A 268,138-nucleotide genomic window follows, 5' to 3' on the forward strand; every position below is an offset into this window, starting at 1 on the left:
TACTGATGCTGCCACGAGAAATACTAATTAGCCTGGAAAGCTATGGTTGGCCGAAACCGCACTCCGCGACTGATCTATAAACAAGCACCGAGCTGAAAGAATTCCGAAGTATACCTTTCCATGTTTCAACATAAAAACAGGTGGATTGCAATTAAACCAGCGGCAAGAAACAAAGGCAGAATAGAAAGGATGATGAAGAAGCCGTGTATCTCCACTTCTTCAGCATCGGGGAGCTCCAGCTCCCCATACGAAGATGACACGGATTGGAGTCGACGTTGAAGATAGTTTTCCTCTTCTTGAAAGCAGTTCCCCGCGAGCATTTGCGAATGCTTACTCGAACTGATGCCGCTGGGAGGAACAGCGCAATACTTTCTCCGTATGGTGTTGCGCCAGCTACCGCATCGCAGCTTCGCATTACCGGCGAAATTGCACATTCCTTTCTAACTCTATACTTGTACGAGTGAAGGCTTAGCGTCAATCTTAGGCAACGATTTAACCGCCCGCGCGTCGCTCTAACCGCCAACGCCAACAACTCCGTTTCGCAGAATCGCTCCGCTAACTATATGGCTTGGGCTTGATCCATTGGCAAACACTGCATGCGTCGTGACGCGCGACCCTGTGCAAGACGCGCGTTCGAGCGCGTTGCGTTACAGCAACGCAGACGGCGCCCGCTAGTCTCGGGAACAATGCCAAGACTTGGCGGCATAGTTGAAGTGCCTTACGCGCTTTTGGTCGCAGGAAGTGCGGCGCGAGCAAGGGATAACGCCGTCTCGCAGGCGCCGCCAATTAGAGCTGCAACGTTTCAATTAGGAGCAGGGCACGACGTGCGTGCGGCCTTATCTGTCTTCCCGAGACTTTGCTCTTGGGCAATTCTTTTCACGCCTGTATCGACCGAGCGTTGTAATTCCATTGTTTAACATTCGCTAGGATTGCGTCTGTTCCACCGGAGTTACTTATATTTTTTCCTTCCCCCGCCTGTAATGTCGGAGAAAATGAAAGGGAAGTCAAGACGCGCATAACAAGCTCAAGGACTGCCGTGCAAGATTATTAGTACTTTTTTTTCGATGTATTTTGTATGGCTGCGCAGTAAGTGGTGATAAGACTCGATTTGGCTCGCACGCATGGCGGGTGGACTTTGCACGATGTGTATGCTAATCACGCTTGTTCGGGGGTCATTGAAATCTATATACGACATTTTGTTTGATGACATTATGTTTGATGACATTATGTTTGATCTCGAAGAACAGTTTAGACGTAGTGCGTTAAAATCATAATAAATATGTTTACCGAAGAGGTCGCACTAAGTAAGTATCCGTGAAAGGTAAATGTAAGAAAGATAGGCCGTTTTCAATGGAATCAGTTCTAGAAACGTGCATACGTGATGACGTACAAGTAAGGTGTGGCAAAGGCATGGAGACTTGCTGAACATGGACTGTTAGGTTCAACTGACGATGGCATGCCTACTTTAAGTGTTGAGACTGGGTTGTCAAGTGTGTTCCTATATAAATTTTCATGACATAGGTCGATATCTTGAAATTGAACGCATACGCTTGCAACTTTTTGCGAGACCTTGACGCTGGCTACAATATCTAGTACTATAAATTTAAGGACGCTGTTAGTGACTGTCATGATGATGGTGTCGGTGGACGTGGCCTCCGAAGCACGTCGCATCCACAAAACCCAAACAGCTACCATTCGTGGCCCTCCGGCAGCACTAAAGAAATTTCATCCCATCGCGAGTTGGCAGTCATCCATTTCGCAACATTGGACTGTGGCGAAGATGACTTCTGCTTTAAGCTGTGGTTGCTGTGGTTGCTGTGGACCCTTTCATACGCAGACCTTCAAGCAAATAAACAAGCCGAGAGAGGGAGAGAACGCGGCTAAACGCAGCTCTATAATGATTTGTGAGGAAGGGGGGATATTCTTTGTGTCCACTAAAAGGACTGTCCATTTCAGCCCTAATTGATTGGATAGCGCTCGAAGCCTTTAGGGCAGGCACCAACCATCACCGTCGGCTTCAAGCTGAATCAATTCAGCGCGCGCTTAAATGAACAGTCACTTAGAACATCACATACAGCTTACAGAAAACCCCCATGAAAAGGCCTTTCGCCGCATGCTACTCCAGATGAGAACAATAAGAAAAGAAACGATACGCACCTGAAGCGGGAAACCTACTGTATCCATAGTGCGCTCGTTGAAGGGCTGCCGAACATTTCCTGTTTGTGTAAACGGGCAGGAATTCGGTTCTTTCGCATGCAATCGTGGGTATACTACACGGCTCCGTTCTGGTACCGTTATTGTTTAACATTGCATTCCTGCCGCTATAGCGTTGAAACTGCAGTACCTCGGTATTAGATTTCTCATTTATCCCGACAGCGTCACACCGTGGTCTATTCACAGAGACGTTGAGATATAATATCAACGAATGCAGTAAGGTCTCGATCTGCACCACGAAAACGTGCAGATCGACCACTGGATTTTGGCTGTCGATGCAGAAATGTCGATAAGCACACGCTGGCAACAAATCGGACAGGAAGTGAGTTTGCGACAGGTACGTGCAACCCATGACTGGCTCATTGCTAAATCCTGAGACTGAATAGGTGAGGGTTATTGCCCTTGTTGCGCCTGGCTATCCCTCGCAACAAAGCATGTTTCACAGGCAGACGTGCAGATGTGGAGTGCTGTTCACGCTTCGTAGTTTACTCAGGGCGACTAAATCAGCGACACCTGAGACTTACAGACAAGCAATTGTGTTCCGTATCATCGTCTTTTCGACCGCCCAGAGCTTACAGGTGAGACGAGTGCCCGCCTGGACTAAGACTGGACCTGGCGCGGTCGGTGAGGCGTAAACAATGACAGCTCACTTGAAAACGACAGCGCCGCCCTCCGACTACCGAAAAGGCCAGTCTCCCGATCCTGACAAACTGACCGACACAAAGAGGCCCCTATTTGATGAAAGGGGTCCCGTGGAAACGGCATCGACATCAGGTTCACTGCTCGCCACGTCGTTGCCTTGTATGCGGGTACTATTCTGCAACGTTGGAGGCGGAAATCCGGCAACAAGGTGGGACGTTGGGAGCAGGATTCGTGAAGGGTTCGGCGTTTGTGATTGGCGAGTGAATTCCCTCGACGAGTGAAAGAGGGAAAGGAAACGGGATGAAAAGAAGATCTGGAATGCGGTGTAGAGGCTCGGACATGCAAAGACTTTAGCATACAGTGTGCTCTGAGGGTGAGATGGAGACGATATTGTATAATTTTATCATGTACATTTGTACACAAACCTTTTTCTCATCTCTTAAACGTCTCTCTGGACCTTTCTTTCTTCCGGCACCTGGCACGGCACCATCCATGGAACCTTCGTGGCCGCACGGACCCCCGCCTTAACGGCCAAGAAGTTCACCAGTTAGGGTTGTTACGATCGACCAGCAGGGGGAGTGACTTTCTAGTCTTTCCTATCTCACAGCGACGAATCGCTTTGTGAAGCTGACAAAGCGTCCCCCACGGACAGACTACCGGCATCTGGTTCACTGTCGCCTTCACGGACCAATGGGAGCAAGAAAACTAATGGAAAAGGGTGTTCTACGGCGTTCTCTCACGAACTACGGTAACCGCCTCGGTCGTTTGAAAAACGCCCCAGTAACTGCGGGGTCATCAAAGGAAACAAGACGTGCCAGCTTGAGTCAAGCGTGACAACCCCCGTCTACGAAGCCCCCCTCCTTTCTGTGTGTTCAGTTAAACAAAGGTGCGGGAATGGGCGTGTGAACCCTCGCCCTCAACGCGGGTCCTTCTACAACATTGGATGCTCCGACTGGACGAAGGTGGGCCGGCAGTTTCCCTGGCCTAGGGATCCAGGGAGGACAGAGGGGGTTTTAAGAAGCCGTTTCCGGTTCCTCGGTGTTTGCTTCGTTTCAGTCATGCTAGACTGATGAGATGTAACATTCTCCGCTCTTCATGTAGATATTGTAAATAAACCCAGTACTCCTCGTTCTAGAGGGGGACATGTTCTTCCCTTCAACAAAGTCCCTAGCGTGGATGAGTCGGACGACGGCATGGGCTAGATACCTCTTTTGACATGCCCGACACCAACTCCTATAGTGACAACAGACATGACATGACATGACAAGATTTTTATTGAGATCCTATAAAGACTTTGCGTCCGTGGGGACCCGGGATGAGCCGATGGCTTCACCCATGACGGCACTGGCAGGCCGAGACCCAACGCAACATCATGAGCCTTCTGGATAGCCTGGAGTTGATGTTCTGGACACTTGAGGGCAGATTCCCAGGAGTCCTTGGTTCGAAGTGAAGAGGCCTCTAAGGCGGGGCACAGCCAGAGCATGTGTTCAAAATTACCGTATCCGCAATTGCGGCATTCCTGTGAATTTTCCTGGTCGATTAAATGCATTAAGCCAGGAGTAGGGTAAGATCTAGTATGCAGTATTCTAAGCGTAGAGGTCTGGGCCCTGTCAAGCTCGGGGTGTGGCAGGGGGGAAGGTTCTACGGCTAAGCTTATAATGAATGGTGCTCTCGTGATATGCATGGAGTGGGTCTTTTCCTAAATCTATGGGAATTTCTGAGGCTCCAGGTTCGGATGCGCGGTTCGTGAGGTCACGCGCAAACCTATGGGCAGCCTCATTCGGGTTAATCCCATTCGGTCCAGTGATGTCCCTTAAGTGGGCAGGGAACCAAGAAATGTGGTGCTATCCCTGCTCTTCACTTCTGATAGTGAAGTCCTGATCCCGAAGGATCTTACTGACTCCGCTGAGCATTCCGTTGCTGTACACGGCCATCTTCTGTGTGGTGTCTAATCCGCGCCCATAATGTTCAATTATTCTGAATTTTTTTATCCTGTCATTATTCCATTCTTTATACTACTGGCTAGACCTATGTGTTCCTCTTCAAGAGACATATACAAGACGTCTATGAGACCTCCCCATCTGAGAGCTCTCCAGCTCGTCGATTCACGAATTCTTGTAACAATGCTCCCACCGATATTCACAATAAACAACTACCATACCGTTCATATCGCCGCGTGAAGGGACATTAACGAAAAAAATTCATTATCTTAGAATGGTAAATTTCCTTAAACAATACCAGAACGCCACACTTACTGCGTGAGCAGGCTTAGTGAGCTAGAAGGAGGAGGAAAGAGAAAAGGAGAATGCAGGGAGGTTAACCTGAATAACATCCGGTTGCGTGCCGGTGTTACCGGCTTTTCTGCGACACCGGAGACGTTATTTCTGCGGACACCGGAGACGTTACGTTCTGCGTTACCGGAGACGTTACCACTGAGCCACGAGTTCGATGCTTCAAAGCGGTACAAAAGCGCCTCTAATGAACGCGGTGTCGCCTTAGAAACGAGCTGTTTCTAAGGCTCAGGCGTGCGTCGCTTGCTCAGGCGCACATTTCGTTGTCGCGCCGAACGCTGCGTTGCTCGACGCTCACCGCGTCCGATGCGGGGCGCGTAGTCGCTGCGCAGTAGCCCATTGTCTTACACCCCTTGGCGGGTCGACGGGAACGCTGTCGCGTTCCACTCTTGAAGGCGAAGCTTAAGCGTCCGCTTTGCAGCTGTTATGACGTCATATGGTAGCTACGCGGCCGCGCGCGGCGCAGCAAGGAAGAGCGTGGTTGTGCGGCAAGTATGCTTCGCATAAAAACCGCAAGAATGAAATACCGGTGGTGACGCGCCGTCTCGAATTAAGTTTTCGGACAAGGCTTGCCATGACGTCATGGACTTTGACGGCATCTGATTGCGCTTAGTGAATTGTTTACTAGTAAAAATAGACTGCATTGTGTTCTAAAGGATCCAAGTATTGCATATATATATATATATATATATATATATATATATATATATATATATATATATATATATATATATATATATATATATATATATATATATATATATATATATATATATATATATATATATATATATATAACTTTTAAAGAATTCTAACTGAGTCAAAGCGGCCCAAATACGACAAAAACAAAATTTTTACTTGAAGTGCATGACGTCATACTAACGCATACGGGCCTTGGGTTTCGGTGGAATATTCAACAAATGGAACTTTGTCCTTACGAATATGGTTTTCAAAAGATATCAGTCTAAGCTGATTTAGTGCTTCCCTTTAGTACGCCTTCAAGAGGCCTAAAATATGATTTAGTGACGTCACCGCTGTTGCCATCACGCGGTTGCCAGCAAAACTGGCGCAGCGCATGTTGTGCACGCCCCATGAATGAACTCACAGCCGCTGAGAACAAAATGCAGCGAGCATACGCGTGAATCCGCCGTCGCAATCTTGACTTGCGCGGCGGGTCTGTTTCAAACAATCGCCGCAGCGACGTTACACAAGGACGCGTCCGCCCGCCGCAGATGAATAAGCGCACCGGACGAAATGACGAGCGCGGTCGCCTGTTCTCGGTGAATCCGACAACAAGATGTAGGTGCCGAGATACTCATTGTGCTGCGCTCTCTAGCAGAGCGTCGTGTAGCCAGCTGCAACTTTTGATTCGTAGAGGAACGTCGGCTTTGTTCCTTAATCTTCGTTTTTTCTCCGGGAGCTCGCCCTTTTTCAACTCGCGCTTACGCTTACTCAACCGCGAATGCCTCGCAAATAATGCCCAAGAGCAGAGGAACGAGTACGTAATCGCGTATGACTCAAGCGCACAGAGCAATTATGAAAAAGAAACAATGAACGTAACCAACCTACCAGATTTCAGAACAACAAAAGGCCAAGTACTTTACAGGGTGCAAAGTGTGTTGGGCATAAAAACTATTTTTCACGTTGTTTCTTTATTATAGAAACAAACAGCCTAAGTGATGGCATGCTCGCTTCTTTACCGCAGAAGTGGTTTTTTTATCGAGGCCTCTCGCAGGGTCTCCGTTGCAGAGATGCAACGAAATTTATGTCATCGTCGGGCACGGCGGCGCCTGGCCTACCTGAGCCTGCCAACTTCGGGCCGAACGCATAGCCGTTTCTAACCCGTTTGCCCAGTTTACGGAAAGTCGACAGTGTTGAAGAGTTTCGTCACGCTTTGTCTCGCCCCGGCACCAGAGCTGCGGCGTTATCTCGGCAGCTTTCTTCAGATTGGTTCTCCATGTCGAGGGATGCAGACATTCAAACACAGGCAGCTCTCAATGTCACTGTGGTGGAACGGTGACGACGTCCGTCACCGCTGCGCTAAAATACGACGCAATATACAGTCCGCAATAACAGGTGGCAGCACGGTTCAGTTGCGGAGAAATGCGCATAATTTAAGCCGTGTCCAGACGACACGCCGTTGCCATTGCTTTGGATTGGCGTTGATTTAGGCAGCATACGCTAATATATATGCTCCCCTTGCTCGTACACCAACGCTCGGTAGCGTCACATCAATTTTATAAATATTTCGTCACTCTTGGATGCATCCTATATGCTTGAGCTTTCTGTTGTTAAACTGCACTTTACGCTTCCGTGACGAGCGTGCCAACCCTGTATTCCTCAGTCAGAAGCGATGGCTGCTTCGAGTGCGAAGAATTCAACGGAGTTCGGAGCTTCTGGGATAACCCATTTTCATTCAGAAATCAAATAGCCGTAAAGCTTTTCTTCTTTTATATTTAGGTGGCCTTCCAATGGCCGGCGCCACCTTTTCACACCTGTCAAATTTTCTTGCGTATCTGCATTTCAAACTGTTTGCATATTTTCTACTGCTACTATTGCTGTTGTTGCTACTACTACTACTACTACTACTACTACTACTACTACTACTACTACTACTACTACTACTACTACTACTACTACTACTACTACTACTACTACTACTACTTTAACTGCTGCTGCTACCACTACTAAATGTTATTTACATTCATGATAAATAGAGAAAAAAGAAGCACAGGAAGCACTACATTATAAGCAAGTATGTTTTCGCGTATAGTATAGTCTCGGTTGCAATCAGTCAAAAGCAACGACTATAACAGCAGTCCTGCTTTTACCGACGCGTTACCGAGCAAGCCTTTCACAAATTCGTTCGAAATCGGAGGCCCGCACGTATACAACCGCACCCTCTACAATCAGTATACATGCACCGCAGCGGGGAACGGTTGTTACGTGGCCACTCTCATCGGTCTTCGTTTACGAGTTTAATTTTCTGCCACCCCGCCAGAAAGGGAATAACGAGGTGAACACGACCACGTCTCTCTGCGCAGCTGGACATACTTCATGGAGCGGCACGCATTCTTTATCGGCGCTAATTGATCACGAAGCAGCTTCGCCCATTACTTGCAACGAAAAGCAAGCTTCCGCGAAATGACTTCGGCTTTTTTTTTTCCCGCAGACAAAACCCAGAACCAACCCACCGCGAAGCAAACCACGCCGACGTTATGCACTGCATGCCGTCGCTCCCCTTGCTCGGTAAAGTAGGCCAACGTTGGCGTGTGAGCGAATAATTAGGGGTGGTTCGTTTGCGCGTCTGACTGTTAATCAAGACGACGAGACCGCTTTGTTACGTGCGCAACACCGAGGGAGGGCTGCGCGGGCAAGCAAACAGGAAACGCGTTCACGTCGTAAACCGCTAAAAGGGCTGGGTACGTGCTATCGTGCGCGCGAATCATGAAGCGGGTGTATCTGCAATGACTCGCGAGTTGTTTGAACGCCGTAAGAACAACAATAGGTATCTGTGGTCATTCGTGCAGCTATACAATTGCAGCAGGTAAATCAAACACAATAAAGATTAACAGTTATGTGCGTCTCGTGTAAAATTTGCCTCGTCTCGTGTACCCTTCTGAGAACTTCCGTAGTACATCATACTGCATATATACTTCGATGGATTTTCAAGCTAACTAAGTGGCGATTACTTAAACATTCACGGCATAAAGCCAGACGCGTGTGGAACTGCATGAAAGCAGTTCGTTCGCATTTTTGCCATCAGATTTTGAGAAAATTGGCACCACTTTGATCCAGACGGTTGTGTTATCCCAGACGAGGAAAAGCTGTCACGAAGTAGCATTCGAGGAATGCAAGATAAAGTAATAATTTAGAACGCTGCATCAACATGGCAATCCACCACACAAGGTTGAGTCTTCGTCACTGTGCTCAGGCAATGAAACGCGGTTTTTACCATTACAGCTCCAACAGACGGTTGCTTGGTTCACATGGAGGTGCTTCTTTTGGCGTCAAACCACAATATGGGTTTCCGTTCGTAACAAACTAGGCTGTTATAAAAACCGACTTGAAAAGAAATCATGTCCCAGAGCCATATTAGGGACTAGTGTGGATATAACAACGGGGCAGAAACTTGGGCGCTAAAAAAGAAGGTTGAAAAGAATCCAAAGACCACGCGACGAGCGATGGAAGAAAAAATGATAGGCGTAAACGTCAGGAGACAGGAAGATAGTGGAGCGAATTAGAGAGCAAAGGGTGGTAGGCGATGCTCTAGTTTATATTAGATGCCCAAAACACAGCAGACATCAGTGACTCATTCGGCTCTGGACAGCAGCATTCTCCCACAGTGGAGACCCCAATTTTATTGTCGCGTGGCTACTTTCTCCTCAAATAACTGCATTCACTCACTACAGGTAACTGGGAAAGAAGTACCCAGCGGGCCAGCGGATATAGAGATGTTTGTTAGGAGGGAGAACTGCGGTCATATTAAAATGTATTAATGTGAAGCAAGATTCCAGAAAAACATTTATCATAACATTGAAAAGGTAATTATACTTGTGCGATAGTACAGAAAGAATGGCATGGATTAGATGAATAAGTTGTGACTTCTTTCTTCTTTGTGATGCACGCAACTTGTTTTCTGTGTGACATGATAATTAATACATGTTGTCGAATTCGAACTACGTACATGGAGAGATTTTGGTAGTCTCATACTCCTCCTGTCTAAGCGAATAACTGGTGGTGTACCATAGAATTACAGAACGGGTGCCAAGAGAAGGGAAGCACTGTCATGGGCCGGTGGGTGATGTGATGAACTTAGGAAATTTGCAGGCACATGATGGAACCCGCTGACGCAAGACAGGGATAATTGTACATCGCTGGGAGAGGCCTTCATCCTGCAGTGGGCATGCAATGAGCTTATGGTGAGGATGACAAGATGTGTACAAAATTCATGGCAATAGCGACCATGATGGCATGTTAACCATAGTCAGAACAGCGCGACAACTGTCAGTACGGCAACGTCAGCAAGTGGCGTGGCTCTGTCGGTCACGTGGTGAGCCGGACACCACACTTCATTTCGGCAATACACGGCAATACACGCGAATATTTGTTTTCCTGAGTTAAAAAAATTTACGCTAAATCAAATTAAAAAAAAACGCTAGATCATGCACCTTTATGGTAGATGGAAACATAGTTTGTTCTTAGAGTACTTACACGCTTCAGAAAAAGAACTCATTGCTATTTTCAGACTGTAAAGTGCACCACTATGTTAACATACTATAAATAAGTAAAGAAGTTTGTGCGATCTTGAGTATCTTCAAAGAGCTGAAATATGTACAAGGATGATTAGAAATCGCAACATGTAGTGAAATTATGGTCCGAGTATCTTACCTTACATAGCACGCGGTAATGTGTGTTGTTGCCACTCATATAAACTTTGAATTTCTATGTATACTACATGCATGAGATCTACAGACACACGTGCCTTAATTTACCGCCCTTTCCTGTAACCTCTCCTGGGAAGTATCTCTTCGGAGGCTTCGGGCTGGAGTCCGTCATTTTGGGCCGGGGACAACATCCGTCACCTGGGCCTGGGCATCGCGAAGTGTTGTCCAAGAAACGCATTCTAATATCCTGGCAGTGCTACTATATAAAAACTATACTTCCGTCTTATTGTCAAATTATACAATGCGTGGTGACGTTTTGAGCCAATCAAAAAGGCCGCAGCAGCAGGTTTCTGTGCGAGTCACAGTTAAAAAGACGGCGAATTCGACAATATGGGCTAAATTTGACACTGTCCAGACTGCTAACCCGGGTCCTGTGGCAAACGTCAAATGCTAGGCAATCGTTTTGGCTGTGAGCTGGAACGCAAGTCATAAAGCTGAAGATGCTGAACAAGTCGGACTGGAAGCACTTCACAACTATACAGGAAGTTTTTTTTAGCTGCACCAAATTTTTCGAATTAGGAAAATTGTGGGGATGCGCGACCCTCGCGCCTCCCTTGATGTTCTTCCCGCATAGCGCGTCTCCTGTAGTGCGGCTTCGCCGCACACGCGGCGGTCCGAGTGGTACAGGCGCAGTCCGAGAGATGGCGCTAGTGTTGCGCGGCTGCGGGGTTACCCTCGGCGGGAGAGGCAAGGTGCGCTCTCTTGGGTTCGAGACAGGAAGCGTGCCGCACGTGCAGCAACGCTCTTCCCCGGCGGGTCGCCGAACAGCGCGGACATTCCGCGCGCGCGCGGCGACCGATGCATCTGCGAGACCGCCTCGCGTGGCCGCCTTCGAACGCGCCACGATTCGCGTGACTATACACTCGAACGACCAGGCGTTGGGATCCAGCATGGGGCGAACATATTCGCTCGCTTCCGGTCGCGGTAAGTCGGACTTCTAGATTTGTCGCGCGCCCATCGGCATGTTTTGTGGATAGCAACTCGGCTAGCAGGCATTGATGTATGAAAGGTGCAATAAATGCCCTTGTGATTGTTTGCACTACTGTGTTGTCGTTCCTTTGTCCCAAGAGTACGGTGTGAGAATCCCCCACATCAGACCCCACAAAATATAAAACACGGTATCGTTATGTTTACAATTCGAGTGTACGGATACAGAGATACAAAGCAATTTTCGCAATTGCATGCGTAATTAGCTAAGTTATGGTAATTAACTTTCTAATTATCAACAATAGTTAGCCACACCAAATAAATGAGTACTTTGAGGCCCGTCCTTGACACTACCTAACCCAACGATACAATTTTGAATAGCGGATTTCATGCGGGAGCTACGCGAACAAGTAGTTCCCTTGGCAGGCTCCTTGAAACCGAAACTGGCTGCAAAAAGAGCGTCTGTGTCGTCGATGTCGCCCCCCCCCTCACACTCCCCCACCTTTCGTAACATTTCCGAGGTCACCACTGGTCCGGCCCCGCAAGCAGCTTGCGTTATTTCCTTGCTGTCTGCGTCGTTGGCCTAGAGCTTCAATGCCGGCGGGCAGCCAAATTTACTTCGTCATTCCGTTTCCCCTGAAACGGCATTTCGTCGATGGAAGTGGACACGTGGTGCCCAACGGAATGATGAATTTGGCGGTCCGCCGGCATTGAATCGCTAGGCCAACGGCGCAGACAGCAAGGAGATAACGCAAGCTGCTTGCGGGGCCGGACCATTGGTGACCTCGGAGATGTTACGAAAGGCGGGGGGGGGGGGGGGGGGGGGAGGGCGACATCGACGACACAGACGCTCTCTTCGCAGCGAGTTTCGGTTTCAACGAGCCTGCCAAGGGAACTAATTGTTCACGTAGCTCCCACATGAAATCCGCTATTCAAAATTTTATCGTTGGGTTAGGTAGTGTCGAGGACGGGCCTCAAAGTACTCATTTCGTGTAGCTACCTATTGTCGATAATTAGAAAGTTAATTACCATAACATAGCTAATTACACATGTAATTGCGAAACTTGCTTTGTTGCGAGAGGCCACCTATCCGTACACTCGAATGGTAAACCTAACGTTACCGTGATTTATATTTTTCTAATTTTAAACATTTGGTGCAGCTAAAAAAAAAACACCCTGTATAACCGTCGGCTGACCGGCCACTTTTCACAGACACTAGTACTGTTGCAGTTTCTACAAAATGCAGAACTGCACGGTTCTATATCATCTTCTTCTATGGGATTTTGCTTACTCATTATAACTTGCGAAAAGATTGTCTACTGAATTGGAAAAGAATGAACCTAAACTTCTAGTTAAGGTGACGAGCAAGAAACGTAGTTGGGCAAGCTACGTAATGGCGCAGCTTATAGATAACTGGTGATCTATAAGAGCAACGGAGTGTGTACGCCAAGGGATGACGAACACAGTCGAGCATGGCAATGCATTAGGCCGTGCGAATACATTAGGAAATTTACAGACATACGATGGAATCAGCTGATGAAGTAGTCACTGGTTCCGTTCAATGTCCGCAAGCTCACGTGGTCATCACCATGGGTCAGATGAAGTCAGCTGATGGCAATTGAAGATCGCTGGAAGAGGTCTTCGTTGCGCGGCAGGAGCAGATGTGTCTCACGGCATGTAATGCGAGGTGACATTTTCGAGGTTCCCCTGTAGAACACGGCGTCTAATTTCTTTCCTTCATAGATCTGGCTTCTCTGTAACGAACCTCTATTCTTCATGTACCGAGCTAGAAACAAATAATCGCTCCTTTCTTTTCTGGCGCTGTTTTTTCTCCCTCCGCGGAATGTTCCTTGCGCTTCCGGCTAGATATCTAGGCTAAACTTTCTCATCATCAAAACCATTGTCCTTTGGTGCATGTATGTAGCATCACCAGCCATGATCGCAGCTTGCAAAAATTATTTGAAGCGTCCGCTTGTTTAACCTGCTAGGGGTGCCAACCGTGGTCTACTTTAATTATATTGTGTGATGAAACCCTATACAAATTTTGCTATGCTTAATTAGGTGACGCCATATTTCATTTTCCATTGTGTTTTTTTTTCTCCTTTTATGTTTGTTGTGTGTACTTTTTATCCCATCTCGTGTGACCAATCCTCCTAGTACGTATGAGCCATTTGTTGAGACTACAAGAATAACATGGATCCTCGCTCCGTCAAGCAATTCACTCGGTCCAAGAAATTTAGCTCACGTATTCGGTGAGCTAAACGAATTTTGAATCCCTTATATCCCTGCTCCAACGGTGCGTCCACGAGATTATTTCATTTTGCCCAGGGTGCGGACTAGATATGGGGAACGTGTTCGTGCGTTCTATATTCCAAGCGTTTTGGATGACCTACCAATTAATGCCCTCTCTTTAGGCACTCGGAAAGACGTAAAGTCTGTCACCTCTGTTTTGTATGCTTGGGTTATTTCCTTTTCTTCATGTGAACCGACAGTGGAATATGCTCTGGCTTAGAACGACAGAAAGCTGAGCTAGTTGGTAAGGATTCATAATGCAAAATAGAAGTGAGGCGTGCAGACAGGACACAAGAGTAGAGAAGTGGACAACACGAACGCCGCTCTGGCTTGTCCCTTGTAGCCGGGCACTGCCACACAAGCCGTCTGTTGGCTTGGGCAGGCCAATATTTGTACCTTCTAAATCCACAAATAAACAATGTATTATTAGTACTATTAATATCGTCTTAGAGCGCGCCAAAAAAAAAAAAAACTCGATGCCCGAACTTACGATGGCAGAACTTGCGATGCGAGAACTTACGACGTTGAACCTACGATGCCATAGCTTGCAATGCCAGAACTTGCGATGAGAGAACTTGTGATGCTAAAACTTACCATGCCAGAACTTGCGATGCGAGAGCTTGCGATGCCAGAGCTTGCGATGCCCGAACTCACCATGGCCTAACTTGCGATGCCTGAACTTGCGATGGCAGAGCTTCCAATGCCAGAACTACCAATACCAGAACTTGCGATGACAGAACTTCCAATGCCAGAACTTGCGATGCCAGAACTTGCGCATGTGCTTCTTTCTTTGCCTTCATCAGACCTGGTCCTGGTTGAATTATGGTTACCAAATTGAAAATTATATTCAAATCCTCTCCTCGCGAACCTCTATACACAATCAACTACTTGTTAAGCAATGCATGGGTTTCTTATAATTTGAAGATTGCTAAATTAAGTTATTTATGTAGTTAAAAAAAACGGGGACAAGGTTACAGCTCAGACATCAGATAATTGTTTTCGTGTCTAATATGCTCAAACGCATGGAAATGGCCCTATATTAAGCACTACGATCTGTGTTTCTGATAAATTTATGCTAAGTCGCCGCCAGATTGGTTTTGGACCAGAGCGTTCGATTTGGTGCCCGCATACCGACCTAGAGAGCAGCATTGAACTTGTTCGGCAAAGGAAGAAATATGCTGCTCTATTGACTGTAAAAATTGCTAAAACGTATGACAGGGTTGAACATACGATTTTACTGACTTTTCTAGGCAGTCGCGATTTCTCAGACTATATACATTAGTGTATGTCTCAGACTATGTACATTACTGTGTAGTGCTCATTTTGCATGCATACATACTGCGCGATCAACGGAATTTTTAAGAGTTATACGTATTCATCGTTTTAAAGATGGATCTTTGTCTAAATATAGGAGTAGTTCCATCTAAGGAGTAGTTCCATCTCCACTCCATTTCACATATTAATGAGCGTCATTCCCATTTTCGAGGACGAAGATGGATACAATCTGTGCCAGCTGCTATCATCCTATATACGAATAAAAATAAGTGCATGCTGCCCGGAGTCCAGTTGACAAACACTAGTAATTATTTCATTCCCTGACGTACAGTTCGCTTATTAAATTAATCATCTCACCTTTAATTGTTGTTGTAATGTTAACATGTAAATTAATTGGCTGTAGAGAATAGTTAGACACGGCCGTATCAGGTGTTTCCAGCAAGTTACCTTTTTTTCCGGAGAGTAGAGAAATCCCGCTAAATATGAAAAGCATCTCGAAACAGCGCACTCGTGGGCACGAGGTAGCAGTGCCATGAAACAGCCTCAGCGGAAAAGCAAGCTGTTCATCTGTTAGTGGGCAGAGTGGAAACGATAGCAGCACGCGTGATCTTTCCACGACGCGTCAATAGATTCTGGCGATTACTGCGTACTGACATCGAGTAGACGCGCTGCCCTTAGCAGTGAGAGTGAGAATAAATTTGTATGACTAAACATACCGAATCAGCCTACTAATTTCACTTCAGAAAATACTCTGAACAACTCAAGGCGACTACAAACAATATACCGTTTTTCTCATTCGCCTATAAGGTGCACCAGTCTATCTTTATATGTTGGTTTAAAATTAAACATCCGGTTTAATGTCTGGACCAGTGCATGCGAAGTTTATACACAGTCTTTAGCTCTGAGCAGTTGTAGTTGTAAAGAAAAAAACAAAGATTAAGTGGACTTTGGGCACCCCGCCTGCAGATTGGTCGTCCCCAAGTCGTCTGCCACTGTCTCTTCCCCCTTCCCGCCTGCAAGATTAGGCAGCGCGGGCGGGCTGTGATCGTGACTGCGAGCTCGGCTGTGCTGTAATTGTTGGCCAAGATGCGTCGGCGGCTCCAACTGGGGCCAAACTACCACAGTCTACTCAGCGACGGGCTTGGTAGATCCGCCGACGTGTGCAGAATAATGCCACCCCGCAACAACTCCAGCTGGATTCAAACCCAACGCCTACAGACCATATTGTCTACGGTCACGTGATGGCGTAGCAGCATTAGTCTCCCATATATCCTTCTATAGTCCTCTTATATTAGTCATATGTTCCGAAATCTTTAAAGCATGAAAAAATACACTAAGCAAACTTTCCGTCTTTTAATTTTGGAAACACTGGAAGAATTGCCTAACCGTATTCTTAGCACACAGAAGTAAGAACTGCAGACAAGGGTCCATCCAACGGCGTCTTTCCTAAATTTCTGGTTAGGTGTTGACATTCTATAACGAATAACTGACTTTTTCACTCGCTCTGAAGTCCTTGGCAGCTTTCTTAATTGTCATCCACCATCCACTAAAGCTGCTCTTTTGCTATCTTTGGAAGGCGAGGCTCGCGTGTATTGCATACTGCGCTCTTCCGGAACTTTAGCTTTTTCGATTGTGAATGCAATGCATTTGGTTTATGGTCAGTTACAAAGGAAGCACAATGTCAAACACATGGTCACGTTTAGACTTACGGGACGGTGACAAAGGAGCAGCCATTATCAAGCAAATTCTCCAAAGCGATCTACTTGAAACAGTTTGCAATTGTGAAGCATTATTTTAATGTTGTCTCCATTCCGTGCTTAATGTTTTAGTAAATAATGGAAGAAATAAAGATAAAAAATGTACTTATTTATTCGTCAGAACCTCAAGGTCTGTGCGTGTGACCACACGAATTCGAAATGTTTATTCACGCATTTGGGCCATTTCTGGGTCCAGATGAGTTCCCCAATTTTGCCATTAGGTTGAGTCTTTAATTCCTTCAGAACGCATTTGTAGTCCTTCATTAATAGAGAACAGTTCGCTATATGTTTATACAGATATCATTTGTATGATCATATATATATCAGCAATACATATGTCATCTATATCACCCCGTGGCCACCACGTTGCCACGTTAGTATATACAGAGGTCGCCCCATAGGGTAACATGGGTCTCCTATCACTTTGATATGCCTAGAATTTCGGCCTCAAAATAGTGTCCGAAGATGAAAAAACTCCTTAATGTGAAAGTTCAGCACAAATACGTCTTTTCATTGCGCGATATCTTGAGGGAAAGAATTGGAGACCCAAACCACCGCATCGATTGGTAGTGGGCGATTGCCTCGAGCACCTACCGAGAGGTAGGGGCAGTACGGGAACGCTGGCACGATGGGCGGCTCAACCCAGGAACAGGCGCCGAAAAGCTGTGCTCTAAATGTGCTTGAAACGTACACTCGACTTTTCTCGCTACTTCCTGTAACACAATTTGTGGAAAGCGGGTGCTCTTTGTTTCGACGAACAGTGCCAAAGGTGACTACGGCTAGCAGCGCGCGGCCCCCAAGAGTCGAAATTGATTTGATTGGGTAGTATATACAAGACTCTGCTCTCCGTATTGAGTTACATGCAGTGCAGGTCTCGCTTGCTTCGTTTTCGCATTCAAGTTACAAGCGTTATACCTTATTTGAATGATTACTACTGGGAAACGCCTATTCGTTCGCTGACAGCACGTTGTGTCTCACCTCGTCGCGAGTGCACCCGGTGCTTCGCGTGACAATGCAAAAAGCCAGAGCAAGAATGCAGTCGAGTCTCCAAAACCACGGGTTGGGGTGTTTTTCTTATTTAATAAGTGCAACGCATAGAAATTTCTCGGGCTTAACGGAGTTTGCGAAGGTTAACCGGCAAGGTAATCAAAAGAAGCTCAAAGAGCGGTACGAACCGCTGCAGAAAATGTTGGGGAGAGTATAAGCGAAAGTTACCGAAAGGAAGATAAAAAGTGGTGCTTAAAGATTTGTTGTCACATGAAACGTTGCCGTAGAACAAATGATCGACAAACAGACGATACAATTGCGCCCGCATCGTTTCCTCTGTACAAGAAAAATTCGTGCGCGTGAACGCAAAGGCTAGCGAGACACGGATTTACCATTGGCCACTGTCAGGAAATGTGCATTTGCCGCATAAGCATGTTGTGTCCAGCAATCCAGCGGCAGCCAGCGGACAGAACCGGACGGACTCAGTCACATACGTAAAAATATAGTAGCTTATTTATTTGATTATATAGTTTTTATTTCGATATAGTTTGTTTACTTGATTACATCCTTATTCAGGCACCACGGTTGATGCGCGTTACGTGTATAGACACACATTGCAAGAGTCTGCCGTTGTAGCTTGATATTGTGTGACTTGAGCTGCACATACTAGACAGCGGCAGCGCAGCGAAACTGCGTCTACAACATTTCAGTGTAGGCTTTCGGCACAGCACCTTGATTTCATCTCGACGGAAGGCGTGCTACAAAGCCTCCCCCGCACGAAATTCTTCAAAATTTGCACCGCAGCGCAGCTCAGACGAGCAGATCTACAACGACGTCTTGCATTCACTAGCACGGCCTCGCGTTTTGCCCTACCCAAAACCGGTAAACATGGCATGGAGGGCACTGTCGACCAGCGTTTCCGTAGCGCCGCCTGGGCAGGCCACCACGCCCACGTAGGGGTCCGGTTTACCACTCGCTGAAATCTACCCGAGACTTGCAAACGCTTCACTATATCCTAGCTTTAAGCTCCCCGCTATTCCGACGCTTGTTGGTGTATGTTGCGCCTGCTGTACCGGTGCCGGCGTCTGGGTATGCGTGTGAAACTTTTTCCCGTTATAAAAAACTTAACCAAAGGGTACCACAGGGCTCAATAGTGGGGCCTTTGCTTTTTTCTGTTTACATTTATGATGTGCCAGACGTCACAGACTTAAGTCATTACGTTCTATATGCTGACGATACTACTATATCTATAGCTGATAAGTGTATCTCTTCTCTAGTAATCAAACTAAATAAGACTCTTGACCACTTAATGAAATGGTGCAATGGCAACGATCTAGTCATTAATTCATCTAAAACAAAATTTTTAGTATTACATTCGCACCAAAAGTCACTAATTATTCCTCCTTCGTTAACTTTAGGCAATAATTCTATTGCCATTAGCGAGTCCGTTTCATTTCTAGGTGTTATCCAAGACCGCCATCTGAAGTTTCACTTGCACATCAACGATGTCAAGCTGAAGTGCACTTTTGGTATCCGTGTGCTTATCAAGGCACGACACTATTTTTCTCCTTGTGCTTTGCTTTCCCTCTACTTTGCGTTCATTACCTCACACATTAACTACGGATTAATAGTTTGGGGTAATACATATCTGTGTTATTTGTCTTCAGTCCTGCATATACAAAATCAAGCAATCGGTATCATCACCCACAGTTCACAGCGCTCTAATAATATCGGCCTGCTTGAGCAGTACAAAAGTTTATGTATAAAACAGTTATTCAACTACAATTTAGCTATAATGTTTTATCAATTGTTTGATTCCCAGCTGACATTTCAATGTATTCAAAGCAGCTCCCTTCGAAATACAAACCCTTCTAGATTCGCTTCCAATTATAATTTTTTGTTACCATCAGTTCGCACTAACTGTGGTAAAAAAACATCTACATTCGCTATCGTTTTCATGCTTCACTTCATGTATTACCTACATTTCAGCGTTTCAAAGCTTTGCTAAAAGATTTTCTGCTAATCTCTGATAAGATTTCCTAATAAATATTTGTATATTCACAGTCACCTAACTGGTAAGCATGACCTGTTCTTTTTTTTTTGCAGTGTTCACTCACATTGCGCCACATTTTTTCTTCTATTTGTTCGTTCTTTTTTTTTTCCTGTCCTGTCTTTAAGAATTGTGTAATTTTTGTCACTCCCGTTGTTATTTCTGTTCCATTGGGCATTGTTTGCTGGGTTTTCTTTCGTTATCATCATTTGATTTTCTTGCAACTAACATACTATTGTGCAATCCACTGTTATGCTGCCAACAATTTTACAATTCTGTTGCAGTTACTAACCGAGGGTCCCGTTTTCAGTATTAATACTTTGGGACCCTCGTCTGTATATTACAGTAATGTTCTTATGTTTTGCATATGAATAAACTTCAACTTCAATTCCGAAGGCCTGATATAGCTGTGTTCCTAGCTGCTTTTTCTTAGTGATGGTTCATAATCGTCACCGACTCCGGCATCCGGCAGCGCGTTCTCAACGACCCCCCCCCCCCCCCCCCGCCTCTGTTCATGCAACTGCTTCAGGTCTTCGACGCCGGCAGCGTTGTTGACTGCTCCCCGGCAGTAATGAAAGGGCTTTAGCTGGCAGTGTAAGACAACGCCGCCACACGTTGCCACCGCACGAGAACCTTTGTGGAAATATCATCTTAAGCCCTTGGCTGTTATAAAACTTCGCACCCCTTCGACATTGTGGAATAACTGCGCTTCCGCGCAGCTTCGGTGCCCAGCAATTTAAAAAAAAGAAAAAATTCTGGGGTGTTACCTTATTATAACGAGGCATGCCGTATACATAGTATGCACGTACGTCATTCAATGATACTCCGCGACTTCCGGTTTACGGCAGCGCCATCTTGGGGAACCTATAAGCCGATGCGCGCGCCTGTTGATAAGGTACCCCAAGATGGCGGAACGTAGCGAAAACAGCGGATGTGACGTCACGTGCATACTATGTATAGCGGGGAACCCGGATTGATTTTGACCACCTGGGGTTCTTTAAGGGGCACCTAAATCTATGCGCACGAGCTTTTCTTTATTTATTTATTTCGCCTCCATAAAAATTTGGTCGCTGCGGCCGGGACCGAACTCGTGACCTCGAGCTCAGCAGCACAAAGTCATTTAGACAACTGGCTATGTTGGAGGGTGGCTGGTAATTTATCGTGGTACACATTATGTACATGGTACACGTGGTAATAATATCGTGGTACACAGAAATTTCGGGGGATGGGGGCTAGTGAGGGGAAGGGCACGTTTCTGCTGTGGCCCGCCTCCTCTTCCTCGCCTTCTCCACCTCACAACGGCATGCCCCTGATTGTCATCAACGTCAGAGATGCTCGGGTTACGGGTTAGAGGTCGCAATGCAAGTTTGCATTTGCCGCGTTTTAACAAGCGCCATGAAAACAAAACCACTCCATTGCGGTGAAAGAATACGTGCCGCCACCTCTTAGTCAATAATAAAGGCTTTTGCGCAAAGTGCAAGGCCTTTGAGATTGCCATTCAAAACTGCAGTAGGAGTGTTCTATTTATTTCTTTTTTCTCTTAAGTTTATTCGTGGCTTTTGGCACGCGCTTTCCCATTCGTGCTCGCAGAATAGTGTCGCCTCTACGATCAGAAACTCTGCGGCTCCAGTGTTCGGAGGAAGACAGCGCGGTGGGATGTTAAAGCACTCTTCGTTCGCTCCTGCTTTCGTTGTACGGTGTTGTAGGCTGCTGTATTTTTTGTTACATGTTGCTATATGTTTATACTACGTTGTATACATTTATGCTACATTACCTGAATACAAATTCGTTTTCATCAATGTTGTCGCCTTGTTAGGATAGCTTGTTAAAGTGGAGCCGTTGGCTGTGTAAATGGACACTAATGAGCAACAGGAAATCACTTCAGCTTGACAATGAACTTTTTCAACGCTCTATTTTCCTTTATTTGGCGGCGAAACGTTGATTATTACTGTAGAAAATGAAGCTCAGACTTTCGCGCCAGAACTTCAGCGCTGGTACGTCAGGGTGACGTCATTGATTTCAAGGCTGCTCCTCAGGATCGGGCTCTTTTGTCGGTTTTGGCACATACAATTACTTGGAACTGGCTTGCTTGTCTCTTTACTTCCTTTAGAATGCAGTGTAGTCCGTGATTACAAATAAAGAATTAACTGCACCCAGATAGACGCTGTCAAAATTACTGATGCCACGGTGAGCTGGCGCGAGCGCCCCAGGTCGACACCTCCCCTCGCCTTCCACTTCAGCATCTTTTCTGGCTTACCGACACTCCTCCAATGTAAAACTGGTCATTTAGCTCTATTGCAGAAGTGTACTTTATTCATGCATTTTTCATATTTTGATGTCCCATTTATTTTCAAAACACCTACTATGGGATGCCTAAAACGTGGCCGCCGTGACATGTTTCCGGCTCCGCAGTCACTTCCGGAGTATACAGCCTGCAAAAGCATAGCCTTTGAGATCGGCTTTTCTTACTCAAGGTAACCGTCGCTGCGGTGTAAACTTTGATACCACCTATCGGCTGCATGTGGTTGCAATGATCCTTCAAGAAATTCATCGACCATTACAATACCTCCTAATGCAAAATTTGAGTGCAGCTCTGTGCGTCTTTTCATTTCGCGATATATTGACGAGCCAGAGCAACCATACCCCGGGACAAGTTACAAAGAAATCACCCAAATGTACAGAAGCGGCAGATGTAGGCTTCCCTGTCCGCATGCGCAACTCAGCCGAATGCAGCAAACGATCGTGCGACGCAGGCAAGCGGGCTTGCTAGCGCATCTCGTGCTCTTGCACAAGATGTTCCCAACAGAGCATGACACTTCATGCCCGTTTTGCAGACGATGAAAAGGCACTCTAGCACACATCCTTGCAGAGTGCACTAAGCTCAAGAGTTAGCAATATTCCAGTCAAGACCGACCGTGGTTGTTTAGTGGCTTTGGCGTTGCGCTGTTAAGCACGAGGTCGCGGGATCAAATCGTGGACGCGGCGGCCTCATTTCGATGGGGGCGAAATACGAGAACGCCCGTGTACCATGCATTGGGTGCACGTCAATGAAACCCAGAGGGTCGAAATTAATCGGGATACCTTCACTACGACTTGCCGCATAACTATATCATGATTTAGGTACATAAAATCTTATAATTTATTTAATCTTATATTCCAGCCTATGTTATACTTCCGATCTGTTTGTGCGCCGAAGACGCAGGAGCTGACATTTACAAGGGTTGTCACATGCAGATCCTCAGGCCCAAATGACAGCAGCTGTCGGGGCAACTTGAGCCCGAAGCCTCCGAAGTCAAACTTCCTCCATCAAGAAAAGGTTGTGGGGAAGGAAGCGTATTCAAACGGACTCAATGCACGAAGGCCGCTCAAGTTCAAGTGGCTTCCTCTAACTCTGTACCTCACAGACCTGTCGCCTAGCGTAGTGCACGGGCCCAGGATGACCCGAAATTCCGGGGCCAGCAGGTAATTGTTGACTCGCGCTCGGGTCTCATTCGTGCCCGGATTAGGCCCGGACATGCTATCTGCAACTCCACAAAACTGACAGCTATAAAAACTGTAGCGCACTGCAAATTTTAGGTCAGTGGTGTCTGTTGGTTTATGGGATAGTCGCGGCAGGCAGGCCTCGACATAGAAACGATACGCTGCACAGGTTAGTGCGCATTAGCAGCGCTCTCCAGACACTGGGAAAACAGCACTAGCAGTCACCAGCGCCCACTGTTACGTTCGAACTAAGGGGCTGGCGATCTTCGGGGAAGCGACAGTCCCCAACGAAACGGCGCCTGGATGTCTACTGCGGCGACTTGCTTTCTAAGGACGACAATACGACATTCCCCAACCGAATGGCGCCGGGATGTCTACACGCAGTCGGCGGACCAATTATTGTTAGTGGATTCGCCGTCACCGCCACAGTTTGTTTGGAGCGGGGGAACTCCTGGAAGGAGGTGTTTTGCGGTGCCGTCTCACGAGTCATATAAGTCGTCAGTCAATGAACAGACGCAGCGGCCACTGTCTGCGTTCTCAACTCTGGGACCAAGAGGCGCCTGCTCAGGGCAAGACCCATGTCTGCGGAAACCCTCTCACCTTGGTGGAGTCAATGAAACCTGTGCGGAAGTGAGTGTGCACACCCCCCCCCCCTCAAAGGCGGGTCGGCTACGATGACTTTGGACGTTCGCAATTGTTCTACGGTTAAACGGCCGGTCTCCCTCACCTAGAGATCTAGGGAGGACAGAGTGTTTATAAGCAGCCGTGGCGCGGCTGCTGGGTGTGCATTCTCTCTCAGTCACGCTAGACTGATGAAATGTAACGTTCTTATGTAAATACTGTAAATAAATCCCATATTCCTCATTCTCGGTGAGAATAAGTCTCTCCCTTCAACAACGTCCTCAGCGTGACTGAGTTGGACGACGGCATGGGCCAGCTACCATCTATTTCATGCCCGACCTCAACCATTACACCACTAAACACGCCGCTTTTCAATGTGACCGCATTCTTTGCATTATTCAGGCACATTTTATCTAATACCTATAATCTTACGTCATGTGAGCCAAGTTGTCTACTATAACTTGAGCCACTACGTATGTCGTTGGGTCGCGATGTTGTCGTGGTCGTTCCATCGTTGTCATACAGCCTTGCTCATCCCTTTGTAGTCATGTCGTTCTAGTAACGCTGTCATATAGTCATCATTTCGGAAGCGCCATCAAATTACCGTGATGCCGTCACCTTCACACCGCCTTCGCAGTTCCATCGACATCATTCTATCGTAATCATGCTGTCGCCATTCAATCGTAATTATTCTGTCGTTGCCATGCCAGTGACGGTATTGCGCTGTCTACATACGGTTATCGTCATGTATTTGTTGTCATACCATTGTCGTGATGTCGCAATGGTTGCTCCATCATCATCATTCCAGCTTCGTCATCCGATTGCACTCACACCGTTGTCGTCCGGGCATTTTCGTCATATTGTCATCGTCATTTCTTTGTGGTTATGCCATCGTCGTCACGCTGTTGTACCATCGCCATAAATTCAGAAACGCCATCCAATTGCCGTCATGGTATGACTATGACGATGTCGTAGTCATACCATCTCCGTCGTTCGATCGACGTCATTTATTTTGCTTCATTCCGTTATAATTGCTACCGTCAATCAATTGAGATTATGACACCATCGTCACGGCATGGTCCTCATTGCGTCGACGTCACACATTAGTTGTCATACGGCCACCGTGATGTCGTCGTCGTAGTTCCATTGTCGTCATTCCAGCTTCGTCATCTGATTCTCGTCATACCTCCGTCATTGTCATGGTACACTCATCGTCATTCGATCACGCCGTTTCGTTATGCTGCCGTCATCCCGTCGCAGACGCCATCCTATTGTCGTCATGGTGTTGTCATACCGCTTCGAAAAATTCCCTGGACTAGCTGTCCTCAGTTGTGCAAGGTATCCTTCGTATGGCATCCACAAGAAGAATAACTGAAAGACATTTCAGTACAGCTGGTTACATTCTTCAGGAGGAGAAGACGTGTCTAAAGGCATAGTAGTGTACAATATTTTGTTGCTGCACAAAAAAAAATGAGGATTTTCGCCAGAGGTAATGATGTGCCGCTTTCCACTGCCTTGTGCGTGATCATTTTAATGGAAAAACAAAAAAGGAATAAATTTGAAGCAAGTTCCTATATTATTGAAATTATATGATGGCAAACAAATTCTGAAATATTCCTTGACAAATATAATTTGTGTTAAGACAGTGCAACTCGCTACTGGTTTCCATTATATTTCTTTACTATTTGTTCAAGCACTTTGAATATTTTGCGGTAGTTTATCGCACAGTTAGCCTAACTAATTAAATTTATATCTTCAAGTGTCCATTGCTTTTAGATAAATACTTTAAGCCTACACGGATGCTGCAAAAGTTCGCACAATTTGTAAGAGGGTTCATAAAAGAGGGAGGGGAACGCTCAAGAATTTATTATCTCTCTGCAGTTTTCTTTTGAATGCTGTTTTCAAATGTTAAGTGACTAAGGCATCATGTTCACACCCTTGTATATGTCCTCCAAGAAGTGGGTGGGCTGACCCGCCGTGGTTGCTTAGTGACTTTGGTGTTGCGCTACTAAGCATGAGGTCGCAGGATCAAATCTTGGCCACGGCGGCCGCATTTCGATGGGGGCGAAATGCAAAAAAAAAAGAAGAGAGAAAGAGTGCTGGTTCTCCCGTAATCGAGAGTAGATGTAAGCATGAAATGGCAACCGGCGAAGCAGATTGGTTGGGGATGATATCAGCCACAATCTTAATATCCGACTCAACCACGCTAAAGACGTTGTTGAAGCGACGAACATGTTCTCATCGAGAACGAGGAGTACTGGGTTTATTTGCAGTATATTTACATGAAGAGTGGAGAACGTTACCTCTCATCAGTCTAGCATGAATGAATTGAAGCACACTCAGGAGCCGAAAAAGTCTACTGATCAAATTGTATGCTGAAATTGTATGCAGGGATCATTCAATATCGCTCAGTGTTCATCGCTCACTACAGGCAGAATGAACAAGAGCGTGCGTATAGGCACAAGGGCAGGGGGGTGAGCGGGGAATTTATCGCCCAGTCCCCAGAAATTTCACAACACTTTTAAACAGAGACACTTATTTTCGAAATTGTTTCAGCGGAAGCCTAGGGAAAACATTTGCACCTTTATCTAACCTAACCTAATCTAGCCTAATACAACCAAGCCATATAGAGGAGAACATATATACCTAACCTAACGTAGCCTAATGTAATCAAATCATAGGAGAAGATTTATGTCATAGGGATGGTAAGAGGTCACGGGCTTTGCCTGCTAGGATTTCAGCCGCAGATGCAGTCACATCCCAATAATCGAGCAGCGATGCGCCACCACGTTTCCTCGAAACACAACTCTGCTTCGGTTCCTCGACGAATACTGGGGGGGCATGATTCAACAGGTCAAAATTGAGTGTGGCGTTTAGGACAGAGCCAGCGGCTTTCCTGGCTTTCGCACTTACTGCCGCACCTGCGTAGAGCAGGTGCTCTTTTTTTTTCTCAAAACAATAGTCGTCGATGCGGGCCAGGTGCACAAAGAAAAAAAAAGAAAGTATAAAAATACACAGCGGCGAGTCCCCGCAGTTACGCGGCCTTCTCGGCTTACCGCGTTCCCAGAGCAATCGAGACCCCTAGAAACAGGAGAGTGAGTGCTCGACACGTCAGAGAGAGGGATAAAGTTCAGTGATATAAAAGGGCATGACACTCCTCTAATGAGACAGTCTGCGCTGAAAAGAAATGTAAGATGGAAGAAGGAAGGAGCAGCATTACGTGTAACGGTGAAGAAAGTGGGAAGAAGTGAAACACATGACGAGCAGGTATTATACCGGGGCTGAATTCACAAAGCGTCTCTTCCTGTTGCACCGTCACAGTCCGGTGTGGTGTGTTGCGAACGCCAGCGACCGTTGACGCCTACATCCAAGCCACATCGAGAGGTGCTGAACTTCAATGTGCCCAGCGGAGTGCCAACGACGACTACCAGCGAGTTTGGAAAAAGCATTAACCATGTTCTGAACCGTAAATCTCTAGCCAATGAGCAAATGTAAATCATTGCAAATAATACGATATTTGCAGGAGAAGAACTCGCAAATGGTTTAAAGACTACTTTGTTTCATTAGTTCAAAGTGTTCATGGGCTACCTCTACGAAGAATCTAAGATCACGAACACACAACAGTGCATTTTTGCTTCCAACTGATGCTGGCGAAATTCGCACTTGTTTCTTGCGCTAAAAAATCCTAAATCAAAGGACTTGTATACGGACTTCAAACTCGGACACTTAGGTACGCTATTAATTAAATTATTCCTACACTGCAGCACATTTTCAAAATATTTTTTACAAAGGGAGCTCTCCCCAAAGGGAAGAACAACCTAACTATCAGCCTATCTCCAATCTTCCGTTTTTTTCCAACTGTTTAGAAAAGCTGATTTATAAAAGAACGTTACGTTTTTGCGGCAAGTACAGTCTAATCAGCGCAAATCAGCATGGCTTAAGGAAACACTTTTCAACTGATACAGCTCTCCTAACTCAAAAGAAATAATATTTGATGCCTTTGAATGCGAAAACCTTGCCCTCGGCATTTTTGTCGATTTTTCAGAAGCATTTTACCGGGTAAATAATCGGATGTTGCACGCGAAACTTGATATTTATGGCTTCCGTGGGACGCTTCTACAATTATTTAGATCATACCATCAAGATTGTTTTCAGAAAGTCGTAATAAATAATAATGCGTCAGATATTAGGCAAATGCCCGCATGTGCGCTGGAGAGTAGCATTTTAGGGTCATTATTGTTTAATGTCTATATAAATGACATTGTTTGATAACACTAACACATTTATAATGAAGGCGGATGAGATCCCTTTATTGTATCGTGCTCCAACGGTTCCCCAACTTGTAACGCGGGCTACGAACTCTTAGGGTTGGCTCAATGGATGGTCTTTAACAACTTCGTTGCCGATAAATTTTGTCAAAACAAAAGCTGTTCTTTACAGATCGCGTAACAAACTTCCCTGTGATCACAGTCTCAATCTCAAAGCTAGTACATTCGTTGTTCACGCAGTCCCATATTTGAAAAATCTTGGAGTTATATTTGAAAAAGAAAAGAACATTATCCTGGAATCAAATAGAGCTGGTTACATAAAAACAACTAAACATTGATGGTGTGCTCTCGAGATTGTCATATTGTGCCACCATGTATCAAAAAGGTTTTGCATGATGCTTTGTTCACATTCATATTAAGTTACTTTATTTTTTGTTTGTTTATGGAACCACAATGCGTTCTCAATGTAATTCAGAAACCTGCTGTGCGTTACATTATGAATCTGTCATTCGGAGCCCACAATGCGCAGGCTTTTGAAGCACTTGGCATAACTCCAACGCCGAATTTCTATGAACAAATACTGACTAGGAGGCACAGGTCGCATGTCAAAGCAGGCAATGCGTTTCTTTGAACTTCGGCAAGGTTACGGCAACAACAACACACTCATGACGCAGGGACTGCCACTAACTTTTATTTACAAAAAATTGCACAGCATCTGATCGACAGAAACTATCACACACCTTGTTATAGCTACAAAACAAAACCTATATTTAATAAATAAAATATTGGTTATGATTCGTGTTATATATTTTGCCATGTTTTATTTATACTTTTTTATTGTATATGCATAGCTGAAGTGAGTTTTGTGCTTGTAATTTTCTTTAACGCGGTTTTCACTAGCTATTCTTACTCAGTTTGCTTCTCCATCCGCGCCAATTTGTACAAATCTGGTTGGTGCACATGTGATGTGCACTAAATTTATTGTTCTTACTGCATTTTATTGTCATTAACTATTGTGTAAAATTCTATTTGTATTACGCATGTATAGACCCTTTTTCTCATTCATTTTTGCTCATCGGGCTTCTGATCTGAAGGTCGTAAGTTCGAACCCTCCTCCGGCTCACCACATCTCCAGGCTTGAAGCGGCGCCTGACACTGGAAAAAATGCCGAGAGCCAGTGAGTCCGGGTGCAACCAAATTAGGAAGGCCCACTAAGCTTCTACAATGACACTTCGTCACCAGAACAGGAATTGGCCTCCCTGGTGCAGTATTCGGCCACGACCTCCCCCATGACTCCTACATTTAACCCTGGCCCTGAGACCCCTACAGCTGCGGAGCACATGGCCAAGGCGGTGGCCAGACTTACGACGTGGCAGAGAGTGCTAAGATTATCTGGAGACGGACAGGCCGCCACTGGAAACTGAACCTGGCAACGTTCAACACACGAACCTTCTCGAGTGAAGCTAGCTTAGTAGGACTCCTTGAAGAATTATCAGATATTGCATGGGATATCATTGGCCTTAGTGAGGTTAGAACTGGGGAGGCTTATACAGTGCCGACTAACGGCCACGTCCTCTGCTACAGAGTAATTCCAGATAAGAGACAATATGGGGTAGGATTCCTAATCCATAAGGACATAGCGGGCCCCATTCACGAATCCTACAGCATTAATGAGAGGGTAGCCGTAGTCGTAATAAAGTTAAATAGGAGGTACAGAATAAAAGTAGTGCAAGCCAACGCACTAACCTCCAGTCGCTATGATGAAGAAATAGAACAGTTTTATGAAGATGGTGAATTAGCGATGAGAAAATTGCAAATTCAGTATACTGTAGTCATGGGCGGCTTCAATGCAAAAGTGGGGAAATGGCAGGCTGGTGAACAAGCTGTTGGAAACTACGGCACCGATTGTAGGAACACTAGAAGAGAGATGTTGGTAGAATTCGAGGAAAGGAATAAGCTCCGAATCATGAATACCTCCTTCAAGAAGCGTAGCAACAGGAAGTGAAACTGGAAATGCCCTAATGGAGAAACAAGAAATGAAATAGCTTTCATATTTTCTGCCGATCCCAGCATAGTGCAGGACGTAGACGTGTTAGGTAGGGTAAGCTGCAGTGATCATAGGCTATAGTGAGGTCTAGAATTTCGCTCAAATGAAAAGAGAAAGAGTAAAATTGGTCGAGTAGAAACAGGCCAACCCAGACGCAGTAAGGGTAAAAGTAGACCAATTCAGGCTGGTGCTTATGCAGCGACCGTCCGTCGCTATACTTTCTCCCCGCTTCTGGGTAATCCAATTACCTCGCCTTGACTTCACGTGGGGGTCATTGCCCCCGGCTCTTTCTTGGAAGTGAGGTTGCTGCCCGGCTGGGGAGCCACCGCAGCCACTAGGCAAACGTGCTTTAGTTTTGTAATAAAGCCACTCGACTCTCTGTTCTCAACCTTTCAAAACGTGTATTACTTGCCTCCGCCAAACCGAGCTTCCAACACTTGCAGCCAATATGCAGCTTTAGAATAGCGAGATGACGATGACAAAGAGATAATGAGTGAAACCTTAACTAGGCTGGCTTCAGAAGCAACAATTGAAGTGACAGGTAAAGCACCAGGGCAACCAGCAGATAGCTCTCTCAAGTAACAAATGACCTAATAAGGAAAATACAAAGAACGAAAGCGTCCAACTCAAGAGATCAGATAGAATTCACGGAACTGTAAAAACTGATCAACAAGAAGAAAGTGAGAGATATTTGAAATTAAAACGTGAGAAAGACTAAGTAAGCTGTAAAATATGGACGTAGCACGGAATCAGAAGAAAACTTGGCATAGGACAAGCCAAGATATATGCACTGAAACATAAGCATGGTGATGTCAGCGGCAATTTAGTAAAAGCAGCGGAAAAGCTTTATGCTGACTTATACTGTACCCAGAACAATCACGCTACCTTCATTAAAAGTAGTAATGAACAGTAAACAGATGCTCCTTCTATACCTCACGATGAAGTTAGAAGGGTCTTCCAAAGCATGACACGGGGAAAAGTATTAGGAGAAGATGGAATAAGAATCGATTTATTCAAAGATGGAGGAGATATCATGCTTAAAAAGCTTGCGGCCTTTTCTATGCAACGTCTCACGACTTCAACTGTTCCAGAGAACTGGAGGTGTACCAAATTTATACTAATCCACAAAAAGGGAGACGTTAAAGAATTGAAAAATTATAGTCCCATTAGATTATTTTCAGAAATGTACCAAATATTCACCAAGATAATTTCCAATCGAAAAAGGGCTACACTTGACTTCAGTCAACCAAGAGATCAGGCTGGCTTCAGGAAAAGATACTCTACAATGTATCACATCCAAGTCATCAATCAGGCAATCGAGAAATCTGCAGAGTACAATCAAGCTCTCTATATGGTTATTATAGATTATGAAAAGGCATTTGATTCAGTAGAGATACCAGCTGTCATAGAAGCATTAAGGAATCAAGGAGTACAGGAGGCATACGTGAATATCTTTGAAAATATGTACAAAGATTCCATAGCTACCTTGGTTCTCGAAAAGAAAAGCAGAAAAATACCTTTAAAGAAAGGGGTCAGGGAAGAAGACAATATCTCCAATGCTATTCACGGCCTGCTGGGAAGAAGTATTCCAGCTATTAAACAGGGAAGGTTTAGGAGTGAAGATCAATGGCGAATATCTCAGCAACCTTCGGTTTGCAGATGACATTGTCCTGTTCAGCAACAATGGGGATGGATTTCAACAAATTATTGAGGACCTTAACAAAGAAAGGGCAAGAGCGGGGTTGAAGATTCATATGCAGAAGGCAAAAATAATTATCAATAGTCTGGCAAGGGAACAAGAGTTCAGGATCACCAGTCAGCCTCTAGAGTCGGTGAACGAGTACGTTTATCTAGGACAATTAATCACAGGGGACCATGATCAAGAGAAGGAAATCTACAGAAGAATAAAAATAGGTTAGATGCATACAGCAGGCATTGCCAGATCCTGATTGGGAGCTTACCACTATTATTGAAAAGAAAAGTGTACGATCACTGCATTCTACCGGTGCTAACATACGGGGCCGAAACTTTGAGGTCGACAAAGAATCTCGAGAGCAAATTAAGGATCGCGCAAAGAGCGATGAAACGAAAAATGTTAGGCGTAAGGTTAGGAGACAGGAAGAGAACGGTATGGATCAGAGAGCAAGCGGGAATAGCGGATACCCTAATTGACATTCAGAGAAAAAAAAATGGACCTAGGGAGGCCATGTAAGGCGTAGGTTAGGTAACCGCTGGACCATTAGGGTAACAGGATGGATTCCAAAAGAAGGTAAGTGCAGTCGAGGATGGCAGAAGACTAGGTGGGGTGATGAAATTAGGAAATTCGCAGGCGGTACTTGGTGTCGGTTGGCGCAGGACAGGGCTGATTGGAGATAGCAGGGAGAGGCCTTCGTCCAGCAGTGGACATAGGATAGGCTGATGACGAAACATGGTGTCCGCACGGTCCAAGTTTTCTGCAGAGGGGCGTAGGCCCCTAGAGAAGCCTCTGGACAGGCTTTTTGTCTGAACCCCTAGACGTCCGTGTGATGCTCAATAAAGTTCGATTTGATTTGATAACTAGCGTTAGAAATGTTCGCAGTTAAAAAAACAACCAAATTAAATTGTGATATTTTATGTGCCAAAAGAACGATCTCATCATGAGGCACGCAGTAGTGCGGGACTCTGGATTAATTTTGATCACCTGGGGTTTTTTACAAAGCGCATCTAAATTAAGTACACGGGTGTTCTTGCATTTCGCTTCGATCGAAATGCGTTTGCCGGGGCCCGGATTTGATCCAGCGATCTCGTGCTTAGCAGCGCAACATCAAAGTCACTAAGCAAACACGGCGGGGTAAAGTATCAAGAACAAAAAACAAGCAAGGTCTCATTGCACTAGTCATCGCACATCATACATTGATGAAATGCAGTGGGTTAGAAGATGACTGCGCAAACTGTTACAGAAAAAGTGCATTACATTGGGAAAGACAACGTTGGCATCATTTCTATTTCACATGAAAGCAATCACATCAACATTAGAAGCTTTGTATTGAGAACTCATTGGCATTAGAAGACGTATAGCAATGCAATGTAGCAACAAAACTTGACAGTACCGGCTGTCATACAAAGAAGGCACGAAGCTCTTTGTTCGAAACGGAAGCTATAATACATCGGCGATGCTTCGTTTAAAATAGAGCATCGCACAATTAGTGCCGGGATGACATGTAAGATCTGACTATACAATCACGCAGTACACAATACAATACAATACAATCACGCAGTATACAATTGCGTATACTCTCGTTCAACGGCCGTCCACGTGCCTCATCGAAACACGCGACCCGTCGCCCTGCAAGACGAGCCCCCGCATGGGCATCCGCTGGCGTAGGCGCGTATACGGGATGTCATACGAGACCGACCGCGTGGCTGAGGGCTTCGCTCGGAGTGTGTGCGCATCGAGGATCGAGAGCGGACGTCCCGCGTCGTTTCGTGACGTGAGTTGCACTGGCCGGTTTCTCGAAACTTGCCACGAGCTCTTTGGTTTACGCATGCATGGCTAAATATCGCGGCGCTACGATTATATAGGCCGGCAAGAACACATGGCCGAGAGTTTGCTTGCGCGATAAATCAGGTGGTTATAGATGCGATTTTTCTGTATCCAAAATACTTGGTCCGTGGTGGTACTGACCTAAACGGAGATGTGCTTTGACTTGCAGATTTGTTTTGATTCTAGAGCCCTTCGAAGTCTACTACGCCAAGTGTTTGCTTTTAGGAACACCATAAATATATGACATTCGTGTGTGTGGGTACAATAGTGTTTTTATGGTGCAGTTGGCATGGACCTCCATAAGCTCACGCCGGTGGGTCTAGGATGTTTCTGCTAGCTAGTTTCTTTGTCTTTTTGATATTTAAATTTTTCTCTATAAATTTTATACTTGTCTGTGCCTGTGAAATGTGTTCATGGAGATGTGAAGTATTTAGAGAGGGCGTGGAGGGTATATATTATTGTTCGGAAGCAGTCGGATGAGCATTTCGATTTCATCCGTCTCACAGTTGATGCCGCAAGCAAGCACCGCAGTGGTTACGTCCAAAGGGGGCCGCTCTCACAAAGTCCATCGAGTTAAACTTTATCAGACAGGTTTGTTCGTTTGTTTGAAACCACGTTTTCTTTTAGCTGGTACTTCGGCTCAGGACAATTCGTCTTCCGCCCGAAGCCAATACGAAGTGGTATGTCAAGGAGGGAGGGGGGTACCTAGACCTGTGGTATGCAGGAGGGTAATGCATGGAGTTTGACTTCTCTGCTGTTGCCTTGATATAGGGGCTATCTTCTCCGCTCAAAATCCACACAAGGACATGCGGGAACCATAATCCTTGATCTAACTTAGGAGGGGCGACTAAGTCAACGTGGGTCTTTGGGGAGTTTTTACCCAATACCAGTAGGTATGCGGTCGATTCTCCGCCGCGGTATTGTCGCCAGCGAACGGCGTCGACTATGAACTCTAGTACCGACCGACAGTGCGATACCAAATTGATCAACCGAATCCGAGTACCGTTACGACGCTCCTTACTTTCCAGGTGTACGTACGAGCGTTGACACAGCCGATCCACGGTCAATTCAAAACGCGGTTATCCGTTCCCGTCAGAGAGCTTTGGCTCTTGAGATAGAACCAATATTTTGAGCCAAAAGCGCGCCTGCTTAGCTTCTCGGTCCTACATACAATATGAAAGAAAAATATTCGCGGTATCTTCCTCTTTCGCCCTGGTGAATTATCTTTCTCCCATTGTTGAGATCTTTCTGAGTGTGCACAAGCATGATAGCGCTCTCATACACTTTGCTCGCGCCCAAGCCGCAGACGGGTATTTTATGCGGTGGTGCTGTTTATGTGCACAACACAGACTTGATGACTTTCTGCGAGTGGTTTTCTGCTGACGCCTTGCTTATTATAAATAATTTGTTTGCATTGGAGGGGCAGTCGTTTTTCGACATGCCTCCTACGACTCCTTTTGGTCACAGTTTTTCTTGCAGTTAGCATTCCTTGGGACCTTCACGCACTTTCCGGTGTGTCCGACCATACCTAAGCTCATTCATGCCAACTTCGGTCATCAGATAGTCAGTGGACAAATGCGTAGAGCATCGGACTGCTGTGCTGAGGGAACGCTGGGGCGGAATTCACCAGGTGAACTTGCGCACCAATTTTAGCGTAAGAGAAATTTTAAACTGTTTTGTACTTAAAGCTAAATCTTAAAGCTAAATCTGTTCGTAAGAGCAGCAAGCTTACGATGCCCGCCAGTGCAAAGACGAGTGCTGTAGTCGAAGCGCAGATGCGGACTTCAGTAGTTGCCCCAGTAGTAACCGTACAAGTCGATTCACAAGACCTAAACATCCGTCGCAGCTGCCGAAATAAGAATAAATGTATACGATATGCGAGTAGCAGTCTTACGAGCTAATTATGTCTATCTGCGCCACTCTAGCTGACGCGGATAAACGTTGGAACGCGCTGTAGTGGCCGATTGGCCAAGGCCACAACTCATAACCGAGGATCGTGCGTGCTTATGGTATTGCGGCGCACACTGATCTGTCATTTCAAATTGTATTGAGCAGTTTGTGTGCATAATTGTATTGGGCGTGCGTTGCTGGGGAATGCATTAGCATAATGATGTGCTGCGAAAGTCTGCTTAATGTCTAACAGGCTGTGTTTCTTTATGCTCGCAATAGCCAGATTTTTCATACTCCTTATCACATTGCATTGGGTGGTAGCAAATAAAAGCACAGTTAATAAAGGGAAAATCAGACATCCACCCAATCGTAGCACTTGCGACAATGGAAACCCATACAGGTTCCATGAAAGATATGCCTCGCAGTTGAAGAAACATTCATCCTGGTCCGAGACTCGAACCCGGGACCACCGCCTTTCCGGGGCAGCTGTTCTACCATCTGAGCTTACAAGAAGGCTAGCAGGTGGTAGGGCGAAGTCGAATTTGTCGACAACACGAAGCAAAGGCAAGAGTTTGACGTAATCATGACTAGCGATCACTGTTTCTTTTTCTCCTCTGCTAGTCAGAAAGCGTCCAAAACTCTGCCAGGTGAAAATCCACTCGGCCAGAGCAAAATGAACGCGCATCGAAGTGCGCCGCGTGGTGGTCGGGGCAACAAGAGAAAAACGCATGCGCTCTGGCTGGTGCCGGCAGCCCGCGGTTAGCGAGAAAAAAAAAAGAAGAAGAAGAAGCTCAATGTGACCGCGAATAAAAGTCAAATATAAAAATAAATAAGATCGTGGTTACCTTTGCTAGCTTTAGTATCTTGACATGGATGCTTTGGGGCAGGTGAAAAAAATGTTGATATTTTTTGTGTGCCATGACGGCACAAATGAACCACCACAACGCTTCGTCTCATCGGACCTCGCTGCGTGCTTTGTCAACTTGTCTGATAGTGTGCCCATTTGGCTTGTCTCGTTGTATGATCCTATGTACGACTTTAGGAAAGTCAATGTACCTTTGGCATCAAATGTTTATCACAATATTACACCCACAAGGTTCCGGAGTCTAAAATCTAAAGCACGAATTTGGAAATGTCAACGCACCTTTCGCATCAAAAGTTTATGAGAACTTTATACCCATAAACTTTCATAATTGAAATCCGTGCGCTCCGTAGATCCAGCGGCGTTCGCGAAATGCCGTGACGAGCCCGCTCGCCATCAAAACGCCCTTGAAACTGTGCTCGGATGGGGCTCCTTGCGTTACGATATGTGACTCCCGGTGCATGGGCGTTGCTGCGAAATCCAGCCCGATTTCGCAACGTTCGCGCTGAAATGTCTTTTTGAGCGTGGAAAGGACATTCTGGAGAAAATCTAGCATGATTTCCTGCGCCGGGGTTTGTTTTGGTCGGCGGCGCACGACAGCACGAAACAATTTCAGGGGGGGGGGGGGGCTGAAGCCTTATAAGCCTCTTCCCCCCCCCCCCCCCTGGCTACGCCCCTAACACCAGGTGATTTCTTGATGTCTAAATTCAGAAGAATCGCCAGTACACCATCCTCACTAATAGATGCATCATCTATAGGCGGTATTTCTTCCAAAGGCGAGATGTTTGGAGTGTTACCATTATCCTGCGGGAACAGAGGACACAAATATGTATTAAGTGTTTTTGCTATATCAAAATTATCATCCAGAACTGTATCACCGATGGATAGACGTGGTACTGATTTCTTTTTCGGCGACAAGTATGGCCAGAACTGAGAAGCATGAAAGAAGCATGAAGCATGAAAGAAGCAGAAGCATGAAAGAAGAAAGTTTTTGAATTGCAGGTTCTGAAAATGGTCTTTCGCTTTTTCGATGCCGTTTCCTAACGTAACGCGTAGCTCGGTAATCTTTTCCGCGTTAGAGTTTATTGAATCTCGCTCATGCTTATTTCTCATTTTTTTTTAGTTTACGCCCCAAACGAACGAGGTCCGTCGTCAGCCAGGGGTTACAGGTGCGCATAGTCTTTCATTTTCTTTTTTAAATTTTGGTACGAACTGCGCAATACATCGAGAAAGCAATTCCTTAAAGAAACATTTGTTCGACGGAGACGTGAGCTGATCCGTACATAGTGGTGAAATCAGACAACGAGCTACCAAGTCTATCTAGTACGTCGACATCACTATCACGTGGAAACAACGGCACTATAATTTCTTTTTTCTTAAGTTTCGAAGAAAAATGCATTTATATCGATAAGGATACAATCCTGTGATCAGATACGCCATCAAAAATATGGATACTTGGATTCCTCCGCAGTAGCCTACTGGAAACAAGGGAATTAAAGGTCTAATATAGACTCCGCATTCTGTTGAGTCCGTGTGGGTAATTGAACTAGTTTAGCTAAATTGTGCAAAATGACGACGTCAACGAACGTTTGAGACGCGTCATTCAGTGCTTCTGGGAAATCGGCGGACCAGTTTATCGCTAGTAAGTTGAAATCGCCTGTCAGTAACAGGTTGCAGGAACGAATTGTGTTTTTCGGCAGAGCTATCGGAGTTCGGTGGACGATATATTCCAGCAATAATCAGGTGGCATTCCTCAAGAAACAGCTTAATTACAATGCGTTCTATTCCCGGTATGTCCGGTAACCTGGACACACGCAATGATTCCTTGAGTAGAATCGCGACTCCACCTCTCCTACTGCCGCGATGGTTACGGTAAATCCTGAAACCATTTGGTGTTATCGCCAAGTTTCGGTTATTACTATTACATGAGGACTGTGCGCTGTAATAATACTTTCCAAGTTAGCGAATTTGTTAGTAATGCTACGGGCGTTTATGTTTAGGCAACAGAAGAGTTTTTGCAACCAACGATAATTCAGCTATTGCGTCTGAGCCAGTTCGTGCTTTGGGTGTCAGAGGCCGAAACATTTTTGTTATTTGTGAGAAGAGCAACCCTCTTCTTTTGGCTGCTACCCCATCGAAACACGGTGCCGTCAATATTGATTTTGGCGTATACGAGCTTAACTTCTTTTCCTTCCCTTCCATCTTTCGAAGCACTATCCGACAGTTACTTGCGCAGTATCCTAGTGGCGGTAGGAAAATCATGACTTACGGAAACGCTCTGGCCTTTAAGCTTATGGCAATTCTTTAGGACTTTTTTTTGCGCGGTGGCCAACTAATTTTAGCACAAGCGGTCGCGGTTTACTTACCTGTCTACGTCGTATTCTATGAATGCGCTCAACAGATGTGACTTCGACGTCAAGCGTCGTACCAAATAAGTGATCGACCACATTCGCGAACAGGGGCTGTGATGTTTCGTTCTCATCCTCTGGAAGACCCAATGCGATAAGATTATAGCGGTGGCTTCTGTCTTCTAGGTCGACGAGTTTCATCACCAAATCATGAATGCTTTTTTCGATCGAGTCCCGTAGTTTTGGCACCAAGTTCCTTAAGCGTTGATGTGGACGCTTCTAACTTTTTCAATTTAGACTCGATTACATCCAGCCTATTTTGCATGACCTTTTGGCCTTCCATAAGTTGCTGAAGCAGCTCATTGGTGTTCGGTCCCGGATTCGGCTCTACATCTCCAGAAAGCATAAGCAGAGAAAAAAAAAGAACATTCTGCGCATACGAACAAAACACACAGACACTGTAGGGGCACGCCAGCTGGAGCAGACAGCGGTCACTAGACCTTACAGACGCGTGTTTGTTACTAACCTGCATAAAAAGCAGCAAAGGGTTCATCGTGATGTTCAGGGGCGGCCAGCTGACGTGCCTACTGAAGGAACAAGGTAAATATACCTGGTAGCGAAGCTTCCATAGGATCCAATACGTTCAAAACACGGCGGTTCATCGACGGTTCATGGGGCTTAGAGCCATCTGTATGGAGGGAACACTTCCCGCGGAAGAAAAAATTATGTTACGCCATATCCGTTAAAAACAGAAGTGACGTCATTTTGTTTTCGAAGGCGCAAAACTTTTGTTGGCCTGCCTTTAGAGCTATATATTCAAATGTCCCGCCATTCGACTTGCTGGCAGTTTCGAGCTTTCAGCGCGGAAAGCGATGCAGGAAAAGCCCAGCCGTACGGTTATCGAAATCGCACCACTGCACGGAAGATACTTTCTTTGGAGGCCGACAAAAGATTCAGGTGTAGAGTGCTGATCCTATCGTAGGATGCCAAGCCCGTCGGCTAGCGCAGTCGCACGAAAGCAACTAAACAATTATCTGGCGGTCGTAAGTCACTACTTTTGACTGAGCAGGTTAAGAAGCGATGAAGCTACCCCCGTCAGCAAATTCAGGCAAACTTCGACAAGCAGAAAAGCACGTGTGAGGGGGGCGTGTTTCAACAGGTGAACTTTACGAGCGCGCATTTCTGCACATTTCAAGAGCTGCATTGCATTGCGAGTGATAGCGGCGTCAACGCCCCCTGTAACGATGGGCGCTGAAAAGAAATGTATTTATTAATAGTAATAAAATCGAATAAACTTGTATTTTATGAACACGTCACAAATATAAAAAATTGACCAGAAATTTTATTTTCGTGGAATGAATCTAACTGTGTCTCGCTTGAATAAAAAAAAAAACGGCCTTTTCTTTTGCAATGTTTGTTCCCTCCAAACATAGTCGCGCTTCAATCGCTGCTCCCATAACCACCCTTGCTGATGTCGGTGACAATTTGTACTGAACCCTTTATCGCCCGAAGCTTCGTGACCTATTTGGATCGAAATTGAAAAGAATTCGAGCAGGGACGTCTTCTTATAAAGGAAGCAGACAATGTCGCTGGGGGCGGTGGTATCCAGTCGTTTGATTCAAGCTTGTGCTCAAGTCCTTGCGCGCAGTCTCCGAAGCGATAGGCAGGAAAGACGGTACACACAGCATCCCCTCTTGCATCAAACGTCCGCGCCGTGTTCCCAGAAAGGAAATCTGCATAAAAATCAGCAACAAAGGGTTCATCGCGATGTTCACAGGCGGCCAGCTGACGTGCCCATATATATATATATATATATATATATATATATATATATATATATATATATATATATATATATATATATATATATATATATATATATATATAAACCATACTGACGCACATCACTGGAGAAGTTCAACAGAGCATGTGACAGTGGCCTTTCTTTTCTTGCTGTTGCGCTATGGTATATGTGGGTAACCATGGGCAATAACAATTCAGTTGTTAGTAACGCTGTGTCTTGGTTCCATTCTATTGTCTTACGTGCTTTCTTGCGCTTTGCCTCAAGATACACTGCAGAAGATTCGTTTCTGGTAAAAAAAAAAGCGCGCAGAAGAAGGCTAATAATGAGGCCACTACGGTTTTGTTTTGCGTGCGCAAAGCCAGTAACAGGGAACAGGCCATGGTGAGAGCAGACGACAAAGAAAAGCGACAGCACACGACAGCCATCGTTGTTTTATGATTGGCTGGAGATGGAGTGCTCACGACGACCTGCAACGACAGGAATCCGCCTTACAGGAAGCACTGAACACAGCCTACAAGTGGTGTCAATCCATAGGACTGACACTTTCAACAGAGAAAACACTCTACATGTCGGTTGCGAACAAGCGGAATCGTCGACGGCTTCTCAACACACCTATCCACCTGCACCTATCTGGATGCGCTCTTACGCCAGCTCCCCAGCTGCGCATACTAGGCGTTGTCATCACGGCAAATGGCTCAGCAAAACCTTGGGTCCACAAAAGTAAGCAACAAGCGCACTAGGTGCTTCATCTGATACGACACATCTGCTCCAAGGCTGGGAGTGCCCGCACCAAAGACTGCCCGTTTACTCGTCCGAACGGTGCCACAGCCTCGTCTTATCTATTCGGCTCAATTCCAGCACCTCGCGGTTAGAGATTGGGCCCGTTTAGAATGCATCAACAGGGAAGCAATGCGTATCTTTGCCGGGTTTCCACGATGCACACCAATCCCGACACTTCAGGAGAAGGCGCAACTAAACACCACTCAGGATTGATTTAACAACGCCGCAAGCAAAGGATCTCAAACCATCCTTCCTGCAATCTGCTGCTGATTTAGTTGCATACATAGGCCGTCGGGTTTAAATCACGCGATCTTCTGTAGATACCCTTCCACCATGGGGTCACCAACAACACACAGACAACAAACCCATCAGCCACCTCCGAAATCCCGTCCCTCGTCCATCGGCTACCTTGCAGCGTCACATAGAAGAAGCAGATAGCGCACTCTTGACAGGCTCACTGCTGGCCTATACGGATGTGAGCTGCATGGGCAAAGAAGTGGTCACGTCCACCGTGGTGCCAGGGCGCCCAACCCTAAGTGCTAATTATGTGTACCGTCTGACAACTCTGGTCCCATCGGTCAGCGCTGAACTTTTGACCCTACAACACGCAATAAACTTGCTGACAGCTACTTCCGCGTCGGCAACACCGGTTATAATAATACGTGCAGACCCCATCTCGGCCATAAACGAGATTCGGAAGGTATACATTGCCCACCCTTTCGCAAACGAAATACACTGCTGCAGAGATGCCCGGTCTGCTTCGGATATATACAGTGTATTCCACGGGACACTATTTCTGCTCACATACAAGCTGACACCGATACCCACATTGCAGTGCCACCAATTTTGGAAGCACCTTTCACAAGTGACCCCCAGGGTGATTTCCTCCGCAGCAATGAGATTTTCCGCCGCACCAGACGAGATTTAATTATACCGTGTTGCCCGAACCTCCCAGTTGGTCTTACCCGCAAAGAGGAGGTGGTGTTGCCGAGACTCTGTGGGGGGGCTGCGCTTAACCCATCGGTCACGTATGCCTGGCCACAACATCTCCGTGGACCAATTGTGGATACCTGCCCATATTGCTCAGCTCGAGCGTCTGCGGCTACAATCAAACACAGTTGTGGACATTGCCTGGCCTAAAACAGATCCTACGGCGCTACTTGCAAACAGTGGGCCTTCATCCTACGAGACCATCGGACTATGATTCTTGGCTCTAGGGGACCAGCCTTCAAGCACTATATGTGCACCGCAGAAATCGGCCTATATTGATGTATGTATTCGTTTGTGCCGTTGGGCAAACTTTCGAAACATAAAAAAAAAATGATTGGCTGGAGATGTTCTAAACCCCAGACTAAAATCAGCCCTGGGCGAAATGGCGTTACTAACGTCCTTCAATCGCTTAATGCGATGGTCTTGCTTTTTCTCCTCTCATTTAACAAGCCCTTTATAGGCGTTTGCGAATTCAGTGCAAGAATTTTCGTCCAGCCGGCGACGGTATTACGGTGCCCCGCGCCTGTTGCGCAGTAGGCAGGTCAGCATGAGTTAATGAAAAAGCCGGCCACATTGGCCTGGTATAGCAAAGTTAAAAATTTGAAGCGTGCACGACCATAAAGGCGGTAACTAAAACGCGTCGTCTCAGCAAGATCAGCGTTTGCGGCGCTGGTGTCTTGTGCGCTCTCCCAGGGGCGCACAGTTTGATCACTTAATTCAGTGCGCTTGGACAAAGCTACGATATTTGCGCGTAATTAGCGGCACAAATGATTATCGTATGGATTGTACTGAAGGACTGGACGAACTTCCCATCAAGGCCGTGATAATTGCAGCATTCGGCTGACAAGCAAAATTATTCCAAGCATTGTAGAACATCATTATTTACGTTCAGCCACAACGCACGTATCCGTATCTCATCAGAGCTCAACTTTGCCTCAGTGATAATTCTGGGATCACGTGTTTTAACTATCCGCAAAAATAGTGGAAAAGTGCTTATCAAAAAAGTTGGTCAGGTAAAGAAACCCAATCGTTCCAATGATATTCACTGCGTGCTTAGCAGAGGTATTCAAGCTGTTACACAAGGAAGGCGACGATCAGCGGCGAATATCTCGATAACCTTCAGCTCGCCGATGGCATTGTCCTGCTGGGCAACGCTCAGGGCACAATGCAACAACTGATTGAAGTACTTAACCGAGAAAGTGTAAGAGTAGGTTGAAGATGCAGAAAACAAGGGTAATATTGAAGGATATGTCAAGTAAATAAGAATTCCTGATCGGCAGTCGGCCTCTAGGGCGCATAAAGGAGTAACCTTGTGTAGATCAATCGCTCAAAGGGAGCCCTGATTATGAGAAGAATATATGCAGGAGGATTAGAATGGGCCGGAGCGCATACGGCCGGCATTACGAAATCATGACTGGGTGCCTACCACGGTGGTTCAAAAAGATAGTCTACAATCATACCATTCTTCCAGTGCTTCCATGAAAAAGAAAAATTGGCATTCACCCGAATTGTAGCACGAAGCTGCAAAGAAAACTCGTACTGGTCTCTTAGTTATAAAGCGTCGCAGTTGAAGGAAAATTCGTCCTGGACCGGGAAACGAACCCGGCACCAACTCCTTTCCGGGGCGGTCGCTCTACCATCTGAGCTAACCAGTGGACTAGCCGATCGCAGAGCGAAGGCGAATTAATCGACAACTCGAGGCACTCGGGCACTGAATGTGGCAAATCAGCTCTGCGGAAGCCCGCAAGGTGGAGGAACGCACATGCAAGGGAAAAATTGGCATCCACCCGAATCCAGTGCCTTGAACTCTGAACGTTCCGATTGGACGACAGGCAGGACATAGCGGGTTTAGGCAGCCGTTTTCGGCTGCACGGTGTGTTTTGTTTTCAGTCATGCTAGACTGATGAAATGTAACGTTCTCCACCCTTCCTCCCCCACCCTCTATTACATTGCCCCCTTCCCTTTAAAGAGGGATAAATAAAGTTTTTCATCATCATCATCATGTAGATGCTTTAAATGAAGCCCGTATTCCTCGTTCTCATTGAGAACCAGTTCCTCCCTTCAACAACGCCCTTAGCGTGGATGAGTCGGACGACGGCATGGGCCAGTATACCTTTTTTGATAAGCCCGATCCCAACTAAAAAAAAAAAAGGTATACTGGCCCATGCCGTCGTCCGACTCATCCACGCTAAGGGCGTTGTTGAAGGGAGTTGAAGTTGTTGATAAGCCCGATCCCAACTGGGTAGACGACGACGAAGTGTCCTGTGTGGAACGCTGCCTCTTCGTCTCTGAGAATTTGAAGCTACTGTGTGGGAGGCGCCACTCCCTTAACTACGGCGATGGACGTGGAGTCGCCTGGAGAGGTTCCTGGTCCGTCTACGTCAACAGCGACCGCACCGCGAAAGCGGTCTAGTCGCCCGAGTGACACCGACAGCGAGGACACTGTGATCTACTCAGGGACCAGTGATGAAACCTCGGATGACAGCGATTTCGTGCCCGTAGCGAAGCACAAAGCAAAGAGAAGACTCGTCAGGACGTCCCCTTCCACAAGTAAGGCAACTGTGATCCCGACGCGAAAGCCATCAGACCTCACCATTTTATATGTGCCTGTGGCTGCTAGCGACAATCTAAACCGGATCAACCGCCAAGCCACATCTGTATCGCTCGAGGCACTCGTTCCGGGTCAGATCAAAGATATAAGGATCAACGCCCGTAAGAACATCCTCGCTATAGATGTCACAAACCGCAGCGCGCTAGACATCCTAAGCAACGTTAAGGTGCTGGATAGCATCAACGTACGCTGCTATAAACAAGACCATCATGACTCTACGGCCGGCGTTGTGTATGACGTAGATAATTCCATAAGCGATGCTGACCTGCATATACTCATCAAGCCGGCGACAGAGGGAATTGCCATATTGCAAGCTCGTCGCCTGGGACGCTCGCAGTGTGTCAAGTTAACTTTCAAAGGAGACAGCCTACCGTCCCACGTCAAGGTCGGTCACTTCCGACACATTGTGCGGCCTTTTGTGCCAAAGCCGCTTCAGTGCAGGAAATGTCAAAGGATAGGGCACGTTAGTGCGGTTTGCACAAACGCTGCCGTGTGCTCACGGTGCTCTGGGTCGCACAGCTCCGACGCCTGTCGTGAAGAAAACAAAAAGTGCGCCAATTGTCAGGGCTCTCACGATGCAACTTCGAAGAATTGTCCACATGTGAAAAATGAGGCGAAAGTCTTGAGGCAAATGGTCAGGGATGGTTCCTCGCACAGGGAGGCTGCCGCTAAGGTGCGACGTCGACGTTCACGTCGCCGGAGATCTAGGAAACCCACTGCTATTGCTAAGGATGCACCGCGCCCACTGACAGTCCAGAAACTTCCGCATACAACTAGCATTAGCAGCAATGACATTCCTCAGCAGAAAGTCTCCAATATCATTGCCTCAAGCGACGAGTGGCCGCCATTGCCACGGCTAGATCCACCAGCGGAGCGACAAGATGTAGCACGCTCGCCGAATCACGCTTCACCTCCTGGCAACCAAGACAACGACAAACAAGTTGTCACCATGATAAGGGCCCTTATGAACACGCTACGAGCACTACTGACTGCCATACACACTCCGGCAGCTCGAGGCGCACTTCAAATACTGGATGCCCTGTATCCGGTACTTTCCGGTCTTGAGAAGTACCATGGCTGCTCCTCTACATTCGTTCCTTAAAGAGGTCAAAGAAGCGTCTATCTTCCAATGGAATGTCAGAGGCATTAAATCGCGCATTTCGGACTTTCGTCCGTTTGTTTTTAAGAACAAATTTCCAATAATTGTCATTTGTGAGCCAAACGTTGAGAGCGCCATCCGCCTGTCAGGATATGAAGCTTTCATGTCTGCCACCTGTACCGACCGCAGCAAAGTCATCATTTATATCAGATGCGATTTCACATATGTTTTACACCCAGTGGCACCTGATGACAACAATCAATATGTGTGTTTGACTATAAAATGCAAGAACGTCGCACTCACGCTCATAGGTGCCTACATTTCACCTTCGAGTCGATTTGACAGCTCAAGACTAGATGGAATTTTAACAGCGACACCTGGACCATGGGTTATTACCGGCGACTTCAATGCGCATCATCCGCTATGGGGAAGCTTAAAGATGGACTGTCGAGGAAGACGTGTACTATCCTTCGCGTCGGACCATGAGCTCTGCTGCCTAAATGATGGCAGTCCCACCTTTCTGCGGGGATTGACATACAGCAGCTGCCTGGACTTGACTTTTGTTTCGAGATGCCTCAGTGCCAGAGTGAAATGGTTCACGGACAACGAAACGCATGGTAGTGACCACGTTCCAACGTATGTTAAAATCGACGGCATACGCAAGTCACACTCTACTACAGTTCATCACATCGACTGGCCTAAATACACGTCGCTCATGGAGAAGAATTGCCAAGAGATCCGGGACTGTCTGCCTGGCAACATCGAGAAGCTAATTAACGCCGCTGCTCAAGAAGCCACAAGATCTTTTAGGCCTATTCCTAAATTTTCTGAATTCGAAGCAGAATTGGAGCGGCTTCGAGCAATCCGCCGTCGCGCGGAAAGAAGGTACAGGCGCACCAAGTCCATCTACGACCTAAGGGAGGCGAGACGCATACAGAAGAAGATCCAGCGTCGGATCAACTCCCTGCAGTCTCTAAGATGGAAAACCTTCTGTGATACCCTTGACCCGCATAAACCCCTGTCACATATATGGAGAACAGTGCGTGGTCTTCGAACATCACCGCAACAACGCCACCCTTTCAAATGCCTGGCTCTCTACCAAGGTCGCAGGGAGATCGACGTAGCGGACGACTTCTGTTTCAAGGTCGCTGGTCTACCGCCATCGTTCGCTACACGTGATCTCCGTGATGTTCCAATCTCGCGGGATTCTCGTATGGACAATCTGTTTTCCATCGAGGAGTTGCAGGCGGCGTTGGCAGCGTGCAGACGTTCCTCATCACCTGGGCCTGACGGGGTGACATACGCAGCTCTTGGAAACCTTGGTCACACAGCCCGGCATGCACTTCTAGACGTGTACAATAATTCATGGCGTGAAGGCGAAGTTCCAGCTGCATGGAAGTCCAGCCGCCTTGTGCCTTTGCTCAAGCCAGGTAAATCACCCCTAGACGTGGCGTCTTATCGTCCCATTGCTCTGGCCAGTTGTCTAGGGAAGGTGATGGAGAGGATGGTGCTGACGCGTCTAGAGTGGTATCTAGAACATTACAAGTTATATCCTGACGCTATGGCAGGCTTTCGACGCGGACGCTCTTCTATAGACAACGTCATAGATCTTGTCTCGTCTGTTCAGCACGAAAAAAGCCTCAGGAGACTGTCAGCGGCGATGTTCCTAGATGTTAAAGGCGCATATGACAACGTAACCCATCAAGCCATCCTGGACGCCTTGGGTGATGTCGGCCTAGGCGGCCTTGTTTTTCAGTGGATATCCAGCTTCTTGAAGGACAGGTCATTCTTTGTGCAAACAGAGGACGGTGCGTCATCACAACGCAACACCTACCGAGGCGTACCACAAGGCGGAGTCTTGAGCCCCACTCTATTTAACCTGGTGCTCATCGACCTGGTTCATACCCTTCCGGAATCCGTCCATGTGTCGATCTATGCAGACGATATATGCATTTGGTCATCAGGAGCGACGCGTCCTCAGGTCCGCGCCAGACTTCAAAAAGCGGCCACACTAACATCAGGTTATCTTCGAGCACGAGGTCTGGAGCTGTCCTGCGAGAAGTGCTCTATAGTCGCTTTCACGCGTAAAGCAATGAAACCATACGTTATCAGAATTAATGGACAGCCAATTGCCTACGAGAAGACGCACCGCTTTCTAGGAGTGATAATGGACCGAGACCTTTCCTGGAGTCCTCATATCTCCTACCTAAAAAGGAAATTAGTCATGATAACCCACGTGCTCAGATTTCTTGCGGGAAAGTCATGGGGTGCGTCTGTGAGTGCGATGCTCCAACTCTATAACGCACTGTTCCTAGGTCTCCTGCGCTATAGCTTACCTGTACTGGGTGGGACCGGCAAGACCAACCTCCGTGCCCTCCAATCTGTACAAGCTCAAGCTCTGCGAATTTGCCTTGGTCTTCCCAGATGTGCGTCCACGGCAGCAACAATAGCCATCGCGCATGACCACCCCATAAACACGTATCTTCAAGTCGACACTTTAAGGATGCATATCAGGCACTTCGCCCGACTTCCATCGCATCATCTCGCCTCCCTTCCTGCCGCTCGACCTCGTTCAGCGTTTAGCAAGATTATTGCTGCCAACCATGGAATTTTACCATCAAACTTCACGCCTGCAGCACGACCATCTCAACCGCTGTGGTGCCTCCATCCACTCCAGACTCTTCTTGTTATTCCCGGTATCAAAAGGAAAACAGAGATGTCAACTTTTGCCCTCAGACAAACCGTGCTTTCAGTGCTACATGAACAGCACAGAGGACGCATCCATGTTTACACAGACGGTTCTGTATCCTCTAATAGTTCAGCTGGAGCAGTGGTGATTCCCACAGAGTGCGTCACCCTCAAGTTCAAGACATCTCACATTACATCATCGACGGCTGCAGAACTCGCAGCTATCCGTGCTGCTCTGGAGTTCATTGCTCAGAAATCATCACATTCATGGTCCATCTTATGTGACTCAAAGGCAGCTCTTCAGTGTCTGATGTCCCCTTTAAACCATGGACCAAATGAGCAACTAGTCGTAGACATCCGACTACTCCACCATCACGCAATCAACAAGGGACACAACATCATCTACCAGTGGATACCGGGTCACTGTGGAATTTCAGGAAATGACAGTGCGGATGACGCTGCCCGGTCGGCTCATGATGGCGCCCAGATTATACCCATACCGCTGTCAAGAACAGATGCAGCAACAAGTCTTCGCTCCCTCGCCCGTGAGCTTACACAGAATCTGTGGAACACCAGTGAATTTACGAACGCACGTCTCCACAAATTCGATCCACGTCTGCAACTCCGCCTACCACCAGGGTTGCCACGAGCGGAAGCAACACTTCTGTGCCGCCTGTGGCTCGGCGTGGCATTCACGAACTCATATTCATTCCGCATTGGAATGGCCGACAGCCCTACTTGTGACACCTGCGACTGCGAGGAGACGATTGAACATCTCCTTTGTGACTGTCCCCGTTACGCAGTGCGAAGAACAGTGCTCGTGACTGCTCTCGCAAAACTGGACAATCGCCCCTTTACAGAGGAAAAAGCTCTAGGACATTGGTCCAGACGGGCTTCGGCATTCAAGGCCTTAAGGGCTTTGTTGAAGTTTTTAAGGACATGTGAATTGTGCGACCGCCTTTGAACGTTGTAGAGCGTAGTTTCGCGTTACTGTGTGAATTTTTTTCTTTTTATTTTTTTTTCATTTTCTTCTTCTTTCTCCTTTTATTCCCTTTACCCCTTTCCCCAGCACAGGGTAGCCAGCCGGTACTTACACTGGCTAACCTCCCTGTCTTTCCTCTCCTTTGCCTCCTCCTCCTCCTCCGATCCCAACTCTTACACGGCGCGTAGCCTCTACTGTGCCTTCCCTCGAAGCCGCGGTTTATTACTTGGTAACGGCACTCAACAAATATCGCTGAGCTTCGTACATGCCGCAGCTTTCCGTTCACCGGTAATTGTTGACATTTCCTTCTTGCTTCTCTCCCCATCCGGTTTCTCGATCAAAAAAACTAATGCGGCAAAGCACGAAACGTGAAGGGGGCAAACGAACCGGCATAAATACTGCAGATGCGCTAGTGTGCAGCAAGAGATTGCGAGGAATGCGTTTTTTGGACCTGCAGACAATGGAGTGCTCTTGCTATGGGATGAATGACTTCTTCTAGAGACACGATCCCGACGTGAGTCACCATCGAGTATAGACGCCGTCACACGTACAGCCTAATCCGTCACAACGCGGAGATGTCGGTTTTTGAACAGAAATTTCAGAAGTGTCTGTGTATCAAGATCGTGGCTTTGGTGGCGTTCCAACAGGGGTTCTAATCTAACACTGGTGGCTCGCGACTGGTCCACCTGAATCGTCTCCTTCAGGGATATAAAGTTATGTGACCACACGTTCGAAGGCCCATTTTTACAGGAAAACGTACATAGAAGCGTGGCGTAGTCTTCTTTCGGCTGATTTTGTGGCCTTCTTGGAACACTGAGCTATTATAAAGAGTAATGTCTAAGTCCTCTTCTCGGTAATGCGTCAATGAATGCGTATCGTTTCATTGTATAACGCTGTCAACCATGTTTGGCGATGCTGGGAATCTTTGAACGATCTGAGAAGTAGGATAAGGTATGAAAACCTATGAATCAAATTTGCAAGGAAGGTTATCTTTGTGTGCATGCGCTTGCAAACAAAATACCAGCAACCTGAGAAGGAGGACGATGGTGCGAGCTAGGAAGGCGGATCTAGCACTGCAACAGCATATACCGGCAATTGCTCCGCGCGAGCTTCTCATTTTAACTAGCGTGGGTTAAATATACCTAAGAGTTAGATGCAGTGTGAGCATGTCACTTGTCACTAACACTGTTAAGAGTAAACGGGCAAGGCAGCCAAACGGAGCAAAAACAGGTTGCTTCCCCTCCACCGAGTCCAGTCTTACTATAGTATAGATCAAATGATCGGCGGCTATTAGCAAGTACAGGTAAACGTCCAGCACCGGCTCGTCAAATAAGTCTCTCTAAGGGCAGGCAACGACTTTAGTGTTTGCTGACGTAGCTTCTATACCATACAAAAAAAAACATACACTGACACACTGTCCATACGTATAAAACAAGTCATTACAGTCTAATATATTAAATAGTATTGTACGTAGATGACCATCACGAGCCTTCACGGCCGCTGTCAATGCAGTATTCGGAGCGGGGGAAGGCATTGACGCGCGCCGAGTGGAAACAAGGAGTATCGTAGGAAGAGTATCTGACTTTTATATACGTAAAGAAAGTTATGCTACTGAAACTTTGCGTAAATGGTTGGTCGGTAATCGCGCCAACACATGTTCGTAGGCCATAGTTGTTTCGGATACATGATTTCAAATGTGCAGCACGACTGGGCGAAAAATGTGGGTGTATGTCTCGTCTTTTTCTATATGTTCCGCCTAGTCGCGCTGCAAGTTTTAGTCATGAATCGGTAACCACGCTTGCTGGTTGACCCGCCTCTGCCACTCAGTGACCTTCGAGTTCTGCGGCTGGGCACGAAGCTGCGGTTTCAAGTCAAGAATCCTGGCCACAGCTGCCGCATTCACATCGGGTCAGAATAATAAAAAAAAAAACGCCCGCGTACATCAGGAGCACGCCACTACGGCGTCTCTCATAGCCGTTGTAAACGTCGAAGGAAGGCTCCTCGCCGTATTGAGACGTCAAACCACATTATTAAAAACTGTAGAGCGGAGCTTTCGTCTGTGTCGCTGAAACATTGCCTTCCTCCTTCTGACACCACGGTGTCAACGTCCCCATGTGCATGCGGCTGAATTGGTGTTTGCACGTCGGCATACTGTTTCGCCTCAATACGCCGGGAAGCCTTCCTTCGACGTTTACCTGTAAGCTGTGACTTGTGCGGTGGACGAACAGAAAGATTGCACGAGATTACACGTTGCATAAGATGAAAGCAAGTGAAATTGTACGCATCTCCTTTAGTTGTATGTCATTTAATTACCCGCTGAGAGCTTCGCTTCACGTCGATTCCAACATACGTGTTGGCGTAATTTTCGAATTTTATTTCTGCTAATTATTTATCCACTTTCATTGAAATAATTGTTATTGTTTTCGCTGCGGAGCTTTGAGTGACACGCATAACGCGTATTTACGCGTTCTTTTCTTTTTTCTTCTTTTTGCTTCCGACCACGCAAGGCAACCACGAATGCCCGTCGATGCCTTCGAGTCGCAGTGTACCGTACGCCCAGGCAGTCTGAGCTTCGTTCTCTTCTTTTACGATGTGCTGTTTCGTTTACAAAGCCGTCGACACATAAGCTACTGACGGGACGATCCCGGAGGCTATGTAATCAAGGCGCCGGTGGGTGTCTTCGCAAGTGTAATGTGACAGGGACAGCAAGAATCACAGGTTAGGTGTGGTACGTGTTTGACCACGCGTTTTTGCGCGTCGAGCTTCAGGCGTACGGTGGTAGTAGTGACGCACAATTAAAAGTGCTACGTAATAAACACTGTCGTAGAGACATACGTATATACATGTCGCGCCATAAGTAGACGGATGAGGTCGTGAGGACTAGGCGGGCAGCTTCAGATCACAAGTTTCATAGGTTAGGTTCAAAGGGGGGGAAGAAGTCTATACTCGTGATTATGTATAATCATGAAATCATACGATGCCACAATCCTATCATTGCATTGAAGTCAGTTGGGATTAGAATGAGGACTTTGTAGTTTTTCTCGTCTGCATCGTCGTGCCTTTACGAAGCAGTTTAACCTTCATGAAAAAAAAAGACGCAGTTTCGCCCGAAAGGCGAAGCAGCTATTGTGATAGCGAATCAGTAGATAGCTATACAAAGTAAGGAAAGTAGTTTTATCGGCTGTATATACTTGTAAGCATTCGCTTACTAACTAAGTTAACAATGATATAATATGTAAGCGCGACTGAAGGAGGACGCAGAAAAAGAAAACATACACACAGAGTCTGCGTGTCTGTTCCTTCTACGTCCTCGTTTAGTCGCTGTTACACATTCTATCATGGATTCAAACGAACTAGCCCGCGAACGTGTTCTAACTAAATTAACAAGCACATAAACAAATCTCGCTCGATGAGCGCGGAAACTCGCTGTCAAAATGCTGGACTGAGGAATCGCGGCAGCATCTCGAAGTGATCGAATTGACCTTCGTGCATCTATCGCTTCAACACGAACGAAACGTGGAAAGTACAGCGCATACGAAGTTACCGACACTACGCGCACTCTGTAAACGTCGCATATCGCTTTCTAGATACGGCGCCATAACAACATAAGGCATTCTAGTACAGTCGCGGAAACAAACGGATTAATGAGGAGGAGAAGAAGACAGTGGACAGGACGGGCGCTAACTACCACCGAGTAACGGCGCTGCACGCATGGGCATTTGGTTGTCTTCTTGCTTTGTTCTGTCTGCGAAATAAATCATTTAGCGATCATCCCGTCCACTCTCTTCTTCTCCTCCTTAATTAGTCCTTGTGTTTCCGCGACTGCACTAAATGCTTTATGTTGTTTCCTTGCCTTCTCTCCCGCGTGTGGCATGGCTGTCTGGTGGGTCGATAAAGAGAATCTTAGTAGTCTTTTAACAGAAGATATCAAAATAAGAGTCTTGAAAACTTTTAAACACAAAGAACATTAAAAGAACATATGACAAAAGGTCCATATTGTACACAAACAAAAGTCTGAAGAACACTCCAAAAAGAAAATGGCCACAGGCACGGACAGTGGCAATTTTGTCGGACATATTTGTGGATTTATATGCAAAGTTATATAAAAGTAACTACGAAGTGGCCTATACATGTAGAGTGTCCCAGCAAACTTCAGTCAGAGTTTAAACATATGCAAAAGCCCCGTAGCTGGACAGAACAAAGGTAATGTTGTTTGCCGTCGCTTGGAGATACCCAAACTATTTTTTTTCATTCCACTTAATTAGGTGATTATCCTTAAGTAATCAAATTTTCAAATAATATAACTATTTAAAAATTATCAATGAGAAAATTGTAGAGCGACGTGAAAAACTCCCGATACTGCGTTCTGTTGCTCAATACGTGCTACATAAAAGCGTTTTTCCGACCATGAAAGAAGCCCGCGAATACACGCAAAGTGCATCAAGCGGCCAGTCGCGCGGCATTTGGGCAGTCGTCTGCCCTGAGGGACCCCACGGTTACTGTAATGCTGGGATGTTCAGCCATCTTCGGTAAGTACAAAAAAGGTCTCCTTTGTAGGTAGCTACTAATTCAGAAATAGATCTTGGCGCCAAGTCTTACTGCTTCTTCGCGTGTTAAAATTCGCTTCGTGCGTTACGTTATCGTATGCTCCTTTTTAACATCCAGAAACAGGGCAGCAGATAATCTTATGCAGGACTTCTGGTGCTCGACTTAAGTCATCAAGTCGATAACGCTGTCTATGGAAGGATGGCCACGTCTGAAACCGACCATGGCGTCTAGATATACCTGGTAATGTTCGAGGTACCATTCTAGCCATGCTGGAACCATCCTCTCCATTAGTTTTCCGATGGAACTGGCAAGCGCATTTGGTCGGTATTGTGCAATGTCTACAGGCGACTTGCCAGGCTTGAGCAATTGAATCAGACGACTGGTCTTCCCTTCCTGGGGAGCCATAACTGTCTGCCAGGACGAGTTGAACAAGAGCAGGAGCACTTTCCAAGCCTTTTCGCCAAGATTACATAGGGCACGGTAGGTTATAACGTCGGGTCCTGGCGATGATGAACTCTTGCACAAGGCAAGAACAGCTTCGAGTTCGTTCATAGTGAAAGGGCTGTCCTTGCGGGGATCGCGTGGAATCGATGAATGGACGAGCGTCGAAGTTCCGACGGATCTAGTTTCACCAGCAATCCTCCTGCAGAAATTGTCAGTGACGTCAATCTCTCTGCATTGTTGGTGAAGGGCCAAAGACTTGAAAGGGTCGCGCTGCTGTAGGGTTCCACGGAGACAACGAACAGTTCTCCATATGTGAGACAAAGGTTTTTGTGGATCCAAAGACTTGCAGAATGACATACATCTTTGCGATGAGAGTTTGTCCAAGTGACTGATTTCTTTTTAGTTTCCTGGCCAACCTCAAGTCATGTGCAGACTTTGTACGTCTGCACCTTCGCTTTGCACGGTGACGAATTGCACGAAACTTTTCCAGCTCAGTTTCGTATTCGGTGTCTGTGGACGTTATCGGACGCGAATGCGTGGCACATTCTAGGGCACACTTTATGATGTCCTCTAGGCTAGAGGACAAGCCACATGACAGCCGTCTTCGACAACTGATTTGAACATCGGCCAGCCGATACAATGAGTGACGTCGGCTAATTTGGAGCCTGTCATACATTCAATCCTAAGTGGGGAGGTGGTCACTTCCCCGCGTTTTAATATCCGAAAACCTGCTGACCTTTCTAGTGAAGGAGCCTGAAACAAAGGTGAAGTCCACGTAGCTACTGTGGACAGTTCCACGCAGAAAGATGGGGCTTCCATCATTTACCAAACATAGTTCTTGTTCGGAGTCAAATGACAAAAATATTTTGCCCCTCGAGTTTATGTTAGAGCTTCCCCAGAGATTGTGGTGGGAATTAAAATCTCCACTCATGAGCCAAGGCTGCGGAGTCGCTGTTGTGATTCGCCGTAACCGCTGGCAGTCCAGCCGACTTGAGGGCAGTATGTAGGCTCCAACTACTGCGAAAGTAAGCTTGCCTTTCTTCAGTCAGACACACGTACTGGTTTTCGTGGTCAGGTGACACTCGATGATGGACATACATAAGATCACGTGGTATGAAAATTATGACCTTGCTGTATTATCCGTGTTAGGCGGACATGAATCACTCATACCCGGACAGTCTGATGTGGGCTGATAGGGGCTCGCATACGACGATGATTCATGAATACAAACTGTCCCAAGTCCGACATGCGTGACTTAAGTCCTCTGGCGTTCCACTGAAATATGGAAGCGCTCCAGACGTAGTCTTGAAGCGACGGCTTCTGTCGAGCCACAGTTTAAACCAAGAGCTGCAAGTTATGGACTCCCAGCACCTGTAGCGCACTTTGCGCAGATGAAGATTTCATGTTGTTAAGTACAACGCGAACGGAATGCATGAGGGACCGCAAAATGTTGATGACCTGGAGGTCATCAGCCAACGTCGTTTCAACAGTTCCCGAAACCTTTGAGGCCGGTGCATTTTGAGGTAACTTAGCAGCGCGTTGTGCCCTCGGTAGCTCAGCCCATTCTTCACGACGGCCAAGTCTTTCCGCTTTGTTTGTTTTCCTTGTACCCGTCTTGATGGTGCTATGCGAGGATGTGGCAATCCTCTTGACGGAAGATGGCGTGTCACTATCCAGCTGCGGTATTTCGTGAACGTTATCGTTGTCGATGTCGATATCTCCTAAGAGCGGCAGCAGCCTCTCACTGTGTTGAATTGTCCTGCACCATTCGTTTGAGGACCGCAAATTCCTACCGCATCCGCGGGCAATACTTTTATGAGGCCTTTTGAGCACCACTGCAGTTGGGGCACTTTAAGAACATATGAGATTCAGGCGCCTTCTGAATGGCACTCAAAGCATCGCGGGCACACGACGTTGTTCACACAGACACCTTTTACGCGGCCAATCTTGCAACATTTGAAGCACTGGAGGGGCTTCGGCACGAATGGTCGTGCTAGGTGGCGGATACGCCCTACTTTGATGTGGGAAGGAAGGCTGTCTCTTTCAAACAAAACGTTCACACAGCGTATGTTTCCCAGTCTGGAAACCTTCGTAATGAAAGTGCCTTCTGTCGTTGGTTTGATCAGTATTGGCAAGTCGACATTTGGGATGGCAACGTCGACGTCATAAATGATGCCCGCAGTACCATCGCCGCCATCTCAGTTATATTATGCAGGCCTTCTAGAGCACTTAGGTGTAACACGTCAACTGCTATGACATTTTTGCGCGAGTTTATTCCCACGTCTTTGATCTCATTCGGTGCGATTTTCTCGAGCAAGGAAGAAAGGACCTGCCGCAAATTGGTCGTGAGGTCCGCGGGCATGAAGACCACAGTGTGCGGCCACTGCGGTGGTGCACGCTTCATGGAAGAAGCACTTGCCGACAAAAATGTCTGCAGTAGTCTTCTTTTTGCTGTTCTACCCGCCATGACATTGAAGTCATCGTCCAAAGAGTCATAGCTGTCCGAGCAAAACACCGTGGCCTCGCTATCTGTATCGCTTGACGTTATCTGACCTCACAGCGGCGCACCATGAAGGAGCTGTGAGTTCTCTTCGTCCATTGCCGCAAAGAGGGAGCAGCGGCTCCCAGAAATGCAGGGGAGCAAAGCGAAAAAGCAGAGACAAAAGCAAAGGCGTTCTATGAAAGCACCTCTTCGTCTTCCTGTTCAACAAGCATTCTATATCGCCTTCGTCCTGGTGACATCGCTGCGCATACGTTTCACAGGGTACGTCCACCTGATTTGGCGTTTGCAATAAGCATCCTTCCGATTTGGAGTTTACATTCAGGCATATAGTTTGTGGACGGTGCAGAGCATCAACATAAAAATTGCATGAAAATAAAGTTGTGACATTTTTCTTGGATAACCAGACATTTCGTGGGGTTACGGACTGCATATTATGAAAGCAAACAAAATTCTCTGCATCGTAGTTAGTTGTAAAGCGTTCAGTTATCCGCTTTACTTACGCTTCGCTTCACATAGATTTCAACGTGCGCGTCGGATGTGAACTTTTTTTTGACGTAATTCGTTCAATGTGTATGATGAAATGAATGCTTATATCTTAGCCGAACGACAGAAATTATTCCTGTGTTTGGCTCCTTTGTTCAAAATTTCTTCAAAACTTGGATGCAGCGCGCAGCTTTGCAGAACGACGGTGCTCCTGTCAGTTCTCGATGCTTCGCGAAAACGGATAAACATGCGGAAAGAAAAAAATAGTCCGGCAATGCCAAAAATGCCAGGAATGCTATTCGCATTAAAGGAAATGTAGGACGGCGGCACTGCATCGTCAATGTTTACGAGGTAGGCTACGAGTGCGAATGGACCCACGAACGGAAGTGTACCTGCTGCACAATGGCCCAAAAGCTTTTGAAAACATTGTTGTAAATTGTGGTCATAAATATGCAAATGAAGAGGAAATGAAAGGAATAGCGTCAAATGTCATTATTGTTAGCGGAAGTCATGGCAGCGCAAACCGAACTCAAGAGCCCACAAAAAAAGACAGCAGATTTATGTGACTTTTCATGAAACCCGAGTTCAGTTTTCAGCGAAGCTGTTTCTGTCGAGCAGTTGCAACGAGAATTTGAGTTGCCTGTAATTTAAGCACAAACACACACACACATTAAAACGTTGGCCAAATACGATTGCTCCGCCTGAAACCTTGCCCGCGTCTTCCGAGCACTTGCTAAGACAATTTTTTTTTTGCAAAAGCTGCAATTTATCCACACACATTTTAATTCTCGAGCCCAGCGGCCATGATGTCCCTCCCCCTTACACTGCCCCCCCCCCCAATGTTCACTAAATTTGATCTCTGCAGTTACATTTGTAGTTATCCTCCCATCCCGCTCCCATGTGTAGGGTAGCAAACCGGTTAAGCTAAACTGGTTAACCTCCCTGCTTTTCCTTCTCCACTTTTTCCTTCCTTCCTTTCTAAGGGCAGTGGGCTAAGCTCCTGCCCGGCTCTTAAAACACACTTGTAACGTTCCGAAGCGCTTGCATACGTAAGTTACTGTAATATCCGCAATTGACCCGGATGCTTTAAGTTTTGCCTACACATACCCATAGATTGCACCCCCTTTTCACGACATAAACAAGGTCCCTCGTTTAGTTCACTGAGGACGCTGGGGAAACATACGAAAACTGCAAAATCATTTACGCGCTTAATAGCGAACAAAGTATGAGCTGATCGATTAGTTACTTAGTTTTTTTTTTTTGAGCAAGGGCAAGTTCTGGCCGAGGAGCGCCTAAAGGACGTGGGTTTTAGACCGATGTACACACATATTCACCTTGAACGGTGCAAATTATTTACAGTGAATCTTGTATAATTCATGCAACTAGGGAGAAAACGGGGGTTCAACCATTATATAAGCCAGGAATTTGTCCTCGCAACACCGCCAACATGGTCCTTCTTTTCAGTTCTTTCGGGACACCATGGAAACATGCAGTGTTCAACAGCTGTATGACGCTTCCCAGCACTTGCCTGAAGAATTTTTAAAAAAAGTATCGCACTTGACAGACGCGTTCGGATCTTTCACTATATAACACGCATAAAATACCCTCTGTTGAATCTCTTGAAATGGAAACTTTGTGGAATATGGGCTTCTTCTTGGCCATTTGGATAACTTCTTACGCGGTTTGCTAAATACATTTGTAAAGCTCTGGAACGTTTGTATAAGTGACTTGCTGCAAAGGCTTTATTAACTTACGCAATGAAAGCTTTTTGTACCGGCCACCCATAACAGCCCGTATTATTTTCGTGTTAGGAGTGCTACCATCTTTTGTTTTCCCAAGGGAGCGGGAAAACTTTGTAAGCGTTTCATATAACGCCTCCAGAGGAGCAAAGCACGAAACCTTAGAAATTTTCATTTAGCCCCTAATTAATCCATAATACACTTCAAAATTTACCTGCACATAGCAACTAACGTGCCTTCCAGTCCATAAATATAAACGGTGAATGGTGTAGCTCTTTCAGCACACTGGGAGAACACACATATAACGTTGCGAGGTGCTTCTACAATGTAAAAATACGAAGCGCCTAAAGTTATACGTCGCAAGTACGCGCGAACAATCCATGTTTGTCGTCCTAAAGATACGGCGGTACCTTACAGAGAGAAAGCTCTTTCGCAAATACGCATTCCGCGAAGCTTCGCCTTACCTTCAGAGCACAGTGGTTTAGGTACGTACAGAGCGGCTTACCATATGCGCATACCATCCCGTCATCAAATGTGCTATAGGTGAAATCTTGTGCAAAAGAAAAAAAAAGGAGAACCTATATATGGGCCGCACCATATATGCGCACTTCAACGGCAATGAATCCAGGAGTGGCGAGGGTTCGCTATTCTAACGAGATAGGCGTTTAGAAGTGGTTCTATAGGCGGTAAATAAGTTTTGGACGAGAGGTTAGAGTAGATTGTACGTAAAGTGGTCAGAATCGGTCTCCGGAACGCCGAATTAAACAACAACAGTGCGGCAAAGGCTTGAACAGAATTGAGGCAGTGGAAAAGTTATTCGGCAAGCTCCAGCGGTGATAGCGATGGCATCTCTGATTGCCATGTTGGGGTCCTGGGTTAATTCAATATTCCGTCGCACGTTCCTTTTTCTTTTGAGGAAAATAGTCTTCTTCTTCATCGTATTATTATTATTTTTATTATTATCACCATTATTATTATTATTATTATCATTATTATTATTATTCATCGCAGAAGTTTCAATTCCGTGGAGAAAGCCTTTTTGCTACTCATAATGGCAAATGACCGCAAGCAGCGCGTCTTCACTGCCGCGCGATAGCCAGGTCTATTGCACGGCCGGGTCGCACATATGCAAGTGCGTTTATTGTGCTGCTTGTATACTTTTTATTCCGCTGTTTTTACATCTGTTCTGTAGCGCCATGTAAGAGCGGCGCGATAAACTTACTTAAAGGCGTGACCCGACGGTTCAATGCGTTGACCTTCCGGGCACAGTCAGGACGCACTGCATCCTGTCATCCTGCCTTGTCAGATGCATAAGTAAGTAGCGAAAAAAAAAAAAAGGTATTCGTCAGGTCAGGCAGACTGCCGCAGACACGCAAAAAAAGAAGGAAAAACTGCCGCAGCACAGGTATAGCCAGCGTAACAATCGGAGATTTTTACCGCAACGCTTACAAAACGGGAGACTGCGGCAATCGTTTCTGAAATTTAATATTAACCATTGACTGCCAATTGTTCACATTTAGGCCGCATGACATTTGTTGACTCTGGCGTTTCTAAAACAAAACTAATTCTTGTCTGCTTTACTTAGGTTCTACTCTAAGTTTTTCATTCATTCCCTCCCTAGCTGTGTTCGTGGTCGTGGCTCAATTGCGTCGTGGTGCTCGATCACTGTTGGTGAATTTAAGAGTTGGCTCTGTGTTGGTGCGTAAACACTTGTATTGTCAAGGACGTGTGAACAGTCCGTCGTGTACGCCCTGTGGCTCCAGTGAGACACTTTAACACCTCATATTGGAGTGTCCCGCATTCGTCACACAACGCGCACTGCTAAATAATGAATGTGGACTAGTTGGACTCGAGTGTACGACCCTTGAAGATTGCCTGTTTCCGAGAGGGAGTGCTGCTCAGCGCGACCAGGCCCATAGAGCCTTGCTAGCTTTCGTGCAGAAATCTGATTTGGCCTTCCGTTTACAGTCATTTATTCCGTGTTCCTACGTTCTTTTCTCCATGTCTCTGTCATTTGTTTATTTCCTATTTTCTTTCCTATTTCTTTGTTTCCTATTTTCTTCTCTTCTCTTTTCATTCCCTCTGCCCAACAGAGTAGGAAGGCGTTGTGCCCGTCTCGGTGGCAGTTGTCAGCTTGTTCCCTCCCTGTTTCCTTTGTGTGTTTGTATGTTTCCATATCTAATAATAATAATAATAATAATAATAATAATAACAATAACAATAATAAATAATAATCTTTTCTCTGTAACGCATTGAACAACCACTGCACACCACAGCCACTGCATCTTTCAAGAAAAGCGAGCCCCCAGCAACGTTCGCGCTGATTAGAATCGAAGTGAGCCGCTGCAGGCATATTCTCTATCATGTTCGCGCACATCTCCACCTATACAGCATTCACTACTTTGTGCATAGCCGAAACAGCGTCAAAGTAGAAGTGCGTGTATACATACGGACATGGCAGAAAACGCTTCTAAACGTTTGCAGAACATCGACGTCCCGTACGACGCCTTAACTCATGCTATCAATTTTCTTTATTAGTGGTCTGCATAGCGGTATAATCAAAGCAGTCCTTGAAAGATCCTTCACGTCGCCTCGCTCGACGGGCGCTCCGCTTTCAAAAGTATGATTTCAGTGATGCACCGCTCTGGCCTTAAACATACGGACGCGGATGCCTTGCCTCGCTCCCCAGTGTCAGGCCAGTCCAATCGCCAGAAAATAGAAATATGCGAGTCCTCACTCACCGCCACGGACATGCTTTCGGAGCAGCAGAAGGATCAATGCATTGTTGCTATGCTGGCTTTTCTGTCACACCCATCAGCACCTTCTCCTGGCCGTGCATTCCGTCGCCAAGCACATCACTTCGCCGTTCGTGACGGGCTCCTATACCACCGTATACTACGTCTCGGACGGGCGCAAATGGTTACTCGTAGCTCCTCAGCATCTGCGTTCGGACAAATGTGCAGCGTTTCACAATGACCCGCAATGCCCACATGCAGGAGTACTAAAAACATACGCGCGCCTGCGAATTCCTTATTACTGGCGCAGGATGTACCGATTCGTCCGTCAATATGTCCGCTCCTGCCTCACTTGCCAACGCCGCAAAAATATCCATCATTCCTCAGCTAGCTCCACTGCAAGCATTGCCTTGCCCAGGACGCGCCTTCCACGGCGTTAGGTTTGGTCTTTACGGGCACCTTCCGAGTACTGCAGACGGCAACCGCTGGGTAATTGTGGCGATAGACCATCCTCACGCGCTACGCGGAAACTTCGCCTCTGCCCAACGCATCTGCGCGTTATGTTGCGAGGTTCCTTCTGCGTAGCATCATCCTTCGACATGGAATCCCCAGAGAATTGCTGAGCGACAAAGGCCGTGTCTTTCTCGCGTTATAGAAGCCCTACTCAAGGAATGCCACATAATACACCGTACCACAACTGCGTACCACCTGAAACTAATGGGATTGCTGAGCGCTTTAGCCTCACTCTTGGCGGAATTTTATCCATGTATGTCGCATCTGACTAGACCAATTGGGACCGCGTTCTGCCCTTCGTGACGTACGCTTATATTACCGCCACACAGACCACTACGCTATTTTCCCCGTTCTTCCTTCTTTACGGACGCAAGCCTTCCTGCACGATGGATACCATCCTGCCGTATCAGCCTGACTCAGCGGAGGTTACTACCCTGTCCGAAACGGCTGCACATTCGGGAGAGTGTCGAAAGCTCGTCCGCGCATTTACTTCGGAAGATCAGCAGCGACAGAATCACCTTCGGGGCAGTCCGGCCCGCCTCTCCTGCATTTTATGCCCCTGACTCACTAGTCTGGCTTTGGGTTTTCACTACGATCCCACAAACTTCGTATTTCGCGTGCGATGCTCTACCAATTGAGCTACAGCGGCGCAGTTTCCCCATCCACTTTCTTGGGGTTCTATGTTTCCTAGTAGAACCCTGGGAGTGTTAGCCAGCGCCACCACTCACAAACCTTGGCGGCGGATGTGGAACATCCTTTCTGCCGCAGGCGTCACGGGAGCGTATCTTTTTGGGTGAACGCAACCGGCCAATAAACCAATTTTTATTAAGGCCAATTTTTATTAGTAAAAAAATTGGCCAATAAGGCCAATTTTTGTTAGTCATATCATACGAAGTCAACAAGCACTGACATGCGAAGGTTGCGGGATCGTTCCCCACCTACGGCAAGTTGTTTTTTCATCCGCTTTCACTTCCATTAATTTATCGTTTCTTTATTTCGTTTATGAAGCACAAGTAACTTCCCCTGTGTTGTCCTTGGTGTCAGTGTTTGTTGGCTTCGTATGATATGACTAATAAAAATCGGGCCCCTCGGTTAATCCCCTTCTTCTCGTTTATTACATAACGAGGGTCTCGAATCCGGCAACATTGATGCCTTCAGGTAGCATGTGTGGGTTTATTGGCCGGTTACTTTCACTTAAAAAGATCACGTTCTCGTGACGCCATGCGGCAGAAAGGATGTTCTACATCCGCCGCCAAGGTCTGTGAGTGGTGGCGCTGGCTAACACTCACAGGGTTCTACTAGGAAACATAAAAACCCAAGAAAATGGGCGGGGAAACGGCGCCGCGGTAACTCAATTGGTAGAGCATCGCACGCGAAATGCGAAGGTTGTGAGATCGTTCCCCACCTGCGGCAAGTTGTTCTTTCATCTACTTTCATTTCCATTAATTTAGCGTTTCTTTATTTCATTTATTAAGCACAAGTAATTTCGTCTGTGTTGTCCTTGGTGTCAGTGTTTGCTGGCTTCGTATAACAATACAACAGTATTACGTATTGCAAGAACACCTTAGCTTATTGCTCTTTCTTGGAACTAATTTAAGATTCTTGGGAACCTACAATATACAAATGAATAAAAGTCGACAGCAGCCTTGGTATATGCACGCCCTGATAATAACGGCAATGAAAGCATAAACAAGGCAGCTTATTTTGAAATACTAACGATCGACATTTGCATAAGCAAAAATGCGGCCGCTTGTATAAACTATGCTGATTAAGCGACAAGGTAGAATGTAACTTTATTTAGGGTACAAAACAGTTTGTGCACAGTGTTGGTGAAAAAAGCAGTTGAAGCTGTACTAAATTGGATATCGGTAAAGTACGCGCTAGGCAATGGCAGGATGCTTTAGCTATAGGTAAGAGATGAACAGAAGCTCTAGAACATGAAGTTTCTGACACCAATGCGCTCTCACTACACCACAGTTCACTTTAATTTTGACACGCAGTGAAAGCTGCTTGCGGTAGAAAAATAATGTCACATCGAAATATCCCAGTCTACTTCTGCGATCCGATGCTCACGCTTTCGTTACCTTTTTGTTAACCGATGGTTTTGAGGTTGATTTTGTGCCATGACCGGGTTTGACCCGCAGGTGTGTTCTCAAACTTAAATTCGTGAAATATTCTGAAACACAGTCAAGTTTCAGCTCTCGCACAGCAAGCCCGATAAAAGAAACAATGCGCATGAAGGACCAAGCTTCATGGCCAAAAAGTAGACAGCTGATGCTTTGGAGAATCCATTCACAGAACTCTCTGTTGATAAACATCGTAACACTGCTATTCAAGCTACAGTGAGGGACATAATTCACTTCCCATTGGTACAGTCAAGTTGGGATTTCCGATAAGACGAACAAAGTTCCCTTTAGGCACACAAATTTTCTAATCACATAACGAATTGCTGGTCATAACCCCTTCATTATTATTCCACAGACTCAATCACACATGTTCAAGTCGAAACAACTGCATTCGTGAACTTCGTTTCAGTGACTACGAAGAATATGTTGCGTCAATTCAGCATAACTCACAATACGGCGAGAGCAAGAACGAGAAGTGCGGAATATTTTTTTGTAGAACTGTTCTTGTTACCGCAATGGTGAGCGTATACCACAGGTGTGTCAACCCGAAATTCACAAGTTATGACGTTCTCGCGCGTGACACGAACGAAAAAGTCAATAATTCGCGAATGCATGTCCCGAGTACATAAAGCGGTACATAAAGCCAAGAAACGGGAGCGAGCACACCTGCTGGCATAGATTTCCCGTCAACACTCAATGCTGTTCAACACAACTGAAAAAAAATCACACTTTCGCCATAAGGCGAAGCAATAAATACGATAACAACGCGTTGTAATATTGTTACGGGGATGCTTGTTACGGAAGGATGAAAGAAGAGAGAGGAAGTGTTGTTTGTGGTCATCCATCTTTACTACTCTGACTCATCTTGTATATATACTGTAAATATGGTTTTTCCATACTCCCAACATCCCCGTAACAATATTACACGAAATGTAATACTCGTAGTTTTAGTGGCAGTATGAATTGCAGCAAACGTGAGCCGACGAAGAAAACACGCGCGGTGTGGAGACACACGAACAGAGCAAGCTCGATGACCGCGAGCAGCATCGGTTACAACTACAGGGTCTTGTCGGCGTTGCCGCCTTGCGTCGACCTCGCTTTCCCGTAGTTGCGGCATGCTCACGGCGGGCACAACGTGTGCGTCCGCTTCGCGCGTCTGAAATCGCAGGGTCTCGTCGACGTGCCGGGTCACGTCGAAGTGTATGGGGAACCAGCGCTGGAGTTTCGACGAACATGCAGCGCCGCCCTCTTGGACGCGGCCGGAAGTTTTCAGTAATACAAACAAATAGAAATGGCAGCAAACGTCAACGACACCGCGGTGCGTGAAAGTGAAACCGTAGGTGAAACGCGGAAAAAGAAACTTCGAGGCCGGCGGTATTGCTGTGTTTTTAAGTGCCACAACCAAGAAGGCTATGATAGCAGCGTGTCTTTTTACACATTCCCTTCAAAGCCGTACGAGTTAGAGCGGCGGCAACGTTGGATACAAGCTGTTCGACGTGCTGGGTGAGTGTGTTGAATTTTAAAGCGTGACACTTAAACAGGTGGGACTACGCTTGAACTTATATGCTTAATTTGTTCGACAGGCCTGACGGCAAGCCATGGCAGCCGAATGCGAACACCAGAATATGCAGCCGGCACTTCTTCGGCAGTGCAAATAGTAATTGCATGCACCATCCCGCCTACGTGCCAACAATTTTTCCTTCAGCATACCGCTGCACGGTTCCATGCGACCCTTCGGCACCAACAGAGCGTTACCACCGGTGAGGTTTTTTAAAGCAAAACTACGTGTCATCGTTGTGGGTTGTGTTAAATTAGGCATCGAGCGATCGCGCCTCGAGAAAGCCGCACCGTCAACTTGTTGCCGAGAGGAGCGGAACTTGCACGACGCGCGCGTAAGGGCCCGTCAGGCGGTTGGAAATTTGCGCTGTGTTCGGCTACTGTGCCAGTGAGCAGGTGTTTGACAACCATAAAGGCCAAACTGTTCGTTTTATGCCACTCGTCATCCACCGTTCAAGGCCGGCTGATCCCGTTGATAACGCGGACGATCGGACGTCGCCCTGGCCACGAACGATCGCGGCCGCCTTCATTATTTCTTTTGCTATTTCTGCATTGCAGTAGAAACGATGCAAACTGTTGATTTATAGTAAAAGCCTCCATGTACGCTTCGACATCTCAATACACCACCGCTGCTTGGTACGTTCGCATACCCCAGTCGCTTAATTGTACGCAGCCGACGGTTTTGTTTCCGGGCTATCGCGACACCTAACTCCATTTTATAGTTTATTGGTTTCAACGATACAAAGACTGTAGCGGCTGACGAGCTGTTAGTTAGCTTTCAAAGTCCAAGAGTCGCCTTTCGACTAATCTTAAATGTCTTCTTCATCAACCTATCACATTAATGTCGCGTTGATGCAGTGGGGGATGTCTTTAAAAACCGTACATACAAGTGCACCGATTCTATGTTTTTTTTTTCTTACCAGATGGGTAGAGCGAGCTCGAGCACGTGCGAAATCACCTACGAATTGCCAGGAGCCATCACAACAAAGTGAAAGGAGGGCAAGTGGAAAACAATGTTGCATTTTGGTTCAGAAATCATAGAAAAATTAATTTTTTTCCGTTTACACAGGACAAGGACACTCACAGTTTGGTTGGAGGCTCCAATCAGCAGCAGTTAATTGACTTTTTCCATTTATACAGGACAATGACATTCACAGTTTGGCTGGAGGCTTGTATCAGCAGCAGTCATGCCTTGAACCGCCAAATGGACACAGTAGCCTGGAGCTGGTACGTCACCGTTCGCTGGAGCTCGATTCATATTCTCTCTCATTTGCGACTTTCAGGTTGAATGCAATCTTGAAGAGGAGCACATTGAGGCATTAGACCTTACAGTGCAAAAGGTGTGCCAGAAAGAAGAATCAGCCACACCATGCTTCATAACACCAGCAGGAAATTTGCCATGCCTATCGCACCGTGCTGCAGGACCAGACTCTAGGGTTTGATTTTTGGGGGGATTCGACACAGTTTCCTTAACACCCGGTGCAGTGAGAGATCTCTGTGGCGTTTCAGACAATGTTTTCTCGCTCCTGTTAAGTCTCCTGCCTCACACGAGAGATAAGGGTACTGATGTCAGCCTTCCGAACAAACTTTTAATATTTCTATTCAAAATGAAGCACGGAGTGCCTTTTAGTGCAATTGCAGTAATTTTTGGCATTCATGAAACAACAGCAGCACGAACGTTTCATGCAGTTCTGGGCACGCTTGCGGGTGCTACAAGAAAGTGGATATATAAGCCACATATGCAAGTGATACGGGATACACGTCCAGAGTGTTTTAAGGTCAACTATCCTGACTGCACACTCATTGTCGATTGCACTGAAGTGCGCACAGAAACACCATCAGAGGTGAGGCAACAACATTTCCTCTACTCCACGTACAAAAGTGGCTTTACATTGAAATTTTTAGTTGCGATTGCCCCCTCTGGCCTCATTGTATTCAAGTCCAAATCCTATGGTGGGCGTTGCTCAGACACACAAATCGTGCTGGAATCAGGATTCCTTGAAATAATTGGTCAGCATGATGTTATTCTTGCTGATAAGGGTTTTCCTGGAATACTAGCAGGTGTAGCAGGTAAAAGTGCCGTACTGATTATGCCACCATTCTCAACTGGCAACCAGCCTTTCTCACCTGCAGAACTGCAAGAAACATACAATGTTGCTCAAGTGCGCGTGCATGTAGAGAGAGCGATACAGCGCATAAAAACTCATGGAACTTTGGAGCACCGTATTCCTGTCAGTTTGATTCCTGCCATGAGTGAAATTTTTCATATGTGCTGCATTTTGGCAAATCTGCAAAGCCCAATAATTCAAAGCAACACAAAGTAAGGTGCTTTATTTTCACTGTGATACACAAGCACAGAGTATCAAACATATTTTTGGCATAAGCACTGCTACCACCTTTTACAAAATTGTAATATTTAAAGGCCAACTTCCCCACAGAGATTTTGAAAAATATTCCGGTCATGTATGTTTTTCATCATTTTTGGCAATAATAAAAAGCGGACCAATCCATTCGTGTAAACATGTGTAGACTTATGTGCCTAGCTTGCAAACACAATACTGCTGTTTTGCAGGCAAGCACCATACAGAAATAAATTACTATGCTTTATTTTTAGAACATTAAGCGCAGTATGACACTGAAGAAACTGCTCATAGCAGTGATATTTTAGCCAGCTAACATAGTAGAGCCCAGGTCACCAGGAAAGCTAGCAGCTTTATCTGCGACTCTGAAATTATAAACTTGGATGAGAAATTGTAAAGCAAGGGGACAGCACTAGGCTGAACAAATTTGCAAACATATCTAAGAAGCTATGGTGTGGCTCTCAACCACCATACAAACACACACAAAAACATGGGAGACATCAATTAAAATTAAAGGAGACGTGATCAGGTCGACAGTGCCTCAAGGCTACATTCACTACAGGCATCAAAAATGGCTTAAACACTGCAACTGTGAACTAGCCTCAACTGTGCAACAGCAGAGGCTCTCAATAAGGAAATACAGTGCAAGCTTACAAATACAACTGAAAGAATCACTGCAACTCCTTCAGTGACAGAATGGACATGTAAAAGCCATGGCAGACGTTCGGGATCTTTTTGATGCAGTCTTTCATGTTGCAGTTATAAAGCGACAATAAGCAAAGAAATTGGTGGTAATAAAGCATTGCTGTTCACTTGCAAGTTCCTGAAAGCCAGGCAATTTCAGAGGAAGATTTCAGACTAAAACCAGCTTTTGCCATCAGGTAGCTCAACAGTGTTTAACACTCTAGCAACTTCCTTAAAGGGCCAACAAGTGCAAAAAATGTGTCATGAAATGGTGCAAAGGAAAAGACGATGATTTATATTGATAGAAACAAGGATGCTGTACATATTTTAAGTAGCTATTATAATTTTAAATTGGCACAGAAATCGAAAAACACTTTGTCACTCACTGGAAGTGAAACCTTGATACTAACATACTGTAGGTAATTGAGCTGTTAATAAGTGCAGCATAATTTACAAATCAGCCTTTATATTACACAGACCTAGGGTCTGTATCCAAGCTAGCTGGTACAGTGGAAGGTCGAGACAGTAACACGTTTTGGTAAGGCATGTATGGCAATCACAATGTATTTTGTCATTCTTTCCGCTGTCTGTTTCTTATTTGTGCTTTACCTGCCTGAAAACCACAGGCACTTTAATCTGTGAGTACTACAAGGTAAAAAAGGCATGCATAATGGTACACATAGATGTTTTTGTACACACGCGAATTTGCATGCAAGTAACCCAAGTTCTGTGGTCCCCCCTATGAGATACAATATGACATCAACTATGCCACAAGTGGGCCAACTCTGCACACTGTAATCAGTAAATCTGCACACTGTAAGTCAGGAAAAACACATAATAGGAAGTATACTGCATTTCAGTACTAATAAAAAGACCAGTAACCGCGTACCCTAGTAGAAGGTCACGTGGCAGAGCTCTTATGCAGCTTCATGTGTGTGCCATGTGGTGCGCGAAAGGTCATTTTTCGCGACTTTTAGTGATAGGTTAAAAAAGTAAATTTCCAAATTTAATGAGAGAAACATGGCTTGCTTTAGCCACTATGATAGGGAATCATTCCATAAGCAGGGTTATCTGATTTCATGTGCTGAGCAGCTGTATGTACCTTTAAGAGCAAACTTACTTCCTGCAAGCAGGAATCTGGTCTAACGCAGGAGCTGCTTAATGTAGTATGAATAATAAAACGCCTCCAACCGAGGAATGTTTCGAGCAAGGAAGTCTTCATCTCTGTCAACAACTATAGTAATATCTTGCTTGCTTGTATAAACAAAAAAGAAACATTCTGTAGTGTTAGTGACATACATGGCCACCTGAACCTGTGAATAATATGGGTGGCTGCGAGGCAACTGAAGCATTCCATCATGATATGTCACATAGCTAACGTAGCTTTCGCACAGAGCATGATCTATGATTATGTCATCTTTACGACTGTAGGGGCACTTGATTTCAAGCAAAACGACACCACTGGTTGTTTGGAAAAGGCCATCGGGACTTGCACAAAGCCATGGCTGACAGGGGTGAATCACAACGCCAACCTGCAAAGCATATTTTGTAAAGTTAGCAAATAATATGTACAACATGCACGAACACCATATTCAATTAGTTTTGTCCAACAGTCATGCTTTCAAATATCAGTAGCAACCACCGTGTGTGCAGCAGTGGCTGTGACAGTTTCAGTATGTGTGAGCCAGCCTCAGTGTACAAGCACTTCGATGAAAATGCATTACGCTGATCTATAAATGTGCTAAGGGGAAAAATGATCGGTTTTACTTTTATTCCAGTAATGCATAGTGGAGAGGGGGATAGAGAGACAAGGGCAACACTGCCAAGCTCTACTAATTACCCACTCTTGCAGTGTATATTCTTTCAGCTTGCTGAGTAACGTGCCCTTGTGGATGAAATTCAAACTTGCCCTTATCCATTATGAACTCGCTTAGCAGTTCCTATAAAAGCACTACAAAAAACAACTTGATGTCTGTATTAGTAAACTGATAGATTAGTTAGTTGTACAATATTAAAATGCATTATGTGACAACGTAGTTACCACCAGAACAGCAATTGGCCTCCCTGGTGCAGTATTCGGCCACAACCTCCCTGATGATATCTACAATTGATAGACCTCAGTCCCCAACAGCTGCGGAGCTACTGACCAAGGAGGCGGTCAGACCTGTATGGCAGCAGAGGGTGCTAAGAATCTCTGGGTCCGAACAGGCCGCCAATGGAAACTGACCCTGTCAACCTTTAACAGCCGAACTCTGTCGAGTGAGGCTAGCTTAGCAAAACTCTTTGAGGAACTATCAGACGTTATTTGGGATATTATTGGCCTTAGCAAAATTAGAAGAACTGTTGAGGCTTATACATTGCTAAATACCGGCCATGTCCTCTGCTATAAAGGTCTCCATGATAAGAAGCAATACGGGGTAGGATTCCTAATCCACAAGGACATAGCGGGCAACACTGACGAATTCTACAGCATTAACGAGAGGGTAGCACACTTGACATAAAAATTGTAACAGTGCCAACACATGCATCCACAATGGACGAGACACAAGCGCTTATTACTTAGTGGATGCATGCATTGGCGCTGTTACAATTTTTACGTCAAGTATGCACCAACTCATCTAGAAAGAAGTTTTAATGAAGAGGGTAGCAGTAGTCGTAGCAGTAGAGGTATAGATTAAAGGCAGCACAAGGCTACACTCCAGCATCCAGCGACGACGATGAGGAGGTAGATCAGTTTTATGAAGATGTTGAATTAGCGATGAGAAAAGTGCAGATTCGGTATACAGTAGTAATGGGTGACTTCAATGCAAAACTGGGGGAAAAGCAGGCAGGTGAGCAGGCAATTGGCGACTACGGCGTCGATTCTAGAAACGCTAGAGGAGAGATGCTGGTAGACTTCGCCGAAAGCAATAAGCTGAGAATAATGAACACCTTTTTCAGGAAACGTAGCAACATAAAGTGGACCTGGAAAAGCCCTAATGGTGAAACAAGAAATGAAATTGATTTCATACTTTCTGCCGATCCCAGCATACTGCAGAATGTAGATGTGATAGGTAGGGTAAAGTGCAATAATCATAGGTTAGTGAGGGCTAGGATTCACCTCAGTTTGAACAGAAAAAGAGTACAATCGCTCAAGAAAAAAACAGGTCAACTTAGAGGCAGGAAGGGTAAAAGCAGACAAATTTAGGCTGGTACTTGCAAACAAATATGCTGCCTTAGAACAGAGATGATGATGATGACATAGAGGCAATGAATGAAACCGTAACGAAGCTGGCGTCAGAGGCAGGAATTGTAGTGGGAGGCAAGGCACCAAGGTAACCAATAGGCAAGTTCTCCCAAGTAACAAAAGACCGAATAAAGAAACGACAAAGAATGAAAGTGTCCAACTCAAAAGATCAGATAGAATTCGTGGAACTGTCAAAACTGATCAACAAAACGAAAATAAGTGATATTTGAAATTATAACGTGAGAAAGAGTGAAGAAGCCGTAAAAAATGGACGCAGCCTGAAATCAGTGACAAAGAAACTTGGCATAGCACAGACCAAGATGTATGCACTGAAAGATAAGCAGGGTAATATCAGCAATCTTGAAGGTATAATAATAGCAGCGTAAGAATTCTGAACTGACCTGTACAGTACCCAAAAGCCTCGGGAGTACTCTATTCGAAACAATACTGAACAGTATACAGAAACTCCTCCTATATCTAGAGATGAGGTCAGAAGGGCCTTGCAAGACATGAAATGGGGAAAAGTGGCAGGAGATGAAATAACAGTCTATTTAATCAAAGATGGAGGAGACATAATGCTTGGAAAAATGGCGGCTCTCAATATGAAGTGTCTATCGACTGCAAGGGGCCCAGAAAACTGGAAGGACCGTAAAAGAGAGTGTAAGAGTGGGGTTTAACGTTAATACGTAGAAGACAACGATAATGATGAATAGCTGGACAGCGTTATTACAATTGCTAGTGGTTGCAGTGGTGCTGGACGTTTCTGCGCAGGCGCGAGTATGAGCAGGTGCGAGAGAAAATCTGGGGGCCTTTGCTTCTTGAATATGTGAGTCTGCCTAGGCACTACGGAGGAGGTTTCTTAGCGTGTGTTGTATGCGTTTGTCCCCTAGGCATGCCGGCATTAAGAAGTGCGGTCCAGTTTGTTTACGCTCCGCTGCTGGCTGCTGGCACGGTGAGGCAGTGGACACGGACGCCCCATTTGGTGATCGCTGTGTCTGAAGGGGAAAGGTTCTGACTGGTGTTGTATAAGTCATGGTGTTTTTTCGTCGGGACGATAGATTGCATTTTTTACAAGCACTGCTCCAGGAGGGCGCATGTAACTGGCAAACGGAGGCCCCAGGAGAGCACCTGAGGTTACAATAAAGCAGGAGGCGCAGGTCTCCAGGGCACCCAAGGGGTAGCGGGGGGATCAAAGCTGGAAGCACGGTGGCCCATGGATAACTCGGCGAGCCCCAACCCACAAACCAGTCTGGGTTCCAGCTTTGATGTCCTCGTTGCCGCTTTGGTGTCCTGGAGGTGCAGCCAATAATGCGAAATAATGGCACGTTGTTTCAATTAGTACAAAAGACGATTGAATAAATAATTACATCCAGCCACCAATTTGCGACACTAAGTCCAGCACTACCACACCCCGCAGCTTCTGCCGGCATGCCTAGGGACAAACATAGAACACGCGCTAAGAAACTCCCCCGCAGTGCCTAGGCAGAGTCGCATTTTCAAGGAGCAAAAGTCCCCACATTTCCTCTCTTGCAACCGCTCTTACTCGCACATGCGCGCAAACATCCGTCATCTGCGCAAGTGCCACGCCCCGCTATACCTACGAGCAATTGTAGATACGCAGCCGAGCAAGGGAACAAGAGTTCAGGTTCGCCAGTCAGCCTCTACAGTCTCTGAAGGAGTACGTTTACCTAGGTCAACTAATCACAGGGAACCCTAACCATGAGAAGGAAATACACAGAATAAAAATGGGTTGGATCGCATACAGCAGACATCATGAGCTCCTGACAGGGAACCCTAACCATGAGAAGGAAATACACAGAATAAAAATGGGTTGGATCGCATACAGCAGACATCATGAGCTCCTGACTGGGAGCTTACTGTTATCACTGAAAAGAAAAGTATACAATCAGCACATTTTACCGGTGCTGACATATGGGGCAGAGACATGGAGACTGACAAAGAAGCTTGAGAACAAGTTAAGCACCGCGCAAAGAGCGATGCAATGAAGAATGCTAGGCATAACTTTAAGAGACAGAAAGAGATTGGTTTAGGTCAGAGAGGAGATAGGTATAGACAATATTCTAATAGACATTAAGAGAAAAAAATGGCGCTGGGCAGGTCATGTAATGCGCAGATTAGATAACCGTTGGACCATTAGGGTGACAGGATAGGTCCCAAGAGAAGGGAAGCGCAGTAGAGGACGGCAGAAGACTAGGTGGTGCGACGAAATTTGGAAATTTGCGGGTGCTAGTTGGAATCTGTTGGCGCAGGACAGAGGTAATTGGAGATCGCAGGGAGAGGCTTTCGGCCTGCTGTGGACATAAAGTAGGCTGATGATGATGATGAACGTAGTTACAAACCTGGGTTACTTTGGCACCAATTTTTTTCTCGAATGTTGCCCTTGCTGTTGGTTCCATAGCAGTACCTTCAGAAAAGTAGAAAAAAAATGCAGATGCTATGTGCACGAGTTCAATGTAGCAATACTTAGAGAGCCTCATGCTCATTAATGATATCATGGATTTTGCTCTGAAATCCTTCCATAAATCACTTGTCAGTAGCAGTGTTGAACATTTTTAGTGTGCTAAGCAGTTATGAGTGTATCCCTTTTAAATCATGGCCCCTGGTAACATCAAACTTGGAAGTGTCAGAAGTGAAAAGGAAGAAAAGGTTCATGAATTTTCGTTGCCTCGAACAAAGAACCTCATGACTGCCAAGCAGGTCAACACAGCTAGTTGGGCGAGTTGAGAATTGCAATCGTGCATGTTCATGTGCTTACCAGACATTACAGAAGAGATGACGAGACACGGGTAACACGCCAGCTGTGCGCATCTCATTCTTTCTTTTGTCGTCTATTGAGCACATCTACACACTAGCAAAACTCTGAAACAAGTGCCCTACCAGTACACCACAGCTACTTTTCATTCCAGGTGAAATACAATTATACAGACAGGACTGAAGGAATACTACATGGTACACAAGCATTGGCTTACAACTCAACATTTGATGAAAACCCAGTGGAGTACAGTGCACGCACAAGGCCAGCCATAATCACTCTTGCGAACATGGTAATCAAACATTACATGCAAAGCCAGCGTCAGATATACAAGAAAAATAATTAGCAAAAACTGTGTATTGCGCATGCCCAAGGGCCATATCTGCTTCTCAAGACTTTATTTTTCTGTCAGTGAAACGATGGCATGCTAGCACGGACATCCAAGCCCCAACCCAAGCATTGCTGCCACTTCAACCTCTAGTTGCTTCTTTTCCTTAGCACACCGAGTAATGAACATTTCTTTTAATTCACTACAGCAGCCACATGCCTTGTGGTGCACTGGCAAATCGGCCCCACCAGCAGAGAAATGTGACATTGCATGCCTCCTTAGCTGCTATTCAGGACAATGACCGACCTGGCTAATGAATGTCACCATGATGTTCTATGTATGACTGTATCTTGGTGTATATATATTGTTGTTTGTGTACTGCACTATCATCAATTGTTGCTTTCATGCTGCCAGTATGCACCACGGAAAATAAAACAATTTCTTGAAGCCTACGTCTCCCTGTGTGAATACAACAGACACCAATATGTTGGTTGCCTAGATGCTTACAGGCTCACAGGGTGTATGTATAGGCACATGGCATTCAAGTTCAAATGCCTGCACAAGAATCTACGGCTGTCATAATCCTTGCTGTATGTTCCCTTGTTAAAATGTGCATTTCTAGAGGAACTGTTCCTCACTCATGCACTTAACGGAATACAGAGCTACAAATTTTACTGTCGCTGATAACCTGATCCACGCTGCAGTAGTATTCAAGCAAAGACCAATCTTTAGCAGTGCATATGTAAACATTTGTTCAGTTGCATGATTGAGGTGTTCCTAAGTGATGTAAAGCGGTATATTACAGTGGATTACAGTGCTTAGTGCCATCACTGGCTCAGGGCTGCTGCTTTAAACCAAAATTTATTAATTTCTATTACATGTCAAGTCCATCAAGTCATTTATAAAAAAAAATTGGGTGCCTACCATACATCAGCGCCGGAACAAGTGGTGTTTTGGAGTTCTGCAGCTGCTCGGCCAGGGACTCGAAGGCCTTTTGCCTAGTCAGGATGCGGTGTGCGATGGAGCTTGATATCCTTACCGACCTTTCTTTGTGCCAACTGCAACACAAAAAGGATCAGTTAAATTTCATGGCCAGTAATAAAACGTAGAGCACATTCTGAAAGCATGCATCCATGCATGCACCAAGAAAGAGTATAGTGCACTACATGTTCTCATGCAGCAGAAAAGGTAAGAAAAGGAAAACATGCGAAATTTCAGAAATGTGCAGTGCTTTGTTACAAACCGGGGGCATTTTCCCTGCATTATAGTTTCAGCAGCTGTCACGGTTGCCTGGGAGCCTGTACATGCCACTTTTGTGGCAATAAATTGCTGCTCAATTGCAGTGAGTGAGGCACACTGTCCTGCTGTATAGTGAGGTAGACTACATTCCCAGATCAACACCTCTTCTACAGATAATACGTCAGCATGGAGTGCTGCCTTTGAAATAAGGTCTTCTAGGACGTCTTGCACGTCTCGTTCAATTCGCCCTTGCTCCTCACTTATCAAAGCTGAATTCATTACACAGTTTATGTCGGGGAAATGGTGCAGAACATAGGATGGCGGTTCTTCTTTTGGGCACTTGCCACCAACATACAGGGGCTTGTACTCTGCAAGAGATAACAGCTGTGAACTACATGTTTAATAAACTAAAAGCACAGAAATTGCAGTGGCGACAGCTGCAGATGCAAAAGTATGATCAGTATTTAGTGCAACAATATAAAACATGATTGTGATTGAGTACAGACATAGCCAAACTTGTGCTAGGCATACACACATACCGACTCCATGCTCAGAAAATGCAGGCTAATTAGATATGGCACTGTTGCATTGTCAATGCAGTGGCGTCCCTACGCAAGCGACAGGACCAGCAGCTTAGTGCTGCTGACCCCCCCCTTTCCTGCATACCCACACACATACACAAGATTCCACATGCACATAGCTTCCTTCCACATATGCTTAACATCAGCATGCCCAAAACCAGCTAGACACCACTTTGACCACGTTAATGTCGACTTGTCAAACAGGCATGTAAATAAGAAAATGAAATCGTGTTTCGAAAAGGCTTTCAATTTCCGCTGTACCGAGAACCAGTAGTTCTCCACGCCACATTTTTGCAAGACAAAATGTACAGTGTACCTCCAAAAAGCTCTTCGATGGACTCCCTTCGAGAAGTGTCCGGCTTAGAGGACGGCCGACCCCACCCTTGAGGGCGATCAGTCGAAGACGGCGCGTCGGCCTCGTTGACGAACAGGACGACGGCAGCTACATGTTTGCAACCGCCACCAAGGCCGGCCTTGCACGTGCACTGCGCACCCAGTATTCGCCGCTGCGATGACAGCCGCCAACGCAAAAATATATTTAGTCAAACAACTGAAAACGTGATTCTTACCGCGCACGGACGTAGCGAAATTTGCGTTAGGCATACACGAGATAAGCAGCGCTCGAAATTGTTTAGTTTGTGAGGCTTCGCTACGCCGCGTAAAACTTAAAATTAATAAGCATATGAAGTCCGTAAACGCTGGTCAAACTACGCAAGACACCAATCTTCGCGGTCATGGTGAAATAAGAAAAAGCTTAACGAATATGCGCGCTTACCTGAATGTTGACGTCGTACGTAGCTTGACGCACTTGCGAGTGGCATTTCGCCACCACTTGTGAATCGCCATCAAAGCGTTCCAGGGTCTCCTCGACGTCGTAAGCGTACTTCGCAGCGCACAACTTTCGGCCCTTCTCAAGCGCACTAGCACGGAAATATTCGTCGATCCCGGCCACTTTTCTAAAACCGTAGCGCAGCACTACGGGTGCCATGCTGCAGCCGCGGAGGTGGCGTCGCAGTTTTTGAAACCTGTGAAAATGTTGGAACGCACCACGACACAACAACAGAAACAAGCGACAAAAACGTGCTCGCGGTGAGGCCCACAACACTCAAGTCGCCGCGGCGGGCAGCGGATATGACAGCATTGCTCGCACAGTGTGTGTTACTGAAAAATGCATTTCCGTCACTACAGACGGCGCTATCCCGTTATTTTTGGAGCGCCATCTGTCGAGAGCTGGTTCTCCATTGGCGTATAGGAAGCCTCCGCTTCCAGCAGCGCCACGTCCGGGCGCCCCATGGCGTTGAGTGGACGCGTGCACCGCAGACGCGGCAGTATATTGTTTCTGCATGTGAACTAACGGAGTGGTCCTCTGCGCGAGTGCTGGCCCGCCTTGCTTCATTCCGATGAGCGTTGGTTGAATAAACTTCATTGCAAGATCAAGGAACTCCGTTGTGCCTCGAACGTGGAGCCCTTAGTCCCGGGCGCCACGGATAGCAGCCATCGCGTCGGCAGGGTCGACCACAGCCTTCGTGTCGGTTTCGCGGGAGCTTCGCTACCGGCGTTCTGACAACACGCGGGGCCACGTCTGCGCCAAGTGAGGGACGCGGCGCTTTGCTGCGGAGACCACGCACCGACAGGCACTGTACTGGATACCGTACGCTGGCTTACTACGTGCGGGGAAAGCGACGTCGCAAGCCGACAGGGTCTGCACGGTCTGCACAGTCTGCGCAGTCTGTTGTACAATTCGTTCGGGAAAGCAAAGTCGTCTAACCTGAGGTGTTAGGATACAGCTTCTGTGCAGCAGTCTCGGCGACTGGAACATCAACGCGCCTAGCGTTAAAATTTCGACGCAAAGGGAAATCGTACAGCTAATGTGAGTAATGTTCTACAGAAAATATAGTAAAAGTAAAGGAATCGGTATTTTTACGAGTAATAATTCGTGACGGTGAAAAATCGTGCTGTGAGTTTATAAAATGCGTCAAGCGTCTCATCGCGCTATCATGCCCGTGGGAAATACTTTAGCTCGGTGTCTCCTATATAAACACATGGGAAAGGAGAAATCCTTTTTCTCGGCAACCACTGCCCAGAATTTCGCCACGTTTGTTGCATTTAGAAGAAAAACTTAAAATCTAGTGACTGTTGGCTGCGAATTGTTTATTTAGGTCGAGAATTTTTTTGTTAATAATTGACAAATATCGCAAATTTCCAGAAAACGAGACTATCAAATTTGGAACCTTGTAACTTCGCAATGCAGAATGATATCACAATTCTGTAAATTGCACTTAACAGAACATCTAAAGCGGACAAAATTGATATTATACGTGGCCCTCAAATATGCCACTAATTTATGAGTGGAATATTTGCGAAATCCTTGTAAACAATGTAACAAATTCCCCAATGTAACAGATTCACTTAAGATAAAAACTGACATAACAAATCTGCCCGCTTTTGATGCTCTAATGGATGCAGTTCACAGAGCCGACATCTGTTCTAAGTGCCGAGCTACGAATTTGTAAACTTCTTGCTTCTGTTATTTTTTCCAAGCTTACCGATTTTTGAATATACCATTTAAAAATTCAGGCTTTAAATAAAAATTCTGCCTCCAACAGTCACTAGAATTTAAATTCCTCTTTCAAGTGCTAGAAATCTTAAAATTGGACCAGCGGTCATCTCAGAAAAGCGTTTCTACATTTTACATGTGTTTGAATAGGCGGCATATCGGAGTTGGGCCCAAGGAAGGAAGGAAAAAGTGGAGAATTAAGGAAAGGCAGGGAGGTTAACCAGTTTCGCTTAACCGGTTTGCTAACCTACACATGGGAGCGGGATGGGGGAGATGAAAGTTGGGGAAGGTAGAGAGAGAGAGAGCACATAGCATAGCACACACACATCGTCCGTTAGAGTCCATCACTCTGGCGTGGTACGTGATATCACTGTCACAGCCGCTTGTCCAATCCCGTCTCTTTCAAGAACCGTAGTCCCTTCGTCGCCTTCAGCTGCGATGTCTTCTGTCGGCGGCATGTGAAAATCGTGTCGAGGGACAATGGTCTAGTGTCAAGGTGCGCTAGAACGGACGCCAGGAACTGTCGCTGAACATTATATTCAGGACAGTCGCACAGAATGTGTTACAGCGTCCCCTCGCAAAGACAGGCATTGCAGAGAGCGTTGTCGGCCATTCCAATGCGAAATGAGTAAGATTTCGTGAAAGCCACCCCTAGCCATTAGCGATAAAGCAGAGTTGCCTCTCTTCGGCGGAGTCCAGTTGGCATATAGAGATGCATCAAAGAGGGAAGGTGGTATTGACGGCTGCTCCGGTTGGCCTGGCTATTTGGTGTGCACCATAGAGAGAGCGTGATCTCCTGTGCAAGCACTCGAAGTCTGATAGCTGCGTCAGACCGTGAAAGTGGTATGGCCTCTTCTTGTACGCCTTCAAGAGCTGCCCGAGCGGCATTTTCGTCATTTTCGTTTCCTATGATGCCGCAGTGACTTGGCAGCCACTGAAACGTCACGTGATGTCCTTTCTCTTGTGATTTATGAAGTAGGCATCTAATATCGAGCACGAGCTGTTCGAATGGCCCGCGACGCAGAGCTGATAGCACAGATTGTAGGGCTGCCTTTGAGTCACTGAAAATTGACCATTGTCGAGGTGGTTCCCGATTGACGAAACAAAGTGCAGCGCGAAGAGCAGCTAGTTCCGCAGATGTAGATGTCGTTGGGTGGTCAGTCCTAAAGCTGATGGTAATACCTCTTGCTGGGACGACCACAACACCGGACGAACACTGGATGTTTGTGGAACCATCTGTATAAATATGTGCACTGTCCGCGTACTTCTCGTGCAGAAGAATCAGAGACCGTTGTTTCAGCACAGGCGACGACAGTTCAGACTTTTTCCCGATTCCTGGTACACTTAGACGGACTGTGGGGCTGATGAAACACCAAGGGGGTATCGATGGTTTAGATGCAGCGGTGAAGCCCGAGGAAAGTTTGTCGTTGTACTTGACGATAATTTTAGAGAATGATGATTGGTGCCTGTCTGAAGGCAGTGTTGCAAGGTAGTGATAGGGGGCACGTGCAAAATGTCTGATGTGCGTTCTCAGGGCTTCCACCTTAATGTGAGTTCGCACTGGATGGTCCTGAGCAATCGCAAGAGTTGCCTCTGTTGACGTGCATCTGGGCAAACCAAGGCGACTCTGAGTGCTTGAGCTTGTGCTGTCTGTAGAACACGAATATTTGTCTTGCAGGTGTTGTTCAGAACAGGTAGAATATATCTTAAAAACCGAGAAAGAGAGTTCTGTAGAGTTTAAGCATTGCGTCTACTGACATCACCCACGTCTTTGCTGTTAAGTATTTCAACAAGTGGGAAGTTGCTCTCAGGCGCCGTTTCATGTAGGCCACGTGCGGGCTCAAACAGAGGTCTTGGTCAATAATTACGCCAAGAAATCTGTGGGTTCGGACATAGGAAATGGTACGCCCATTGATTGAGATGACATGAGGCGTCATCGGTTTGCGAGTAAATGCCACTAGTGCGCATTTTTCTGGTGATACGCTGAGACCCTGCTTACACAACTATAGTTCGCTGTCAAAGTGGCCGCTCTTTGAAGCCGCGCACGTATTTGAGGATGTGTGACTGCCGAAGTCCAGACACAGATGTCGTCAGCGTATATTGAAATTTTGATGGTAGTTGGCAAGTATTCAGCAAGTCCAACAAGAGCGAAGTTGAATAGCGTCGGGCTGAGAGCACCGCCTTGAGGAACGCCCCTGCTGGTGTAGCGTCGCGTAGTTGGGCCATCGCCAGTTAACACATAGAATGATCTTGCAGATAGGTAACTATCTGCTAGTTGGGCTCAAGCGAAAGCTTCTTCTAATTTGGGACGTTATATTCCCTTTATTGAGGCATGCGCCCGTGGCCTAATGTATAGAGTATTGAGCTGTTGTGTTAGGGGTCCTCTGTTTGAACCCAATTGTCGGGCAACTTCATTTCTGTGAATTAAAGTCATGGTCTTTCCTATAGCGGCTTTACCACCACTTTTCAGTATCGGGTATATTTCTAACCTCTCTCGTAGGCCGATGCCGGACATAGTGCAGCCTGCCGCTCCAGTAAAATTACATTACTTTCGGGTTTGAGCCTTGATATTGCTTCGCACTTTTAATATTTAATAGCCTAATAATATTTAAAATAAAAGGCATGCGCTGTCACTATTATGTTTCATGAACTCTTTTTTTGGGCTGCCATTCGCAGAACTCCGAGGAATAATTTTGGTAAGGATGTAGAACCTGGTGTGAGCAACTTTAGCGATAGAACAGTGTGGCAATGTAACCCGCATGTACAGCTACCATATAGCATGGCATGGCTTATAACATACATATGCATAAATATGCGGGGAGCGTCACGGCAACGACGGGGAAAATTCGCTGCGGGTGTCCATTTGATTGCTATCGCAATAAGAACGATTACAAGGGACATAGTATTTATTTGTTCATTGATTCAATACTACAAACCTTGTTCTAGTCTAAGCAGGGCGGGTAAAAAAATAGCAAAGCAAATCTAAACAACGTTTTAAAATATCAAAGTGTTGCGAAAGGCAAAAAAAGAATCATTCCAATCGGTTACAGTAGAAGGAAAAATTAAAACTTGAATGAATATGTTCGTGCAAAATACGGTGTCAGCGAATTAGGATGATGGTGGCCAGTATGCCTTGAGGTTGAAGATGATAGATAGGTTGATGGGTTAATTGCTAGGTCGCGATTCCAAACCAAGAAAACAAACATCAAACGTAAAGTTTTCCTTCTTTGTTCGAGGCATTGAATGCCATTCAATGACATTCAAAGTCTTTGTTGCACTTTGCAATGTCTGATGACCGCAGCGGCTCAGTATAGATTTCCGGCGTACAAGATTGTTCGAGAGATCAGTGTAAAAGCGCATCCGGTTCTCGTTTGCAGCTGGGCGTCATTGCTCTGCGTTCGGAGCTCGCGGTCGCTGACGCAGGCGAAGTTTTTTATGCATGAAATGCTTTTAGCTCCTATTGTCGGAAACCATTGGGTGACCTTCAACCAAAAGCCAGAGCCGATAACCGTGTGTTTAGAAAAAGTTTATTTCGACAAGAGACGATACGAACACTGAGTCATAATCACGGCACAATTCCACCGGGACGATAACATGTAAGAAACGAAACACAGCACGTTTTCAACGTATGTCCGAGTCCTCACGCACCAACATATAAACACATATACCCACGGAAAGGCACACTTACACATAAACTAAATGCCACATGTACAAAATGATTTTCAATATATACAGTGTACACAATGGTTATGTACAATGATGATGTGATAGAACACTTTACACAATTTTGAAGTGATGTGCACGAGATGTGTATATACAAAAATGATCATTTATACCAGAGGACACACACACAGAAATCACGGGCACCTGCATTCTATGTGCATTAATTGAATACTTCTGATGGTCTGGCTACAAGAATCAGGCTGGACGAAAATTCAGCCATACGCGTCAATCAGCCACCGACAGGAAACGACATGACCACTGTCGAAGGAACTCTTCTCCAAGGAAGAACAACTCCTCCGACAGAAACGACAGTAGCTCAGAGTACAGCCTCTCCAGAAGTGGAAACAGAGCGTGGTGACGACGTCCCGCGGCAACTGCCTCGTACCGGTTACGCCATAGACAGAAGGCCCCCGGAGCAATTAAATGTCGCGCGAAGTGGCCACGTGAGCAGCGACCAGATGTAATAAAGCGGTTAACTCCAAAGCCACGAAATCCAGTATGACCGGCCCTCCAAAATATCCTGGCAACGACGCATTGCAGCAGTACATGTTTATTGGATTCTTGAAGGGGGCAATTGGGACACCGCGAAGATGGGGCAACGCCCCACCACTCAAGCCTGTCCCGAGTTGGAAGCACTTGCCACCCTAGACGCCACATGAAGTCGCGTAGGTGGCCAGGCAGAAATGACGCCGTTATCGCATCCCACGACACATTATTGGAACGTGCGAGGCGCGCGGGGGGAACTAGAGGAAGCAGTAAGGCTGACATAGTATCTGCTACACGGTTTTGGAGAACGTCTACACCAGCACATACCTGCTGTATGTGGCGATAAAATGCCACGGCCGTACAGTAAAATGTAGGTGCGTTTAACACTTGTGGTCCGCGAATTAAGTGTACGCCCGGTAACATGTAGCGAATTTTTGTGCCAAGGAAATAGCAAGCGAGTTGACGCGCTGGACACTGATCATGCTGTAACAGAGGGAGCAGAAAACGCAGAGCAAGCAGCCGGCAGCGGACAGACACGGATGGGAAGGCGAACCCACCGCGAGAGCGTGGTTGCCCAAGCGCCGCGCTACAGACCAGTTCTGTACGGCCCGACCAGAAGAAGGCACCAAGAAGGGACTCCAAGGACCTAGTAACCCGTAATGGTGGCTGTACGACGTGATAAACGTACCACACTCGGCCGCAAAAGACAGACTGCGCTAAGTACCTTCTTTCTGATAGGGGTAAATCATACCCTTGAACATCTTCAATATTTCGCCTTACATCTTCAAGAATTGAGAGCCACACAGAGTCTGATATGCCATTAGAGGTGTAGTCAAGGCCTAAAATGCGAAAAGAATTGCTCTTTTGAAGACGGAAAAGGGGACTTAGGCGTGTATGTGGTGAACCAATGAACAAATAACGACATTTTGAAAAATTTAGCGCGGCATCTGAAATATTTCCGTACTCAGTGAAAATTCGAAGGCTACGGGTTAAGCTATCTTCATTCCTGAGATATAAAGTGATGTCATCGGCGAAGGCTGTCACCTTCACAACACCGCTACCAGGCAGTGGGAGACCGCATACGTAAGGGTCTCTCACTATTGAGTGCAGAAATGGTTCAAGGCTGAGCACGAAGAGTACTGGGGATAGAGGGCACCCTTGACGAACGCCACGAGTAACGGGAAACGGTGCGCTTTCTCGACCATCAAGGAACAATGTACTTCGGATATTTGAATAGGTATTCCTAATACGTTCAACAAAATTTGACGAAAAGCCGAACGAGGTCAGTACATTAAAAATGTAGTTATGTTCAAGGCGATCGAATGCCTTTTCTTGATCTAGTGATACTAAGAGACCACGTGCCGACCTGGTCAGCGTGTATGTCATTATGTCACGCGTGACGAACGAAAGACTGTGTATCTCTCTGCCAGGGATTGAGCATGCCTGATGGCGTCCTATTAGGGAAGGCATCAGGCTTCCCAAGCGCCGGGTGAGAACAGCTGTGAAGGTTTTGTAGTCAACGTCGAGAAGCGTGATTGGCCTCCATTCCTCTGGACGAACTGATAACGGATCGTGCTTAGGTATTAGCACAATACGACCGTCCCGAAAACTAAGCGGGAAATCAAAGTTCTCAAAGCATTGACTGATAACAGATACGAAAGTGGCACCAATATCTTCCCAGAACGTTAGATAAAACTCAACGGGTAACCCGTCCGGCCCTGGGGCCGAGCCACGCTTCATGGAAGTTAATGCTGCCTTCACTTCCTCGGCTGATGGTCGTGCACAAAGACGGTCAGCTACCTCAAGTGGAACCTGAGGCATCCCACTAAGCAATGTATGAAATCCTCGAGAGCCAGAATCTATTCGCATGGTTATACGCGCCATGTTTTCCAAATGCGTTACAAAGAGCGAATAATCACGCGTGGGAGGTGGTGTAACAGGAAGTGCTCTTGGGGCCGCAGAACCGAATGCATTCGGCTGTCTAAAAAGCGAGTTTCTTGAAAAGCGCAGAACTTCGGGGTGTGCACACTTTTTACGTCTGCATCGCCAAGCAGCAGCTGACAAAGACGACGCCGCGATGAGGCGTTGGAAACGCCTCCGTAGCTCACGCTGCCATGACCGCATCAACGGAGTCAGTTGATTGACCCGAAGGGTGATGCGGAGCTACGTGGCAGTATCCGCCAGTTCTTCTGACATACGTCGTCTGAGTGCACGTCCTTCAACTGAACAGTGCAGACGCCACTGCACCTTGAGCGCATCCCATGACTCTCGGTCAGATCTAGAAACAGAGGCGCCCAAGACTCTTGACAAACAAGAGCGCGAGCGCGCGTCAGGTAGAACGCGGATGTATAGACGCCAAGGTTTTACTGATGAGGAAGCAGGGAAGCGAATTTCAAGTATAACTGGTTCGTGATCGGAAATATAAACAGGGGACTACATCAGACCGGGTGACGTACTGAGCTAAACTGCTCGGCACATAGACACGGTCTAACCTGCTTGACGAAGCACCGCGTCGCCAGGTCCAGGCAAATAAAGAACCATGAAAAAGTCGATATGTATCCAGCAACGAAAAATGCTGGACGAGGCGACGCAACTCCCGTGCGTTCCAATCAGGGCGACCCCAGCCCGGGCCTTGCACATCTGTTCGCGTGTCTAAGACGCAGTTAAAATCCCCAACAAGCACCACGTGATGACCGTCAAGGAAATACACGTCCAGGTCACGAAAAAGATCGTTGGACTTAATGGCCTGCGCGGGTCCATATATGCACAAAATCCGTAACCTAAATGAAGATAGTACACAATCAAATGCCAATATTCGCCCAGTCCCATCATAAAAGACATGATTATCTCGCAAGAGAGCTCTGTTGAAAATAATAATACCAACTCCGCTAGATCGTGATGTCACGAAGGAGAAGAAACGGTCTAGGTTAAAAGTGCGTTTGAAAGTAAGGACATGTCCAATGGTGAAAAAATTTGTTTCTTGTAAACACAATATGTCACAATTTTTTGCGTGGGCCACGCTGATAATTTCGGCTTGTTTTACAGGACTTCGGAACCCTTGTGCATTTAATGAAATAATTTTCAGGGTGTCAGCCATATTCAATTAAATGTATTACCAAACTGACCTGGTCGTGTTGTTCAAGTCGGCGCCCCAAGAACAAGTCCAGAGGTTAAGCAGTGAACGCATCACTTCTTCGATCCTCTCGAAGAAGGCCGAGGTTTTTTGGGCCACTGTAACTCGGCACGGCGATCCGGGCCGCCGTCCGAGCCAGAGGCTGACGCATGAGCGCGCTTTACGTCTCGTGGGGCCGCCATTTCTATGTCGAGTTCATCTAGGCTCGGCGAGAGTCCAACGCTGCTATCAACTCCAAGGCTAAAGCTGTTTTCTGATGAGGTTGATGTCGGTAGCGGTGGGGCGGCGTAATTGATTTCATCGTCGCCGACAACTTCGGCAGCTGGGGGCTCATTCAGATGTAATGGCTGCGCCGTTGTAGGAGATGCAGTTGAGGCGGATGAAGCCACAGCAGATTTCGTGGGTATATCGACTGTAGTGATCGCAGGGTCAGGTGTTTTATCTGCGTTTAAAACTTTGCTGCGATCAGGAGGAGTGATGGTAGCAGCCAAAGTGGAGGCGCTTTCGGCCACAGCACACGTGTCCTTCGCTGCTTGGGAGGCCAGCGAACATGGCGTGTTACGATCCGCCACGTCACGGTCTTCTTCAGTAGAAGAGGCCGGCGAAGATGGCGCGTTGTGACTTCCCGAGCTGCATGCCTCTTCTTTTTCATTTCTTGACGCTGTTTCATGCGGTGTCAGTGCAATTTCTTTGGTTACGGCGTCACGCGCAGTCGCAACCGCAGTTGACGCCGGCGGTAAGGGGGGAAAGGCTCCAGTAGCAGCGTCTGAGTATGAAAGCCGCACAGGGCACGCGACCGTAGGGTGACCATCCCCGCAACGCCGACAAGGACGGTCACATCCGTCGCTTTCATGGCCATGGACACCACAACGGCCACAGAACGCTGCGGTGCACTGTGCACGGTAGTGGTCGCTGGAGCCGCACCGACGACACACGCGTTGCAAGCCGCGGTAGTCAAACGTCACACGATGACCAGAGACTCGCAGATAATTTTGGAACCGAGCTTGTGGTACTCATTTCCATACGCACGAAGCGTGTGCCCGTGAGCACGCCACGTCGTCCGCTCATAAGACCAGCGTTGACAGACAGAACCTTGCCGTATGGTGATAGTGCCTGGACGAGGAGTTCGTTCGGAACGAAGGACGGCAAAAAGAGGCAGGTTACGTTGGTTACCTGCGGGCCGACGGGAACGACAGGACAACGCTCGCCACCGATGACGAGGCAGCCAGCATCGACGATTAGAGTCATGGAAGCCACGCTCTTGACGGTGACTTGGAAGTTGAGGCCTCCCATGTTCTGAACGCAGTAGACTTCAGAGAGGCCAACTATTGAGGCCATCGCGTCGACGACGGTCTCGGGACCATTCCCCGTAGGGACAACAACATCGAAGACGTGGGCCTTCGAGGGAGTCCATGACGCTGTAGGCGCCATAGCGTGAGAGGTGGACGTCCCCGACGTGGAACACGCAGGGGCGTTGGTACGAGACAAGTTAGACAGGTTAGTACGAGACAACTGAGTAGGGGCTGCAGCGATTATCATACGAAGCATACAGGCAACAAATCGCAAGATGGTTTGTCTTTGACCCCCAACCCTATGGAGCGATTATTAATGGAAGCATACAGGCAACAAATCGCAAGAAGGTTTGTCTTTGGCCCCCAACCCTTTGTACAGGACCGCATTACATGCGTTAGTTAATACCCAAACAAGATACAAAAAATATTGCGTCCGAGTTCACCTTAATGTTTCTTCACGACATCGCTCAAGCTGTAAACTTCCAGTACACTCGTTCTGTTTCTAATTTCCAACAGCAACGTTCAAAAGGCAGGTACAGGGCACTATGCACTTCTTTGTCATCTTTTGGCGCTGAGTCAGAGTTGCCTGTGCTCTTTTCAATGCCAGCGGCCCGCGAGTTCCACGGCGTTGGCTTTGCGTCGCCTCGAGAGATGGGACCACGCTGCGTGGCGCCTCCTCCAGGCGCTTCTAACCGCCGGGGTCGCTTAGCGGTTGTAGCCGTAATAGTTGCGCTACTAAGCACGGAGTCGTGAAATGAAATCCCGGCCGCGGTGGCCGCATTTCGATGTAGGTGAAATGCAAAAACGCCCTTGTCTCGTGTATTAGGGGCGTGTATGTGGTAATAATTAATCCCGAGTCCGCCACTACAGTGTGCCTCATATTCAAATCGTGGTTATGGCGCGTAAAACCGCCGAACTCAATTCATTCTTCTAGCTCAGCAGTGCAAACCGTCTCCCTGGCGTCTTTCGTTGCCTGTCGTGCGGCCTTCAGCCGGTTTTCTTCTCCTATAGCTAGGCAGCGTCCATATGGGCCAGTGCACAGTATAGCGTGGTGCGGAGTGGTGCGGTGCGGTGTGCCGTTGCGAGCATGAACTACAACCATTTTAAGATTGTGGCTAGTATCATCTCCAACAAATCTGCTTTGCCGGTGGCCATTTCGTGCTTACATCTACTCTCGATTACGCGTGAGCCAGCAATTTGTTTCCTTTTATGCGAAGCATATTACTAGAGCTCAACCCAGCTCCTCAGGCGCGGCGGTGTCGCCTTCAATACCACATGACACCATGATGTCACGACAGAGGAGAAACGGGGCTCCAACTCGCGCCGTCGCTCGCGGCGTCGCCTTCAAGGCTGACCACGTGACACCGTGACGTCACGACAGAGGAGAAACGGGGCTCCAACTCGCGCCGTCGCTCGCGGCGTCGCAGCGGTATATAAGCAGCTGCGCTTGCCTCTGCTAGACACTCACGAAGTGAGATGCCTCCTGGAGACAGAGCTGCTCGTTGGAATGAGAAGCGAAGGTTGCGGCGTGCTACAGAGACTGTTTCTAGGTGGCTTTGCTACGGCGCAGCGACTACGCGCCCCGCATCGGACGCGGTGAGCGTCGAGCAACGCAGCGTTCGGCGCGACAACGAAATGTGCGCCTGAGCAAGCGCCGCACGCCTGAGCCGACGCCGACGACACCGGCTTTTCTGAGACACGAGCTCCTTAACGCTGTCGCGTTAAAATAAAGGCTAGTATGCTTCGCATCCTGGGCTTAACCTTAGCCAAGCCACAGCCAGTTTTTTTTTTTTTGTCAAGTGCTAACCGAATTTCGCAAAGGACTTTCACTGGATTTCCAGTTCAGTGAATGAAGTTTCTGTCGGAATCCGAAAGGGTATTTCAAGCGAACTTTTATTCGTGTTCTAAACGCATTCGTAGGCTTCGGGCCATATTCCGCTAGATTGTGTTCCCTATCTTTAACTTCTTAGAACGGTACGAAGGCGTAGCGAATGGTGCAGCAGTTAGAAAAGTCTCCCAAGAGGATAACCACATGCCATGCTGAGCGCCACACGGAGACGTGTGTATAGAAGAGGCAGCCTCAAAGTTTCCGCCCGCGACACCAGCGCCGATTGCTCCCCTACACACACACACACACACACACACACACACACACACACACACACACACACACACACACACACACACACGCATATATATATATATATATATATATATATATATATATATATATATATATATATATATATATATATATATATATATATTAGCAATGATAAAGATGCAAACTCAGTATGATGTATTTATGGGCGACTTCAATGTGAAAGTGGGTGAAAAGCAAGCTGTGGTAACAAGCAATTGGCAACTACAGCATCAATTCTGGGAACACTAGAAGATAGATGTTGGCAGAATTGGCGGAAAGAAATGGGCTTCGAATAATGAATGCTGTCTTCAGGAAACGCAGTAACCGGAAGGGAACCTAGAAAAGCCCCAGGGGAGAAACAAGAAATTAAATATATTTCATACTATGTGTCGATGCCAGAATAGTGCAGCATGTCGAAGTGTTAGGCAGGGTAAAGTGCAGTGACCATGGGTTAATGAGGTATAGGATTTCTCTCAATTTGAAGAGGGAGAGAGTAAAATTAGTCAAGCAGAAACCGGCCAACTGAGACGCAATCAGGGTAAAAGCAGATGAATTCAGGCTAGTGCTCGCCAACAAGTATGCGGCCATAGTATAGGAAGATGATAACAAAGAGGTAATGAAAGAAACAGTAACTAGGCTGATTTAACAAGCAGAAATTGAAGTGGGAAGTAGGCCACCAATAAATAAGCGACAAAGCATGAAAGTGTCCAGCTCAAGAGATCAGATAGAATTCGCTTAACTGTCAAGACTGAAATCAGTAGCATGAAATCAGCGAGAAGAAAACTTGGCATAGTACAATCCAAGATGTATGCACTGAGAGATAAGCAGGGTAATGTCATCAGCAATTGGAACGACCCGCGTGCCCGGTTGCGTTGGAGCGCGTACTACCGGTGGTTGCGCTTCCAACATATGACAAGCGTGGCCTCGTCATCCCACAAGCTTGGTACACAGTATTTTTGAGTCGTTCAGTGCCGCAACATCCTCGAAAACACGAAACGCCGGGGCCAGCCCATGAAACTCTGCGTATCAACGCTGGTCCCGTGTCGCAGAAAATCCGGTGTCGGCGCCCGGCGTCTAGGATCCAGTGTCGACCATCTTTTCGCGAAAGATTATTCTGAAGTTCTGAAACTTTTCGAAACATGGCGCGTGCGAGTATGCAAATGGATCCTGGTAGTCGAGGATCTCGTACAATGCTTAGTGGGCTGCCTCAGGTTCCACCCGAGGTAGCTGACCATCTTTGTGCTTGACCGTCAGCTGATGAGGTGAAGGCAGCACTATCTTCCATGAAGTGTGGCTCGGCCCCGGGCCGGACGGGTTACCCGTTGAGTTTTATCTGACCGTCTGGGAAGATATTGGTGCCACTTTCGTATCTGTTATCAGCCGCTGCTTTGAGAACGACGGCCGTATTCTGTTGATACCTAAGCACGATCCATCATAAGTTCGTCTAGAGGAGTGGAGGCCAATCACGCTTCTCAACGTTGACTACAAAATCTTCACAGTTGTCATTCGACGCTTGCGAAGCCTGATACATTCATTAATAGGACACCATCACGCATGCTAGGTCCCTTGTAGGGACATACACAGTCTCTCGTTCGTTAATCGTGACATAATTACGTACAAGTTGACCAGGTCAGCACGAAGTCCCTTGGTTTCACTAGATCAAAAACACATTGCACAGCCACCATTACGGCTTACTAGGGCATTGCAATCCCTTATTGGAGCCTTCTTCTGGTCGGGAAGTACAGAACTGGTCTATCGCGCGGCGTTTGGGCAACCACGCTCTCGCAGTGGCTTCGCGTTCCCATCCGTGTCTGTCTGCTGCCGGCTACTTGCTCTGCGATTTCTGCTCCGCCTGTTACAGCGTGATCAGTGTCCCGCGCGTGAACTCGCCTGCTATTTCCTTGGCACAAAAGTCAGTTACGTGCTACCAGGCGTACACTTATATAGCGGACTACAAGCGTTAAACGCACCTGCATTTTACTCTATGGCTGTCGCATTTTATCGCCACGTGCAAGAGGTATGTCCTGATGTAGACGTTCTCGAAAACCGTGTTGTGGACACAATGTCAGCCTCACTGCTTCCTCTAATTCCCCCAGCGCGCCGCGCACTGTAAGAGTTGGGGTAGGGCATGAAAAAATTGGAGGACGCTTAAGCTTCGCCTTCAAGAGTGGAACGCGACAGCGGTCCCGTTGACACGCCAAAGGGTGTAAGACAATGCGCTACGGCGCAGCGATCACTTATGAGGCGACCCGCATCGGGCTTAGCACCCACAAATCATGCGGTGAGCGCCGAGCAACGCAGCGTTCGGCGCGGGTTGTAAGAGTTAGGATCGGGCATGAATTAAATGGTAGCTGGCCCTTGCTGTCATCCGACTCATCCACGCTAAGGACGTTGTTGTAGGGAGGGACTTGGTCTCATCGAGAACGAGGAATATGGGATTTATTTACAATATCTACATCAAGAGCGGAGAACGATACATTTCATCAGTCTAGCATGACTGAAAAAGAACCCCAAAGAGCCGAAAACGGCTGCTTAAAAACCTTCTGTCCTCCCCAGATCCCTAGGTGGGGGAAAACTGCCGTTCAACCTTCGTCTAATGGGAGCGTCCAAAGTCGTCGTAGTCGCAGTTGATTAGCCTTTGAGGGGGAGGGTTCACACACACTCACTTCCACACTTCGTTTCACTGAACACACCGAGTGGAGAGGGTCGTCGTACACATGGGTTGTCACCACGGTATACTTCTTACACCGTGGTTGTCACGCTTGACCCCATCTGACGCCTCTTCTCCAGAGCTGACTCCGCAGTTAGCCGCCGCGTCTATCAGTCGACTGTGACGATATTTGGGGCCCGTGAGAAAGCACCGCAAAACACCCTTTTCCAGGAGATCTCTTGCTCCAAGTAGACCGTGAAGGCGACAGCGAACCAATTAACAATACTCGGTCCACCGAACGTGGCTAGCCTTGTTGGCGCCGCTGGGCTGTCCGAGGAGGCGCATTGTTGGCTTTACAAAGTCACTCGTCGCAGCGGGCTGGGAAAGGTTCGAAGGACGCTACCCCCGCAGGCCGATCGTAAAAGCACGCTCCAATAACGTGTCGCGGGGTGCGATAACGGCGTCCTTTCTGCCTGGCCCCCTACGCGACGTCATGTGACGTCTAGTGTGACAATTGCTCCCAAATCGTAACAGGCTAGAGCGGTGGGGCATAGTCACATCTTCGCTGTGTCCCATTGCCCCCTTTAAGAATACAACAAGCATGTGCTGCTGCAGTGCGTCGTTGCTAGGGTATTTTGGAAGGCCGTGCATACTGGTTCCCGTGGTCTCGAAGTTAACTGCTTTTTATTACATCTGGTCACTGCTCACGTGGCCGCTTCGCGCGACATTTAATTGCTGCTGGGGCCTTTTGTCTGTGGCGTAACCGGTGCGAGGCAGTTGCAGCGGGACATTGTCGCCGCGCTATGTTTCCACTTCTAGAGAGGCTCTACTCTGAGGTACTGTCGTTTCTGTTAGAGTCGTTCTTCCTTGGGGAAGAGGAGTTGCTTCGACAGTGGCCATGCCGTTTCCTGTCTGCTGCTGATGGACGCGATGGCTTAATTTTCGACAAGTCTGGGTTTTGTAGCCAGACCATCAAAAGCGTTCACTGAATATATACATACTATGTATGTGCCCGTTATTTCTGTGTGGTCTCGCATGCATGATCACCTTTGTATATGCACATCTCATAGCACCACTACAAAATTATGTACAGTAACATGATCATTGTACATAACCATTCTGCACGCTATATATTGAACATCATTTTATATAATGACAATTAGTTTATGTGTAACTGTGGTTATATGTTAGGGAGTGTGGATTCGGACACTCATTTGAAAACGTCTCTTGTATACAATGCTTCGTACTTTGTATGTGTAATCGTCCTGGTGGAATTGTGCCGTTATTGTGACTCAGTGTTCGTATCGCCTCTCGTCGAAATATCATTTTTCTAAAACGAATTTTTCGCGAGCAAACCAGTGCCTTGAGACGCTTGGCGTGTTTGGATTTGGCCACCTCGACAAGCTGAACCGTTGCAATTAGCAGCGGTTGTGCGCGTACGCAGCGTCTTCTGCGATTCGAAAAGTACAGATTCCTTTTGAAGTTACAGCAATGAAGGCACACATAGCGTAATGAACGAATCCACAGGAACGTCTGAATCCACAAGCAAGAAGATCAGAGAAATCCATGTACTTCCCATCGTTCCCACGGTGGCTCAATGATTTCAGCGCCAGAGTTCCCCCTAGTAATTAAGAACGACTGTTGTAATAATTGCCTATTTCTCACTGTTTATCATTAAGTATTTGCAAGTCTTTGTACTAATAAGTGCGCGTAACCATCGCCAAAACAAAGATCATTTACCATTCCTTTAATTATGCCGTTCACAAAATCAGTGATGCAACGCGTTTATGAACTATGCAATATCGGGAGTACGAGCGGCTTAACGTTTGCTTTAAAAAAAACGCGCAACGACGTTATAACCGCTCAACATAAATTTCGGTTGTTCAGTTTTCTACTTAAATTGCTCGCGGACATGGTTAGACGTGCAACTGCTGTGTGAAAGGCCATTGAAACGGTTGCACAAACGATCGTACCCATATTTCGGAGTACAGATATATATGTTTCTGAGTACAGGTCATACGCATTTCTGAGTCTTGGTGCTCTCATGGTCGTTTCGTTAACTTGGTATGTACTACAATTGGCATAGCATGAAAACAGTGCATGACGGACATAAATGATAGGGCATGGCATGAATGTTGTGACATGCGTGTCATGTAGGTCATGAAACGGCCGCCTACATCTTGGTGCTTTCATGTTGGTTTCGTTAACTTGGTAGGCTCTCCGCACAGTGTTTCGCATAACGTCGATTCCCACAGGGCATGGGATCTGCGGGTTTTTTATTTTTTTTTTTTGTGACTACTGCTTGCATACATACACTTTCAATTACTGTGTACTTGGTTGCAACGCAAGGGGCAGCTGCTTCGCCTGGCCGAGGTTGCTTAATCTATAGCGAAACCTGCGCCCTGACACACGCCGTGAGTGAGCAGAAACGCCTCGACCTTACGACGCCCACTTTCATAGCATAGAATGGGAGCGGCGCTATCTCAATTTTCAGATAAGTATATACATAAGGAACGGCTGCTTGTACTATAGATAACAAACTGCTTGAGATTGCGTGACCGTTCACTCAACTCGATAAATGGAGGTCGTCTAGGATGCTCTGAAAAGGACCGGAGAGATAACGTGCAGCGACATTATTGGCATAAAGGCTGCAAGCTTACATGCATGATACATTTGCATAATATCTCGCGTACTGATTGAGTGATTGATTGTCCGCCACGAGGGTTCTGTGGCTATGGCACTGTGCTCATGGAAGTGGAATGCAAATCTGCTCCTCTGCCATGCAATTGGGTTCCCCTCAAAGGACCCCAAGTGGTCCAAGCTAATCAGTGAAACGGTGTATTCAGCTCATCGCCGCAGGTTTGGGGCGTTAAACTTCACATATGAAATTCATCCAAGCATTCATCCATACATTCATGCCTTCATTCATTCACTCATTGACAGACGCTTACATCCATCAGCTACCGCAAAGCAAACCATAAGTTAGCGTATTGAAGGGCGGCCCAGCAAGAACGATTGGAACTTTCTCACAGTTTACACGCCGAAATAACTCGCATATTTTCCGAGAACTCAAAAGTGCTAAAGAATACATAACAGCAACATGTATGCTATTGGTGTTCACCTTCCGGGAACGACATATATATAATTCGAACAATGATGGAGATATCAGCTCCCGCGCCTATCAGATACGCTGAAGTGGCTCCTGAAGGATACGCAAACAGCTTTTGCACCCCACTACGTGCGTCACAATACAAACGGCGCTTTCCTTTTTCGATGTCAAGGTCGCGCGATAAACGCACCGGTACATCATCGACACATGCTCACTTCGTAGCCTCGTAAGCGCGCCACGTACATGCATCTGAAGTACTATCGCGCTCGGTATGAGCTACACCGCGCGAGCGCGTGGCCGTGCACTCGGTATGGTTGTACAGTGGCCCAGATAGCGGCGTGTCTTCGAGCTATCTGGAGAGGGTGTAGCTGTTCCAGCAAGCTCGCATCACCTACACTTGCTTGCTTTCCCCTTCACCCTCGTTTAGACTGGTTTTGAAATCTGTTTCAAAAATGATAACTGTAGCCGTAGGTCGACGCCCAAACTTCGTAATCGGGCCCGCGTCGGTCCGCACAGTGGGTGTTATCCGGTGTGTCAGATTAATAAAAAGGAATACGTTCGTCAGCTCGCAAAATGTCCCGGGTGCCCAACAGTGATCGACTTCTTAATTCATCTCAGGTTTTAGCAGTTACAGCACGCAAGCTGTTTTAGTGCGAACCATTTTTTTTTTATTCGGGCTGAATATATCTTTGGCTGATCACACGACTCTTTCATGTCAGTGCACGTTAAAGAAGCCCAGGTGGTCGAAATTTCCGGAGCTTTGGGACGTTAAACCCCATAAACCAAACCAAACCACACGACTGTTCGGAAAGGCAATTAAGTACCCCTGACAAAAAGAACCTGCACATGACGTTGCGTTTATGTATCTAGGAAAAGTATCCTCTGGATGAGCCGACTGGAAATTAGTGTATTCTGGTAATACCCGTATTGATCGGCGAAATCGGGGTTTGGGGCCTTAGTGATAGTTGCACTCTAAAATTTCGGAACCATTTAATGCATCTTAAGAAGGCGTGGTGTGTTCTGGAGCCATCACGCACGATGGGAAGTTTATGAAGACGACGCATGGCCCCAGGAGTTGCGGCAAATGAACAAAGTAGGCTGCTCCGGCCAAATGTGAAATGTTGCATTAGTACGGAGAACGGCGGTGGCAGCAATGGCAACGCGTTGCCGCATTAGCACCGGGGCTATGCTAACACTCTGTCGAAAACAATGCATGGCCCACGTCGTGGCTGCTTCCGCCTTTACGCTGGACGCTGAGGCGCATTATCAGTGCTAAAATCATGTCTAAACGCAGAGCCCTTCTTGGACGAAGAAAGCGCTGTCTTTGATAACCTTCGCATGCCACGTCTGGTCGGCGGCAAAAGTGCTGCATGATCTTGCAGTTTCTGCTTCAGCGAAATCAAAATGAAGAAACAGATAAGGTGTCCTTCAGATAAACGGGGACGAGGGATTCCAGCGCGCTTGCTGGAACAGCTACACCCTCTCCAGATAGCTCGAAAACACGGCCCAATCGGCGCCACTGAACAACCTTGCAGAGCGCTCGGCCACGCACTCGCGTGGTGTAGCTCATACTGAGCGCGATAGTACATTATACGCGAGTGCTCGGAAACGTCGTAGCCGGTAAGCGCTCCTCATTGTATACTAGCAACCCATAGTTCAACCTCTCTAGACAAGTGTTAACTGAAACTATAATGGTTCGTCCTATCTGACTTCCGTTTGTCTCGGCTGTTTAAAGCCTTCATGACGTCGGCTTTTTAAAATCGAAGCTTTCTTTGCCTCTTCCTTCGACTTCATCACTGCTGCCACGGCGGCTGCTGTCTGGCACACCGCGTCAGAGAGTGTTCAGAGCGCGTGTATACATGACAGGAGCGCGGCACAGAGGAAAGTCGACGCGAGAAACTCGTTTGAACCTTTTCACCGCGTCGGATGTGTACAATACCCTCTGGAGCTCCCTGGGCGTCGCCAAATTTGCCTCTTGACAGCTGTAGCTATCCGTGACACCCGAAAAAGCATTGCAGAAATTGCAGCGCTTACCTTTCTACTAACGTGCAAATCCAGACGGAAGCTAGATGGAATGATAGAGAGGAGGCAGAGGATGGGTAGAACCGACGGCAGTCGCGAAACAAGTGGATAACAGCCTTGTCACTGTCCCAGTTCCGAAACAGCGAAGGGGGAAGCAGGGAGTGGATAGGGAAAAGGTGACGTGAGAAGGCAAGGAAACGCTGCTACTACAAACACGACAGCGGTTGCGGGCAAACGGGATAAATTTAAATTTAGGGTATGGTACGGTACGTTTGTGCTACTTCTGAAAAATAAACACCATGCACATTTGTCAAACGGACAACTTACGCAGGGCGTGTAGAAACAGAGTCGCATTAAAGCGCACCGTAGGGTATGGGCGACACTACGGAAGCGGCCGCACGTCAATCAAACCAACACTTATGTACCCGCCACGGTAGTTTTGCGGCTATGGCATTGCTCGAGGTCGCGGGTTTGATTCCGACCGCGGCAGCCGCATTTCGACGAGACGAACTATCGAGCACTTAGATTTAGGGACACATTAAAGAACACCACGGTGTCAAAATTGATCCGGAGTCCGCCACTACGGCGCGGCTCATAATCTGATTGTGGTTCTGGTGCGTACAAACCCATGATTCAATCAAAGTTTAACACTTCTGCCACGATGCGATACGCCATTTGAGGCAGTGAATATGCTCAATCCTCTCAGAGGTTATGAGGTATGGCTCACAACAATGCCTCAAGAAAACACCTCTCCCTGTGTGTTCTGTGTACTATGCAGACAGACAGCAGTGGTGCACGCAGGGTAACGTTTACTATATCAACTCACCAGTCTGGTATTGCACTAAACGCTGAAGAAATGTAACATTCGCTGTCAACATCACCGCCACTAATTGTCAACCAAAGCAAGCAACACAGAAAGCTTCGCTTACATCGATTCCCACAGTGCGTGGTGTGCACATAACTTTTCATTCCTGTTGTTTGTTTTGTCTTTCGAGGGCACATGACAATATACATGTTCGTTTACTGTAACGCCTGCTCCTATGTTACGTGATTATACTTACGTTGTCTTCGATATAATTCGGTCATGTTGCGAGCAGTAGTGCGTGTTCGAACAAACTCACTGCCTATCATTGTAGTTGTGCTCACTATTGCGTGCTTAAAGATGGGGGTTTTTAAAGCTAAGTTTTCTTTGCCTCTTCTTTCGACTTTTCCTCTGACGCTGCCACTGCTATCTTGCACTCCACGTCGGAAGGTGGTTCACAGCGTGCACATACATGGCAGGAGCGTAGCAGAGAGGAAGGACGACGCGAGAAACTCGTTTCGACCTTAGCACCGCGTCGAATGTGCACAATGCCCTCTGGAACTCCCTGGGCGTCGTCACAATACCTTCTTACCTAAGTGTGCGCAGCGCAACCCGGACGAAGGAAAAAAGAAGTATACGATACGTCTGCTTTACTTCTCCTTCGTCCGGGTTGCGCTACTCGCCCCTAGGAACATGTTCAGTTACCAACTCGCCCAGCTTGCTGCGTTAATAGCTTCTTAACAGCTGCATTAATCTGTGACACCCCGCAAAAGCATTGTAGAAACTGCAGCGCGTACCTTTCTACTAACCCGCGACAGTCTGGTATATAGTATATAGAATGCTAGAGAGGAAGTGGAGAGAGGAAGCTGATAATGGTCAGAACCGACGCAGCCACGAAACTAGTGAATAACAGCGTTGGCACTCTTCCTTCGCCACTCGCACACATTGGGGAGGGCGGGAGAGGGGAAAGGCGACGTGAGAAGGCGAGGAAATGCTCCTTCTACGGTGCCTGGATGCGCGCGCCCCCGAGGCAGCCTAGTTACTACTACTAGAGAGAGAGAGAGAGAAGTGGTTCTTGTAGAGAAAGGAGGAAAGGCTGGCACTATCTGCTGCAACCCTTGCGGGAGCACGGCTCAGCGCCAGCAGGGGGCAGGATATGGGAGTGAAGGAGATAGAAGGAGGGAGAAAGGTAGAGAGTCGCCATGGCAGCGGCGGAGCAGTCCGGCCTGGAAGGCCCAGTGGCTTCGACCAGAGGAGTGGACTGGTGATAGACCATAGGAGGTGGCCCAGCAAAAGTGAAGTTGAGGCGGATCAGGAGGCCCGAGGTGGTGAACAGCCGTTAAGACACGACAGCGGTTGTGGACAAACTGGATAAACCTAAGTCCAATGTACAGCGCGGTACGTTCCTGCTATTTCTGAAAAAAAAATAAACACCTTGCAAATTTGTCAAGCGGACAACTAACGCGCGGCGTGCAGAATCAACGCCTCACTAAGCACCGTAGCGGCTAGGTGACATCGCAGAACCACCGCAGAATCTAGGCGTCGCACTTCAATTCAAAACTTCTGTGCCCGCCGTGGTAGCTTTGCGGCTATGGCATTGCTCGAGGTCGTGGGTTCGATCCCGACCATGGCAACCACATTTCGACAGGGGCGAAATACGAAAACGCTCGTGCACTTAGGTATAGGTGCTCATTAAAGAACACCAGGGGGTCAAAATTAATCCGTAGTTTTCCACTACGGCTTGTCTCATAATCCGATTGTGGTTTTGGCACGCACAGTCCCATAATACAAGTAATGTTTAACACTTCTGTCACGATGCGCCGTGTGAGGTAACGACAATACTAACGTTCTAGGCAGTTATGAACAACGGCGCACAACAACGCCACAAGCAAACACTTTTCGCTGTGTGTTCTGTGTATACCGCGTATAGACGAAAAGAAGTGGTACACGCAAGGTCACGTTTACCATCAACTCACCAGTCTTGTATTGCACTAAACGCTGAAAGCAATTTAACATTTGCCGTCAACATCACCACTATAATTATCGTAAATCAAGGCAAACAGCACAGAAAGATTCACTTCCGTCGATTCCCACAGTACGCGGGATCCGCATAATTTCGTTTCCGGTGCGAAAGCACCCAACGGCCCATTGAGCGATAAAGCCGGCGGCTTTAGCATAGAAACGACACCTAAATACCCAATGCCTGCGACGCCACGTCACGTGCGTGCCTCGACGAAGCAGAGAGGGTGAAAGGGTGCACCCGCGGAAGCGCTGGTGCGTCAGGTGTTGCGTGAGGGGAGAGGGCATCGCCGCGACGCCACGTCGCCCTCCCTCTCACACACCTGTGTTATCCGCGCGTTCCTTGTCCGCGCATGCTCTCGCCTACTGGGCTAAACATCTACTGGGCTACATCTACTGGGCTAAACCATTGAACAAGCGCGTCAACGCGCTCGCTTACCCGCGAGGAGTTCGTAACTCGTAGGACTACTCAGTGACGTTGAATTAGACATTAATGCTTTCGCATTCACAACTTGCATAAAGGGCTTAGGTGTCTTCGGATTCCTTTCCTCTTTTTTTGAATTATTGAGGCACCTTTGCTATGCGCTTTTGTAATATCGCAAGTATTTCTATATTATTTATATCTTCATTATATCTTTACTGCATTTCTTTTACATTTCATTATCTTTTCGTTTTTTTTTTCTTTCATGACCTTTTGACTACCCTTACTCGGAATGCGATGGTTATTACTGATGCAAACCTACCAACTTTCTAACTTCTAAATTCAAAACATCCGGTAGACATGACAAAAGCGAGGGGTGGGGTGGTCGCATCCGTTTTATTGAAGTTTGCACTGAGCAGACATTATGCAGGATACGCACGCACTTTATTATTCATGACCTATCAAAAAACTGGAAACAGGAAACAACAATAGAAACTGAAAAGCGACCGAGTTTTTTTTAGATCACTGTGTCATCTTCAGCGACATTGAGGTTGCCAACTTGGCCTGCTTCAGGAACCTGTATGAATAAACATGCTTGGAGCATGCACCCCTCTAGAATATGGCGTTTTCTGTTGCCACAAAAGAGCGACAAAAGTACAATTTTACCAGGACAATTTAATTATTGTATGCATTATTATTTTTTTGAATCTTGCGCAGCCTGCACGTTTCGACATCTTCGAATTTTTTCGCACACGGAATCTATTTTTTCGTAAAACTTGACGCAGCAATCGTAAATTCATAAAGTGAGCGCAAAATTCGTAAAGCTTACGAAACATTTGTAAGGAGAGAGAGAGAGAGAGAGAGGGGAGGGAGAGAGAGAGAGATAACGGAGGGTATGAAAGTATGCTGATGGGTGCTCAAACGTGGCCAGATTTGAAGGGAAAGAAAGCGACTGCCCCGCACCCCCTTAGGTCCCCATTATACGTGACGAGTGACTGTGTTCCTGTGATTGCGACAAATCGAATAGCCATTGCTTCTCGATTCGAACATGATAATTCACAGTTCGACACCGTCGAATATTTGATTTCTGTTGGAATACAATAGATGGCACTTCTTCCAAATCTACAGAGAGAAATATCTACTCCAAGTGATAGTTGTTCCAAATGATGTGCTGCTGGAGAGATGTTGTCGCTGCATGCGTAGAGGCACCAGTTGTTCTTGAGCGAACGTACGAGACAGGCAACTACTGCTCAGCAATTCAATAAGGAATTCTAGCCCTCATAACACCTACGAATTTGTTGCCCCGATTCGGGCAAATCGATTTATTACTTAGCCAGACTCGCCGTGTTGGCATCCCTTTAAAATAATCTGCAGTGCTGCAGTTTCTTCAACGAACACAGCACACACTTGCGTGCACTTGGTGTCGTGCATTCTTGTTTGTTTGTTCGTTTCGTCACTGAATAAATGCCATGTTGCACCAGACACTATCATGTATGTATTTTTTTTATTTATACAATACTGCGGACTCATGGTCCAAGCAGGGTGTTCGATACAAATACAAAAGATATACAACAGAAACAGCTATGAAAAAAAGCAACAATAATACAGGCTCAAAAATGTTATTTCACAATTGGATCACTTGCTTTGATAAGGCAGTTCCATTCACTAATTGTTCTCGGGAAATACGAAAACTTAAGTAGGTCTGTGCGAGCAAAATGTGGCGTTAGAACATTTTCATTGTGGTGTCGGGTGGGCCTGCTAGTTAAGGGTGACAAATATGTTGATGCACCCAGCGCTAGTTTGTTTTCCAAGAGTTGGGAAAGAAATTCTAATCTAAATTTTTGCCTTCATGCCTGTAATAGGGGAATGCCATTTGCTTACATTAAATCGGAAGGTGAGTCTAATGCTGAAAATTTATTAAAAATAAATCATACGGCCTTTCTCTAAATACGTCCAAGACAATCAATGTTGCGCTTAATAATGCACGCATATTCCAGTCTTTGCCGTACAAAAGCAGTATAGAAGAGCAGCTTAACATTACTGGGAGCAGGAGGAGGAAATAACTTTAATGTGTCCTGAGGAACCCCTCCCCACCCACTCTTGGTTTAGTGGGCGGCAGGGGTCGCGAGCCGCACCCACGTTGGGACGGGAAGCCCGTGAGCCTCCGCCCTTTCGTGAGCCCTCTGGACGGCCCGGAGCTGGGTCTGGTGGTCGTCGCTTTGCAGGGCGTCCAGCCAGTCTTCTTCTTTAGTGAACACGGTGCCGCTTAACGCGGAGCATTGCCAAAGCATGTGCGCTAGCGAGCAGTAAGATTCGCCACAATCCGGACATTGCGGCTCTACTTCTGGTGAGTAACGGCTCAGTCTGCCTCTCGAGGGGAACGACCCTGTCTGAAGCATTCTGAATATCGATGACTGTGGTCTAGTGAGTTTAGCGTGGGGGAGTGGGAAGGTCCTCCTCGACAGCTGATAGTGTGTTGTTATTTCGTTGAAGGTGAGCAGCGGGTCTCGGTGCTCCCCTCCCTCCCCGCCACCTCGCTCGCCACGATCGCCGCGGTGCGCGAGTCCTCGCGCGCGTCCGTGCGCCAGCTCGTTGGCGTTGGGAAATTCGGGGTGCACGTCGGCCCCCATGTGGGCTGGAAACCATTTGACGAGGTGCTGACCCGCGGCTCCCTCGCTGCCGAGGACGGCCGCCGCTTCCCGGGATATCGAGCCCGAGGCGAATGCTCTTGCCGCCGCTTGCGAATCTGTGTAGACGTAAGGACGTTCGGGGTCTCTCATTGCCATGGCTATTGCCACCTGTTCGGCCACTTCGGACGTTACCCCCTTGACCGATGCTGCGTTAATTATTGTGCCATCCCAGCGTACCGAGACGGCCGCGTACCGGTCGCTGCGCCCATACTGGGCCGCGTCTACAAATGCCGCGAGGCCCGGGCAGTTGGCGATCGATTTCAGCAGTGCTCGGGCCCTCGCCTTTCGGCGCCCCTCGTTGAATTGCGGGTGGACGTTTCTAGGAAGCGGTTCTACCTTGAAAGTGCCCCTTACCGCCGCGCTGAGCGCAATCTTGTGTGCGTTGCACTCTGCCTCGGCATTTATCCCTGCTTCTTCTAGGATGCGCCTGCCGGCCCTGGTGGTCGACAGCCGCACGACCTGTGCCTTGGTCTGCGCTTCGATGATTTCTGATAGTGGATTGTGGACCCCTAACCGATCGAGCTGCTTCGTGCTTGTAGTGATCGGAAGACCTAGCACCCTTTTGACGCTCTTGCGCATCAGTATCTCTATTTTGGCCGCGTCTCTCTTGGTCCATTTTAGCGCCGAGGCTACGTAATTGACGTGACTCATGAGGAAGGCGTGGTAAAGTCTGATGAGACTGCTCTCGCTGAGCCCTCCTCTGCGGTTCGTCACCCTGAGGATCAGCCGGAGCATGTTCTCCGTTTTGGACGTTAGTTTCATGACAGTTTGTGTGTTACCACCTTTCGCCTCAATTAGCAGCCCCAGGATTCGTATAGTGTCCACTCTGGGAATCGGCTGGCCGGCATTCGTATGTAATTTGATCGGTATTTGATCGATCGGCGTCAAATTCCTCATGCCTTGTTTTGAGGGCCTGTACAGCAACAGTTCCGATTTGTTGGGTGACAGACGGAGTCCCGTTTCCTTCAGGTACTCTTCCGTTGTGTCCAGCGCCTCTTGAAGAGCCTGCTCGACTTCTGCGTCGGACCCTCCCGGGCACCACACCGTAATGTCGTCTGCGTACAGGGCGTGATTGACGTTGGTCACTCTCGTCAGCCGGTCAGAGAGCCCTTTCATTGCCAGATTGAATAATAGTGGGGAGAGCACCGCCCCTTGTGGGGTGCCCCTCGCGCCGAGCGTGTACCAATCGCACGTGGCCTGTCCAATTTTAATCGTGGCTTTCCTGTCTCTGAGGAAGGAGCCTATGTAAGAGTGGAATTTCCGGCCGAGCCCCATCATCGAGATCGTTTCCATTAGAAATCTGTGTTTGACCGTGTCGAACGCTTTCGTTAGGTCCAGGGCCAGTATGCCCCTGGTGTCTCTGGTCATGCCGTCAATTATATGCTTTTTGAGTAGCAACATTACGTCCTGTGTGGAGAGGCCCGGTCTGAAGCTCACCATGTTATGTGGGAAAAGGCCCTCTCTCTCTATGTATCGGGATACTCGGTTATGTATGGCATGTTCGGCCGTCTTGCCTACGCACGAGGTGAGCGATATTGGCCGCATGTTCTCCGCCGCAAGTGGTTTACCGGGTTTCGGTATAAGTATGACCGAGGCCTCTTTCCACACCTCTGGTACTTCTCCCGTTTCCCACACTCTGTTGATTTCTTTTAAGTTTATATTTTTAAGTTTATATAGTTTTATATAAGCAGTTTTAAGTTTATATTTAAGGGCACAAATCTTGCGGACGGCGGATGAACAAACATTATCAATATGAAGATTCCAAGACAGGTTTGAAGTGAGTGTTACACCGAGATATCTATAGCAACTTACTTCTTGTAATGGTGAAGACCCTAATATGTAGCTATATTGTGGTATCCTGTGTTGGCTTCTGGTTTCGGTTTTCGGTCCTTTACGTCAGGGCGCCACTCAGCGCCAAACGTTGTGTGTTGCCTCCTGTTTCCCCTCGCAGAAATAAAAGAACATTCTTTGTCTGGTCCTCTACCAAAGCAGTCCGGCTCTTTCTTGCGGCGCTGCGCGCCCCGGCTGTTTAGGCCTCATGCCGTAAATCCTCCGTCCGGCCGCCCCGTCGAAGCCACAACATATATGACAGCGGATTTTTTCCGCGCGTTACTGGAAGGCAGACACATTTGCTCGTGTTAAGGCCCACTCCCCATTTTACACGCCATTGATGTATATTGTCCAGACTAGTGTTGAGATCTTTGTAATCGTTAGTGGAACTAATTTCTCTAAACAAAACACTATCATCACCAATCTTATCTCTACACCAAGGCGAACAACATCAACAATATCATTAATATACAATATAAAGAGCAAAGCGCCTAACACATCAACTGCTACTCATTTGCCAGCTACACCTTTGACCGAATTTCTACCTGTGAACGGCCTTACATTTATCAAATTAATGTAAACATACGTTTTTTTTACCAAACGCACTGCACGCAACCGTTATATTTCACGTTGTTTAGACACATGAAAAAAATCTACGACACCAGCGTCGAAATCTTCGTCAAGAACTACGGCAGTACGGCTAAATTAAAAGGGAAAGAAAGCACACGCACTTAATCCAAGCTCAACCGCGCTGGCATCTGACGATAGCACATTCGCATGGGACCTAAAAATAACTTTTAAAGCTGAGCAGCTTATTTATTCCAATACTCGTTCGTCTATTACAGACAACCGCTCCTTTGATAAAAGGCACTGCACGTTTAACCGACACCAAGGTCCAAAACGCGAACTCGCATTTTATTTTCTTGGCACTGCAGCGTATGTCGGAGAATGATGTTTTTTCTTGCCGTACAATGCCCCACTTTGCTTTCTACGCGCATCATGAATGAGGCCATTTCTGTCTTGCGGCAAATCACAGGTGGCGTTGTATGGTCATAGTATGGCTTTGTCGCAGCTCTTCGTACCGCAGTTGGATATGCTGAAAAAGAACCATCTTGCAAATGGGCAATATTTTCCCACTCTAAATTAACCCTTGAATGCGCGCGAAGTTTACGATGTGGAAATTATGACCAATTTATGCCCCAGACCAATGAAATTTGCCATTGCGTTGGTGTTAGAGTACATGGCGTAATCTTTCAGAGGCGCTGCAGGGGCATTGTGGCATCGTTGGTAAACACGTCGCTGATGACGTCACTGTAGCACCGACGCTCCTCATACTTTTATCAAGAGTAGACACGCTGCAATAGAGCTTGGCCATCTCGCGCGTGACATCACGTTGAATCACTTGAATACTCCGTAGAACTCCAACCACCGGTCCACTGTCACAACTGCAGTTATACCAAAAAATATTTCACGACGCTTCGGAACACCGCTGTGCCAGCTGTGTGTCGGAGTAGCCTTCACTAACTTGTGCAGCTATCACATTGGAATGGCTCACTCACCCATAATTGCACTAAGTGCAGGTGTGAAGGGACCATCGATCATCTCCTGTGCAGCTGTTCCTGCTTTGATAAACAACGCCAGACTCTGCAGTGTGCCTTGAATAGACTGCACTATAGGCCTTTTACAGAAGCAAAGGTCTTGGGCGCCTGATCTCACATCTCGTCATCCCAGAAAGCCACAAGAGCGCTTCTACAGTACACGAAGGCGACGGACTTGAGTGCTCTACTATAGATACCTTGCACCTTGCTTAGTTCATCTGAATGGTCTAGACCATAATGCATTCTCTCTCTCTCCTTCACTTCGCCATCCTCCTTCCCACGTGTATTATAACAAGCTAAAGAAATCTGGCAAACTTATCTTCCTTCCTTCCTTCCTTCCTTCCTTCCTGAAGCCGGTAGCACCCTCTCTTTTGCAGTCCACAAGCTCACTGCTGAAAATCAGCTTCAGCGAGGACTAGATGTTATCACAAGTTTTCTTGACAAACGGGGTCTCCAAATTTGCCCCCCCCCCATCCCCCAAAAGAAAGGACAAGTTTGTAGTGGTTCTCAAAACGTACAAGCTACAGAAAGCAGCAATTTATTTGAAATAACACTCACCTCTCCATTCGAAACACGAACTTCCAGCGCAAAGACGACATCAAGGTTCAAGAGGTATTGTATACCACCAAAACGCCAAGTTCACCCAGTGGATCGACAAAACACTGCACACAACCAAACAAACAACACGGGTGCTGCGAAAGCTGACGAGCAGTACCTGCGGCCAGTCCGTAGACAAAATTAAGAGTCTCGCACAAGCGCTGGTTCGCTCAAGGTTCTATGGCCTCTGTGACCTCTAAGGCTGACCTTTTCTGCCGACAACGCCAACCCAGCTTCACAAAATTGAGAGTATGAACCAAACATCCGTTCGCATAGCGACAGGGCTGCTGATTTTATAAGTCGAACCCAGCGTACACCAACCGACCTCCATATTAGCTGCCTAAAGACGCCGTTCTTTATGTTGCCCGCTATCTATAGTACAAACGGCGCGCAATGAAGGGTGCAGAATTTCGGTTTATAGATTCTTGAGCTGGAGCTGAAAACATTACAATAAAAGGCAAGTGCCGCCACCATGGCTTCTTATCTTGGCTTGGTGGTCTTTAAAATTATGAATGCGCTAACAATATGGCAAGGAAAAATTGGTGATAATAACCGAGGAAGCTTATGTGGACTTGCAAAGAGGCAAGTACCTACTACACCTTTGCAAATGTGGCTCCGTGAGCAAATAAACGTCATTACCATTGCAGCGAAGATATTTGGTATTTGCGTCCCGCGAGCGAAACTGCTTACAATGTCGGTGATGCTTTATGACAGACGGCGCCCAGGACAATAGCAGACAATAGTTTATTGAACGCTAATACTGGCATCATACTCTATTTACACCACAAAGCCCACCCACCGAGCATACATAATTAGCATGTTACAAAAATGTATCACAAGAAACCCGTAATATGAACCAGCAGCGAAAAATGCCATAGTTTACTGAACGCTAATACTGGCATCATACTCTATTTACACCACAATGCCCACCCACCGAGCATACATAATTAGCATGTTACAAAAATGTATCACAATAAACCTGTAATATGAACCAGCAGCGAAAAATGCCTACGCGCGCGTGAGAGAAATATAAATGATAGGTGGGGGGTCAACGGAAGAGAAGGTTCGGCATGCTGCTGCAGGTCTGATACGTTAGAAGAGATCAAAGACGGAGAGAAAATACAAAAACAAAACGCACGCGCATCCACTCGCACAAGAACTCGGAAAGAGGTAGGAATGAGCACCATGAAATGAGCGAGTCGGAAAGTGGAGCTTTATGTCGCCGTCACAAAACCAAGGCCATCTATGTCCTTTTGAGCTGCACCGCGTGCTGCTCACTTCGTCTAACTATAGGCAGCATGCAGTGAGCGACGAACGATAAACGTTTAATCTATATATGCAGGTTAATTACAGCCTTTATAGAAAGTTGCTCATTCAAGTGTTCCAGAGTGTCATATAGCACTGCCGTTTTCTGCAAATGTTTCCCAGAGTCCTAAATAAACTGTACAAGACACCAGCTACCAGTTAGTCGAAAATAGTGGGAATGTCAGTTGCAACGTGCGGCGAAACTTTCACATTCCTGGCTTAATTAAAAGCGTCGCAAATAATCACTGATCCCAGGTTTACCTCCCTACTTTTGTGCGTGATACGAGGTTCGTATAGTTAGTAGCTTTCTCCCATCCCCAGTGTAGGGTAGCAAACCGGAGATTGATATCTGATTAACATCCCTGCCTGTCCTCTTTATCTCTCTCTTTCTGGTGTAGTCGATAAAATATATATATATATACATATATATATATATATATATATATATATATATATATATAAGGGGTGTGCGAATACTCGAAATTTCGAATACGAATCGAATAATTCCTTTATTCGAAGCGCATTCGATTCGAGAAATGCATATTCGTAAATTCCCGAATAGTCGAGGACGGCCGAATAATGGTCGAAACGGCGAATATTCGGACAGACTGTGAATGATTTAGCAATTAAGGAATTATATGCTTGCTCCACATTATCCTAAAAACATGTTTATTCACTGAGAGCTTCACATGATCCGCTCATTATCTGTATGCTCTGCATCAAGATGGCAAGTTGGGCCAGTTTGTTTGGATTCATAGTAAGGTTCGTTACAGCGCAACACAAAACGGGGACAAAAGAATGTACAAAACGACGACACAGCGTTACAGCACTGTGATCTGTAACGAACCTTACTATGAATGTGTACGCTCTGTTCCAGTCTATCTGCATCAGGCCCGTGAGACATGATCAGTTTCATTTTTTTTACCAAGCTTTATTCCAGGGCTCTTTCATAACAATATATGATGTACTTTCGGGCTTTGTAAGTATGCGCAATAAGATATGCACCTAGAAAATGTTACCTGGACAAATGTTGTCACAGTGCATAGAGAGCCCTTACTTTCTGAACATGTTGAGCAGTCAATTTTCCTTCGCGATAATCTGTAACAAGCGTTTACCTGACTGAGCATTACCTGACATTACCTGAGTGCATTACCTATAATGAGTGCCTCTTTAACCTCAAGCAGCCTCGTAAAATGCAATATTATTTTTAAAAGGGTAATAAAGCTATTGTTACCTCGTTTTGCAATATTTTAATACTACACATATATTCGATATTCGATTCGATATTCGAAGACAGTTTTTCGCCTTATTCGTATGCGATTCGTATTCGAAAATTTCAATATTCGCATATATATATGTGTGTGTGTGTGTGTGTGTGTGTGTGCGTGCGTGCGTGCGTGCGTGCGTGTGTGTGTGTGTGTGTGCGTGTGCGTGTGCGTGTGCGTGTGTGTGTGTGTGTGTGTGTGTGTGTGCGTGTGCGTGTGCGTGTGTGTGTGTGTGTGTGTGTGTGTGTGTGTGTGTGTGTGTGTGTGTGTGTGTGTGTGTGTGTGTGTGTGTGTTTAAAACATTCGGGGTGATGAACTCTGCGCAAATTAACTTACGCGTGCAAATGCCCCAAAGCATCTTGAGCGTGTTAAGAGCGGAGCCATATTTAAGCCCGCTGCCCTGGCATAACAACGAATGCCGCTGGCACGAAAATCGACGGAACATGGGGTTAACGCTATATGGCAAATGTGTGCGCAAAGTTAAACGTGCGTGGATAAAATAGAGCCTCTGACAAAAAATTAAACAAATGTTCGCAAGTGCCATATACCGCCGTTATAACCTCTGCTTCGAGATGTCACGAGATACGTCTGCGTTATACGCCTGCTCTATATATGGTGGTTATGAAAATCATTTTCATTAGAATGTGTGACGAAACTTAAGCGTTCCTAGCTTTATTAGAAGCATTGTAAAATAAATGGAGAACTATACGATTCTCTGTCTCTTATATGGTGCATTATACGTGATTCGTACGCTTTAGCTTTCTCCAGTGCTCCCAGTGAACAAAACAAGGCACCTCGTACACATTTTTTTCTTTAATTAGGAGCAGGTTCCGAGTAATATGTAGGCGCCGTGTGTGGGCTAAAAAGAGCCTTAGGAGTAAATTACGCATGCAAGCCATCCGGAGCGTTATAAGAATCTTTGACGAACAACGCAGATTTTATCCGGCTGCTCTGGGAAAGGTATGAACGCAACCGAGATCAGATTTAGCGAAAAATTGGCGGGAGGGAAGGATATTATGGCCAATGTTTTGGCGAAATGAATGCGTGTGTATGAATCACCGCCTTCGATAAAATTCTTTTACAAGTCCTCGAAAATTTTATGTGCAGGCAAGGTTTCAAGCCGGCCAGTCATATACGGATAACGTTCTAAACTATATTATTTAAATACAGGTAACTGAAATTCTTCTTGCAACTGCACGAGAGAAACAACTTCGCTGGAAATAGGTTGTTGTCTAACTGCAAGGGCGCACAAGTCAGCTATCATTTCTTTTATTGCGGTGGCAAGTATAGGGAAACTTCAGGAGCATTTTCGCAATCATTGGCACCGTCGCCGAGATGTCCTCCCCCCCCCCCCCCGCCCCCAATGTAATACCCTCGTAATGAGGGTCTTTGAAGGTACCTTGAATGAATGAATGAATGAATGAATGAATGAATGAATGAATGAATGAATGAATGAATGAATGAATGAACTTTAAGTATGATAGTGCTAAGGCTTCGGGCCGTATGCTTGGGGTGCGAGTAAAAGCATGCAAGGTTGAGCAGAGGACGGTGGCTCGATATCACGCGCGCAAGGGAGGCAGGTGGGGAGGAAGCACGCCGTCTTCCATCTCGCGCTATGCAGCAGGGGTGTGGGGGTGGGGGTGGAAGGGGGGTTCTACTCCGGCGGCGTCTGCGTATGGCGCGGGCCCTATCCTGAAAGCAATCTGCGATGGGTAGTGAGTCTTTAGGCGCACCGCACGCTGATGGTTCGCGCGCGCTGTGTTCTCGCCGCTTAGTTCGCATTGAAGCGAGACGACGCACGAAGGCCAATTCGCTCGCTGTCGCTGCCGCTCTTCCTCACACCGGCATTTTGACAGCAAACGCGTGCGCGGTCGTAGAGAGAGATGAGTTCATGTTTGTCTGTGCGCGCGTGACACCACGCTTGTTAATTTAGTTAGTAGGCGAATGTTTACCAGCTTTACTGCCGACAAAACTACTATCCTCACCCCGTGCAGCTGCCTAATAATTTGATGTCGCAATCGATGCTCCGCCCTTCGGGAAAAAACCTCGGCATTTTTTCTCTTGAATTCAGTTACGAAATTTACCTATTAGAACCGTTCTATAATTTTATGATGTGAACCGTTTTCTTCTTTAATAACTTACGTATCACGTTTTTGACGAAGCTTGAGCATCATTCGCCTGTGTTCGCCGTAAACGTCCCTTATCTTGTAGTGCGAACCATAATATTTCCATACTTTATTGCGGCTTGCTTCCACTGCTGGCGAACGTATTGAAAATAATGCGTGGTAAGCCCAATATTACCGGAAAAACTGCAGTGTTCTGGAATACAGTCTTGTTTCCATGGTTACATAATTAAACGCCATATAAAAAAGCATTTAAGCTTTTCATATATATATATATATATATATATATATATATATATATATTGTCGCGAAGCACTTTGAGCACTAAGCGTTCGCGACTAGAACGTTGGAGCAGCGAGAGGTAGAGTAGCCGACCGAGCACCGAAACAAGGTTGTTCTTTCTCGTCGTCGTTGTCTCTCTCCGAGCCACAGCCCCACTGCTCCCTATTTTACAGTACAGTTATCTCCCCCGCGGAGAAGGGAGCCGTCCCGGCGACCTACGGGTAGGACAGCACAGGCGGATCATAGTAGGGCTTGAGACGCTGGGCATGCACAATTTCGCGTCCACGACGGCGATGATCCAAAGGTAGCTCGAGGGGTTCCACAATATAGTTGACTGGAGACGTTTGTTTGATCACGCGGTATGGGCCTTGGTACTTCGACGCGAGTTTCGGGGACAGGCCAGTGGGAGAGGCTGGAACCCAAAGCCACACTAGTGAGCCAGGAGCATAGGCTACAGGAGCATTGGAACTTTCTCGATGGTGCTTCTGGCGTTGCTGGTCTTCGGACGTAAATATACGGCCAAGCTTGCGACACTCTTCTGCGTGTGCAGCAGCTTCAGATAGGGTAGTTGTTTCCGTGGAGTCAGGGCGGTACGGAAGGATAGTATCCATTGTGGAAAAAGGTTCGCGTCCGTACAGGAGAAAGAAGGGCGAAAATCCCGTGGTAGTCTGCGTGGCGGTGTTGTATGCGTAGGTCAGAAAAGGTAGAACATGGTCCCATTTGGTTTGGTCGGATGCAACGTACATGGACAGCATGTCACCAAGAGTGCGATTAAAGCGCTCGGTCATGCCATTAGTCTGCGGATGATACGCAGTAGTGGTGCGATGAATGATGCGGCATTCTTTGAGGAGAGCTTCGATGACGTCGGAGAGGAAGACGCGGCCTCTGTCACTGAGTAATTCCCTGGGAGCTCCATGGCGAAGGATGATGTTGCGCAGGAGAAACCAGGCGACGTCACGTGCAGAAGCGCTGGACAAAGGGGAAGTTTCCGCATAGCGCGTAAGATGGTCGATGGCCACGATTACCCAGCGATTGCCATCTGATGTGGTTGGCAGAGGTCCATAAATGTCGATGCCTACTCGATCAAAAGCACGTGCTGGGCAAGGCAAAGGCTGCAATGGAGCGGTTGAACGACGAGGGGGATCTTTACGGCGTTGGCAAACCAGACAGGAGCGGACATAATGATGTATGAATCGATACATCCCCCGCCAGTAGTAACGAAGGCGTAGACGCGCGTATGTCTTCAGTACCCCCGCATGCGCACACTGGGGAGCGTCGTGGAACGCTGCGCAAATATCCGAACGCAGGTGGCGCGGGATGACAAGCAACCATTTGCGGCCGTCCGGGAGGTAGTTGCGACGGTACAGGAGCCCGTCGCGAATGGAGAAGTGATGTGCTTGGCGACGTAATGCGCGATTGTTAGTGGGTGTCGATGGGCTGGACAAAAAACGCAGCATGGACACAATCCATGGGTCTTTCTTCTGCTCCAGAAGAATGTCCGTGGCAGCAAGGGAAGACTCGGACAATGAGGCCTTCGGGAAGCTAGCTTCGGCTGTTAGTGGCGAACGAGACAAGGCATCCGCATCCGAGTGTTTTCGGCCAGAACGATACAGCACGCGAATGTCGTACTCCTGCAGTCGAAGGGCCCATCGAGCAAGACGACCGGACGGTTCTTTTAAGGATGACAGCCAGCACAGTGAATGGTGATCAGTTATGACGTCAAACGGGCGGCCATAAAGATACGGACGGAATTTGGTTATGGCCCAAATTATAGCGAGGCATTCCTTTTCTGTGACAGAATAGTTCGATTCAGGTTTAGTGAGTGCACGACTGGCGAAGGCAACGACGTACTCATCGAAGCCAGCCTTTCTCTGAGCGAGAACGGCCCCAAGGCCAACGCCACTGGCATCCGTGTGTATTTCAGTTGGAGCACTGGGGTCGAAATGGCGCAGGATTGGCGGTGACGTCAAGAGACGACGCAGCTTTGTGAAGGCGGCATCGCAATCCGGTGACCAGGTTGAAAGGTTGGGGCCAACACGAAGAAGCTGCGTTAAAGGCGCTATTATAGTGGCAAAATTGCGGATGAAACGGCGAAAGTATGACGCTAATCCAATGAAGCTGCGCAGTTCTTTCAAAGTTGTTGGTCGGGGAAACTGGGCAACAGCTTGTAGTTTCGCCGGATCAGGGAGTACACCTTCTTTCGACACGACATGGCCGAGGATGACCAGCTGCCGGGCAGCGAAGTGACACTTCTTCAAGTTAAGCTGGAGGCCAGCATCGGCGATGCACTGTAGGACGCGTTCAAGCCGAAGTAAGTGGGAAGGAAAGTCCGGTGAAAAGATAACGATGTCGTCCAGATAACACAGACATATCTGCCATTTGAGGCCGCGCAAGATGTTGTCCATCATTCTTTCAAATGTGGCAGGCGCATTACACAGGCCAAATGGCATCACGGCGAATTCAAATAAACCGTCAGGTGTGATGAAGGCTGTTTTCGGACGGTCTGACTCAGCCACTGGCACTTGCCAGTACCCGGATCGTAAGTCTAAGGAGGAGTAGAATTCAGCGCCTTGGAGGCAGTCTAGCGCGTCGTCAATACGGGGTAGTGGATAAACGTCCTTGCGTGTGATCTTATTAAGTCGCCGGTAGTCCACGCAAAAGCGAATTGTGCCGTCCTTCTTTTTTACCAGCACTACAGGGGAAGCCCAGGGACTGTGTGAAGGTTGTATGACACCGCGTTTGAGCATGTCTGCAACTTGCTCAGCGATCACGCTACGCTCCGTGGCGGATACACGATACGGCCTGTGGCGTAGAGGTGCATGGTTGCCGGTGTCGATGTGATGGACAACAGTGGAAGTACGGCCTAAGCGAGATTGTTGTAGGTCGAATGACGTGCGAAAGCGGTCTAGAAGATGGACGATCTGGGCGTGCTGCGCTGGAGTGAGGTTGGGATCAATACTCTGGTAAAATGTTGGGTCACACGGCGGCGTGGGAGGAGAAACTTGAAGGGCCAGAGCGTCAACAGGAGGAGAAGCCGGGTCGTCAGGCACATCGTAAAGGAAGCTTGGTTCGATTTCGTCGGCATAACCAAGACACTCATTGTGGAGCAGCCTAGCAGGGCAAGGAAACATGTTCGATACATAAAGTGCGCTCGAACCTTGTCGAATGGCAAGAAGGGCAAAAGGAAGCAAGAAAGGATGGCGGCGAGCAACAAGCTTAGACGGTGTGAAAAGAACTGTGGAGTCGGAAAACCCAACGCAGGAAACGGGTACAAGTGCGGCAGAGTATGGAGGAAGCTCGATGTCGGTAGTGACGAACACACGACGGGAAGTGTCATCAGTATCTTCAAAAACGTTGGTGCCGAATGGCGACAGCGCGAGTTCAGCACGGGCACAATCTATAACGGCATGATGAGAGGACAGAAAGTCCCATCCTAAAATCATGGCATGGGAACAGCGAGGCAGAACAACGAACTCAACATGGTATAAAGCGCCGCTTATAACAACACGCACGGTACACTTCCCTAAGGGTTCAATCGGCGCAGCGCTTGCTGTACGTAAGGAAATGGCAGAATATGGCGTCGCGACTTTTCTAAGGGTAAGACGAAGCTGATCCGAAATCACTGATATTGCTGCTCCCGTGTCTACAAGCGCATGAACGGCAATGTCTTCTGCATAAACTTCAAGGACGTTCGCAGGAAATAAATGAGGTCTTGAGGAGTTCGCTGAGATCGCAGTTCTTGCCTCCGGAACTGCGGTCCTTAGTTTTCCTCTCGGAGAGCTTCAGGACGACGGACAAGCGGCGACAGAGAACGCCGACGGGGAGACGGAGACCGACGGGTATTGAAGGGTCGGGAAGGAGGAGGCGAGGCTTCGAAGGGCTGAGCGGCAGTAGCAGAACGGGACGGAAAGTCGAAACCGTTACTGCGTGCCCTCGGAGAATCAGAAGGATACCATCCACGTCGGCGGCAAAGCCGTGCGACATGCCCAGGTAGGCCGCACGAGTAACATATAGGCCGATTGTCATGGGTGCGCCAGGGATTGAGAACAGCCGGCGGAGATGGTTGGAAATACTGCCGAGGTGGGCGCACTGGCTGCTGTGGCGGCCAGTAGCTGCTTGGGGGGGCAGAATATGTTGCAGCTGCTTGCGGAGGTGAGGGAAAGCCGCTGGTAAGTCTGGATTGATGATCTGCAGAAGGAGGCCTTGGAGTAGCGACAACGGCAGCGTACGTAAGTGGTACAGGCGTAGGAGGTGGTTGAGGAGCAAGTGGTACTGCGGTAGCGACTTGTTCTTGTATCATGTGACGGAGATCGGGAGACAAGCGCGGCTCTGGGGCTGGAGCGGCTGGCAGAAGAGAGAGTTGGCGTGCCACTTCTTCTCGTACAAATTGCTTGATTCTGTCGAAAAATGCGGAACTGCAAGGAGTAGAAGTGAGACCATCACTCAGAGCTGCAAGCGCGACGTCTGGAGCGAGTGCTTGGCGAGTAGAAAGCCGTTGTTTGCGCAGCTCCTCATAGCTCTGGCAAAGCGTTATGATGTCGTTGACCGTCTGAGGATTCCTTGCCAAGAGCATTTGGAAGGCGTCATCGTCTATGCCTTTCAAGATGTTCCTGACCTTAGCAGCTTCGGTCATATCTGGGTCTACACGCCGGCAGATGTCAACTACATCTTCAATGTAGCTCGTAAAAGTTTCGCCCTTTTGTTGGGCACGACAGCGAAGCTGTTGTTCAGCCCGAAGTCTGCGCACAGCAGGGCGACCGAATACTTCTTGAAGTGCCGTTCGGAATGCTGACCATGTGGAAAAGTCAGCCTCATGGTTGCGGAACCAGAGATGGGCGACCCCGGAAAGGTAGAACGGGACGTAGCCAAGCTTGTCAGCTTCAGACCATTTGTTGTGCGCACTTACTCGGGTGTATGATGACAGCCAGTCCTCTACGTCATGATCGTCAGTGCCATTGAATATGGGAGGATCCCGTTGGCGAGGCGCACCAGGACAGACGACTGGAGGCGGCGCCAGGGGTGGCGTGGTAGGACTAGTCTCCTCAGGCATGGGAGATGTGACAGGGATCGTCCGGCTTCGGAGTTCCAGGGTGGCAATAAGTCCAGCACCTTCCACCAAATGTCGCGAAGCACTTTGAGCACTAAGCGTTCGCGACTAGAACGTTGGAGCAGCGAGAGGTAGAGTAGCCGACCGAGCACCGAAACAAGGTTGTTCTTTCTCGTCGTCGTTGTCTCTCTCCGAGCCACAGCCCCACTGCTCCCTATTTTACAGTACAATATATATATATATATATATATATATAATATGACATATAAAGTTATGTCATATTATGGTCATATTAGAAAGTAATTATTCGCTTGTTCTGGGAGCAAGAGAAGATACACATTTAGCGCGGCAGCGGTAAACAAACAAACAAAAGACAGAAAGCTAATGTAATTTACGAAGCACTTAACAACAGTCGGTCATTATTCGTGACTAAGTGGATAAACATATGATTAAACAAATGTTAGGTAATGATTATATATCAGCGCATTAGATGAATAATCGGAGATTGCTGACCGAATTCCGGCGTCCGCCGACACGAGCAAGGTGTCGCAGAAAAAATGATCTTTTTCTAGCGAACAACATTTTTTTTTTTGCTTAAAACCATTCGCTGGAACACTCGGTACATATACTCGTATACGTCAGCAGTTTCTCGTGGCTATCTCAGAGGTGTGTCGTTAAGGCGAGACTATCAGTGCGCGGCTAGACGAACAGGCCTCCCACCGTAAGCAAATTATGATGCGAGCCATCCACTTATCTAAACGACGTCCCAACTTTCTTGCCGGGTGACCCTGATGACTTGTAATCGAAAGGAAGCTCTGAGGAAGCTTTATCACCGGCGCTGCTCTCATCTAAACACGCGTAACGGCAAAAACATTTTTCTCGGAAACCAATGCGCCAAATTCGATCAGGTTTGTCGCATTAAAAGAAAAAATAAATACGCGAAAGTTTCGCCATAAAGGCGGAGCAATGAATGCGATAGCAACGTGTTAGGATATTACACGAAATATAAGACTCGTATAGGTGTACACTGGCAGTATGAAATTAAGTAAACGTACGCCGACTGGGTAAAAAAAAGCGAGCTGCTGTGGTAGGTGTCCTCTTTTTGAATCCCGCAATATCGGGCAATCTATGTTTATTAAATAAAGACAGCGTTTTTCCTAGCGAATTTACCTCCACGTTTCCGTATCGGGTATGTTTCATATCTCCTTCCTGGGTCAATCCCAGAGGTGGTGCACAGCCGCGTCAATAAAATTACATCTTTTTTTCTGATTGGAATTCTGTTATTGTTTCGAACATTTAAGTGTGATAAGATTTAAGATAAAAGGCACGCGCTGTCGACGTTTTGTTTCATGACATTTATTTGTGGGTTGTCATTGTAAAAATTCTGAGGAATAATTTTGTCAAGAATGTAAGACTCGGCATGAGAAACTATAATGATATAATAATGTGACAATCTTACCCGCATATAGCCCATACTATATAACACGGCATGTAGAATGCGGATACCTAAACATATGAACCTCACTGCGATGCCGATGGCATAAATTCGCTTGCTGTGTCCACATAATTGCTATTGCAATAAAAGTTACACCCTATAGTGTCTGTTACAAGTAGATTCTTCATTTTGGCCGTCAATGTATTACAAAGTTGCAAAATCTCGAAAAACGAAACTATAGAGCTTAAAACTTGAATTCAAGGATGAAAAACTATATCACAATTTCGTAAGCTGAACCTAATGATAAATCCAAAGCGAATAAAATTGGTGTATTGCAAAGCGCTCTGAAATATACAACTAGTTCGTGAGCAGGACTTTTGAAAAACCTTCGCAAACTTTGTAAGAGATTCACGTAAGCTGTAAATTGATAAATCAAATTTGTCCCCCTTAGATGCTCTAACGGATACTGTTAAGAGAACGATATCTGTTTTTGCTACAAGGGTACACATTTGTAAGCTTCGTGATTCAGTTCTCTTTTTTTTAAATGCCAATTTTCGGCAATATTTTAGACCCATTTTAGGCCCTCAATCAAGATTCCGCTTCTCACAGTAACTTGAATGTAACCGTCGCCCTTAAATGAACCAAATTTCGATCACAACGCTCCAGGTATCGTTGCATAAGAATATTTCTACGTTTCACATGTGTTTGAATAGGCGGCATCGGAGTTTGCTCCGAGCTAATGCTTCCTCTTAACTGTGACCCATCTTTCCAGTTTTGCATCTAAAATGAATGCAACACTTTTCCCTCTGCTATAACAATAATTATTTTTTTTACGTTTCAAAGCAAACTCGAGGTCACGCCCTACAGCTCTAGACCTCGGGACCTCCTTCTGCATATCCCTCACTCCTTAATGTATCTATTTGTAATATTAAATAAATAAATTGACATTGAAAGCAGTACTATCGAAAGCAATACTATTTAAACCTGACGTATTTAAAAATAGACGCAGTAAGTGGATATAGACGTTTGTTCAGTTTCAAAGAACTTCAAAAAAAATTTGCGTTGCATCGACACGAAGGTATACCATTCGTCGAATAATACACTGTATCTGCCAACGCGTGGGAACTAATTTCTAGAATTGTCAGCCATCGTCATGCAATACACATCGTGCTCGTAAAGGTAAATACAGTAAAAGCTCGTTAATTCGAACCGCAAGGGAAAGCCGCTTCAGTTTGAATTAACGAAAGTTCGAACTAACGAAAGTGAAGGAGAGCGGCAGTACACTGCGATTTAGAAGCAGTAGGGCATGTCAGAAATTTGGCGAGTCAAAAAGTGATGGCGTGTGCCCGCGGCACACGCCATCTTCGAGTCGAAGCTCTGGGTCCGACTGTGCCACACCACCGATGTCCAATGAAACGAACGTTAGCCGAGGCTTAACACCATCACAATGAATCGCGACGGCCGATGCCTCCTAAGCTGAAAACAGAGGTGCACAACAGATGAAGACTGTCGAGACAAAGACGCTGAACATGTGAAGGTGGCGAAGGCCCTGATTCGTTGGTTCTTGATTGCAAGCGCAGCTGCGACGTACTTGATTCGCTGTGTTTTGGCGCTTGCCGTGCCATCTCCGCACAGCATTAGCAGCTGTACAAGATTTGCGAAGCCTCCGAGATTCGCAGCGGGCAAGAAGTCTCGGAGGTTACGTACAACGGAGAGGCGGCAGCCGCCGCTGCCTTCTGGCTGACCCCGCGTCGGTTAGATTTTTTTCCGATTTTGCCTTCTCTCGCCGTTCTCTCCGTTTCGGAGGCAATACAGCCTTGTGTGTAGGCAGTAGGCGCGTTTCTCTGGCCGTGTGCCAGGCGAGCGTAGTTCGAATTATCCGTGAGGGAACCTTCTCGTGTTCGAATTAACGGACTTCTTTATACATGGACTTCTGTGGAGCTTGGCCGGACCAAATCGTACAGTTCGAATTATCCATAAATTCGAATTATTGAAGTTCGAATTAACGAGCTTTCACTGTATAACAAACAAACAAACAAACAAACAAACATGCAAGGAAGCCCATTTTTCCCAAGAATACTCGTATATGCGATTAAGCGCAGCCATTTGAGCGAGTTACCTTTCCTGCATTACTCAACCGCGCGGTGGCCCCGTGGCGATGGCGTTGCCGAACTCCAGGTCGAGGGTTCGATGCCCGTCGCAGTGACCACACTTCGACGGCGACGAAACGCGAAAACGCGCTCCTCCTGTACGTAGGCTTGGGTGCACGTTTAAAAAAGAAAGCCCAAGAGGTGTCAAAATTAATCGACAGTCGTACCCGCTCCCACTTTCCCTTCACGATGTGCCTCATAATTAGACGGTATAGTTTTGGCTCATATAAAGATCCCGCAAGTTTTTTTTTCTTTCTATCTTTCTTGCATTCCCCATGGTGAAGCGTTCCGGCATGTCCAATGCAGATAACCTTTCTGAAATGAAAAAAAATTTTTCGGCACAAGACTGAACTTGCATATATATATATATATATATATATATATATATATATATATATATATATATATATATATATATATATATATATATATATATATATATATATATATATATATATATATATATATATATATATATATGAGAGCAGCATTCCGGGCAAGTTGGTAATCCATTGCTTAAATGATATTGCGCGACATAAAAAAGAAGACGACACACCAAGCGCTTGGTGTGTCTTCTTTCACGTCCGTGTCGTTTTTGTCGCGCAATATCATTTAAGCAATATATATATATATATATATATATATATATATATATATATATATATATATATATATATATATATATATATATATGTGTGCGTGCGTGCGTGCGTGCGTGCGTGCGTGTGTGTGTGTGTGTGTGTGTGTGTGTGTGTGTGTGTGTGTGTGTGTGTGTGTGTGTGTGTGTGTGTGTGTGTGTGTGTGTGTGTGTGTGTGTGTGTGTGTGTGTGTGTGTGTGTGTGTGTGTGTGTGTGTGTGTGTGTGTGTGTGTGTGTGTGTGTGTGTGTGTGTGTGTGTGTGTGTGTGTGTGTGTGTGTGTGTGTGTGTGTGTGTGTGTGTGTGTGTGTGTGTGTGTGTGTGTGTGTGTGTGTGTGTGTGTGTGTGTGTGTGTGTGTGTGTGTGTGTGTGTGTGTGTGTGTGTGTGTGTGTGTGTGTGTGTGTGTGTGTGTGTGTGTGTGTGTGTGTGTGTGTGTGTGTGTGTGTGTGTGTGTGTGTGTGTGTGTGTGTGTGTGTGTGTGTGTGTGTGTGTGTGTGTGTGTGTGTGTGTGTGTGTGTGTGTGTGTGTGTGTGTGTGTGTGTGTGTGTGTGTGTGTGTGTGTGTGTGTGTGTGTGTGTGTGTGTGTGTGTGTGTGTGTGTGTGTGTGTGTGTGTGTGTGTGTGTGTGTGTGTGTGTGTGTGTGTGTGTGTGTGTGTGTGTGTGTGTGTGTGTGTGTGTGTGTGTGTGTGTGTGTGTGTGTGTGTGTGTGTGTGTGTGTGTGTGTGTGTGTGTGTGTGTGTGTGTGTGTGTGTGTGTGTGTGTGTGTGTGTGTGTGTGTGTGTGTGTGTGTGTGTGTGTGTGTGTGTGTGTGTGTGTGTGTGTGTGTGTGTGTGTGTGTGTGTGTGTGTGTGTGTGTGTGTGTGTGTGTGTGTGTGTGTGTGTGTGTGTGTGTGTGTGTGTGTGTGTGTGTGTGTGTGTGTGTGTGTGTGTGTGTGTGTGTGTGTGTGTGTGTGTGTGTGTGTGTGTGTGTGTGTGTGTGTGTGTGTGTGTGTGTGACGACATCGTTGGGGCAGTTGTAGAGCTGTCGACGCCTGATCGCTGCAACTGGACCCACACTACGCGCAAAGCTCGTCCACGTTTTTTTGGAAAGCGAGACGAGCTCCTCATCGCGCAGTGCACCACACAAATGAACGCGTGCCATTTCCGAAAAGCGAAGCTTGTCGCATTTTTTTCCGTCGCGCACTCCCTCGCACCACGACCAACGTGGTACATTTCCAAAGTAAATACGATGTCATTGTTCACCGCGCGGTCCACCACAGGTAGTACCGCAGGCAACACAGCATAAAGTACTAATGTTAGATACTACTGCAATGGTACTAATGTAAAAAAAAAACTGAAAGAAAGCCAGAAAAGAAGGAGAAATAAACCGTCTTCGCCAGGTTTTCATCACGAGCGTTCGAATACGCGCAATATTGCCACGCGACTGGCCGCTCGAAGCACTTTGCGTGTATTTGCGGGCTTCTTTCACGCTCGGAAAAAAACACCTTTATGTAGCACGTATTAACAGAAAGCCGTATCGGGAGTTTTCTATATTGCACTACAATTTTCTCATTGACACTTTTCATCTAATTATAATATTTGAGAAGTTGATTAGTTTGGTAACTGTAGACGGAATGCAAAAGATAAACTGAGTATTGTAATGGTTGGTGTCGGGCATGAAATAGATGATAGCTGGCCCATGCCGTTGTCCAACTTACGCACACTGAGGACGTTGTTGAAGGGAGATTGTGTAAGAAAAGGTGAGGCGTGCAGACAGGACACAAGAGAAGTGGACAACACGAACGCCGACTTTTTTAAGCCTATGCGACACTGAATGAGTATAGGCTTAAAAAGTTGCAAGTAGATATGTTAATGTTGCTTTCACTGCTCCCAATAAACTAGGCAAGTTAGGCGCTGCCGTGCAGAGGAAGAAGGAGCAGGTAAAAAGCAAAAAAAGAACAGATATTCGTCCAGTGAAGCACAATAAGAGCAACAGTTTTACTGATTGTCGTATGGGTGGGGTTTGTAAAGTTCCCTTTAGCTGTGGACAGTTCTACGTAGGGCAAACGGGGCGGTGTATCAATCGGAGGCTAATGGAAGATAAAAGGTCGTTAACCAGTGGATCGCCTTCTAATCTTTCCCTACATTGCCAAGATTGTAACTGCACGTCTAAGTTAGATGAATGCGCGGTATTGCACAGGTACAAGAATGAAGATAGGCGTATTATGGTAGAGGCATGGCATATCTATAAAGGTGGAAGTGCGTGCGTGAGTCCGCCTTCTATTACTTTACATAAGGAAGAGATTAAGTGCCTTAACAGTTATCTCTCACGTAGACCGGCAGATGTAACCGACTGACACGTGGTGACACCATTCCAGAGCTTGTGCAGATGAGTTTTGTCAGTGCTCCCTTCAGATGATAGTCGGCGTTCGTGTTGTCCACTTCTCTTGTGTCCTGTCTGCAAGCCTCACCTTTTCTTGCATAATGAATCCTTGCCAACTGGCTCAGCTTTCTGTCGTTCTAAGTTGAAAGGAGAGACTTCTTCTCATCGAGAACGAGGAATATGGGATTTATTTACAGTATGTACATGAGAACGTTAGAGTTCATCAGTCTAACATGACTGAAAGAGGAATGCACCGTGATGAGCCGCCAACGGCTCCTACACTCTGTCCTCCCTAGATCCCCAGGCGAGGGAAAACGGCCGTTCCACCTTCGACCAAGGGGAGCATCCAAAGTCATTGTCGTCCACCCGCTTTTGAGGGGGAGGGTTTACACACTCACTTCCGCACAGGTTCTACGTGCGGAAGGGCCACTAGGTGAGTGGGTTTCTTGCAGACAAGGGTCTTGACCCGAGCAGGCGCCTCTTGATCCAAGAACTGACCCCGTAGTCAGTGGCCGCCGCGTCTGTCCATTTACCGACGACTTCTGGCGCCCGTGAGACAGTAGCTGCAAAATATATCTTTCCAGGAATTCCCCCGCTCCAAACAACCCGTGGCGGCCACGGCGAATCCACTAACAATACTTGGTCCGCCGACCGCGTTTAGTCATAGCGGCGCCGAGGGGGTGTTGATGCAGCACATCGTCGTCCCTACAAAACGAGGCGCTGCAGCAGGTAGGGAAGGGTTCCAAGGTCACTTCTGGGAAGCTCACCACCTCCGCAGCTGCGGCTGGCTGGGAAAATTATGTAGGTCGGTACCCTTGCAGGCCGTTCGTAACTCCAGTATCTCCAAGCGACGGCAAACAACATTACCTCGGTTCCGTCCAGCTGCGTGACATTTGCATATCTTGTAATGTTTGGTTCAAGTGAAGTGAAAACCTCTGCATATAGTCGCACAGTGTTGGCTGGCTACACTTCTGTGACCGCAACACGCGTCCTGAAATAATTATTTAAGAACCTAAGTATACGATTACCTTTTAATTGGCACATTATACGATCGAGTCACTGTACAACTAATGTTAGCTTCTTCACGTAATCCAGCCGAAGTAGTGTCAATGTTCCATATACATTACCAGTGGGCCACGTTTTTTGTACGTTTATTATTTTTTTTCTAACTAAAGAGAAATACCGAGAACAACCACTATCAGCACGTGCGTTTGTGTTTCGCTTCTCTTTTCCTTTACTCCAAGATATATATATATATATATATATATATATATATACATATATATATATATATATATATATATATATATATATATATATATATATATATATATATATATATATATATATATATATATGTATATATATATATATAAATATATATATATGTATATATATACTAGTACCGCTAGTCTGTTCTCTCGTCGTTGCTTTATTTCCTTCGCTTACGGGCCTAAACCTAACACATTCCTGCACGTCTTCTTCCACAAGCATCGGCCTCTTTACGTGCACCAAGACAGAAGCGCATTTCGACGACGCCCCAGCGGGCACGCACGCACGCACACGCAGACACGCGTAGCCTTCTCGCTTTTAGAACCGGCAGAGGACCGCTACACAAGCGCGACGCGGGCGCCTCTTTTCGCAGTGCTGTCACGTCCACTCGGGTGAACGTCGTCGTCCGTATCTCTCCGCCGCCACCGCGGTGACTTAAGACAGCTCCATTTTTTTAAAAAAAAGGCAACGAAGTAAATAAAAACGAAAGAGATAAACGCAGGTTTGCGCGGGAGGGCCTCGCACATCGGCAGTTTGTCCGTCCCGTCGTATACAGGCTGCAGCGTGCGGCTGCCGCTGCCTGCGGTGGCAGACGACCGCCTCTTTTGCCGGACGCATGCATGGTGACTTGCCATTGCTCGCGCTGGAACTCACACACAGGTGACGCCCGAGTGCAATTTACAAGTGAGTGAGTGTGAATGGATGTTCCAGTGCCCTGGGGGATATTGTACCACGTGATCGGCGTGCGAGCGCACGCGACGCCTCTCCTCCTGCGGTTCGAGGTTTCCGGCGCCCCCCGTATGCAGCAGGTCAGTGCACGATCCACTACGGAGATCTATGCGGGGGCAGCCGCGCCTTCTGCTGCGTTCTATACGCCTTGTACTAACGGCGTACGCGCGTATCTTAAAATTACGATCACGCCACGACAGGACAACTGCCAAAGCACGCGTTTGTATGGCTGTAAAGCGATACAGCTCAGATGCTCCGCGCTTCCAACAGCGCTGTGCAGAGGGCGCAAGCAGGCAAAACACGGCTAAACGACATCGCTCGATTGAGTTGCATCACACAATGCCTACGCTGGCACACCTCCAGTGCAAGCATCGACATGCCCGTGCGGGTCGACGGAGGCCTCACTTCCGTGTAGGACGCTGCGTGCCGCGAGAGGTGACACACAAACACACACACACACGCACAAAGCCATTCTGTGTCATAAATGTTTATTTCTTTTGCCCAACTCATTGTAATTACATTAAGTCACACAGAAAAGTATGTAGAAGCCGTTTCGACGGTATAGGAGCCTACGGATGCGTTAACAATTTCGTCATCTTATGCTATGAAATGATATCCTCTGTTAAAGGTTTTTGGTCAAAGCGCGATATGGCGACATCACAAGCCATAGCAGCGAAGGGCGACGATGGGGCAGTTGAAGTTTTTAAGGACGACAGATTTGGACGAGCGGCTGTAGCCTGAACTGATGTATACAGTGCCACAAATGCTATTGCGTCGTGCGGTGATAGTATGCGGTGACAATGACCGACTGCGATTGCATGTGCTCCCTTTATTCCTCTCTTTCTCTACTTTCTGTCACTTTACTTCCCCTTCCTTCCCTCCCTAGTGTAGGTTAGCAAACCAGATCTTCCCCTCTGGTTAAATTCCTTGCCTTTCCCCTTTCTTCTGTCTGCCTCTCTCTCATCATCTCATTAAGTATAATTGTGCATATCCCACACGTTGTGGGAATCGACGTTATGCGAAACATTTTAAAGGTGCCTGGCTATCTAGCATTGTTTGCGGCCGGTACCGCAACGCGATACCAAGTGGACCAACGCGTTTGTTTAAATTGAGCAGTGCGTGGGTCGTGAGCGTACGTGCCTGTGACGACGGCAGCGCTACGATGATCACGCTGAAGGTGATCGTACAGCGATAAGGCGTGGTTTTTACGCCGGCCGTTCGGCGCGAGCTTACATATGCAATGCTTGGTTTTTGCATAGTGAAGGACGATCGTAAACGAGCAAAACATACCCGCCGTGGTTGCTCAGTGGCTGTGGTGTTGGGCTGCTGAGTACGAGGTCGCGGGATCGAATCCCGGCCACGGCGGCCGCATTTCGATGGGGGCGAAAACACCCGTGTACTTAGATTTAGGTGCACGTTAAAGAACCCCAAGTGGTCGAAATTTCCGGAGACCTCCACTACGGCGTGCCTCATAATCAGAAAGTGGTTTTGGCACGTAAAACCCCATAATTTAAACGAGCGAAACACAGATTGTGACCTCATCATGCAATCGCGCTGCGCGTTATGCAATCTAATGATTGGAATCGAACCCGAACGTCGCAAGAAGTGTCTGGAGCAGAATTACTTAAATGTGCACCTGCCTACCACAGTTTGCCCATTCGTAAAGGCGATATATTTTGGGGCTTACCCGGATTTAGTACGCCGACACAACGTACCATATCTGTCGCAAGCATCCTTTAGCCATAGCAATCTCGACCCGGCGGCTCGACATCCGACCCGGCGTGTAAAGCCCTGTGGCGTAAGTGCGCTCGGCGGGTGGCTCTGCTCTGTGCTTAATTAAAGGAACACCAAACAGAAACACTTCAGTCAGTTTATGCTTATATGATTGCCCTTATAAACTTCGTTTTCGTTCACTTCGAGCCAATAGGTGGATTATTAGAAGCTAAAACGGAGGTCGAGCTTCCCTTTCTTAAAATTCGCGTCCGAACCCTAGCGATGACGAGACGCGTTAATTTGAGGGATCGCCGGCCGTTTTTGCACAGGTGCGAGTAATAAGAGCGGGCGTGACAGAAAATCTCAGGGCTTTCTCACGTTGAATATATGACTCTGCCTAGGCACTACGGAGGAGGTTTCTTAGCGCGTGTTGTGTTCGTTTGTCCCCTAGACATGCCGGTATTGCGGAGTGCGGTCGAGTTTGTTTACGCTCCGCCGCTGGCTGCCCGCGCGGTGAGGTAGTGGGCACGGACGCCCCATTTGGTGATCACTGTGTCTGAAGGGGCAAGGTTCTGAGCGGCGTTGAATAAGTCGCGGGTCACTTTTTTCGTCGCGACGATAGATTGGATCGTTTATAAGCACTGTTCCAGGAGGGCACATGTATAACCGGCAAACAGAGGCCTCAGGAGAGCACTTGAGGTTATAATAAAGCAGGCGGCGCAGGAACTCCACGGCACCTAAGGGGTAGCGGGGGGATCAAAGCTGTAAGCAGGGCGGCTCGTGGGCTAGGGCCGCGGAGGCCGAAGCGTGCCAGGGGGTGTTCGCATAAAAAATTCGCCGTCCACGTTAGCGGACAGCCAGTCTTATACCCCCCTGGCACGGGCAGGGACAAACGCCTACAACAAGAAACCTCATCCGTGGTGCCTAGGCGGAGTCATATGTTCAAGGAGCAAAATGCGCCAGATTTTCTCTTTCGCGCCCACTCTCACTCGCGCCTGCTGTTACGAACTTGCACCGCTGCACCACGATTACGGCTTTGTGGTCCCGTAGCGCTCGTCACCCGTTTCGTGACAGAGCGTTGGTAGCGAAGACTCCGAGCCTGGCGTCGATGAGAATAACAAAAGGGACTTTATACATTATATACAGGTTATCATACAGGACATGAACGGGTCGGCACTGGGGCCGAGTGCTCACAACAAACGCGACTGTTCTCGCACGACGACGTCCGGCGAAAACGCGTGACACATCTCACCCCAGTCGGGAGCGACACTGTCTCCCGGTGGGTCGGCGGATCCCGTTTTCGAGGCGGCCTCCTCGCCGCTTTATAATCCCCGAGAACCATTGTCACTCAAACGGCCCAATACAAAGTCAGCACACAACCGGTCGTCCGAGGGGTCCAACCAGCGACCGCGCTGGCCACCCGGTTCAAAGTTCGCGCGCGCGGAGACCTCCAGGCAAAGGGAGGTGCGGCGCCGGGCTGTCTGGCACACGCTGACACGTCCAAACACGCTGCTCGCCGAGGCTTCTCCCGCAGGACACCGCTGCCTGACGGCTCAGCATCTTGACTTGTGAAGGGAGAATTAGGGCGCTCGCAGGATAGATTCTGCATCTTGCAAATTCGGAATCCGGGCTTGTGGTAATGACACAACAGCATCCCCGCCCTCAGATAAGGCGCCGGGAAGACGAGCTGCCTCCACGTGGCTCGGATGCCAGGCGCGCACGTTCGTCAGGCTCGTCCAAGTTCACGTCCAGTGTCGGGACGCCAGGTAACTTCACGTGCCCAGGTCCGACTCGCCAGGACAGGAGCTCTGCTCACCGCGTCGTCGCCAAGGCACCTTGACCAGCTCCGCTCGGGTCGTTCCTAAGACCTTGCTTCTCGCCACTGGTCCCGCTTGGTCGTTCTGCAGCTTGCAAAACCGACCGGCAAAAGGCAACACCCAACACGAACAAGTGCCCTCTGTCTCCCGTCAAACACCAGACAAGGCCATAATCCAAATCAACCTAACTAAATCGCTATCCCCTTTTGCTCCCGCTGCAACAAGAGGCAGGTGTACGATCTAGCACACAAGGCTCAAACAATCAGTTTTCAAATTAACAACCCACCAAAATAGAAACAATTAATAATCAGCAATAATAATGACAAATAGAATGGTCCCCTTGAAATCGCTTTGGACCGAAAACATACTACTGAGGAAGCAAATGAGGTCATTCATTTTTCCCGGCGATATTTTCGCGGAATCCGAAGCTGCTTATATTTGCGACCCTGCTTATCCGTGTAGCGGCGGTACAATAAGCCAGATCCTTTGCCAAATGAAACCCTCTTTTTTTTCACTCCCCGTTTTACGCTCTTCCTCAGATCGGCTAATGAACAGTCTTCCTGTTGCTCGCGAATCCGAGTTTCCCTTTCAACTGCAGCCTGCTCCTGCCAGCTGGCGGAAACCGGAGCGAGTGTGGAGCCCGCGTCGCCTAATTGCGGCGTCGCGTCTATATCGCGGCTAGCACTGCACGCGTCACTCCCACTCACCTCCAGGACCCGCTCGCCTAGGCCAGCCTCCGAGCTCTGCCTCTCCCGTGACTGCTCGCCACTCAAGTTACCCTGATCGGTCCCTGTACCGCACCGCTGTTCGCTCACCGACGCTAAGTCAAGTTCCCTCGACAGCGGGCGCGCTTTGGATCGCGTGGGGGCCATGTACGCCACGTCGGCAAAGAATGATTTGCCGTGATCCCTCAGCAGCTGCTCCGAGCTATTTGAGAAGAGGTAGGAAAATTGCTCCGGGAGGGCGGCTGACACAGCGGCTTCGGTGTTAAGTTTCCCAAATTCTCCTTCAATGATAACCGTTGCGATCGGTAAACAGACACTCTCCTTCTCGGCCACTTGCCGTATCCTAACGCACTCTCCCGTAAAATCACTCGAGGAGACGAAAGACGGGTGAACAACGTCCATAGTTGCTGCAGAGTCCCGCAGTGCTCGGCACTTCTTGCCGTTTACCTTAATTTCCTGCACATAGGGCTCCAATAGACGTATGTTCTTGTGAGTTTCCTGTATCGTTGCAAAAGCAATTCTCTCTGGGCAGCTTGCAGCGATGTGCCCTTGCTTTTTGCAATTGTAGCAGGTTAACGGTTTCCGTTTTTCAAAAGAACGCGTCATTTCGTTTCGCTGTTTCGGACCATCGGCATCATTCTGAGATGCATTCTGTCCTTCCCTTACAGTTTCTTTGGTAAGGGATTCGTCGTCCCGAAACTCGCGACGCGTGATTTGCTTCCGTTCGTCGGACTTCCCGGAAAACCAATCTCTCCTATCATCTTTTTCTACGCGCACTGCCTTGCTGTGCAAGCTGCGGCGTGTGTAATACTCTTCCGCTAACTCTGCTGCCTTGTTTAGCTTAACATCCTTTAGCCTATCTTGCAGCCAGAGCCGGACATCCTCATCAATGCAACGGTAGAACTGCTCCAACGCGATGCATTCGACAATTTTGTCGCGGTCGTCGTAAACCTCTTCGCCCTTCAGCCATTCCACCAGGTCGGCTTTTAGACGAAACGCGAAGTCAACATTCGACTCCTTACCCTTTTTTGCATACCGGAACCTCTGCCGGAAAGCTTCGGGCGACAATTTGTACTTCCGCAGTAGCGCTTCCTTCACATCACTGTAGCTCTCAAACGCCTCTTTCGATAAGCAAGTTGTCTGATGCCTCCCCAGGAAGCAACGCTAACAGATTCTGTGCCCAGAGGGATCGCTCAATGCTATTCCGTTCGCACACGTGCTCAAATTTCACGAGGTATTTGGCCATATCCTCTCCGACGACAAAGGGTGGAAGTTGATCGCGTATTCTTGGAACATTAGAAGTGAGACTAGGCGCCGGCGAGTTATTTCGGATCTCCAACTCTTTCATTTTAAGCTCGTGCTCACGAATCTCTCTCCTTTCCTCCTTTTCCTCCTCGCGACGTTGCTGTTCTCTCCTTTCCTCCTTTTCCTCTTCGCGACGTTCCTGTTCTCTCCTTTCCTCCTCGCGACGTTGCTGTTCTCTCCTTTCCTCCCTTTCCCGACGTTCATTGATACCCGCCAAGGCCTCTGCGGCTTCCTCAGCCGTTACGTCCCCAGTCCTCATGACCTCAAGGATCGCATTCTTTCTTTTGGTTGAGCCCAACTCAATGCCCAACTCCTCACAAATTTCGAGAAGTTCCTTCACCATGTACTTCTCCATCGTTCACACTGTCCTCCTGCTGTTTACCCTTTTTGAATATACCTGCCGTACGCTACTATAATGCTACTAGTAAGACATATGCAAGTATTTCACACACTGCCCTGTCTACCCCCTCAGCATCCCCTGGTTTTCAAAACACTCTTACTAGGCTTGAAACACACAAGGTTATCACAATGCAACACCAAATCCTTCCCTAAGCTACTATAACCTGTGTCAGAGAAAGTCTGGTGTTTGAGGTAAACTTCAGGCACTCACCGCGCCGAGGTAGCTGATGCCGGTCAATCCCGTAGCTGCCATCCAGTGTTACGTACTTGCACCGCTGCACCACGATTACGGCTTTGTGGTCCCGTAGCGCTCGTCACCCGTTTCGTGACAGAGCGTTGGTAGCGAAGACTCCGAGCCTGGCGTCGATGAGAATAACAAAAGGGACTTTATACATTATATACAGGTTATCATACAGGACATGAACGGGTCGGCACTGGGGCCGGGTGCTCACAACAAACGCGACTGTTCTCGCACGACGACGTCCGGCGAAAACGCGTGACACATCTCACCCCAGTCGGGAGCGACACTGTCTCCCGGTGGGTCGGCGGATCCCGTTTTCGAGGCGGCCTCCTCGCCGCTTTATAATCCCCGAGAACCATTGTCACTCAAACGGCCCAATACAAAGTCAGCACACAACCGGTCGTCCGAGGGGTCCAACCAGCGACCGCGCTGGCCACCCGGTTCAAAGTTCGCGCGCGCGGAGACCTCCAGGCAAAGGGAGGTGCGGCGCCGGGCTGTCTGGCACACGCTGACACGTCCAAACACGCTGCTCGCCGAGGCTTCTCCCGCAGGACACCGCTGCCTGACGGCTCAGCATCTTGACTTGTGAAGGGAGAATTAGGGCGCTCGCAGGATAGATTCTGCATCTTGCAGATTCGGAATCCGGGCTTGTGGTAATGGCACAACACTGCGCACAAATGGCTGGCGGTTCCTCAAGTGAACGTCTCGTCTAGCGACGGTGCGTCAGAGTGACGTCACGGACTGCAAGGTATCTTTTCGAATTTAGGCAGTTGCTGTTCATTAAATAATCGCCATACTTGCCGTGTTTAGTCATTTGGCTCTTTTAGAATACTATCTAGTCCACCTTCAAACGAATAAAGCAGTTAACTGAGCACGACGAGAGGCCGTCAAAATCCATGACTTCGCAGTGAGCCGATGCCGGGACTTCAAAGCGGTGTCGCCGCCCGTATTCCTTTCTTGCGTCTTTTGTGGCTCACCGAGCTATGGTATAACCGAGCCTCTTTCACAATCAGGGTGGCTTTTTCTTCTCCCCCTGTGCGTGTGTGCGTGTGCGCGTGCGTGCGTGTTGGTATTGCAGAACGTACTATAAGTATATACAGCTGAATTTTTCTTTCCTCTTTTGTACAACATGGAAATCGGACTTGAGATTAAGCAAACGGCTGTAGGGAAGCAGATCCACATGGGAAAACCGCAGATGAAGCGTTACTAATTGTTAAGTGTACGTGAGACGTACGTGCATATATGCCGAGCGTCCTTTGAACTTCACAAGACTAGGGGCAAAATCTGTTCAAAAAGCGACGGAGAATCGAATAATGTTACAGAAAAAAAAATGTGCGGCACGGGTGTTTAAAGGGACACTGAAGGAGGTTTTCTCTAAAGTTATATAGGAACACTAAAGACAGAAAACAAGTTGATATGCATTAATAAATTACCTTTCTATACAATGCCGAAAAAGACACTCGTACCATGAGAGGAGGCTTCGTAATCCAGCAAATTTTTTGAAAAAGAAATGAATAAAAAAAGGAAACGAGAGAGAGAGATGGCGACGCCGCCTAGTAAGTCCCCGCACCTACTCACCGTGACGTCACTGATTTTAGGACGTGTGCGTGGAGCCTATATAGTTAACTCGTTATCGATAAAGATAGGCTACAATGTATATTCTAATAGAGCCAAAGACTGAACAAAGCAATTTTTTTTTAGAGTTCTTACTGAGTCACAAAGGCCCGAACACGAGTAAGCAGTTTGAAATCGGTGACGTCACACTGACGCGCCTGCGCTGAAGCTTTGGCGCGCGGTTTAAGAAACGGAACTTTTGTCTTTCTCTTTCTATAGAAATAATCAACCTTTTCTTATGAAATCGACGAAAATATAGTTTTGAAAGTATGTTTCAGCAGCCCAAGCTCAATAAGTGTTTGTCTTTAGCGTCCCTTTTTATTTATTTATTTCTAAATACTGCAACGAGATAAGCGCTATAGCAGGAGTGCGTTGACATATGAAAATATACGCAGCGGTATACCACAAAACGATGATAATAATAATAATAATAATAATAATAATAATAATACTTTATTGATGACTTGAGAATGATACAGTGGAAGAATCGGGCCTGCCAAAGCCGCAGTGGGCTTGAACGGCAGTGCCTGGCAGACAGCGACAGAGCCATCAGTGACACGTTATTAGACAACAGTGAGAAAACACACACACACACACATGACAGGCTTCCCATCACGCATTAATGTGTCTAGGAGCCTTTGTAAGACCATATTTAATTTTCACATCTTGTATGCTTTGAGGAAGTAAACTAAACATTGCTGGGACATAAGAGTTACGGAGTCTTCGACCATATCTCGTCTTACAGCGGCGTGCAACGTAAGGATTCTTTGGTCTCAGGGAACGAACAGGAACATAAGGAATTTTATACTGACTTATCCAAAAATGCTTTAAGATAACAGTTTCTAGCAGCAAAGAATTGAAATCAGGTAAAGACAAAGTTTTGAACACATCAGATTTGGGGGAGACATCATAAGCAACATGCTTCAGAATGCCACGAAGGACGGAGTTGACCCGGTTTACCAAATGTTGAGCGCCATGACCATACGTAGATATCCCATACCGGATTACACTGTAGTATAAGGCATGTACTACAAGCTTTCGGACAGACAATGGCATGTAAAATTTTATATTATACAACACGCAAGACACTGCGCGAAGTTTTTGACAAATATATGCGAAATGAGAGTTCCAGGATAAATCACTGTCAAGAAAGACACCAAGGTATTTAATTGAACAAGCGTATTGCACAGGGGCACACGAACAGGGATTGCATTGTGATGTGTACAAATATAATGGGGACGATAGGGTAACTTGCTTGACAGGGTTGTGGAAACAGATTAGTCGAGTTTTGGACGCATTGATATGGACTACATTATTCTGAAACCAGTCGATCACTTTTGTTGTTATCATTTGTAAAGAAGAGATGGCGTCAGTGTAACTTCGAGCGTGTGAAACAAGGGCAGCGTAGTCAGCATACTGATATAATGTGACGTTCACAACATTAGATAAATCGTTACAATATAAATTAAATAATAACGGACTTAAAATTGAAGCTTGGGGGACGCCAGCTTCAATTTCGGTCAGGTTGCTACGAAATTTTCCAATAGACGCAAGTTGGTGCCTATGAGATAAGAAGTTTTTCAGGAGCCGCAAAAACGCACCCCGAAAGCCTAGTAAAGAAAGTGCTAAGATGATGTGCTAAGACCATACATATTGCATGGCGGATACAAAACTATGGGATGGGCATGAGCGAATAGACCCGAGTAAGGAATTCAGGTCTTCCATGGAACGAGGGGAGAAGCTGAATTTAAACATATTAGTGCGTGCAAAGTAGGGCATCAGAATAAACTTACAGACGAGGTTGCAGCTCTTCGGGTACAGCAGGCAAACATGTAAAAACTGATGTCTGATTTCACTTCCAAGTTTGCCGACTTGGAAAGCCGTGCAGCAATGGAGGGCATTGCAGAAACTTTCAATGCACTTCAGGCGAAAGTGGTCAGTTTGTAGGACAGAAGCAGGCGTTCGAACTTCGTGGTTTTCGGTTTGTCCGAAGACGCAGGTCAAACTGTTTTGGAACTAAAACAAAAAGTTGTCGATACATTTACTGAAAAGCTTAGCATCACCTGCGAATCAATTGGAAGAATTCACCGGGTCAGAAAACCTGGAACGCAAAGGCCAGTTGTAATACTCTTCCAAAACTGCAATGAAAAACAGGAAACTATGAAAAACGCTTACAAACTTAAAGGAACGGACTTATCAGTTCAACACGATCACTCACGCGAGACTCTCCGCAAGAGAAAGCTTCTTTGGGCTAGTGCCAAACGGGAAAAAAAAAGACAGAAGGAAAATAATGCTGATAAACGATAAGCTGAAAGTGTACAGTGAAATTTACCCTTGGGACGACGCCAGGTGTGCGAGGGTCAAGCTGCCCCGACGTCAGTCCCGCTCAAGCAGTAAGTGACGTCGGGCTTTCAGCGATAAGAAGCTACGCCTACTGAGCCTTAATGCCCGTAGCATAGCTAATAAAAGCGACCAACTTGAAGCTCTAATCTTAGATTATAATCCGCATATCGTCGTTATCACCGACACTTGGCTCCAAGATGACATAAATGACGAAGAAGTTTTTCGCCCGCTGTATAACGCGTTTCGTTGCGACAATCAAAGGGTGGTGGTGTAGCTGTGTTGGTGAAGCAGGATATCCAAGCTTTTGTTTTACCGCATCTTATTCATCACGAGAGCGTCTCTTTAAAACTGTGCCACTGGGGCCGGTCTTTGCTTTTATTTGCGGTTTACCGACCCCCTGATTCACCACAAACATTTTTTCCCGACTTGGCTGATCACATGTGTCAGTACATTAAAGATAAAATAATTCTTGCTGGCGATTTCAACCTGCCTGGATTGGATTGGAATTGTCCCGTTTCTGGTTCTGCCGCTGGCACGCATTACATTTTCGATATGATGTTACAACGTAACCTTCAACAGGTAGTTACAAAACCCACGCGTGTCCAGGGTACTTGTGCTTCCATACCTGACCTGGTGTTTATCACCCGATCAATTGAAAATTTTCGTGTCTCGGTGGAAAACGGCCTCTCCGATCACAATATGGTGTATTTTTCATGCAGCATCCGAAATCCCAATAACTCTCGACCTTGTTAGAGTTGAGGAGGACGTCGGGATGAAAAAAATTGGGAGGTTTATTTACATTAATTACAGTGAGAGTCCATTAACAGTCTTAAAGTCATTACGGGCCGGCAGCAACTAGGACGCTGCGGCCCGCGGCAAGAAGCTCGAAAGAGATGAATCAAGGAATGCTCTAGGAATGCTCCCCTGCTGCTCCCGGTCAGCGTCTTTTAAGCCCTTCGGTGTCTCGAAGACACGTCACGTTCGGCCAATGGGAGAGCCCGCTCAGGTGACGCCATTTTCGGCCAATCGGCGAGCCCACTCAAGTGTCGTCATTTTCGGCCAATGGTAGGCGCCCGTGTGATGGTGTCACACCCGACGGAGAGGGTCGCTGCTCGTGTGTTTGTCCGAGGGCTTACTTCTTCCTGCGGTCTTGCCTTGCTGACTTGCAATGCGCCGTCACAATAGATGGATGGGGGCGACGCTGCCAGGTTTTCACGGCGCATTACAGCCGTCTTGCTTCGGTACCCACTTTACCCGCAACAGTGCCAGGCTCTCGCTTCACTTTCGGGAAGAGTCAAGCAGTGAATAGCTCCACCTGCGGCACACGAAGTGGGGGCCGCCAACTTGTTTGCACGTGCCGCGCCTCAGGAATGTGGTATCCGTGCTTCTGCGCTCCTTAATTAGCTGTGGTGCGATTCTATGTGGTCTGGTGAACTCGAAGTAGGCTCAGGAAACGGTCCCCTATCTAACAACCTACAAAGCCTGTCTGTGTAAGAGACTTTTCGGATGCCAGGGTCGAAGAGTCAATGTTTTTAAATGCTAGAGTCAATGCTTTTAAATACCCTTTCTTTCCGCGCACAATAGCTCGATGGAATTTACTCCCGACTGATCTACTAACCAGTATTGATGCCTTTGACAATATTGCTTATTGAAAGTTGCAGAGTTATTGTTTTGTGTTCATGCTATGTGTCATTGTGTATATATTATCTTCACCGCAATGTAATTTGCTGTGCTTCTTGCAGTTGTTATTGTCGTTCTCTTTTTGTTTTGCCCTTCCTGCTAGGACCCATTTAGGTTCTGCAGTATGCTGTAAATAAAAATAAAACTATATAAATCAAGTTTAAGTTGTGATGTCGTCTCGACGATGACTCTGGCTCGAGGTTAGTATAGCTCTTTTTCGAAAATCTAACCGAAGAGCTAACGATGTGCAAGAAATTTAATGATGCTATGCGCCGACGTGAATAGAGCGAAGTTAAATTCAAGGAACCAAGTGCAGAAGAGTGTGAAAAGTCACGATCGTAACGGTGACATACAAATTATACAGATTTTTTTTTCTAATTTCTTCTAGCCTGTTAATCTCACACTCATTATAAGGTTTCCAAACGACACTTGTGCCGTAAACAACAGCACGGAATAGCGATTTATGTGATAGTAACTTAGTAGAGAGTTGGATAGTGTACGACGTAAGCAATCTATTTATAGTACTTTGTTACATATGTAATCAATGTGCTTAGACCATGACATGTTATGCGTACAAATGATACCGAGATACGTACACTCAGATACCCTACCCACAGCGCGGTTATTGAAGAACTCATGAAAAAGAGAAGGAGAAGATTATTTACAGAAGGACGGTTTTATGAAAATTAATGTTTATTTGCCAGGCATTGTCCCAACCGCAAAACCAAGCAAATGACTCCTGGAGGTGGTAATGATCATTAGAACAGTTAATCACTCCATATAGAACAATCATTAGCATAAAGACGGATGTTAGAAGAGATATTAAAAAGCAAACCATTTATTTAGATTAAGAAAAACCGTGGCCCAAGAACGGAGCCTTGGGGCAGCTGTAAGAGAAACTGAGAGCGAAGTGGTTGAGGATATTAACTAGTTGAGGATTATATAGTACACGGTTAAGTTTAGCAAGGAATTTAGAATGTGTCAAATACTTTTGACAAATCTACAAAAACAGCGTCAATCTGGTTGTAAACACCAAGGTTAAGGAAAATGTCAAGCGTAAACTCAACTAAGTTATCGTGCTAAAACCACGCCTAAAAGCATGCCGTATGTTAGATAGTAGATTACGTGATTCCATAAAAAGCATAATGTGTTTATGAATCATATGTTCCAAGATTTTGCATGACTGTGATGGCAATGAAATTGGTGTGCAGTTCGACAAAGACTGTTTATCACCGGATTTATAAAGAGGAAACACTTTGGCTAATTTGCATGAGGAAGGAACAACGGCAGGCCATAAAGATTTGTTGAATATGACTTTCAGATATCTTGATGACCACAAGGAATAGCGAACCAAAAATGCATTGTGTATTCCGTCCGGACCAGTACACTTCTTTGTTTCCAAGCTTAATATAAGGTCAAGAATACCTTCATTGGTTATGTCAGTGTAACTGATTGCTTCAAAGCGCATCGGAGAATTAGTTCTGGGATTCCAGAATGTCAATTTTACCGTGAACAGGTTTTCGGTAAACCAGAAAAAAGCGCAATAACGAAATACGGTCCTGAAGTTCCCAGGCTATTCCTCGTGACTTCATAAGATTTGGGCAGCGTTTAAACGGGATTAGTTAACATTGTATCAATAATAAACAAGGTTAAGGAACCGAATACTGATGTTAAGAAAAATTATTCTCTACCACCTTCTCCCCCCTTTTCCCCCACAATGACGTCTCAATAACGCGAACTGATCGCGTTGCCGCTCGTTATTCCAGCGTAGAATTTCAGTTCTGTCGTCGTAACGGGGAGGCCGCGTTTACGAGGGTATGAGCCATTGCTTAAAGGGGTATGAGCCCTTCATTGCCTTACGTCCGTCAGTCAAGAACTTTATTGAGGTCCTGAAGGGTCTAAGCCGTTGGAGATCGCACGCGGGGAGCTCCTTGGGCCGAAACCGTAGGCGACGCCCAAGTCGGGACGGGAACGGGGTGACGCTCCGCCAGTTCTTGGGCCCTCTGGACGGCCTTGAGTTGGTGTTTGAGGTCCGGGCTTTTGAGGGCTTCTTCCCATTCGGGCTCACTGGAGAGAGGGCCCTCTGGTAATGCGGTACATTGCCAAAGCATGTGCGAGAGTGAGCAATAGGGTTCTGGGCAGTCTGGGCAATTTGCCGGGATTTCTGAATTGTAGTGGCTTAATAGGCCTCGTGACGGATACGAGTCCGTTTGCAGCATTCGAAACGCGGCCGCCTGCGCGCGCTCGAGTTTGGCGTGCGGGAGCGGGTATTTCATTCTGCCTTTTCGATAGTGTGAGGTGATTTCTTGGTAAGTGAGTAGCGGGTCATTAAACTGAATGTCCAGCTCCTCGGAGGTCGTGGGACCGTCGCGGCGGGCAAGTTCTCGCGCACGGTCATGGGCCGTTTCATTGAGGTTGGGTTTTTGCGGGTGGATGTCTTTCCCCATGTGAGCGGGGAACCAGGAGAGGCATCGTTTGCACTCTTTTGAGCTTGCTAGTAATATATGCGCTACCTCTTTCGATACGTTGCCGCTTTCGTAAGCCCGAATTGCAGCACGCGAATCCGTGAGGACATGGGTAAATGTGGGGTCTGCCATGGCGATGGCTACGGCTATCTGTACGGCTTTAGCGCTGGTGGTCGATTTAACCGATGCCGATGACCGTAACGTTCCGTTGCCGTCCACAACTGCTATCGCGAAGGTTGATGTATTGCCGTACTGGGCCGCGTCCACAAATGCGGTGGCTTCACGATCCGCGTCGGTGCGGTCGAGAATCGCGCGGGCGCGGGCCCGGCGCCTACCCATGTTGTATAGTGGGTGAACGTTTCTGGGAAACGGTGAGACCCTGTAGTTGTCTCTAATTTCACTCGGTAGGGTAATAGCGTGCTCGAGATAGGGAGATGGGGAAACATTAGCTTCGCTTAGAATTAGTCTACCGGCTTTGGACGAGGATAAGCGGAGTATTTGCGCCATAGTGTGAGCCTCGATCACTTCGTCGATGTTGTGCATGCCTAGCTGATCAACCTTTGCTGTACTTGCTCTTTGCGGAATGCCCAAGACCTGTTTGATGCTCTTGCGCATGAGTGTGTTTAGTTTCGTCTTTTCTGTTTTCGTCCAATTGTGGGCAGAGGCGACGTAATTAATATGGCTCATAAGGAACGCGTGGTATACGCACAGAAGGTTATCTTCGCCGAGACCCTTTCTGCGCCCTGAGACTCTGTGGATGAGTCTGATCATGTTTTCCGTTTTGGCGGTTAAGTGTTTGATCGTGTGTCCGTGGCATCCGGTGGCTTCGATTAGGAGCCCAAGAATGCGTATGTGGTCGACTCGCGGAATCTGTTGTCCGTCTCTTGTATGTAGTGCGATGGGAAGTTCGTCTAGAGAAGTTAGGTATCGGACTCCTTGGCAAGACTTGCGATATAGTAAGAGTTCCGATTTCTTGGATAGTTTCATTCCTGTGTCTAGTAGGTACTCCTCCGTGGTATCTAGGGCAGACTGTAATGCCTGCTCCATGTCTGCCAGGGAGCCTCCCGGGCTCCAGATGGTGATGTCATCTGCATATAGAGCGCAATTTACGTTCGGGATGTCTCGTAGTTTGTCTGCGAGTCCCTTCATCACTGTGTTAAATAGTAATGGAGAGATGACTGAGCCTTGCGGTGTTCCCACGGAACCCAGCGTCTTACGTGACGGACACATTTAATTTTGAAGCACAAGGCCGTGATTGCGAAATGTAAATGCCGTCGTCTGCCGTGAACTCAAGAGGAAGCAATGCAAGATTCAAAGTCTCCAGACAAAGCACTGCAAGTGGAGGAGGCGCAATCAGATGGTTTTCATTTCACGCCCAGCCTTCATCTTATTACTGGCGCGCAAAAAAAAAAGAGGCGGAGAAACATGCACGCGAAAAAAAAATAAAGAAAAAGCACGGAAAAACACAGACAATAACCTCGCGCGCGCGCAATGAAAAAACACTGGGACAACCGCAAAAGAAAAAAAAGCTCTTTTAAAGCATGCTCACCAGGCGAAGCACCCAAAAGCGAAAATGAGCTGAAAGAATCTTGAAACAAAAGGTTTGCAATATAGACTGCTTGCGAAGTTGGACTTGCATGGTGTAACACTCAGTGTAACTAACACAACTTTGCTGTTCGACCATCTTCAGAGACTGGAAGGGGCGATGTTTTTTTTTTATTAGCTGGTGTTTATAGAGTTATTGGTAGTATTTCTTTGTCACTTTTCTGGCTTGCTCATTTTAGTGTAGTAAATGTGTTTTCTAACATGTACATGTGATCTCCTGTCTATTTCTAGAGCGCCTAAATTCGTGCCACCGATACAGAAAGACGCAGTTTCGCCCGAAAGCCGAATCATATCGAGTGCGATAGCAAATTAGTGGACAGATACCATAAATAAGGACAGTAGTTTCAGGGCCGTAAAACGTGTATACATAGACATACTAACTAAATTAACAAGCACGGCGTGACGCACGCAAAAGCAAACATGATCACATTTCATTTGATGACCGTGGAAACTGTCGAAACGCTGGAATGAGTAAATGCGGCAGCAGCAGCGAGCGCATTGACTTTCGTGCTGCGTCTCGCATCAATGCGAACGAAGCCGCGGAAACAGTGCACGGCGGACTGTGTCTCCGTCGTGGATGGCTTTCAAGATACAGCGGCCCGGGCGGGCCCATGCGGCCACCGCGAGACGTTCATTTGAGAGATCGCCCGACGCTTGTACGCAGGCGTGAGTAAGAGCGGGCGCGAGAGAGAAAATTTGGGGGCTTTTGTTCCTTGAATATATGACTCTGCATAGGCACTACGGAGGAGCGTTGTGTGCGTTTGTCCCCATAGGCGTGCCGGCATTATGGAGTGGGGTCGAGTTTGTTTACGCTCGGACGCTGGCTGCCGGCGCGGTGGAATAGGTGAAGCAGCGGGCACTGATGCCCCATTTGGCGTCCGCTGTGGCGGACAAACTGTCTCGCACCTGCGGTGCTCGTGCCAGTCGTGCCGGATCATAGCTTTCTCGCGCCTTATATACGACGATGTGCCTTGCAAATACCATCACAGATGTTTCCGTGGGGGCGATAGGGACCGTAGTAGAGGCCGGGCCACATATATTGAAAATCTAGACGTCAGAGCGCCTTAGCAACCGCGTTTGAAAGCAAGTGGCTGAAAGGCCGCCGGTGACGGTCTACGCCCCTGCAACCGCTATGAGGATACGTTGCGCTATCCTAACGCCGTTTACGCTAACCTAACCTAACGTTAACCTAACCTAACGTTAACAAAGCAAACGTGGCCGAGACGAAAAGACAATCCTCACGGTGTAACCGGTGTGAGAATACGCCACGCCACCCTAACGCCTCATACGCTAACCTAACGTTAACCTAACCTTACGTGGCCGAGACGCAAAGCGTACTCAATGTGAGAATACGCCGCGCCACCCTAACGCCTTTTACGCTAACGTAACGCTAACGCTAACATTGTAGTGCACATTAGCTTTGAATCTTTTCAACGTTAATTCGTCACCGATTACGTAAAATATGTATACTGAATACGATATCAGGTGCCTGTGGAAGTGTATGGAAGTGGTTTAGTTATATTGCTGCCGCCAGTTTTCGATGAGATAGACACTCATTTGACATAAGCCGTACTGTCGTCACTGACGACGACAATTACACGTTAAGTGTGTTTCGAATACCGCAAATTCACATACAAATCATGAATGCAACGCGAATGCGGCAACTCACCACACGATGTCGCATCTTCCGCTTCCTGTCTATGCAAATAAAAGCAGCCTTTACCATATCAAACATGCGAGGATGGTTGCTTTGCCCGCATTCATGGAGGTCTTGCTTCTGTCATCTATAACAAAGATATTCTATAAAAAAAAGTCGCAGTTTCGTCCGAAAGGCGAAGCATTGATAGCGATATCAAAGCATTAGATAGTTATACGAAGTAAGCTTCGTAGTTTTATCGGCCGCACAAATTGCAGTAAACGTACGCTTACTAATTAAATTAACAGGCACGGTTGCACGTGCCCGTATAGGCAAACGCGAACAGTTATCACTCAATGACGACGAGAACTCTTTATTGCAGCGCTGGCATGACGAAGAGCGCCCCCGGATTCGCGCCATGTACCGCTCGCTTCACCGTGTCTCGGAAACTTGAGACTACGCGACCTCCAAGAGTAGGTGTGCAGGAAATAGTGAGCATGTAGGGCAACCAGCTCTCTCGGCTCACCCTTAGGCCTGTTTCACATGCAAGCGAAAATACTCGCGAATCTTGCCGCCGCGCCGCAGAAATCTGTTTCGAGCGGCGGCGGCGGCACCAGTGGCGGGAGCGGCGAGGTTCGGGCAAGTCGAATCCTGCCGCCGCGCCGCAGAAATCTGTTTCGAGCGCGCCAAGGCTGTTTCATATGCAAGCGATTGAGCGAATGGAGCGAACAGCGGCGCGGCGCTGCGAAGCTTTTCGCGAGGTTTCGTTTCACATGCATTGCCGCCGCGCGTTTTCCGCCGCTGCGAATAGCAATGTTGCTGGCAAAAAACACGGGACTTTCAGCCAGTTTCGGTAGTTTTTGACTACCAACAAAAGCATTGCTTTGTCTCTGCCTCTCAAATTTTTATTTTATAAATACATATCCTGCGCTTAGCAATTAACAATTCGTTGAAAAGCTCTCTTTGCATGTTGCCCTTACCACGTGTAGCAAGTGAATAAACATCGTCCTATGCGCAGGCTTTCCCGCACTATAGTCGGATACAACTTTAGAAAAAAGGGGGCGTTTACTCCTCCGAGGCGGATGCACACGAGCATTCACCAATGGGCGCGCACTCTGGACCGACGTCATGCGCCGGACGGCCGGTGACTTCGCCGCTTCGGTCATCTGGGCGGGGCCTCCCCTTTTTTCTAAAGTTGTATCCGACTATAGTCCTCCACTGGTCTCGTGTCGAGGCGGGCCGTTCGGAAGCGGTGATGCCGCTCTGCCGCTGCGATGAAATTCCAACTTGCCCGAACCTCGCCGCTCCCGCCGCTGGGGATTACATCACCGAGCGCTTGATCACGTGACCTCCCACATTAGGCTTGAGAAAAGGTAGCGCCATAGAGTTTCTCACTGTAACACCTAGAGGGTAATCTGGCGCCACCGTCTATGGGAGTTTCTTAAGGGGGCACCGTGCCGTCATGGGAATGACGGTATATGTGTCTGCGAGGCTCGTGTTGGCTGGTGTTGTAAGAGGCTTCGTCTAAAACGTGGATATGGCTACGCAAATAACGCATTCTCAAAGTAAAATCTTCATAAAATGTTTCCATTTACGCATATTACATCTTTACTCACCCACGATGCATGACCAAGCGAAGAAAAACAAGAACAGACGACCAACTGTTTCAAAGCGAGCGCGAACCTTGTCGTCTCTCCTCCAACTCTAGCGGCCCGCTGATACTTCTCACGTAACATGTAGTCGTACACACAATAACAAGTTCTCATAGTTAAACAAAACATGTTTTCGCGTAATAATAAAGCTAAAACAGCTTTTCACGTGCTGTTCTAGTAGAAGATGAATCATTGTGACAGACGGGACGGTACTTGCCAAGCGCGTCTTCAAGGTGTCCTGTCTCTACGAGAACGATGCCAATCCGAATCCACAATATACCGGCATTCCCATGCATACCACAGCGCAGCAGCGCAAGATTTAATGTAGTGAGAAACTCTATGGGTAGCGCACATTAAAAAAAATGGCTGTGGCTTAGGTAAGGTTAAGCCCAGGATGCGAAGCATACTAGCCTTTATTTTAGTTGTTGAATCACTGTTTAGCCTGGTGAACTGCTGTTCCTTGGCTATATTTGGTTCGGCTAGACGAAGAAACAACTCCTCATGCATTACTGCTTCGCCTTCAAGAGTGGAACGCGACAGCGTTCCCGTCGACCCGCCAAAGGGTGTAAGACAATGGGCTACAGGGCAGCGACTACGCGCCCCGCATTGGACGCGGTGAGCGTCGAGCAAAGCAGCGTTCGGCGCGGCAACGAAATGTGCGCCTGAGCAAGAGACGCACGCCTTAGAAACAGCTCGTTTCTAAGGCAACACCGCATTCACTAGAGGCGCTTTTGTACCGCTTTGAAGCATCGTACTCGTGGCTCAGTGGTAGCGTCTCCGTCCCACACTCCGGAGACCCTGGTTCGATTCCCACCCAGCCCGTCTTGCAAGAGTTGAGCCAAAGCCACTTCTCCTCTGTCGTGACGTCACGGTGTCACGTGGTTTCAAGGCGACACCGCCGCGCCTGAGGAGCTGGGTTGAGCTCTCGTAATATGCTTCGCATAAAAAATGAAGCCACCATCCTTATTGGCTTACCGCTGCACGCTTGCCCTCCCAACTACGGCATAAGGCGCGCGATGGGATCTTGTCATACTTGTACTTATATGTGGAACCTCAACGCGGGTGTGAAAATTGTCCTGGAGTGTCCTTATATATTGATAAAATTGGTTTTCCACGCTCTTAACATACCAGTTTATAATAAGAGCCGACTTGCAAATCTGTTATGCCCTTAAACTGTCTTCGCATCTCACGAGGATAAGTATACTTGTATTTCTCAATTGTGTCTTGTGTACAGGTGTCAAAGCATAACTTTTACAGCTGCAGGAGGCGCCTTGTCAGCTTTGTTATGTGTATGCCGTGTATATCAAGAATGACGCTCAGTGACGGCAGAGCTGTGGCTTTGATGGTGACCAACGTTTGTGCACCGGTACTGTGGTGAGTAGAGAAGTAGCTACTCCGATCGAGCTCACCACATGCGAGTAGTTCACCCCATCTCCGCATCATGACGCTGAATTGGTGCTGCGAATAGTCAAGGGGAACTAGCGTGTACTGTACACAGACAGAATCTACCTAGCCTGATTCCGTTTCCTGTTGGTAAAAAAAAATTACACCGACGATTACGATACTCCCTAATGCCAGTTTCGAGCGCAGCTGTTTGGGTGTTTTGAATTCACGATATAATACGGCAAATATACGAAAAGGTTAGTCCGTGCATACGTTAGGGAGTGTAAATCGAATAATTGTTATATCCGTTCCATAGCTAACCTTAAACAGAACATACGCCATTATCAAACACGATCTCCAGGATATCGGTACGTAATGCACCCGCGCACTAATTATGGAAAGCAAATGATTGCTTATACCCTGCCTGTCCTGCTTAACACACTGATCGCAGACGATATCGATGTTTTACAGTCTTCGTTAACTAGTCTGTATAATTATTATTGCTGCTAGAGCTGGTTTTATGCTTAATACTTTGTACTTGTAGATAACAACATTACTTTTGCAACATCATCTGCTGTTAGTATGCATGACTGATCTGAGTGTCGTATTTTTTTTCTCCATACTGCTGATTTCTTAATATGCAAGCTAAGTAACTTGCTTTGGTTTATCAATTTTTGTGTTTGTTTCTTTTGCGTTATTTTATTCGTCTTATTCTACTTTATTGGTATCATTTCCACATGCACTGTTGTTCCCCCTGCTGCCAGTGGCGTAGCAATGGAGGGGGGGGGGGGGGGGGAAGGCCGGGGGGCCGTGGGCCCCGGGTGCAGGGGGCCAGTAGGGGAGGGGCGGGGGTGTCATATACGTCTGAAGACACCCGAAAATTTTCGATATTCTCGACTTCCTCAACTACACCGGGGGGGGGGGGGCAGGGTGTGACAGAAGAGCTAAGGGCCCCGGGTGCCAGACGACCTAGCTACGCCGCTGCCTGCTGCTGCTATAAAATGGGCTTTAGGACTTAGTCAAGCTGCTGACGCAGCTTTTTTCCTCAAGACCTGTCCATATTCAAATGTATGTCGTATATGGGAAATAAAGCACTTACTAAATAACTTGATTCCGAAGGACACGGTGTTCTCGGCGGCGGCGCTGAGCCTCTGCTCGGGCAGCTATAATTTAGCGGCAGCGGCAGACGCAGCATTTCCACCAGTTGAGTCGCTCATTGTTCAGAAAGAAAGCGTGAGCACTGGGAACGCGTAGCTCGCGCGGAGCGCATTCTCTAGCGGCGGCGGCGCCGCAGACGAAGTAGCGCATGCGCAGTGGGTCCTAAACCCACGCCAGCTCTTTGTTTCCGCGCTGGCCGCATGCCTCGTCGTGCCGGCACTCCACTTTCATCTTCACCCTTCTCGTCGTACCCTCTCCGCTTTACAAATATAGGTTGCATTGCACCTTGCTCTCCCTTTTCCTGTGCCGGCACTCCACTTTCATCTTCACCCTTCTCGTCGTACCCTCTCCGCTTTACAAATATAGGTTGCATTGCACCTTGCTCTCCCTTTTCCTGTGCCGGCACTACACTTTCATCTTTACCCTTCTCGTCGTACCCTCTCCGCTTTACAAATATAGGTTGCATTGCACCTTGCTCTCCCTTTTCCTGTGCCGGCACTACACTTTCATCTTCACCCTTCTCGTCGTACCCTCTCCGCTTTACAAATATAGGTTGCATTGCACCTTGCTCTCCCTTTTCCTCCTCGCGTCTTGCATCCCCTCGCTGCGCTCTGCGTTCGCTTTCGTCTTTCGCCGTGCTCGTTCGCTCGGTTACGCCGACGCCGACGCTCGCCGCAGGAACGGGCGCCTAAGAGCTGCGCTCTAAATAGTAGGGAAGAGATTGCTACGACCAGATCCATACAGGAACAGGTGGCAGCATAGGGTAGATATAGAAGTTTTGAGGAAGGAGGAAAGGAGATGTATACAAAAATGCTGGGATGAAAAGCATGTACAGCATGCCTGATAAACTCAAGCAGGCTGGTTGTCTGTCGCCGCCCCATTTCAAAGGGGATGTCAATAAATTATCAGCATCATCATCACGTCAGTATAACGATACTTCTTCGCGTGTCGTCGGCTATCCTGAGTAGACGACCGCGGCGTGTTTTAGGGTATCGTTGCCGCTGATTTCAGATTTGGTGTACACGTAATAATATTGTTCTGAGCAGTGTAAGCAAAACCAGAATGGGGAATCTGGTTAATGTAGCCAGAAAACACGAAATGCTGGAATTGCTATTCGTATTCAGCTTGCTGTAAAAAACTAGGTGCCACAATTTTTGCGGCTTTGAATAAGTACGGCGGTAATTTGAACTTTCATGCAGCGAACTTATACCTGCATGTAGTTTTTTTCCGTTTGCGTTACCTCTGTACGCGCGCCTGTGTGTGCACGCATATTCTGTCCTTATCTAGTACGTTAGCTCGTGTGTGTTTGTGTACGTGCGAGCGCACTTTTTTAATGCGCTATGGCTCCTTGTGTATGCGTGTACGTACCTCTTCATTTCTCTAATATGCAAATTCCGTGTGCGGGTGTGTGTGCGTGCTTCCGTTTTCTGTAATGTCATAGTGCCGTGCGCGGAGGCGCGTATATGTGTGAGGCCTGTGTTTACCGTTGTGCTAGACTCTAGGTATTCATTCGTTATAGCGCGTGCAGCCCAGGTGCACACAAGGCCATGGGCCTGAAAAACGTACAGCATGCGTATTACCGAGTGCAGCTAGTTAATTCATGCGTTTAAACTGGAGGACATAGTGCCGAACGCTGCTCACCTCGTCAACAACCTTGCACACAGCTGTGCCATGGGCAAATACGCAGTCCGCGACATGCGTGCCATGATACACTCGTGCGCGTGTCGGCCGCTCACAGCTGGCGGCACTTGGCGTGAGAGCCACACTTCAGTGTCATCTCTGGCAGTATATGCATGTGTTTTTGCATTCACTCATCTGTAATTTCTGTGATCATACTGACCTTCTATTACTTGAATACGCAGCCTCACCCCTGGACTGCAGGCGTCCAGCACCAGGGAATCGCAGAGTTGCAGCGACCATCAGCCCTGCTGAGTCATCGGAACTGCAGAGCCCGGTGGGATTAGATATGTGCATACATTGGCGCCGCCAATCAAGAAATACTGCTTTTGTATTCGACTCTTAAGGAAACGCGATTATTGACTGGGACGTTAAAAAGAAAGGAAGACCAGGACGCGAGATTGCGTGCGCGTTGTTTTGAATGTCATCCGGAAGCGTATGCATGCACAAGATAAAATGGCTACCGAGGACAGTTGCTCGTGTTCTCGTTGACAAAAAAACATGTCAACGTGAGCACCCCGAGCAGGGAAGGCTGGTCCGTCCGCACTATCTCGCGAATATACGACGGATAGCTGTGATTTCCAGACGAAGACAAGACAATAAACAGCTGCCACGTGCCGCAAACCCCGGCCGGGCTCCTTAGGAGAGCCTGGTGGAAACAACTTTATTGTCACCGGCCCCGACGCGTATCTTCTGTGCAAACCACGACAAGCCATAATGATAGCGACGGCCACCATAAACGGTCCGTTCGGACCAGGGCGGCAGCACAGCCGGTCGCCGCTGAGGGACTCGAGTCCGCCCAGACGACGACGTGCGACCGCCTCAGCGCGACGCATTCAGACGAGCAAGTTCGGGTGCGTCGACAGCGGCAGCAAGCCACTTCGAGTGCGCAAGCGCAGGGCATCATCCGTCAACGCAACCGCCATGGGCGCCGTCAAGTACAACGTGGACCAGTGGGTTGAGGCCAACAAGGCCTACTTCCTGCCACCCATCTGCAACAAGATGATGCACAGCGACGGTCAGCTCAAGGTCAGTGGAATTGGCACTCTCGAAAACCTGTTGCCCCGAACGGGCGCCCCCGCCGGCAACGTGTCCTCTACCGCTTCACTTTTACGAGGTCGCCCATCCGGCGAGAGCAGCGTGTTCTTTCAGCGATCGTGTAAATGCAGTCAGAGAGAGGTTGCAGATGAAGGATGCCATAAAATGAACTTCGCTTTTTTCTTTTTTTCCAGCATGTGTAACAATATACGAATGCACCGTGCGCGTTTTGATAACGGAATGCATATGTGTTGTCTATGTAAGGCGACTATTTCGCGCCATTGTATGACGCGGTTTATCGCACCACCCAAGTTTTAGCGACCCATAGAATATTACCTCCTCCCCCCCCCTCCTCAGTAACAGACGCCTGAGGTATCGATATATTCTTGCCGCCATACTACTAACTTCGTTTCGCACTCCTTCTAAAGGGTTTGGTGAATGTCATCCGTTAAGTCAGGCCCTGCATCACAGAGCACGCTTCCATTACTACCTTCGTGGAAATCTGACAAAGCAAATTAACTGTGTGGCACGTGGCGGAATCATACACAAGAATCGGACCCCAAGTTGAGTATACAAAATTGAGCATGACAGTGTGCATTCAGAGAGGCCTGACAGCGCAAAAAAAAAAAGAAAAGAACGCACCAATCATAAGGACGTCAGGACCAAGGCCGCGTCGAAAGCAATATCTAGTTTGCAGTCCCAATGCTTGCTCCGCTAATTTCTATTATTATTATTGTTAGTAGTAGTATTATTATACTGCACTACTCTGCCATCAGATATGACACTTTCCAATCTCTCCGTTACGAGATTAAAGAGCGCCAAGCTTCTTAAGAGGGCTCACGTTTCGGCACAGGTGTTCTACGTGGGCGGGCCCAACGTGCGGCCCGACTACCACCTGGAAGAAGGCGAAGAGCTCTTCTACATGCTGCGCGGAGACATGTTGCTCAAGGTGGTCGAGCGCGGCAAGCCCAAGGACGTGGTGATCCGCGAAGGCGAGGTGTTCCTGCTGCCCGGCAGGATCCCGCACTCGCCGCAGCGCAGGGCCAACACGGTGGGGCTCGTCATCGAGCGGGAACGGACGCAGCGAGAGCTGGACTGCGTGAGGTGCGCGACAACTTCGCTTTGTCTCGCAAACATCGGCGATGTTCCTTGGGCGCGCAGTCACATGACGCGCATTACAGCACGTACATCAGCGCTCTTGAGACCGCCGCGAGACACGTGTGGACCAGCCTGCCCGAGATATCGCGACGAGTTAATGGGGATCTAAAAAAAAAGAAAACAAAAAGAAAAGCTGCGCCGCTCTTGTCGTTGTTTCCTGCAATCATCTGCGCCCGCATCGAACTTCTAAACAAGAGAGCGTGCAAGCGATTGCTCAAACAGAAATTGTAATCTCTAAGAAACGTTTACGCCCCAAAGGGTGTATATTTGCCACACACTCTTAGAAAATTTTACACCCTTTGGGGCTTATCTTGCCCCACAACGATAATCGTCATCTGTCTTGCCCGCGTTTCCTTTCTTTACCGCTGCGAGCCCGGTACTTCCCAGACACGAACGGCATGCGCGTTATCAGTGTGACGCAGCATTCTCGACAGGAAAGTAGCGAGCGCCGAGTTTTCAAGAAAGGAAACGCAAGCAAGGCAGATGACGATTATCGTTGTGGGACAAATATACACCCCAAAGGGTGCAACCGTTTTAAGAGTGTAGGCAAAGAGGGAAGGGCATGAGCGTCGTGACATGGAGACAGTTTTGGAAAAGTTGATATTCATTTGCCATGCTTTGGACCAGTTACAGAAGTCAGCAAAATAATTGTTAAGGACAACGTGATTAGCAGGAGATTTAATTGTATGATATAAAACGCAATCATCTGCAAAAAGGCGTAGGCGTATTTTAACTGAGGTGTGTAGGGGGAGATCATCATATAAAGCAGGAATAAAAGAGGACCCGGTTAACGTAGACGCCACAACTACCGATTTTGGCGCCTACCCACGCCAAATAGTCAAATAGAATTTTAGTGCGTCCGGTATTCCGGCGAGCGCGGGCGGGTTGCCGGATGAGCGGGGACGTAAACGGGGGCGGCCAGATTGGTGGCGCCAGCTGGTGGTGCAAAGCTCAACCACCTAAACACAGAGCCAACTACTATGTTCTTGGCTGGGGTGTACGCAGCTAATTGCTGGGCTGGGGTGTACGCCGCTAATTGTCCGCAAACAAACGTTTTCGGACAATTTCTTAACACATGCAAGCTTCCAGAGGAACAGAAAATTGGGAAGGTGGTTCCAGCCTACAAATCTGGCCCCAGAAATTCAGCTCTTAATTATCATCCCATATCCCTTACAAGTAGCTGCTGTAAATTATTAGAGCATGTAGTTTTCACGAATCTGGCTAGCTTTCAGAATCCAAATCGTACTTTAATAACACACAGCACGGTTTTCGAAAATCATATTCTTGCAAAACACAACTAGTATCATTCACTCATGGAACTGCATCGAATCTTGGATCGCTCATCGTGCGCTGACTGTGTCTTCTTCGATTTTAGTAAAGCATTTTAAAGTATGCCATAAGCTACTACTTTTTAAACTAAGCTTGCTGAATATCGACCTTAACCTCCTAAAATGGATATATTGAGAATTTCCTTACTAACCGCTACCAATTTGTTACTGCTAACGGTCGTAACTCAGCACTCACTGAAGTTCGATCGAGTTCACCACAAAAGTCTGTGCTGGGACCACTATTATTTCTTATCTGTAATAATGATCTGACCGCTAAAATATCCTCTAACATTTGTTCGCAGATTGTGTTATTTTCTGGGAAATTAAAAGCACTGATGGTACTATAACACTCCAAGCTGATCTGGATAATATAGATGAATGGTGCGGGAAGTGGCTAATGGAATTAAATATTAACAAATGCGAAATAATGCGCACATCCAGACCTAATTGTACTTCTAGCACCTGCCATATGAACAATGTTCCCTTAGATTTCGTCATGTCATAAATATCTTGGTATACACATTAAAAATAACTTAAATTGGACCATTCATATACAGTACGGCATTAATAATGCTAATCACATGCTCGGGTATTTACGGCGTACGTTTTTCAAAGCACCGACTACATCAAAGTTACAGCTTTACAAGACTCTAATACGCTCGAAACTTGAATATGCACCTGCAATATGGTATCCCAGTCACGTTAATCTCATTAAGTCACTTGAATTAGTACAAAGTAACTCTACCCATTTTATTCTTTTTAATTATAAACATGCTGTGAGTATAATCTTAATGAAAACTAACCTAGCACTTATTGCACTTGCTTACCGCTGCAAAATTCGCCGTCTTTCGCTATTTCATAAAATTTTTAATCACACCACGCTTCACAACGACTTCAGCCTGCGGCCTCAGTACATTTCAAACAACATTGATCATCGCAGTAAGATATGAATTGATTGATGTCACACAAAGTCTTTCGTTCAGTCTTTCATCCCCTGTACATCTCGGGAATGGAACCACCTTTCCATCACCAATCACAACCTTTTACGCGAAACATTAGCTAACATCGTATAATCAGGAGAATCGTTGTATTAACAGAACTGACTGCACTTATTTGTTTGCTTTACACTACTCTGTAACCACTCCCCTCTTTAATGCCACATGGCCCTGATGGTATCTTAGATAAATAAATAAATAAATATTCAAGTTGCAAATAGGCAAAAGAAAAAACAATGCCGCTAGCAAACCTAAAAAAAAACTTGCAATCTAAAATAGCCTTCGTAAATAACTGCAAGAATGCGGCATTCCGAAACATCAATTGACATTAATGCCACTCAAATTGTGCCACATGATTTCCAGCAAAGTAGGAACCCTTCAATCGTATAATAAGATCACTTGCCCAACCAATAAAGTGATGCTGTTGCTGCCATTCTTGCAAACACTAACTGCTGCCACTTCTGCCAAAAATTTCAACATCGACATAAAAGAGCACAAAGAGGCACCGTTGCATGTGGCGCCACCTTTGCTACCGGCGCTGCGCTTGAATAAAGCTGTCTAATATTTTCTCATGCTTACTTCACTTTAAAACAAGTTTAATGCGCAGCTATGCTTTTTGAACAAAATACATCTTATTTTGTTACTTGCTCTATATGTTAATTTTAAACACCCCATTGCAGGCTGCAAGTTGCAGCATGCTATCAATGTGGCACAAGATTTGATCCGGTGAACATGCGCGCTTCAAAACATGTGCAGGAAATCTATAAAGAATTGGTTCCATGCACTCCATTTATCGTGCTGATTACACTACAAGGGGTTCATACGCCCTATACAGGCAACTATATCCCCTCACCTTTTCCAAAGCATGCCGGCAACTTACATGCTAAGTCTAAGGTTCAACTCTCACCAAAGACCATGGGTTCAACTTCGACCAAAAGTCGTGGGTTTGAGTGCCCTAACTCTATCTTAATTAACTTCGCCTTCGCTAACACCAAAGGTCATGGGTTTGTAGCCTTATTGTACCTTTCGTGTTGTCAACGCGTTTTCGCTCAAGGTCGGCTTTTTTTTTTTTATTTGAATATACTGCAGGCCCTTCACGGCCCGTGCAGGAGTGGTACATAGATGCAATACAAAAATCATGATTACAAGTCAATACACTCAATGCAGTTAATAAAAGAGTCGATGTTATTGCAACACACAATATCGTTAGTTAACTTGTTCCACTGGGAAATGGCCAACGGAAAAAGGGAATGCTTGTGAACATTAACACGACTTGGGGGAAGATAGATTGTTTTGGAGTGATTAAGTCTGGTTGAACGTTTTGGAGGATCTTGCAGGTAATGAGAACGTGCTATTTGGAAATGACCATGGTATAATTGATAGATGAATTTTAGTCGCGAAATTGCTCTTCTCTGCGAGAGGGGTTTTAGGTTAGCCCTTGCTAGCAGACCCGAGACATTGGACTGCCTTTTGTAGTCCGAATATACAAACCTAATTGCTAATTTTTGTATGCGTTCAATTTTATTTACAAGGCATTTTTGATGAGGGCTCCAGATTAGATCAGCGTATTCTAGGCATGGTCTTATTAGTGTTTTGTACGCATTTAGTTTGAGGTGTGGTGGTGCAGCGCGCAGTCTCCTTTTTAAAAAGGACAGTTTGCCTATGGCTTTTTGACACATGGTCGAAATATGAGGCTCCCAATTAAGGTTAGGCATGAGCTTAATGCCTAGGTATTTTACCTGGTTGCTTTTGTTGATTGTTGACCTTCCGATCGAATATGAAAAGTTAAGCGGGAATTTCTTATTTGTGAAAGACATGTAATGTGCTTTTGATGTGTTCAGTTTCATGCCCCAAGTGTTGCACCAAGAGTGAATTGTTTGAAGTGAATTATGAAGTTCTATCTGGTCTTCTTGGTTGTGTACGACTGTGTACATGACACAGTCATCAGCAAACAGGCGCATCTGAATTGAGTTTTTAACGCAAAACTGGATGTCGTTTATGTACATCAAGAACAAAAGTGGTGCCAAAACTGATCCTTGAGGTACTCCGGAGTAGACATCGAGTGGTTGTGAAAGATTATTATCGATTGAAACGCTCTGTTTACGATTGGTTAGAAAACTGTTGATCCAGGATATTATTTTATTACTAATACCGAAAGCCGATAATTTTGTGATTAAATTCTGGTGCGGAACTACGTCAAACGCTTTAGAAAAGTCTAAGAAAACTGCATCTAATTGGCCATCATTATTAAGTACGTTAGCTATGTCATGAGTTAACTCTGCTAGTTGGGTTATGGTTGACAGGCTTGATCTGAAACCATGTTGTTGTTTATATAGGAGTTCGTTTGTTTCTAGGTGAGTTATTATGGCCTTAAATATTACGTGTTCCATTATTTTGCAGCATGAGCTTGTTGATGACACTGGGCGGTAGTTATTTAAATCTAATTTCGAGCCCGATTTATGTATTCGAATTATTGCAGCCTTGCACCAATCGTCTGGTAGCACTGATGTTTGAAGAGAAAGAGTGAATATTTTAAATAGATACTTTGATGTCCAACTTGCGTACCGACTTAAGAATGAGTTATAAATTTGATCGGGGCCAGTAGATTTCTTAAGATCGAGCTTATGCAATAGAGACAGTATGCCCTCTTCACTTACAGTTAATTCTTCCATTGGTATTTTGACATTGTAAGGTGTTAAAGCAGCATTTGTAGCATGTTTCGTAAAAACTGTCTGAAAGAAGTTATTCATCTCTTTTGCAATGTGTTCAGGATCCTGAATAACATGATCCGAGATTTTGATTTGCATAATTTTTTCTCGTTCATCTGACAAATATCGCCAGAATTTGTGAGGGTCATGTGCCATAAACGAAGGTAATGTAGTGTCGAAGAATCGGGCTTTTGCTTCCGATATTTTTTGTTTGAATGTACTGATAAGATCGTCTGACGTGCACGTGGTTCCCTTTTTCCGCCGTCGTTTTATTTTTCTTTTTAGTTGGATGATTTCACGTGTTATCCATGGGTATAACAAGTGAAATATAAATAAATATAATAAACGCCAAGGTGTTAAACAGGTGCCCCTCTGCACCATATAGCACAGTATATAATGGCACCTGTATTTCACTCTGACGGTGTTCTCGTATGTCTAGGTTCTATCTTGATGACAGCTGTCAAGAAGTCCTGTACGAACGCTGGCTCCACTGCGATGACCTGACGCAAAAGCTAGCAAACCTGCTCAATGAGTACATGGCCTCTGAAGAGCACCGCACCAGAAAGCCTGGTCCAAAATCCTTCCTGAGGAAACCAGCCTATGAGCCGGATAGCAGCGTGAACCTGGAAGCACCCTTCAGCCTCAACCAGTGGCTCGATGAACATGGGGCACAGCTGGACCACGAAGGCGGCAAGAGGTCAGAATGCATTACACAGTAAAAATGGCCTGGCAATGTATTGGGAACAGCATGAAGTGTAGTTGGTGTTCATACAAACATTGACGACCATGCAGCTACCGGACATTTTAGTTGGCGAAATCAGATGCCTATGGCTGACAGTTCAATGTAGTCGCAAGCAATATAGTACGGCAGGATGATGTCCAGTAATCGCTGTCCATGGTGGTCAAAATGTCCAGTTCATGTTTAACACCAATATTGGTACCCGATATGTGATAATTTGACAAGAATGCAGAAATTGCCCTCCTTGCACGAATGTGTGGTGCCTCTGCTTCCCACTACTCCATGGCAGTAAGTTCCCTCCCACCATAACATGCTAAATACGTATGCTAGTTCTTGCCATTTAATCAAAGCTAAGCATCATTGTGGTTGGTCAGTATTTGGGAAGACCACCACCAAGAAATGCAAAGGAACAGTCCAAGTGTATGTCATGGGTGAGAAAGTTACCTGCTGCAAACAACGTCCCCGTCACTTCCCAGCCTTAATGAGCATTCTTTCCAGTGTCTGACAGGGACATAAACTACCTTAGTGTCTCGGCACTAAACACACTGTGGCTAAAAACGCACAGACAGGAAAGACATTAGCAGGCAGCAGGAGGGCCAAGAAAATTTGAGCAAACCCAACCACAAAATCTGGACAACAACACTACCTAGAATATATAAGACCTCTGCATGCTCTAGGAACATGTGGCCAACTGCGATGGCCAATGCGCCAGCACTATACAGCCAGTGCGTGGGGTCACGTGCCTGCTGGTGGCCGCATCGTTCCTGTACCATTTCCTTTCCGATCAAAAGTGTCATGAGGACATCCATCACTAGAGTGGCAGTTTGGGTACATTGGTATTCCATAAGAACTAAAGAAGTGCAACTGTACACAGACATAAAAGGGCATGCACATACACACAGGTGCTCACTGTTGGCATCTTATACCTCCTACATGTATTTTGCCCAGAATTTGTGTGTGGATCAGATGTGCAAGAAAAACATGGTCCTTTCAGTTCTAGCAGGTTAAGTGTCGCTCTCGTACTTATGACACTTAAGCCTTACATTGATTTTTCCATTGCTCTATTATGAGCAAAGATTCTTTTACATTAAAGGTGCACTAGTTCTTGCGTTTGTTCCATTAAAGCAAGCTAAGATCAGTAGAACTTGCAATGTTAAATTGAATCAATCAGTAATGTTCCTGGAGCAGTAATCTCAGTCAATCAATTTTGGAGATACCTTCGTTTTCCCGTCATGTAATGTACGACGCAGCACCTCACAGGAGCGACAGAGGCTTTGCTGGGTAGCTTAGACAATCGGCATCAGCTGAATGCGATATCCTCGAAAGTGAGTGACCAACAATGCTACTCCTGCTTATAAATTCATAGTAATGGCAACATTCGAGCGACAGGGGCTCATGCTGAGTGAGCCCGAAAACACTGCCGCTACTGCGGTGGACACTACAATAGCGTGCACCTCACTGCATGCTCAGTTTTATCAGTGTAAGAATGTTTTCTGCAATGTATACAATGCCGAGTCACATGTCAAAAGAAGTGCCGGCATGTCTCGCGGGAGGGGGCATAGGTAAGCCTCCCCCCTCTTCTGGATTCGCCATTGCGTCAATTTTTTCCATTCCTGCGAGTATTTGTTTTCTGCACTTGCAAAGTAGAACACCGTTATGCGTCTTCTGTTAATATCCATTCCTGGTTTACACATTCACGGTAAAGAACAGTGAGTATGCTCCTATGTTTCCTCCATAATTCATTTTTCTCCCATTTTTGATATATGTACATCAACACTTGAGTTTGCAGCAAACTAGCCTTGGAAGATGTAGCCAGTGAGCAGGTTCCCAAATTCAAACCTACACGCAGGGATCTGTTCGGGCCGGGCCACCAGTCGACCATCGTGATGCTTGGCAATGGAACCCATGGGACACAGTGTGCTGGCACAGAGACCTTTCTCTGGCAGGTCAAGGGATCGGCCAGCGTCAGCATAGCCGGCAATGCGTTCACCCTGGCAGAGAACGACACAGTGCTCGTGGCCACGCCCGGGCAGTATACACTTGTGAACCAGCCTGGCGGACGCACTCTTGCTACCAGCATGCCACCAAAATCCATCTTATGATACACCACCACCCCCAAGTGACCACTTTAGTATGTTAGCGGGGACATCAGAATCATGTGGTGAGTGGGCAGCAGTGGTAAGCGCCCTGCAACAGCCACTAGCTGTGCCATCCATTCAGTGCATCGGAGAAACTGCAGCCATTCCACAGAGAGAAAGTGGCCAGGTAAATTGCACAGCATCTCACCTACCCTCATTTTCAATGCAACTATACCAGGTCATCCAATTTTAGTAGCAAACAACTCATCAGCATCCAACCACGAATTCGCACATATGATCTTCACATTCAATTTTATGAATAAAGACATGGCCACTATAAAACTTCTGGCACATATTTTATCAATGAACTGTCAATCTGCAGGTGTGTTTATCAATTTATGCTGCTATGAGCATTAAAATACTAAACAATTATGCAGATCCCATGTACTGCTTGGATGGATGTTGTGCGAAGGATGTCTATGTAGCTGGCTATCCAGTACCATTTGGGATTCTACAAAGCTTTACCTGATTGACAAACACGTTTTGCATAATGTGAATGACCCTGCAAACTTGGGTAGCACCAGAGTAGACAGTACAAACCATATTTCTTGCGACAATCATTGGGCCTATATTTTTAAACATGAAAATCTCGCATCTCGCATTATCTCGACAAAACAAAAGTGGTAGATTTAAGAGCTGTAAAAGAAACGCAACCTCTTAGCAATGTATTTTGGCAGGAATTTCGATTTTGGAAGATCTGCAATTTAGAATTAATTTCCCACCACTGCTGCTGAAAGCAGCACTTAAAGAACCTACAATATTTGAACACGACAATCCCTTTGACAGAGAATGCATCAATATTTTTGAGAGAGGCATTGAAGGCATTTGGAGTTATCTGCATTCTCAATCATGTGCTTACTTAACAAGGTTACTTTAGCAATTTAACTGCACACTATTACTACATATAGAAAGCAATATTTTATAAACGGAACAGGTTGTAAATGTGTTTTACCAGTATGGGCTATTGTGTGCCTTCTGTAATAATGAATGTATAGGACTGTTCTGGTTCAAGTGTATGATTTTTGTACAGTGACGATACAATGTACAGAGGTGTATGAAGCATTTTAGTTGACAAATAAAGGTTTTGCGTAATAAACTGCTCTTCATGCCAAGAAATTTTGTGACAAGCCTGAGGAATGACTGACACGTTTGATCATGCCAAGTCACGACATTACATTATGCAATAGCACTCTGGTCAAATGGTATCGCAGCTGACAAGTCCTGTCCTTTTATAAGAAAAGAATCATTGTGTACAAGAACTGCTGTGTGTAAAAAGCGATTTCATCTTTGCAATTAACAAGCAGGCAGGTGAGGATAAGTGGAATCGTGAGCAGGGTGTTGCAATATGCACTTGCAATGAAACTCTAGAGGGAGCCACGGAACTCTGCTAATTTAAATGTCTGCTTGGGTAAACACAGAACTCGGGGCCAATTCAACCTTTTAGTCAGAAGCAGCTAACATAATAAATGAGCCAGTAAAAGCCAACCACTGTCATATCAAAGACATACCAGGCTCATTGGAACTGAAAGCAACCAATTTCAGCCTCAATTGAAAAAAAAGAAAAGTTGAAAGGCAATTCAAGCTCCAGTTGAAGTTGCAAGACAGCCTTCCCTATCGATTTGGGGATGAGATGGCAGGGGAGTCACTCGCCACCGCGATGTATCGTGTCGCCTCTCACTGGAGGGGAGTAGAAAGAGCGTTGCTAGTTCAGCGCAACGCTCCTGATTGTCGCAGCCATTAGGTAGCCTAATGAATCAAATTTTCATAAAGTGATGTAATGCTGATCAGCATTGCACTTTGCCTTCTCGGATGGTGTTCTAACTACACTGATATGGGTGCTTGTGCTCCCATGCATGTGAGTGGATCCATGAAAAACTGTGGTGAGCCTTTTTTTTTATATATCAACTTTGCCCTTTCTGCTGCTTAACTCGTAGAATGTGGTTGCTACATAGCTGGATGGAACCAAGGTAATGTTGTTTGCCATCGCTTGGAGATACTCCAATTATTTTATGCATACCACCTAACTAGATAATTAGCACCAATTAATTAATCAACTTTTCAATAATGATTAGATGAAAAGTGTAGATTAGAATATTGTAGAGCAGCATGAGAAACTCCTGGTATAGCTTTCTGTTGCTCAATAGGTGCTACATAAGAGTGTTTTTCCGAGCATGAAAGAAGCCCGTGAAGTGTCATTTGCACAAAAGCAAGTGACACTCGAAGCACGATGGCGGCTTCCAGCATAATGACTAATGCAAACGACACTTCACGGGCTTCTTTCACACTCGTAAAAACACTCTTATGTAGCACCTATTGAGCAACAGGTCAGCCATGCAGCAATTTTGCGTGTATTCGTAAGCTTCAATAACGCTCGGAAGAAAACGTTAATCTAGTACCTATTGAGCAACAGGAAGCTGTATTGGAAGTTTCTCATGTTGCTCTACAATTCTTTAATTGACATTTTTCATCTAACTATAGTGACTGAGAGGTTCATCAATTAAATAACACTAACAATCTAATTAGGCAGAATGCAAACAATTATCTGAGTATCTCCAAAGTACGGCAAACAACATTACCTTGGTTCGGTCCAGTTACATGGCATTTGCATAATTTTTAGCGTTTCGCTTAAGTTGCATTAAACACCCTGTATGAATATATCTGCATAAATATACAAATATATCCACCAAGAAAACGACGAACAATGATACCTGAGGGATAGGCAAAGAAAAAAAAGCTTCACATTAAAAGTGGCCTCACAACGATATAATGACTTGGCAATGACACCCAGCTGCGTAATGGAAAGAACGGATGGACACAGCAAAAACTATTTTGAGCTTTTACAATAAGATGTTATGCAGATTGGTGCAATGAATGTCCCGCAGAAATTCCAGTAGCTCCCAGCAATGACAGTTTGTATGAACCACATTAACATGCATACTTCTTTATCTTTCTCCGGTGACAACTTTTCCCCGGCTAACAAATGTGAAACATTATTGCTCGGTGTAGAATGTGCCTGCATGTATCAGAAGTTTCTCTAATGTTATCAATAGTTCTAACCATTGTCTCTTGTCACCGAACCTTTCGTAATCTGATTTTATGTGCGACGCAAATTGTGCAGTACTTTCCAGAAGCCATGCGGGCACCAGTCATTATGCTGGAACCTTCGACGAGCCATGTGTAACAACCCATGAGCTTGACCCACTGATAAGATTTCACCATTAGCCGACTTTGCTCACTGCCATCGTGCTTCGAGTGTCACTTGCTTTTGTGGGCACAGGTTTGCCCAATAAAAAGTTAGCCTTGTGATTTAGTTTTGCTGTTGTGTTCTTCACTGTCACTACAACGCGACATTATGCGGGAGTCAGCAGGCCAACTTTATTTGCGCTTGAAAAGCATGTGTGCTTTTGAAAGCAGTTGTGCGGGCAAGAGTAACAGTAGTTTGGCAGACCAGCCGCAACGTGAGGCCATTGGTGCCAGCATGAAGCATTCAGAACAGGGCAAATGCCAGCAGTATGCAGAACTGCAGCTTGACCTAGAGCAATCTAGTGAACATGCACGTAAGCGTGAACGTGCACATTCTTGCCTTTACGGCTTCTGAATAGCTTGGGACCCACTAATTATCTGCTGGTTTGAGTGCTGTTATGTTAATGTATATGCAGCATTCACATCTTTGCTAAATTCCTTTTCAAATCCCTGAGCACTACTTTAAAGGGGCCCTGAAACACTTTTCGAACATAGTGAAAAAACATTGCCAATTTGTTAACGACGCTCCCGTGAACATGCGAGCCAAATATTATTGCACTGCATGCTGCAGGGAATTCGCAATCTCATTTCAAAAGCAGTGAATAGACACTTGCTCTTGCATCCGCAATGTTGTCATCGAAAGTTGATCGAAATCAGTTGGCCTACCAAATCTATTGGCTGATTTCTTGATCGCGAGAACATTCTCAGCAATACATAATTGCTAATTTTGAATTAAATAAACGAAATATATATATGTCTGCAATCTCAAAACAACAGAAAAATCATTTCATCTTTGCACTGCGCATAGATGCATCTGCTGTGTGTGGCCTCCGAGATGGAAGTGATGTGATGTGTAGTGTAGTCTATCACTGCCGCCACGGGGTGCCGCAACGAGCCCTTCCACCACAACACTCAAGCTTTGGCCGGGGCTTTGCCCTCTTGGCTTCTGCGCTGTGCAGCTTTCAGTGCACTAGCAGAGACAAAAAGAGAGAGAAAGCTAGGTATCAATGCGATAACTTCACTTGTAGTTGAAGGAGGGTTCGAAAAGCTTTTCTGGCTTGAGATTGGTGGGAAAACACACTTTAATAGTGAGACCATTCTATGATTAGCAAGAAAAGTGTTCTAGGGCCCCTTTAACATATTATACGAAGTGGTGCTAAAGTGGTTCCAACAAGCTCTCGCAGAACCATGTGAATCTTGCAGAGGCCTAATAAGCACCAAACTTCACCAGTCAGTGGACATTAATAACGCAACGAAAACAATATTTGGCCACTTCAAGTCAGGCCAGAAATCCAGTTCCTAACTTTGCATTTCTGGGACAGGCATTCTAAGCCATCACATCACAAGCTAGCATGTATTCAGTGGAGCTATTCGTGCTCATGAAGCACCCAGAAGGACAAGTTGAAAGACAAGGAAGAGGACATATCGGGCAACGATTACTTACCACTATCTTACAACATTCAACGTCCTAATATTAGAAAATGGAATGTCAAGACAGGAGTCCAAGTTTATAGCTTCTCAATTCAGGGACACAATCGAGGCTGGAGTCACACGAAAAGATGAGCTTAGAAATTTTGCAGGCATATAGGATTGCTGAAGTGGATGCTTGGGCGAGTTGGGACGACATACTTCGAATTTGAAACATCGTGGAAGATGAAACACCAGTAAAAGAAGGACACAGACACGGCATTTGCCCGCAAGTATATAAAGCGCAGTTGTGATGAATAAACCTTGTTGTGAGTGAGCACCGTGTCTGTCTGTGTCGTTCTTTTACTGGTGTTTCGTCTTTTGCACTGCTTTAAATTCCTAATAATAATTCCTAATAATGGAGAACTTTGAGAGAGGCCTTTTGTCCTGCAAATGACTTGCATTAGGGTAATGACAAGATGATGTTCATGATATTCAATAGTACCAGCGTAAAACCCACCAAGAAGTGACAGGAGAAAGAAGCGAACTGCTGAAGTTGCAGCTTGAAATGTGTGCCAAAATCTCCAAGCGGTGAATAGCCAAATGGAGCAAGGCAGATGCCAGCTACCGTCTTGACTACCTGTCGTTAAGGCCACAGTCCACAAAAGACTCTTAAGCCCAGACCAGTCGTCGTGACTTAAGTGGCGGTAGAGAAGACCCATATGGTAATGACGTAATCAGCAGTATTCAATGCTTATTCTGCCTCGTTTGGGTATGGCACAGTCACTTCTCTTTGATTATAAAAGTTAGATGTATGCAATTTGTCTTCTATCACAGCATTTTACAAAGGCGAACTGCTCATTTTCAAAAAAAAGTTACTAGAGAAATTTGCACAGTTTATATGGGTATTCACAAGTTGTATTTGCATTCAACTCTGTCTCGAGAAACATTATTCAAAAATCGCAACTTGGTCTAAAATTAAGCATCTTTTATGGAAAAGTGTCACCACATTGCCATTATAAAAACTACCTAATATGTAGCTGTTTTTTCCTACTACAGCATGTACCTAGGCTCACAAACTAATAAACTTGCTCTTAGAATAGATAGGATTCTTCTAGGAGCCATGCTGCAGTTTCTCAACAAAAGCAAAGTAAATATGAAAATATGCTAATGTTCCAAAATGGGCATGCCAAAGAACAGATTGCACATGAAAATGCTGGCAGCACCACTTTCTAAGGCACTTGCCATCAGCTTTCAAGCCATTTTCAATGCATAGGATGAAAGAGGAAATTCTTTCATAAATAAGTTCATTTATATATTCGCCAGTCATTTATATAATTCACCAGGACCCTGGCGTATATACAGCATCTATGTACACGCTAACAAAGAACAGTATTTTTTAACAATCCGGGAATTTGGATGCAACCGGAGTGCGGTGAACAAAGCAAGGTTGTCACATCTATCTGTCTTGCCTCCGTCAAAGCTTGAAGCCCGAATGAATGGCTGCAACTCCATTCATTAGATTTTCATAGGTGACTTCCTTGAAACCTGCTGCCTGGATCATTTCCTTGAACAGCTCCTGCATCCAGTCACACACACAAAAAAAGAGAGAGAGAAATCATTAGACTCTATATGCACAGACAAGGTTGCCTCACTTTTCTTTTGATTACTAAAAATGTACAGCCTCCGTCACACTTAACCCAAAATACCCCTTACAAGCCAACTGCACCTAAATTTCACTGTGACTAATTTAGTTATAAATGAATAGTAGATGCAGTAGAGCTCCTTTGATGCCATATTTACATGATTCTACGTGCACTTTTTGTAATAAAAGGTGCACATAAATTTGCATATGTGTTAATCGCAACTAATCCTACTCAACATAAAAAATGAAGCCATTCTTACTAAAAGAAAAACCTGAATGCAAGGTCGCTAGCCATTCTGCCATCGATTGGGTCATCTGAAGAAAATGACTGTTGGAGACATCGCAAGTTCAGTCTATGGTTTGCGGAATGCCCTCTCGCAGACGATGGTTGCTGTGTCTCTGGAAGTGTGGCATTTCTAATGCATTAAATGGAACTGAAGATGACTTTCCGTGGTCGGTAGACAGGGAAAAGGAGGTGTTGTCGGACTCCAATAGCCACTAGCCGCTAAGATTCAGCGGTGTGCGTGTCTGTGTACCTTTGTATGCTCCATAATATTGTTTCAACATGGTACGCATTGACTCAGGTTTCGTCACATGATGTGCGCAGTAGAATCGTGCAAATACGGTTTGTTCATATAGAGGATTACGAAAAAAGAATATAAGTATGATCTGGTAAAACATACCATCCTATAAGGCTTGCAGCAGCACTACTGATATGACAAAGAGCTACCCTCACACAAAACCTAATTTGAAGTTAAATAGCAAGTCATGAAACTTTTCATTACCCTCTCAGTAAAGCTTGGTATTGTTGAATGTTGAACCCTTTTTTTTGGCGTAGATGTAACCACGAATCAGGCTAAATGAAGCTTGTACTGTCCATTCGGAATTTTGGTCAAACCGTCACTAACAACACCCTCTTTTCACGCACTCACAGTGCCTTGTCAGTTTCAACATAGTATCGCATATTGAAGTAGTGGCACTAAGTATCCGAAGGTCACAAGACAGTGTTCATAAATATGAGTGCGGGGCTACTTTCATGCACCTCTTCTTGGCTTTCGAATGCATCAGCCGTCTTGAGATCAATGACCGGTGACCATCTCGACAAGGCAATGGTGATCAGTGTCAACACGGAGATTAGAAATTTCACATTCTTTGACAGTTGGCATGCTGGCTAAGAATATGCCAGCTGGAAGCACTTGAGGGCCCAAATTGAAGTTAAGAAGTAGGAGAAAGGCGCTTTTGTCGATGACAGTCACAACTATTAGCCCCGAGTCCTTTGAGTGGCGCTCGCTTGCATGTGGCACAAATGAGGGGATTGCACTGTTGCGCATGCACTTGCTAAGTGAAGGCAACTTGAAGCTGTTGGGCAACGTGCTCTGCTCGAGTGTTTGAAATGTGAGTCTGCAGATTTGTAGAACAGTATGTATGAAATGTCCCAAGACATTATTCCCTGAAAAATCGAGCAAAATTGCCATCGTCACCCCGCTTAGGGTGAATTGCTCCACGTGTCGTCTGCTAGTCATCAGTGTGTACCCTTGCGTGTACGGCAGTGGTTTATCATCATTGCTGTCCTACAGTCGTGGTGCACGCATGATGATTTGTCAGACTGTTTTTGATGATGAACTGTAGCATTTGGCCTTCAGCTACAATGTCTGTGCTGTAATAACTGTTTCTGTCTGCCTAGCACGTGCTGCATGTTCGGTCACCCGCTGCATTGGCCACAGATATTCCAATTTTGTTTCTGCCCAGAGCGTTAAGTATATCATGAGACATTTGATGCCATTCTCAGGAAATGGTCGTCACTGCAGTGCACTCATGCATGCACTGCTTTAATGGCATTGCAGTAAAATGCACTTGGAAACGTGTGATAGCAGGGAAGACAAAAATGAGTGGGGAAAACAAAGTTGTGTAGCCTTGTGCTGCAAAGCTGACTTTCGCAAGATAATTTTAATGAAACTTGATTACTTTCATCGTGACGCAGCTTGCCTCTGTGTGTTAGTAGGCCTAGCGTAAAACTTTCTCTTTTTGCCCCTGCCATGGCTAGCAAGCACATTTTGCAGGCGAGATTCGTCCAGCGATGAGAATTCATGTTACCGTGTAACAAAACAAGCAGCAACCACTGCTTAGATAACCGTTTTGTATATATTTTATTCTGTGAATGCATCTAGATGGTGGTGGGCTCCATATAGAGCCTTCAAAGTGTTTCTTCAACTATTCAGAAGATGCCTACTTGGGTCATGTGAGTGCCCATGGCATTAGCCCCGACCCTTCAAAGCTACAAGCTTTAGCAAGCGTTCCGCGTCCTACAATGGCCAAACGAAGTAAAAGCTTTTTTGGGTTTCACTTCCCACTTCCGCCGTTTCGTCCCTGGCTTCACCGCTCACACTGCACTTCTCAGTGAACTTCTGAAGAAAAAATTGGGAGTGGCATTGGGGCACGGACCAGAAATTGGCCTTCCAGAACGTTAAGGCAGGCCTGACAACTCAACCAACACTTGCACACTATCAAAAGGACACCCTTAGCATCATCCCCACTGACGCCAGTGGTCTTGGCCTTGGGGTTCATAAACAAGAACATTGAGAATCTTAGCTTTGCTGGGCACTTGACTGAAAAATATCTGCAGTGCTAAACACACGCACATTAACACATGCTATGCACACACACAATGGCTCAATAATATGTTGCCACACTTTCTTGCTTTTCTTTCTTTTTATAACATAATATTTTATTGTGCTGATAATGTGGGTTTTCGAAGCTGTTTCCCGTAGTCTGAAAGTGTGTTGAACTGAAATAGTCTGACGTTAACCTAAACAAACAAAATGTTTGCATTAGAAAGTTGTAATGAGATTTATTTGCAAGCAAATAGTTAACGGCATGCGTGATGATTACGAAACATGATAGACAGTGGTGTAACTAAGGTTCGAGATAAACCACTTGTCAGTAAAGGTTTTATGTATGCAACATCAAGTGACTAAAGTTATGAGTGAAATGTAAAATATGAGAAGGCAAAAAAAAATAGGTTCATATTATTTTTTGGCAGGTAATGTGCATCATAAAATGTGCTAAAAGTGCTAGTCGTGCCAACAATAATAAGTGACTAATGAACTACTGAACTGAGTAAAGCTTTAGTGTTTAGGTAGCTAAGTGTTGGACCTATGCGTTAAACCAGGATAAATGTAACGTGATAAATATTAAGGAAGTAATGCCTGAAAAACTAAGCAAAGTGAAAAAGATTGCCCTTTTGGTTCAAATTTATTTGGAAATTAGCTGTATAATAAAAAATATTGCATCAATTCTTTTTGTCCTAGTTCGCTGCACATACCCCTATGTGAGGAATGAATGTGGAAAATTTCATTTAAAAATATGTATTCAGAAATATCAAAGTTTGCATAACATGAGGTGGAGCAAAATCTTGATTTGAGAAAAATGTAAACAAATGTTTTCAACCATGTGAAAGACGTCAAAAACGAGAGAGAGAGAGAGAGAGAGAGAGAGGCCCTTTTTATAGATTTTAATAAACTAACAAATGCACAACTAAGTACCAAAATACCCGGTAATGTTACAAACCACAGAAAATGAAAAAAAAAAGGTATTTTGGATAATATTTATATAAATGGAATAGTACTGATTTTCAGAACCAATACAACATGGTTTCAATTTCACAATGCAAGAGTATTGGTAGGAAAACTCGCTGCAATTCCCAAACTAATTATGATAGGAAGATAACCTCTTTTGCAATATGTTCCTCAATGCTTCGGCATACATAAAATGTAAAATAAAGAAATCAACCTTGTGCAAAAGAATTAACTTTTGAATGTGGCCTTCCACCTTAACGCATATCTAACTACATATGAGTGTTTCTGCATTTTGCTTTTATCGAAATGTGGCTACCATGGCTGGCACCTCGAGCTTAGCCAGCACAATGCGACTGCCACTGGGCAAACATATCCGAGCGGTTATATGGAAGATACATTATATATTCAGGGTGTTTCAGCGAACACATTCAAAAATCTTTAGAAGTTGCCTGTGGCAGATATCACAATTCTAGTTCATGAGCTGGTCTACTTGAAGTGGGGGACAATAGTTGCAAAAAAAATTGATATGCGAAATCGACTAATTCATAAACATTTGCTAATTAAGCTTATAGCTAATTACATTATGGCCCATATTTCAATTTAGAAATTCTAGCCGTGGAGCTCACTAGGCGGATCCACTTGGAACGAATTTTCAAGATGACACCAGTTTCAAGATATAAATTCCCGAACATTGCAGAGAAACGCATTTGCATTCCAGTTAATTTGTTAACAAAACATTGTTTCGAGTGAAGGGGAATCGGACATCCACCCGTTCGTAGCAATTGCTACAAAGGAAACCCATACGGGTTCCTCGAAACCCATACGGGTTCCTCGGGTGGATGTCCGATTTCCCCTTCACTCATTTCTTCTCTCCACCTTGCGGGTTTCCGCATAACTACTATGGCAAAACATTGTTTCATGCACTGAGGCACACAAGTAACTGGAACGCCAATGCATTTCTCCACAAAGTTCGAGAATTTGTATCGAAACTGGTGCCGTCCTGAGAATTTGTTCCAAGTGGATCCACCTTACGAAGACCACTGCTAAAATTTGTAAATCACAATATGGGTCATAATATAATTAGCTAAAAGTTGATTAGTGAATTCTTGTTAATTAGACAATTTTGCATTTCAATCTTTTGTGCAAGTAGTGTCTGCCGCTTCCGAGTAGACCAGCTCACAAACTAGAATTGAGCTATCTGCCACAGGAAACCTATAAAAAATTTTGAAACTGTTCGCTGAAACACCCTGTATATAATGTTTGTTGTCCTCCTAACACTGGCATTTATAAAATCAACACTAGCAAAATACACAAACAGTAATTGGAGAGCGCCGTGCTAATAGAGCATGCAGTCGTCAGAGCATGAGCAAACACGTGAGAATGAAGCTATTCTAGCCTGAGCTTAGCAGACAACAAAAGCAAGTCCCCCGTTTGATGTCACCGCAATGCCATTTGCAGGGCTGCTATCGGTCATACACGTGGCTAATATGAGGAACAGCAACGCTCTGGACCAGAAGGACGTCGAATAGGGGACAGAACACCACTCGGGAACATGTGGCTGTGCAGTCAAAGCAACTTAAGCGCACAGCCTGAGGCAATACGCGCGCCACCTGAAGGGAGCATAAGTGTGGCGGCGTGGTGTCGAGAGTGTCGATGAGCAGAGGAAATACCAGCTGAAGGATGCCAGTAGCACAGTCCATGAGCATAAAATGACTCGATAAAAAGTACAACCCAAGGATAACATCATGGAAGCACTGGTCAATGACAGCGAAGAAGACACACATAGGGTAGCCAGCGACGTTTACGCAGGAAGCAGGCATGCCAAGAACAGCCGACGGCGGCAACATGGGGAACCTGTGCAGCTGCCGGTGTAAGGACCTTGTTCATATGTCTACTTAGGACAGCACTCATTATTCACACATCTGCTCCAGTAGAGTGCCTGGACAGGTACGCCAACTACTTCAATGTCAACTGAACTTCTCCTCATGGACACAAAAAGAGGATTTGGTGCCATAGTAGCAAATGCAGCACCACGTCTGGGCACTGCATTTTTTTATCACTACTAAGGTGCGGCAAAGAGCCACAGGAGGTGAAAGGCGACGGGGCTGCAGCAAGCAGGACGATGGGCGACATGTTTGATGTGAACAAGATTGGTGTCTGCATAGCAATGATGAGCAACTCTACCATGCATTCCTAGCAGAAACATTGGCGGCGTTTGACTGAAGAGGGAGTGAAAAACAGCGAGCAGTGCTGTCGAAAGGGCTCAGGTTGGTGGCCGTGCTAGGTGGCGAAAGCCAGGTGCTGCAACAATGATGGGTGACACGTGCAATATGGCAAGAGGTAAAACAAAGCAGCTGATTGTCTGCAGTTTTCCCCTCAGCTGGGTTGCAACAACGTGGAAAGAACCCTTGTCTTGAGGAGAACACAGTAGGTGGGCACTCACTGAGTCTATGAGTGGTGACAGAATGCATGGAGTGAATACCAATATTTGCGGGTTCTTGGCAAATGATGGTTTGCACAAGCAGAAATGAAGCCAGGTTGGTATTCGCAGCTTAATGGATGGAAATGGATGGGTGAAGCTCATGTGAACAATTTGCTTCAGATCGTCTGATGTCGACGGATGTTACGGTGCCATTTTGTCTTCCCACAGGGACGTTGCAGCAGTATTTGAGAGCCTAGGTTTCAATACTGTTGGCACCCAGATTGAAAGCATTGTCGGCAATTGTCTTCAACACATGTCAGATCTTAGCTTCTGTCATATTACTGTCAGCTTTATGGCAATGGAGCCAGCACATCCTGAATATACGAGACGTAGGACTCTGTCAATGAGTGGGCATGGGATGACAGTTCCGGCTTTGGAGCAATTTTATGGACGACGAGCTCGCCAAAGAGATCTAACTTCTGTTTACATAGGTCCTAGCTGCTTAGTTGCTCTGAGTGATTTTTTGAACCAAACCTTCACCGTGCCTTCCAAGTAGAAAACAATGTTGGCTAGCATGACGGTGGGTGGGATCCTGTTTGTTGTGGGTACTCATAGACTCAAGCATGGCCAATCAGTTTTCTACGCCGATGCCACTGGTCCCTCAGAATGTCCCGGGATACCAAGAGTGCGTCAGGACAACTGATGGTGAGGACAACATCAATTCAGAGGTGTTGCCATTAGCCATGGTGGAGATGGCGATGAGACATCTGCTGCGGAGCTTCATTGCCAGCCACAATACACCACACCTTTACCCATATATTATGGGAACGCAAGAAATGTGTATATGGTGCATTCACAGACAATGTACAGGTAGAGTCAAGACAGCTGACAAAAAGCATTTCTGCATAAGGCCATGCCCAAGACCGTAGTCTTGTTCCTTCATCCCCCCGTAACAACATAAATGCTGGTGCAATAAAAAAATATGGTACAGTTTGCTTTCTCAGTTAAGCCATGCCAAAGAAAACCACGTAATACCCATCATTCCCAAGGCTGTAGAGTGACTTCGTTTCAAGTTTCCGTTCGCCCCCCTCCTCCGTAATCTTAGTTTTAATCTCTACGGTGGACACCACCTATTTATTTTACAAGTACGAATCAACTTGCCCAAATCAGTGTGTTGAGTGGGAGATCTGATGCTCACACTGGCATGTGTCCCTTGTGCACGCATGCCCTCTCGTTCCCTTTGTCAATGCACTCTACTCGGTCGTACACTCTACTCTGCCTCCCAATATTGCCAAAAGGAGATGGCACGGACCTTATGACAAGACATTTGAAAACATGAGATGCAAGGACGTTACAGAGCTAACTACTAAATAAGGTACTAAATACAAACACTACATCAACCTAGGTTAATTCAACATTTTCACTTTGATGTCCCTATAAACCACTTGCGTGAATTTCGTGCACATGGTTGTTGCAATATCAGGTTCATTCCAGGGTGAACAAAGCAGTCTCCAACCATGGCTGTCTGGCTTGAGAGATCACGTTATTGCTCAAATACACTCAGACAGATATGTAAGCCAAGGAGTCATCAGTATAGTCAATAGCCTAATTCCGGTTCACTGCAGGACAAATGTCTATCTGAGCAATCTCCAGGTCTTGCATCAACTGACTCTGCACCATGCCTGCATCTATGTTGCTCCCCATTTAGGAACCTCACTGTGTTACTCTAGCAGACAATTTGCTGCCTGCTCTATGCATTACATTGTCTGCAGAACTTAATTTCTTTCTCTTAATTTCACTGTGATATGCGCTACCCAATCTGTAGTCCAGTGTCCTTCCTGACTTGTTCTCTTTCTTTCGTAATGTATTTCCTTTTCCTTCAGGCACCGGAAATGTCACGAATGCCGAGCTTTGAACGAGCCCAGGTTTCAGTTTTAAATATAGCTGCCTGTACGCTCTCCAATCCATACCACTGTCCCTGCCTCATAAAGGGACCCTAAACCTATCCGAGCTCAAAAACTTTTACATAGAGCAGCAGCTGTACTAGTCTACAATGACGGTACAGCCACACAGAGTTTTCAAAATTGCGCCTCGGTATAAAGTTGCAGGTATTTGGTGAACGACTACACTGCCGCCAGACTTTTTGGCTTGCCTCCACTACCCTCCCTCCTCAATCAATTCAAATCAACTTTATTTTCAGATGCACCTGCTGGACGGTCATTCTAGGCCTACTCATCCCTAATTGGAATGGCAGACAGTCCCAAAGGCAGCACATGTGGTGTCGAAGAAATGACCAAACATCTTCCGCATGACTGCTCCACATACAAAGATGAGAGAAGTGCCCTTTGAACAGCTCTGAGGCACTCAGACAACCAGCCCTTCATAGAGGAGAAGATCTTGGGTCCGTGGCCTCGTGCATCTGCTATGTGCAAGGTCACAAAAGGCCTGGTACATTTCTTGAAATGCACCAGCCTGTATGACTGCCGGTGACTGACTCACCGATGAACGCTTGCGTGTGTAACAGTGAAAACTGTTAATTTCTTTCTACTTTCTCCTCTTTCAATCCCCTTTTCCCCTTCCCCAGTGCAGCGTAGCCTCCGGGCTCAGCCTGGTTAGCCTCCTTGCCTTTCCCTTATTTCTCTATCTCTCTCTAGGCTAGAAGTTACATAAGTAGCTTGACATGTCTTAAAAGAACGGTGCGTGTTGTACAACTACAACAGTACAAAATAACAATAACTAAAAGCAAGTGAACAGTGTAATCAGCGAAAAATTGAATGCGAACTCCGCCAATTACTTCTCTGCACTTCGTGTTGCCAACTCCCTGCAGTGCAGCGAGAGCTTCAGGCCACATCAACTGACCAGCATGGGGATCCAGGAGAAAGGCTCTCTTAGTGTTCCCCCCTGATCACCCTTCGTGTCACACTGGCTGAATGACAGCTTGATGGAAGAATCAGTGGCATGCAGTGGGTGAGCCCCACTCGCTTCGCGGAACCCACGCCCGGCTCTTGTCACAATGGCACTCTTATCCCTTGTCCACAGACCAGTTGGCAGCTTTCGCCCTGGTGATGCCACGTGCTGACCCCTGCTGGTAAGACGAGGTGCGAAGAAAGGACTCAGAAAAGCCCGAACAGCAGCGCAGGGTTGTTTTTTGAATTTATGCTTCTCCACGTCGTATAGCCCTGCCATGTCTGTCGAGATTTCATTGTCACAGCGTCAGGATGTAGAACAGAAAAGAATACCGGTTCGGTTCAGGTTCAATGCACTCATATTTCGTTGCGATTCAGTTCCGGTTTGGAGAAATAAAAATTTGTAACGGTTCGCAAACCAGTTAGAATACACTGTAGAATGCACTGACTATACTTTTCTTTTCAAAGATAACAGTAAGCTGCCTTCCATGGCTTGGAAGTGCTTGCCATATAGGCTCAGACCCATTTTTGAAAGCTAAGCAGCAACTGCAAGACTGGGCCCTTTATTCTTACATGGTACAGTGGGACAATCACACTTCACAAAAACCAACGCAGTCAATTCAAAGCCTCACCTGACATGGGAACTTGCGAATGCTCTCGACTAGGTACTGGTATGACTTCCAGTCCCGCGCCAACAATAGGCCCATGACTGGTATCACTTGGAAGGAGTAATTGTCGTATATGCTTTAAAAAGAAAAAGAAACGAAATAAGATGGTTAGCACACTATTGAGACACACAATCATTCAAATTTATTCCCTAAGTAAAGCAGAAACCACAAAAACACTGATATTTTTGTTAGACATATTTTTCCAGGGATTAAAACATCTTCCCAATCACACAATGTTTACACCAATATCGCACAGCAACACGCTGCAAGAGCACGCTTTCGTGTGAAGAATGTGTTGTAATGGTCAGTTTAAGTCTGTTGATGAGACATAAGAAATAGTACTAAATAAATTTGGGCTGGTAGGCTACCCTTTCAGAATTCAATTTGCACTTCTTTCGTGGCAATAGATTGTTTCTGAGTGAGGAGAAGCAAGGCCAAACTTCAGTTTTTTAATGTAACGCTCAAACCAAGGCATCAATGCATGGAGAAAGGTTACAAGGAGTGTGCCGACCCAACTGATAGGAGTCTGCCCTTACTGTTTATATTCTTAGATTCTTACTGCTTGCAAATCAGCTCAAATGATTTGTTATCTAATGTTTGAAAATGGACAGGAGCTATGCCGCTTCAATGTAACCTGGGGCCTGACAGACCAACCAACTGTTTGCTTTCAACTCTCTATTCTCTAACTCTGCAACATATTTACATACTCACTTGGTTCTACACCCTTTTAAAAGTGCCGTTTTGCTCTTTTCTTGCTTATGGTAAGCAGGTCGCAATTAACGCCTTTTACCTGTTCAATCTTGGTTTAACCAGGTGAGTGAAGTATGTACTGTATACGAGAATAATGACCACTGCATTAACAAATTTATCAGGTGTTAAGCTGAGCATTCAAATTTGCCCATGAATCATGTGCAGCCTTACTTAGTGGACTGTGCAAGCTAGTTGCGGATAAAGAAGAGGCTATAGCATTTTTGTTTCATGTTTGATTTAATGTAAAGTTATTGGAGCTCCTTCCAGCCTGTCTTTAAGATTAGCAACAGTATTTCAGTCATGAAACATCCACCCAATCGTAGCAATTGCTACAAAAGAAACCCATATGGGTTCCTCGAGAGAAAAGCTTCGCAGTTGAAGAAAAATTTGTCCTGGTTCGGGACTCGAACCTGAGACCACCGTCTTACCGGGGCAGCTGCTCTACCATCTGAGCTAACCAAACAGTTAGCAGATGGCAGGGCGAAGTCAAATTTGTCAACAACTAGAAGCAAAGGCAAGAGCTTGACGTAATAGTTCTGCGGAAACCCTCAAGGTGGAGAGAAGTAATTAATGGGAAAATGAGACATCCACCCAATCATAGCAATGCGCCTTTTGCGACACCAAACTGCGTATGCGCAGCGTTCTAGCGGCTGAGGACCGAAGCAATTTGGCAGTCGCACCGTGGCAGTCGCACCGTGGCAGGCGCTGCACTTGTCATTTGAATAAGGCACGAGCCATTCCTCTTAGACTGTGACAGACCGGCACATATCCATGTTTGGCCGTTCTACATGAAGTTTACCCCAATGTATATAGCGACGACGCCTGCTCATTCTGCAGGCAGGTCTCCAGTCTAGCATGCACGCTCTGGTAGTGCGGGTCGAGATACCCCAAGCTCAGCAACGAGGAGTGGGACTCGCTTCTGCTTAACCCCGCTATAGACAAGCAAGTCCAACCAAAACCGGGACAGTGGGCTAGACCTGCCGGTTCCGACGTGGGACTAGCCGGGTGCGCGACTAGTTCACGCCTTCGCCGAGCCTCCAATAAAGTTCCTTCACTTACTTGTCAGTCTCGCCATTCTCTCTGCTACGCACACGGAACGCCTTTCGAACATTATTGCCATCGAAATGTGTCGCAATGCCAATGCGGTATGTCACCTACGGCTGCACCTCGCGTGACTATACCAGCAGAACAGTGCGGTTTTTCCGATTTCCGTCGGTAAAACACTATTGGCAGCGCCGTGAAGCCTGGATTAGGACTGTGAAGCGGCAAGATGTGCAAGGGCATCCATGGCAGCCATCAGCAGTATTTTGACTGTGTGGCAAGCACTTGTAGTTCACCTCTGTGTTTTTGTCGTTACTGACATACAAATAATCTCTGAGCTCGCGCGAGCCGGCTGAGTGAAACGCAAAGTGTGTGTGTGTTTTTTTTGCTATCGTCTCTGTTCAGCCGCCGCTAGAACGCTGTCATTTTGCAGCTTCACACCATGCAGACTTGCTGTTTTATAAGCGCTCTGCGAACTCTCGTGACATCGGCGCAGTTATCTGTCGGAGCCAGGCGCGCCTGCACTGCCGGGCTGACGTGGGAAACAGCATGCACTGTGGACGTAGCTGAAGGTTCTAGTTAGCAATTGTTGCTAGTTGTCGTTTCGTTATTCTTGTCGGCACTGAGTAATATTTACTTGCAGAAGGCTTATGTTTGTTTAGCGAATCGTGATGTAGCACGGTATTTACTAAGGATCACTTTCCCGTGCGGCGTCTTCTGGAGTCGAGCGGGACATCTTATTGTGTAACTGACACATTTCAGGGGTGCCTTCGCTGTCACCCAGACATCCAGACTTCATACCGACGCTGTTAGTACACACAGACCAGTTCAAAAAAAAGAAAAGGATGCGTTCGACTGCTATGTTCGTGCCGCAGCGCGTTCTAAGAGGAAAACAAGTGCCCCACAAACAGGAGGTATCACCGATTCTGAGAATTCCGACCAATTTCTGGTATTCTTGTAGATGTACACAGGTCATTTACCCATACTTTATTTACCCACTTTATGTTGGGTAAATAATGCATGCTAATTGACATTCTGTTGGCCTACCCACTCCCTGTGTATGTATGTATGCCTAGCACCATGGCACACCATAAAGCAAGACATGCAGTGGTGAAACGTGATATCTGCCTTAAGAACACCACCTCATGCCCTATTCAAGTCATGTGTTTTTGTGCGCACTCATACTGTTTTATTACTTATCCACTTTACGCCACAGGTGCCGTGATTTCAGGTCAAGGAGGGGCTCGTAAAGCGTTGCCAAAGCTGCTCTTCTAGCCATTCAACATGCTGAAGAAACCTCCGGGTACAACGCACTCACCAGTGGGCTCCATGGCTAGCTGACAATGACAAAATACAATGGCTCGTACACATTATTTTGGTCTTGTCTCGCGTGGGGTGGCTGTCGCGGCGTGCAGCGGTGCCTGCCAAGTTGTTCCCCGTGGCCACTGCACGATGGCACCACAATGCATCGCAAAAGGGGGATTGCTACAAAAGAAACCCATACAGGTTCCTCGAAAGAAAAGTTTCGCAGTTGAAGAAAGAGCCATCCTGGTTCTTCAACTGCGAGGCTTTTCTATCGAGGAACCCGTATGAGTTTCCATTGTAGCAATTGCTACAATTGGTGGATGTCTCATTTTCCCTTTACTACCCTGTCTAGTTACATGCAAATATGCATGTATTAGCATTTATGCAGATGTGCGATGGGTCTTGTGGAGATGCAGGAACACTGTGAGGGCACGTAGTTCGACTTATCCGTGGCAGAACCTTCTCGCGTTCGAATTAACAGGCTTTTTTATACATAGATTTCTGGGGAGCTTGGCCGGACCAAATCGCACAGTTCGAATTATCCATAAATTCGAATTATTGAAGTTCAAATTAACGAACTTTCACTGTATACATCAACAAGGGCTTCAAAGATAAGGAAAAGCATCAAGCTTCCTGCAAAGTATGCCTGTGTGCACTACTATATTTGTACTTGTTCCTTTGTTAAGAAAGTGCAGAGAACAAAGCAAAAAAGGGATCGCCAAACCCGTTTTTATGTATGGTTCTTGTTAATGTGGTTTCTTTTAAATGTACTAATAATGACCGACAACGAGGATTTGCAGATATGAGTTCGTCACATGATTTGAGAGCATATTTCTTCGTCATTACATATCCCTGCGAGTGATTTCACTTGTTTAAGTTGAATGTTTGTATCCAAAGAGCGACTATTGCTTGTGTTGTTTGTTAAAGTTAATGAAAGCTTCTCGTACTTTGGATTGTCAGAAAAAAAAAAAAGTAATGCCCAATTTCTCTAGAGCAAAACCCTTAATTTCTCTCGTTTTCCTCTTCAAAAACAACACCAAATTTTCATCCCTCGAATTTCAAAGAATATAAAACCCCCGAACAAAGGACCCTACATATTATATTCTGGAAACAATGCATGCTCGCTATTTTTTACCTGTTTTTCACTACCTAGAAATAAAACTGGAAAAGGCTGAAATTCTGAAGCATTTGCTAAAGAAAATCTGATTTCTCCTTAGTTAATTTTCTAATTTATTTTTTTCTTAATTTTGCATCGCTTTGAAATCCCCCCAAAAATATAAGAGGTACAAACGAAGAGCCAAAGTACACAATGTATACATGTAGCAGATAGAGAAACAAGGCCTTAGAGGCAAGGCAGTCATTTGGCGTGATTGTTGTCATACTGGGTTCTTAAAGGGACACTAAAGGCAAATACTAAATCGATGTGGACTGCTTAAATACCATTCCAGAAGCCTCTAAGTGCTTGTTCCGTGCCAAGAAAACTTAGTTTACGAGATAATTTAATCTGAAGAGTTCAAATACTTTTATCGCAATTCAAATCTCCCGCTGCCAAGTGGGGCAGTGATGACATTGCATACGCCATCACCCCCCCTTTGTTGCCATTGGTGAGTAAAGTGGCGCCCGACAGAAGGCGGCACCGAGCCAAGACAGAGTGGCGGATTCGCCACTACAGCTACTCTTTGGTCAAATGGCGTAGGCCGTTCAGGCATCCGCGACACCACATGGAAGTTGAATTCTCTGATACTTGCAGTTTGTGGGAGTTTTACGAGCCAGCAAAACCAGCGCAGCACTACGTGATAACCTTTGAGACGTGAAAGCGTGGCAGCGTGGAGGCGAGCGAAAACGAAACTTTTTGACCGCCCGCGTCGCTGTCAGGGTTATTTCAATGAGTTCTTTTTCCCAAAAGTGAAATAGAACTGGACAAGCAGCATTTTATTTCATCTCATAATAAAAAACAAGGATGTTTTGTGCAACAAGTCGTTGAGTACTAGTGACAGAATTTAACTGAGGAATGCTTTTGTCATCGGGCAAGTACTTGAATGCCCAGGGGGAGTCTCTAATGATGTCCTGCATTTACCTCAATTTCTCAATAACTAAGGCTTTGTTCGCGATAACATTGGTGCCTTAGAGATTCTCGAGGACTAATATATCACTTTAGCTTTTTGCCTTTAGTGTTCCTTTAAGTAGCACTAAAGAGACAAAAACAGATGCTAGAAAGTGCCATGTTATCTTTCTTATGCAAGTCCACATCTTTTTAGCCCTACATAAGAACTTAAATGCAAGAAAGAAGACTGCATTAGCGCATCATCTTGGAACCAAAAACATGAGATCTAACTTACCTACGCAGCAGTGGATTTTCTACCCGGCTGAACTCTAAACAAAGAAATCTTCCTCCAGGCTTTAGTACACGATATGCTTCGCTGAGCACCTGCACAAGGTGAAAAAACTCAGGTTTATTAGATACCAGCTTGGAGTCTAAAACACATACTTAAAAAAAAATGCAGCACACATTTTTTTCCTGTTCAAAACCATATGAACAAAACATCAAGCACCTGCAAAGGTATAAATCCTGTCAGTAAACTAAAAAGTAACAAGATTCAGCAGAAACTATTGGAGAATAATTGTCAAAATCAAGCCACAGCTTCCCAATAGACCTGTCGAGGTATGCTGCAGGAGATGCGTATCGGCTAGCTCTAATGCTTAACGCTATGAGGCACTGACCCCAGGATCGACCTGCAATAAAAGCCATGTTAAAACGTTTGCGAGGACACGTATCAGGCACTGGTACCCCGATCAGCCCACCAAGTCACCACCTGTGATTACACTGTCTATGGGATAAGCCCAGCCATTTGCAGCCAGGCAGTTATCCACGCAAAGTCGGGAAAAGAGCCAAAGGAAGCTTCGGTTTAAAAATCAAGTCAAATCATGAGGTTTAATGTCCAAAGACAACTCGAGGTCTATGAAAAAACACTGTAATGGGGGCACTATAGATTACTCGAGTGCCGAAACACCACCATACCCAATTAACACTGTTGACCTCAGATTATTTTGTGAACCCAGAACTCTTTGGCATGTACCTAACGGGTACACAAGTGTTTTTGCACCAAGTCCTCATTAGAATAAAGCCTTAGTGGATGGGAATCGAACCCACAAATTCGAGCTCATCAGCAGAATGCCACGGCACAGCGACAGTGGCTGTGATTCATTCACAGCAGCAACCACTGACACACAGCAGACTCAAAAGTTTACAGTGAAAATCTTTTTTCAAGTTTGCAGCTTACTGCTCCAAGTGAACGTTTAGAAAAAACAGAACCTGTTTCACATGCTTACAATGGCAATCATCATCATATGAAGCCAACACGCAATTAAACCAAGAAAAGCATGGAATAAAATGACTTTTTTTAAAATTTAAATGTAGGGTTGATAAAGTAAAGGGAAATAAAACTGTACAATCTAGTGCCAATTTAATACCCAATAAATTCGGATGGAAAACACTGCCACGGTTGCTCAATTTGTATGAGCATTACATACTTGAACGAACACATAGATTTGGATCCCATCTGAGGCGAGTGGCTATTTTTCATTCACTTTCATTTCCCTTTACTTTATTTGTTCTACATTACAATTAAAAAGAAAGTAATTTACCTCATGTTATCTTGGCCTCATTCACTGTTGGCTTCATATCATCATGGCTAACAGATATCGCCTTCTCGTTCACTCATTGTTGCGGTAGCAGACGTTCGTCATCTGCACTGCTGTTTCTGGCAATACATTGGTTTGGGCTGGCTGGCTAGTAATCCATACTCTTAAGTGCAAAATTTTAGGACCAGACTCCAGAGCTAAAGAATCTAGAGTCTGGTTCATGAAAGCACCCTGTTAAAAGGCGAAGCTGCCCTCAAACATGCGTTCAGATATTGCACAAAGTACAACGCTGTGCAATAAAAAAAAGTACAGAGCTTTTCACGCTATATTTATTGAATGGTGTTGCAGATAATAGCACCTGTTTACATCCTCGGCAGTGCAGAAGTGACGGATGCTCACTGCACAAATGTAAGCACAAAGCGCAGAAAGTCTCAGTGTGTTGAGCCCGCGCATTCGAGTTAACACGAAACTGCAGGTGCTGTCTTAAGGAAAGCAGTGTATGCTGCACAAATGCATACACACATGAGGAAAGCTTGAAGGGGGTAAACTGCAGAACACTAATACACAGATTTCATGACGATGCCAACACTGTGTACACAACCCCACCACTCTTCTTGATGAACGTTCCTCTAGTAGACTATCAACTGCAGAAGCAACAAAGAGGCTGAAGAGGAACCCAACATGTGGCACGTCAGAACAGCAACGTAACCTAGCAAACATTCTGTTTAGCTTTTTCTGCAAAAGGACGTCATGGAAGGTAAGGAATTCAACAGCAAGTCGTAGCTGAACAAACATTTTAATGCCGCCAACACTCTTGTTCCCAGCGTGCGCATGCCCTTATGTCTGCAGTGATATCACAAGAAATGGATATCCAGCTTACACAGATCTGGTTCTAAAGGGGGACAAGAACTATCGGTGGCTGCCCCCCCCCCCCTCCAATATTTCCTCCAGCCCCTTATCACCCTCTTGCTTTCACCAAGTGATGAGGCGCTCTCATGCACCCAATGAAAATGGAAAATCATGCTCTGCATCCCCCCCCCCTCGACAGAAATGTGCTCATAATACTCTTGCCTGCCCAATCCAGTTCCAGTTTCGATGGACCGAATTTTGTTCGTGTGAAATTACTGCTGTGTTTTTATGTAAGCTGAATGATCTTCCACATGGAATCAGATCCATAAAAACATAAAGTAGGCCCTTTCTTGGCACAATAAAAAAAAAATTGCCATCGTTGCCCTAACTCACAAAAGGACTTGCCGGAGACGCCCACTCTCAAATCGTTTCAATGAAACATACAGCAGAAGCACCCACGATGTTCTGCAGTTGTAAACATGTCAAACGAAATCTCCCTGGTAGTCGTCATAATTTAACTTAAGTTAATGTTATCTCATAGTGGGACACTGCAAGCAAACTTTGAAAGCATCAGGAGCTTACCTTGTCAATATGAGTGACGTTACGAATACCAAACGCGATAGTGTACGCATCAAAGTGGCCATCACCAAATGGCAGCTGCTCAGCATCCCCTTGACTCCAAGATATATCTACAGAGACAAGAAGTACAGCTTGTCACACAGCCACTTCTATGGCATGGCAAGCTTGGCATTTGCCCAAGTATAAATAAACAGCAACTGAAAAAAAAAAGTGTTTCACATGTGTATTACCAGTGTTCTGTTTCATCACAAACAACAAAAGACCAGTAGACCAAATATCAAAACCATCATTGATGCATTGAGCAAGCTGGGGATGAAAAGAAGCTATTAGACAGTTTTGGCTGAGCATCACATATGAAATGCTCCGCTCACACTTCATGAGCCGAGACACTGCAAATAACTGCATTGATGATGATGATGAAAACATTGATTGAAGCAGTAAGATAGTCTTGGAGATCCTATGGGTTGGACCCCAGAGCCTGGGCTCCACGAGCCTCAGCTGCCCGCCAGATTTGGTCTAGAAGCACCATTCACACCTCTGGGTTCGAGCTGGCGAGCTGTACCTCCCATTGCACCTTATGGGGGGTTACTGGTTTACCTAAGTAATTATCTAATTATCTAGACTTCTGGGTTTTGTCTCACACCCCCATGCAATGTGGCAGATTGATTTCAGATTTTGATAAGTGTGCCTTGTGGAAATTTGAGCAACACGCAGTAATCTCAGCTGTAAAACACCCAAGAAGCAGGCACAGTCATGCTTTGCTCAATTGCCTCTGCAGTGAAGCGACAGTAATGTTCTGCTTTCCACTGCAGGCATGAGTGAAGCACACATGGGCACTAGCATTCCTGTTGGGCGGCTGTGCAAAAATTGTTAGGATATTTTAGCAAAGTGGGCTGTAAATAATTGGCTAAAACTCTATTTCATTCCATCAGTACCTCTGTGTCCTTTAAAAGGTAGCTCGGCATTTTCAGGGAAGTTATTGTCTCGAATTTATCTCTATCTCTCTCTCTGTCTCTACCTCCTGTCATATGTGACAGGTTTACATAAGAACACAGAAACAAGATTAAATCAGCAAGACAGTTTTACATCTAATCCCAAATTAGTCTAGACAGTACTTAGAGCGGCTTTTTATGACGTCAGTGGTGATGCTGAAATGGGCATGCACTGGTAAGAAGTGCTATAGGAGCAGTAACTTCAGACGTGTCCCCAACCACAGCAAATTGTAAATGCTCTTGCCTAGCAGAGCTCCTGTTTGTGGAGAAGATAATATGAGTGTGTAAGAAGGTTACCTTGGTGTCTAAACAGTTATCCCAACAGATATGTTGAAAACTATCACTAATGGCAATAAAAGCCCTGTAGAGTTGGATCAAAGACACGTCTGCAAGGTGTTGCCACCGGCGTTACTTACTACTTCTGCGTTGATGCCATGAACAAGCAAGCGACATGGGCTTGTTTGAGGGCACAGATCATAAGTCTGTTTGCCAATCTTTGAAATCTACATATATACATAAAAAGCCCACAACTCCCTGCAGTGCCATTTGACATGCATGACCACAGTACCCAGTCGAACATACAATATCATTTCCACCTAGATCCATATACCTTGAGGAACCACCAAATTTGACCATTTAAGAACACAAAAACCAATGTTTCTACCCAACTTTCCTTTATCACTTGGTGTCTGTGACCCTTTGTAAAAAGAACTGCAGCTTCAGAAGAACGGGCTACAGATAACCATCAATGATGTCTAATACAGCTAGACCGTACAGATGTCATAGACAGCCCTTTATGAACTACCGTACTGAGCAGATTGCACTGTAACTTGCAACTTCCAAATTTTTCTGCAGATGCACTGTGATGATGTATGTCGTAAACCAAATAATGTAAAACCCTATAATTTAACGGCACAAACTGTTCTAAAATGGCGGCCTTGGACATATTTGCGCGGCAACTAAACTTCGTGATATCGAGCTTGTGCCAAATGGCTCACTCAGGCAGCAAAAGCTTGTTTGCTTTTGTCTTTTAAGCTAATTTCTGCATTAGTAAGGTTGTGCTGAACTAAAAGGATTTACAATATCAGCAGAATGGCCAAATGAAGAGAACCAACCAGGATAAAGAAGATCATTCCGTCGTTTGCCAGCTTCCAGCATTTCTCTGTTGATGTCCACAACGTAAGCATGTGCACGCTGGCTTGATGAGCCATCAGCGAGATCCGCATCTGTGTTATCATTAGCTTGGAGCTCTTGATATCTCACAGCTTGAATGAATCTTGTTGAAATGTCTCCTGCAGCACAAGCAGCAAGTGTTTCATGATGTGAACTTGACATGTGCCATGAGCCACAAATAACACAGCCTACTGACAAAAGTATGAGGGCTCAAGTAACTGAACTCAAATATCTGTTTGAAGCTCTGGGTGTATACAATTATATATGCCAAGACGATGTCTAAAAATCAGAAGCACTAGTGCAAATTAGAGCACTTCATGGGCCTGTTTTTTTGGCCCGGACCCGGCCTGAGCCCAAAAGTACCCTGCGTTGGCACACCCAAGCCCTGCTCAGTTCTGTTCAAGCGATTAGCCCTTGAGCCTACAAGAAGCTAGGTCAAGTTCTCAGTTATTCACACTGTCTTGTGATGAACAGGTGCTGGCCGGTCTTCAAGCTGCATCAAAGCAGCTTTCTGCCCTGCTTGCTGCTCTTGCTAGCTACTTTAACTGCGAGATACATAAATATTTCATATCACTTCATTGCTAGCCGAACATGCACATATTATTATTCGAATATCTGGTATGAAAACACACATATACAACGGACAGTTAGGAAAACAGGGAGGGATCAGGCAGGCAGCACCCAACAGGAGTTGCACAATGCCTGCTTGCACTTAGGGAGCAAGATGTAGAAAAGTACATCTGTGATCACCATGCTCATGCTTTATTTAAGGTGTGACTGAACGGCTGTGCTACATTTTCTAAATAGTTGTGCAGTAATATGCTATAACAAAGGCAAAGGTGAATATGCTCCCGTACACCCCGCCAGCCATCTCATCTCACTTTTAAATCTCATATAATGATTGAGATGTACAGCAAAGTAACTCGAGGCAATAAAGTTAGTGCGAATGTAAATTTAAATACGCTGGTCTATTGCCTTTCAGGAATACCATAATACATGGCCACTAGAAGCTTTCTTCACTGAACATAAACTGGTGATCAGCATGGTTAACCCTCATGTGCAAGCATAATTTCACACGGAACATGCCATTTTTATTGCTTTATTCGGCTACATTATAATAGTGTCAGCTTTTCAGTCGACAATTCAGGCATCCCTGTTTCGCAATATATGCAAATTTTTCAGTACAGTGCATCTACAATGTAGGCAACGGGTTCTTCTTTCCCCCATCAGAATGGAATATGATCTACTCATTTATTCGTGTAATTTCACAAGGAACCCACCTAGTGCTAGAAAAAACATATACAATGCAATGAATAGAAGCATTGAGCCACTTAATGTGTGAAAATAGCATTGAAAAAAAAAAGTTTGGTGACAAAATAAAATTTTCTGCATCTTCTTTTTTACATCCCCCTAACAAATGTTGAGAGATTTTGCAGCATCTGCATAGCTTAAGGTATTTATCTAAGAACAATGGACACTTGAAAGTCTAAATTTAGTTGGTTAGACTAATTTTGAGATAAGCTACAGCAGAATATTAAACACAATTGAAAAAATAATGTAGAAATACAAAGGAAACCAGTAGCAAGTTGCACTATGCTTAGCAAAAAAAAAGAAATGTGAATGAACCTTCCATAATTTATGTGCCACTCCTTTATTTAGGTTATCTAAGAACTTGTAGACAATTTGTTTAATTTCTGTTTTTCCATTAAAATGACCACACACAGGCAGTGTAAAGGGGCACATCAATGACCCCTGTCGAAAATCTACATATTTTTGTGTAGCAACAAAATATTCCAGACGACTCTGCCTCTAGGCACGCCTTCTGCTCTTGAAAAATGCAACCTGCTGTACTGAACTTCCTCTCGCTGATTCCTCTTGTGATTGCAACAAGAAGAATAGCTTGCAAATTTTTCTGCAGCAAGTCTCGCACCAATAAAGTTTCCACTCTTTGTAGCACGATTGAAATGCAAATATCTTTCTAACTCTTCATCATTTTGATTTGGACTCTGTGATGTCTAGCAACCCTTGAATTTGCCTTTCACCACCACTCCTCCCCCCCCCCCCCACTTCCAATGCGCTTCCCCTTGTTAAGAGGCAGGGCTGCTGTCAAACTCACAGCCGTACCTCCATCTAACGTCAGGTCGCCCATCTCATGCTCAAGCATGATCAACTCTAGGAATTCGAGGTCATAGTAACCTGGGAACAATGTTGACCAGAGTTCTTTTTTAGTGTAGTCAAGATGAAAGAATTCCGGCAGAACCCATCTTAAGATTATTGTTGAAATTAGCATTAACTTCAAAGCCATTGTGAGGATGACGACATGACAACGATGGGATGACTGTGATGACAATAAATAACCACGGCCATGACGACTGTCGCATAATCACAATTGATTGAAGACAGCACAATTATAACAGAACGAAAGAGAAATTATGTTGATGGAATGATAAAGGCAGTATGACAACGACGGCATGAGAACAATTGGATGACATTTCTGAAATGGTGGCGACCATGCGACAACAGCGTGATGACAGTGGCCTGGTGACAAGGGAATGATGCCAAATGCATGACGATGATGGTGTGATGACAAATGTATGACGAAAATGGCGGGATGACGAAAGTATGATGAGAATCAGATGACGAAGCTGGAATGATGACAATGGAATGACCACGATGATATCACGATCGTGGTACGTAGAACAAATGCGTGACGATGACCGTATGTTGATGATGCAATGACCATGATGGCATGACAACCATGACATAATTACAATTCAATGATGGCAACATGATTATAATGGAATGTCGATGGAACCGCAAAAGCAGTACGACGATGAGGGTATGACGACATATTATACTGACTGCTACTAAAGACGGTGACAGGAGAAGAGAACACAAAACAACATTAGCGGTACCTGTGTCGTCGTGTTGTGTTCTTTTTTGCTGTCCCCATCTTTATTAGTGGTCAATATGATATGCAATAAACACCAAATAGGCCAAATTGAAGATCTTCTGAAGGTGTGACGACAATTTGACGGCATTTCTGAAATTGCGGCAGTGGTACGACAGCATTACGAGAACGACATGACTAGAATGGGATGATTACGACTGTGTGACAACGATGGAACTACCATGACCTTGAGGACATGTGTAGTGGCTCAAGTCAGCAGATAGATAATGAGTACCTGAAGTCGGCAAAGAATGCTAATTGCATTGAAAAGTGAGGCGTTTAGTGGGCACTGGTGATTGCTGGCACTGTTGTTCCAGTGTCTGAACAGTGCTGCTAATGTACACTAATCTGAGCAGCATATCACTCCCGTGTCGAGGCCTGCCTGCATAGGCTTTCCCATAAACAGACTGACACCACTGACCAAAAATTTGCATAGGGCTGCAGTTTTTAGTCTTCAGCTTTATGGAGTTGTAAATAGCATGTTCGGGCCCGACCCCAGACCAAAGCTACTAGGCCTCAGCCTGGCACAAGTCAACAATTGCTTAGCTGCCCAGAGCACGGCGCGGGCCAGACTCTGGCTTTTGGGCCAGCCCGGGTCCATGTAGTGCTCCAGTGGAAATAATGACACAAATATAGCACATACATCTCAAGACACATCTAATTAGCCCTGTGTTCCAAAGTTTATTGGTATGCAAAAAGTTGGTTAGATAAAAAAAATAAAAGGAACCGAACAAGGTCATCTTCACGTTTGCTGTTAAGCCAGTGTGTCATCATGTAACGGGTTCTCTTGTTTTTTACAGCAATGAATTTTACGAAAAGTTCAAGCTTGGAATCTACATTAGTGGGCGCAAAGCACACTGAAAAATTCTGATACTTAATCTGTCTTTTCTGCTACATGTTTAAGATAATGCTGAAAGCACGAAAAATTCGTTTAAAACTAAATATTAACATCTTGACAAGGGTTCGTTGTGTCAGAAGGGCAGTGGCGAACCTTATCCAAAAAAAAAAACAAAGTTTTACCAATCACAGGGTTCCGTAGGTTTTTAAAGTCACAATCAAAACACCTGGCAGGACGGCTGAAAATTCTGCAAGATATATTTGACCCATGTACCTCAAGCTACATCTATTCGAAAGCACACCCTAAAGGCATTGCGCGACAGCACCTTGGATGTATAGCAGGAAGTTTTTACAAGCGACCTACCGGTTCCTCCAGCAACATCGATGAGCTGCATTCCCGGCAACGGACCTAGGACCGAGATCAACCTGTCCTTCCAAAGGCGATGAATTCCCGCACTCATGGCATCGTTCATCAAATCGTACTTTTCCGCCACTCGGCTGAAAACTTCACGAACTGCGCACCCAATATGAAGATTTCAGATGGAAAACATCCGTGTCAAGCTCTGACTTGTCTTACCTTTCTCAGCCTTCTCGTACTCCGAAACCTTTTCATACCCAAAATTTGTGTTGTGATCTCTCAGGGCCTCTTCCGTTTGCAGGGAACTCTGGGGTCCACCACTCACATATCTTACGAACGCTCCAAACGAACTTCTACGTCCCACGAATCTGGCTGCAAAGCGCAACCGACAGGAGGTCGCCATCTTCAGCGCCCAGTGTTAACCGACCGCCGTATGTCAAGTCCACCGAAGAACAACAGCCACACATGCCAACGGCAGCAGGTGCTGTCGGTGGCTCCCGCGTTCAGCCTTGAACTCGCGCCAATAATCGCTTTGCCGGCGAATCTTCGCCAGTCGACGGGTGGAGCGTATATCGGACCATATATTTTTGTATATATTTGCATCGCATCGACTCAACATGGTGTCACGTCACGGAGCACCGTGCAAGTGATATCCGGAACAATCAACCATTCCTCGGACGATCGCTTTCGGCGATGTCACTTTCAGTGCATGCACATGGGCCGGTTGAGCAAAACCGGATGAGCTGGTCTGAGAATACGTCGCCAGTACCTCATTTCACTGGAGCACAACCTCACGGCCTGAAGTTTCTGGAGCGAGCGTTCAAACTTGCCAGGGAACTTTTACTGATCTTTTATAAAACACTGTTTTTTTAAAGATGAAATTGTTTTTCCGTAAAATTCTTCGCAAATCCCAGTGTGCATGAGCCACATTTAGAGAATAACCAGCCAACATACTACACGGTTTAGAACAAGAACTCGCAAAGTAAAATTTATTATGCCATATACACACACGCACACTTGACTTGTGTAAGCTGCTATACAGGGGTACGAAGAAAAAAAGCATGATGGACGCTCGACCAAAATATATATAAACAAACTTAGCACTTTCAACAGCCAACAAAATGAAGATTTCAGTGATGAAGTGTTCTCATTTTCTACGTAAATGACAAAAAAAATGGTGGCCTCCTTGTCTTAGCAGCAAGCACATGATTGAATGCCATAAAGAAAAATGTGGGAAACGAGAATAGAAAAACGAGCTGTCAAGAACAGCCATTCCATGATAGCAAAGTGTACAATTTGGGCGAGAGAGAGAGACAGCAAGCAGTCTACAGCGGCGTTAGACTGGGTTCAGGGACAGGACAATTTCATTTCTCTTGTGCGGCACAGAGATTGTAAAAGCCATGTTACAATATGACAGAGTAGAGCTTGACTGGCTGCAGCAGCGATGGTTGCAGCTGCCTGCAACAACCCACCCTTAGCCCCGGGAAAAGAAAACAGGTCATCTCTTGCTCCCCGTTTGGCGAAAAGCACCAGCCTCCGTCCACGGTTGCACTTCAAAGGTCCAGGCGAGCTACTTTTGAGTCCTAGATGCATCCAGTCCTTTGTCCCTTCTCCTTGAGCTTTTCCTTCCCTGCCGACCCTCCCGTCCTTTGGCCATGTGTTGGCTCAGCCGGACTTGAAGAGCAGAATGGCCACTTGGCCGAGGTAGAAGTAGATGAAGTGCTTCGTTTCGTGGGTCACGTAAGAGCCGAAGTTGCGGCCCACGATGCAGTGCCAGGTGGGGTTGTACTTCTTGTCAAACTCCTTCTTGATGTAGGCTGCGATGTCCTTCTCGATGTTGTACTTTTCGAGGGCCTGCGTGGCCACATCCACAGCATCCTGCTGCATCTCCTCGGACATGTCCGCATTCTTGATCACAGCCTTCCTGTCGCTCATCCTGTGCAAAACAAAGAGGCACATACAATGTAGCAAGGCAAGTTAAAGCAACTTAAGTATTGCTACTTAATGTGCCACTAAGCGATTATATGGAGGAAAAAATAGTCACGAGAAAACGAGGCAACATCCCCACACAGCCGTAAGTGCAACACTAATTCTATGAAATGTGTTCATTTAGAAAGGGCAATAAAAAGCGACCTTCCCAAAAGTAAAAAATGACAAAATTCATCTTTTGTATCTGGGCATGCTAGAAATGGGGTTGTTTACCAAACGTTGCCATTTTCATAATGCATTAGTAGACGTGAACTTGACTCCTGCCAGAATTTAGGCAACTGCATGCATGTAGTGACTATGCAGCTCCACTACCTAGGCCTTTTATCAAAAGAGTGGAGGGGGTGAGGGGGGGCTAACAAGTGCATTAACACAGCAAAGTATCACAAGCTCTTGTAGCAAACCTGCGAACAATCAACGGAAATAAATATGGAAGCCATAAAAAAATGCATGAAGCCTGCCACATCGGCACGCTCCATTACGGCATTAGAATTGTAACGTGCGAACTGCGTGATCTATGTCGGCACGCTGACAGTTCGAAATCGAACGACCGGGGGTTCGCGAGTCGGCGCTCCGGCATAAACAAGCAAATGTAGTTCACAAGACTACCAACGCTTAAACTGCGTCACCCACACCGCTGACGAGCCTAAGCATCGCTGTTGCTCGCAACGTTAGTCAAGTATACAAAACACTGCAAAGCGAGTGGCCCTCGCATGACACCGACGTAGCTAGTCAAAGTTAGGGTAAGCTATTCAAGGCATTGAGGGAAAGATAGTAGGCCACAAAATTCACTCTTGCCCGAACAAGATTCGCGCGTTCCACCTCAGCACGCCCTCTCCATACATGGGAAGGCACACCACCACCACAATACCTACGCAACGCCCGCGTTAGCGCTCTAAGGCTCCACTTAAAACTAACAACGCGCCACGATTAGCTAAGGCTTACCAAGACTCGCAGTAACGACCGTATCGCCTCAGAAAACCAGTAACTACGCGTTTAAATCTGTTAAGCCGAAATGCCGGGAACCGCGCGCGCCAAAAGGAAGACGTGTCACGCCGACTTTAAGAGGCGCCGTGGCATAAATAACACAAAAGCCCGTGCAAACGAGAATATTGGTAATAAAGCAGCCACGGATAACATGGAACAACACTGTCGGCAGCTATTACCTTCACGCAGAACAGCTAGCCAAGGGTAACGAATGCCCGCTGCGATTCGGAGACAGGCCTCACGCTGTGCGATGTCGCGCGCCGGTTTCACGAAATGCGCTGCCAGTCTTCTTCCTTTTCAAACTAGAGAGCCTCAAACATGGACAGATTTGAAAACGCTGCTTACCTGACGGAGTTTCTTTCACGCTGGCGTGAAGATAGACCTCAAAAGCACAGGCGTTGGGCAAAGAACTTGCACAGCTTCTGTACGCCGGCGAACGCGAAGTTCCTAAAGCAATGTGCACGTCCTATTTCCAACGGTGACCCCTCATTGGGCCAGAGAATGTAAGAACGGCTTCCCGATTGGTTCACAGCCGGTCTTCTGCCACGGCTTCTATCAGCCCAGAATTCTTTGCGGCTTGTTTGGCGCGGTTTTAAAGACGTTCCTGTTTCGTTTTGAATCGCTGCTGCAGCATACATTGTTGACCAATATTTTAAAACTGATAACCGATGCAAATCAGATAACACTGTTCGGCAAGCAATAACAATAAAATTGTTATTGCCGCTGTGGACTTCTGAGAACTTCAGTCTGAGGGGTGCCTACTTATTTAGTTGTAATTAACAAGCCCAGTTTTTCATTATTTCGAACCAATAAAAAATAAACAAAAATGTACACAGACAAGACTACCTGCTTGTTTTTAAGTTTGTAGAACACACATATTATTGATTAAAGTGGGAACCTTGAAAGACATGATAAATCTCAATGGCAGCACCACAATACAAAGCCTTTGAGATTACCGCAACCATGTTGAACATCTTGGAGGGCTTAGGCAAACGTCAAGTCATCACGAGCGGCAGCACCTGTTTTAAAAGCCTATCAATCTGTATGTTATGTGTCAGTGCTGTCAATAAGGTTTCACACAATCTTGTTTTGTCATTACCTACGGATTTTATGCTCTGGTAATAAGCGCAGCATAAAAATAAATATAGATAGCTTAGTGGCATTGGTCATTATCCTGACTCAAACAAAATGCTTATAACATACGTCCACCTCCTCATATACTCCATCTATCATCTGTCAATAAACTCACGAACTCGCCGATTAATCACTGCATGCATCGCTGTCACCAGCCGCTATGCGCGAATTTGTGCGTACCTGTTTGTATTATATCTTTATTGGCCGGGATAATGTAACGGTTCCATTTCATCGCGCGTTTCATCAATGGTTAGAGTGGCGATGCGCGCACGTTCTACATTAACACCGGGATCAGCCGGCCGTGAACAGTGGGCGATATAAAGGATATTTATATATATAGAATCGAGCGTAGGAAATTGTATACATCATAATACACCAACTTCTTATACAATAAGCTTGTCATGAAATACCTGTTTGTTGCGGCAAACTCCTGTCTATTTATTAATCTTCGTTGACGCTTTGCTTCGCCATCTTTAGCGCGCATCCATACCCGTTCAATCTCCAGCGCTGCCTTTCGTTGACGTTCCGCTTCACGCTTTCGACTCGGCGACTTTTCACGTCCTAAGCCACGCATAGCGAATACGCGCCTGCTCGGCGCTAAGCTTCTTCCTTGCTCGGATTCGGCGCTCAGTGCTCGCCCCGTGCGGACGTGCGCAACGAGAGCTCCGCCGAACTCTGAGAGCTCCCTGTCATCGCTGGGCGAACTTTGGCCCGCCGCACTGCGCCTCGCCTAAACGCCGGCGGCCTCGGTCGGCCGCAGCACAGGGCCCCCAACCCCGCGCCGCACTGCAGGCGCTTCGCCGCCCTCAACAGCTACGACTGCATCGCAGCCTGCGCAATCCACCACGCTGAACCCACAGGGCATGGACTTTGGTGACGCTTCACAGGGAGCATTTACGTGCGTGACCCCTTCAGCACCACAACAGGACGAGGCCACCACCATAGTTGTGAAGCTGACCGATGGCTTCAACCTCTCCACAGTAACAGCAATCGAGTTGAGCCTACAAATTCGTCGGGCGGCCCACCTTGCCAAGTTCGAGAGGGAGGACACAGTCGTGAAAATTCGAACTACCCAAAACCTCATCGCCATCGACACATACCGTGGCCGCCACCAAACTACTCGCCTTGCAGTCTGTGGATGTCTGCGGAAAATCGCACCCTGTGAGTGCGTACTGCGCCAACGACCCACAGAACGCCCGCGTCCTGCACGGTGTACCACTCTCCTTTTCTGGAGATGCCGTACAGGAAGAACTCCTTATTCCGGGCCGAAAAATCCTGTCTTTTTGGCGACTTGGCAAGACGGCGTCTCTCATCATCAAGCTAGAGGGGCCTGAAATACCAATGAGCGCCATCCTGTTTTCAGCGGTCTACCAGCTTTACCCACCCAAGCCGAAATGCCTTCAGTGCTGGCATTGTTACAGCCTGAAACACAGATCTGATGTCTGCCCCAACGCCTCGACATATTTGTGCTGTAGATCTTGTGGGCAACATTTCCCCCTGGAACTGACACGTAAACTACTCCTCACGAGTGCGATATGCGCTGCTGCAACTGTGGGGGTGACCACCTGGCTATGGACGCAAACTGCCCACACCGCCGCGCTGCAGAGGAGGCACTTCGCTGGAGCAAAGCACCGACACGGATCAATCCAAATCACCGAGCAGCCCACCACCTCTCACGACCACCTACTCGAGAAGAAACCGGTGTGCCAACCAGCAACCGGTTTTCGACTCTCGACACCAACTGCAGCCGTAGCCGTAGCCGCAGTCGCAACCAGAGTCAAAGTCACAACCGCAAGCCCAGTAAAAATGGGCCCAAACAAAGACCGAAGCCTGCCCACAAGCAGAAGATGGACTTCAGACAGAGCCAGACAGCTAAATCACAAAGTGATCAACACGATCCACGCCGTCCTTCGTGGCAGCAACTACCTAAACCCAAGCCTGCTGCTGACGACCCTAACTGGCCTGCGCTACCGAACCAGCGACAGAAGCAGTCTACGCCTTTAAAGGTTAGTGGTACAGCTCTCCCAGAAACTGTCCCCGCTCTGCAGCCCTCCCCATTGAGCTCAGACCTTCTGTCAGAGGAGTTAGATGCACGTATTCATCGTATCGTGCAACAAGCGATCGAATCTACTATCGCAACTATAATTACTGAACAGATACAACGTGCCATTCTGACCGCACTAACCCCCTTGTCAAACCAATTTGCGCAAATTTCCACCCACCTCCAACATATAGAGGACACTATGCACCCACACAAATGCCCCATCTCCCATAACCCTTCTGAATCACAACATGGCCACTAACTCTAGGCAAACACCTCCGATCCCAACCCCACCATCCCCATCTCTCACGATATGGCAATGGAACTGTCGGGTTTCAGACGCAAGAAACATCTCCTACAACATATGCTATTCATGAAAACAGAACCGGACATTCTTGTGTTGCAGGAGACCCACGGTGCCTTTCCCCTCACTGGCTATGAACATTTTGTTGCTCCTAGTATTACATACAAACAACGGGGCACGTCAGACCCACTTACTCCTACAGTGACGGTGACTTACGTCAAGAGCTCCTTGCCCACAATCCAACTCGACACTATGCATATGAATACACCGACTACTGAGCACGTGAGCACAAGGAGAGACGTTCGTGGTCACAGTCTAGATATTTTAAACTGTTATTGGACGCCAAACCAAAATATCTGGCCGTTATCAAGCTACAACCCCTTCCAGCAACGCTTAACACCTGACAATACTGTCCTAATCCTTGGAGACTTCAACTGTCGACACCCTTCTTGGGGATATGACCAAACATCAGCGCTCGGCTGCAAGTTAGACACCTTCATGTCAAACTACAAAGTCTCGCTCCTAAACGACATTACCACTCCCACCAGACTGGGGAACTCACGTGAGAAGGACACAAACCTTGATCTCACTTGGTCAATCAGCCGCTACAACATTCAATGGGAGAATACCCAAGACACTCTGGGGAGCGATCACACTATTATTGAGATCCGGCTTCCCTTGCGTACACAAAGGCCAAGTTGGACACCCCGCCACGAAACCATCTGTCTCGTTGACTGGAACAAGGCGCGTAAATGACTCGAACTGGATGAGATTGATGAGAGCACTGACCCCACAGAATGGACAAACAATGTACTGCAGGTTGTGTCCCAACATGCTTCCTGCATCGCCGCCACAGAGGATCAACCCCAGGTCGACACTCGCCTCTTAGCCCTTTGGGAACGACGCCGCAGACTGGTGAGCTGGTGGCGTCGTGCAAAGAATAATAGGACGCTCCACCAATGTATACACACCATAACTCGGGAGAGCCAGGAATACGCTGACCAACTGGCATCTCAACGGTGGTGGCAAACATGTGAAGACCTCAATGGCCAGCTTCACACACCTAGAGTATGGCAAATATTTTGCGCTCTCATGGGCCAAGCCAAACCTCGCTATGCCCTCCAACGATATCAAATGCAGACCGGGCGCTCCACAGGAGCAATTATCCAAGAACTGCGAGAAACATTCTACCCGGAGTTCAACCCACCACCACTTGCACCCTTTCCGCAATCACCAACCAAGCCAGAAGGGATTGACTCCGCATTTACACTCCAGGAGCTGCGGTCAGCACTCATGCAGCTCCGACGCAATACAACTCCGGGTCCGGATCAGATAACATATACCATGCTCGGCAATTTGCCCGAAAACCACCAGAAGCACCTTCTACACCTCATAACCATGCATGGGAGACGGGGAACATTCCACAGTCATGGAAGTAAGCATTAGTTATTTTCCTCCCCAAACCTGGCAAACCTCCCAACATGCTTAAAAACCTTCGACTGATATCCCTCACATCTTGCGCGGAAAAATTGATGGAAAAGATGGCCCTGACGAGACTAGAATGGCACCTTGAGAGCCAGGGCCATCTCCCAGACACACTCATTGGCTTCCGCAGGCACGTATGCGCCCAAGACGTGGCCCTGCAAATTACCACAGATGTCTACGATCATCCTAGCTCGGCACAACTCCGGACAATTGTAGGCATGGATATCAAACATGCCTTCGATAATGTCCTGCAACAAGCCATCATTGACAACCTAGCAGCCACCAAACCCGGAGAACGCATGGTTCGCTACGTCTGCGGCTTCCTCAGTGCTAGGCAAGGGCGCTTCTTGGGTCCGGACACCCAGCCATCCATGTGCTTCCCTATAAACCGAGGGACGCCACAAGGTTCCATTCTGTCACAGACTCTCTTCAACTTGGCGATGAAGGACCTCCCCACAAAGCTCAACCTCGTTACAGGTTTACGCCATGCAATATACGCTGATGACATCACACTTTGGTTTGCCACCGGAAACCCAGGCGAACAGGAAGCCACACTTCAAACCGGCTTAGACATCGTCGACACCTACATATACCAGCTAGGCCTCACATGCTCCCCAGGAAAATCAGAGTACGCCGTCATACTAAATTCCTCTACGCGCAAAGCAGCTGCTGAACGCGCCCACATCACCTTGACTATAACTGGTGAACCTAACCCGCGCAGAAAATCCGTCCGCATCCTTGGATTTCTGTGGCAAGAGAATGGATGTAGTGTGGAGTGGCTACGGTGCATTCTTCATCAGGCAAGTCAGGTCATACACATAATGACACGCGTAAGCAAGCGCCACACAGGCCTGGGTGAACGCGAACTCCGTAAAATTGCTGAGGCAGCAATCTATTCCCGAATCCTCTATGGCCTGCCATACATTGCACTTACACGCACCCAGACCAAACGACTCGAGGCTTCTTTGCGAAGATGTCACCGCATTGAAATGGGTGTTCTCAGGTACGCCCGTAGCATCGATGTTGAACGCACATCCCTGCACAACACCTTGGATGTGAAGGTCCAAGCATACCGGGAGTCTCAGCATCTCCGCCTGAGCACCTCGTCCCAAGGACGCGCCATCCTGCGAATGTTGGGACACGACACTTCACCACTTCCACCTCTTTCCATCGACCCTCCACCATGGATAACTATCTCTCGAATCGAAGTCCGACCAATACCCCGGAATATGCACTCCGAACGCAACGCAGGCAGGCGACAGGCGCGGGCGACCCATCTAACTGACCCAGCGCATGACACCTAGTACGTTGACGCCGCCTTCTCGCCGATCGCATCCAAGACAGCAGTCATCGGCCCTCAGGGTGACATCACTCGTTGGCATAGCGGAGTACCGTCTCCAACCGACGTCGAGATCCTTGCCATATCGGAAGCTATTACTGTTCCCCCTCACTCCACGCCAACCATAACCGTTCGCTCAGACAGCTAGGAAGCCCTTCGTTCTTTCGCAGACAACCTACTTCCCTGTCATATCGGGGCATCCCTCGCGCTACACGTGCAACAACATCCCTCACTACACGTCCTCCTGGAGTGGGTGCCAGGCCATCAGGGGGATACAGGGAAATGAGCGTGCTCATTCCCTCGCTCGCGAGTCTAAAATACCGAGCGCTCCTACTCCATGGCCTGACACCTATTGCGCCAGAATGCACCGCGCTGAACACCGCAAGCAAAGCCGCGCTAGGCTCTGCGAACTGCGCTCGTCTGCATGTACCCTTCCGGCCCCCGATCCCTCCTTCACCCGCCACGACAGCTCCCTAATTTGTCAGGCTCAAAACTCTAACATTGGCGAATGACGCAATGCAACACATTATTGAACAACGCCGCGGCCATCCGGCATGTCCGGTGTGCGGCGGCTATCCCGACGTTCGCCACACGTACTGGACCTGCCCCCGTGCACAGTCCTCGCCTTACTATCTCCCCACCTCTCCCCTGAGCCCATCTATTCCTTACTGTTGGGAGAGCTGGACCACTCCGCCTGAACCCCACCGAGCCGCTTTTTTGGTCGCTGCTTATGCAACATATAAGGCACGTCCAGGGTGCCACCACACCCCCCGCTCCGGGTGCTACTACATGATCACACAGCACTGAAGCGGCGGACGGCACGGACGAAGAGCCGTTTCAAATAAAGTTTTATTCATTCATTCATTCCTTGCTCGAATTCCCTCTACATCAAGAATACGTTTGGGTCCCATGCGTACTATAGCAAGCCACTACACATTCCGATGCATATCCAATGACACCATGCAAGTGGCTCCTCTCCAAATTCCTCCACGTTACGTCAGGCTACGACGCAGGTTTCTAGTTTCCACGCCACTCCCACGCAAGCACCACAGCTGTGTGAAATGATTCCCGCTGCACCGAGTAAACGAGATATGAGACACCGACGCCAAAGAGGCAAACATGCTTCGCTGAAAGCTGACATTCTTCTACTGGAGCCTTGAGAAGTGTCACATAAGTTCCAGTGAATGGCACATGATGCAAGCTTTCCGTAATGAGGTTATACTGATAATACGAGAAATGTAAACCTTCGGCTATAACGCTGTCGCCGTGCATGTTGTGGGCGACAATCGGTATCCTACCGTATTGCTGCTCTGTTGAACACCATGGTTTATATTGGACTAAACTCGCATGACCCCTTTTCATTTCTTTTTAATGACAAAAAAAAATCCCAGGAAATTATTCTTGCTTTCTTATTCCCAGGTTAAATGATCATGATATGCCTATTATATACCTTTCTCAGGGCAATTTTCAGAAACTATGTGCTTTTATTGTATGTTTCTGTGTGTGGTTTGTTTTTTTTTCTCTTTTTTTTTCTTTTGCGCTTTTCAGTGTACCCAAGTTTCACCTCGTATTATATGTGGGTGTTTACAGGATTTCATTTTCACTCACACTTTGTAGAAAACTGTATACCACTTCTTATTTTTCCGTGTTGCTAAAAATCTGTTAGTGGGATTACAGTATAAATAAACAAATAAGCAAATGAATAAACAAATAAGGAGTTTTGCCTGATTTTGCCTAAATGACAGCCATCTGCATGGTAAAGTACCTATATTTTAATACAAATCATATGCTTTGAGTTGTCTATCTCCTCTCTTTCTCAATCCCCACACCCCTTCCCCCAGCGCAGTGTAGCTAACTGGATGTCTGTCTGGTTAACCTCCCTGCCTTTCCTGTCTTCTATTTCTCTCTCTATATATATGTATGCTTTGAATGCATGGTCAGACAATCTAATTTGCTGCCAAGTGTACTTACAGTCTTACATTTGAATTAAAAAACAAGAGAGAAGTTCACAGTGTAGTGAAGAAGAGGACGAAGAAAAATGACCTCGCGTCTGCCGTGTGCGCGATCAGCGTTCGTGTGCTGCCGGTGCGACCTCGATTGTGTCTAGTGTCAGAATAAACCGTCCTACTGCAGCAGGAATATTGAGGCTTGAAGTGATTAACTGTGGTGGTTCAACGTTTCTTGTTCATCCAGAGTTAATATATTTGGAATGGTTGCACTTGAGGCACAATAGAATGAAAGTTGCTTCCTTGTGCAAAATTAGTCATGCTATGGCAAAAATCTAATTGCTGCAACAAATTTATACGTATTGGATGGATCTGTTTATGGGCTAGTCTAGGACGAAACGAGGGTCATTTGTCCCAGGCTCAACCAAGCACTACAGGCACAAAGGCATTACAGAAAGAAAGGCACTCGTGTAACATTGCTGTGTGTGCATGCTTTTCTGATGAGGATCGTTGCCATCTGCACGATTCTTAGTCAGCCATGAATCGTCAACTTACCCACGCTGTCACATTAGTAGTCAAGGCTATTTTTTTATTCCAGCCATAACCTCCTACAGACACTGCTCATTGTACCCTTACCCCTGGGCATAAATCGACAGCACATCTGCCCCTATTTGAAGCAACCTCAATGGCGGAAATCCTCGCAAGGTATGTTTGTGACATTGCACCTAGAACTGCAATTTATTAATTTACTAGAACAATTTCTATTTTTCTCTCTTTTGCTTACATGTTTGGGATGGTTTCATTCTATCTCTTTTCAGGAACACAGTCAAAGGGAAACTGAATGTTCTGCAAGCTATACACACCAAAAAGAAAGTCAATGGTCACCTCCGTGAAAATAGGTCATATGAGTAATCTCTAAGCTCATCCCTACCATAGACTGTTTGCAAGTTTACCAGGCATTGTATGGAGGAGTATAGGCCCTTTATAGAAAAAACTGCTTGTAGTCCATGGTGCCATAGTCAGCAAAACAGGTAGGCTCAAATGTGGTAATACGAGCTCTTCTGCATCTAAATTAGTATTAGCTGACACACATTTTCAAATTCAATCTCTCCAACACGCTTTCTCACATATAAAAAGATGGCACTTAGCATCTGCGAAGTTTGGGAACCATAAAGATATGTGAGCTTCATGCTTAAGTTGAATCTTGAAATGCCTTACTTGGCGTCATTGGCATTGTTGTGGCATCATAACACATTGCGAATTTTTCTGATATTGTGCAGCAGTAAGGCTAACTGCTCATTAAAAAATTTATCAGGAGCGTTGCACATATTTCTCCAGACTTCTGACTCCTCACATGTGGCAGTAACATGATTGCAGGAACAGAGGGAGCCAATGTATTATGAAATAATGACCCACCCACCTATTGGGTGCTGAAACCAAAGCTGTTTTACAGAAACAAGCACTATTATACTAAATTACTTGGGATGCTCCGATGCTTGCTAGTATTCTCACATTTGAAGAGTGAGTATTCGTTTAATGACAAACACAGGTAACGTGCCGAGTCCCAACTTCTTTGTTTCTCTTCTGGTCATTACAACTTTTATGTTCAGAACAGAAAAAAGAGGGCACATTCCTGTTTGCCCATCCATTAGCTTTGTCATCGCTCTTTTCAAATGAGCTTGGCAGCTTTGGTAACCAAGCATAGCATTGCTCCCTCTGCGAACAATTTTGTTGAAACAAAATTGAATGAATTTGAGAATGATCGAAAGAGTTGAGTACCTACACTTTGTGTAACAGTCACTAACTTCATGTCATTTTGTTTTGCATGCTTCATGCATTGAAGGGTTTTGGCAAAACACGTTGGCTTAAAATTTCTCGCATAGTGCCTGCCGTGGGATGCACTCATCTGCAGTAGCTATTCTATATTAGCAGACGGTATTTGTGTATGAGTCAGTAGTAAAGAAGCCAGTAGTACCTAAAATGTCTATATTAAGGAGGCACTTCATGCTTAACAAGAATGTAATACTGGGTGTACTGGAACAGATTCATCATGTACAGCGCACAGAAGACGGGGATGAGGAAAAGTAGAGCAAACGCAAGTGCTGTCTTTCCAGTACAGGTTTATTTGAAGTGTAATGATTAAAGAGGCCCAATTGAACATGGAAAACTAGAAATCCTAATAAAGGTGTCTGGAGAATGCACTAGGAGGCACACTGATCAGTGCAGTTGTGAAATTGCTGAAGTTTTCCATGTTGTAATACTTTATGTTAAGTAGGCAGTGGGAGGCATGGCTTGCATACGAGGGAAAGGAGAACCAAGTGGCTCTCCTGGACCAAGCCCAGCGAGCCGCTCGCGCCAGTGGAACCCTGGACTAAGGGCCCAACCACGCTCGCCTACTTTTCTTTTTGAAATAAAGTTTCTTTCCTTCCTTCCTTGAGAGACTAGTCTTGTGTGAGTCAAGCATCTATCACTGAAGCAAGAGCTTGCCCGTCTAGATAGCATGTAACTATGCTTTGCACCGTATGCGTGCTGACGTTAATCACCTGTCTGGCTGTTTGATTCATTTGCACCCTTTTTATGGGGTTTTAGAGTTTTACACATTTCGTGCTGTGCACCTAATTCCCTCGTTTTCAGTAATCCTTTAGTTGAAAGACGGCACTCGGGAAATTCTGAATGGTGTCCAACATTAAACTTTGCATTGTGCCTTTGCTTGCCCTGGACTTCATGCTTTGTAGGGTGTGCAGAAGTTTGCACATATTCGAAGACTCTTGCAGGACTGTGGCAAGCAAAGCTGCAATATTGTTAAGTTATAAACCACATTTGCTTGTGGTGAGAGACATGCTGAATATATTCTAATAAAAACTTGCATTAGGAAATCTTTGCTCCCATTTATACAAGACGCACTCAATAATCACCAGAAAGTAGGTATCAATGGACAATTATACAAAACAAATACTTTTGATGCTGAGTGTAGTGAAGTAAAAATTTAAGTGTTGGGAGATTTTCGGCTACATTTTGTGAGGCAGCTTTGGTATTTGCAGTGTAATTTGCAAAATTTGCTTTCAGCTGTAATAAATTACTTTTACTGTGAAGATGAAGGATGGCTTATAATTAAAACAACCACTTTGTCTGCAATTAAGGTGGCACTGTTTTTACATGTGCGCAGTATTTTTCTTTCCTTTGTATCTGCAGCTCAAAAACCACAGCAAAATGGCAAATATAAAAATTCATTGCAGGCTAGAAACATGAAGCATAAGACCAAGTGTTGGATACGTATTGCGTTTTATATAACTTTATAGCACTCAAAAGATTTGATCAGATTCTGCTGGATAGAGTTGGCCATGTCTTCAAATTTTAGAGATTTCAACGTGTACTTGCTCCTACTAATCACTGTGAAAGGAGTTATGAACCCATAAAAGCTAGTGTTGTGAATTACACACAATGAAAATAATGGCAGTGAAAAATATACTAAATTTAAATTACGGTTATGCCTAGTTATAGCCTGCAATTATCCCTCCTTTGAGCACACTTGGCCACAGCTATGCACCTTTAGCATAGAGAAAAAATATGCCAAGTTCAGTATCACTTTTTCAAAGCAAAGTATTCAATTGAATTCAAGAGGAAGACTGCAAATGATAATGCAGATTTGACAAATGGATTAATGCTGTCACTTTGTATTTTTATTTTACGAACATTTGTAGCATGGCAGCACAGCCTTGCTGACCTCTGTGTCACTTCTCTGAATGTAAGTGTTGTGTGTGTGTTGGCCTGTTTATCATGTGTAGCATGTTGTCGAGGCTGTCCACTGATCCACCATTTGTGTTTGCAGCTGATTGCCCTTAAAACTGTACTGGGTCATTTCTCTGAACATTGGTGCCGGGAAATTGTACGGAACGGGAATTTATAAACTAGATACACTCATCTGTGAAGAAATACAACCGTTAGGTGCAGAGTTTGCGTTATAAATAAGATGTGCCAACTGGCCCAACAGCAAAGTTTCTTGAAGCACAATAGACGAGTAAGAAGATGCGGCACATAAAAATTCAGCTCGTTTGTGTAATGGTGTGTAGGAGTAGAGTGATACAGAGCTGCCGCTTGAGTGAGTGAGTGAAAAACTTTATTGAGCTCCAGATTCGCTGGTCTTCTGCAGTCTTCCGATGGCTTCATCCATCTCCTTGCACAACAGTCAGTTGCCCTTAGTCCAGGGCTCCGCTGGATGCTGCTGCCAGTTGTGCTCGCCGAATTGGACCTTCTTGGTCAACCCAGCGATCGCTGGAGAGCACTCCCTCCCATTGCCCCGTACTCGGGTTTGGTATAACGGGTACCACGTCTATCTTCTGGCACGCCCACGTTATGTGATACAGTATGGGTGTTTCATGGCACCAGAGGCATTTGTCATTGTATTGTGTGGGATACATTTTGCTGAGTACGTTTAGGTTCAGGTACGAGCCAGTTTGTAGCTGCCTCCATGCGACAGAGTCTTCTCTGCTAAGGGAGTTGTGTTATGGTGGATACCACTTTCTGCAGCCCTTGTAGTAATTTAGTATCGCCGATTAGTCTTCGGGTACAGGTTCGGTCCCCCCGAAATCGCCTACGTTGCACGCTCGGTAATAAGTGTACCCTCGAGCTATCCTGTCCGCCTCTTGGTTCCCTGCCACTCCTGTGTGTCCCGGTGTCCATACTCTCGTATGCCTAATTGGTTCTTCATTTCGTTGTCATTGTGTTATGTGGTCTCCGGAGCAGAGTATGCAGAGCGCTTCATGCCCTATTCTGCTGCGTAGGTTGTTGCAGCACGCTGTTTGTGAGTCTTTAAGGATTGTTAGAGACCGTTTAGACCGATATCTCCCTGCTGCCGCTACAGCGACGGACGCTTCTTCAGCCTCAACTATCGTACAGTCTTGGAGTGATGCGCTGGTGATTTCGTGTACTTTCGAATCGATCACCGTTGCTACCGTGTTGCTGTTGCTCTGCCCCACTGCTCTGGCGTATGTGCCTGTGTCCACGTATGCGTCGTTTTTTGGGGTGCTAGTGTCTTTTGTAGGTATTCAGCCCTTGCCTCTCGGCGTGCTTTGTGTAGGTTGGGATCCATGTTACTGGGTGTGGGTGCTACTTTTAGTGTGTTGCAATACTCGTCCGGAATTGTTTCAGTCCTCTATATCTCTTGAAGTTGATCGGCGCAGCCTAGTTTCTTCAGGAGCTCCCAGTCAGATGGGGTCTGCTGTAGTCTGCATAGTTGGGAGACTAGTTGCGCCTCTCTCAATTCCTAGAAGGTGTTGTGTAGTCCTAAGGCTAGGAGCTTTTCGGTTGAGGTGTTGTGGGGAAGGTGGAGTGCTATTTTGTAGGCTTTGCGTAGAATCGTGTCTGCCTGTTGTACATCAATCTTGATGGGAGGCTGTATGCTACTCGGCTGACCACCAGGCTTCTGACCAGCTTGAGTGTGTCCTCCTCTCGCATGCCGTGGCGTCTGTGTGAGATGCGCGTGATCATGCGGGCCACTTGTAGGGTGGATGCCTTGAGTAGGGTGAGGGTGTGGGTGCAGCGTTGGTTTGACTGTATCCAGATCCCCAGGATTCTGATGAGCGTCTTTTCTGGTATCGACTTCCCCTCGACGCTTCCCCATTTACCTCACAATCCCTGACATGCATAAAAAGACTGATATGCCTGTTTCGGCAATATTTCAATTGGTTCAGTCTCACATGTTCGAAAAGGTTCCAGATTATCTTCATGTGTTCACAGATGCATCTGTACACACTGACGGTGAAGGCGCCTCTGCAGCTTTTTTCTGCCCTTCGACTCGAGTATGGCGTATCTTCCAAATACAGTAAAAGCTCGTTAATTCGAACCGCAAGGGGAAGCCGCTTCAGTTCGAATTAACGAAAGTTCGAACTAACGAAAGGGAAGGAGGGCAACAGTACACTGCGATTTGGAAGCAGTAGGGCATGTCAGAAAGTGATGGCGTGTGCCGCGGGCACACGCCATCGCCCAGTCGAAGCTCTGGGTCCGACTGTGCCACACCACCGATGTCCACCGAAACGAACGTTAGCCGAGGCTTAACACCATCACAATGAATCGCGACGGCCGATACCTCCTACGCTGAAAACAGAGGTGCACAACCGATGAAGACTGCCGAGACAAAGACGCTGAACATGTGAAGGTGGCGAAAGCCCTGATTCGTTGGTTCTTGATTGCAAGCGCAGCTGCGACGTACTTGATTCGCTGTGTTTTGGAGCTTGCAGTGCCCTCTCCGCACAACATTAGCAGCTGTACAAGATTTGCAAAGCCTCCGAGATTCGCAACGGCCAAGAAGTCTCGGAGGTTACGTAGAACGGGGAGGCGGCAGCCGCCGCTGCCTTCTGGCTGACCCCGCGTCGGTTAGATTTTTTTTCCGATTTTGCCTTCTCGCCGTTCTCTCCGTTTCGGAGGCAATACAGCCTTGTGTGTAGGCAGTAGGCGCGTTTCTCTGGCCGTGTGCCAGGCGAGCGTAGTTCGAATTATCCGTGAGGGAACCTTCTGGTGTTCGAATTAACGGACTTTTTTATACATAGACATCTGTGGAGCTTGGCCGGACCAAATCGTACAGTTCGAATTATCCATAAATTCGAATTATTGAAGTTCGAATTAACGAGCTTTCACTGTACCTCATCCAACTTCGTCAACAACTGCTGAGCTAGCAGCGATTGATGTTGCATTGAAATACGTGTAAGAGGAGTTAACTACATCGAAAATTGTCATCTTTAGACTCTCGTGCTGCCCTTAGCAGGTTACAAAGCAGTGCGATTGATTGTTCACTTGTGCGCAGCATTACTGACTCTGCGAGCCAAATTTCATCACGTGGGGTATCTCTCATTGCTCAATGGATACCTTCCTACGTAGGAATCGGCCGAAATGAAGAGGCTGATCGGCTCGCTTCAACTTGCGCTCATAACAACTGTGACTGCCCCGAAATTTTGTGCAAGCTTGATGACGCTCGTCTGCTGATTCGTCGCCACCTACTCAAGCAGCATCCAGACCAGCGCGTCGCAAATGGAACGTTCCTGCCCAGTGTTCGCGGTCGAGGCTTGCCTTGACGCGCTAGAGCACAACTACTCAAGCTGTGGGTGGGCTGTGTGAATGTGCACGAACGATTATACAGACAAAGACGTGTGGCCAGTCCATCGTGTACGTCTTGTGGCCGCTGCGAGACACTTCAGCATCTTATATTTGAGTGTCCCGCTTTCAGTGCGCAGTGCATGTCGCTAGTGAGAGACTACCATTTTCTTGGCCTGCAGTGTGCGACACTCGACGAATGTTTGTACCCAGTGGTTGTGCGTCTAACCATGATCAGGCTCATCACACTCTACTTACTTTTCTAGAGTTAAGGAACTCAGGTTCACGTTTGTAGCGCCGAAACTATTTTATTCAACATTCTGTAGTAGCGTACCTGACCTTCAGTGACGGGCCTTACTGTGTGCGATCTGTACTGTGTTCTACTTTATTCTTTAGATTTGTCTTGTTGCTCTTCCTTTCCTCTTTCCTCCCCTCCTTCCTATCTTCTATTTCTGTGTTGCTGTCACCTCCCTTCTGCAGAGTAGGCAGGCGTTGTGCCCCTTCCGGTGGCAGTTGCCAGCCTGCTCCTCGCTATCCCTTTCCTGTTAATTGTATATTTGTGTTCAAAACAAATAATAATAATAATCCCCTCGAGGTAGACATTGAGCTTTAACTTGTCACTGGTGGGGACTGTGCGGTTTTGCTTTCCTCTCCAAACTCTCAGGAGCTCGAACTTCTCAGTGGAGCACGCTAGCCCTCGTGCTCTGACGTAGTCCTCTACGCAGGTGACTGCCTCTTGTAACTTCTCTTCTTTCTCTCTGAGCGAGCCTGTGTTAACCCAGATGGTGATGTCGTCGGCATACATGGCATGGTGTATGCCGTCGATTTCTTTTAACTGTTTTGCCAAGCCAATCATAGCTATGTTGAAAAGCGTGGGGGAGATGACCGACCCTTGAGGCGTCCCTTTGTTTGGAGTAAGAAACTTCTCTGATCGGAGCTCTCCCAGGCCATTTGTTGCTGTTCTGTTTGAAAGGAAGGCTTTGACATAGCCGTGGACTCTCCTCCCGCAGTTCAGGTTGTCATGCCCATGAGGATAGCCTCGTAGCTTACATTGTCAAAAGCCCCCTTGATGTCCAATAACATTATTATGTTTTCCCTGGTACTGGGAATGTTCCCGAGTACTTCTTTGATTTGAAGCAGTACGTCTTGGGTCGATAATTTTGCTCCGAAGCCGAACATGCTGTGGGGATACAGTTCGTTGTCCTCCGTGTACTGTTGTAGTCTCAGTGTCAACACTCCTTCGTACAGTTTTCTCAGGCACAATGTGAGCGATATCGGTCATAGGTTCTCAATTTGCAGTTTCTTGCCCGGTTTAGAAATCATGACTACCTGCGCATGCTTCCACTCCTCAGGGACGGTCTCCGCTTCCCAGTGTTTGTTGAGTAAGTCGGTTAATTCTGTGACTAACTCATCACTGAGGTTGCGGATGAGTGCGTTATTGATCTTGTCTGCACCCGCGGCCGTGTTTCTGGGTGTGTTTCGAATAGCTGCGTAGACCTCTTCTCGCGTGATGGGTCTGTCCAGGTTATCGTTTTCTCTTCCCCGGTAGCGCTCCACACCCGCCGTGGTTGCTCAGTGGCTATGGTGTTGGGCTGCTGAGCACGAGGTCGCGGGATCGAATCCCGGCCACGGCGGCCGCATTTCGATGGGGGCGAAATGCGAAAACACCCATGTGCTTAGATTTAGGTGCACGTTAAAGAACCCCAGGTGGTCAAAATTTCTGGAGTCCTCCACTACGGCGTGCCTCATAATCAGAAAGTGGTTTTGGCACGTAAAACCCCAAATATTATTATTATTTAGTAGCGCTCCACGTAAGCTGCTGGGTTTGTGCCCCCGAAGCACTTAACAAATACCTTCTCCAGAAGTTCCGAGTTCCACACACATCCACTCCCACACATCCCAGGCTAAACATCCGTAGAATGCACTAAAGATGCCATGAAAGTAACTGAAAATTAAAACAGAAGTCCACGTTCTTTTTTTTTTCTGAAGGCGTATGAGCAAAGACAAGGTCGCAGTTTTAACCTAGCGCATCACATCACAAATAGCCAGCACCAGCTCGAAGAACATTGATGTTCTTGAAGAATATAGAATGTGTTTCTGTGAGACACAGACCATCACATGGGCCTTCTGTTCCAACAAGGAACAAGGCTAGGCAGGAAATGTTGCTTGTGGACGCTGGTCAAGGAAATTGAAGAGAGTCTGCTGCAGGGAGGGTAGCTCACATCACTGCCACTCAATGCTTCATTTGCTTCAGTTTCAGGTTTCGTAAAGCTTTTTCAATAGTTTTGAATAGTAGAACACCCCCTGGCAGTTTTTTCCAATTTATACTGTATAATCGAACTTTCCTCCTGGTTCTGGTGAGGGGCCCTCTAACTGAATTATCTTTCAGTTCTAGGGATGTTTCTAGCATTCTATGTTAGAGATGTTTCTATGTAGAGATGTTTCTAAACATTCTAGGGATGTTTAGCCTGGGATGTGTGGGAGTTACCATGGATATCCATGACAAATCTCAAAGAGTTTCTTAGTGAAAGAAGAAATGCTATCCAAAGGATGCCCCAAAAAGACATCAGTATTCTTTTTGCGACAACATATACATTTTAAGCTCTGCTCGCCCTATGGCTTTCATATCAAGAAGAAAGGTAGACACATTTTTGTGGAATGCAATAGTTTTTTATTTTGCTTTATATTCTACAAGTCATGCAATGTTTTCCAGTTTCCACTAGGGAATACTTATCATGCACTTCACTGCGATATAAAGTGTATTGCGCTAAAAATAGTCACCATCACCATTCTCTCTTTTTTTTTTGTCTACTGCAGGACGAAGGCCTCTCCGAGCGATCTCAGTTACCCCTATCTTGCACTAGCCGCTTGCAACCTCCTCATGGCTGAAAGCACTACAGGTGGCAAAACCCGTATATGCATATGAACTGGAGTTAGAGCAAATAAACAGATGTGCTGATGTTAAGAAACGTTTTATTTGGCATGCATGCATACATGCAATTTAACAAAATGGGCCCATGTTCTGCACATAAAGCAAATAAAGAACAGTGGAAGCAGCTGGATCAAGAAAATTCAAAAGTCTACTCCAACAAGCACTAACCCCAAGGTAATCCTGATTACAATTTCTTTTTAAGGACGTGAACTTCCCACTTCGACCATTACAAGGGTAGTGTGACAATGCACATAGTTGCAGTCTCCTGCTTTCCCTCTTATGAATACACTCCAGCCTTTTCAACTTAAGAGACCTGCAATTCCAGTTATTGAAAGCCATTAGACTGAGAAACAGTGGTAAATGTGCTATATTGGCGGCGAGGAGTTACGGAGTCGCCCTCTATCGGAAGCGCCTCGCTGGCGTAGTATGAGGGATCACGTGGCGCGCTCCTCATAGGTTTTGCTGTCAGCGCTCGCTGAAAACACCACGCGCTAGCTCTCCCGGACATTTCTGTAAGTACTTTCGAAACGAGAGAAGTTTCTTACTGTCTAAATAATAATCTTGGGCAAACTGAAAGCACACAATCGTTTACAGCCGCTATCTCTTTACCGAATACGTACAGTGAACGCCACTGCGCGCGGTCGGCGCGATGCAGTCTCCCGAACCGGCTTCTTGCGTGAAAGGTAGGTAAACGCTGAGAGCAAATATGTGAAATATGTTCTGCTAATGTTTGTATAACTAAATGGAGCGTAATAGAATGAAGCCTCGATGCAGCGATCGCGCAGATTCGCAGCGACCGACTGCGCGTCTGCACGCTTGTCCGCGCACTGTTTCGCTTTCACCGCGCGTGCGTTTTCGCACCGTGCCATGAGCTTTAGGTCGCAGAATATGAGCATTTGACAGTATACAAGCAACCATTGTTGCGTGGGCGCTATCAGAGCTGTTCAAAAATAATTTCATTGTAGAGACTTCGACGCCTACGGGGACTGTGATGTGCCGTCGCGACGATTCAATCTTTTTTTTTCTTCTAAATTCTTTGACCTTTCAATATTATTTCTCGAGTTGCGTCGCACTGTACATTTATCGGTGTTCTGAGCCTGCGATTTCCCGCCCTTCTTTTTTTGTAATCCAGTGCATCAATTCATAACACAAACATGACCATATGCCATGCTCTTCTTTATTGTGCTTCTTACCGCTCCTATTCCACCCCAGTGAACTTGCCAGTATTTATAGCATCGACAAGTTCATAGACCAAACCGTTATGACATTAGTCGGGCAGCGGAATCGGGCGAGCGTCTCAGTGCGCGTTTTCAGAACATCGCAGACCGGGCGCCGTAGCAGAAATCTTCCTCGCGTCTGTGCTTGCTGCATACCCGAGTTGTAGCCGATGACTGTTTGCAGGTTTTATGTTTCGCGAGCCAAGCTTCACGCAGCTTCTTGTCCTGCGGCTACGTGTGAATAAGGCTGACAACGGCCTCCGTTACGTGCGTCCGGCCTTGCGGCACCGAGCAGTAGCCTACGATGTTGCGCGCCTTCAAAGGCAGCCACTACCTATTGTAGTGCTTTCAAGCGTTGTAAAGGAGACACTCAAAGCGGGAAAGTTTCGCCACTAAATGAAAACCGCAGCGTACGAGGGAAATTGAAGTCGTTTTCAGCTCGCTTCGGCGCGCCCGAAGCAGCCGACGTGGCCGCTATGTCCACGTGATCCCTCCTAGCACGTCACGCCGACGGTGGCGCTAGCTTTTCCAGTGGTGGAGCTCGAGGCCAATAATTGATGCTTAAAGATGACCAAAATGAATCTGCTTGTGTGCCCTGTTTATATCTTGTCATACAACATTAACATGACAGATGACACTTTTTCTGCACAATAGGAAGGTCTCCTATATTAGCTAGCTAGGCAAGCTACAGTTTTTCAGGGGCTGAGGGTACATTACTTGGATCATTGCCTGTTCGGTCTTACCAGGCAATGCGTGACGTGTCGCTTGTGCATGCCATAGGCTGTTTTCTTTTATGCGAAGCATATTACTAGAGCTCAACCCAGCTCCTCAGGCGCGGTGGTGTCGCCTTCAATACCACGTGACACCGTGATGTCACGACAGAGGAGAAACGGGGCTCCAACTCGCGCCGTCGCTCGAGAGCTCAACCCAGCTCCTCAGGCGCGGCGGTGTCGCCTTCAATACCACGTGACACCGTGACGTCACGACAGAGGAGAAACGGGGCTCCAACTCGCGGCGTCGCCTTCGAGGCTGACCACGTGACACCGTGACGTCACGACAGAGGAGAAACGGGGCTCCAACTCGCGCCGTCGCTCGCGGCGTCGCGGCGGTATATAAGCAGCCGCGCTTGCCTCTGCTAGACACTCACGAGGTGAGATGCCTCCTGGAGACAGAGCTGCTCGTTGGAATGAGAAGCGAAGGTTGCGGCGTGCTACAGAGACTGATGAAGAGCGGGAAGAACGTCTGGCCAAGCAACGTGCTCAGTATGCGGCTCGGCGACAAGTTACTTACCAAGTTTAGCCACCAATATGCTTCGCATCTGACTAGGCTTAACCAAGCTAAGCCTCAGCCAATTTTTTTTGTCTTTTTTCCTATGCGAGTTTTCCCTGCCTAATATATAACCTTCTTCCTGTACGTGCATGACCGCTTACAGATGATAAATATGATAGGTTAGCAGGCAGCCAGACAGGTGGTCCCATCAATGATTATTGTGCCTTTTCCTTGTCACTGATGGGACCCTAGAAACAAACATTTTTTCACCGTGATCAGTAGCTGTCACCTGTGCCACTTGGATATCAGATGGCAAGCAAATGGGACCAAGGAGGGTGGTGTGTACTTGACAGCTTCTGGGCACACTACGATACCGTGCATGCAACTGCTATCAGATTTGTGGTGGTTCACTAATGGAAAGAATGGGGTAGTCCTATAGTCTCCAGGAGCCTCTGGGGAGGAGCCTGGTGGAGGGGTGGTCCCAGGGCCCCCTTCGCTATATCGAACAAAACCTTGAATTCACTTTGCCGCTGCAATGTTCTAAAAACTCTAATGTTAAGAGCCGGCAAATGTAGAGCGCTTTGTTAAATAAATAAATTTTGTGAAATTGGGTTTTGTCACATGGAGGTCTGACGGTATTTCGAGTTGGGTTACCTTTTAGATGTTTGAAAGGGATGAACTGCAGCAATATTTTCGTGTGGTTGGTGCTCTTGTATGGATAATCTGTTCAGTTGGTCCAATGTGCGCTTGCGCCAACACTTTAACTGCTTGCAGGTTACACCATGTGCATGGTGTTAGAAAGCTATGGATGCATGCCTTTGCTTGAGTTAGCTAAAGCTGTATGTAGGACTTATGTTTAAAAAAAAATAAACACGAATATTGTCGAGGCTCACTTTATTTACGAAGAATCGCTATAGGCATATAATTAGTGAGCGATATCTTTCCCTTCTTGGTTGAAAAATGGTGTTTGTGATAAGATCAAACTTCTTTTTCCTGGCCTGCACATATATTGATTATCACCTGGTGGCAAGTGTAAACATGCAAGGAAATTTATGTTCTTCCTTTATCAGTCTGGCCTTCCTCCACCCCCCCCCCCCTCCCGGAAAAATGAAAACTTCGGCCCTTATATGCACATATATATATATATATATATATATATATATATATATATATATATATATATATATATATATATATACCAGTACCAGTGGTGTCACCAGTACCACTCGTGTCAAATGCATGCAAGACGAACTTTCGTGCTTTGGAGAGCATACAAGGTCAAGCTCTATGCGTGTTTAGGGGTGCCTCGGTGCACCTCGACAGCAGCAACAATTGCCATTGCAGGAGACCATATGATCCAGACACATGTAGTTGTCGACTCCCTCAGAGCGCACATTCGCCATCTATCAAGGATTCCCGACCATCATTTGGCCTCCCTACCAGCCGAGAGACCTCAAGCGACCTTTTCAAGAGTGATTAGCACTCATCAAGAGTGCATACCATCATCTTTTACACTGGCTGTCAAGTCTTCGTCTCCCCTGTGGTGCCTGCGACAGCCTCAAGTGAATTTTGCCATTCCTGGAGGAGGAGGAGGAATAAACTTTATTAGTAGAAATGAGCCGACGGTAAAATCGTCCGAGGTGGGCGGCTTCCCTAGTCCAGGATGCCGTGGGCCTGAGCTGATAACTTGGCCCTGCTCACCAGGCGATGCTGGTCTTCAGGGCTCGAGCTTGTCAGCTGGGCCTCCCACTGCTCGACGGTTGGTCCGGTGATGGGCGGTGTCGATGGGTTTTGCTGACATTCCCATACCATGTGGTAGAGGGTATTGGGCCTAGAGCAGAAAGCGCATTTGTGGGTATAGCTCGTAGGGTACATCGCGTGTAGCAGGGTGCCGTGCGGGAATGTGCCGGTCTGTAGTTTTCGGAACATCACCGCCTCTTCTCTTGTCAGCTGGGGATGCGGGGGTGGATAGATCCTCCTACTCAGCCTGTAGTGGCTCAGGATATCGGCGTATCTTTTCGGGACGCTATCTTGTTGGTCTACCGGTGCTCGTGAACCTGGTGGGATAGCCCGGAGAATGTGATCTCGGGCAGCGGCATTAGCCGCTACATTGCCCGCCAGGGACTCGTGTCCCGGGGCCCAGACAATGTACAGTTCAGGAAAATTGTCTCGTTTTTCGAGGATGCTCAGGGCTTGTTTGGAAATGCGGCCCTTTTGGTAATTTCTACATGCTGTTTGCGAGTCGGTGATGATTGTGATTAGTTCTTCCTCTCGCTGGCCCGTAGTGGCCGCCAGGGCTATCGCCGTTTCTTCCGCGCAGTCGATGTCTGTAGTGTTTAACGAGGCCGCAGCTACCTCTTGTCCTTGGCCGTTGATCACGCTGATAGCGTGGGCCGCTCTGTTCTTGTACTTTGCCGCGTCGGTGTATCGTACTTCTCCTTGTTTTGGTCCTTCGTAGGCCTTACGTAGAGCTTTCACTCTCGCTCGCCTCCTTTCTCTGTGGTATTCAGGGTGCATGTTTCTCGGGATGCTGGCCACCGTGATCTTCTCCCTCAGGGGTAGAGGAACCCGCTGTTTTGTAGACTCATATTCGACTGGGTAGCCCAGTCTTATTAGCATGTCCCTACCCGTGCTGGTGAGCTTGAGTCGCTCTATCTGGCTGGTCTTGTGGGCCTCTACAAGTTCCTCCCAAGTATTGTGTATGCCCAGGCTGAGCAGCTTCTCCGTCGACGTCGTCGGTGGAAGCCCCAGGGCCAGCTTGTAGGTTTTTCGTATTAGGGTGTTCAATCTGTCTCTCTCGCTGTTCTTGAGACCCAGGTACGGGGTGCCGTAAGTGACTCTGCTGATTATCAGGGCTTGTATTAATCTGATTGTGTCCTGCTCTTTCAGGCCGTGTTTTGTAGCCACGCATCGTAATATTATTTGTCTCTGTTTCCTGTAACGCGATGACGTCAGGTTGGTGTAGGGTGCATAGGTGAAGTAAATTTTGCCGTTTCCCATTTATTCCTCTGCAATTCCACTGCCAAATTTTGAGGGTTTCGGTCGCTTCTTTCTTCTTTGCTATTTTATTCGCCATCTTGGCTTCCCAGAGTCTCGTTCATCTGGGCTTCTCTGATGGGATATTTTGGCTTTTTCCTTGCCTGCTCTTTTTCCCTTTCTAGGATGGAGATGCGTTGGTTGAGCTCGTTGCCCATCTGGGTGATCTCCTGGCGGAGCGTTTGTAAGGCTGCTTGGACGGTGGCTGCCACAGACTTGCTTATGGTGTCGACGGCCTGAGCCAGTTCGGCTCGGAATTCATTTCTCAGTTCGGTCTTGTCTTCGGTTCGGGCCTTGTTCACCTTGTACTCTATTCCCGATTCTAGGTCCTCTATCGGGGGAGTATGTTCCCTCGGCGGCGTTGGCGTTATGGTCGATGTCTGCTGTTTTTGCAATTGCTCAATGAGATGTTGGAGCTTCCTCTCCAGGGCTTGTTCCCTGGCCTGAGCTCTTTTGTCCCGTTCCTCCTGACGTCCTTCTTGCTCTTCTAGACGCTTCATGAGATCTTCATTCCGCTTCATCAGGTCGGCGTTTTGCCTTCTGAGGGAGGCGATGGTTTCCTCGTATCTCGAATTTCGCTCTTGTGTCGGCAGTGAGGGAAATTGGTCGGTTGTCGACTTGGAACTGGCTATCACTTCCGCCCAGCTGATCTTCTGCTGTTCTTGCTGTGGCTTACTTGTTCGATATTCCGAGGAGCTTGAACTTGTCTCCCTTGTTATAGGTGGTTGTCGGCCTCTTGATTTACTTCTCTCCCTCACGTACAGGGGTGGGGGTCTTGGCTTGAGCCTTTTCTCGCACTCCTTGCTTGCCGTCTCGTGAGGTAGCCCACATAGTTTGCACTGCAACTGGCAATCATGATCTGTTTGTGGGTTCTCCACCCCGCACCTGTTGCAAATGTGTTTGTCTGGGTTGGGGCATACGTCCTGCCGGTGGCCGATTTCTCCGCAGGCCTTGCAATACTGTACCGATCTGCGGTATGGGCGGCAACGTGTGTACGAGCCGGCCACCTTCACATAGAAAGGGATGTGCGGACCTTCGAAGGTGATAACTGCTGAGGTGGATTTGCCGAGCATCCTCGCATGCAGGATGCCACAGTTGTTGGCTGCCAGCAGTTCCGCAAGTCGTTTCTCCGTCGTACACGCAGTGATGCCGTGCACGACTCCACGTACTGTTCCTGGGAGCGGTTTGATGTACGGCGTCATCTCGTATGTGGCCGCCCCAAGTTCGATGCTGTTGATGGAACCGAGTTTCAGTGCGTAGTCCTCGTCTGCGGTGCTGGCAATTATCAGGTTCTGCTTCCACTGCGTTTGGATGGTTACGTTCGCGCAAAATTCTTTGAAAGGGGAACCACTTGCCCTTGCAAGTCCTTCGGTGATCTTCTCGTCCGGCCAGCTTGACAGTTTCATGCCGGTTCTTGGTCGGTATACCACCTTGTAATCATTCTCTGGCAGCGGCGGCGTCACGCGTCGCGGCGGTGGCTTGCCGTTGGTTCGGCTTCCCTGATCTTGCTGCCGTTGGTGGTTGCTGGTGGCTTGCATGCTTGCTTCTACTCTCGGGTTGCTCCTCGCGCTCAGTCCTCCTTGCTGGTTCTGGGGGTTTCCTTGCTTTCCTCTCTCTTGTATGCGATCCTCGTTCGGCGCCTTCTTGTTTTTTCTTGCCTCGATTGCTTGGAACCATGGGCCAGCTTGACTCAGCGTCTTGCCGCTGTTCTCATCGAATTCCATGTTGCTCTGGACCGCTGTGGAGTCTTGGCTATTGTTCTCTATGTCCATTTCGTGAGCGCTGCCGTTCGTTTCCCCTGCCATTCTCGGTGCTCGCGAGGCCTCGCGGGCCCGCTCCTGGGGCGCGTGCGGCGTTCGGAGAACGGTGTTCGAATATGCCGAGGTGCTCGTTGCTCGGTGCGTCAAGGTAAACAAATCCACTCACCGTGGTAATTCTGGCGACTTTCGATGCCGATTGCCTTGTTGAGTTCAGTGGCACAAAATCGTGAAGGTTGGTTAAGGTTAACCGCAATAACTCACGATAAAAGCAGCAGCCCATGCGAAGCGCGTCCCTGCCATTCCTGGAATTACAAAAAAGGCTAATCATCCATCGTTGGCTCTGAAGCAACTTAGGCTCCTATTGCTACACCAGACGTATCATGACCACGTGCATATATATACCAATGGTTCGACCTCACCTACCAGCTCAACTGCCGCATTCATCGTTCCAGCTAAGCAGGTTACAGTTAGATTCAAATTGTCACACATGACTACATCTACGTCGGTAGAACTTGCCGCTATGACGTACGTCACCGAAGAGCCAACAGAGAAATGGGTCGTATTTTGTAATTCTAAGGCAGCTCTTCACAGTATCAAGTCTGCATTACATCACAAAACTTACGAGCAGATGACCTCTGACATCAGGGAAGTCCACCACTATGTTCTGGCAGGAGGGCACAACATTATGTTTCAATGGATTCCTGCTCACTGGGGCATCGTTGGCAACAACCTCGCTGACGAGGCTGCCTGGTCTGCCCACGAAGATACCCAGACGCGTCCAACACCTTTGGCGAAGTCGAACGCTGCCAGGGAACTTCGTTTACTTGCACGCAAAAAGTCGCAAGATCTGGTCACAAGTCACATAAACTGGACCCCATGCTATGGCTACAACTGCCATCTAGTTAAGTCCTTGTGTTACTTCTGAGCGTTTTTGTGAAGAAATGCAAACATTCTATATTATACCATCAACTACTCGACGTCAGCAAACATGCTTTAGCAGGTTAAAATAAAGGTAAATGTTGTAGAAGTCACAGATAGCCAGTGTTTGTAATATGCTTCTGGCACCACGGTAGGTGGATTCTTATGTGCTATGTTTATGCATTTATGCTCTTATTATTCATGTGAGCTGCCACTGCAAAATGTAGATCCACGCATGAAAAATCGGCAATGGGCTAGTCTGAGCTCCTTCAGCTGACTCTGTAGCGTTGCCTTTGAGAGATGTATTGTCGACTAGAAAATAAGCACTTAGAATTAATTTTTGAGGAATGAAGATGGCGTAAAATTATATTTGAGACGACTGTCGTAAGTATACAAGCATAGGGAAGGAGAGCGAACGCTGCAGAACGCGCCTGGACACCGCCCGTACTGCCTCGAGACAACAGGCCAGCGGGCTCTGACAGGAGCGAGTCCATGCCCTGACGTCACGCGAGCAGCGCTCGCAGCGCCCCTGTAGGTCGTTCTTGGGGCTAATTGTCAGGATTTGCAGAAATAAAGCATAAGTATGGATTGAAAGCTGTGCGCGTTCGAGCCGACAATGATGCAGCAAGCTTTTTGCCACAATAAAGATTCAACTGAATATGTAGAGGCAACTCAAAAGAAACCTCAAATGATGTGGGCAACGGAACTCAGGTAATGACACTTTAGGGGGGAAAAGGGTAGGCTTCGGCATCGTCGCGATGGTGGGTAGAGCTCTGCCTTCCCTGGAAAGCTTCGGAAGGTGCTCGGACCCCGAAGCCTCACTCCACCCCCCCCCCTCTCCTCCTCAGTAGTCGGCCCGTATGCACACATATTACTGCGCCGAGTAGCCCCGAGTTTCATAGCTCTTTCGGTTCCAGTTTCTCGGAGCAGTTAAAGGCTAACTACTACGAAACCATGGACCGCGTATAAAGCCTAGCTTAAGGTAGCGTAGATATATAGGAGCCTCCATGAAAATTTGGCGTTTGCAATACGAGTGGAAGCGTCACGAAAAGCTCGAAAAAATTGCTATTTTTGATACCAAAATTTTAAAAAGAACACCATTATTGCTCGCCGGAAGTGACGCATGACCTAGAGCGCACGGCTCCTTGGTATGACCTTCGAGAAGCGATGCCCGTGGCGCACTGAAAAATTTCGGAGATGGCATGCTGAGGCTGCGTCATAGCGGTCGACAACCACCAGGTGCATGTGTCGTCTGCTTAGGAAACGTTTAGAGGCTGCTAAAAAGGAAACTTCAATTGGCCAGTCCTGCGGCTTTGCCGTGATTGATTTAGTCAAACAAAGTAAGCTAAAGTGTCTTTTAACATATTCTGTAATTGGCCTTTAAAACGTGGAATAGTAAAGCGATAAAATAAAATTCAAATATATAACGCTCAGTATTGTATTTTGTTACTCAGCTCCCCAAAGAAACGCGAACAAGTCTGTGAGACTATCTTCAGCTAGAAGCGCTGTCCCGCGTGTGTTTCGCATTCGCAGCTTTCCATTCATGCACCACATCCTTATATGGCAATGTGGTACTTTTGTCTTCCTTGCGCTGTGTTTTCACAATGGCCCGTAATCGTTTACGGCGTCCCTTGATCATAGCGATCGGATGTCACAACGGAATTCAGAACCTTATTTAGTTGCCTTTGACCTATTTAAAGGGACACTAAAGTGAAAAGTGATTTCTTCTGCATCAGTAAATCACCGTTCTACAACACCAAAAAACACCACTCTTACAACGATAAGACGTTTGGTAAGCCAGAAAAAGCGCAAGAACGAAATACGGGTGGCGACGCCTACTTAAGTTCCCGCACCTGGGGGCTGTGACGTCATGGATTTCGATGGCATCTTCTAGGGCCTGCTAATTATATATAGCGGTACAGATTGACTACATTGTGTTCTAAAGGAACCAAGTATTAAACATGCCAAGTTTCGGGAACCTTTATTCAGCCAACGCGGCCCAAATGCGAAAACAATCTTTGGAATCCCTGACGTCACGCTGACGTACCGGCGCTGGTGTTTCGGCGCGAAATTCAAATACTGATACTTGACCTTCATTTTCTCATCTAATATTCAAACTATTTTCTTGAAATGACTGCCTGCAGGGTTCTCAAACAATGCTTTATTAGTCTAAACTGATTTATTGTTTCCCTTTAGTGTCCCTTTAAAACGCTCATGCCGGTAAGACAACAGGGCATGTATTCTCGGATGATCACTTTCGGTGATACCATCGCCTTCGCCCGACGTAGTACTCAACCAGCCAATCACCTCATATGGTTTTGCTCAACCAGCCAATCAGTGTGCGTCTGATGGCCGAGGCGATGGTATCGCCGAAAATGGCCATTGTCAAGTTTCACATTATTTTAAAGCGAAAGCTTTACTAACCGCGTCAAGCGGAGTTTCACTGTCGCCAGCAATTTCACCACCATTTGACAGTAGCTTCGCCATGGCCTTGGTGACGCATCACGTGACTCGCAGAGCCGAGCTCCGCCGCCGCCGCCGGCTTGGCGCATGCGCTCTCCGCAGCTGGGTCGCCGCCTGACCACGTGACTCGCCGCGCGCCTGGTTAAGCCCCGCGCTCGCCTAGTCAGTGCGAGTTTGGCCACGGATAAGAGAGAGGCCGGGCCGTCTTTGGGCGTTGCGCGGGAGCTGGAGGCTTTGAGCCGTCGTCGCCAAGCGGCGTCTGACCACCCCGCGGATATCGCCCGGCAAGCTGCTTCGCTGGAGAGGGTCCTGAATGCAACAAGCGTCGCACCGTCGAGATCAATGTAGCGACAGCGTTCGCGCCCTGTCCGCTTGTGCTTCAACGCGGCGCATGTTCGCGGCGTGTCTTTGCATGTCTAGCACTTGCGCTTTCCCTGTGGAACAACAGGCGTCGCACCGACGAGCGATGCGTGTCTATCCAAGCCTAACCACAGTCATGTCTAGCCACCGACCTAGGCACTGCCGTCATACCTGGCTTAACGATGATTGTACACCTAAGCATAATAATTACTGCTAAATCAAAGGTTAACCAAGTGGAATCAAGACTTCACCGGGCTAAACCAAGCTTTCGCTTTGCATATCCAGGGTTAGCTGAGCTAAGCTGCAGCCCATGGATTTTTTAATGTATCCCCTGTGGCAGGCTAGATAGCATAATTATGGTCCTTGCGCTGGATTATTCAAAGAAGCGGGTATTAGTTGCACGATAAATCTAAACATGTATTCAACTGATTAACGAATTCACTGAAAGCTTCTTATTTAATTACTTTACTACTATTGCATTTCATGAACTTTAGCCGGTGAGTTTGAAACCAGTTTCGAAGTATTCATTGTCGAAATGTGTTATGAAATACATGGGCGTGCCAGTTACTGTTGCGCTTCAAGCTTTAAAAAATGGGGTTGCCTTAAAACAGTGGGACGACAGTGCATTTTTACCGCGAGTTTGATGGCGTATACTTTGGAACCCGTGCCACCGTCGAAATTCTTTCCAAGTGGATGCGTTGCAAGGGCTACAATTCGTGAACGGTAATGCGTGCTGTAAAGTAATTATTTACAAAAAGTTACTTAGTAAATGTTTGCGAACACATTGATTACGTGTTTGCATTTTTCGGGCATGTAATACACGTCCGCATCCAGCTCAAGGACTAGAATTATGCTATCTGCCAGAGGTGATTGTTCAGAATTCTGTAAAACTTAAAAATCATCACACCGTATACGACACTTGACGGCCGGGGCTCTCGTACAGTGCAGCTGTTCAGAAGACGACAGATGTGGCTTTGTTTGCGTTTGTCATCAGCGAAAAATGAACGCGGAAACACACTCACGATATGAACAATGCATAAAAAGCGTCTGCGCGTGTGTGACGTGGCGCGTATAGCAGGGCGACATAGCCGTGCTAGCTGACGGGTCGGCGGACTGTTCAGATCCTCGCAACGAGGTATTCATCTCGCTGCATGGCGCAGTCCAAGCGCGAGGGTGCAACCCGGCTGCATGCATGTCTCATACATAAGGCATCTCTGCCGCGGCGATATATGGCGTGTCGCTACAATTGCTTGGATGCTAATCGCAATAAGGTCGATATGCGTCGTTCTGCCGGATTCTTTGTTTCTCCTATTTTCATTTTTTTACAATTAACGATGACATATGCACAACGATGTCGGGAAGCCGAGCATGTCCCGCACGTCACTCTCATCTTACAATATTTTAGGGCAAAGCGCTGTTTGGCAAGGACGTAGAAGTGAAAGACAGGCGCCGGGTATGCGGAGTACATCTTCTTGAAATGCGTCTGTGATGTCGGCGATTGCGGCAACGCGACGTTTACTTATTTTATTGCGATAGCAATTATATGGACACTCCGAGCGAATTTTCGCCGTCGTCGTCGACATTCCCTCGCATATGTTTAGGTAATGTATGCTATATGCCACGTCCTGCTACATTACGCGTGGTATATGCAGGTTATGTCGCCGTACCATTCTACCACTAAAGTCGCTCATACCTGGTCTTACATTCTTGACGACATTATTTTTCAGAATTTTGAGAATGGCAGCCCCCAAGCAAATGACATGAAACAAAACACCGACAGCACGTGCTTTTCATCCTGAATCGTCTCAGACTTTGATGCAAAAAGTGCGAAGCACAAAGTCGCAGTTTCGCCCGAAAAGCGAATCATCGATTGCGATAACAAATTAGTGGACAGCTATACGAAGTAGAGATTGTAGTTGTATCGGCTGTATAAGCTTGCAAACGTAGGGGTACGAACTAAATTACCAAGCATGGTGTCACGCGCGCACAAGCAAATATGGACAAATAAAGTTTGTACCACCACCACCAAGCAAATATGGACACATCTCACTCGATGACGGGGGAAACTCGCTGTCGGAATGCTAGAGTGAAGAAGCACGGCAGCAGCAGCGAGCGAATTGACATTCGTGCTGCGTCTCGCATCAGCGCGAACACAGCGCATGGCGGGTGGCTTTCAACATACAGCAGCTCAGGGGTACTCAGTTCACTGTACCGGCGAGGTGGGCGCGGCCGCCCGTAGTAGAACGCGCGCCCCTCCCTCCCCTCTTCCCGGAACTTTTCGAGCGACGGAAGGCGGCGCGCTTCCTCCCCGCTTTGCTGCCTTGGGTACGCCAGATTGAGCCATCGCAAGCTTTCACTCGCACATACAGCATATGGCGCGCGGCGACGATTTTGTTGCCCTTGAATTTTATACGGAACCTCACGCCGATGGCAGAAATGCGCCTGGAGTCTCCATATGATTGCTGTCGCAATAATAACTCTGCTCAAAGCCTAAAATGATGCAACTTCATTGGCACGGTTGCGTACTACCTCCGGGATCAGCCCTCGAAAGAGGTTTGCTTTGAAACATACCCGACACAGAAAAGTGGTGGTAAATTTGCTAGGAAAGACGTCGGCGTTTGTTAATAATCTTATATGAAATTGTCCGATGGCATGATTCAAACAGAGGGCCGCTAGCAGAACAGCTAGTTTTTACTTAGCTTACGTTTACCTTAATTCATACTGCCACTGCAGTTACGAGACTCCCACTTCCTGTAATATTCTAAGATGTTGCTGTCGCATTCATTGCTTGGCCCGTATGGCGAAACTAATTTCTTAATTACGTATTTATGTATGTACTTATTTATTAGCTTACTTATTTATTTCAAGTCTATAGATAGTTTCAAGGATATATAGTTAATGATGTTATTGTTAACAAACAGAAAGCTTACCTTGACGTCTTTTGTCATAAAATTACTACAGCTTAGAAGAAAAAGACAAATTTCCAGAAATACTGCGCAATAAGTCACAATGTCCAGAAATGGCGTCGGCTACCGGCGCTTAGGCAAGTTAGGCCTTGTGTAGAACTTTCTTTAGCAATTGATCATTTTCTTTGCTGGATAAACGCTGAGAGAGCTCCAAACGGGCAACGCAGGTGTCTAAACTGATTATAAATGATTTCCAGTGTATAATGAAGTTCAGCTTTAGCGTTATTAGCAAACTCAATTAACGAATATTAATGCATCCGCAGGGTTTAACGTCCACGCAGAGCAACACGAAAAATGTGAGACGCCTTAAAGTGGAGAGCTCCTGATTATGTCTATTTTCCCGAGGTTCGTTAATGCTGCTCATTAGTAATGAAAGTGCACTCGTTCGCGTCGTTGTGTTTCAACAGTGTCGAAATTCGGCCGCCCATTCCGGGAATCGAAACCGCTATATAAGTGGGTTCGGTTAGTGGCCGCGGCGTGGGTAAGTGCACATGGATGGATGGATGCTGTTAAGAACGGCCAGCTGCAGTGCAAGTTTTGCCAGCCTCTAGCCACGGCGTGACTAATTCGTGTCATGAACAATACGCGTATCCTCCACCTCCGTCGCTTCAGCTAGGATGCGTTCGACGAAGCAGGCTTTGTGCTGAAGCCGTCACCGTTGCGCTGTGGCCTCTTCGCCGTTGTGCCTGAAGGAGTTCGACGAAGCAGGCTTTGTGCACAACAGCACAACGCCGACCTGATCTGCTACGGGTGGGGGAGTTGACGCGGGAACGCCGACGCAGGCTCCTTCCCATGCACCGACCAAGACGCAAGACAACGCGCTACCCGGAACGGCTCCGAGTTCTACGAAGCCCCTCTGACGTCGGCTCCGGACCATCGCACCTGAGTGTGTGCGTGTGTGTGTGTAACCCGTCCCAGAGAGAGGCGGCCTGTTTAAAATGACTAAACGAACGTTCGCGTCACCTTGTATCGGGAGAGGACCGTGTGTTTAAAAACCGCTGTTGTGCGGCTACTCAAGACACTCTCTCTCAAGCAGTCATGTTAGACTGATGTACTTTCTCAAACAGTCATGTTAGACTGATATAAATACTGTAAATAAACCCATATTTCTCGTTCTCGATGCGACGCAGTCCTTCCCTTCATCAACGTCCTCAGCGTGGATAAGTTGGACGACGGCATGGGCCAACTACCTTCGAATTCATGCCGGACTCCAATCTTGACAACGGATCACGAGCGATGGGATTGAACCCCCAATCATAACAATGCATAAGGCTGAACGCTTCAAATCGGGCGGCGGTTCATGCCACCTAGACGTGACTATATAGTATATTTTTTATAGTAATATGTCTTGTACTTAGTGGAGGGTGAAATTTCTACCTTTCCTTGATTTTAGCAACTAATGAGATAACCTCCGTTTGGTTATTTCTACCCGCTTAAGGTCTATCTTGCCTCCACTGTCCCTCAACCCTAATGCGTTGAAAAAAACCCCACCCCGTTTGTTTTGAACTGCAGGGCGAGGCCCTTTACAGAAAAGTACCAGGTGTTCAGCCATTTCCTTTTCCTTTCCACAAGCACCGCATAACGTCTTAATCCGCATTACTTCCGCCCTGGCTTCAAACAACAAAGAGCTTCCCTTGGAATTATCGCAGATATTTTCCCTGGCAATTTCCTGCTCGTAAGCTATGTATGTCCCCAGTGCTGATTTCTTCTACATCACTATTTTCCGCAGACCCCTCTCTATTTCTTTAACCTATTCTTAGCCGACGATTCTTAGTTTGTTCTCCCGCTGCTGTCCAAATATTTGCTTGACAGTCTTTTCCATTTCTTTCCTCCATTTTGTGTCAAAATTCCTCATGTACAAGTAACTGAAAACTTTTCTAGGCCACAGCTTTCCCGCCATTTCTCTCAATTACTCCTCAAATGGATGGATGGATGGAGGTAGGAGCGTCCTCTTTGAAACGGGGTGATGGCAGTTGCCACCATGATCAGCTTTTTATTTTTTTAACTGTTTTATAGGTTATTAAAATTCTCCATTTTCTTTAAATACGTCTTCCTACAATTTTAACCTTGTGTCACATCTCTGCTTTTGAGCCACCAATCTTCCAATCGTTTTTTGCTAATTTCCACCGCATATTTATTTACATGACTATTGTTATCTCTAAACCCTAGGGCCTCAGGAAGCGTGACTGTGCCCGCATCGACATCGGGATGGATACCATCACATTTTAGTATGAGGTGTTATATTGTTTCTACCGATTTACCACACACAGTACATGTGTCTTCTTCGTTAAATTTCTTTTCATAGCTGCGCGTTCTAAGACATCCTGACCTAGCTTCAAACAATAGAGCACTGCGTCTTGAGTTATCGTAATGCGCTTCCTTGCTGATCTGCTCTTTAAAGTATCGATATACTTCAACACCATGCTTCTTTTCCATTGAATTTATCAAATTTTTACCTTCCGCGTTTTTAACCTGTCGTTTAATGCTTTGTCCTTCTCCGTCTTCGTGTCTGGCATACTTACTGGTTAGCTTCCTAGTTCTTTTCCGCCATTGTGAGTCAAAGCTCTATATGTATAGGTATTTAAATACCTTAGCTTCCCACCTGTTATCGTCCAATTTCCTCCGGCGTTTTTCGTATAGGATTTTACTCTGAGCTTACCGTGCTTCGAAAGATGCCAAGCTCATATCCCCCTGTACTGCTTCGTTTGTGGTTTTCCCGTGGATACCTAGTGCTAATCTTCCAACAGCTCTCTGATATACTTCTAGTCTCGACTGAGCTTCTACCCTTGAGCACAGGACCACATTCCCGAAAGTAAGCCCCGGCACCATTATTCCTTTCCAAATACCTATCAGTACTTCATACCTGTTGTACCCCCACAATGCCCTGTGTTTCATTATCCCGGCATCTCTTCGCCCTTTTGTTATGAGAGACTGGCTGTTCGTGCTTCTCCGTGTACATCTGCCCTTTGTTTATCCATACCCCGATATATTTGTATTCGGCCACTCGGGGTATTTCATGGCCTTGTATTGTAAGCTCCTGATCAGTTGTGTCGTTGAAAAACATTAAAGTGCGGTATGCGAGACGCCACCTGGTAGAGGACTGCGGAATAATATTTTAACCACCTGGTGTTTTTAACGTGCACCAAATGCACTGTGCGCAAGCTTTTCTTTTTTTTTTGCCATTCCACCACCGTCGGAATGCGTCTGCAGCGGACGGTATTCAACCCTCGACCTCGTGCATGCCAGCCACTGAGCCATCGTGTTCAGTCACATCAAAGGATACAGCGCACGGTGGTACAGTCCACAGGGCCGACTCCCGATAAATTGTCTGAAGAAGACCAGCAAGTGGTTGTGATGCTTCGGTCCCTCATACATACCCTTCGTGTACTTTTCAGCAAGTAGCATACTCCGTCAGCGCGAAGTGCAGTGCAAGCACTGGATGCTCTTAATCCAGTGCTTGCAACTCTCGAGTAAGACCCATAGCTCACCCGCAGCCTCCTATTTGCGCAACGACCACTGGCCCTTTGGTTGTCACAGATGTGATCAACGCAGATCACCAGCTAGGGAACTCCACTTTGGTGTTGCGGTGCTTCACTGCACTCAGTCATCGCTTCCTTCCTCTTTCCTTCTTTCTATTCCCCTTTTCCCTCACTCTCAGGTAGAGCAGCAAACCGGATGCTCGTCTGGTTGACCTCCTCGCCTTCCCTCTCCTTGCTGTCTCTCTCACTCACTCACTCTCTCTCTCTCTAGGTAGAGCTTTTGCCCACCTCCTTTTACAGATGTGTTGTAGAAATGTGCTGTGCAAATGGCTTTCTCCGTCTTCTTTCTTTCTTTCTTTCTTTCTTTCTTTCTTTCTTTCTTTCTTTCTTTCTTTCTTTCTTTCTTTCTTTCTTTCTTTCTTTCTTTCTTTCTTTCTTTCTTTCTTTCTTTCTTTCTTTCTTTCTTTCCTTTCCTTTCCTTTCCTTTCCACCTAGCAGAGTTCCGCAGAGCTCACTCGGTCGCTATAATAGAATACACTGTATGCCGTTGCGGCGTATTCTTGAACGTGTACATTCGCACAGATTCGACAGGCGCCATTAGGATTCATGCGGATGTTAAATTGGTACCAGCTGTTAGTATCGCAACATTTTTGTAAGTGGAGACGCAAGGAAGATACGTACTTATACCGCACCCTCCGCCTTCCTTTGATTAAAGATCTCTCTCTCTCTCTCTGTAAGTTTCCATGGTAGCGTTTCTTTAGCTCCTGTGACAATCTTGAACTTTTTCCAAAGTATTCCTAACAAAACGAAAGAAAAAGGAATAGAGTAAATCACATTTCACACTAACTACAATCAACGTGCAAACCTACGCGGCAGATTGGACATACATATGCGGACTTCGAAGGAGATGTCGTAAGAACACAAACGAAGAATAAATCGCCGGTCTGTTTGCGACACATCTGACCAACGCGATGCTTCAACAAACGAAATTCAAACAGCGAGTAAATATCTTTCTTTAGTTCTTTCTTTTGCTTTTATCCTACACGCACAGCCTCTCTCAAAGGAAATGTGAGCGCCGTGCTGTCCTTTGCACACGATCTCCATAAACTAATAACGGAAAACTCGGCAAAAAAAGAATAAAGAAACCTCATGCGAAGGTTTAACCACAAAACGGGTTGCAAATAATATTGCAAGGCGTTGCGACGGCAGCTATATCCGTCGTCGGCTGGTGACAGAACAGTAAGACGAAAACAAATCATTATTGACACGTGCAGGCGGGGGAAGAAGCAACGAAAGGCGCATGTTGGGAAAAAGAACTCCACCTGCGGCATGCTATGCATTGATGCGAGGCCGTTCGAAGCTCTGTAGCTTTATTTGCATAGGCTATACATGCTAACACTGCAAGGTAAGGATGCCGGTATGAGATGCCGATCGTTTGTATTTCCGTCTTTTATCTCATATCTCATTCCGGTGTTGTGAATGTTGCCTTTGATTCATCTTTGCGACGGTTAGTCGTACACTTTATCAATTATTCGTTGGCGACTTCAACATCTTTTTTTTACGGAAACACAAATTTTCAGAAATGCATTGCGACAACACGAATCACAAGACGGAGCGCTGGCGCTAGAAGATACATTCAATCATTTTCAGGTGGATACGTCTTGCAATTTCTCACCAGCTGCAATTCGTAAATTGCGATATGTGCCATACAATTTTTAATTAGGGAGTTAATTATTGCATTTTTGTTAATTAGTTGACTATAAGTTTCAATTTCTCGTGCTAGTAATGTCGGCCGCTTCGAATAATCCAGCTCAAGGACAAGATTTATGCTATCTACCACAAGCGATTTTCAAAAATTCCATAAATCTTTAAAAAAATTATCACCCTGTATGTGGAAACACTGTGCTCCGTGGCAGCTGCGACACACAAACATGAATCTCTCGAAACTTTTCTCGAATGCTAATTAGAAATTCGCGATTTATCTAATGCACATGGCCAGTTAGTAATCATTGGCAACTGGCCTAACAAACTGAGGTTAAATGGTGCCCATAACGTCGTGGACGAACTGATGCTATCGCAGTTGCTGCACCAAAGGCAGCACTTCTTTCTGACAAAATATTCCGCTGTAATAGAAAAAAAAACATCATCGTCAGTCTATTTAAGGGCAGCGTATACTGCGTCCTTTTCAATATTTCATAAGCGGCCTATAATATAAAACTTCAAAGCCACAAATATTTCTCATGTATAGTTCACAGACTACAAATAGTTCTTCGCGGCTGCTACTTAAACATTCTGTTACTGTCAGCACTGTTTCTGTCCGTCTGCGTTTTACCGGAATACCGGACAAGCTAAACCTCTCTATTAACCTGTTGTTGCGGCGTAGAGTGGCGTTAGGGCAAAGAATCCACCAAGCCCATCGACGGCTACGTCAGGTTGTAGAAAATGAAGGAAAAAGGGTTCATTAGCTTAGCTGCACGGCTCCAGTTACGGAAGCCCACTCCATGCAGGAGCAAGTTAAACGTATGAGTTCACGCCAGGACCATCTGTCCACTGCTTGAAAAGACTCCGCTTTTTATCCCGCCGTCTTCCGTAGGCGAGTAGACTGGGGAATCTGAAGAGTGTCCAGCAGCAAGTCACAATCGTCGACTCCGTTGCGATACCACGCCCATGCTCGCTACACTCCGCAGCCTCCGAAGCCCGATGGTATGGATTAAGCGGCAGGACCACAACCTGCGAATCCAAGGTCGCCGTTGTTCGGTAGCGTTGGACGGAGCTCCCCCTTTTGTCCTTACTTGCGGTTGTCAGGTAATGGTGGGGTTGGTGGCCTTTTGTGGACCCGTCTAGAGTCGGTGTCCATGCTGCGTTGATGTCTAGATAGGCCCTGATGGATGGGTAATGTGGTTTGCCTCGTGGGAAATGTCTCGTTCACTGCGAAGCCCAGGTCGCTTTCGTTGTTCGGTCGCATTGGATGGCGGTTTACCTCGTGGCAAACGTCTAATTAACTCTGAATGCCAGGTCGCCGCCGTTGTTTGGTAGCATAGGATTGGGGCCCACCTTTCATCCTTAGCTCAGGCTGCCAGGTAATGGTGGAGTGGCGGCCTTTTTTTGGACCCGTCAAGAAACCAGACGTCCACGCTGCGTTGACGTCTGGATAGGCGCTGATGGATGGGCGGCCGTTTGGCTTGTGGCAAACGTCCAATTGACGCCTTTGTGGTGTTGAGACGTAACACTGTCTTTCCTTTCTCGATTTAACTTAATGACTTGAGAAGCGTACACACAAAAAAGAAAGATTTGCGGTGAGGTCGTACGTTGATTTTTCGAGCTGGGCAGAAGGAAGCTCCTCACGATAACACTTGTAAAAGGTAACTAAGGAAAACTTACATTACCTAAAATAATTTTTCGTTCCCGTGTAGTTGAAATTAAATTCTGCAGTTTTACGTGCCAGAACCACGATATGATTATGAGGGACGCAGCAGTGGGGGACTCCGGGTAAATTTTTACCATCTGCGGTTCTTTAAGGTGCAGCCATTGCACGGTACACGGGTTATTTTTGCATTTCGCCTCCATTAAAATGCGGCCGCCGCGGCCAGGATTACATCCCGCAACCTCGGGCTTAGCAGCGAAACATCAAAGTCGCTACGCTACCACCGCGGGTCCCGTGTAGTGTAAAAAGCAGACTCGAAAATTTTGATTTATTCTTCACTGTAATTCACAAATATCTGTGTCAGTGAAGTCCGTAAAAATTGCGCGAGAAATTGACTTGATAAGTGGAAACATTTTTTTTTCAATAGTTAGCTTTGCCCCGCAAATGCTGAGAAAGGAAAGTAAAAATAAAACTCGCAATCTTACTTTTGTAACTCTGTTTAGTCGAAGCAAGTTCTCATTCCAAGACAATCTGGCTTAAATGAAAAAAAAAAGACAAAGAGCGAAATAAATAACTAAATAACTAGCTAATTGAATAACTAAAAAAGCGTAGCAGCGTTTAAAAAGTGCACATCTGGCACAAAATTGTTGCTCAATTATATGAGTGCAACATGATGACATTCGCTGCAAGTACGGCGGGCTAATGTGTCAAGCGTTTTAATTCCAGTCACTCTGAGAGAGAGAGAGAGTAAACTTTAATGAGCACCAGCAGTTCAGTCGGCTGGGCCTAGGCCTCCCACGATGGGACGTCGAGGTCTTGCCTCTTCGCCGCTTCGTAGGCCTGCTGGGTCGCCCAGAGTTGGTCGTCGAGATGGGAGCTGCGCAGGGCGGCGTGCCATCTCGACGAGAGGGTCACGGGATTAAGGTCTGGGTATTGATGTTTGCACTCCCATAGCATGTGAGGGAGTGTTGCCGATTCAGTTTGACAGACCTTGCACGTCTGGCTCGGGTAGATGTCGGGGTATATAGTGTGATAGCGTGTGAGGGAGGGGTATGTATTCGTCTGTAACAGGTGAAGGGTGGTTGCCTGTGCCCTGTTAACTTGCGGTGAGGGGTGGGAAAGGTTCTTCTTGCAAGGTAAAATGACTTTACAAGGTCGTTGTACCTTGTAAGGCGGTCGCGTCCTGCGGGTGCACCTGCACCGTCTCCGGCACGGTTGACTAGTCCTCGTGCTACGGAGTGTGTAACCTCGTTGAGGTTGGTGAGGTGCGGGTGGACAACGCCGGCGTGTGCTGGGATCCAGACGAGTGTGATTTGATTTTCAGGCGAGTGCGGGGCTTGTCGTAAGATACGGAGTGATTGATGAGAAATACGACCTTTGATGTAGTTGTTGACTGCTGTGCGAGAATCACTCAGTATAGTGTGACAGGCTGGGTCAAGAGTGGCCAGAGCGATGGCCACTTCCTCGGCCGTCTCGGCATTTTTGGTAATGATGCTGGCAGCATGTCGGAGCAAGCCGCCTACTGTGGTAACCGCCGCAAAGCGCCGTCCATCTTGGTATTCAGCTGCGTCGACGAAGGTGACGCCCGCGGTGTTGGCGTAAGCTTTGATGAGGGAAGTAGCTCGTGCCTTCCTACGTTCTTTGTTGTAGTCTGGGTGCATGTTTTTCGGAATAGGGTCGGCGTGTATCCATTGCCGAATGTCGCGTGGTATTGGGTGTTTGTCTCCATGTTGACGGTGGTAGGTGATATTAAGCTTGTTTAGAATGCTACGGCCCGTTTCCGTGAGAGTAAGCCGCTCTAGTTGAGATCGACGTTGGGCCTCGATTAACTCGTCTAGCGTGTTATAGATACCTAATTGTAATAGAAGTTCCGTGCTGGTGTGGTTGGGTAGTCCTAAGGCCTGCTTATAGGCTCCTCTAATGATGATGTCCAGTTTAGTCTTTTCAGCTTTGTACCAGTTGAGAAACGGCGCAACGTAAGTAATGTGACAGACGATAAAAGATTGGACAAGGCGGATGAGGCTTTCTTCCTTCATACCCCCTCGCCGGTTGGTCACTCGTTTCAGCAGCCTGGATGTATTGGCGGTCTGTAGAAGGATCTTTGAGATAGCCGTAGAGTTAGCTCCGTTGGCTTCTATGGTCATACCAAGAACGCGGATGCAAGGGACCACGGGTATGGGTCTGCCATCCCTCAAGTGGAGTTCGATTTCCTCGTATTGGCGTTTAGTCGTGGAGCCCCGCGGGGGGCGTCCACGGAGTGTGGGGCGATATAGGAGAAGCTCCGACTTTTCAGGGGAACAGCGGAGTCCCGTGCCTTCAAGATAATTTTCTACGATGTCAATGGCGTCTTGTAGGGCAGTTTCGATTTGGCCGTCACTGCCCTTTGCAGCCCAGATTGTAATGTCGTCGGCGTATATGGTGTGTTCAATGCCGTCGAGTTTTTGTAGTTCCTGTGCTAATCCAAGCATAACCAGATTAAACAGTATTGGGGAAATGACAGAGCCTTGCGGTGTGCCCGTACTGCCGAGGGAGAGTTCCTCCGATCGGATGTCTCCGACCGACAGTAAGGCCTTCCGACTGGATAGAAAGTCTCTTACGTAGTTGTAAGTGCGTTCTCCAAGGTTGAGCAAGGAGATACGCTCGAGGATGGTGGAGTGCCTTACATTATCGAAGGCGCGCTCGAGGTCGAGGCCCAAGATCCCCTTCGTGTGACGAGATTTGCCATCTAGGATTTGATGCTGAAGTTGGAGCATAGCGTCTTGGGTGGAAAGATGCTGTCTAAAGCCAATTATCGAGTGGGGGTAAGCGCATGTGTCTTCGAGGTGAGTGTTTACACGGGTTAGGAGTGCGTGCTCCATGACCTTGCCTACGCATGAAGTTAGCGATATGGGCCGGAGATTGGCGAGGCTAGATGGCTTACCGGGTTTGGGGATGAGAATTACTTTGGCCGTTTTCCATGTCGAGGGAATGGATCCCTGGCGCCAGCAGTTGTTGATGTATTCGGTGAGTTGTTGCACCGAGGGGTCATCTAGATTTCTTAGTGTTTTATTCGTAACACCATCTGGGCCTGGCGCCGAACGGCTGTTCAGCTTATGTAGGGCAGCATGAATCTCTGCCACGCTGAAGTCGTCATCAAGGGCAGGGTTGGAGGTCCCTGTGTATGGGCCGTGAGGTTGAGTGGACCCAGATGGGATGTACTTTTGACATAAGCTCTTCTTAACGTGGTCCTGGCCATGCGTCTTGCTTTCTGTGAATAAAAGCTTGGTGAGGCGATCTTGTTGATATGAGCGGGTGGTGGTGCTATCAATCAAATGTTTTAGGATTTTCCATGATCGGGGGTGATGGAGTTGCCCGTCTAGAGAGTGACAGAGCTCTGTCCATTGCTGTTGATTTAGAACGCGGCAGTGAGCTTCAATTTCCTTGTTGAGAAGTGCGACCTTCCGTCTGAGTCTCCTATTGAGCCGTTGTCCCTTCCATCTAGAGAGGATGGATGATTTGGCCTCGATAAGGTGAGCGAGTCTACTGTCCATGCGCTCAGCCGGGGCGTCTGTTGTGATAATGCGGGTGGCCGATTTAGTATCAGACAGTAGATCGCATGACCATGATTCTATGTCGGTAATGGGAGTGTCCGTCGTTGCTGTCATACGGCGTTTACGGAACGCATCCCAGTCCGTCCAAGTAAAGTCCCTTGTTCTTCTCATAACGGCTGGTAGGTGTGGGAGAGTAATTTCGATGATAGAGTGATCACTCCCGAGGTCGTGTTGGGTGTTGCGCCAATGGGCGTTGTCTGCGTTTTTGGTGAAAGTGAGGTCTGGTGTCGTGTCTCGTTCAGTAGAAGTGCCGAGGCGAGTGGGGAAGGCTGGGTCAGTAATGAGTGTAAGCCCGAGATCATGGGAGTCTTGCCATAAGTTACGACCTGCAGCAGAGCTGTGTCTGTAACCCCATCCTGTGTGCGGGAGATTGAAGTCACCTCCGATGATAAGGGGGCTGCTGCCTGCGGTGTTAAGGGCCTTTTTGAAGAGGGTTAGAAATCGGCTATGGCGTTGAGATGGAGTATTGTAGATATTGAGGATAAATATTCCTTCCTTTCGTTTTCTGTGCGGGATGAGCTCAATGAAGAGGTGTTCGGTGCGCCGATCGTTCAGGTCGTGTTCGATTGCGGTAATTCTTTTTCGAACGAGTGTGGAGACTCCGTGCGGAGCGTTGTTCGCAGTGAAAGAGTTATATCCTGGAAGGCTGACCGGATTATTGTGCGTTTCCTGGAGCAAGATTACGTCGGGTTGACATGCAGTAGTACGGAGGTGTTGACGGAGAACGGGTTGTTTATGGAGGTAGCCTCGGCAGTTCCACTGCCACAATGTTGTGTCAGTTTTTGTGTGGGCCATGATGAAGGATAGGGGATGCCACAGGTGGCAGGGTGGCGGCGACGGTTCCTGTGGTGTCCATGGCTACGGTTTGAGCGGTGGAAGCGGTGTGCGTGAAAAGGGTTTGAATATTAGCTTCCATGGTGGTGACTCTGTGCATAAGGGCGATTAGAGAATTCTGTAAAGTTTCCACCGTGCTTTGGAGTGTCACGAGCATATCCTTGACCTCGGAGCGTACTTGGCCCTGAGCTCCTTCTTGGAGGGCTCGCTTTTTCGGGGCTGGTCTTGAGAGTTCTTCGGTTTGGCTGCTGGTAGCGGGTTCTGGGATGTTAGGTGTGGGTTGAGTTTTGGGTTGTTTGAGGCTGTGAACCTCCTGGGTAAGCTTTTGGATTAAATCACGCATAATTGCGTTTTCTTTCTTAAGGTGTTCAATGTCTGTGTTTTCTCTGTTGGGTTTAGGCAGTGGGGGGGATTTTACGTGACCCTCTCGCGAGACGCCCGTCAAGGCCTCTGCGAAGCTCACCTTTTCTGAGGTATATCTGGCTCCTGGAGTCGACGTGGATCTTGATCTGGACCGACCTCGGTCCGACCTCGGTCTGGAGAGGGAGCGGGACTGGGACCGGTGCTTGGTCTCCATGGAGGGGAAATCTTCTGACTGAAGGGCTGAATGCCGTGCTACTCGGCGTTCTCCGAGGCGTCTTCGTATAATGTACGGCGTTTTGTATCTGGCAGTACAAGGTTTGTCCGCTGTGGAGTGGGGTCCACCACACAACATGCACTTGGGTGTACACTGGTGATCTTGATCTGGGTTGCGAGCTCCGCAGCCCCGGCAGATCTTGTTATTAGGGAACGGGCAAACGTCCATGCGGTGCCCGAGACGGCCGCAGTGGTAACAGATGTCGATCTGTTTGCGGTACAGGGAGCATGGGATTAATGTTGCGCCATACCGAACCATGTATGGTACGTCAGGTCCGTCGAAGGCAATGACGATGGTCGTGGTGGAACCGATTCGCTTTGCGGCCAGGGCTAGAGGATTACGCTCATTTATGATGTTAGCATCGACTTGTCTGGCGTCATCGGTGAGAGGGATGCCTCTGATGACTCCTTTGGTGGTATTATCTGGGGCGGCTTCGTACGCGCTGACCTCGTGGGTTACCCCGTTGACTTGGATGGACTTGATTCTTACGTACCGGTCCGCATTTTGCGGGCTGGGCGTGCTGATCACCATGATGTTTTGCTGGTTGTTCGAGCATATTGTGTCGTTTTGACTGGCTTCTGAGCTAAGTTGCGCTGCTTGAAGAATAGCTGCAGTCACTGTAGGGCTGCCGACCTTGGTAATATTGAGTGCTCCTTTGGGTCTGACGATGATCTTGATCTCATTTGCTGGTAGTGGGAGCATGCGCCCGGCCTTGAGAACCTGAGTTCTAACTTGCTGCCTGGGTCTATAGCGAGAGCGAGAGTCTTGCGTCCTAGGTTGCTGGTCTTGGGATAGTTTTCGGCTCCGCTGCTCGTCTGGGCGACGGGCGGTACACCGACGGGAACGGGCGGTACACCAGCCCATCTCGGCGGTTAACTCTTCTGGGGAAATATCTTTGCCACATACTTGGACTTCCATGCTTCGCAGATTTGGCCAGGGGCTTGTGCGTCGTAGCAGAGCTCGCACGGACACGCGCGGGAACGTGCCAGGTAGCCTGGTAGGCCGAGCACCTGGCGCACGCGCTTAGCCTTAGCGCGGCGACGGCTTGATGGTAACACAAAAGTGGTCGCAGTCCCGGAAAAATAAATGTCCCACCTGATAACTTGGTATCTACAGAGTCCTGGTGGTCTCACGGTTCGAATGGTACAAAATTAGAGCTGGTATGCACAGAAAATCGCGGCGAAAACATCTTGAAAAGATGGAGCCGATGTAAACACAAGCTATGGACGCTGCACTTCTTCTTCTTCCCCAGTCACTCTGAGTAAATAATATTTAGCGCCCGCCACTTCCTTGCGTTCGCTCAGATTTCGTAACGAAAGCGCACTTCCTGCTCTACATGGTTCAATTAAGAACTTAGCATTCCGCTTGCCTAGTCCACATGAAAAAAAGAAAGAGAAGAAAAGATTAAGAAAGGAAACAAACTGTGCCTATCCAGGTACGCGCGACACGTTTTGCTATCAAGCATCATTTCAGGTTTGCAAAGCGTTACCAGGCTGGACAGAGTATTTACGCAAGGCAAGCAATTGGGTGTGTGGCGTTAGCATGTGTGTGTCGACATCAGCATGACGATGACGACGACGATCGCATGACGGTGACGGCATTAGTAATGCGACTGATTTGTTGCACCCCCGCAAAAAAAAAGAAAAAGACAGACGTAGAAAAACCGTCAGTACCTGCTCCAGTACGACCTGGGCCCATCCCGAAGGCGGTACAATGCCGCACAGCGTCACCGCTAGCTTCTCCGCGGAAGGGACTTGTTACGAACTTGCACCGCTGCACCACTATTACGACTTTGTGGTCCCGTAGCGCTCGTCACCCGTTTCGTGACAGAGCGTTGGTAGCGAAGACTCCGAGCCAGGCGTCGATGAGAATAACGAAAGGGATTTTATACATTATATACAGGTCATTGTACAGGACAAGATCGGATCGGCACTGGGGCCGAGAGCTCACACAAACGCGACTGTTCCCGCACGACGGCGTCCGGCGAAAACGCGTGACACATCTCACCCCAGTCGGGAGCGACACTGCCTCCCGGTGGGTCGGCGGATCCTGTTTTTCAGGCAGCGCGTTGCTGCTTTTATAATCCCCGAGAACCATTGTCACTCAAACGGCCCAATACAAAGTCAGCACACGACGGTCGTCCGAGGGGTCCAACCAGCGACCGCGCTGGCCACCCGGTTCAAAGTTCGCGCGCGTGGTGACCTCCATGCAAGAGGAGGTGCGGCGCCGGGCTGTCTGGTACTCGCGGACACGTCCAAACCTGCTGCTCGCCGAGGCTTCTCCCGCAGGATCCCGCTGCCTGACGGCTCAGCATCTTGACTTGTGAAGGGAGAATTAGGGCGCTCGCAGGATAGATTCTGCATCTTGCAGATTCGGAATCCGGGCTTGTGGTGATGGCACAACAGACTAGAAAATGCGGGCCGATTTCGAAGGTGGTGCAGCCTATACTGCAGCGTCTGCAAAAAACGCAGCATGTGGTAAGCATGCGTGGGACCTAATCGCTAGAGCATCGATCTGTTGTGCTGATAAAGAGGTTTGCTCTCCCGATGGGACACTTGAATTTTGTTTTTATTAGACGTCCGAAAGAAATGTGAGATGGGAACCTACCGCAACGTACCTGGTGTGAGCCCAACGATATTTCGCATTAGAATGACAATGAGAAACAGCCGCCGTGGGCGCGCCTTTCAGTCGGTCAAGAGAGCTTCTGCATGCGATGACGTGGTCTTACCGCCTTTCAGCGACCTAAAACGTTCGCCAGCTGCGGTGGTTTATTGGATATGGGATCCTGCTTTTGTGCACGAGGACGGGGGTTCGACACACAATCGCTACGGCGGCCATGAGCCAAAATAGTTATAGCATTCCGTAATCCGCCATTCGTTATAGCGCGGGGAGACATATAGCTCTCGTTCCGCTGCGGCAGCTATAGGGCGGCCGCACCGAGCCAACTGCGCATGCGTGAGCTCATCCCAGCTCTACCACAGAACACCTTCTACGGCAGAAGGCGTCTGTGGACAGGGTACGAGGAATCTTCCTGTTCAATATAAAGACAGTGTAGGTAGACTGTGCAGACATATACAGCGTGTTTTGGCTTGGCGCCATGAGGGAGTGGTGTTTAATTGCGTGTTGTGGAGTACTTCAAGTGAAGGACGGCTGTTGCACCCGCTGGCTTAGCCAATCAGCGTCCACCGAAAGTGATATGCCCAAAATGATCGACCGATGACATACCACTTGATGAAAACCATGCACTACAGTACAAGCGCCGCGCCCACAAGACCGCACTGCATCTGCCCTACGTAGCGCACCCGGACTCCAAATAACAGCTCAAAAGTTTAATTATGTGGTTTTAAGTGCCAAAACCACAATTTGATTATGAGGCACGCCGTAGTGAAGGACTCCGGAAGTTTGGACCACCTGAGATTCTTCAACATGCACCTAAATCTAAGTGCACGGGTGTTTTCGCATTTTGCCCCCATTGAAATGCGGCCGCCGTGGCCGGCATTCGATCCCGCGACTTCGTGCTTAGCAGCCCAACACCATAGCCACTAAGCAACCGCGGCGGGTACCCAAATAACAGTTCTTGAGAAGGCGCCGGTATTGAAAGAAGCTTGCCTCCTCCGTCATGTCACACAAATAAATGTGCGAACTCGTAGTACATGGCGCCAGCTCCAAGCTAATGTTCCCCAGCCTCGCGCTTCGGCACAACTCCCATCTGCGGAAGACACGCAAACCTTTGCCATTGCGCGTGGAAGAGCGCCAAACCACCTACCCAGCCTACCGTACCCTCCCCCTTTCCCACTAGGAAGCTATTCTTTCCAGCACAGTATTACACGGCCAGCGAAAACTGATCGACCGGTCCAACAGGATTGCAACCGCGAAGGGGACCACGGACTAAGGATTCCACTCTATGGGTACACCTAAATAAAATATTCTACTACTACTACTACTACTACTACTACTACTACTACTACTACTACTACTACTACTACTACTACTACTACTAATTGGCTGGCACACGTACACACATTTTTTTTTTCAGTTGGTCAGCAGTGGACTCGCCACTGCATTCCTATAGGATGTCATCGACTACAGGAGTTGTTGAAATGTCCAGATGTTACATTTCCCTTCGTGTCCGTCACGTGCACTGAGTTGTTCCACTCGTGATGTACCGTGACATCTGCTTGCAGTGGTGGCCGCACCTACACGCTCTTCTCCGAGAAAGGGCGCCCACGACAACAATCGACATGGTGGCCGCCTTCTGGGCACTCGTCCCCTTCCTCCTCGCCCACGTCGCCCAAGCAGCCCGGCTGATCAACAGTAGCTTCCACTCCTATACCAACCCATGGGTACGAGGAGGTAGCAGAGCGATGCCCAAATGCAAGGCCTTGGAGGCGTCGGGAAACTTGAACTGGGCAAAGGTAAACGTCGTCTTTCCACCGAATTCCGCAAACTTGGGGCTCTATGCACGTTAGGTTCGTGGTGTTTTAATGTCTCTGTAGTACGCGAAAAGCGCTAAGAAAACAAGCCAGTGTCGACACACAAAAGTTCGAATATGTCTGGACTTTCTTCCGTATCGGATGTGTCACGTATCACATGCGCGTTGCTGCTCTGAACGAGTCTCCTTACCGCCTTCACCCGGTGGCTTGTCCCACGGTCTTCGTGCTTACGGTTTCAGACGTTCTTAAAAGAACGGCGAAATTCTTGGGTTTTCTACGTGACGAAACCGTGGTATGATATAAATGAGGCACGCCGTAGTGGGAGACTCCTGAATAATTTGGACTACGCGGAAATTCTTTAACGGGCACATAAATCTAATCATACGGGCATTTCTTTTGCATTTTTCTTTTTCTTTTGCAAACGCGACCTCGCGATCCCGAGCTAAGAAGCGCAACGGCATAGCCACTAAACGTATACCACAGCGGGTTTGAGATGTTCTTGTGGCTGTACTTATTACAATTGGCATTTCTCAGTTTCCAAGCAATCGCATTAGATCTAGACGCGTGAAGGCAGAAAAGTTTCTGCGCACGCGCAGTAATCATTGCCGAATTGTAGCGTTTATGTAACGCAATATCTTGTCGAAAAGAATTTACGGATTCGCAAAGCCGTTTGAAGCCAGAAGGACGAAGTTTAGGCCGATACGCGCACTAACGTCATTCCTGTACTGGGTGTCCCCAACTATATCATGCACCATAAGATTTAAAAATATGCAAGTGCCACGTAGCTGGACTGAAACAAGGTAATGTTGTTTGCCTTCGCTTGGAGAAGCTCAGTCTTTCTTTATTTTTGTATTCCGCCTAATTGCATAATTGTTTAGTCAACTTCTCAATCAGTATAATTAGATGAAAGATGACGATGAGAAAATTGTAGAGCAACATGAAAAGCTCTCGATACCGCTTTCCGTTGCTCAATACGTGCTGCAAAGAAGTTTTTTCCGGGCGTGAAAGAAGCCCGTGAATGCACGCAAAGTGCCTCGAGCGGCCAGTCGCGCGGCAGTTTTCGCATGACACAGGCGAACAAAAGGGAATTGGCTAAAACAGACACAAACGTTCGTGTTTCTTTTTTGGGGGGGGATCAGTAATTGCTGACATTTATTTATTTATTTATTTATTTATTTATTTATTTATTTATTTATTTATTTATTTATTTATTTATTTATTTATTTTCTAACCGCATTGTGCCACTTGCAGTTTGCCGGGAAGGAATGGATGGAAATGATGATATATCCGGAAGGCGCTGGCGGATGCAAGTCGTGGATATTTTTCCCGGCGAACAGAACTGTGGTCATGCGCACAAGGAGCGAGTGAGCGCCTTATTTCGTTGACAGCTGCACGTTATCATTATGAAACACACGTCCTGCATTCTTTGTGGCAGAGCAGTTGCTCTGCGTGAACAGGATAACAAGAAGATTTGGAAGGAAGTAGTTCAAGAATCGCGCAACGAGCGACGGAAAGGAAAGTTATTGACACGATGCTTAGACTCACAGGCGAATAAGGAAAAAAACACCACCACCAGAACACATAACCACATTATAATCCATTGATATATATGGTTGGACAGGTGTTGTAATCCGTTAACACATAACCGGTGGTATAGATGGATGGAAACAACTTTATTGGAAATCCGGCAAGGTTTAACAACCCAGGTTCAGGTCTCCCGCGAGGGAATTCGAGTCCTCCGGAGCTACTGCCCTTTTAGCTGCTATGACAGGACACTCCCACAACATGTGCGAGAGCATCGCTCTAGTTGCCTGACATAACTTGCAAAGAGCGGTGGTAGTCAATTTGAATATACCCGCCGTGGTTGCTCAGTGGCTATGGTGTTGGGCTGCTGAGCACGAGGTCGCGGGATCGAATCCCGGCCACGGCGGCCGCATTTCGATGGGGGCGAAATGCGAAAACACCCGTGTGCTTAGATTTAGGTGCACGTTAAAGAACCCCAGGTGGTCAAAATTTCCGGAGTCCTCCACTACGGCGTGCCTCATAATCAGAAAGTGGTTTTGGCACGTAAAACCCCAAATATTATTATCAATTTGAATATAGCAAAATGGGTGCCGAGAGAAAGGAAACGCAGTCAGGGGCGGCAAAGAACTGTGGGGTGTGGTAACTTTATAAAATTAACTGGCGTAGATGGGGGCTTATCTGGCGCAGGAGAGATGTAACCGAATATATTTATGGGAGAGGGTCCTCGTTCCCTGCAGTGTACTTAAATATGCTGCTGTCACTGCTACTCCTGCTGCTGCTGATGATGATTTTGATGATGAATACCGCACTTGAATAGTATAAGGCTTAACGGGCGAATTTTCAAAATTTTCGAATAAAGGATTGAATATTGTCATATTCGCTTCGGGTGTCGAATGTAATAGTCACTATACAAAAAATCCTAAGTATTAAAAAAATATTTTCTGAATAATTCTCGTCGGGGATGATGCACGAAAAAAACATTAAGTTGAAGCGAAAATTCGGCAACTTTTATCCCATCCACAGTTGACGTAACGTACACCGAGCGCACTACGTTGGCGGCAGACTTTCCCGGCAAAACCCCGATCGATCGCGATAAATTTCACTTTGCCATGGAATTCGGCAGTGGGCATTGTTTTGTACTATCGCTTGGATGCAGCATCCGTGGCCTCCCATCGGATTAAATCTAAATGCGTTTCATTGAAACGTGCTTCATACTATAGCGGTACCTTCTGGCGCGACCATTCGAACGAGATGGTAAGCGATTTTCCCTCGCTTTGCGAATGCCGCTGACGACACGCATTTCTGGTTTACGCAGGAGCGTATTTACGAAAATACGCAGGAGCGTATATATTTTCGCAACGCTAGTACATATACTGGTATACAATGAGGGGGCCATGAATGGAGCTGTAGGTCCGCAGGCTACACAGTCATCACTCGCGTAACCTGTTTAAGTTTCGGCTTTACCTGCTTCGGTTGGTCAGTAGATATGGCGCAATCGAGCTGATCGCGGGGTCATGGGATTGAAGTTTGACCGAAGCGACCACTTGCCTGCGCGGTGGTGAAAAAAGAACAAGGCGCTCATTGACTTAGATGCAAGTTAGTGCAAGTTAAAGAACTGGAAATTGTCAAAATTAAAGCGATGACCCCCACTGCATCCTCATTTCTGTTGTTTTACAAGTGCAGACAAAATGGGAAGACAGGCTACATTGGAGCCGGCTGTGCCAATTGCCTGATTATGAAATTGAGACTACAGATTTCCTCGTAAAAGCGCACACACATACCGCAAACACATAAACATACTAAGTCCACATGAAAGAATGAATATAACTTTAATTTAAATAAAGGATAACTTTATGGCCTCGGTATAGTAAAAAAAAGTGTAAATGTAAACAAGGAAAACAACAACATCAACAGGATGAGCGTCTCATATGCACCGGTTGTTAAGTAAAAGGAGTTCATGCCCACTGCGCAATAGGAGTACTATTATGCGCGTAGCACACGGATGCCATTGTTCAAGTAGTCCTCATGCCAAACAGTTGATATATGTGGGGTTCATAATAATCTACAAATCAAATGAGGTAAGCTGTCTTCCGACCACAAGGAAATCCCGCACCCATCGTGTAACATTTCAAGCCTTAAACTCTTATCCTTTTTGTTCACTTTTAGTTTTCTCAGACAACGATTCCTGCCTTCTCTCTTATCAGCAGCAATATTTTAAACAATAACGACAGCAAAGAACGTGCGTGAGAGTTCTCAGCGTTGCTTGTTTTTTTGTCACAGTGCTAACGTACGCACTCTCTTTTCGCTCAGCGCCTGTTCTAAGAACTTCAGGGATGTCACTAGCAAATTTCAACCAGACGAGATACAACGGGGGCCATCTAGAAGAGGTGAGTCGCGGTCGACCACTCGAACGAAATTGACCTAGATGCATTTCAAATTGTGGGCTACGAACTTAAGCAACTGTCAGCTTACAACAGCCAATTAGTGAGTGTCATTTTTAGGCACCCTATCAGTGCAAGTTATAGCCTATTTCCGAAGACAGAATCTTGCTCCGTGCATGTCGTCTGTATGAGGCTATTTTTAAAGAAAGTATCTACAAAGAAGTATATATTGCTGAACCCCATTTGTGAGCTTTATGCTTCTTAAGAAAGACAGCTAAATTGTTGTGAGTGTTCGAACCGGATTATAAGTTTTTATTTTCAACTTAATTGTTATCAAGGAACAAACAAACGTTTACACTGCTGTGGAGAGATTGAGGTGAGGAGTATCTCAGCGACTCCGACATCTGTATGCTAGGCAAACAAAAAAAAATTAAGGAGCGCATGGTAATGATCAGATAAATGAATAACAACTGAATGGAACAAATAATTGACTTGGTGTAGCTCTTTAGTCCGCTTATATTTAAAAAAAAAGACGATTCGACACCAGTATGCTGACCGCATTCATTTTCATGTTTCCTACAAAGGGGACCAGTTTCGGCAGATCTTGGACACCGACAACCACTCTTGGACTCTAATGCACGAGTGTCAACCAACAGGTGAGCGGTCAATCAAGAAAGTCCAGCTTCTCGATTATTTATTTATTTATTTATTTATTTGTTTCTTTATTTATTTATTTAACGCAAGCTATCCTTAAGCTGTAGCGTCAGGTTGCTGCGAGACCCCGATGAGCGGTTCGCGTCGCATGAATTCCCACGAAAGGAGTTTTTTTTTTTAGCTGTCACTTCTCTCGCAGGTTTTGGATCGCGGTTTTCCATTCTCGCTCCCAAGTCGACCAGTCCTGCTTCCGCACGGATGGCCGAGAAGAAGGCTGACAGGTACATGGGCGCGTCGGGGCACGGAAAGAGAGCCCGCTGGGTGAGCTCGCGATGCCAACGGCGCCGAAATAAGTGCGCAGACACCAGCGATGCCGTTGCTTCCAGTCTCGTCATAGCCTCTTAATTTGGGGCTTGTTGGTGCAACGCTCTGCCAGTAACCGAGGAGACGCCGTGAACAGATGCAAGTAAATACATTCTGCAGGCTTCTCGTTGTGGCAGTGACTCCTTTTATGCGAAGCATATTACGAGAGCTCAACCCAGCTCCTCAGGCGCGGCGGTGTCGCCATGAAACCACGTGACACCGTGACGTCACGACAGAGGAGAAGTGGCTTTGGCTCAACTCTTGCAAGACGGGCTGGGTGGGAATCGAACCAGGGTCTCCGGAGTGTGGGACGGAGACGCTACCACTGAGCCACGAGTACGATGCTTCATAGCGGTACAAAAGCGCCTCTAGTGAATGCGGTGTTGCCTTAGAAACGAGCTGTTTCTAAGGCGTGCGTCTCTTGCTCAGGCGCACATTTCGTTGCCGCGCCGAACGCTGCTTTGCTCGACGCTCACCGCGTCCAATGCGGGGCGCGTAGTCGCTGCCCTGTAGCCCATTGTCTTACACCCCTTGGCGGGTCGACGGGAACGCTGTCGTGTTCCACTCTTGAAGGCGAAGCAGTAATGCATGAGTTGTTTCTTCGTCTAGCCGAACCAAATATAGCCAAGCAACAGCAGTTCACCAGGCTAAACAGTGGTTCAACAACTAAAATAAAGGCTAGTATGCTTCGCATCCTGGGCTTAACCTTACCTAAGCCACAGCCATTTTTTTTTATTTTCCTATACAGCGAACCTTTTCTTTTGTGAAGTTCGTTCTTGGCGGAAATGACCCGCAAGGCTACAGGAGCGGCGTTGAGTTCAGCACGCTGCCCTGGCATAACTACAAGCGCCACCAAGATCGAGCTTAGGATGTGGTTGGGAGAACCGCTAATGCAATTTCTGTGGGCGAAGCATGCGTGTGGATGAAATACAGCTTTCGCGCAACAATTTCTTATGCGAGCGTTCAAAAGTGCCACGCGTTGCCGCCGCCATGAAGCTGTGTTTTCTAGTGTCACGACAAAACTCTTCGTTACATCAAGTTTACAGTTGAGAGAAATGGGGCTGCATAGTACGTAAGATGTGTCGTGAAATTTCACATTTCTCGCTTTATTGGCAACGTTACAAAGAATTAGTGAACCCTTGTGCATTTAGTATTTCTACGAGTTACGTAAGGTTTGCCCAGTGGTTTCTGTGAACTAAACGAGGCATATTTTTCTATGGCGAAAGTAAGGACCAGGTTATGGGCGAAGTGTAGGCAAAGTTCAATGTGAGTGGGTTAACTGCGGCCTTTGCAATAAATTAGTTATGCAAGCGCTCCGCAGCATTATGAGTGTGTTTCACGAGGGACCCAGAATTTAGCCCGTTGCCTTCACAGAACTACAAACACTACCAAGATAAAATTCAATGAAAATGGGGAGGGGGGAGGAATGCTATGGAAAATATCTGTGCCAAGGGAAGCGCATATGGATTGACTACACATCCTACGAAAATTTTCCTAACCAAGACTTGGACAGCGTTATACGATCGTGATCAGCTATGCTTGCCAATGTCCCGAGATAAGTCCATGTTCCACCAAGTTTATATTGGGTAGAAATGGGGGTAACGTGAAGTGCAATGTGTGGAGAAACTTTGACGTTTCTCGCCTAAAACGAAGCGCTGCAAATAATTACTGAGCCCTCGTTTCTTATTTCTTTTTCATTGCGATATCAATTACATGGACACTCCGCGCAAATTATCGCCGTAGGCGTTTCCATTGCCGTGATGTTCCGAACATATATAAGTACGGTCGAACGCCTCCACAGCGAAGAGACCTGTTTAGCGTAGACCTTACCTTGCAGACGTAACAGTGATGAAGGACAGGTCGCGTGTGACGTACGGTGCAAGTAGCGAGGACTGGGCGAGTTGAAACATGTCCATGATCTGTTAGCGTAACGACAGACAAAGAAGATACGATCACAGGCGCCGCCTTTCAGTTGAAGCTTTAATGCAAGCACTTGGCCGATATATACAACACGGATTGCACCAAAGCGGGAAAACTAAAACTAAAACGGTAAACGTCACAGGACACACCCATCTCTATTCTGTCTAGCCACGGTGGCGATTGTCGTTGCGTAACGCTTTCCGATAGTACCGCTATATCATTGTGAGGCGCCGAGGGCAGCGGACGCGCGATATACAGCTAGAACTGAGGCTTTTCGCATCTGCAAGCACGCGCACGAATTCTTAAGCATTTAATTGTTTAATTTAATTGTTTATATCAGGTTTAATCACACGTGATGTCTGTGGCGCTGTTCTACAAGGTGTTGGTTTCAGTTTCGGTGTTCCCGCTTTGGTGCAACCCGCCTGGTATTTGTTGGCCACGTGTTTGCATTAAAGCTTCAATTGATAGACAGCGCCTGTGATCTTCCATTCTTTTTCGTCTTTATCTGTTGTTGCGCTGACAGATCATGTACGGGTGATGTGTAGGCGAAGTTCAAGAGAGAGAGAGAGAGAGAGAGAGAGAGCGAGATGAAGAGGAAAGACAGGGACGTTAACCAGATATCAGTCTCCGGTTTGCTACCCTACACTGGGGATGGGAGATATGGGGTTAGAAAGAGGACAGAGAGGAAGGTGTTGAAAAAACAAAGAAAAACACGCACACACGGAGACACACACACAAGGCGTTCCAGTTAGAGACGTTCACAAAGGCCGGTAAATCGCAAAAAGTGCAATAGCGCTTGCACGGCCTTCTTTTGTGACGTTAGGTCCTCTCGATGGGTTGGTCGCCCAGCTGGTCAAGTTCGTGGCGAAGGCATTCCCTCTGTGGACTGCACTACGGGCAGTCACACAAAATATGGCCAATTGATTCTTCGTGGCCGCAGTGGTCACAGGTTGCGGTGTCGGTCATCCCTATGCGGAACGCATAGGCTTTGGTAAAGGTAACGCCCAACCACAGTCGACACAAAAGCGTGGCGTCTCCACGGCGAAACCTTGATGGGTCTCGAAGACTGAATGTGGGATCAAGGGAGTACAGTCGAGAATTTCTTGAATGCGACTCATTCGATTGCGACGTGCTGCAATGCCAAGCAAGCAAGCGGAGTTTCCGTGCTGCGTCAGTTCTAGAAAGGGGAATTGGTACGTGGTGGTCCTTAGTATGGGCTGAACGAGCAGCTTGATCGGCCCGTTCATTGCTGATAACCCGGCAGTGACTTGGAAGTTCAAAGTGTGTGGCTTAATTACTGCCTGAGCCATGAATTATGCATGCACCTGTTCCACAGCGTTATGAGTGCGATTTACGAACCACGTAGAATTTATTTTGCTGCCCAGGGATAAATGCGAATGACACCGAAATCAAATTTAGCGAAAATAGAGGGAGGTGGGCAAAGGGACAATATGGCCTACGTCATGGCGAAGTAAGATGTGTGTGGAGAAATTACTTTCTGTGTAAAAATTGCTTAGCAAGTGCTCGAAAGCGTTACAAGCGGCTTCCAGCGGGCCACTCATATATGGGCAATGCTTTAAACTTTGTCAATTGTCAACAACTTGTTGACAATTGACAAAGGATTTCAATTGCTTGTTGACTTTGTCAACAAGCAATTGAAATCCTTACTGCAACTGGTATTTTGTTCGCAAGTAGTGTCTACTTTTCTCCCACTCCTATAAGATCTGGAGAAGGCTTATGGTAGAAATAAATAAATAAATAAATAAATAAATAAATAAATAAATAAATAAATAAATAAATAAAAGTTGCAGTTTCGCCCGAGTGGTGAAGCATCGATTGCGATAGCAAATTAGTGGACAGCTATACGAAGTAAGGATAGTAGTTTTATCGGCCGTATAAACTTGTAAGCCATATGCATACTATGGCTATGAAGGGAAAGCTACGGGCACGTGACCGCTGCATATTGTTGCCGCGCCAAGAAGTCCGGCAGCGTTCTACGTGCAGTAGTTTTAGTTGCCCAGAACAGACGCTGAATCGACGCAGCTTCCATGTGCGAAGGTTTCACGTTTCCCAACTTGCAGAAGCGAAAAGCTGTAAAAAGAAATTTGGAGGAACCTTAAGAGGAAGCTTTAGCTCGAGTGCTCCTATCTAAATACATGTAAAAGGAGAATTCGTTTTTTTCGGCAACCACTGCACCAATTTTGACGAGGTTTGTTGCATTTAAAAGAAAAACTTAAAATCTAGTGACTGTTGGTTTCGAATTCTTGAGTTAGGTTGTCAATTTTTATTAAAAATTGGCGAAAATCGAAAATTTTCAAAAAACGAAACTATGAAGTTTACAACTCTGTAACTCAACCACTAAAAATGATAATACAATTCTGTGAATTGCATCTACAGGTTTTCCCGCTCAATTTAATCCAAGCGCCAGTCAATTTAATCCGAGCGCCAGCCAATTTAATCTAAGCGCCAGTCAATTTAATCCAAGTGCCAGTGATTTTAATCCGAGCGCCACTCAATTTAATCCAAACGCCATTCAATTTAATCCAAACGCCAGCCGAAATAATCCAAGCGCCAGTGAATTTAATCCAGACACAACGGAATTCAAGAACCTTTGGATTTCAAGACTTCTGAAAATTTGTGAACATATTATGAGTTAACAGCTTGAAAATGAAAGAGCGGGGTGGTTGACCAGTAGCTATCCTGCCACGGGACTAAGGACCACTTTTGAAGCGAAAAGCTTCACTACGCTAGCCGGCGTATGTCGGAATTGGCTCCGTGAGCGTGTTCGGAGTCCGATTGGCTCCATGAGCGTGTGAGGAGTCGAATTGGCTCCATAAGCGTTTCGGAGTCGGCGCAGGTGGCCACTGCCGCGCGCTATGCGTTATCGTTTGACGTTGCCCGCAAGCGCGTGTTTATCGCGGAGGCCGACTATATAACCGCTTGCCAGAGTATAGGCGTGCGCATTGAACACGGAAGCAGAAGAGAGATACTACCGATAGAAAGAGCTGTGTTTATGGCTGTACAGAGATCGCAGGACACTGTGCCCAACAATGATGAATAAAGAAGTGTAATAATCCTGCATTACTTATGGTATATATCATTGATAAGCAATTTGCATAACTACACAAGGCACACGTATAGCATAACCATAAGTTAACGAAAGCATATTCATAAGTGAAACCGTAAGCATAACCGTAGGCTAAACCATAAAGCATAACCATAAGATGAACCGTAAGCATCAGCGAACCTTTTCCCTTCGAGATATCCAGGCTTAACCTTAGCTAAGCCCCAGCCAATTTTCTGTGTATTTTCTACTTAGTTATGAGAGCGACACAGCAGATGACAATTGTAGAAATTAATTGAGAGGAAACGTCAGCATGAGTACGTCGAGTTAATGGTACACATGCGATTTGGTCATGGCTATCAAACGAAACAATAAAGGTTGATTCGATGATAATCACTAGGCTCTCGCCGGGAGGCTTCGGTCGGTATCAAATACTCGTATACTCGTATAGTTATGTCACTGATGAATATTATTTACCTATTTTACTATCCCTGAGGCAGCTTTCCCTCGTGAGTGCCGTCAGTAGTATCAATGAAGCTGTAGCACGATGAGCACTTTTGCGTTACCACTGCCAACTGATATCTAATAGTCATGGATATATGTCAAAATGTTATTGAATTAGTATTTTCTCTACTACCATTGCTACCTGATAGTAATGAGGTATTAGTGATCACTAGTGATAAGCTCAGTTCAGCGTTCTGTTACAATGAGAGTTTATAGTGTCATGGATGTCAAATGATAATTCGATGGATGATTCAAATTTTATAACCTTGGGTTGCTAAAAATTAGTCACTTAGTAATCACGAGTCACTTTGACAATGGTAGCTATCATTCGTTCATTTTGCTATTGGTGAATATTTTTCCTCTGAGATTGCAGATGTGGTCGAAATACTGGTGGTCAATGGTGACTATGTTCACTTCAATTTTCTTGACTACTCACAAATCACAGCTTCATGGACATAAAATGAATGGTCGCTCAAAAGGTGATACGATTATGACCACTAGGAACAGACATGTGTGAGCCAATTGACGCAAAGAAGCTGAGGTGAGGTTATAGTTGCTAACTCTCTGAATTCTTAAGGCTTGTTTCACTAGAACGGCGCGACAGGCACCAATTGACTTGAAGAAATAAATGGAAACAGAAATGTTAACGTAGCCGGAGCAACGCTTCATCAATTGGCTTATAGTAAACTGATGTGCAAAAGCGCTAATTCGAAATTTAGCAGGAAAGGTTAGAATGTTAAATCCCTTTAAACTCTTATGAAGCAATTCATTGCGTTGCAAAGGCGACGCCTGTGAATCGTTTATGTAAACAATGACCATAACAGTTATGTGTAGATCTGCGAGAGGAAACTTTATTAATATAAACCAAAAGCACTTTGTTGCAAGACTGTCGACTTTTCTTTGAATGCAGCACTGAGCAGTTTTCACATGTCGTGGCACGCTAGGGCAGCTTGCACAAAAGTGTAGTTGTGCCTGTCGTAGGCAGCGCATTCAACCCGCAGGATGTGCTTCATTGACTCTCCCGCGGCCTCAACCAACAGTGCCCGGCGATGCTGTTTCTTGGATATACCTGGTGGTGTCATGAAAAGACGGTCGCGCCGTTCAGCAAGAAAAGCCTTTACACCAGCCTTGAACTTTGAAAAAACTTCTTCGATTGGATTGAAGAATGGGCTGTAGGGTGGAAGCCGCTTCACTGAGTGATCACTGGAGGCCAAGACAACCCCCTCAGAACGGCGGTGCGCTGGAGCGTTGTCAAACAAGAACACAGCTTCAGTGCCAGGTTCCTGATGATGAACCTTCTTGGACAGATCATCGAGAAATTCGTTGAATACAACCCAGTGGATCTTGTCCACTAAAGTCCAATGCAGAAGGCCATTTGCCGACATGCAAGCCAAAACATTTATATTCGCGCCCTTTGTGCTGGTTGCAAGACGAATAGCTGGGGCGCCTCGTTTCGCTCTGCCAAAACTTCTTGCGCACCAAACGTTGAAATTCGTTTCGTCGATGTAGTACCGCGTGACTGTGGTACCCTCGCTTTGGAGCCATTGAGCGAACTTGCGGCGCTCTTCCTTGACATCAGCCCGGTTACGGTCAACCGGCCTCTGAGTAATTAACTTAAGTGTATAACCATGGCCATCCAGAAGCCGATCGATGGTAGACTTGCTGATTTCGGTACCGGGAAACTTCTCTGTCAACGACATCCGGATTTGCATAAGCGTGAAGGATGGGTTCTTTTCTAGGATTTCACGCAGGGTATTGACCACATCTTGGCCAAACTTTTTTGACGAACCACCACGTTTCTTGGCTGTTTCACGATCTGTTGCGGTGATTGAGCGCACAGTCTTTATATTTATTCCCAGTGTTTGGGCCAATTGCTTCAAGTCCCCACCTCGTCGGTACGCATCGATGATGCGGGAACGATCCACGGCAGAAACGCGAGCGTACTTGGTCTTTTCATCAACAGGCATCTTTCTTGGTCGTCCAGCAGCTCGCATCTTGCCCGCTTCCATGGCACAAATTTTCAAAATATTCACTCTACATTAAAGCTGCGGCAGGCCTCTCACGATGATCGCACAACGACTGACGCTGGTCATCTGCCTGTCGTCTGCACGGAAGTGCGGCACCCCTGATAGAATCAGCCGCATGTCGTCTGCTTTAGTTAGAATGGTAGTCTTTCCTCTCGAACATTAGTTAAAGAATTTATGTTTTGTAAAACGCTGCCATAATTCACAGACACAAGCTCTTACGGTCTTTATTACCCGATATAATGAAATGCCTCATTTACAATATCCAGACAATCGTGGTAACACCCCACAGACCAATGCAATTTCATTGATCGTCTGCTCGCGCCCTGCAAGAAATGGCTTTCACTATCTTGAACCTTCTGCGAAATTTGAGCGAGAAACATTCGATAAATATCAGGCAAGCTTCGGTTCGCCTCCTTGCCTTCACTGGTGTAAGTTGACGCGTTAGCACAAATTATTAGGCTGATGAATAAAAATTACTTTGAACTTTTTCTCTACGACATCAAAGCACTTTGATGCTCGGTAGTCTAGCTATTCCAAAACCCACCTAGCTTCTTGCGAGCCCATACTATATAGGGATGGTCTTACTTTTGCCTAGCCAGTAGCATATGGCAAAGACCGGAAGCTAAACAGTGATACTCAAACGGGAAAATTCATTGTGGCTGTTCGAAGGGCTTCTTAAAGTCGAAACACGAAAATGGCAGGCTCATGGCGGTCGCGAGAGTAGGCTTTCCCGCAGTTCAAGATTCGCCACTTTTGTCAGCCATTGATAAAGCTAAGGAACGCCTGGCCTTTACTTCACAAGCGCGCATCCAGCGGACGCACACAGTGAACAGAATTATACAGGAATATCGACAAGAGAGCATCCCATACAATGGACCTGACTAATGTCCACAAGCAATGACTGAGAGAGATGACGATAAGCAAGGCCATATATACAAATTAAGCTCTCCCTGATAGGAATAATGTACGCAGAAACACGTCAAAGCAAAACAAATGCAACCGCTCTCGGCATTTATCATTTACCCTGTTATTAGTACGGCCCTCTTTAAGTGAAGGAAAACAAAACACAAATTGTAGTGCAGGCAGGTATGCTTCCTTCTCAAGAGGCGTGATGCTTTTTTTAAATTATTGTAAAGCCCTTCTTGCCGATTGCATCTTGAGCAATTATGTGTCCATTCCAGTCCTTTTGAGCGTTTCGTCGTTTGTCGCCGCCCTTTTTACTCATTCACATCATTCGCCTTTTCAAGAAATTTGTTAGAACAGCAAACCGTCAAATGGGCCGCCTTTCTCTGAACGTATCAGACCTGCGAGAACGTTTTGTACGCATCACAGCCACCATATGCATTGTAAAGCACCGTGAACGTCCTGCTCACTTCATAGCGTATTACCGCAGTTTACATATGTGCGACGTACGGGAAATGTGATGTGATCTGTCATCTACAAGGACCAAACTATATGAGATCCCACACAGCATAATGTAATTACGCTGCTAAGGACTTTTCATGAGATACCCTTACGGTGAAGAATTGTATATACCCGGCAAACACAACTGTGCAAAATCACTACTTATTGCTAATGACTCGCTGATGTTCTTTATATTCTTCAAATTGTTGCTGGTTTATTGAAACTTTACACAATTGCAGCGCGTACAAGTAGACGCTGTAATGGTAAAAATTATTGATATTTACTACTAACTCAAACTTCTCATTTCATAATTGTCCTAATGCTATACGTGTGCCTTGTGTAAGTTATGCAAATTGCTTATCAATGATATATACCATAAGTAATGCAGGATTATTACACTTCTTTATTCATCATTGTTGGGCACAGTGTCCTGCGATCTCTGTACAGCCATAAACACAGCTCTTTCTATCGGTAGTATCTCTCTTCTGCTTCCATGTTCAATGCGCACGCCTATACTCTGGCAAGCGGTTATATAGTCGGCCTCCGCGATAAACACGCGCTTGCGGGCAACGTCAAACGATAACGCATAGCGCGCGGCAGTGGCCACCTGCGCCGACTCCGAAACGCTTATGGAGCCAATTCGACTCCTCACACGCTCATGGAGCCAATCGGACTCCGAACACGCTCACGGAGCCAATTCCGACATACGCCGGCTAGCGTAGTGAAGCTTTTCGCTTCAAAAGTGGTCCTTAGTCCCGTGGCAGGATAGCTACTGGTCTACCACCCCGCTCTTTCATTTTCAAGCTGTTAACTCATAATATGTTCACAAATTTTCAGAAGTCTTGAAATCCAAAGGTTCTTGAATTCCGTTGTGTCTGGATTAAATTCACTGGCGCTTGGATTATTTCGGCTGGCGTTTGGATTAAATTGAATGGCGTTTGGATTAAATTGAGTGGCGCTCGGATTAAAATCACTGGCACTTGGATTAAATTGACTGGCGCTTAGATTAAATTGGCTGGCGCTCGGATTAAATTGACTGGCGCTTGGATTAAATTGAGCGGGAAAACCTGTAGTAGTACATCCAAAGCGGACAAAATTGATGTGTTACACTTGAATATAAAAAATTTTAATCATAGGGAAATACAACCTTTGCAAAACCGTTGTAACCAACGTAACAAATGCTTGTAAGATGTAAAATGACATGTTGAATTTGTCCGCTTTGAATGATCTAATGGATGCCGTTTACAGCACGGCGATATCGATTCTTTATGCAGAGCTATGAATTTGTAAACTTCGTGCTTCTATTTTTTTCAAACGGTCAAATATTTGAAAATCGTTTTAAGAAAATTCAAGCCCTAAATCGAAATTCCGCTTCCAACAGTCACTAGAATTTAACTTTCTCTTTCAAATGCAACAAATTTCATCAAAATAGGTCTAGGGGTTATCTCACAAAAACGTTTTTGCGTTTTACATGTATTTGAATAGGCCGCGTCGGAGTTGGGCCCGAGCTAAAGCTTCCTCTTAAGCTCGGCCTTTAAGAGTACAACGCGATAGCATTCAAAGATCCCTGACTGCTTTTCACGCTTCACGGCAACTGCAGCTCATGCACCCACAATGTTTACCGGGAGACGCTGGCGGCGAACGCTACGCACGAAGGCGAGCTTTCTGGCAGAAACGGGGCCTCTTGCGTGGGTCGATCTCCTGTACTTACTGTTTCACACTTTTAACGTTTCAGTCTGAGAAGATCTAAAATAGAAGGTATGTGCTGTCAGTGTTTTTGTACATGAGATTTGTTTGCGGGCTATCATTCTGAAAATTCCGAGAAATAACTTTGTAAAGAGTGAAAGACGAGGTATGAGCAACTTTGGTGATAAAAGAGTGGTTGGGTATGCGTGCTCTTTTCGTTGAAAAGATAAACTTTCTCAATAGCGCTTTCTCTTTCACTTTCACTGCTTCAAAATGATCTTTTCCGAAAAGGCGGTCGACACTGGATGCCGGCAGCGGCACGCCGACACCCGATTTTTTACGGCACGGGGCCCTTAACTCTACCGCGTAAAAAAGCAAACGCTTACACTCAGTGGTGTGTACTGCCTTATTTAACTGTTTCGAATAAGCTGTTCATGTTTTCTCTTCCCCAGCCTAGACTAACGTCGATTAGAACGTGGGACTCTTTTTCACAAGCGTTCTCCCTTGTGCGCGCTTTGCCTTCGTAGCTTTCGCTTCATAGCCACAGAAAGTTGTCCGCGAATATAACTAAATAACAAGCCTGGTGCCACGCGCGCGCAAGCCAACACGAACAGCTCTCACTCGATGGCCGCGGAAACTCGCTGTCAAAACGCTGCAGTGAAGAAACACGGCAGCAGCAGCGAGCGAATTGAACTTCGTACAGCCGCTCGCATCAACGCGAACTGCGCCTTGAAAAAACAGCGCAGCGCGCACTCTGTACCAGTCGCAGATGGCTTCCAAGATGCAGCGGCCCGGCCGGCTGCGCCCTCGGCCGCACGGGCCGCGAGGAGTTGAGCGCGCCGCCACTCGCTACCCAACTCACGCAGCCTTGCGCGCGACGGAAGGCGGCGCGCTTCCTCCCCGCTTTCCACCGTTGCGTGTGCGAGAAATTGAGCCGCGATCACTGCCTCGTCCTCGCACGCTTTCAGTCGCACGTACAACATACGGCGTGTGGAGACGACCTTATCGCCCCTGGACTTTATAGGAACCTGACGGCAACGGCAGAAATGCGCCTGGAGTGTCTATATAGTTAATATCGCAATATTAAATAAATAAATAAATAAATAAATAAATAAACAGAACACATCCAAAACGCCTGCACTCACAACCAAGCAGGCTCTGCATTGTATGAGCGCGAGATAAGAGAAGGCAGATGGAAGATTAAACGAATATTCTTGAAACTAGAACAGAATTAGAAAAAAAATCCAAGACAATACAGCGTGAGTTCTGTACAAACAAGTAAGACGTATAGAGACGTTCTTTGTCCTCGACCGTATAGCAGGTCATGAAATGCAGCTGAAGTTAAGAACAATAGAAGAATAGACGACATCGCCTCCTGCGATGTGAATGAGCGATCAAAATATTAAATGAAGAAAGGAATGAAACAGCAAGCCAAGAAAAGTCAACACACTGCTTGGAACGTTTCGAAGGAACCCGTTCATCGGCGAGTAGCGAACCCTTGTTGTGCCACAAAGGCAAGCTCATCGGTTGAGGCACTGCGCCTAGCTGTACGGGAGATGCTTTCTTCCCATAAATATGCTGTCTATATATCTTCGTCTTTGGTGTTGTACGTGTACATTATGCGGGAAAACAAAGCGATTATTGCAGTCCTCTATAGATACATGGACCTCATTAACACCGGCAAGTGCATCACAAAGATAGACGCGCATATATAACGTTGTGCATAATGCACATACTGTATCTGGTAGGTGTGTATAGACTACCCCAGCCGTACTAAGCTTCTAACCGTACTAAAGCAAAAAAAAAAAGACAGATTGGCCGTTTAGTTCTAAGGCAAAGAACTGAAAGCAATAGCAAGGTTTACCGTTTCGTACGAGGTCCTCACAAGGTGTTTTAAAGATAGGTAGAGGTGAGATGGCGCGTCACAGCGCGTTAGAATTATGTGAGACAACTGCTGTGTCGCAGCGGGAACAACGCCCTGGCGACCACCAGGCGTCTCAGAACGCTCGCCCCGTGGAGAACGTCGGTAGTGGCGTTGGCGCCTCCGTAAAGATCAAGCGGCCTCTAGACGTCGCCGCAAGCATGGGAGACGGGACGGTCGTCAAGCAGTTTGAGGAACACCCAGCAAAGGCGCCTTCAAGCAGGCGCGTTACCTTGAGGACTAAGCCTCAAGCCCTGCTTGAAAGGAGGCCTGCCGACAGGTCGCCACCACAGAACTCTGAACGCTGACCACCGGACGGCCCTAGAGGCATCTAGCGGCTTGCTAGAGGCCACAGGTAAGCGCCATGCTCTGCGCCTGCTTTAGGCGAAAATGGCATCCTCTCCGTCAATTATCATCGGTGCATTGAACGCTCGAGGTCTAGCCGCCAAGAAAAAAAATAGGCTCAGGTGTACCGATCGGTGGCCGAGCAGGACTTCGATGTTTTGGCACCGAGGAAACGAAGGTTGAAGGCGAGGAGCAGACTGGTAGCATGGTGCTTAGGTTCACTCTCAGATAATATGCTGTAGTGAGCCATGCCGTTGGGAAGTAAGCGGAATTGTCCTCTTGTCTGGAAAAAAACGCTGTAGATTATCTGTGTGCTGCCACTTCCAGCGCATTTGATATAGGTCAAGCAAATCAAACAGACAAGGATATCGCTAAAAGCCACCGCTTCATAAAAAATCAGGATAAATTGAAAGTCAACGGCCTGTCTAGTATGTTCTATTTGATTGAGCCGGAAGTACTTGCAACACAGAAAACTCGTCAGATAGGTCACCGTCATGGACGTTTAACCTTAATAACGTAATGCAACATATACATTGATTGTGCAGTTTCATGCAGAAAAGAAATAACAGGGAACGCGAAAAATCTCCGCATTCAGAAAGCCCAGTTCCTGACAAAAGCGGCACTGTCGCAGCGATGCACCGGGGACCGTATTCTCGGTAGATCGCATTCGGCGACACGATCGCTGTCACGAGAATTCGCCTGATTCGGCACCGGCCGCGTCGACGTCTGCGGGCCGGGCCAGAGCGTTCCTCGCACAGTGCCAAGCATACGTTCTTTGCACGATTGCACGAATACTGTTACCCGTGGACGCCGACGTGTCCAGGGCCGAATCATGCGGAATCTCGCGAAAGTGATCGTATCGCCAAATGTGATCGACTGAGAATACCGCTGCTTTTACCATGCAGGGTGCCTGATAGAACAGCTCACAATCAGTACATATTCCTAGTGAAGGCACATGAAAGAACTTCTCAACAGACGTTGGCAGGAACAGGCAGGCGTAATTTGTGCCAGTTGTCGACTAATTAGCGTAACGTTTAAGCTAGTCACAGCGTGCGAAGAATCTGCCGCCCCTCCCGTCGCCCATTCAATTGAGAGGATAAAAGTGGCGCAAGTAGAAACTAAAAAAATTAAAATTAAATTATGGGGTTTTACGTGCCAAAACCACTTTCTGATTATGAGGCACGCCGTAGTGGGGGACTCCGGAAATTTTGACCACCTGGGGATCTTTAACGTGCACCTAAATCTAAGTACACGGGTGTTTTCGCATTTCGCCCCCATCGAAATGCGGCCGCCGTGGCCGGGATTCGATCCCGCGAAAGTAGAAACTATCCGTCGACGAAAGTTCATATCAAAATGATTATATAAGCATGTCCTTTTACGCAGCGGCAGACCTGACGTATACGATGATAATGTACGCAACTGCAGACCATACGGAGTTCATAGAGGACCACCTAAAGGACAGTTGGGTGTTCTTGTATACTTGATGAGTGAGCGAGTGAGGGGCGGGATGTGAATGTGGTGTGGAAAAGGCGCAATTTCCGCTGCCCTCGTAAGGAGCACGGCTCAGCGTCTGCGAAGGAGAATGAGGAGAAAAAGAAGAGACATGGAAAGAAAGGAGGCAATAGCAGCACAAACAGGCGACGCAGGCCGCAAGGCAGAGGGCAACGATTGGGGCGAGCGCGCCAAGGCGTTGGTCAATCTGTGTGGCTCCTGGACCGATGTACTCAGGCGCAGGATAGCCACTGCAGAGCCACGGTGTGGTTGCACGGTCTTGTGTGGGTGTGCGGTGTGACTGCTCAGGTAGAGAGGTTACGACGGTTCTTTAAAACTGATGGTAGCGCTAAAAAGGAACAGACACACGATGAAAAGACGACACGACCCGACGACGAAGAAACTTCGTCGTCGTGTCGTCTTTTCATCGTGTGTCCGTTCCTTTTTAGCGCTACCATCAGTTTTAAAGAATGCATCACCAACTAGCCCAGCACCAAGTTTTATTGAGGTTACGATGGGGTGCCGCCGTTGAGAGGCAAGCGAACCCCGGCTGATGCGAGACGCGGCAGTCGATGAGCCGGAGCAGCCGGCAGGCGAGGTAGGCTGCCAGGGGAAAGCGTCCACAGGATGCGAGCGCCGAGGTGATGCCGGCAGTGTGCAGCTCCTTGACCTATGTGCTCAGGTGCAGGGGAGTTACTCCAGGGCCGCGATAGGGAAAAGCCGCCCGTCTGCAGGCGCGTGCAGGGGCCGTACTCGTGAGAGCGCGGCACGCGTAAGTTCGCAGCCAGCGGCGGCAGAACCACGACAGACGCGATGCGGGACAGTCGATGAAGAGGAGCTCCGGTATGCGTGACCGCTCGCCACGAGAGCAGCAACGAAACTCCAGTGAGTGAGTGAGTGAGTGAGTGAGTGAGTGAGTGAGTGAGTGAGTGAGTGAGTGAGTGAGTGAGTGAGTGAGTGAGGTGAGTGAGTGAGTGAGTGAGTGAGTGAGTGAGTGAGGTGAGTGAGTGAGTGAGTGAGTGAGTTAGTGATACGCGTATTCAGGTAATGGAGAATTCATGCAGCAGAAAGGAGAGAGAGGGGAAAAGGAATACGAACGTAATCTCTCGTATATCACAAAGTAAGCTGCATGAACGTTTGTCGCATTGGATAACGACGTCCTCAGATTTTCGACATCCACTCATTGTGTCGTAGTATTCTTACGTCACGTCAAGGCATAACCAAGCATTCCTATTAGAAAAAAAAAACAAAGCATTTGAATTTCGTAGAATCTAGTCGGTAAAGTCAATTGCTGGGCACAGATTGCGAGAAAAGCGTGCGGAATGTAAATGAGACGATAAAAAAAAAAATCCGAGGACATCTAAGCCCTTATGAGTTGTAAATGCGACAGCATTAATGTGCTGCTGAACGCCACTGAGCGGTCCTTCGAGTTATGAACTCCTCAAAGGTAAGCGAGAGCGTTGGGACGCTTGGCCAACGGGCTTGGCCATCGAAGGGCAGTGCCCTTCGATCTGTGACGTCATGCGACCTTGCCCGACTGCTAATGGCGACGCTCCCGAGCAAGCTGCGGGAATTTTGACGTCACTGCTTTCGTCACACCAGGCTTTGAAATGGAAAGATCGGTCCAAGCAGCGTGATGTAATCAAGCAGAGCGCACAGGCCTGCTATCAAGGAGGTGCCGGTTTAGCCCAGTGGATAAGACTCTCGGTTTTGACATCTTTCGCTAATGATATGTGCTACAAAACGATTTACTGGCATCCGCTCTTACAAACAGTCGTAGCGCAAGAACGTTTGTGCGAATGCGAGCGCAAAATTGCTAGGGACTTTGGAAGCGTGGGCGGTCACACTCGGGTGAACATACTGCGGTAAAACCTCGTTATGACGAAGTCAAAGGGGGAGCCAGAACTTGTTCGTTACATCCATTACATCGTCATATTCGTTATTGCATGCATGTACTGCACTATCAATATTTATGGGGATATCTAGGAAAATTTCAGTTACTTCGTTATATCCAGTTTCGTTTTAATGAGATGTAATTCTATATGCCTCGGTGACGTCCTAACCTCGCGAAACAGAAGATTATGATTGTAAACGTGCTTAAGGGGAATCACTCGTCGAAACAACTTTTGCGTACCTGTTATAGTTGTGATGCACAATGGCAAAATATAGTCATCTTTGTGGGCACTTATTTATGTACTAAATCGTCACAACCCGCCGTGGTTGCTCAGTTGCTATGGTGTTGGGCTGCTGAGCACGAGGTCGCGGGATCGAATCCCGGCCACGGCAGCCGCATTTCGATGGGGGCGAAATGCAAAAACTCCCGTATATACCTAGATTCAGGTGCACGTTAACCCCAGGTGGTCGAAATTTTCGGAGTCCTCCTCTACAGCATGCCTCATAATCAGAGAGTGGTTTTGGCACGTAAAACCTCGGCACGTAGAGGCACGCAGTATAGCTGTGAATATAGCGCTACCTCCGGGATCGACCCGCAGCTTTTGCACACGCAGAACAAAAACGCGCGGAACCCTAGCAATAAACAGCTCCACTTGTATTTCTTGTTCTCTAGTGAAATGGCGCAACCCACTCCGGAGGATCGGCAATGAGTCGGTCGGTGAAGGAACGTACTGTTAGCATTCTTTTTTCTGAATAAATTAGGGTGACATGAAATATGTACCTTGTAATTGGGATTTAAAGTGTCTGCTGTTACAGGTACGAATAATCAATTATCTAGATATTTTTGTAAATTTTGTGAACATTATAAGAATTTTGAAGAATTCTGGCATGCAATTCGTTTTGACTCGCGCAAGAAGATGCAGAGGGCTTCACAAACGTTCCTGTGGCTGTAGCCCAGTACGGTAGCCCGAAAGGAAAGAGTTATAGGAAGAGTCAAATTCAAGCCAATTTTTGTAAGGGTTCGTCAAAAAATAATGTCCGTTGAATAATGAAACGGCGGCATGTCAAAAGGAAATGTTTCAGAGATTCACTTTCATTGCATAAAGGGCACAAGGGCGATATAGCCCTTGTGCCCTGTGCCCAAGACCTGTGGAGATAAAAGTTCAGTGGGGGGACTCGGCACGGTAGTCTTGTACCTAATCATTACTTCAATTTTTCTAGAGGAGCACCATTTGTTATTCCAAGGAAAACGGAGCGGGAAATTAGATGTTGCCAATGGTGATTGCGCGAACTTATTTGTAGTAGTATATTTTCTGAATCGCGCCGCAGTGATGAAAGCTGACGAAGGTAAAATGGGGATTATAGGATCATCGCGGGATGCTACTGCGAGTGTATCTGCTGGCTCGTTTAATGCTATCTGCCTTTGTGGCCTGGCACCCACACCAAACTAACGAGACGTAAGTGTCTTGGGAGAAGAGAATAGCAAGTTTATAATGAATCTGACAATTTGGACGTGGTTAGTGGAGAACAGACAGACAGAAAATCGGCTAAAATTATGGCTGATGCAAGAGATAATGGCAATTACCATGAAGCTAAGAGAATTGACAATAATTTCGCCTGAAAGATAGGCGTGAAGTCAAGTAGCCGAATCGAAAAAGACGAATTTAGATGTGGTGATAACAATGTCCACCACTGCCTTTTCTTCACAGACGGAAGCATCAGTTGCTATAACAGTCTTTGTATCCCGGTGTGCAAGGTGGTCTTCCAGAATACTATTCAGACATTAATAGGGAAGATGTTTAGCATTATTTGGAAAAATATCAAATTAAATTTTAGCATCTGGAACCGAGGAATTTAGTTAGACCGGCTCGCATAGGTGAACGTTTAGAGGGTCCTATAGTTTTTGAGCGAAAATAACTTGAGGGCAACGTGAGCGATTCCATTTACAGTAAAAAATGAGGCCTGCTCATTAACGAAACGTATTGTGATATCCTCTGTGGTCATGTATATATCTTTAGAAACGTTTGTACGGATAGGATATGAAATCGCATGAAAAGAGAAGGCAGGCGTGCTTCTTGACAATATATCATTGGCGACAAATTTAGGAAGCCCACGACATAAACGTAACGCCTCTCGTTCTAATAGAATCAGAGGCCGAATTTTGTACGCAGGTCCGCCAGAAAACAAAACGCAGCCAAACTCTATTATCGGGCGAACATACATGCAATAGATCATAATGAAACCCTCATCCATTGCTGCTGAGTCTACGCAGCATTCCTACTGCGCGTGCTCCATTTGAGGTAATATGCTCTATATGTGGACTCCAATTAGGCTTTTTGATGTACATTACTCCCAGATATTTAAGTGATTTCATCTGTGGGATACTCTCTTGTCGATAAAGACTCGATATTTGCACAAAACCACTTTGAGGGAAAACTAGGACGGTGCTTTTCTGATGTTAAGAGAGAGGTGAATTTCATCAAGTCACATTTCTAGGAGGTTCATGTAAGACTGTAGAGATTGGTGCAAAGGATGTAAGTCTGTGCAGCAAAAAAATTCAATGTCGTCGACGTATATGTACACATGCACATCCTGTTTCAACTGTACAGTACTCATCAAAACATTAAACAGCAATGAAGATAGGACTGATCTCTTTGGTAAACCTCTTGACTGTTGATAAGTTGATGAAGACAATCCGCGTAGAGAGTAGAAAAATTCCCTGCCGTTTAAAAATCCGTAAACCCACGCGACAAAATATTCTGGCAGACCAGCATTCTGAAGCGCGTTTATTAGGCTTACATGTTCTACGCTGTCATATGCCTTAGGGATATCCAAAGTGACTAAGGCTGCATATTTTTTTCTGACATCGAGCTAGTTAAATACGAATTTCTAGGTCGACATGGGCACACCAAATCGAGCACCCACGTCTGAAGCCAATTTGGCATGGGCTAAAAATCATGTTACCTCTCAGCTAATTATCTATGAGGTCGTGTAAAATTCTTTCGACGAGTTTTACTACATTAGATATAAGAGATATTGGCCTAATGTTATCTAATTCGCAACTGGCACCTTGTTTCTTTAATAATGGCATAACTTTTGCAAGTCTCCATTCGGGGGAAATCCACGAATTTTTAACGGAATGCTTTACCATAGTATGTAATGCGTCTGATGATATCTTAAAGTTTTTATTATTGCCGTAGTGATGTCATCGGGGCTTGACGCTGAATTAAGCAGTTGGCTCAGTACATTCTCCAGATCCAAAATTGTAACTTCTTCGAAGTCTTCAAATGAGTCAAAATCGACTTCGAATCGACTTCAAAATCGACTTGAAGCGACATTCTAGACCTTTAGCAGCATCTTCCAGTAATTTCGCCAGTTCGCAGCGTGTTGGAGCGTGTCGACGTTCATTTGTGCAGGAAGGACCTTTTTATTCCTCAGAAATAAAAAAAATTCTTTTTTTGTTGGTGGCATTTGAAACAAATTCGGAGTGCTCGCAATCGAAGTTGTCTCCCGCATTTCCAACTATTCTTTTATATGTTGCTGCGGCGAACTTGTAGTCTCTGCCATTGCTAGGACACAGGTTATGAAGTAGTTTTTGTAACGCTGCTTTTGTTAGCCTGTAATGGCGTGAGCATTCTGCATTTCACCAAGGGTTAGAAGACCCGCTTTCAGTGGAATGCACAGTGAATTGAGATTTTTTCACGGAATCTTTTAAAACAGACAATAAATTTATGTATTTCTTTTCTTCGTTATCCAATTGCTGATTTGATAAAGCCATGTGTAAGGCCTTTTTGAATGTGCTAAAATTGACAAAAGTATTTGAATGCATAGTAATTTGAGTCACTGGGCATACAAGCTCAAAAATAACAGGAAGGTGGTCACTACTTGTGCCCGAGTTTATAGCAGACCAAGTGGAGATAGACAAATTAGTACTAGCGAAGGTGAGATATATTGAGGAAAGTGACTTACTACTAATAAACATAATATAATATATTATATATTGTCGCGGTACAACGCGGACAGAAGACAGGCAGACGTTCAAGAAGAACAGGACAAGCTGTTCAAAAACAAACGGAACCGAGGCACGTCTTCTTCGTCCTCCCTAGAATCTCAGCCACCCACTAGACGGAGTCCGTTATTGGC

General features: G+C 46.7%; 7 protein-coding genes and 3 long non-coding RNA genes across 12 annotated transcripts; 4 read left to right on the top strand and 6 right to left on the bottom strand.

Annotated features, from left to right (window-relative positions):
- Positions 1–40,357: 40,357 nt before the first annotated feature.
- LOC139056083 (uncharacterized) lies at positions 40,358–149,186 on the bottom strand. The gene is made up of 3 exons (XR_011512145.1): positions 149,071–149,186; positions 62,334–62,533; positions 40,358–40,654 (listed from the first exon to the last, which is right to left on the bottom strand). It is a non-coding gene; the product is annotated as an uncharacterized lncRNA (long non-coding RNA).
- On the top strand, positions 66,691–68,847 carry LOC139046752 (uncharacterized). The gene is made up of 4 exons (XM_070534704.1): positions 66,691–66,726; positions 67,664–67,750; positions 67,807–67,863; positions 67,975–68,847. The coding sequence occupies exons 1-4, from the start codon at positions 66,691–66,693 to the stop codon at positions 68,845–68,847; spliced, it is 1,053 nt and encodes a 350-aa protein (XP_070390805.1).
- LOC135910741 (uncharacterized) lies at positions 70,898–78,221 on the bottom strand. Its single transcript, XR_010567125.2, has 4 exons — positions 78,031–78,221; positions 76,819–76,952; positions 75,154–75,218; positions 70,898–71,099 (listed from the first exon to the last, which is right to left on the bottom strand). It is a non-coding gene; the product is annotated as an uncharacterized lncRNA (long non-coding RNA).
- On the top strand, positions 127,451–162,006 carry LOC135910742 (3-hydroxyanthranilate 3,4-dioxygenase-like). The gene is made up of 5 exons (XM_065442812.2): positions 127,451–127,473; positions 150,992–151,835; positions 152,698–152,948; positions 158,473–158,730; positions 160,622–162,006. Exons 2-5 carry the CDS (start codon positions 151,524–151,526, stop codon positions 160,872–160,874), a joined length of 1,074 nt encoding a protein of 357 aa, XP_065298884.1. The 5' UTR covers positions 127,451–127,473; positions 150,992–151,523; the 3' UTR covers positions 160,875–162,006.
- A 4,844-nt stretch (positions 162,007–166,850) lies between these two features.
- On the bottom strand, positions 166,851–191,803 carry Coq5 (ubiquinone biosynthesis protein COQ3, mitochondrial). The gene is made up of 7 exons (XM_065442813.2): positions 191,472–191,803; positions 191,259–191,408; positions 187,050–187,226; positions 184,946–185,052; positions 182,212–182,300; positions 176,741–176,852; positions 166,851–167,139 (listed from the first exon to the last, which is right to left on the bottom strand). Exons 1-7 carry the CDS (start codon positions 191,653–191,655, stop codon positions 167,038–167,040), a joined length of 921 nt encoding a protein of 306 aa, XP_065298885.1. The 5' UTR covers positions 191,656–191,803; the 3' UTR covers positions 166,851–167,037.
- Positions 191,804–192,213: 410 nt separating this feature from the next.
- On the bottom strand, positions 192,214–194,730 carry LOC135910744 (dynein light chain 1, cytoplasmic). 2 transcript variants are annotated; one of them, XM_065442814.2, is made up of 2 exons: positions 194,571–194,730; positions 192,214–193,188 (listed from the first exon to the last, which is right to left on the bottom strand). In XM_065442814.2, the coding sequence occupies exon 2, from the start codon at positions 193,185–193,187 to the stop codon at positions 192,918–192,920; it is 270 nt and encodes an 89-aa protein (XP_065298886.1). In that variant the 5' UTR covers position 193,188; positions 194,571–194,730; the 3' UTR covers positions 192,214–192,917. The 2 variants fall into 2 exon arrangements, with proteins under 2 accessions (XP_065298886.1, XP_065298887.1); XM_065442815.1 differs by lacking the exon at positions 194,571–194,730 and adding an exon at positions 194,405–194,557.
- A 681-nt stretch (positions 194,731–195,411) lies between these two features.
- LOC135910740 (uncharacterized) lies at positions 195,412–212,509 on the top strand. 2 transcript variants are annotated; one of them, XR_010567123.2, is made up of 4 exons: positions 195,412–195,531; positions 203,073–203,179; positions 203,293–203,505; positions 212,378–212,509. It is a non-coding gene; the product is annotated as an uncharacterized lncRNA (long non-coding RNA). The 2 variants fall into 2 exon arrangements; XR_010567124.1 differs by lacking the exon at positions 212,378–212,509 and having other exon boundaries at positions 203,293–204,911.
- Positions 212,510–231,262: 18,753 nt separating this feature from the next.
- On the top strand, positions 231,263–247,854 carry LOC135910718 (uncharacterized). Its single transcript, XM_065442761.1, has 6 exons — positions 231,263–231,365; positions 242,570–242,800; positions 244,070–244,182; positions 246,653–246,729; positions 247,308–247,379; positions 247,577–247,854. Exons 2-6 carry the CDS (start codon positions 242,627–242,629, stop codon positions 247,780–247,782), a joined length of 642 nt encoding a protein of 213 aa, XP_065298833.1. The 5' UTR covers positions 231,263–231,365; positions 242,570–242,626; the 3' UTR covers positions 247,783–247,854.
- Positions 236,062–239,614, bottom strand: LOC139056084 (uncharacterized). The gene is made up of 2 exons (XM_070533938.1): positions 238,212–239,614; positions 236,062–236,571 (listed from the first exon to the last, which is right to left on the bottom strand). The coding sequence occupies exons 1-2, from the start codon at positions 239,301–239,303 to the stop codon at positions 236,410–236,412; spliced, it is 1,254 nt and encodes a 417-aa protein (XP_070390039.1). The 5' UTR covers positions 239,304–239,614; the 3' UTR covers positions 236,062–236,409.
- A 6,297-nt stretch (positions 247,855–254,151) lies between the features above and the next one.
- LOC135910707 (uncharacterized) lies at positions 254,152–255,237 on the bottom strand. The gene has a single exon (XM_065442744.2). It carries the CDS (start codon positions 255,235–255,237, stop codon positions 254,152–254,154), a length of 1,086 nt encoding a protein of 361 aa, XP_065298816.2.
- Positions 255,238–268,138: the final 12,901 nt, after the last annotated feature.

This window comes from Dermacentor albipictus, chromosome 2, assembly GCF_038994185.2.
Source record: "Dermacentor albipictus isolate Rhodes 1998 colony chromosome 2, USDA_Dalb.pri_finalv2, whole genome shotgun sequence".
In the NCBI taxonomy this organism is placed as follows: Eukaryota; Metazoa; Arthropoda; class Arachnida; order Ixodida; family Ixodidae; genus Dermacentor; species Dermacentor albipictus.

What these genes read in the sequence shown, in the direction of transcription:
- LOC139046752 (XM_070534704.1), top strand. Translation starts at nt 66,691, where the DNA reads ATGCGACCCTTCGGCACCAACAGAGCGTTACCACCG. An exon ending in CCAACAGAGCGTTACCACCG is followed by an intron (nt 66,727 to 67,663) that starts GTGAGGTTTTTT and finishes CCATTTATACAG; the next exon opens with GACAATGACATTCACAGTTT. An exon ending in TAGACCTTACAGTGCAAAAG is followed by an intron (nt 67,864 to 67,974) that starts GTGTGCCAGAAA and finishes TGATTTTTGGGG; the next exon opens with GGATTCGACACAGTTTCCTT.
- LOC135910742 (XM_065442812.2), top strand. Translation starts at nt 151,524, where the DNA reads ATGATAGCGACGGCCACCATAAACGGTCCGTTCGGACCAGGGCGGCAG. An exon ending in ACAGCGACGGTCAGCTCAAG is followed by an intron (nt 151,836 to 152,697) that starts GTCAGTGGAATT and finishes GTTTCGGCACAG; the next exon opens with GTGTTCTACGTGGGCGGGCC. An exon ending in CGAGAGCTGGACTGCGTGAG is followed by an intron (nt 152,949 to 158,472) that starts GTGCGCGACAAC and finishes TCGTATGTCTAG; the next exon opens with GTTCTATCTTGATGACAGCT.
- Coq5 (XM_065442813.2), bottom strand. Translation starts at nt 191,655, where the DNA reads ATGGCGACCTCCTGTCGGTTGCGCTTTGCAGCCAGATTCGTGGGACGT. An exon ending in GTACGAGAAGGCTGAGAAAG is followed by an intron (nt 191,409 to 191,471) that starts GTAAGACAAGTC and finishes TTGGGTGCGCAG; the next exon opens with TTCGTGAAGTTTTCAGCCGA. An exon ending in TTCGCAAGTTCCCATGTCAG is followed by an intron (nt 167,140 to 176,740) that starts GTGAGGCTTTGA and finishes GACTGGATGCAG; the next exon opens with GAGCTGTTCAAGGAAATGAT.
- LOC135910744 (XM_065442814.2), bottom strand. Translation starts at nt 193,187, where the DNA reads ATGAGCGACAGGAAGGCTGTGATCAAGAATGCGGACATGTCCGAGGAG.
- LOC139056084 (XM_070533938.1), bottom strand. Translation starts at nt 239,303, where the DNA reads ATGGAAGTCCAAGTATGTGGCAAAGATATTTCCCCAGAAGAGTTAACC. An exon ending in CCAGATATACCTCAGAAAAG is followed by an intron (nt 236,572 to 238,211) that starts GTGAGCTTCGCA and finishes TTTTATTCACAG; the next exon opens with AAAGCAAGACGCATGGCCAG.
- LOC135910718 (XM_065442761.1), top strand. Translation starts at nt 242,627, where the DNA reads ATGGTGGCCGCCTTCTGGGCACTCGTCCCCTTCCTCCTCGCCCACGTC. An exon ending in GTCATGCGCACAAGGAGCGA is followed by an intron (nt 244,183 to 246,652) that starts GTGAGCGCCTTA and finishes CTTTTCGCTCAG; the next exon opens with CGCCTGTTCTAAGAACTTCA. An exon ending in ACGGGGGCCATCTAGAAGAG is followed by an intron (nt 246,730 to 247,307) that starts GTGAGTCGCGGT and finishes TTTCCTACAAAG; the next exon opens with GGGACCAGTTTCGGCAGATC.
- LOC135910707 (XM_065442744.2), bottom strand. Translation starts at nt 255,237, where the DNA reads ATGGAAGCGGGCAAGATGCGAGCTGCTGGACGACCAAGAAAGATGCCT.